A 285141-nucleotide genomic window follows, 5' to 3' on the forward strand; every position below is an offset into this window, starting at 1 on the left:
CCTCTTCAACTTCTTATCAGTTGTCTCTGCATTCTGCGCCGCGCTGAACTAGTGTCCCCCACGGGGATCATTAAACTTTCATCTCACCCCCAGAGAGGGCTTCAAAAATCTTTCAGCAACCTCATTTCATTGAAGTGGCATCTCTGTGTCTCCTGTGGTTAGATTACACCCTGATCCGAGGTATGGGAACCTCCGGGAATGTGGAGTACCGCTGCTGGCCGTCCTACAGCCAGCAGGGCTGCGTGCTGTCGGTCCACAGCGCCAGGGAGGCGGCGTACATCTGTAACTCCCACTCGCAGTGCAACAGCTTCACCCTGACCGGACAGAAGACGTGGACGGGTATGTAAAAGCAGCAGATAAACTCCTCTCTTTCTTCTGATCTGTTATCTGATCCCAAATTGTGTCAGATTTTCTTTTTTTCTCAAGAAGCTCGGTCTTAAATACAGTTTTACAGCTCGCATACATAAACAGATAACACGAATCAAATGGGCTTCATGCACAAACACTGGAAACGCTCTGTGATAAGTTTGCGGAATTGCTAACTAAATCCAGTTTGTCACATGATTGAGGCTGCGGAGTAAACACACTGAGCCACAAATTCTTTAATCTTTTGATGAAGCCTTTTAAATGTTGCCGTGTACACAGTTATTAAGGATATCAAGTCACAGCATGTTGCTTAATTGATGTTGCAAACGTGTTAAACATGGTTCTTATTCTTCGGCTTTCTTTCTCTTTTGTGTGTGCATGTTTTGTTGTTTTGTCGCAGGGCGCCTCCTGGCCTCTTTCAGGAGCGGCTTCAGTCATCTGGTGCCCGGTGGGACGTCAGAGGTGTACGTGAAGAAAACCAAAGCTCCCGAAACGTCTACGGCGTGACGCGAGGAACAAACAGAGCGGCCCTGTTTTGAATTTCGTCTGAGTCGCTGTGGAGCGAGGATGAGAGCGAACGCACAGCCGGTGATGTGAAGCAAAGCGAAACGTTGTGCTCGAGATGAGAGACAGTGTCCTCCTCGTGAAACATGATGAACGCAGCTCGTCTCTGTGGGTTCACAGAGACGAGCGCAGGGGACGACGCGGCGTTTGAAGCGAGGCGAGTGAATGTGATGTATTTATAGGGCTTCTGCTCGGTGACTGTTTGATCTGCCTGCCAGCTCACTGCCTCTGCCAACTACTATTTAAAGGGATTTCCCTTCAGGTACAATTAAGGAGGGAGAGCCTTGTGCCCTTGACATGTTTTTTTTTTTTCTACCATGTCTTTATTCGCCATGTGTGTTGGCTTTCGTTGTGAGGCCAGGTCCCTGTAGTAGGACTTTCAAGCCAAAGAGGTAATGAGAACAGCCACTGCAGCTCAGCGTTTGAAGCCTGAGGACGAGAAAAGAAAACAAGCTCTTATAGAAATACACTTTGCTGTTAATGCGCTGAGGTTGCGGCTGTTTTTTCATGGTTCCCTGGCTTAGCTGCGCTGTGGTACGAGAGGGAAACAACCATGTAAGCATTTACACATAAACAACGAGCATCAATGATTAAAACCATTCCAGAGTCTGTTTTACATACTTTTGTAAACTTAGTTTTTCTAGTGCTTAGTTCATAAATATTTATATGATCAAATTAAATGTAAATGTTCTTACATGATTGTGCATTTTAGCTTATATGTGCACCTTGTGGGTGAAACCTTTATTTTCAATGAAAAATTATTCACTTCAGTGTTTGTTTTTTTTTATACTTCACTTATTGTAACTGTACAGTTTTACAATTTGTAATTATATAAATGTATTGTTTTTAATTTTTGCTGTTGTGGTCATTTGCATTTTTAATTCATTTAAGTGTAACTGTAATTAACAGGTTTTTATTTATTTCTCATTAGCACGTGTGTGTGTGTGTGTGTGCGTGTGTGTGTGTGTGTGTGTGTGTGTGTCAGTGAGGGAGGGGAAACTTGCATGTGTATGGTGACCTGGTTTTGTGTGTGTTTAAGTCCTTTATCTGATCGCGTGCCCCCACATCAACAATCTGTGGCCCTTCTGAATGGGTGAGACTGCAAACCTAGGGAGCTCCGCAGAGTTTGCACAATACCAGAGGAATGCATTGAAATGCCGCGTCATGCTGGGCTCATTATTAGCCTTAATTAATACATGTAAATTAGCTTACTTACTGGCCCCTTTCTTATGCTGAGGGGAGCGGCGTTACTGTTAGACAAAGACAGTCATCGGGGACAATCGGAGCTCGATCTGTGGTTTGCACACGAATGGGCTCGCCATCTGTGCCTGCCAGGAGGAACCTGGTGAGGCTGAGATAATGGCAGGACGGCAGGGTGGCAGACTGAGGGATTTGTAAGGTCAGGAGTTGTAGCATCAGGATTCATCAGCCACAGAGTTTCTGGTGGGACAGAAAGACATGTGATAACACATAAATGTATCATCCCCACACTCCTCACATATTTCAGTATATATGTAATCTGATTTAATCTGAATTCTAGCCCTTAAATCTTAGGCGATTAAATATGATCCACTAGTTCTTACATATGTTTAAGTAAGTGTTAATTATGTTAACGTCACTTCTGTTATGCTTACAAATTAGTTATTTTTGAAATGTTTTAGAAATGTTTTGGCGGCTGTCTCTATCTGTAGTTGTAGATATAACAAGATGTTTGCAGGGTTGTTCTCTAATCAGCTACTTTACCTTATCGTTAATTATGGGGAAGCGTAAGTAATGCTGGGATTCTGATTTAGTTTTTACCGTTTTAAAAAGTCTTATGTTTAACTTGTAGAAATCTGCAGAAACCCTGATGTTTCTTCTAACAGGGATCCGTCTGGCTGGAGAAACACAATGCAAAAAACAAAAAAAAAATCATAATGAAAAACAAGAATCCCAGATTCCAAATAGTTTTGTGGTGATTCCTTTACCATTCAGCCATACCACCAACTTGAAAGGACATGTCCTGTCTAGAAATTACACTTTTATGGCTGAGACACAGCAGGGAGGCCTCAGGGTCCTCTTTGGCTCATGTTGGCCCCTTTTTGTCTGGACAAAGCTGACTGATTAGAGTCTGATTCTGGAGATTAGGAGTCTGAGTCACATTAGATAAAAACCAAACCAGCTCACTGGACCAACACAGCAGGTCTGACTTGAAGGACCGGGGGAGGAAGGGGAGGGGTGACCTACAAGAGTGTGTGTTTTGTCTATGCAACAGTGAATAGACTGAAAGACCTGCTGATAGCCACAAACATCTCAACATTAAACAAAGTCTGCTGTGGGAAAAGCTCTTATTTGCTTTCTTAAGCTGTTTTCAGACGTGAACTCTGGAAAAAGTCTAGAAAACTGGGTCTGACAGGTCCAGAGTTTCACACATGAAGAACGCAGCCGGGCCGATGCGTTCACATCAACAGGAAAATCTCCAAAACATTCGGGGGAGGGGTGGCGCCTAGGTAGAACATGCAGGAGACAGGACATGATGTATAAATTTCAAGGTGGAAATCACAAAGGTTTTTGTTTACGCATCAGCACCGGCATTGGCCTGCATCGCCAAAACCCCTCGAAATCCTGTCCTTCCAAGTCTTCATCTACGTCTTGTACGTGTATGGCTACTCATTTTCATCCTGAGATATTTGTCTTCTTTTGGTGTTTCTTTTCAGTTGTGTGTCTGTCGTGTGTTAGAAATGTCACAAACACGCCCACTCGACTGCTGTAATCTGATCATTCGCTAATTTTACGAACATTTTACAAGGGGGCCAGCAGGAAAATGACATGTCTGAAAGCAGCTTTACAATTAGATAAGCATATGACATGAGCAACTAATTAGCTTAGTTTAGCTCATAGCCTGTGACTAGTGAATTGATTTAGTTTAGTGATAGCGTTGATCCATATAGTTTTTAGAGAAAACGTTGAAGCCGAAGTTCACACTACACAACTTTAAAAGTCCGCGGACTTCGTGACTTGCTGTCTTGCGATCGTGTCCTGCATGTGTTTTGAGTTTATACAACGGGCCTGACTAGCTACAAGGGGTCAGTCACTACATGATCTTTCACCAGGAGCAACCCCCGACTGGTCCCCAGACAACATTTGATCACACGCAAGAAGTCAGCAGGCCTCTCTGATGGCATCTTTGAAAAGTTCCAACACAGCGATTAAGTACTGCTGATTGAGCGCCAATCTGGGGCTTTTGTCTGCGACTTGCAAAACTCGTTGCTGGCTGGCAAATCATGTAGTGTGAACAAAGCTTTAGATGACCTACCATGCAGATTGTAAACCAAGGGAAACAGCTAGCTTGGCTCTGTCCAGAGGAGGGCCGGGCGTCAGTGGTCCTTTCAAAGAAACCACATGGCAAACAATCCCATGAAAGATGGTGAATTATCAATTTTACAAGTCCATTGTTGTATGGATTAAATGAACAAGTTATACCATGTGTAGCGAGTATAGTTTACAGCCACTGTCGGGTGGATTTAGCTAAATGAATTAGTTGTTTCCCAACTCTGTGCTAAGCTAACTAGCTGTTAGGTGTTTATATCCATCTTCTCATCATCTTGTCAACACTGGTTTTCCTTTAAATTGCTTTCTTCCTCCAGTACACAGATCCAGGCTAACAGTCATATCTCAACGATCTGAAAAGTCAAACTCCGACTCACGAAGCCGGTCACACTACATCACTTTTGAATCGTTTATTCACAAATAAGGTCTTCACGCAGATAACACAGCACACATCCCCTGACTTTCAGCCAGTGATAAGATGTAATTTATTGAAGCTTACAGCTGTCGCCCATCCTCCTCCACATCAGCCCGGAGAAGAAAACGTCTGGCGTCTGCTTTTTCTTGGCAATCTTTTCGACAGTGCTAATGGAAGTTTCTGGCTCCGTACGTAGCTTGCACATGTTGTTTTATGCTCAGAATGCTTTGAAACACATCACGAATGCCGAGCTGTGATAGATTCATTAGGTTACTCAGTTGAGTGCGGCGCATATTCACAGCATAACAATGCATCTTTCTTCATATTCAGCTTTTCGTCGGAGCGCCTGGGGTTGGTGAATCAGCACCGTGTTCTGCGGTCATTCCAGAGGAGGTCTTCACAGCATAGTTTTTGTATTCTCACTCGAGTCTGAAAGTATTCCCTTTCTTTCCTGACTTTGTTTATTTAGCTGGAAAGCTGGAAATACGTGTGGAGGTTTGGAGGCTGGGCAGCTCTGAGCCCTTTTTTGTTTTTGTATGAAAGTCATTTTTTGTTTGGGGATGTTTTCATATTTGCATGGTGGTGAAACCTTTAAAACGAGCATGTGGTATTAGTGCCCTCGTGTTCATGTGTGGTACAGTGTTCCTCTGTTTCTATCCGTGTAATTGACAAGTTGGTCTTTTGTGAGAGGTTCAGGGAATGAGCGGGGGGAGGAGTGAGATTGTTTTTTTTACTCTGCTCCATACCCCAGCATTTCTGTTTTTTTAAGTTTCCAGTTTCACCCGACTTGTTTCCGTCGGGTTTTATTCATGACCTCCATCTGGAAATAATATATGTTCATGAAAACAAGCCATCAGCAATTTTAGGGAAGAGTTGTGTGTGAGTGTGCGTGCACATATGTGTGTGTGCATGTGCAGGGTGGGGGACATTAGGGCCTCTTCAGAGGGGCTCAGGCTCCACCAGTGTAGCAGTGTTAGGAGAAAGATGTATGTATGACTAAGCTAAGAACCAAAGCCTCCATCATCCTCTCTTAAAATCCTGGTGCAATGCATTTGTGGTCTGGTTTAAGTCTTTGATTCATATGCAAAGTTAGTCATCAAATGCTAGAAACCGCAGCTGCTGGGAAAAATTACGTGTCAGACAGGTCTTTGGCAAGATGTTTGACCTTGGCTCAGACTAAAAATATGCATTAACTCAGTGAAAGCTGGCATAGTTCAGCAGGAAAGAAGATCTGGCTTGTGTTTGAGCTGCTCGCATGAGCACATGCAGCCTGTGACGGGAGAGATAGAGCAGATATTCACTGGACTCCCGGCTCACACAAACTCCTCTGTGCCTGTCTGCCGCTTTGGCCGCCGCACACAGGAGAGCAGCCGGTCACACCTGAGAGCCTCTGAAGAGCAGCCAGACATTTAGCCGGCCCGTCTCGAGCACAGAGACTTCTCAGTGTGCAGGTCGCTGTCTGTATATCTAACCGTCTAACTAACTATTTGTCTGGCTGCCAGGAGCCGATCCTATCTCTGTTAGAGCCATAATGGCTTTAGCAGGCCCCGAAGCAGAGAGCAAGTAGGTGTGTGTGAGGAGGAGAGGTTTTCATTTCTGTCTGTCCGCAGAGAGGGGGGGTGTGTGTGTGGTTGGATCATGTTTTAAAAGCCCTGAAGTTAACCCCAGTCAAAAGGTTTATGCCTACCACTAAAGCCACAGAGGCATCTTGAAAGGTGTAATAGCTCCGCATTGTATCCAGTGACATCTCCCGGGACCCACTGCGTAGTTATGTGGCAAAACTGATCATTACAGTGCTGCGCAATTCATTATGGTGAATTGAGATTTTAAAAAAGAAATCTGAGCTGGCTTCTAAAACAGCCTGGAAACAGTGGATTTATCGAACGCTCAGTGTTGTCTGTGTTTTGGCAGCTTCACTCGGACATATAGCTGACCTCTTTTTCATTATGAGATCCCCACATGTTTCTCTGCCCTGCATTCCCTCCTGCTACATCACAGCAGCAGACTGGGTCATTTTTCTTTTGAAGCCCCCCCCAACCATCCACCCACCCCCTCTTCCTCACCAGTCCATCCATCTGGAACCTCCTCTCACCCCACCCGTTCACCTCTGCTCTGCTGCTGCCGCCACCGCCCTCCCCTCTCTGTTTGAGACTCCTGGCTCCTCCAGGCCACAAAACAAAATAAAAAATCCTCCATCGCTTTACTATTAATTTAGGCCTGAAGTCACTGCGGCTGTTAAATTGTTCCCCCTCTATAAAAACAAAATCCAACCCTCCATCAGTGTCCTGCGCCTGCCAGTCTTCTCCCAAGTCACAGCCCACAACTACTGGGAAGCATCTGGAGTTTCCCCCGTCTTTCAACTGGTTGAGACCTTAGGGCAGGGCTGGGGAGGATCACTGTGGTTTTTTGTGTGTTTTTGTGTGTGTGTGTCTGTGTGTGTGTGTTGCTGATTACCACTGCTTTTCAAATCAAAGTGCTTGCCTTTTGTTGCATGCCCTGGAATCCCCTCCGTCACACCTCGGCCGTTTCTCAGCAGGGGGACTTTTGCCCCCAGTCAGAGGAAGACTTCCTCCTCCTCCTCCTCTACAGTTAATCTTCTATCACAAACACATCCTTTGACCCCCTGAGTTAAAGGATTATCCAACACAAATTAAATTAATTTTACTTTGATAAGATTTTCCAATTTCTTGAAACACAGTCCTGTCCTTGTTTTGCACTTCAAATGTAACCTTTAATTTTGCACAGCTGGAAAACACTTTTCTCGCTGTGATCCTATTATAGAACTATAGTTTATCAGATACAGAAGCATGTGAGATGAGAGGGAAAACATTTAGTCTCTTCCTTCTGCCATTCGATGCACAACTTATCTAACTTTTTGTACATGAATACACAGAATGTAACTTCAGAGAATGAAATTGTCTTCGGTGGTTTTCTTAGAGCATTTTATGTCTTGTTACCACGCCTTGCTCTTTGATCGCCACATTACTTGACAATAGGAGTTTACCAACTAACTAACTGTAATTGTAATTGCAGCACTTGTCTTTGGCACAATGAAGTGCGGCCTCAGTTGCCTCGTGCAGGTTGTTAAACCTGAGAAGAGCTGTGAACTGCAGCTCTCTGCCACAAGTCCCCAATTAGGGTTCTGCCCACACAGCTATAAAACAGTTAGGGGAATCATTCAGAGGCTGTTAGATTTAACACTATTAAGAGTTCATTAGTACCTGCATATACAACCGCTGCTGCCATTGGAGGATCATTAACATAGAGCCATTAAAATGGCCTAGAGGCCTTTTCACTCATATTAATTAGATTCCCTCCTGGCTATCATCTGTAGTGTAATTTGATATACACGTGACTTTTGTCTGCGATGTGACGAGAGTTCATGATGACTGTTGTTTAAAGAGGTGATGAGTATTTGCTTAAAAATGCAATTTAAACCTTAAGCTGGTAACAGATTAACAGTCTCACGTGGAGAGTGTGAAGAGACACTTAATTATATTATTATTTAGCAGGTGAAGTATAATTAATCAATTTATTTGTTTTATATTTGTTTGTTTTTTCAAATATAATTAACTACATTTTTAATTAAATGTAATTTCAAATAAATTTAAAAAAGCTTTGAAATTATCATTAAAGGTAAACATTTATTTTTATCATTTTAAAATTATATATCAAAATAATTTAGAGAGAGTTTTGCAATACTAGGCTTTAAAACAATTATGAACACTCACAGCACAGTTACATTTGTTTCCAGTTTCATCACCAAAATGTATATATCTTTGATTTATTTACGTATTTAATTATTTATTCCTGCATTGATTGATTTATCTATTGATTTATTTAAATAGTATTGAATTGTTTATTTACTTCTTTATACATTTTTACCTTTGGCAGTTTTGATCCTCCACAGTGGTCAAGCTGTGTTTCAACATCAGACTCCATATAATTTAATTTGATCAATAAATCAATGTTTTATCAACAACTTCGATTGACCACATTTAATGAAGCAGATACACATCTGATTAAGTTATGTTGTGTTTTCAAGTTAACAAAACAAAAGAAAGTGAAAGTAGCTCACAGAACTCATGTCTAATGTGAACTAAAGACAGGGATGGTGACGTGTGGAGAGACGGTGAGTGAAGACAGCGACGGACAAAGTGGGAGAGGGAGAGAAAGGAAAACATCTTAGTAGAAAGAGAGAGTGGTTGAGACAGAGGTCGAGCAACACTGAGTGACACACAGACAATGATTGAGATAAACTGAAGAGTAAAGGTGAAATACCAGAGAGCTCAGAATACTGTCGGTGAGTGACAACAGTAAATATAACAGACAATAACAGACACAACAACTTAGTAGATGTAACTTTAAAAGTTGAGGAAATAGTTTTCACCATCTATTTAAAAGTGATGACAATCTGTTTACAATATCTACTGTGTAATTCTAAAGTAGGCATATATATATATATACTGTGACAAACTCTATACAGATCATTTCTGATTATGCATTAACATGTAATAAGCATGTCATTGTGAAATTGTAACCGCTTGAACAAAGTGCACTCGGGGACTTTACGTAGAGAGTGCCACATGAAAAGCACACCACACTTGCTTTGAGCGAAATTACAAACGGTCGCTATCCATCTGGTTTCAAGACAAATCACAGTGCAATTATTTCCACCTCTCTGATGTTACTTCTGCTCTGTAATACACCGTGGAGCCATTTGTTTGATATTTCCAAAGGCGATTGACACGTTTGACCATAAACAGCCGCTAAACGGTTTGAAAATGATCTAACACACAGATACAGAACAAAGTGCGTGAAACCACAAGGATACGTATTAGGCCCCGTTTTATTGTGTCTCTTTACACAAGAGGTTTCCTCATTGCTGTATTTTCAGGACCCGTACATTGCTATCTTTGTATTTTTCTGATTCATTAACAACATTCAATCATCAGAATGACTTCTCAACCAGATTGATGCACCGAGCCATCCAGTCCCCAAGAATGTCCTATTGTATTTGACCACAATTGTTTTTATCTAATTAGACTTTTACTGTTGAGTATTCAATCACCTTTGCTCTCTTATTACTTTCTTTACTGTAACAAGGCACCATTGAAAACAAGGTCTTGTCCTCTCAAAGGGTTTTCCTGGGGTTAAATAACGATGAAACTGAAATGGCACTGAGTTGAGCACATACCTCGGCTGAGGCCCAACAGTCCTGTTAAATTCAATCAAGCTGCACCAAATTTTACAGTCAAAAATAAATTCATCAAATATTCCTTATTTAAAAAAAAAATCAAGATCCATGAACTATTCTCTGGGAAATCGGTGAAAATGAAAAAAGGAAAGAAATTCCTGGACCCACACCAAAATTGTATATGTTCTTTCCTAACCCATACCACATCTTTTCACCAAGTTAGGTGGAAATCTATTTTGTGGTTTTAGCGTTATCTTGCTTACAAACCTACAAACAAACGGACAGGAGTGAAGATATAACCCACTTGATGAAAGTAAACATTGTGCTTTTTCTATTATACTTTATTAAGATCATTGTGTTGGAAATGCCATTCTGGCTTGTAAAGGCAGAGTACTTCAGCAAATGGTAGCATACCGTTATTCTTGTTGCTAATAGTTTAATAACTGACTGTGGTAATAGGCCGAGAGCAAATAAGCAAAATCTCCAACTCCAGAGGTTTTACAATACCCAGGTTATTGCATTTAAATATATTGACAGAAACTCCTGCTCCAGCCTGACGTCTCCTCATACCTCAGTTTCTTATGCTCATGCAAACTCTGTGAGGTTTATAGCCGTTGCGAGATAAGCCCTGAAAAACTCATATTAAACTATTTTACAGTCTAATTACGCAGAATTGGCGCAGCATTCTGGACTAAGGAGTATATTACCTCAGCTAAAGTAATTGCATGTGCTGCGCTGGTGTGTAAAAATAAGTCACAGTAGTGGATGGTCCACTTTTCTGTTTGCCAGGACGAGAGGGGTCGAGAGGTCTTTATGGGGTGAAGGTTTAGGTTACGTTTGCAGAAGGGGCCTTCGAGCTCTTCTGCAAACAAGAGACGGAGATCAAACATCAAACGGGTGGTGCTGGGTGTAGAGGCTCGGGCTGCTGGGTTAGGGTTTGGTAACGTGTGGGTGGGGGATGGGGGGTTGTCCCTGACAGGTATGGAGGACAGATAACGGAGCAAGGAAGCCCCCTCTACTACATCTCATTCCCCCTGTGTTCTCGCTCAAGTCTCAAGATAACCCTGATCCCACGCTACAACACTAAATCCTAACCTCTGTGACACTGGTCCTGGTCCGGACACAGTCTCCCATCTGACCCCACTTAGTCACATGCTGGACCCTTCCCTCGTGATAATCCTCTCAGTCAAGTGACAAAGGATCAGCTGAGTAAGCTGAAAGGTAATTCAAGAATGAGTGTGTGGAGAGGTCAGCGCTGAGCTTAATCAGAGCTGCTCTGAGGGAACATTTGTGCACTCAAGTGGACCAGTAACCTGCACAGCGTCTGGCGAGCACTTCTCATTGTCCTGGAAGGATTTAGAAGAAGAGACCAAGCCGGCTGTGATCTTTGATTTCCCCCCGATTTTCCCTTTCACAGATTCTTCTTTGTGCTGCCTCTTAACGTAACGTCTCTCTGCTGTGAGAGGACTTTATTTGTTATTCTGCTTCCATGACTATCTGCCTGTGTTCAGTAGAAGTTGCTCGGCAGGGCTCCCGATTTATTTATATGGGAAATAAAACACTGGGATTAAGTTTAGCTGTCAGAATTACAGCCTTCAGCATAGTGTTACTTGACCCTGGAAACGTCTTTGGTATCCAGGACACTTGGGGAACTGGAAACAACAAAGAATTTCTCCCAACATGAGGCAGCTGAAATACAATGAGACACTAGCGCCCCTCACAGGAAACAAAAGGTACTACAACAGAATGGAACGATATAATGAATTTCTCTGTTACAGTGCCAGGTTTTGGCCAACCTGTCTCTCAGGGGATAAGAAGTTTACAGGAACTTCCTGTGTTTTCTGTTGCCGGCTCAAGGGATAAGGCGAAAAATATGCTGGAGAACAAGTGTGATTCTGAGCATTTCATGGTGAGTTTGTAAGAGGAAAGGAAGACCTCTGTGTCTTGTTGCAGAAAAAAACAGTTTACCCTCTTTTATTTGATTTTAATGGTGGGATATGTGTTACAAGTTTTTGAGAAAGTCAGGGAAATTATATCCAAAAAAGACCTGCAAAGGGAAACCGTATCCCTAGGGAGGACTGGACTGGTGGTTACAAATTTAGCATCCAATGGTGCAGTGTGTGATATTTGATTGGCATATCCACTGGCCACTGGTCAGATTGTTAAGAGAGGGAGAGAGAAGAGGAAGGAGAAGGAGATAGAAAGTAAAGTAAGAGAGCTAAACAGAAAGAGAGAGGCAAACAGCCGAGAACTATTTTCACCAGAGTAACATAAACAGTGCGACACAGACATTGAAGCAACAGGCTGCAGAGACTCAGCAGACAAGGGAAGAAGTTTCTGTCCTGATCCTCTCGTCTCTCTGTGGCCATGTCCGACTGTGAGGGGCTACCAATGGGTAAGACTAAACAGAGAGGCCGCAAGGCTCCTGCACATGTGCATGTTCAAAAGAGATATATGAGGTGCATATGTTTGCATGCGTCTCTGTAAATTGTTTGGATTTCTAGGTCTGCACACAGAATGTATGTGTGTGTGCGCGTATGTGTGTCTTTTCCGTCAGGGCGGGGGTCTTTCTGGGTCCATCCTGTTATAGACTAAAGCCCTCCACTGGGACGCCTCACCCAGCAAGTATTCAGCTGCAAAGAGGAGCCGGTTCAGTTTGGGTCCTTATATGGAAACTTGGAGCGATTCCCCTGAGGTTTCATCAAAATAATGCAGAACGACTTTGTGGATGTTTTAAACAAGAGATATGTAGAGAATGAAAGAGAAGGATGGCCAGGACAATTTAAGCAAGTTGTAGCTTACATCTTCTCCCACTGTTCTTGTGAGGAGGATGCTAACAGTACGTGTGACAGTAAAGCATTAAGTAGAGGGTCATTTCCCTCATGTGCAGTCAAGCTGACAGAGGAGCTGAAGCATTAACACCACCCAGCTGACAGACCAACAGAAACAAGCAGTTATAAATAGAAACCTTCCCCTTGTTCTTTCCCTCATGTTTAATTCTCTTTCATCCTTTTCTCTCTGCCTACGCACTCTCTTATCTCCCGTCCTTCATCCCTTCTTTTTTCCTGTTTCCTCTCAGTCTCAATCCGTGCATGGTTCCCTCCTCTGTATAATTAAACATGACTCAAAAGAATGAGAACCTTGGCAACGACAACGCCAAGATGCATTGGATAGGTGGCTGACCATCGTCTGACCACACCTCCGTTATCATGACATGTCAGTTTCGAATGCGTTTGCAAGGAATTGGCGTCAAATTTGATAAAAGCTGAATCATTAACTCTGTGTGTTCTGTCCTCGTTTCCATCATCAGATGATTCAACAAACTTGTTAACCACCTTGTCACCAATATTACATTGAAAATGCCCCATTGCAGGGTGGAAGTAGTTTTCTTTCACACAGTCTGATATCATGTCTCATTGGGTGCTTTTGGAGGATTGTCACTGTGATTATAGAATCCGTGGGAAAAGGTGTGCTGTGACAGGATAGAGCTGGGTCCTGATAATCAGGGTTACAATTTATTTAACACTCTTCAAGGCACTGACTTTTGAGTGAGACAAAATAAACGGTTGCAGTTCAACAAAATGCCCTGCAGGGGACAGTATTAGCGTATTTTATAAATTGGGATACTGATCACAAAGTGAAGGAAAAGCACAGTGTCATGAAATGTGGAAAGTTCACTAGTAAACTTTAAAACGATGTAAACAGGGCTGGATATACAGACGGAGATAAAATAATAAAGTGCCAAAAAGGAGAAGTGAGTGGGAAAATGAAAAGGAGACAGGGAGGGAAGGGAGGATGAAGAGGAGAGGTGTGAGGCGTTGGCCGTTTTCAAGGAGATCAGTTTGCTGAGAAATAAAAGCAGCACTAGCTGATCTGAATCATATGACAGAGAATTACAGAGGCATCAATGGAACCCGATGAGTCTCAAGGTGAAAACCCATCAGCATCCAGTCGCCACCGCCTGCAACACACATGCTGTGTGTGTGTTTGTTTGTGTGTGTGTGTGTGTGTGTGTGTGTGTGTGTGTGTGAGTGTGCGTGTGCGTGTGCGTGTGTGTGTGAGGGTGAGTGTGTACAGACATGCAGATGAGAGATGAAGACAGTGTCATGGCCGGCTGACGTCAGCTCTCCATCTGTGCCCTGAATATGAGGACAAGTGGCTTTGCTGATGTTGAACCTACTGTTCTCATTATCAAACAGCCTGGAAATGGGTCATTGGTCACACATGCTTTACAACAGTCACCAGCAGTTTTGTGTGTGTGTGGATGGGTTTGGGACGTAAAGTGAGCCTGGCTGCCACACTCACTGCAGTTTGCAGCAGAGCAAACTGCAGCAGCAGACGGCAGATTTCCTGAGCTGAGTTTATTTTCGAGCATCGATTAAAGGACTGAGCCGTTTGACTTTGAAAGGAGCAGGAGAGAGGAGAGAGGAGAGTGGAGGGAAGAAAAGTCGTTTGATGCAGGAGAAATTATGAATTAAGAATAAAAGAAATGCTGCATGAAAAGCGAGTAAAAGACAAATGGAAATTTAGGTAGGGACATTTTTCAGAGTTGGACTTATACAAATGAGGAACACAGCAGAAGATTGTACATTTCAGGCATATTCAAAACAACAAGAACAAATTGTGAAGGTACATCTCATCTTATCCTATCTTATTTTATATTATATTATCTTATCTCATCTTAAAATGTCCATAACATTCAGGTGGCAGTACATACTGTTACATATAAATCAAACTGTGCTCAAATCATAGCGTTTTTGTTTGCAGTACATCAAGCTCTTGCAAAAGCCCTAGAATCTTGTCTTTCAAGTATATAGCACATCAAAAAATGTTGGGGAAAGGAGCCGCTGACTCCGCCTTAATGTTTATTTTTGTGCTGATAGCAATACGACAAGCATTTGGATGCCTTTGCAAAAAATCTACAAAAAAGTCGAAAGCAAAAAACACAGTTTTGCATCCTTCAAGTGCTAGAAACGACATGGACACGCCCACTTGCTCACTGGGAATTTCTTGCTATATTCTGACATTTCACTCTGTCATTTTCCAGATATCTTACTGGGGAGCTAGCAACTGACTTGGACATTTGTACTCAGCCCCTCTGGAACATTTTCGGGGCAATGTGCAGACTTCAGTGCATGTCTTGTGTGTTTGTGTGTGTGTGTGTGTGTGTGTGTGTGTGTGTGTGTGTGTGTGTGTGTGTGTGTGTGTGTGTGTGTGTGTGTGTGTGTGTGTAGGTTTGTACGATAGAGAAATAGCAGAGTTCTTGGTTGCTCAGGTTCAGGAGATGGGGGGCAGGGTGAACATGGATGTTTCAGCAGCCAAGTCAGATGCGATTAATGTTGTCGCCGCTTGAGAGAACACACAGCTCACTCCGGGATGCACAGTGTGCTTGCATGTGGATTGCCGTCCTTTGGATAAATGCATAATTTCTGCAGTCGTAGGAGGTTGACGAATTACACTGTCTCCCACTGACCTGCGAGGTGGTGTTTGCTGCTTTTTAATGACCAACAGCAGTCACACTAGTAGATTTCCATAGACCCACACCAATGACTGTTCTACCTCTGGGTCCAAGTTATGACTCATTAACATATAGATTAGACGCAGAGATGTCAGTGTGGTTTATAACCTGTCTTCTGCACTTCTACGGCATCATTAGCTGATGGCAATGAGGTAGGGCAGGGAGGGCGGAGGTGGGAAGAGGCACCAATATTGGACACAGGAGGAATGAAGGCTTGAGTAATATTCATGATGTTATAAATGTCGTAGTCTTTGTGCAAAATAAAACTCTCGATGAGACCATCTGTTTTTTTTCCACTTGTCTGACTGCTTATTTGATCGTGTCAGAGCTCTCAAAGTGTTGGTCTGTGTGCTCACTGAAAGTCTAATCCTGTTCTCCACACATGGGCAGTGTCTGTTTTGAGTGTCTGCCCACTCTACCCTCCTTTTCTGGCCTTTTTTTGCAGTATTTTCCCTTTTTCATGTTGAAGGAAGGATTATAGGAGTTTTTCCTAATCCAAACAGAGTGTTGTATACTGTACAAATGTAAAAGCCCACTGGGGCGAATGTGTGATTTGTAATTTTAGGCTACATAAATAACACTTATTCGACTTGACTCTAGACAGAGGCTCAATAAGGGATCTACTGTGCAATCTCAACAAAGACTGAGGCGTTTTTATGGTTAATAAATTGTGAGCCTTTCATCCCTGAAGTGCATTTTATGTCTGAAAAGCTGCTTGAAATAATAGAGCTGTTTCTGGAAGAATATCTTTAACACTGGGTCATATATTCTATACAAACTGGGGGCTGATCTTAATTTTACATTATGATTTAAGTCTTCTTCATTTTAGAGGTTCTCATTTGGTAAATGAATTAATTTAAAAGACTTGGCTGTGTGTTACGAATTACTGGCTTATCACAAAAGCTTTGATTAAGCCTGTGTTAATTGACCTTGGAGTTGTCCATGACTCTGAACCAGTGATGAAATGTAGTTGCTCAAGTACAAAGTTCACATCTTGGCCTACTTGTACTTTACTTGAAAACATCCATTTTATAACAAACTTCTACTTAACAACATTTCAGAGCAGACAATTATACGTGCGTCATCTATTTGACAAAATATGATAAATCATATAGATTAAATTACTCAGCAACATATAAAAAACTAAAATTAGCTCAAATTTCATCAGCTACCCAATATACACACTACAATCAGTAATATAATATAAAACAAAAGAGGTATGGAAAGGATGTGAAGCTGCCACAGACTAGGGCTGCCATTTAAACAAATTTGACATGACATTTGGCATTTCGTTTTTGAATATTACCCCACCCCCATACACAAAGACACACAAAGTTGAACACATAGCTCCACGTGTCTGTGGTGTCTTCTACGCTGCCTCACATGGGTGGAAAGCTAACAAGTTAGCCTCCGGCTTTGTTGTTGTTGAAGAGTAAGACAGTTGCATGGTACAAAGTGGACAGACAGCCTTTCTTTTGTTTGTTATTTTGCCATCTACCGTGTAGAACACAAAAAACTCCCAAACTCTGTTTCTCAGATGCGCTGGTGTCATGCTAGCATCCTCAGTTTTTCCATAGCAAAACATCGTAACATTACTGGTTTACTTTACTGATCAGGTCAAGAGGGCATCCTATATGTCAAGTTGATAGTGAGCGCCCTCTGCTGGAACATGCGTCAAACTAGACTTGAGGACTCCCAATATGTTTTTAGAGCAGCAAACGTTAAGCTGCTTATTGTAACACTCAACCAAACATGAGACGATATCTATCTAGAGAAATACTGTGGTGTAACTTTGGTGATCTATAATACTTCAGTGCTCTCTGGCCTGTGATATATATATATCATCAGACACAGGGACGAGGAGCTGGAGTAGGACATGTAACGCTGCTCTCCAGCCACAGGATTATGAGCTATTTACAGACCAAAAGCAGATTCTCCACTTCTACGTTCACGTGCCTTCACTGTCTCTCCCATAACGTCTGCCTTTGACAAGAAATCCACAGAGACTTAACAGGAGATAGGATTTGTCGTGTTTCGAGCCTGAGCCACCAAACACTTTCACTATCACACACCTTGGATCCGATAAGCATCACCTTGTTTACGTTAGACTCTGAGGTCACTCTAAGGCTTAGAGTGACTGTCACTGCTGCACCACATTAGGGTGGTCTGTATTTACTGTTTTATTTCAATGTGCTGACGAAGCAAAGGTTAGCTCCATTCTACCCACACAGTTATTGACAAGACAATCTGATTTAGTGACAGAATATTACTGTTAAAACCCTCAAAAAAACATGTTGTCATTTAATAATGAAATTAATCTTACAGTGACACCTATAAAATACCCATAATACCCATTACTCCCTCTTTCTCTAAATGTGGGTAAATGGGAGAATTTGTAAATATTACAAGACAGACTGGCTGTGGATCTCTACACGCACAGTGCAATGAGACACCATGACCAAAAAAGACTGCACTAAAAACACAAGTGATGACCCAGTTTGCCTGAATCGTAAAATCATTTTCTGGCTTTGCTGCAGCTTGTGCAGCTCTCTGCAGTATGTAGCTGCCATTTGCTTTTATCTCAAGGACTTGTTTCTGTGCGATTTCACTTAATACAGATGCTAAAAAATCTATACTTTAATCATCTATTCTTGTGTTGGAGACTTTGACTGAAATATTCAGTTATAAAAGTAGATATTGATGCAGCAGATGGCACAGGAAAGTATTAGTTCAAATTTGGTTACTGTCAATGATTGTATGAATTAAATTGAAATTTGGTGCATTCTCTTTAGGATTAAGACGTTTCTTATTTTCACATGTCACAGTTGGACAAACGCAGGGGTAAAATATTTAATGAATTACCTGGTTATTTTTCATCTTTACCACAGTCTTGAAACCACAACTTCAGTTTATGATGAGACATCTGCAAAGCTAATGGAGGTTAGCATGCTGACGTTAGCATTTAGCTCATTCAACGCTGCCCTCGCCATTGCTTGACGTTAAGTAATGTGAATTTAAATGTTTTAAATTTGAATTCGAATTTAAAATGTACTTTGCGGCTACAAAGATGGTGTATTTAAAAACAGGGTGTGTTTCTGACCTGAGCCTGGGCTGGTGTGTAGGCAGCGGGTGGAGTGAATGCTCTTGTCGTCACTAACAGATCTTTACTCACCTGCTGGTTCTTGTGTTTTGTCAACAAACCGAACCGGAAGCGGAATCAGCTGAAGCTTGACCCAGGTGACAACTGCATCATTTTACCAGCGGGTTGGTTGTTGTTCAATATCTTAAATCACCAAACATCATCTGAACAACAGCACATGTACAGTCACACCACTTTAAACAGTGGCTGTCTACAGCGGCTAGCTAGTTTCACAGTGAGTTAGTTAGCTAGCTCACATCAATTCATTCAGTGTGAGTCTGAGGAAATACTTTTCTTTTAGTTCATTTTATGAAAAGGTGTTTAAATGTATGTTAAAGTGAGGTTCCCCTGTTTATTTTTATTTTCACTGCAAAATTATCCAATATAAGGATATAAATATATATATTGACCCTGTGTTTACTTTCTTTACTGACAGACAGATAATGAATAGACATCATCAACATCATCAACAAAGCTGAGCTGTGTCAGCTTTGTGAAAGGACAAGATGAGGAGACTGAGAGAAAAAGAAAAAGATGAAGACGAGAGACAAAGAGTATAGGTACAATGTGGACCTGATTACCACAGTTTGCTTCTGGGCAACTTGGTCTTTGGTTATCACAGTGGAACCCATGTAAACCTACTCATGGCCATGGTCCCTACAGCCTTATACAAACAAATCTGCTTTCCATAATAATGCAGTAAGGATGGCACGTTAGATGGTCGATGGTTTACTAGAATAAATCACACAGCAGGTACCATGTTGTAGTGTTGAATGTAGTATTTATGATGTTGCTATGAGAGTCCTCTTATCCTGCCTGATGAAGCCTGTGTCCCTCTCTGCAGTGCTGTGAGTAATCTGTTATCACTCTGCTCAGGGAAACTAGGTCAAATTTCCACCACATAATTCATGATGAGGAAAATGACTCTTTATGGATTCAAGTTGATCTTTCGGGGTAAACTATTTGTCTACACAGTACACACCTTATTGGTACAGACCTTGATAAATGGTTCATGAGCTGAAATCATCATCAGTCTCTTCAATATGAGGGTACCAGGGTCATAAAATGTGTTTTAGTCTTGGCTCAGTGTCAACATTAATAAGCATGTTTTAGAAATGACAGGTTATTCTCCGCAGCAGGTGCAGAGAAATGATTACTACTGATACTGATACTATTGATGTATTTTCAATCGTCACTAAGATGATGTACTCTGCCGTCTTACATCCAGTCTGTCTCTCCCTCTCTCACCATCTCTGCTCTCCTGTCCAGACAGTTGAGGATAAATAGCCAACCTGTCAGTCATGGAGAGTATTAAATCCTCTGCTACTCTGGGCTCTCCACACAGTGTAGGTGCATCACATCTCACAACATGAAATATCATACTTTCAGAGTTGATCTTGATTTGATCGACCAAAGGCTCAGATAAGATAAAATGTGAAAAGACAAAACGAAACATTTTAGTATCAAGGAAAACGATATACTAGTATGCAAGTTTAGAAAAAATGGAGGAAGTAGGGTGCTAAGAAGAAACATTTAAAATCTAGTGTAATTCTTGGTCTGTTGAGTGACTACAAAGAGGAAGATAATCTAAACCATTCTATTTGCTCTTTAAGTCTGTACCATAGACTGTATGTTAAGATGGACGACATGTCTCCACTTCCTCCCACGATCCATAAATGAAGCCAAAATATCCTGGATATGAACTCCGCCATCTTGCACATTTGGAGCCAGAATCTGCACAGTAGCGATCAGGGTGGAGCCGCAGTAGCGAGATCCCGCCGATACACACGCTCGACCAATCGTGAGTCACTCATGTTTCTCAAATAACTAATTATAACCATCTACCTGGTAAAAAGAACAATTGAACATGCATCAGTGTGATGAGAACAACCTAAAATGACAGGAACCATCATTGAGACATTTTTATTTAACCTGCACTTTGACAGTTGTCATGGCCATGGTCCATTATGTCTCTGGTCTGTACTTAGACACAGCTCTGAGCCAAAGGCTATCATTAGCATGCTAACCTGATAAAAAGGACACTGACTTGCTGAGAATTAGCAGGTATCTTGTTAACTATTTCCATCTTAGCATGTTAACATTTTCTAAATAGCATTAAACACCAATACATTTAGCAGGTTTAGCAGGTATTTCAAAAGCCAAAGTATTGAACCAAATTTCTTGGTCATACTTTCAGTAGGTGTCGAACCAAATCTATCAACAGCCATCACAGGGCTAACACTTTTTCCAAACATCAAATTCAAATGAATTTGACATGACTTAATATGAACAAACGTGATCTTTCCCTCCCAGGTGCAAACAAGTGTCTTAGCCGGTGTGACTGAGGCAAAATCAGTGGATCATTGGGATTCATCCTCTGGAGACCATGAACGCTTGTACAAAATATTAGTTGCAATCCCCTCAATAGTTGTTGATAAATTTCAACGTAGACAGCTGTTTTGCCCGCAGAGCAAGAAACAGATTAAACTGAGTTAATATCAACCCTTTCAGTTTCAGTTTCTTGCACTTTAAGATAATTAGTTTGCGTAATGTTACGAGTGGTAAGATCTTGTCCTCTGCACGTGAATGTTATCACCAGGGAAATAAATGAATAACACTTGTATCAGGGTGAGGATTTTCTGCTCTCTCCTTCCTGTTGGCTCACACACTTTGCTTTGGCACAGATTCATACTGAGTGACCTTTGCTACCTGCTGATGCATTTACATTTTAGATTTAACACATTCACTTCTCATTTTTCAAGTCGCTCCAGCGAAAAGTAAATTGTGCCTTTACTTATTTTCCTGTATCATGATGAGGACCGAAGAGGCCCTTGTAAATCTTATTTTAAAAAGCTGATGTAGTGGTGCTACTATATTGTAATGTTTAACCAGTTGGTGTACACCTTTATACAGCACCATAAAACATTGTGATTAGGGTGTGTATACAGCCTGACCAGAGTGACTGAGTTTTATATATTACATGTCCCTGGGCTTTGTCTGGATTCAGACTTTATATGAATTATTAAACTCCAGGTTGGGTTAATTCGGTGTAAAGCACAAAGCAGCCCAATAACCAGGGCAGGCACACAGATGGTGGCTGGATCATACAGAGGATTGACCCTGTTTTCTTCTTAGCTCTGGATTAGATTTTGTATAATCCCGGCCACTGACAGACTGACTGATCATCTGTGGATAAAACCAATGTCAGCAGTTTCTGTCTGAAACGGGGGGAAAAAGGAAGTGAACAACGCACTCAGTTTGAATTCAACCTCCAAAGAACAAAAGCTGTAAAAAAAACAGAGTCAGCAGGGCAGGTGAGAAAAGAAAGAGGTTTGATACCAAGTCTTGTTAAAGTGATCTTGAGTAAGACACTGAAGCCCTGCCAGCTGTTACATGGTGAGATACTGTAGCTAGCCCTGTGCTATGACCCTGCAGGTTATGCAAAAATATCTGGCCACCTTATTTGCTTAAATTTCTTTTTACATTTCTTTCACTATTTACTTTTTGTTCCCCCATAAATGCCTCTTTTGTAAATGCCCGAGTGTGTGTCCGTGCACCCTCTGGATTCCCTGCGGGGTGCTGGAAGGGGGGAACAATGGGGAGGTGTGGATCGAGGAGGGGTAGAGCAGCAGCAGCAGCGGTCCCACCACCTGCCACCCTCTGGGTAGTAGGTGGGGTTTAGAGACCCATGGGGGTGGATTGTGATGGGAACATACCCCAGTTTTAGCTGCCCTCTTCTCACGTGAGCAAAAATGCAAAGAGAGCCAGACACACACAAAAAAACAGACCTGTCCCTAATCTAGATGCCAAATCTGAGATTTACAGTAATCTGAATCTTTTAGACAAAACACCCCCGTGACTGCAGGCGTCAGAACAAAACACAAAGGATGTCTACGTTGTGTGTTGCTTGTACTCTGGGACAGAAGCTGCATGAATTTCCTCTCTGTACATGAATGAAATCACTGGATGTTGTGGTTGTTTGGGGGGTTTATAGCTTCAGAGGTCTGATTGCATGTAAATCTAAATACCTTGTGACATTTTTACACTTTCTAAGAATATTAACTGTCGATGTAAACAAAGAGTGATGTGTACAAACGGCGAAAAGGTCAACCCACAATCTTACTTTCTGAGTTTTGCAATTGTAATATCCTAATGATTTCACCAAACAAGCATTGCAGTGTGTGCAAACGCAACACGGACATTAAGCTGCGTCACAATAAGCACCTTGTTTTCACACATAATCCTGTCTGCTCCCAAACTCTGCAGATCTGCTGGAGGCTCAATGTAATTGTGTAATAAGTTAAGCAGCGAGCAGTGTTTTCCTGAGGGAGAGAGAGAGAGAGAAGGCTGCAGCTGTGAGGTCAGCAGCATGAAGGCCTTGAACCATAAACTGATCAAGGCTTCACCCTTCTTCTGAGAAAAAGGAGCTTCGACGGTTCGCTTTCATCCTCCTGTTAAAGGTCAAATCTAAGAAACGATTGTACATATTCGGACAGATATTTTAATAGACGGAGCTTCACATGGACAGATTATATTACAACTGCTGGGCCAACAGTGGGAAATACAAATGCATCCTTTCGTTTTCTCTCCCTCTGCTGTCTTTAGAGCATCCCTGCCTTTGTGTAATTTTCTCTGCTCCGTCTTGTGATCTAGGAAGGAAGGGGGAGTGTTTCCGACATGAATATAGGCCACAGACTCTGCCTTATTATTTTGCCCTGCGAGCTGGAATTATAAATAATGTAAAGACCCCCCCCACATACACGCATATGTTCAAAACCCCAGCCAGAATTTAGAAGCTCCCATTTCCCGCTTTTATTCTGTGGGATATCCCCCATTTTCCCCTCACTAAACTCCCACCCTGCTCAGTTTTTAATTTGGTCCTTCTCCCTCTACACCCCCAAACACCCTCCTCAAGCACTCTCTCCTTCTTTCTTTCTCTCCTCCATCCCCTCCCCCTCTATCCCAATTTTATTTCTCTCTTTTCATCAATCCCCTGGCTCTCCCCCTCTCGTCCTTGTTTTAAGGATCCCTCTGTCTCTGTGCAGTCTGCAGCGGGCCAGATAAGACAGACAGAGGACAGAATGGTAATCATGTTTCGACACAGTAGAGATCCCCTGGCAGTGTTCACTTCCAATATGTTCGGTGGCGGCTGCAGGGAAAGATGTGACATTAGTCAGCTGCGGGGTGTCCCCGTGTGACTCCATACCACTACAACTGTGTGTGTTTCTGCTCGTTTTTGATACCACCTGAGAACCTTTTCCAGGACGAACACTGACCTTCTCAGGATCAGATGTTTTTCTGAGCTCCTGGTTAAGGTTAGGGGTTAGATGGGAATTGTGGTTAGGTTACATTACATTACATTTCATTTAGCTGACGCTTATATCCAAAGCGACTTACAATAAGTGCATTCAACCATGAGGGTACAAACCCAGAACAACAAGAATCAAGAAAGTACAATTTCTTCAAGAAAGCCAGGTTAAGGTTAGATATGAACTGGTCATGGTCAGGGATAAGGTTTTTTTTAGGCTGTTCACAATTAATGGAAGTCATTGCAGTTTCCTAACAAGTAAAGCTGCGCAAACTATCCATGTTGTGTTCTGCACTGATAGCTGAGGATAATTCCGGTTATTTTCTTACGTTGGGGTCATGTAATATGATTAATGTAATGTGACAATCAGCTGAGTGTCTGTGTTTACAAACATCTCAGTTTCTGCCCAACCAGACTAAAACGCAGTCCTGCAGTTGTCAAACTAAAACCGGGCTAGCTGCATTTCCAAACTTCTCTGTTTTAGTGTCTCTAAAACTCTGTAAAAGTGTGGACACCAAGTGTAACCATAGCAGAGTTTATTCTATTTCAAAAGAAAACGTAGTTGTATGGATGTAGCACAAGTTAATTTACAGTCATTTAACTATTGGTTTAGTTTCCTTTATTGTTTGCATCCTCTCCTCTCCTCTCCTCTCCTCTCCTCTCTTGCTCACCAAAAGTAGGAGGATCCATCCGTCAGGTCCAGCCCCCTGTACACTGACTTGTCCACACTGTGTGACAGGGGAAGGCTGGGCTGTCCCGAGCATTATCTTAACACTCACACACACACACACACACACAGCCTCTGACACACACTCACACACACACACACACACACACACAGTAACTGCCTGTGCCAGAGCCTGCCCGCCTGCGCTCTCAGCTCAAGCCCTCTTAAAGCTGTTTTTCTGCTGCTGATCACAGAGAGCTAACGACACCCAGCTGCCTGTGTTGAAGACCGACGGAGGACGAGAGGACAACAGAGGGAGGAGAGGACAAGTTCTCTCAAAACCAGCAGCTTCTTAACTCCTCGTGTGTCTCTGCCGTTCCCGGTGCTGTCATTCTTCAGCAGGGAGTGTTTTTTTTTTCCCTTGCTGTAGTTCAGGACTTTTTTTGTGAGAGAGGGGGGGGGGAGGATTTAAGAAGAGGGGGAAAAGAAGAGGGGTTGGATGTTCACATGACATAATCGTGAATGGGTTGCCATGGTGACTCACCCAGGGAGCCTGACCCGTGCAGAGTGAATGGAGGGAGCGCCTCGGACGCCAAGTGAACGATAAACTAACGGAGAGGAGTCAGCAGAGAGAGAGAGAGAGAGAGAGAGAGCGAGAGAGAGAGAGAGAGAGAGGGAGAGACAGAGCAAAGGAGTGGTGGATAACAGAGGGAGCGGAGCAGAGGTTGAGAATGGAGGACGGCTTTTCCAGCTACAGCAGCTTGTATGACACCTCATCCCTGCTACAGTTCTGCAACGGTAAAACTAACTAATCCTTCCTCCCCCCATCCCCGCTCTCCTCCTACAGCTGCATGTCGTTTCTCTGGACTTGTCATCAGCTGACTGGCTAAACTTGACACCCGGCAGAGGTGTGTCTGTGTGTCTGTGTTGCAGACATGAGCTATTTCAGCTCCAGCTCTCGGGTTTAACCTCTATTTGTTGTGTTAACCCTAACCCTAACCCTTTAACATGTTTCCTCATTGTTTAAATCTAGCTGCTCCTAATCTAGATTTAGAAGATATGATGTGTTAATATTCAAGATATTTAGAGGGAAAAACCCACTGTATATTTAAAAGGAAGTTTGTGTAATCAGTGCCAGAATAATGTCAACAGTGCACGACAGCCCAGAGAGCTATTAAACAAAGAAGGAGGGGAGATGAGGAACAGTCCTCTCCTCTCAGCTCTGCCCTGATTACCGAGCGGTATGTTATAAATATATTTCTCCACTGTTGGTTGATTGCAATCAGTTTGCTGAATGACACAGAACAGCACATTATTCCTCATGTTCTGCCTGCTGCACTATAACTTATTTGCTGGCAGAGGGAGAGAGCATATACTCCAGCCTGGTGGTGTTATGGGCGGGAGAGGGTGACTCAGGGAAGAGCGAAAACAGCATGACACATCACTATGAGATCAGTTTGGGTTTTATTTCCAAGAAACAAATAAACCTTCATGTGAGATTAAGTACTTTAAATTATAAACTATATGCTCTTCTGCGTACTTGTATCTCAGTTTTAGATTTTGGTTCTATATATTAGCCTTTCACAGACATTTTGGTATCTGCGTTTATTCTTTCTGCCTCCCTTTCTTTCTGTTGTGTATATTTATATTTACATTTTACGCTAAAAAAAATCCCCATCGGTCAAGCTCTAGTATAAAGCCCTACATTGTCCAGTTGAGTGAAATCATCGCTGCTGTCCTACTCACTCACTCCAGTTAGGGTTTGATCTCCACACTAACCTGTGTCTCCAACAGAGACTACTTTAGCAGTGGGAGTTTAAACCAGGTCATAGTTTTGTCTCTCAACCAGTTCACTAACTCTTGTTCCCATTCGTGTGGCATCTACATTGCTTTTATTGAACATTTACCATTTTCTCACCGTGTACTTAGCAGTTGCAGTGACTGTGTGCTGCTGGTTTGTGAGCCTAAGCTATTACAGTTGAAGCACAGAGTAATGTAAAGTGGCATTGATGGATAATGAAAAAATCAATAATAGTTACTGTTCTGTGTAAGCACTAGTAGTCAATAGGTTGAGGGAGTACCATTGTCTAATAGAGCAAATTGTGGGTGTGGAATTGCAGAGCACCATCTCCTGCCACGGATACTGGAATCACTGATGTGATGAATTCAGTTAAAAGCTTTTATCCCTTGTGGATCTCTCTCATTAAATTTGTAGCAATCACAAAGGAGGAGATGCAGACAAGGAGACACAGAAGCGTACAGTAGAGATATAGGTCATCCAAAGCTGAAAGATGTCTGCAATATTTCACACAGTATTTACAGTAAAGAGAGATATGATATCTACATTACTGCACAATCTCCACTGGTACATCAAGTCCATCAATGAATAAATACAAACAGTATATCTGTTTTAATTTTTGATGTTATCCAGTGTAAGGAAACAGGAATAAGTAGCAGATGTAGGTGCTAATTCCGGATGACCCAGATTAACGAAGGGAGGAAAGAAGTGTTCGTCCTCTCTGCTCACGTGTTGTATTCCTATGTGATGAGCTAAATGCTGACGGTGCCAGAGATTACACCTGAGATTGGTCGGTTGGATTGACCTTTAAAACAGGTGTAGCAGCGCACAATAATAGAAGATATACAACATATTGTGAGGAAGCTTAGAGGCAGTTACAGCTTCTGCAGTACAGCATTTATGAGATATGTGCTGATAACAGCATCGTAAATGCCTCCGATACTGCTGAAAATGCTGCATGGGGCATGGGCGAGTATGTAAATCTATGTAATGATCCGATACCACATCTTTAAAGTATATTAGTTTCACCCGGATCAAACTGCCATTTCCCCCCCCCCAGAAATCACTTCTTCGGAGATCCAAAACAGCAGTTGAGCTGTACTGCCGCTGGCAAATACTCCTTTTAGAACGTTAAAAAGTGACTTCTGGTAGTGAAACATTCGCCAAAACTAGCTAAAATGTCAGCAGTTACAGTTTGAGTTGAGCTATTTAACGGAAGTCATTGTTGTGTATTCCCAGATTTATTTATTTATTTGTGTTCTTTTACATTATGACTGTAAAACCAGGCCATACAACAATGACAGCAATCCTCACTAACATATGGGGTGAGTAGCATACAGCTGTTAAAATACGTTATCAGGTCGGTTCTCGGTATCCGCAGATACGCAGAGTTCAGGTATCGGAATCCGTCTCAGGAAGGGTCAAATGTTATGTGTTGCCCTCAAAGCTCAGTTGTGTGGTGACAAGTGATGGGAATTTGGTGTCAAAGCAGTAAAACAAGCCTATAAGTCCTTCTTTTTTTTAATTGTCTGGTCTTTTTTACCAGAAGAGGTAGAGGACCTGAGCTTTTCTACCTTTTTAGATTCCTCAGCTTACTTCAGATGTCGTGACTGTGAGCAGAGGGAACGTGTGTGAGTTGTCTGACTGTACAGGGTTGTATGTAATCCTTCACAAGTCATGTTTCTTCTCAGAGTGCAAGTTGATCCAAAAAGACATGTTGCTCAGGGGCTGTTGCCAGGGATTATCCAACCTTCCTCTCTCTCTCTCTCTCTCTCTCTCTCTCTCTTTCTTTCTGTCTTTACTTCATACACACACACTTATACACACGTGCACACACACATCCAAGACTGACTTTAACTTCACTGTCTTCCTCGTTGTTCCAATAGACTGCTTAATTAGGTGAGCCTGTGTGTTAGTGGTTGTCGAAGTTAAAGCTGACGTGTGTGTCTCAGTCGGAGTGTGTTCACATCCACATATCCTCAGGACCAGTGTGTATGTTTGTGTTTGTTTGTGTGTTAGGCCTGTAGGCCAGAGTGACATCATACTCCTCTGCTGCTGTTGTGCAGTGGAACCCAGATCCACTCTAAGCAAAAGCCAATGATGTCATTTATTCCTCTTTTTCTCCCTCTCTCCCTCTCTCCCTCTCTCTCTCTCTCTCTCTCTCTCCCTCTCTCCCTCTCTCTATCTCCCTCCCTCTCTCTCTCTCTCCCCTTGCCCGTGTGTTGTGGAGCACCCAACCACACTAATGTTCAGAGACTAGGTCAGCTAAACTGCAGGCTGCACGCTTTGTCCTCAGGAGGTCAGCTAGCTCAGGCTAACTGAAAATTAGCCCCATTACACACTCTGAGCCACACACACACACACACACACACACACACACACACACACACACTGATTATGGCTGATGAGGGAAGTGAATCCTGTAGAGAAGCTTTTTTTCTGTGTTAAATCACATTGTGAATCAGCTGGGTCTGGAGGACAGGGCAGATTTGATTAAATTAGTTTGTGTTGTGCTGCTGGTAATGAGATTGATGTGGTTTTTAACAGAATTTACCAATGTCATGATATCATGACTCCAGCCACTCAAAGGAAAAAATGGTATAGATAAAGGATGAATGGATGGATGAATGACATCAGACAATAACCAAGAAAATTTCTTCTTGTTTCTATTTACTACCCTAAAGCAATGCCTTTTGGAAGCTTTCGCTCACATGGCAGACAGGAGCGTCCTTGAATGCACCTTCAAGTTGTGTTCTGAAATAGGTTTCTGCTCAAAAATGCAAACCTGTGGTATCTTCATGAATTTCAGTGGATGTTGTGAGTTTTAAATAGTATATCAATTAATAATTTGATGAATAATTTGTATTGTTTAGTGTATAAAATGAAAGTGTGCAGTGAAAAATAACAATATTGTTGCAGATTATTTAGTCAACGTGTCGATTCAGCTCTGATCTCAGTATAAAGGGTCAGAGAAAAAAAGAATAGAGAGAATGTCTGCAGGGGAAATATAAATACAAAATAAAAGTATGTGAGATGTTAGCTAAGACACACACCACCATTACAGCCAAAACAGGAGTTAAGGCGATGACTTATTAATTAGCTTCTGATGCACCAAAAGTCCCTGATGTTTTATTAAGTAAATCTGTTAATAAGTAAAGCTGGCTCACTGCACTGTAATACTGATGATCAAACACCCATGTTCATCTCACTGTACGCAGCCTCTCCACGCTAACAAATCCGTTCCCCCTGCAATCGCTCATGTGATTCGCTCATTTACCTTTTCAGATAAATGTCATTTACCTTTTCAGATAATGATGTCTGCTCAGATATGGATCAAGCGTCCCTTTATGTTCCTGCTCTACACGCGTGCTGTGGAGCCACAGGCGCACTGGCACAGCCCTCATCTCACTCCCCACTATAGCACGATGGCATCGAAACATGGCAGCTAGATCTCAGAGGGGGCAGGGGTAAGAGAGGAGCTAGGGTAGATGGAAGACAGGAGCGAAAACCAGCAACGGAAGGGAGATTTAATTAAGAAAACCAAATGTTGATTTAATCAGATAATCTTTTCTAACCAAAAAGAGAAGTGCAGATGGATGGGATGGACATGTATGGCATAGAGGGAAAATGAATAAAGACAGAGGCTCGTTTGATGTTTCCTGGAGGTATTTTGATTCACAATAGAGGTGACAAGGCTCCATACAGTCTCCTCCCATTTCTTGGCAGTGCATCTGTAGTTATCTCCATCTGAACCCTGATTGATGATGGCACGTGTTGAGGGATTAGGACTAAAGTAAATCTCACTCACATTACCAGCCACAGGAGCCAAGAAAGGATAGCAGGGAGGAGGAGGACAAGGAAGGGACTGCGCTGACTTTTGATTCCCCCCAAAGTATTTTTTGTGTTGTGGCCGTCTGTGGAGATGCTGCCTGTTTGGAGTGGGCTGTTTGCTCGGCCTGTGGTAATGCTGGTTGAAGCCTTTTCTAAACTTCTAAAAGTGACCTGCAGTAATGTAGTTGCAGCGAGTAAAGACAGACCACTGAACTCAGTCCGCAGAACCCTGAAGCTGAACCACGCTGCTGCACAAAGAGCTGTTCACCTGTTTATTCAAAGTTCGCTGAAGTAGGACTCAGTTCGCAGAACCCTGAACTGGAGAATCCGTTGATGATGTTGTCGTGAACGAGCTGTTATCGTGATCTACAAAGTCACAGTCATCCGCTGCTACAGAGCTCTGGTCATCTTGTTTATTCAAATTATTAAAAAATTCAACACTTCACTTCCTTGGTCCATTAACAATACACATGCCAAGTGTGAAGGGGATAAGATCAACGGTTCTCGAGATATGCGTACCACGTACAGACCTAGATTTTTGGAATTATTAGATGGATACTTCACCACATATTTACCAGAAAATATCTCCATGTCCATATTCCCCTTTTTTCCCTCTGATTCTTTCGCCGTACCCATCAATACCTCGTAAAAACCCCACTGGCAACCCGACCTGCACTCTGATATTTGCCCCACTCACATAAAACTGCAAATAATGTCAGTGGAGGAAGAGTGAGCCAGTGGAGTGTTCGGAAATGATGTGTTTCTCTACCCTTATTAATCTGTGTCTGTAACATGTGTCGGAGCAGCGGCACAATAAATATCGATCAGAGCGGGAGAACTCATCCACTACTGCTGATTCATTTAAGAGCTGACATTGATTTCCTTTAGCTGTGTCAGAGCTCACACCACATCACTCTCCAGCTCTTGATTCTTCCAGCGTCGCTGAACTTCTTCAATCTTTAAAACTCTCCATTCTTCACCTTGCTCTACTTTCCCTCTTTCTGTAACTTTTCACCCTCATCCCTCCGTCAAACCCTCTCCCAGTCTTTGATCTTGAGGAACGCCCTTAGCTTATAAATTGTCTTTTTCTCAAGATATTGAGCAGCACTGTTTGAAGCAGTGTCTCGGCTTCATGAGTCATGCTCCTTATCAGCCCCACTTTTTACGCCCTTCTACCGATTAAGCTTCACCTTGCGCTTTCCCTTTCGTTCTGCAGAATAGTGAGCCATTAACACTGAGGTTGATTGACACTGTGTATTCCTTAAACATATACAGTGCACGCTGTAGCGGTTGTGAGTGTCTGCAGCAGGACACAGGAGCATATTCTCCTGCTGTGCTATGCTGTCTAAATCAGCAGATTGTGCTCATGGAGCGTCAAGCTGTGTGTGTTTATTATCAGTGGGAGCCAGCAGATCTGTGGCTGCTTCTGCTGCCAGTTGGGAAATGATGCACTTCCATGTGGTGCCAGCCATGACTCTGATATCCTGCATCTCCGAATGAATCTTCTACCTGTAATAGTGTTGACGTAGGTTATTGCATAGATACATACTGTATCTTCATAGTGTAATTAATTGTATAATATTGTAGTTATATAAACATGCAGAGGAAAGTGAGCAGTCTGACTATTGCAGCCATTTTTGATCTTCACCTGCTTCCCTGACATAATATGAATATTCCATGTCATTTAGCTGACACCTCTATCCAAATAAGTGCACGTGCAATTAGTTCAGCATCTTGCCCAAGCACACTTCGGCATGCTGATGGGAAAGACTGGGATTGAACCGTCGCCCTTCTATTTGGAGAGTGACCGCTCAACCCCCTCAGCCACAGCCAGCCCATGGAAATATATGTAATAGAGCTGTTGGATATGACCAACACAAACCCCTTTGTTTGTGTAGCCTTCACGTAAATTTTCTTGCCAGTGTTCATGTCGTGATGAAAAATGCAAAGCAGCATCCAAATTACAAAAATATTGCGGTAAAGTGATCTGTTACACAACAATATCATCAGTTGGGAATTAATACGAGAAAATAGATGTTACTGTCCTCACATGGTGTATATTGTCATACTGCACAGCCCCCATCTATAATGTTTTAGTGCTGCAACAAATTATTCTCATTTGACCTTTGAATGACCAGCTCCACAGACACACAGACAATATCAATTACTGCAGACAAATGAACTCTCAGACACTTTCGCACACTGTTTGATTTAAAGTTTTATGTATTAAACTCGATTAAAAATATGAAATTTAGAGCTTCAAACAGTCTAGGAGCAGATAAAACAATGGTGAGCCAGTGTGCAGGAGATGTAATTTGTTGTTGAACTGAGTATTTCTGCTAGTCTGCTCTCTCTCTCTCTCTCTCTCTCTCTCTCTCTCTCTCTCTCTCTCTCTCTCTCTGCCTGTCTCTGCCTCTCGTCTATTCCTTCACCAACACACATCCATGACCCACTAAAACAATCAGGCATGTAAAACTGGAGTGTGCAAGTTCCTGTGCTAAATATATATACTGGCTGTGTGTGTGTGTGTTTGTATACACAACTCACGCTTCAGGCAGTCGAACATGAGAGAGATAAGCACTGTTTGACTGTGTCTGTGTGTGTGTGTGTGTGTGTGTGTGCGTGCGTGCGTGCGTGCGTGTGTATCCTCAAGTTCACTATGTGTGTACATACCATCACAAGGTCAGGAGAGGAGACTTGCAGGCCGTATGAGTCCTTGAACAGGATGTTATGAATGTGTAAAAATACCATGAAAGAGCCACAAAGAGAATCGTGTACTTCAGAAGAAAGTGGGATCCTTCCACTCTGCATGGTAACACAGCACGTGTCCAGCAGAGCGTTGAAGTCTACCTGTGGGGGAGGGCCATTGGTAATAAATCAAGTCAGGAGGATCCCACAGAGATGCTATTATTTTTGGTCTGTGCTTGTTTCCTGATCACTAAGGCGACTCTGTCCAGTCAAGGCAAGAAGAGATTAATTAAATTCTATGGTTTTACATGTGCAGATGCTGTAAAGCGCACTCACTCATACAAATGTGTTTCAAATTAGTATGCAAATGATTTCCTGCATAAATCATCCATGTGCATACAGGTATGTGTTTTGACATTCATATGCGCACATGCATATATGCGCATATGAATGCCTGTCCCCTTTTTAATCCCATGGTACGTCACCAAAGTGTTTGAGATGAATTAAAGATAAATTAAATGACTTTGTCAGGTTGAATGTCGGCTCAATTATATTTATGTTAATCATCTTCAATGGCACATTGTCTCCACTGGGCCCAGAGTCGCGGCTCATGAGTCGCCCTTCATGTTTATACCGAGCCCAGGATCTCCTCTGACCAGTTGTAATGTGAACAGGTATAATTAACCTCTTGGTGCCTGTGCTGCAGCTCCCACAGGAAGCTCAGCAACCTAATTGGTCCTTTACATCTGTTTTTAATGGAAGAAACAAGGGGGAAGCCCCAGGTGTGTGTGTGTGTGTGTGTGTGTGTTCCGATGCAGGCATTCAGCCTACATGTAACAGATGGAGAGGGAAAAGGGGAGAATCCCATTAGAAATTCCATTAAAAATCATCTTGAGCACATTGAACACAGGTGCAGAGATGAGGGGAAAGAGGACAAGTATTGGTTTGTTTTCCTCTGTTATTTTTAGGAAGTTTCAGTTATTTGTAAAACTGTCTCTTTCTACTTGTTTATGTGTAGAGTAGTTGTGCCACTTTGAAGTTGTTTCGTGTCATTACCTCCACCAAGGAGGTCACGTTATCGTTGTAATGTGTTTGTTTGTGAGTGGGCAGCATTACACAAAACTACTGCACGGATTACCATGAAACTTGGTGGAAGGATGTGGTTTGGGTCAGGAAAGATTCCATAAAATGTTGGGTTGGATATGGATCAGGAAATCGATCCAGAGAAATGTGTTCACTTTCTTTAACATTGTGAGATGGAGCGATTTTGTTGATTTCTCCGAAAACAATTCATGGATCTTGATGAAACAAATCAAGCAGGTTTAGTCGACCGCTATTGATGAGTGTGCGAATTGTGTGCAATTTGGTGCAGATCCAAATAATAGTGAATTTAAAGGTGGTCTCATAAGGGGCCGTGGTGGAGGTATGCGCTCTACTGATGTCTCTTTGTAGTAATGACTTGTCTTTTTAGTTGAAGGTCTGTTCAGTGATCCATCCCTGCTTACAGTCTGCTTGAACTGACCGTCCACTGTCACAACAATGAGTTCAGAACATTTAATGAGTTGGACCAGTGAAGCTTATTGCTCACTCAAGCTAAACATAGCTGGATTCAGCTGGATTTTCAAGGAGATTTCAAACAACGAATAAAAACCAAATAACTCCTGAAATACATTGAAAATCACAGATATAAAACAGTTTATTGAAGGAGAATTCAAGAATAGAAACTTTAAAAGTAAAACTCTCATTACGCAGTTAGAAATAACTCTCTTCAATCGTGTTGTGTAATCATCTTGTCGTTTCACAGTGTGTTCCATCCCTCCAGATGGCTTATATACAACTGGCCCATGTTCAGCCTCTGGCAAACATGTGAGATCATTCTCACACCAAAGTGGAAATCTGGTTTACCACAACAACACTGTTACTTGGAGTAACAACACCAATACACACAGACACACACACGCACTGGATGGAACGAGTGTCCCGTCTCCTGTTCCTTCCTGGCTGTTTGTTACAGAGGGACAAAGCCCTGTTTTATGTGGAGAAAGGTTGAGACTGTGAAAGAGGCTTGTGTCAGAGGCTGGAGCCGGTGCCAAGCATGACTTAGTGTTTCTGATTCTTTCCTAAAAGTCACAGCAACGAGAGTCACATCTTTCTCCTGCTGTTTGTTACAGTCAGCCCCCTGGTTGAATTCAGCCAGCGATGTCACTTGTTACGCAGGCTTTTGTGTTCCTTGATAGCATCTTTCAAATCATGGGTTTTGTGATGAAAATTGCTGCCTTCATCACAACCTGTCTGTCTTGTGAAAAGTGAGGGTTGTATCATGGTTTTGATATAATTTAGTTGTCAGAGGAAAATTTGCTGTTATTAAAAAATGAGTCAGGGGGATGAAGAGTCACTACAGGTAGATAGGCCTGGATCATGTACAACATATTTAAAGATTTTGTTTTATTGTTATCATGCGACATAACATTGTATAACAAAATTGCAGATATAGTCCCTTTAGGCTACTCTAGTCAAGTCATGAAAATTAATTAATATTCAAGTCGCAAAAATAGACGATTGTCATGGTGAAGTGTGGAGGATGAATTCAGTTTTTCCGCCTGAGGCAAGAAAACAGCTCTGATGTCTGGTGGAACAGCAGCTGATGTTTCTCTATCGGTTTCCAGACAGCGGCAGTTTGAACAGGCTGTATCTGGGTTGGGTATTGTCTTTCATCTCACATTTCTGATAACATTGAGGCTTGGTATAGATCGGTATAAATTATGTTCTGGACTGCAGCAGAGCCGTTCTGGGCCATGGGTATCATAAACCAGTTTTTGAGCACTTAGGATTTGACATCATCTTCATCGATCAGGCGAGCATCATTTTTCTCGTTGCACAGTTCTTCAACGCTGCAGCTTAGCATGTCGATGCTCTTCATACCACACTTGTGAGTCTCCATATCGCTCTAAACCAAAAGGCAATCTCTTAGGTTAACAACATAGATGAGAGCCTGAGAATTGAGGGTAAATATTAGAGAAAGACAGTAACCATAGTCCCACGGTTGATTTATTCTTCACCCCCACCACGGTTTAATGAGAGAGAGCGAGGCAGACAAATAGAGCGAGAGGTGAAAGAGGTGAGGGAAAGAAAAGACAAATCCAGCCTGCCGCTGAGCTCAAACCCTCTCAGTTTAGGGATCACTAGCATTGAGCAAGATCTGCTCCACATATCCAGCATAATCCCTCCTCTACACCGTGAACACTTCCTCTTTGACAGAGGAGAGCGTGTGTAGGAGTGTGTGTGCGCTTTGTAAAGCAGAGTGCAGGGATATCGGTGTATATACAGTATGTGTCAGAGTTAAGAAGGAGCTATTCTGCCTCAATGGGCCATATCATCCTCCTCTTTTTTCTTTTTTACCCTCTTACCTCTTTCTTTTTTCTTGTGTTAGATTCGTCTCACTCTCTCTCGGCTTTAGGGACTGCAAACTGCTCGATAGGGAGGGGTGTTGCGCTGGACAGTGGGTGTGCCATCCGCTTGGGACCCACAAGATAGCCGGCTTTCATGTTAAAGTGTCATGCTAGTTATCAATGCAGTGCTAAAGAGAAGTACACAGGAAATACAATCCATAACTAGATGAAAGCACAAGCACAATGTGATTGGCTGGTGCCTCCTTTGTTGCATAAAAAGTTGAGCACCGTACAACTTCTACCGTACGCAGCGTTAGCAACGTGTCACCATGAAACCACAATGGAATTCAGCAACACTGGACGTAACCCCATTTAAAGTGAATGAACAGCATTTTGGTTGAAGCCTCCAGCGTGTGAGTCCAGCGTTAGAGCTTACACTGTGCTTTGTTTTTTAAAATTGACCTTCCCCTGCATCGTCATTATCAATTAACTTGGGAAAGAAAACTTTCTCCCCCCTTTCATACCTTAAAATATAGTACCGGTACTAAAAAGTACTAAAAAAGACAAATTAGAGGTGGAATTATATATCTCGGTATTCATGCAGTAGCTAGGATTGGTTCCGGCCCCCTGCGGCACTCAAAAGATAAGCAGTAGGCTGTAGCTAATGGATGCATAGATGGGCCAGCTTTAATGTGTATGGCACATTAAATACACATCATTAATCCCATAATGATTCACTGTGCAAACTGGAGTGATAATTAGATTTATGCGATGTTTTTATTTATTTATTCTCTCAAGCAATCTTGAAATCTCCTCTCATTTCTCTCATCCCCTACAAATAATTTGTACACACTCCCTTAGGAAGCACAGAAAAATACAGATGGAGATCTTTGTGACATCTGATCATTGTGTGTGTGTGTGTGTGTGTGTGTGTGTGTGTGTGTGTGTGTGTGTGTGTGTGTGTGTGTGTGTGTGTGTGTGTGTGTGTGTGTGTGTGTGTGTATGCGCGCGCGCAGCAAGGTGATTCCCATTTGACCTGAGTTTGACTCCAGGAAGGATGTGACTGATGGGAGGAAGGAATCCTCTAACATGTTTCTAGAATCTCCTGTGGGAGGTCGTTTGGCTGCTCATCATTCTCCTCTTTGACCCACAAGCACACACACACACACACACACACACACACACTCCTTATGACCCCTGGACACACTCATCCTCACCTCCATCATTCTCTCTTTTATCCCTTTGTCAGTCTTTCCCTGATTCTTCAGTGCTGTTGTTTTGACATGAAAACAAGCTTGACCTGCCATGTTTTCACTCCCTTTTCCTCCTCTGTAATCTCCACTCAGGACGTGTGTGAAGTCTTCTCCTTCACTGATCCACCTCTGTCTATTTAAAGCTCCTAAACTCCGGTCCAGCAGGAGCCACGAGGGGCAGCTTGTAATCCAAGCGTCTGTCTCTCTAATCTGGCCGCTTGATCAGCTAATACAGTCCACTGCCTGCTGCAGGTGACACACGAGACTGATGACATTTCAAATAACTTCTCCTCTATTTCTCTCCTACTCTTCTCTCCCATTTCCAATTGAATTGGTTTAAAAAACATTATTCTTCTGACACCTAATGGATGAGTTCAGTCGTTCCTCCATCATTTGTAATTTCTAAATGCTGCAATTTCACGCATGACATTTGTCTTCGCTTGTACTTTGAATATTATCAGAAAAACTCCTGCAGCTTCATTCTCTATACCTCATTCACTTCTTGGCAAAGAAAAAAATCTAATCCTGCCTGGCATTTGATTATGATTAGGTCTATAGTGAAGTGTGACTCATTGGTTTTTGGAGAAATTGAGGCACAGTCTGCAGTTGCAGCTGAATAGACACTATGGTGGCACACCACCAGGCTGTATGCATTCAGGTTATGAAATTAAAAACAGCTGGCAAGGTGCCGCTGAGCTCTAGCTCTAGCTTTCTGTCTGTGAAAAACAGGAATCATTGTCGTAATGTTGTGACAGGCCGTTTCCTGCAATCCTCTTGCTCCTTTCATCTGTTGCCTTTTTTGCAAACACTGGGTGGTGGTTTTTCGAAACCCCCCATTGTGGTGCAGCTAAACCTGGCAGCTGAACTTTCCAACAAGCCAGTCGAGCTTCATTGTTTGGATTCTCTGCACCACAGAGAGAAAAGAAAATAGGGTGTCAGGACACATATTGAGAGATTTCATCAGTTTTAATGTAATGATTCCTTTATTTCTTGTATCTTTGTGTATATTTACATCCTTGCAGTGAATGTGGCAGTGCACACAGAGTGAAGGAGTGACTCAGCTAAAAAGCCAGACAGCTCAGCTCAGCACCGGGCTGCTGCATTGCTTAAAATGCGAGAGTGCTCCCTCAGAAGTGTTTCCCAAGAACGATTTTAGTCGTTCTAATCCTTCGGTGTATTGATCTTTGCAGCAGATGAGATGGGTCAGAGCATGTGTCCACCCTCCAGTGTTTATTATTGATGGCAGTGAGTTCAGTAAATGACTCAAAATTAAGATGGAGATAAAGGCAGCTGATGATGGGTGTGGTGGTTTTAGAGCAGGGAACATTTACTCCAGAGGGTCTGTTTGCTGTTTTCCCTTCCTTAAATCTCTGTGTTGGAAGTGATGGACAAGCATTGGGCAGGCGAGTGGCCCTGCCAGGAAGACATCGCCTTGCAGAGGAAGGTAATAGGGAAGCAGCGTGTCACAACGCATTAGTCTGAGCAGATAGATGGGCTCGGATCTGTCAAGAATTTAGTGACCCAGCCACGTATTGACTAGATAATGAAACAGGGACAGAAAAAGAAGTCGGGCTGCCGCTGGAAGAAGACTGACAAAAATGGAGTGATTCAAACAGCCGGCTACCCGGTGTGAATACCACGCGGGAGCAAGGGGATGTAGGTCGGGGGGTGTAATGATCTGTTTTTGTGGGGGATAAAAGAGAGACAGGGTGGGGGGGAAACATGTGGTGATGGATTTGTTGTCAGAGTAAGATTGACATCTGCCTCTCTGGACAGAAATCATGTGACCTGAGCCCCACAGTGGTGCAGTCACATCAGGGCCAAATTTAGCCATATTCCAAACTGACTCAGCTGGAGATCAGAGTCACACCATCAACACACATCTTCTATAAAACACCAGACTTAACTGGCACTGGCCTTTTCTGATATTGGTCATTGGGCGTCGACACGCCCCCCCAGAGGGTTTTAACTGGGGAGCGGGGTGACAGAGGGAGGATGTTAGCCCAGAGCCGGAGTACCACGTCCGTGACAGCCAGTCATTGTGTTGCAGCGACTGATAGTGTCAGTGTTGGGAGCAGACCCACAACAGATGCTGAACAGATAATAGAAGCTTTATCTGTGGATATCAACTCCGTGACACACATTTACATGTGAATATGAACAAGGGCTCCTTCAAAGAAAGCATGTCAGGTGAGCAGAGAGTTATTAAGATCCAGTTTTATCTCTGGAATATTCTTTGTCAATGTTGTTTTTTTTTTTAAAGATGAAGCAGTTAGATTGGCACTGTGTGTTATGAAAAAAGAAAACATTTCCTTTCAGTAGTAATAAGTCTGTAAGTGAATGTATGAGCATATACACTGAGGCAGACACATTTCTCATTGTGCTTTATGATACGGTGCTGGTTGTGTCATGTATCAGACTGAACACCTGCAGTTTTCATTTGACTCCATGTGTGGTTTCATTATGGGATTCTCATTCTCATTTAGTGGACAGATGAGAATATTAGAGGGTGCAAACATGAAGTGCGACAGATGTATTGCTATCATAACATTACAGCCTGTCACACCTTGTCAACCTTGACATCCAATTCTGCTCCGCTGATGCTTTTTAGTCACACTGGCACAGCTGGATGGTTCAGGACGGCAGTGTTGGTCAATTTAAATATCTGAGCATGTATTGGACTGATTTTCCTGCAGTTTTGGAAAATCATGGTTCTCAGAGGATGGAGGCTAATGAATTAGTTAATCCTGTGAGTTTTAGTCCCACCAGAATGTTGACATTTGTTGTTTTAGCTCAAATGTCCCTCAAGGTAACTTTTTAGTTTGGCTCATGTCCCATCCACTAACATGGAGGAGACAGGGTTTACCACCTATCCCGTAGCCAGCCACCAGTTGGCGATCAATATGATTTGGCTTCACTTTGGGGGAGCTATCATGTCGTCCATCTTTATATACAGTGTATTGTTTAGTCCACGTCCAATTCACTAACAAGGTGGAGGTGTGATTTATGACCAAACCTCAAGTTTTTACTTTATTGTTGTCACATCACACATTAATGGATTTATTTTCAAACCCTGGTAACAGTTTGGGAAAGTACAGACAAATTATCTCATCCTGCTGTCAATCTGCGTCAAATCAGAAAAATCGACTGTGTCATCCTGCTAATAGTCGCTGTGTTAGCTTTGTCACTGTGAGCGTTAATCACAAGACAGCAGTAATGACTGTGACTGACTGAAGCTGAATACAAGAGGGCACTGGAGGATGTGTTTGTGTGTGTGTGAGCTCTAATTGTTTGATTCAGACATTTAGAATCTGCTCAGATTTACCATTTTCTGTGTCATCATTTAAGCGTCCCATCTGCTTAATGCACCATCGTGTCTCATGGAGGTTCTCTCAAACAATTCATAATCAGCTGACAGCCGCCGGATTGTACTCACTAATGGAATTTGTCCAGTCATAAACAAATCTGTGAAATTACTTTTTCCGGCAACGAAAATGACTTCACTGGACCAAATACTGGAATATACTTCTGAATACTTCTTGTGAATACTTGTTGTAACATATTATTTCCATGATTATTTAGAGTTTCTCATGATAAAAGTTGATATATCTGCTCAGAAAATTAAGTCTGACTGTATCTTATCATGTTTTCCACTTGAATATGTTAACTTTTTGAGATTTTTTTAATTTCAGAGGGGGAAATTATGTTTTATTGTCTTTCGTATTGCAGCAATGATTGTATGGACTACATTTCATTTTCTGCCAATAAAAATACAACAAACATGTTGTGGGATTTATTTATCTACAGGCAAAATATAATTCTGTTCAGGGACGTCCTAAATCCCTGAGCGGCTTTTATTTATCAAAGAGACTCAGACGTTCATCACACCACTTTGCTTTCACCGTGTTGTCTGTCGTACTTGATTGTTTGAGAATGTTATTTACCAAAGTCAAGAGTTTCCTCCGTTTTCAATAATGTTTTCAGGCGGTCGGGGTTTAAAGCAGATTCACAGGAGGAACGCACACAGCAGATCTGCCTAATCACCAGATGCCTGCTCTCTAATGCATAATGCATCAGACTTTTATTACAAGTCTGCAGGGAAAACACAGCAGTGATTTACATTAATATTTCATCACATCGCTGTGACATCAAAAGCTTAATGGAGGGGACCCTGCATGTGTGTGTGTGTGTGTGTGTCTTTGTGTGTGTGTGTTCATGTGTGTTATCATTAATGAAGTAGACCCTGGTGACCAGAGCTTGGCCTCTGTCGGGGTGTCAGGTGGAGAGGTGAACATAATGTGTCAAGTTAGTTTAAACTCAAAGAGCTGACATTCATAACAGGCTCATGACTGAAGGGTTTTAGCCGTCAGCGCTTTGAATCCAAGAGTCTGAATAGTGTGAAAGGATGAAAGTGAGATTGGGTTTTGAATGGGGTTCGCTCCAGTCCTGCCTTTTTCTTTTTTCTCATTTTCTCTTTGAATTCTCAGATTCAGCTTTTTCTGACCTGAAGTAAAACAGAATCTTGACAGTTCGTTTTCTCTTCGAACTTTCATGAAAGGAAATAATTTAATTTTCTAAAATGTTGAACTATTCCTTTTCATATATGTTGCCTCTGCTTAAAAATTACATGCACTCTTAGATATCAGTTCACTAAATATGCTTTTTTTTTCATTAGCACCCATTAATTATTCTCTGTGAAATTGGTGAAAAAAAGTGGGACATTTTTTTATCTGCCCCTTTTTATGGATCCACATTTTATGGGTTCTTTCTTGGCCCATGTAGCACCTCCCCTCCAAGTTTTTGGGAAATCTGATGAGTAGCTCTTTTAAAATCCTGCCGAGAAACAAACCTACAAACAAACATAGACAGGGGCATAAACATGTCCAAGGTAATTAACTCACCTGGGATGAGAGACTTATAGCAGGACTGTTGGTATACACTGTACCAGGCGTACCTAATAAACTGGCCACTGTCTCACCAGCTCTCTGTGTTCCCTCAGATGACAGTGCGTCAGCCGCCAGCAGTATGGAGGTGACCGACCGCATCGCCTCCCTGGAGCAGAGGGTCCAGATGCAGGAGGATGAGATCCAGCTGCTGAAGTCAGCTCTGGCCGACGTGGTCCGCAGGCTCAACCACTCTGAGGAGCAGCAGGCCATGGGGTCACGCAGGGGACCCACTAAAGGTAAAATACAACGTATGTGCTTGTGAAATGAGTCAGTATCCAAACAATGGTCAACGGGTCATCTGGTATTAGTTCAGATGAACACACGCTCGCCGGCTTATTCACCCACTTTTGATAGACATCCTTTCTTTCTTTTCTTTCTTTTCTCACTTTCCTCTCTCTCTCCACCTGATGTCTCGTTCTAAACCTGTTTAGTCCCTTTCCCTGGCTGACTAGTGGTCCATCTCCTGTCCTCTCTCCTCCTGGGCTGTGTTGTCGTGTTGTTAAATGTGTCGTGTGTTACGTGTATAGACCCGGCTTTGATGAGAAAGTCTCCCTCAGCAGACAGCAATGCTGGGAAGCCAGGTAGGCTGACTGTGTGGTCTGTCTGCACTAACCAGGCCTGCTGTTGTGCGTACGAGCAAACACATTTCAGTCACTGCCTGCAGAGAATTGTGTTGTTTGTTTACAAACAAACAATTTGTGTTGTTTAGTATTTAGACAGGAAACAAACAGTTAGTGCCAGTACTGCTCTGCCTGAGGTCAACGCACTGTGATCTGAGTGTAAACACAAGCAGTAGATAGAAACTATATTTTTTATCAAAGGGAAAAACTCAACATGACTTTTTAGACTTTTGAGTCTGTGAAATCATGTGAAAATATTCTGAACTGTCACAACAGTGTGGGAATAAGTTATTAAACATGTGTATTCAAAGGACTATTCCCCCAAAACTATTTCCCCCTCTTATTAAACTAGATTAAAACTAGAACTAATAGGATTAAATTAAGCTTTAATAACATTAGTTTCTGCATTAGTAAAATTCACTTAATCTAGAACTCTGTGTACAATTTATTTAAATGTTGTATCTCTCTCTCTGTTCTTCCTTCTATTTCTGTTCTCACTCCACCTGGCATCACTTTGTGAATAATGTAGGAAGCAGACATAAGAAATGTTACATAGCAGCACATCATCACAGAATTTTACATTATAGATTTTTTTGTGTCTCCGTTTTTGTTGTATAACAACACTGCATGAGTCGATATCAGCTGAGGACTGTCTTGCACACATCGTACCTTCACCCCACAGGCAGATGAAGCCTGCATGTGAAATCAACTGCACCTCATTCGGGTTTTTTATGTCCACAAACGTGCATTTGAGGGATTAGGCCCAAACAGACTGAGCTGCTGCTTCCGCGGTGACTGGATGGAGGTTCAGTTTGATTTGGGAGCTTGAGGATAATGATTTAGATTCAGAGCGGCTCTCCCTTATTGTTCTCCACTAGCAGCCCGCTCGACTCCACTGAAGCACAATGATCTGCTTCAGAAAGCTCAACACATGCACACACCAACACACACATTCATCTTCTTTAACATGCTAACAAAATTACAACCTCAGTTTGCCCCTGCTGGGTAATTACTACAAGAAAGATAATGGAGCAGAATGTGTGTGTAGGCCTGAGTGCATGCACATGAGTGTGTGTTTTTGTGTGTGTGCGCCTGATCTTGTGTGTGTCCCTGCTGGATGAAACACTGTCTATTAAATATTTATCACTGCAGATAAAGCTGCAGCTTGGATTTGTTATTCCCGGCTTGTCTGACTGCCGTATGTCCCCTGTGTGAGTGTGTGAGTGTGTGAGTGTGTGAGTGTGTGTGTGTGTGTGTGTGTGTGTGTGTGTGTGTGTGTGTGTGTGTGTGTGTGTGTGTGTGTGTGTGTGTGGTTGAATTAAAACGTTAAATAAATCCATTTAAGATTTGAACTACAGTCTCTAAAGTTAGTTAATGTGTTTATATATGTTATATTATGTCTTTGAACCCCTTACTGAACAGCGTGCAGAACGAGTGCTGTATATGTGTAGTGGTTAAGGCTTCGACAATAATGGGGACACTTAATATCTCACCCACCAATACAAACTGTTAAAGCGCAATTTCAGTTTTTTTAATTATGATTGTTATTGTAATCACGCTCAACTGGACTGGAAATGATTATATCTCAAGCCACCTAATGGCTAAAGGTGGAATAAATACTCTTCAGATATCGTTTTTAATTCAAATAGAATATGGTTCTTGATTATTCTGCTAATCTTACAATTTTTTTAATTTTTGTTGTCATAAACAAATCATCTTTATACATTATACTCCCGGCCGAACCATATTTCCTTCTCATAATGTCTGACATAAATACAGTATAGTGTAGGAACAAAATGTCAAACACAATACTACATGTAATGTTGAGGACACGCACATAAACGTGTTATTTCCAATGCATGCTGGGGGTTCTTTGCACTCCACCTACCCTCCTGGGATGCAACAGTGTATCTAAATATAATGATAATAGCAAACACCATTAAAAGCAGCCTTGCTGATGGACCCTATAGTCCAGTGTTATGACTGAACATGCTCCTCTGCTGTTCTTTCTTCCAGCCAGGCCAATGATTGCCACCCTGCCGTTACGGCCCACAGTAAACAACGGGACCGTCCTACCAAAGAAAGGCAGCGGCACTCTGCCCTCCCCATCTGGACCTGGATCCAGAAAGGACACCAGCACACCGGCCAACAAGAGGTGAGGAAACTGAAACTGCACCTTTTCTAAGGGAAATGATTTGGGCTACAAGTGGAAGTTGATTTGTGCCAATTTTGTAATTATGTTACTTATTAGCATATTTGTAAACTTGTCCAGCTCTTATATATATTTATATATATTTATTTGGCGGCTGAAGGCTCCTGTTGATTATTGCATTTTTCTCTCCTGGCATTTTTTCATTGTGTCTGTGTCATGTCCAACTGTTTCAGCCATAAATCATCACATTTCTGCTTTTTTATCAGGCGAAGCCAATTACATTAAAATTTGCTGATAAACAGAGAGACAGAATTGTTATCTTCTCTACTGTGTGTGTGTGCGTTTGCGTGTGTGCGTGCGTGCATGCGTGCGTGCGTGCGTGTGGTGTGTGTGTCCATACATGCTTATAGAGCACAGGTTATCAATCTAGTCTGTCAGGGGAGCAGTAGTCTTTTCCCATCTCTGGATGTCATTACCATAATCAGATGAAGCTCAGCAGACAGCAGGGACCAGCTCCAGTCCAAACAGATGTTCACTCCCCTGAGAAGTTGTTTCCATGTCTTTAACTGTGTGTACTTTTATTTCTGCTTCTGAGGGCAGTAAAAAAACGGCTCTGTACCTTGAAATGTAAACAGTTGATGGAAACTAACCTCAAACAACAAGCAGGACAGTATCAAATTAGGAAATGTTTGGTCTGGTCTATTTCCTCGCTGTCCCTGGAGTTGGTTTGTGTCTTTAAGGACATCTGACTCTTCATAAAGTAGAAGTACTACTGAGGTCATGGACCTCAAGTCTCTCTAACATTCATCAATATATTTGAAACACACCCAAGGGCGGCTGTGGTAGAAGGTAGAGAGGGTCGTCCACTAACCAGAAGTTTGGTGGTTTCAGTCCAGTCTCCATTCTATAGTGTCCTTGGATGGTTGTACAGACAGTGTATGAATTGTGTGTGATAGAAAAGCGCTGTATGAATGTGGGCCTGAATGGATTAATGTTGCCTCTACTGTAAAGCAGTGTAAAGGTCGATAAGTGCTATATAAAAAAAATCTATTTCCCAAAGACATCTTTCAATTTCAATATATGTATATATTTGTTCATTTAAATATGCATGAGATTGTGGATTTTAGCTCAACTGAATTATAACTTGCCATCAGCTGTTTATCTTTATGTGTTGTCTGTCTTTTCTGTCCTCCCTTCTGCCCTCTTGTATTGTCCCTCTCTACTGGGTTGCTCTCTGATAACATGTCCTTTCCTCTATGATGTTATATCCTGTTTATGTCCTGTCCATCTACTGTGTGATGTCCTTCCAGTCTGTCCAGTTTGTCCTCTTTGTCTGGATCTACCAGAATTCTCTATCTGCCTCTCAGGTGAGAGTGTCAAGTTACAGCTATTAACCATCACTATTTTCCTTCACTATTTATCTCATCTGTTCGCTCGCTCCATGTTGTTTGACTCATCGATCTTTGGAGCAGCGTGTTGTGTTGTTTACTGTCTGTATTTGCGATTAGTCTAAATTGCAGATTAGTCTCAATCCCATCAGTGTTGGAGTACACACACAACAGCCTCCCCCAATACCCTATGGCCCAATTACTGTGATTCCTCCTGGGATAACACAGCAAACAACAGTCTCTCTCTTTTTATTCTGTTCTGCTCTTTAGTGAACAAACACATGCAGGCTCTCCAGAAGGGATAACGGCCACTGGCCAGTTTTACGATTTGAATAGACTTCTCTCCCCTAGGGAGGATTAGGTGACTGTGCCTACTGGCCATTGGACTGCTGATGGAGCCTTTTCATTGTTGTAAATAGGCAGACTGTCTGCACTGCCAATATGCAGATCTGCACAGGTCTGTACTAGAGCTGTAGTTATAATCAGCCCTGTGGAGTAAACAGATATATCCACATACTTCTCTGAGTCACACAGTTTTCTGAAAAGTGTCAGGTAATATTTCACGACGCTTTTAAGCTGAATCGTCAAATAAATACCCCCCGTGTGTGCTTTCAGAAGCAATTTCTGCAATGAAAACTGTACCAGAGGGTGTTTTTAAAAAAGCAGCATCAGGTGGTTTCATGACCTATTTCTTGTTTTTCTCCCCTTCTCCTCCTCTCTGTCTTTATTTGCCTCTGCCCATCTTCCCTCGCTCTCCCCACCGCAGCACTGTGAGGAGAGCCAACTCTAACGAGCACGTGGGAACTCTCACGCGTAAAGATTCGGGCGACTCCAAGGGCAACCGAACTCGCGCCGGATCCACCGGCAGCAACTCCAGCGGCAAAAAAAGCGACAGGTAACACGGACACATTGATGGCCGCGTCTTTTCATTTCAGAGCCACGAACAAACACATCACTGACATTTTCTGTTCAAGCAAGATAGTAGTCTGTGTTTTAATCTGATTTTTCTAGTTTGACACTTAAATAACAGATAAATCAACGACATACAGCAGATGTGGTTTTTCCTGAGCGGGACGCTGATTGACAGCTGTGTGTTTGCTCATTTACTTTGCAGCAAACAGAGGGATCCAGTGTTTAACGCAGGTAAGAACCAGAGGCTTTTTATGGCTCTGTAGCCTGAAAGCTATGATTGTCACATGCTATGATACCACCCACTGAGAGCCATGACACACCAGCTGCTCAGTGGTTCTCTGTGTCAGTCAGAGGTCAATGCGTTTTTAAGGACATTTGCAGACGATTCATTAACCTTATGAATGTTCCCAAATCAGATTAAACTGTGAAGGGGAAATACATTTTGTCAAATTATGGCTTAAGCCGGTGCTTTGAACTGTTTTCTGCACAGAGAACAACTGAGAGCGACTCAAATATCTATGTATTCATCTTTTCCATGATCCATCCATTAACAAGTAACCAGTCCACCTCATCCATGACTCCATCTTCACATCCCAATGTCCACATTTGTCCACATTTTCTCCTTTTAACGTTCTCTTTTTGCATTTTTTGTTGCACTATTTAAATTCAATTAAAGGCAAATTCCTTTTTTCTCAGCATTCTGACTATGGGTCATAAAAACGTTGCACTCGTCACCTCTTTTGTGTAGAGACTGACAAAAACATTGGATTAGCTACTGTAGTTTACTCATCAGTGGTTTGTTATGACACCTCTCCAGCTGATTGATTGATATTATCTATGTGAACCACAGACTTTATATAAAGATGGACGACTGACAACGTCACTCCCCAAAAGTGACGCAAAAGTGTCTAGATCGCCCCCTGATGGCTCGCTGCAGTATCATAAACTCCCTCGTCCTCTGTGTTAGTGGATGGGACATGTACTAAACAAAGAAGTCAAAGTACACGTCAAGTAATTGTTTCTCCAAGAGGGTTTCTGTCGTTCTTATCACACTGATGTACGTTCCAGTGTTCACCTTTCGAGTAGGTTTGGTGCTGTAATAATGGGGGAAACGACTCACTTGCGATTATTTGAGGACGTGTATCGGTGGGACATCGATACCACAGCTCCACCCCCCCAATCACTACTGCAGAGACTCTGGCGCCACGTGCACAAGGGAATTAAATGAAATGAAGGAGGTTTTTCTCTCCACAGTCACCAAATTGCTTGTTCATCGTGGAGAACTGTTGTCTCGACCTTACTTTGTAAAGTGCCTTGAGATAATGTATATTATTTTTTGGCACTATACAAATAAAATTTTATTTAAGTGAACAAGATAACAGCGTATCGAGGATATTTTGGCAGCATTTCTGGAAAGTGGGAGGAAATGGAGACACGTTGTCCATCTGTAGATACATACTATGACGTAGTGTCTGAGTCTGCGTTTACTAAATTTCGTCAATGGAGGTATCAAGTGTAAAGGTAACTTGTCCCCTTATAGTCACAATGGCTACAATAGTTTTTTTACCATATATTTTTACCTGAAAACAACCTTTTCCAACCTTAAAGATAAATATTCACCAGTCAGTCTGTTATAATGGCGAGGATGGAGACAAACAAAGGAAAGAACTAAGAGCAGAGACTGACCCACAAATTAATTGTGAGTTTATAATGTTTCCATGCAACAGAGAAGAAAACCAACTCCTACACAGTTTGATCTCTAAACAAAAAGCAGGAAACACACGGTAACCAGACAGAGGCACAGAATGTGAAATGAGATTAGTATTGATCAGAATTTCCATCTCCTGGGTGCTATTGATTTTTGTGTAAATTGAACTGCTGTTCCTCATTTGATTTACACACCTGGTTCCAGATCTTTTCAATTTAGGGCTGCACGCCCACAACAAACCTCATCTAGACTCTGTACGGACTTAGACACACAGATTTGAAGTGGTGGTGGTTTAGTATCTTTATTTTTCCTTTGAGGTCCAAATCTTGCAAATACGATGATAAGATGAAATTAAAATTAACTAATGCATTTTCTTTGTACATTTTCAAACTGTGTTAGTTTTTTATCTGCTATTCGTCTTTAAACATCTCTAAGGCTGCTGCCATCTGTGATAGGATGCTGACTATTAGTAGGAAACATGCTACAGGGATAATTATTTCTACTGCACAGCAATTAAAGGACATTTGAATTAATTATAGACCAATAATCTCATGCAAAACCACATAAACTACCTCCGGGTGACAGTTAATGAATATTAACAGATAAAAATGATAATTGCAACTGTAACTTCTGCTAGTATTATGATTAGATGCGGCACATAAAGAGATTACAATCAAAGGGATTCATTTGATACAGTAAAATGTACTGAGAGACTGAAATGTCTGAAGTCAGCTTTTTTTTCTTTGTGGAGGGATTTAAAAAAGGAAAGCTAAAGCAGGCACTGGGCAGACAGATGTAGTAATTTACTAACAACGTAAGATCAAGGGTGGGACACCATCGCTCAGGAAATGAGCTTTGATTCATTAGGAGCGTTGAGGACAGAAGCTGCTGTTCATTTACACCAGGAAACAGGTGCACTCATGTTAGGACAGACCAGGAAGTGAGGAAGCCGTGTCTGCCCCTTATGTGGTGCTTGTGTGTTTCTCTCTGTGACCTTTACAAGGGATGCGACGTGTGACCCACTGCAAAGGTAGGCTGCCCCCTCCCCCCCCCCCTCCCTTATAATGGCCCCCCGGCCTCCACGGCTCTCTGGACGATGCAGATGATTATTTTTTGGCTTTTATTTAAATCAGGACTTTTCTTTGGAAATTTCAATTCATATCTTAAGTTTTTGTATTTCCCCCCTCAACGTTTTCCAATTTCGTTCAGTGCATTGATCAGAGAGCTGTCCAGACAGGGGCAGGAGTGGGCTGACAAAGTGTGTGTGTGTGTGTGTGTGTGTGTGTGACAGTTATCCTCCCCACGCGACCTAACCTGCACTGAACGCTGTGTCAGAGTGCGATTGCAGTGTTTGCAGTGTTCACTTGAGTGTCTCCCCACTTGCGGATGAAGCTGCTGCCTCACCAGACGTGTGTATGTTCGCTCACAGCCTCACTTTCGCTCATAGGCGTCTAGTCTGTGTCACCATAGTAACAACACAAAGAGTGCTGACACTCGCTCCCCTCGCAGTCGCTTTGAGTGCTTCTGCGAACTCTTTAAATCCTCTGTTCTGAGATTCCTCGCCATAGTTTCAGAGCAAGTAGATTTGCAGCTGCCCCCCCGAAAATGAACATTTGCATTACAAACACATTCAGTCTCTCTTTTTGGGGGGTACTTCCTAAGTCTGTTTGATTTCACTGCTTGTAGTTCTCTCACGCTGCCCCAAGCGTCATCTGCTTGTGTGTAGTTCCCTTCAGTAAAGTGTTTACAAAGCTGCCAAGAATTTAAAAAAGCCAGGCTACTTTCTTCACAGAATATTGCTGTTTACCCAGTCGTGTAACGGGATAATTCACTCTTTCGGATAATTAACTCTTGAAACAACCACTTTTTGAAAGCAGTTAGACCAATGGCTCCCAACATTTTTGGCAGGTTACCCCTTAAAACTAATTATATTCCCTCGTAAACCCAAGAGATTTTCTCCCCTCAATTCCTCGTATTGTTTTATGTGGTAAATAAATTCAGTATTTCAGTCTTTAGTGTCTTTAAATTCCTAATAATTTTTGGGAAAAAACTTTGGTGTTAATAAAAGGGGAAGTTGGAATTGTGCTTCATTTAACCAGTGAAAATACTTTATTTCTTTAGTGGTTCTTTATTATTGGATACTTGAGTCTTCATATGTATTGGACTTATAACTGTCCCAATTTCCCCGTTATTAACATCAATTTACATTCTTCCTCTCTGGGAAAGTGGGAGCTAGGAAATGACTTAGAAGTAGTTTGGCCAGTAAAATAAACCAGTACATTTGAGTAGTAGAAAGTTTTTCTTCTTCTTTCCTGCCTCATTAATCATCTCATGACCCCGTTCATGGGTCGTGATCTCCATGTTGGGAATCACTGTTTTAGACCAGTGATGCATGATGATAGATATATTAACAGCCAATTACTACAAACACGACTTCATAATAAGATCCCAGTGAAAAACTGTCTGATGATAATATACAATATTCTGTTAGTTGATAATAGAAGTCACTTCCCATAGTTTCCTTTTAATAGTTTGTGTCTCTGCAAGTATCTCAATGCTTTTTGACTAAATATGACACAAAGAACAGCCATTACATGTGTCTAACGTATTCTACCAACCTCCTCCACCCTTTAAATTTCTGGACCCTTCGCCCTGCTTCTTGTTCCCGTCCACCCAACCGGCCCTGACAACCTTCAATACCCCTCTCCATCATCTGCTCTTCTGCCCATCTGCATTATAGTCACAGTACAGATTTACCTCAGCCGCTCTGCCAAGCAGACTGGGACCGGCGGCAGCTCGGCGGCTTCGGCTGTAACGGCCCGTCCGGCTGCCAGCCCCCAACAAACCTCAGTAAGCACCAGGGCCGGCGTGGCCAGAAGGGGCAGTGCCTACAGGGCGCCACCGATCAGAAAGGCCCCGAATTTTAACCTCCATCTGAGGAAGTCGGGGAGTTTGTCATCGTACTCTCCTCTTGATACACCCAGCTACCGAAGCCCCATTAAATCTCCTAGTCAGTACTTCCAGATATGTTACTAGTCAGTGAGCAAAATATAATAATACAGTTCAGTTCCAGGGTGAAAAGTAGATTTTATTTTATATCTGTACAATTAAAATCAGGAGGTTTATCGTAACATGTTCTTTCACACCAAGGACTTTTCAGACAGATCACAGGTTTTGTAGCATCACCTAATAACAAAGTAAATTAGCAGGTAAAACTATAATATTCTTCTAATGAGTTTTGGGGAAAAAAATTATAAAAGAAATGGTTCATTTTGTTTGTTTTGGTTCCCTTGATGTTTTCAGCACGATTTATTTTCAGTATTAACATTTATTTATGTTAAGTTTATGAGGATTTCTCATTATCCCTCTTTTCTAAGCTTGGACTTGTTTGGTTTTTTTCACAACATTTCCTTTGCTCTGCTTGTGTCCGCATTTCATGTTGGTTAACCTCTGCTGTGAGCTGAATATTCATGAGTTGTGGAACTGTTTTATGTGGAAGTGTTTGCAGTTCATTTTGCGCTCTTTGTTGTCATGTGTTTTGAAACGACTAATAAAGTCAGTGAAAAAGCTGATTTGTTTGTGCAAATTCTGTCTTTTGTTGTCTTTAATTGAGTCTTTATCATAGTGAAAAAATCATCACATATCATCATATCATTCCATTATCCTCAACATCATCACCCCTGTATTCACTTCATAACACAACATCGCATACACCTCAGTGTAAGTGTGTCTGTGCTTCTTGTGCATTTCAAATACGACTCCATAAAAACTGACATAATTCCACCAGTTATATGTATTTTCTACTTGTGTATAATCTCACTGACCATTTGTTTTGCTCTCTCTAGAGGAAGGTTATGTGAAAATGTTTTTGAAGGGTCGTCCCATCACCATGCACATGCCCAAAGACCAAGTGGACAGCTACTGCCTGGAGGCCCGAGCCGAGCTGCCCAGCAACAAACTCAAACTGGACTGGGTGTATCCTTCTACTGCAGTGTGTTCATAGCAAGCAGGAGACAGGATGTCAAGTAACCTGTGTGATACCGTGATTTTTATTTATTTTCTTTTTTTTGCTGGAGGTTCAAATATAATGGATTCCTGACAGATGATTTTAATGTAGTTGGCACAAGATGATATCTTGTTCGCACATGATAAAGATCTACTTTGCACATAGTAATTACCTTGTGGGAACAACTTAATAACTGCAAACTAAATGCATAATTGGCGTATGCTTTGAAAACCACAGGGGTAATTTGCTTTTATAGCTTTTAAGACCAACAAGAATTTCATTATATGATGTTTCCAAGGTGAAAATAATACTTGATTTGCTGAGTTCTCTCCATCTGTCGTTAGAGCATTTAAATTTTTAGTAATTTATTGTGTGTGAACAAGTTAAAACATTACACCATTTGGTTTCTTATGGGCTCCGTAACACTCACTTATACCCGTGATTTGTAAAGTTTGGAACCGTAGTCTTCTGCAGAAGAAAAATCCAGCCTGGCCTGTGATGTAGTGAAGAGAGGAAGCTGCATATGTGACATCTCCGATATTTGTTTTTCACCGTGCAGCGCTGCCAGAGTCAGAGCCTCATATCTCTGCTGCAGCCTGCAGTCAGCAATAACCTGCATGAACAGTCAGCAGCTCCTCTTGTGCTGTTTTAATTTTATTTGGTTTCAGACATGGTTGTTTCTTTCTCTTTCATTTGTTGTTGGGGAACAAAATGAATGTAGAGTGTTGTTCGATCGAGCAGAAATCCAAAGGGAGAAAAGCTGTAAATAACAAGATTAAATCTGAGAACAGACATAGAAATGTGGGCTCCATGCTCTGTGTGTGTTGAATCTTGATGGATTATTAATTAACAAATAAATAGTTAGTTACAATTATTGGAACTAACAATTATTTTCATTATTGAATCTGACATTTCTTTTTCTTGATTGATATAAAAAAAAATGTGTTTCACAGTTTATAAAGCTCAAGGTGATATTTTCAAAGTATATATTTCAAAGTTATTTTGATATATATCTACCTTTATTCCTTCAGTTTTATTTCCTGACCTTGGTAATAACCAGCTACGGTTACCGCGGTAGAGACTGTCGCTCCAACCTTTACTTGCTGCCCACTGGGGAAACGGTTTATTTCATCGCCTCAGTGGTCGTCCTGTTCAATGTGGACGAGCGGCTGCAGAGACACTACACCGGACACACAGACGACATCAAATGGTAAGAGACGCTGCAGAGATTAATGGTACTGCCTCCACAGGGATTATACTGTTTATCTCTGTCCCCTGTGGTAGTTTACTTAGTTTCTATAATCCTCACAGGCTGTAGAGTTTATTCACAGCTTTTTTTCTTTTCCATACACACACACACATTCCCTAGCCCCTCACCCTAACCTTAACCATCACATCTAAATGCCTGACCCTAACCCTTACTCTAACCTAACCCTTACCTTAACCTGAATTTAAACCTAGACTTAACCATAAAACATGTTGGAACTCCCCATAGCGTGACAGTGTAAAGAGTTTTAGGTTCCCACAACATGAGTAATACCTGGACCAGACACACCCCACTTTTTTTGATTGATTGGTTGATTAATTGATTGATTTTTTTACTCAGTCCTGTACAATAAATATGAACAATATTAACAGTGTAAGCTAAATCTTCACAATCCTTCACACTTTTATTCATCAAAAATAGTTTTGTAAATCATTCCAACCAAACCAAAAGCAAATTACACATTTTTTTATTTCTATTGGCTTTATTCCACAAATTCCCCCCCAACATTAGATGAAGAGACCTCTCCTGTTTTCTCCTGCTGAATATCTACAATGAGGGATGTATCAGTCCCTGCATGTCGTTAAACTCTGAGGTTAATTTAAATTGAGGTTATTAATCCGCACATCACAGATCAAAAGACAAACCGCAGACAGATTCTCACTCGTTTAAAGACAAAGTGTTAGAGCTCTACACATCGTATCCGAAAGAGGCTGAATTTATCTTAAAGTGCTTCATCTCCCCGCTCGCATTAGAGCAGACTAGGGTTGAATGCACAGTGAATATCATATTCACAGCTTTAACCAGCTCACTCACTGAGCGCCGCTTTCAAGTTCCACCAACACGCTGCTCATCTTTATTCAAATCATCCTTTTGATGTCGAAAAAAAGGCCTTTAAACGTTTTCATGTCTGTTTCTCACGACTTTATCTTCGCCAGCCTGGCTGTCCACCCCGACAAAATCACCATAGCAACCGGGCAGGTGGCGGGCACCTCTTCAGATGGAAAAGTAAGTGAGCGCTCTCATTGATGTTTTATCACTTGAGCTGATTTATTACTGAGGAGTTACGGTGACGTGATGTTCACTCAGCTATTTCAGGCACTTCTGACATATAAACGGTGTGTGAGAAAGTGAAACACATTCATTCTGTGCTCACTTACACACTCACTGAGTTCAGTGTGTGCTTCAGAAAAGTGTAAATCATACTGATGGTATGTCTCTGCCTGTGTTTGTGTGTGTATTATTTTCCCCGGCAGCATCTTGCTCCCCATGTTCGTGTGTGGGACTCTGTCAGCCTCAACACCCTCCACGTCCTGGGCGCAGGCTTCTTTGACCGAGCCTTGGTCTGCTTGTCTTTCTCCAAGTCGGTAAGAAGAGTCTGCAGACACCTTTAACGAAGAGTCTCACGCTCATGTGTTTTTATGCCTCTGCATTGGTGACAGCCAGTAGACAGAGGCAGTATGGTTTTGGGTTGTCCCGTCTCATTCTTGTGAACACGATATCTCGAGAATGCCTTGAGGGAATTTCTTCAAATTAGGTACAAAGGTTTACTTATACTCACGGATGAACTGACTAGATTTTGAGGGTCAAAGGTCAAGGTCATGATGGCCTCATATGAATCTGGAAAAAACTCAAATGAAGACTGATACTTGTCATGTATTGTGTCTGTTTCTGTTTGTTAGAACGGAGGAAACACGCTGTGTGTTGTAGACGACTCCAACGATCACGTGCTGTCTGTGTGGGACTGGCAGAGAGAGGACAGACTGGCTGAGGTCAAGGTATGAAGGCATATGTGTACTATACTACATGTATATATGTATAAATGTGTTGGATACAGCCTTTTTATAATTATTAAGTACAAATATATTTTCAACCTCTTTGTCTTCATCAGCTAAACTTGTTTCTTGTTCTATGTGTTTGGGTTCAGTGCTCCAACGAGTCAGTGTTTGCTGCAGACTTTCACCCGACAGACAGCAACATCGTCGTCACCTGTGGCAAGTCACATCTCTATTTCTGGAACCTGGAGAAAGGCATGCTGGCCAAGAAGCAAGGACTGTTTGAAGTACGTCAACAAACTGTCACCCCACAGCACAATAAAGTTTGATCATGACAACTTGTGATGTGATTTAAGTCCATGTACAGCTAAATATAAGATGTGTGTTCTGGTGTTACAGAAACAGGAGAAGCCCAAGTTTGTGTTGTGCGTGACCTTTGCAGAAAATGGAGACGCTATAACTGGAGACTCGAGTGGGAACATCCTGGTGTGGGGAAAAGGTACATGACATTCCTCACAGACACTCACACTTGAGTGTAACAAGAGGGAGCCGAAGAGATGAAACCCAAAACACAGTTAAATGAAAACTGTGTCTGTCTATAAAAAAAACAAAATTGTGGTCATAAGCTCAAAGATGTCTCATTGTTCTGAAGCTGTCAGGAGATCCAGATCAGGACGGGGTCAGGCCAAGGATAGAACAGAGCTGGATCTTATGAGCAACCAATAAGAGGAAAAACTCTCACCTCCGTCAGCAGCTCCGCAATCTCAGATGTATCTGCTGCTCACCCTGTGTGTCTGTTAATCTGCCCTCTTCAAGCAGCCGACCTCCATGTCCGGCTGAACCCTCTCATCCATCTCATCCCGTCTCTCTCACGCAGGCACTAATCGCATCAGCCACGTCATCCAAGGAGCTCACGAGGGCAGCATCTTTGCTCTGTGCATGCTGAGGAACGGCACGCTAGTGTCTGGCGGTAAAGACCGGAGGCTCGTCTCTTGGGACAGCAGCTACCAACAGATACAGACGGTGGAGGTGAGACTAAGTTCAAGTCCTACAAATGTAAATGAAAATCATGAGAACTTTACAAGGCTACACATACTTTTAAGGGTTAAATTATTTATGTTCAACCACATTCTCTTATATAGAAGGACACTCAGTAGAGCGAATACTTCCTGGGTTTTTATTTGGATCGCATCAAATTGCATTCATAAATATTAGTCACTTAAACATGCCTCTTTTTTTTTAAATGAAGATCCATGAATTAATCTCTGAGAAATCAACGAAAAAAGTTGCTAAATGCCCTTTCTCCCAATCCGTCTTCTGATCCGGACCTGCGCTAAAATTTAACGGGTTCTTTCCTTCCAAAACGTTTTGTGGAAAACCTTCCAGAGGTTTTTGTTAAAACAAAAAAAACAAATAAAAACATAAACTCTTTGGCGGAGGTAATAAAATGTTAAGCTGCATATCCGGCTCTTTCTTTTAAAGGTCTTCGTCTCGTACATCAGCCAGGATTATTCACTCAGGTCTGAGGCAGCAGACTTTGTATGCCGACCACTGCACCACATCATAAATATTACAGAGGGTTAAATGGATTTTCGCTCTCAGTGACATTCTTGCATATTTGTATTGATGAGAATTATAGATCCTTCATGTCTTATTTGGTCCGAGGAGACCACATTATTTGGACCACTTTTATTCTGGCACACGTTGGCATTTGATTCTGGATGTACAGATGGTTTCATATATTTCTTCCACAGGTGCCTGAGTTGTTTGGTCCCATCAGGACCATCGCAGAGGGCCGAGGGGAGACGGTGCTCATCGGGACCACCAAGAACTTTGTTTTGCAGGGCAGCTTGGATGGAGAATTCATGCCCATTACACAGGTAGGTGCAGCAGCCTGATGTGGTATTCCTTCATTTGCTTTACAGTGTAGGGCTGCAACTAAAAGCTGATTTCTATTCATTCTAATCTGCCGTTTTTATTTTCACATGTTGGTTTATGTGACCAACAGCTCACAACCTACAAATATTACATTTACAAAGAATTGACAGAGAAAAGAGGCAAATCCTCACATTTTTACTTAAATCAATCATCAGTATTGACTAATCTATCAAACCATTATTGTCACAGCTCATCTTCTTAAATGTTGTCCAAGTTGACCTCTTCTTTGTTGTACTTAAAGTTGAGCTTACAGTTTTATGTTTGTGACGTCGTAGCAGATGAAGTGTTTCTAGAATTCAGATAAAACTCTCCTCTCGTCTGCAGGGTCACACTGACGAGTTGTGGGGTCTGGCCGTTCATCCCTGTAAGCCTCAGTTCCTCACCTGCGGTTACGACAGGCAGGTCAGCCTGTGGGACTCCAGCACCCACCAGCTCATCTGGACCAAGAACATGGAGGTATTATTAGTCAACACTGCCCCCTGGGGGTCATGCATGAGAATTACACCACACCGAACAAATAAAATGCTTCTGCAAGTGGATCAGATAGGATGTGATCAGTCCTGATGTCCTTGAGATTCTTCAGGAACTTAACATGCAGAATAAACAGAATGTGTTTTTAAAGGGAGACACCCACATTAATATGAAATCCAATTTTCTACCATATACATAATAATCAATTCTTGTTTATTGGTGACATAAAACATCCTCTGTTGTGTTTCCGACAGGACGCGGCCCAATCAGCAGGCTTCCACCCGACTGGAGCTGTGGTTGCCGTAGGAACCCAAACTGGCAGGTACAGATCTCAGTCCATCCCAAAATGCCAAGAGCAGATTTGAATCATTATTAAACTGAAGATAAACCAGAGTGTGTCGCTGATCGTGCAGGTGGCTGGTGCTGGACACAGACTCCAAGGATCTAGTGACGATGCACACAGACGGGAATGAACAGCTGTCTGTTATGCGCTTCGGTCCAGGTATGTTGATTGATACATATATATATATATTTCTCAAAATATTGTACATATATATTATACAATAATCCCAGGACTGCAAAAATATTTGTTAGACAAAGTGGAAACAGTTTAAATCAAAGATCAGTGGTGTCAGATTTTTGTTTATGACCCGTTATACAGAGCTCATGAGATCTTATGAGAAGTTTATTCAACAAAGAGCAAACTGTTTTTCTGCAGCTGCTTCACTCAGATAAACAGCTGTGGAAGAATCCAGGGGAGTTAGAGCCTCAAGTAAACAATGAAGGATTTATACTTATATAGACATGTAATGAAGGGCTATGGGTTTATTGATGAGCATATCTTCCAGACAGTTGCATGTGATATTAAGAGGTTTGTGGTTTAGCAACCTCTCCATTATTATCAAGTATTTACCGAGGTCTGAAGGTCCCAGGGCACAGTGTTTAACCACATCCTGTTTACACCCTTCTACAGCTGTAACTAGAACAGAAAGATAATTATTCAAACATAAGTACACTGACATTTTCCATTACAATTATAGTTTATTTCACCAAGATGGCTCTGTGTTAAAATATTAACATACAAATTTGAATAATTAATCAAGTCTTAAAACTGTGAGAACTGCAGCCAAACTTTTACATATTAATCATCCAGTTCAGTCTATAAAACAAATTGATATTTTGTAAACAGTTCTTAATCTTCCTGTCTTCTTTTTTAATTTATTTAGATGGTAACTTCCTCGCCATCGGTTCCCATGACAACTACATCTATATCTACGCTGTGGCAGAAAATGGGAGGAAGTACAGTCGAGTGGGGAAATGCTCGGTGAGCACCTGTATTTATATTCCCCTCCTCAATCTTTGGCTACTTTAATTTTAGTTCCTTCTCACATCAGCTTTATATTTAGTTCCCTCCTCAGCTCTATATTTGGGCCGTACACTTTGTCCTCGACGTGTGTTGATAGGGAGGTTTGGTGATGATAAATGACAGCGAGCTGACTCATGCAGCCTGTGTCTGTGTAAACATAATTAACTACTGGTTGCTGTATCAGATTGAATCAGCATTTCTGGAATTATTTCTGCTGCTTGTGAAACCATATCGTCTCCACTGTAATGATACTGTCAAGTGTGTCGTTGTGCTTCTACAAAAAGAAACAATCTAACTTGGTCCTGTTTCATCTGATCTCAGGGTCACTCCAGTTTCATCACCCATCTGGACTGGTCAGTGGACTCCCAGTATCTGGTGTCGAATTCAGGAGACTATGAGATACTGTACTGTGAGTATGATCACTGTCGCCCTCCTGTTTGTTACATGACAGATAAAATAATGCTTGAAATGGAGAGTACATGACAGCAATGCAAAAAATCCTCTTTTCTCTACTTGCTCTAATCGAGTGGCGCCCCTCACTCTCGACAACCCTCTAATCATACACACCCTCCCAATTTGGCTTTGTACTTGAAACAGCAAATATTTCCCATCTCTCCCTTTGCCTGTCAGTTCCTCTGCTGCTCTGCATTAGTATCGCTGCCTGTCCATTCAGCCCCTCCACCACCCGGGGATCCACCTGCAGCCTCCGACAGGGGGGGGGGGGGGGGTCAAAGATATTAGTTCATCATTCTTCATTATCTCTATGTAATCATACCTGGAGGAGTGATGAGGTCGAAGCCTAGACGCCAAACTCTAACTAGGTTCTGCTGCATCAGTTGACTGACTAGAGTGATCACTGTATGCCAGCAAGGTTTAGAAACCGTGTGTGCAAAATTTAAATCTATCTCTGAAATTTAAACACTGTATCACTGAAACTGAGCAGTAAAATGTTTGAGGTGTACATGAAGGACCAATTGTTCTGCTCCACAGGAAATGTCCCATTCAATGTAGATTCTTTAATGACGGTAATAAAGACTTGACATGTGTTGACAAGGGCAATTTTTTTCTGTGATGTCAATCTATCAAAATCCTCTTAAAATGACTCCTGAGTGTGAAGGACCTATATTATTATAACAATAGCACGCAGGGTTGATTTTAAAGACACACATTTATATGTATGTATTTGGTTTGTGTATTTGTTCCTCAGGGATCCCGTCCGTGTGCAAACAGGTGGTCAGTGTGGAGACCACCAGAGACATTGAATGGGCCACTTACACCTGCACTCTGGCCTTCCAGGTCTTCGGTAAGAGCGAGCTAACATCCGTCGTGTCTCTGTGTCGTCACGTTTTATTGTTCATTCAGCAGCATTAAACTGCAACCGCCTCCTCCTCCTCCTCCTCCTCCTCCTCTGCCTCAGGCTTGTGGCCCGACGGCTCAGACGGCACCGACATCAACGCTGTCTGCAGGTCCAGTGACAAGAGCCTCCTGGTCACTGGAGACGACTTCGGGAAGGTCCATCTCTTCTCATACCCATGTTCACAGTTCAGGGTAAGATGTGCTGGAGAATGTACAGAACATACATCTTAGTCATATTAAGAAGGAAAACTTAAGTCCTTTTCTTTTCTCGTCAGGCTCCCAGCCATGCGTACGGCGGCCACAGCAGCCACGTGACCAATGTGACCTTCCTGTTTGACGACAGCTACCTGGTGTCGACCGGAGGGAAGGACATGAGCGTGATGCAATGGAGGATAGTCTGAGTGCACGGACTGAAACAGATACTGTCAATTTAACTGCTGCTGGGGCCTGAAATCCAGCCAAACCAAACTGAACTGCACTTAACTGAACCGAACCAAACTTGAATTAACTCAGATGCTAAAAAAAGAAGTGGATTTGACTGAGCTGAGGCGACAGAAGAGGAACTGAAGCGCCCCACTCTCCCATCACAAATGAGATGAACTGGTAGAGACGTAATGAACGGTTACTCCAGATTTAAAATCCTGAATATTTCTCCTTTTTCTTCATTCACACTACATGTAAAAGTAAAAAGAAAAGATCTGTCACGCACTGTAGCCAAGTCACCAATGACACGAAGCAAATCAAACGGATCAAATCCAACTAAACAAAACCAAAGGCTTTGACTTCCTGACTGCATTTGTACAACTGGGCTTAACTGTTCTTTCACTGTATCGTGCACACTCCTGCTCCAGATGATGAGTGAGTTTGTTTCTGAGCCTTTCCAGGCTGAATATCATCGAGCTGAAGATACGACAGCATCTGGACAAAAAACTGTACAGAAAGAGAACGAACGTGGGGATTTTCTAACGATTAAACTTTTTATTTTATTTTGTATTTAACAACTCAGGAAAGCGCCAGTGAAGCAGGATCCTTCCCTGTTATTAACGCTGACATATCAGAGCGAGCCTCTGGCAGCCCTAAAAACATTTCACTAAAATGTTCACAGAGGTGCCGACCACGGTTCTTATCTGATTCAACTGGTTGTTTGGATTAATTTGCATCGATTAATTGTGTTTTAATATCACCTATATAGTGAATTTAGTGGACATGAATAGTTCCCAGAAAGAAGAATAATATTTCCAGTATTTGGAGCAATTATTCTCAGATGATGAGTAATAACATTATCTAAATTCAAAATACGCATTTTAACCATTTTCAACAAGGTTTTCTGAACATTTCCCAGATGTTTGTGCTTCCTGGTCTTAAAAAACAGACACTTTTCCCAATATTTATTAGTCATGTTACAAATCCATCACTGTCAATATCAGTTCCTTTGAGTTTTTATTCCCCAAACCCTGGTTTGCCCCCATGATGTATAAATATAGAGAACGAACTGATATGAGCAGAATGTGTGTGAATATACAAGATTTGAAACTGTTTCCAGTTTTTCGCGTGGAGCTGCTGAGGTTTAAGGAGAATCACGTGTTTGGTTTTTCAATGACATGAAGCCTTTTTCTAATCTGTGTCGCTCTGCAGATCAGTTTGTGAAGGATGAAGACGAGACCATCGCACTGTAACTGTTTATGTCTGACGATCTCCTCAGGTGTGCAGTCACTGGCGATGTGTTTTCATTTCACTGAACCCTCTTGATGTGTTTCTTTTTCTATATTTCACTGCTTCAGCCTGATAAACACACAAATACTCCTGTAATCACCATTTATCACTTACTGGAGTTTTTCTCAAACCAGTGTCTGCTCTCAACCGTCCACTCAGACCTATGGTACGGTACGAGTGCGTCACATTCCTCATCTCACGGTCAACAGAAGCCTAAATGAGTCACATGCTGCAGGACTCACATTAGTGATGATTTCAATGGGGTGAAGCAGATTTTTAGTGTGACCATAATTGCCACTGATATGAGCTTTTGAAATCTGGTTGTTGGACTTGTGTCATCAGGAAAAAACACTAAGAATCTAACTGCAGTGATAAAAGTCACCACTCTACAGAGTGAATGTAACAGGGTTTGTGTTACCACTAAACACTCGGGGCTGCAGGACCATTGGACACTTAACATTTTGTCTGAGAGTAAACGCAACATGAAATACCCATAGAGGCTGTGTCTCGTATTTACCTCTTTGTGATTTGTTTGGGTGTTTTCCTTCATGTTCTGTCATACTTTGCATTTGTCTGTCTGTTAGTTAGTTAGTTAGTTAGTAAGCAGGATTGTGCAAGAACTACTGGATGGATTTCCATGAAACCTGGTGGAAAAATGTGGTTTGGGTCAGGAAAGAAAGAAATCAAACAATCCGGTTTAGGAGGCTGATCCAGGAAAGAAAACATTTCACATTCTTTAACATTGTGAGATTTCCACATTTTTGTTGATTTCTCAGAGAATAATTCATGGATCTTGATAAAAAAAAAGAAGTCTGGCATTTTTATAGCAGAGGTTCTCAGAAATATATCTGCAATAATTTTACCTATTTTTTTCACACTTCCACTTAGTTTGTGAAAGAACAACATGAGAGAAATATCTTAGAAAGATGTTAGAATATTTTCACTATGTCCACACAGAATACCCATAAATCATCATATTTTTAATAGATGAATCAGGAAACCTTTCACACATCCAAGACTCACTGGTTTAGGAGGCTGATATTTATGGGTCTGAGCAATTTGGTGCAGTCCAATTAATAATCTGGATGTATTGAATTTTAAGGTGATTTCATAAGACGACTTGGCGTAGGTGCGCTCTGTCTGAGTGCTTAGTCTAGTTTAAAAATGTTTACTATGATTATATCCCTTTATACAATTAGAAGATACTGGTAAAAATAAAATTTTCATATAAAGAAAAAACAAAGTCAATCAATCTGTTGACTTGAGCTCTGACTGCGTCGTCCCACTCACCAAACTGAAACTGAACTATGGATATTACCCATGAGCCCCGGCTTCTTGAACCAGAGGAACTGTTTCTGTAACAATACAACAAACTCATGTGTAGAATTCTTCATATTTTAAAAGTTTCCTAGCTTAATATTGGAGATAAACACTGTTTTTTAATGACTTCTAAGAATTTTTAACTGATCTACAGATCTTGAACTCACTGGGCCTAAACATTTTAACTGAGACTATCGGTCAGTTCCACCCTCCTCACAGGAGATGGCACCCGCTCACTAAAGTTACACAGAGCAAGAACAGGTGTTCAGGGTGAGGAGTGGGATCAGAGCTCAACAGCGTGGTAGAGTAAAGATCCCATTCATTTTCTGAATAGATATTTTGATTATCAGCCATACTATTATAACCATCCAAGGTGGGCTTATCACAAGCTTTGATGAATATATGACCTGCCCTGACATTCACATTCTACTCGAAACTGGGTCATTTATACCATGTTTTTAGCCTTGATATCCTCCTCTGAGCCGTATGCGTATTGGATTTGGCTGCAACACTGTTTACCCATGAAACTCCAATGGTGTTTTTAACACTTCACCCACTCCTCCATCAGCGTAGTGGTGAGTAGGTAATGAGTGAATTTTCTTTTTTTTTACTGGAGAACTATCCCTTTCAGTTGTCATAGTTTGTCCAGTCTGGGCTACTGTAAAAAAAAAACAGAGAGTAGAGAGGACCCTCTCTGGATGTAAATATAAAGTACTTAAATATAAAAGGGCCAATTCTAGGGTAAAGAAAACAACAATTCGTACAATTTAGAAGAAAAACACTAGTGAAAACATCCCATGGATTATTTTATATTCCATTTCTGCCAATAGATCCCTTTCACCTAAATCTTACACACTGGACCTGGACTGTTTTTGTCAGGCCTGGACATATCAGGGTGGGGTGTGGTGTGGGGGGGCGTCAGTGAGGCTGCGTGTACGCGTCTTCACCGCAGGTAGGCAGCATTGAGCCGGTCTACTCCCCCCCTCCCCTCCCCTCCCCTCCTCCAACCACACGCCGTCTGGTCGTTCCCCCCCTCAAACCTCCTCCACCTCCACAACACTCCGGATGGGAATGAGCGGTGGCCTGAGGGAGGCGGCGGCCGACGACCACCACCAGCAGCACCAGCACCGTTCACCGTCTTCTACCGAGGCCGAGTCCCGGCTGAGCATGGACCCGAGGAGGCAGACAGCAGAAGGCGGACCGCAGAGACAGAGGAGCACAAAGCGGAGCGGAGACACCGCTTAGCGTGCCCGAGACACACCGCCCCCCCTCTCAGCTAACCGCACACAAGACACGGGAGGAGACGAGACGGAAGCTGCCGAGTCGAGCCGCTCACGCCGCCTCTGAGGACACTAAACGCGGACTGTGGGTCCGTCCCCACCCGCCTCGTCGGTGCCACCGGCAGCGGAGGAGAAAATGAGGTAAGCGGCGGCGGCACCATGCGCTCGGTTTGACGCGTCATGACAGATGCGCACCGACACTGCGCCCCCGGCCCCTCTCAGTTCATCCGTTCATCCCTTCATCCCTTCATCTTACTCCATTATACAACACACACCCTCGTGAATATATATATATATATATATATATGTAGAGAGAGAGAGAGAGAGAGAGAGAGGAACCGCAGCGTGTTACACCGCGGTTTTGTCCTTGTGTGATGGGGACAGTATTCCGGGGCCCACCCGCCCACCGGGCCTCAGCTTCCTCCGCTTTATGTTCCTCAGACACATCACTTCTTCTCCATCTGTCGTTGGACCCGCCCATTGTGTCGGGTGCGGTGATTTAACTACTGTTGTCATGGAAACGGCAGCATCTCACCCTTAAAGAGTGCACCAGGTGAAATACAAAGATGCTGTGTGTGTGAGTGTGTGTCCCCCCCCCCTGGATGAGGGAGGAGGAGGAGGAAGGGGGGGGGGTGTTTATTCTGGTGGTTGCCAGGCAGGTTATAAGACCCCCCCCCTCCTCAGCCCTAACCCCCTCCTCACACACTCCTACGTCAGCCGGCTCCATGACGGATCCACACACGCACGTTCAGCCTATAGAAACTGTCTCATGGTAAAATCCTAATTCTGTAGCACCAGTGTGTATTTGTGTGTGTGTGTATTTTCAGCTCTATCCCAGCTCACTCCTGCTGAGGATCTTCTCCTCCTGCACACTCTCCGCGCTCTGCTCTATTTATGAAACCAGCCTTTTTATATTTCTCCCTGTAGTTTGACTCCTGCAGAGCTGCGCCGTTCGGTTTTATGGCCTCAGATCCACTCTGACAGCTCGGCTCCGATACAGTGCTCTCGCTCTCTCTGTCTCTGTCTCTCTCTCTCTCTCTCTCTCTCTCTCTCTCTTTGCTTTTACTGTAGCTACCGCTGTTTGTCTGCAAGTGTGAGAGCTCGTCTTTGTGTGTAGTTTGTGCCACAGGCCTCAGAGAGGAAATGGAGATGGAGACAGAGAGAGAATAAGACAGAAAACCACGGGGGGTCTCACTTCTAGAATTTTTCCAAATCAGGGGCATTAAAGGGGGGGGGCAGCAATCTACACAGAGGGGCCAATCCTGTTATCCAACATCCATGCACAATTCCTGATTCAGTAAATAAGTCAGTCAGTGTTTACTGTTCACTCTATAACTTTGAGTAAAGCCACACATCATTAAATATATAAGCACATTGTGGTCTTCAAAAAAGTTCAGAACATACAAATTCTTAACAAATTGTCATATTTATTGTTAGTATTGCTAGTTAGTGACTAGTTTACTTTAAAAGATAGACTGACAGGACAGGGGCCAGTCAGGTTTCAGCTGGGGCCAATGCCTGCCCCCCCCACCCCCCCCCTAGGTGCATTACCCACCCCAAAAGTAAAAATACACATGTACAGTAACAGCTCAAGCAAGCATCTCATTTTAAGCGGCAGCTGGCTCGATGGGGTTTTCACAAACGACAGCAGTCACTCTGGTCCTTTCATTGTCAACATCGATTGTCACTTGCTTCCATTGTGATTGTGTTCCGTTGTGTGGCCTATGTATTTCTGTTTTCTGTTAATGCCTGTGTGAGACGTCTCATTGACGTATGATCCCGATAATTCTCCTCTAACCTCAGACGGTAAACACATAAAATTCATATCTTCCAGTCCAGTTGGATGAACGTGCGGCTGCGTGTGCTGCTCGCGGCCCCGTCTGCCTTTGCCAGAGGCCGATCTGTTCTTTAACTCAGGCCCCAAAGGGAAGTCTTAAATCTCAACAAAGCAACAACACAGTGAAAAGAAGAAGAAGATTCAATTCAAAGGGATCATTTGTTCAGCATCACCGATTCCTTTGTAGCGTTTATGTAAGCGTGCCCAATGCACATGCATTTATGTATGTGCGTGTCCAAGCACGTGCACGTGAGAAAGTGTGAGTGAGTACTGAGTGTAGTTATTTTTAGTCTGCATTTTACTGGTTTTATTATTCGATAGCTCTTTTGTCTTGTCGGACTGGCTGCTGTCATTTGGTTGGTTGGATAGTGTGTGTGTGTTTGTGTGTGTGTGCCTGTGTGTGCCTGTGTGTGATGAAGAGAGGTTGTGTGGTTGGACACAGTGGTTAGAGAAAGCAGCGAGGCGTCAGTCCTGATGATTTCTGAAGCGCTCGTTGTGGTGACTCATCATTGAGGAAAGGTAGAACGAGCGAGTGCAGCCAGCGGAAGGTAAAACGCTGAGTTATGCATCTTCCTGGAGGCTGCAACTGATCAGAGAGCAGCTCCACGTGAGCCTGCGTCACCACAGCACACAAGTCCTCCAGGGCTTCATTGACTGTGATAGTGTAACACTTCAGCCTGGGTTTCAAGGAGAAGTTTACTACTAATGACACCACTGACAGTGTTTCCTTCAGTGATTTGCAGACCCAGCGGCCTGTTTGGCCTGAGTTCACCCCCCGTTGGAACCAAGCATTGGGGAATTTTAACATATTTTTAAAACTACAGCTACTGTGAGGCGGCTTGTTTGGAAACATTGATTAAATCCTGAATGGACATGGTCTGAGTTCAGTGTTCTTTACCCTCATTGTGCATTAGTGAGAGTTACAGAGTTGAGTTTGTGATAAAGTGACACCATTGTTGACCTGAACGTCACTTGACTTGACTTTTCAGATCCCTTTAGTACCTAGTGACACATCTAGTAACTCTTTGGACTAGCAAAAGGTTCATTTAAACTGTGGTGCATTGAACTCTCTGATCTGATACCCAAGCGTTGCAGCTATGGCAGCTGAGAAGGTTATTCTTCAAATCTCTTCGGCAGATGACATGAGTTGATAAAAAATAAAAACTCAAAATATGCTTGATGTTACAGTCCCTGGTTTTGTTTGCTGTCTGGAATAATATCTTCAATTAATGCAAACACCAAGCGGCAGCTACCTTAAAGACCGATCAACCAAACATGACGTTGGAAAAGGGTTTTGAGATTGAACGTCCCCCTGGAGTCAGTTTGAAAAGCAATGGGTTTAGTAATAAGTTAGTTAATTTCAACTATATTTTTTATTTGTTTATATTGTTGATGTAGAAAAGGAGCAGGCAAATAATTCAACTCTTAAAAAGTCGATAAATTCCATGGTAAAAACCTGACATCACTTCTGCCTGACTGACTGAGCGATCGGTTTATTGGCTCATTGATCAATCACAACCAACTCCAGCATTTTTAAAAGTCAACTATGCAATAGTTTTACCGCTTCTGAAAATTGCTTATATCAAACTTATCCCTTGATGTTTATTTTCCATCTGTACCGGCTCCATATACACTATGCAAGCTTTTATACGCACAGCACAAACCGTTATATGCACACACACACACACACTTCTTACTGTAATCTGGTCATTTTCTGGCAGATCACATACATCACTCACAGGCTTTGTGTCATTTGAGATGTGACGATTAATCTGCGTCTTGTGTCCTTTGGCTTTACGGAGGTCAAACAGGCCGAATCAGATCAGATGACCCCGCCACATATAGGCACTCAGAGAGGCATTCTTTGTTTTCCTCTCAGCGTTCACTCTGCACGCTTTTATGCAGCATCCTACACTTCTCAATCTCAATTTAACAGTTTAACCCTAACCCTAACCCATTTGAAATTTAGTTCTCAGATACATACATTGTCTTCTGCAGCTTTACAAGCCACCATTTCACATCAAATACAAACATGCACTGTTTTAGAGGAGAAGATAATCTTGTATTTCTCTGACCTTCGAGGCCCTGTTTTAAAACCCAGGGTCGGTTGCATGCACTATTTTCAAAACCCACAAAGCCTCCTAATCTTTCTGTGCACTAGATTGCTCTTTGTTTGTTTCCCACACCTCGGCTCGCTGCGGCAAAGAAGCTTAATAGTTTAACTTTGTTTGCTTCGGGCCAGATGGACCACCGGTGGACAAATACTGATAAAGCCTCATGGAAAAGGCAAATGTTGCACGAGATGAAGCAAAACCTTTGTTGCTGGAATATGTATTTTTTTTAACTGGAGTTTTCTGAATGAATGAACTGAGGCTGTTTCTGTGTTTTTCCACTCTTTAGTTAATTGGGGATTTAGGGTTATGGCTTTTTTTATTCCATTAATTTACTGTAAAATGTATTTAAAGCTTCACCCTGGTGTTTCAGGATTTTACACGCTGTAGAAAGGCGGGTGTAGCAGCGATCCTGTTTCCCATATAGGCTACCATGTAATTTCCATCCAGTGGAAATGATTCCTTGGAGGTTGAAAGACGGCGCTGGAATCGTTGAGGCAGAGCGAGGTGACTGGTCGGCTGCAGTCACATGTTCTCCCTATCTCTCTCTCTCTCTCTCTCCCTCTCTCTCTCTTGCATTCCCTCACTCTCTTGCAACACTCCTCATCCCCTCTCCCTCACTCCTTTCCCTCCTCTTCCTCTCAGACGCGCTGTATATGTCTGCTCTGCTGGCGTAGTGGATCTTTTAAACATTGAAACAGGATGTGAAGAACGAGGGGGGAGAAAAGAAAGAGGTTTGCGTCTGCTTCAGCATGTGCACCGCTCTCTCTCCTCTCAGGCTGACACTTCCCCCTCTCCTCCATAATCTCTCCCCTTTATACCTCCGTTCATCCTTCGCTTGAGGACTGTGCTGTCTTCTTCTTCTTCAGCGACATGTATTCCCTGGACGATTTTGGGTAAGGCTCCACATCATCATCACCTCGTCCTCTGGCTCTCTCTGTTTATCTGAGCTTTGGAGTTGTTTGAGTAAAACTGTGGTAATGATGTTGCTCCCTCTCTCTCCGTCTCTCTCTGTCTTGTGTTTCTGTTTAAAGCCTGGCTCGGCTTTCCGACCACAGAATCTGTGTGGTTTCCCAAACGGCTTTTTCAGGACTGTTTATCTGCAGGAAAAGCAGCATTGCTCTCTCCCTTGTATCCCTCAGCCATATTGTTCCAGCTTTACATGCTGCTGAATCATGCTCGAGGTGGAAAGAGAGAGTGTACGAGGGGGGAAAATGGAAGAGGAAAGTCTCCTCGAGGAGTTGCTGACTTTCTCTTGTCCGTCTCCTCGTTTCCACCCCTCCTGTCTGTGTTTTCTCTGCAGCCAGCTGTTAGTCTGATTGGTTACCCTTCAGCAGTCTGTCACTGGCTCACTTCTTATTTTCCTGGGAAGAGGGAATGAGTTCCTCGCCGACTGTCAGTGCGTCCTCTCAGCTGCTCAGGCTCGTTCCCAAGACTGATCCCATCTGACTCCGTTGCTGTTGTGTGCGTGTGTGCGTGAGAAAGAAAGACAGGAAGAAAGGGATAGAGCGCGCTAATCTCCGAAAGGCCGAATGAGTGGGACTATCAAAAGCCAGATGATGGAAGGATAGAGAGAGGGTCTCTGTGTAATATGGCCCTGGCAGATTACTGTGGGATGTGGCGATTTGTTGGAGCTCAGATACAGATGTGGTGCCGGAGAGATAAAGTCAGAGGTTTTACCCTTGACCACGCATACTGGAGTAATCTACTGTATAGTACAGCACATGAGAGGGAAAACCTCTCTCACAGTATGTTCATTATTCATGAGACGCTGCTCACATTCAGTCTACAGGTTTGTGTAACTCCACGATGACTCTGAGATCACAGAATTGCATGAAACGAGGACAGGGTAATGTTCAGTGTGTCATCTTCCTTCTCCCGGTGTGTGTGTGAGAGTGTGAGTGATATATATCCTCTGACGTGTCTACTCCAAACAGAAGCGGTGTTTCCCTTTAAGGATCAGGATTAGTGACAGGAGAGGGACCGCAGAGTAGAGCGCTGAGGAAGGTGGAGTGAGGAGGAGGAGGAGGAGGAGAGGTGGGGGAGGGGCGGCGAACGGGTGGGGGAGTCGCTAACATTATTGTACTGTATGTGATAATTAGCCTGAGGGCCAACTGGCATCCTATGATGTACGTAATGAATAAGTGATGTCATTATGGGGGTCAGTGTTCTGATCTGGGTAGATTCATTGCTGCTCGTTGTAGAGATGCTACTGAATGATCTCCTGATATTAAAACGATGATTCCTCATCAACTTCTCCTCAAAGATACATGTTATTTAATCTAATGATAGTGTTCATCAGTGTGGAAGTAATTCTGCAATATGAAACCAGACGAGTCTTTCCTTGGTTGAATGTGGCTGATTTGCTAATAGATGCTTTTGTTTGAACCTATTTCACTGTTGTGGGTGATGGTGATGAACATGTTCGGTTTGTATAAGGGACTCGAAAGTAAAAACAGGGGAAGAGGCATGGAGTAAAAATTAAACAAGGTTTAATAAACAGATTATCATCTCACAGCAGGTAGAGCAGGTTGAAATAAGCTGTTTTCAGACATGAACTCCAGAAAATCATGTCTGGACTTTATCTGGGGTTTGCCTCTCACATATAGAGAACGCAGCAGGAGATTGTCGGGGTCAGATGCGTTCACCACAGCAGTAAAATGTCCCGGACATTCAGGCGAGGGGTGGTGCCTGAGTAGAGCGTACAGGAGCCAGGACATGATGTGGAAATTAGGCTGTGGAAATCACAGTGTCTTTGTTGTCAGCACATCCACACCAGCGTCGGTTCTTATCATCAAAAGCTCTCAACTCTCGTCTTTTGAAGGTGACGTCTTCTTTTCTATTGGAATTCTTTTGGTTTTGTTTTTTTCAGTCATGCCTCTGCCGCATGTGAGAACTGTTATCAACTCACCCACTCGCTGTCAATTTTCCGCACATTTTCCTGCTTTAGTGTCACATGTGTTCCCTCGGATATTTGCGTTCTCAATCTCACAAACAACCCCTCTAGAAACTTTCAGGGAAATGTCCAGACCACAGGGCTTGTCTGAAAGCAATTTATGACTTAGTCTCAAAGCATGGCTGTGTTACTCGGATGGTTTTTGAATTTTTTTAGTTTTTTTGCTCTGTAAATCACTGATACAAACTTGCGGTTGCGTACAAGTAAATTTTTTTAATTTAGTGGTATTTATGTCTGGACATAGTTCAGATCCTTTGAAATTTTCTTTTCTTTGGTCTAGCATATAATTTAGTTTTTATTACTCATGTCTGTCCAATTTGTTATAGTCATTGTATTTCCACCCTTGATCGAAATTGAATATACAATAGAAGTGTTAAATAACTGAATGAATATCAGTTATTCATGTTTTCGCCGTCTGTTTTACAAGCATTCATCGCTGCCTGGGGACATGAAGGAAGCATTTCACCATCACATGTTCGATGCTGGATGTGATCATTTGCCCTGCAGCAGTTTACTGTTGCTTGTTATTATTTTATAAATGTTAGTGAGCAGGCGGCGTCCCCTCCTCAGGGCACGGCAGAGCCTCATCTGTCCCAGATCAAGCTAGTTAGCATTTGCCCGGCCTTCCACACAAAGGTCCAGCCAGACCAGCCACAGACAGGCCAATCGAAAATCAGCCTGACACAGGCGGCAACTGAGAGACCCCTCCCCCTGAAAAACAAGCTCTCCGGTTCAACCAATCCCTGCAGAGAGTGACCCTCGTTTAACCAATCACAAGTAGCATTTTGTGATGCCCAGTGCCCGGTCTCGTCCCCCCCCTGCGGTGTGATTGTGTGTCATTTGTGTTGCTTGCTGTCAGTGCGGCATATGAGGTCAGCTATTAGAGCGTAGGCCAGCGAACCAGAGAGGTCAAGGTTCAAAGAGTAACATGCTGTCATACTCACACACGAGCACTGTCAGTGTGTGTGTGTGTGTGTGTGTGTGTGTGTGTGTGTGTGTGTGTGCGTGTGCGTGTGTGTGTACACTTGTTTTTGTTAGGACCTTTTCCAGCATGAACACAGACTTTGTCAGGAGATATGAGTTGTGGTTAGATGAAGGTGATGGTTGGGCATGAACTGGTCTTGGTTAAGGTTTTAGTTATGCTGTCCACATGAATGGAAGCTAATACAAAGTCCTGATAAGGATAGCTGCGCAAACCTGTTTGATTATGTGAGAGAGACACAGAGTGAGGAATCTGAGTGGATGTTCCTCTTTCTGTGTGTATTCATTTCTTGTCTTGATTATAACCGGAATGATAATGGATTTTAGACCAATATTGATATTGAGCTGGAGCCAATCTCAGTTCACATTGGGCGAGAGGCGGGTCACACCCTGGACAGGTCGCTAGTCTATCGCAGGGCTGACATACAGGGACAAACAACCTTTTACACTCACAGTCACACAGTCAGTTTTCTTTGGTCTTAAAGAATAGTGATAAAGTACATTTTACAGTTGGGAAAATAAACTTGTCACCATGGAGACACTCTCTAAACTACCACAAACACATTGAGGCATTTCTGTACTTTAATTTCTTATTACTCATCAGCTGCCATTATTCGCCAATACCAATATATTTACTGTCAGCTCATATCAGGAGATTTATCTGTTTAGCTGTAGTGTAAATACATCTGGAACACATACTCCCCCCGGCCAATGATCAGACTGATGCCAGAACACCCCTCCTCTCTGTGTCACATTCTGATCGAGTGTTGGAGTTGTTCAATCGCTCAGTGGGTTTTAATAGACATTTAGCACGCACCCCTCTCCCACTTAATGAGTGTTGTACATGTTGCTGTACATTCACACGCTACATCTGTCCTGAGGTGGACAGCGTCCCAATCGATAGGCACTGACCACATTATGGACCGCTGGTAGTTAATTCAGCCTCTGCTTAATACTGGGTGGCTATGGCAACAGCCGGCTGGAGTCAAGAGGAAGAGGAGGGGGGTAACAGCAACAATAAGCCCATCACCCCCCACCACACTCGGACACACACACATACACTCAGTAAACTGTAGTGTTGAGGGGGGTGAAGCTGGTTGAGACGGATATGAGGTAATCTCCCCTGGGTGAACAGTATGACAATAGCACAGAGGTTCAGTGGCACACACACACACACACACACTCATCTGTAATGCGGCCAGACAACAGGCTGGTCAATGACTTCATCTCTGCCAGTCTGTCCGTCACTCATCTCTTTGTAGATCATCACAGTGGAAGCAGCAGCAGCACAAGAATTCAGATCTGCCTTTTGTTCTTGTTTCAATTTTAAGTGGACGTTTTCTTGTTTTTTGTTTTTCCGTGCGGCCGTCACTCTTTAATATCTATGTCACAGGCGTTCTGTAGGAGGATTAAATGTCTTGTAATGACTTATTGTTTTAAGGTAATGGAGAAGCACAAGAGGGAGTTAGTGTCATAGATTGTTGCTGCTGCTGTTGTTTTTTTTTGTCGTTTGCCAAAATGGATGTACATCGGCTCCAAGTGCTGCGTTACTGCCTCCCTCAGAGTGTCAGTGACTCCGGACTGTTTTACAGCCACATCGCTGCCAGGTCTGTACCGGCACTTTGTATGTCTGTGTGTGTCTGTGTGCGTGTGATCATTTTTATCGTTATTTCAGTACATGTCAGTGCGGAGCGTTTGAAAGTAAATTTGAAATTCAAATATTTCTGGCTGAATGAAACAGAGATTGTCGGGATTCATATTTTACATACTTGACGTCTGATGGGTCTATATTTGTTGTGTGCAAAGAAAGGGTTGTAAAAACAGCACAGACGGACAAATCTGTCCCTGCTGTATTTTTAATCAGAGCTAAAATACTAATCTGTAATCTTAATCTGGCCTCGACATACTGTTGTTGGGACACAGAATAAAGAGTTTATGTGGATGATTTCCCACAAAAATATTTTTTAAAAACTGTTTCTTGAGGATAAAATTGGTTTGAGGAAGTTTTGAATATGATCTGTTTTGATGATCCTCTTGTTTTTGTTCTCTCCTCCCGCCTGGTCGCATCTTTTCATTTAGAACCAGCGCTACAGTCAGATGCAGCTCAGTGTGTGAACACTACAGAGAACGTCTTCTTTATTCTAAACACTCAGCAGCCTCACATAGAGCCTCTCTGCAGGGCTCTGTAAGGGCTTCATACATATATAATTCACAGCAGTATTATGGCTTCTGGCTAAAAGTGCAACCTTTTGGACCAGTGCCCTTCTCTTTCTCTCTCTCTCTCTCTCTCTCTCTCTCTGTCTTCTGCTGAGAGTGGGGAGGAGGATGGAGAGAAGAGAGGGAGAGAGGGGAGGGAGGTTTTCTCGCTGTCCCAGATGAGAATTGTAGGATCAATCAGTTGTTATGAGGGAGAGGAAGAAGAGCAGGAAGGGGTTGATTTCAAAATAATGGACAATGAGGTTTGATGTATACTGTACAGCAGCTGCTTAAACCTGGTCTATATCATTTAATATGTTGGACACAAGGACCTGCCAAGCAATTACAGTGAGATAGTAGCAGGTCGATGTGGCCAAAATTTAAAATCAAGATAATAATGTTCGTAACAGTTGATATCAATAATTTGTATTATTATTATTGATTTTAAGTTTAGAGACTGATTTTTGCTCCTGAGTTTTGGTTCTAAACTCTTTATGAGCATAGAATGACAAACACTTTAAGATCAATTATGTGTTATACATTCTCATATATATATAATATTCATTATATTGATATTTATGTAAATTTACTGCGATAATTATTTAGATATTTTTTGCATTCTTTGCTGATAGCTGAGATGAATAAAAAAATGACACTTAATTTAAACATAGCATGAAATTTCTATAGATATGTACCGCATTGTATAAACACGGTATAATTTCTAAATGTATAAGAATATCTCATTCATTTTGTCTTAAACATTTATTTAATATTGTAATACAGCGCGATTGCAATGTAATATCGTATAAACTGTAAAAATATTACATTTTCCACTCTGAATCAAGAGTAGAAAGAAATCATAATAGTAGAATTATAACATGTAGAATCAGAGTAAAGATTTAGTCTAATATGTTAATACATACGTGGCTGACCCTCATATTTTATGTTGGTTTGTAGAATGAAATGAACTAGTTTCTCATTGATGTGAGTTATTTTGGTGCCAGTATAGAGCTTAGAAGCCTTCACACTTCATTCATACATACATTCACATGCACTGCAGTGAATTGTAATCCATGCACATTACACAGTCAGGAGAATACAGAATATAGGTCATTCATTCATTCCCACTGTTCTTTGTGTGAACTAAAAGTAGCAGCGCTGCAAACCGATACATCACGGCTTGAGATTGAGCTTTTTGCACACAACAACAACCGGGTCGTTCAGCTAAGAACATAAGCACATTAATGTGGTTTGCATTAATACCATTAAGACCGCAGTACGACAGTATAGCTCCACCACCGCCACCCATTTGGGGCTTGATTGCCGCCCATTCTGCATTACTGTACTTGTGCATCTGCAAGGCGGGGATTACATAAACACACTGTGATCACAATCTGCACAACATGATGGGTCAGGGACTCTCAGGCTTTGACACTGTGTAGATTATGAGAATCTGAACTGAGCTGTGTGCCACTGCAGTGTCTAATAGTCCTTTTGTTAGTGGCTCTTTGATGCATTAATGGAGGAGATGGGAATATTTCTATGCCATTAAAGCTCAGTTTAAAATGTTACAGCCTCGGTATCGTGGCTTTGATTAAGATTTCTATAAAACCCTATTCTGTGCTCAGTATTTGCAATAGAAAGTACTGCACATATACAAATGTAGACTTTTGCACCGTTTGACTGAATAATAAATAAACAGCTGAAGTCAGTTAATACTGTATTTAACATGCAGTAAGAGGTTTGGTTTTAGCTTTTGTATTAAATCCAGAGCTAGCCCTAGCCTTTATGGGGCCTAAGCAGAATTTGATTTGAGGGACCCTCACCGCCTTGTGCCGCCAATACCACTGATCATCGTCCATGCTTAATTATTTCACACACTGTATATCTAACACACCCATTGTCAGTTGTATTAGTTGTAGCTGTGTTGCTTATACCAATGCCAGCCTTTATGCGTCTATGGTGTTTAATCTTAAAGGGATAGTTCACTGAAAAATGTAAATTCACTCATTATCTACTCACGACTATGTCGATGGAGGGGTGGGAGTCTCAGGGGTAAACAGCGTTACTCCTAAAGTGTTTTGTGGACGCAAACACTTCACTTCACAACTCACCATGATGCCGATGGAGGGGTGGGCCCTCCATCGGCATCATGGTGAGTTGATAATGAGTGAATTTACATTTTTCGGTGAACTATCCCTCTTAATGAGTATGCACACACGGACAAACATGACTTCTGTCAGACAGATGGCGAAAAATAAATAGTGTCGATTCTAAATGACCAAATCAGCCTTTTATTACTTTGATGGCACAAGCAATTACTCTCGCTCTACCCACAGTCATAAAAAACATAAAAGTAGATTAAATAGAAATTACCCTTTTTAATAAAGATCCAATGGCTATGCTTGAAGATAATGCTTTGGTTGTTACGGCTATAATGAATCCAGAATGACATAAACACTGTGTTCAGTGAAAGCAGAGAACTGGTGCAGACATGTGAGTAATTGTGGCAGAAAGCAGATGTGAGGAGGAGTCCGGCTTTTGTCTTAAGTGCACGACCAACGTGCTTCAATCAATCCACGACTCTGCCTTAGAATATAATAATAATTATGGTGGGACCCAGGATATTTTCTGTAGTTTACCCAGTTACAGATGTTTCTTAAATGTATGGTAACTAGTGGCAGGTGCAGCTAAGCGGCTGCACACAGTAACACACAGCGACCGCAGAGCACGTGGCTAAGACGTAAACTACACTCACTGAGACATTCACTTTGATACGAGGGGGAGGCGGGGCCTTGCTTAATTAATAGGATATTTTTTCATTTTAGAAAACAGCTATATGTAAAGAAATAGTGTGGAATTTTGGGAAATGTATTTATCTGCTTCCTTGCTGAGAGGATGGATGCCAATATTTGTACGTTAAGCTAGAAGCCAGTTAGCTTATTTTAGCTTAGTTTAAAGACATGGAGACATGGAGAAAAGTGACGAGGAGCCGTGACTTCTTGGAGTTCTCCTACATACAGTATTTACCTACACAAAGAAATAATGGTATCAATCTTCTCATCTGAAAAAAGGGTATTTCCTCAGAATGTATTTTTACCTTTAGAAAATGTCCAAGCTGAGCCAATAAAAGCTTAACAGTATTTATTTAAGCAAGCCATTTGATATCAAGTGTTAATAATCCATCACAGTGCCCACAGGAAGAGTTTTCCACTCGGGTTTCTTCTGTGGGACTCGTGTAGTTCTGGTGGTGTCTTGTTGTCTCAGTTTGACATACTTGTAGCTTCATAAGGCCTTGGAACAGCAGTGTTTTTAGCTAAATGCTAATGCTAACCTGGCAACATGCTCTCAAAGACAGAAAATACAGCTTAGGCTAATTCAATTTTTACCAGATGGTGGCGCTAGAGAAAAGGTCAATGGCTCCACTAATTTTTACAAGAAAATGTTTACATGTGTAGAAAGTACTCTGTGGTTCTTCTTGACCATAAACAAAAATGGACGACATGACAGCTCCCCAAGCCAAAACATTTTGTTCTCCCCCTGGTGGATAGCTGCAGGATAGATCAGAGACCTGTTAGTGGAGCCTGGATCAAAGTGGTGGAGAGACGAACCAACATTACCATCCAACATAATTTTAATATAATATCTAGATAGTAAAGGGATATTGAAGATAATAGCTCTATAAGGCTGTGTCTGACTGTTCATTAGATTTAATTACCCCGTTCCTTCTTGGCAGCATTGTTGCATCACATGCTGCAACAATCCTGCAATCCTTGGAATCTGGCATCCGTCGCGTATCTCGCTGTTTCTTTCAGAGAAGCTAAATACGCTTTGTTTGCTCACTTACAAATGACCAGGCTTCACACAGTTTCTCAGCAGTAAAGTTGCTGTGTGCTTTTTTTAGTTCCCGCAGGCCTCCCTCCCTCCATGTGCCTGTGAATAGTACTTTCCCCGTGGAGCAGATTAGAGGTCTTGTACGAGAGTTAAGTCCTGGATAATTTAGATTTAAGACTGCAGTGAGGTAATGAGCCGCCTGCCAGGCTCTGTCTGTAATTCAGTCAGTCAGACAGACATCGTCCCTCTGTCAGACGGACCCCCAAAACACACACACACACACACACACACACACACACACACACACACACACACACACACACACACACACACACACTGAGGCATCCATACTGTTAATGTATACACCCCCACCCATGCTATACAAAGGCGGCGCCCCAAAAGGCCCGGTGAACCCTGGACTCTATAATCCTCAATGTCACCATAATAATAACAGACAACTAACTGAATCCATACACAGTAACCAATCTGTGTGTGTGCTTGCCTCTGTTGTTCTTAGCTTTTCCCTCACTAAAAATACCAGTGAGTTATTTTGGGTGTATGCATAGCATGGGTACCGTAATGTTCTGTGTGTGGGTGTATAAGTATGTATTTCCTTTCCTGTCTGAGGAAAGAGTCGCTCCTCACAACACAGTGTGCATTTGAATTTGGAGCTGTGTTTTATATTTCACAGTAGTCTGGTGGTTTGTTTGTCTTGTCCACATCTCCGCTTCTGTCCAGCATAAACACAAACAGGATGGATCAATTAGAACATGTTTATTTTACTGACTTAACTGTATGAAGTTGACATAGTTTGGTTTCTCTCACCAATCAAGACATATTTCAGAAAATACTTCAGAATGAAGATGACATTACTTGTGACCACGGTCTGGACCAATAGACAGGTGTAAAAATGCCCTCAGACCTCCTGAGTTGATTTCTAATCCCTCCTTGACTCTGACTGTAAAGCTGCTTTCAGACATGCACTGAACTCTGCAGACCTCCATATTTTCTCCACAGGATGTGCATGTGTGAATGCAAAGTGAGTGAGAGCCTCCGCACCTGGCCCCCGAGTATACAGTATGTCTAAATTCAGGAGAATTGGACACCGCTGGATTCACTGTGAGTGAGACACAGATGAAGATGTGAAGAGAGTTTGTGGTGATAAGAGCGTTTAAAAAACATCACGTGATCTGCGCAGTAGAATTAATACGACACATCCTGCCTCTGCCGGCTGCTCCACCTCTTGCCAAAATAATGCGATGGATTTGTTGCTGTTGTGAACGCGTCCGTGCGGAGATCCCGCTGCGTTTGTAAAGTCCGGACCCAATTGTCCGGACTTTACGGATTAAGTCACCAAACAGGCTTGAATGAAGCTGTGTAATTATCTCTCCTGCTGCACAGGAAACTAGTTGGATGCTTTCTTTTTTTTAAGGAAGTTAATTAGCATGAAATAAACAGATTAATTTGATAAATGAAGTTGTGACCAGCTGTGCAGATCAACTGCTGCCCCCATAATATGCAACACATGATCAGGGGTAACTACTCCGTTCATCAGATTGTCTCTTTTCATTATTAGACCCACATTACACGGTAGCCGATATGTGTTTTGTTATTGGATTGCGTTTGTCCTTTTAAGCCTTTAGTAGAGTTTTTAACATTTGGTTTTCCTCACAGAAATAACGACCCAACAAATCTAAACTGCTGTCGTGAGCGCGGCGTGAATGACTCATCGTTTGTTCATGTCTGTCCGGGCGCCCTCCTCTCTGAACCAACACTATAAAACAACCCCTGCAACAAAAAGCTAATGATATTAGAAGCTCTGCCCTCAGGTGGTGCCCAGAGAGAGCACCTCGTACGCCCCACCACCCCGACCCCCTCCCACAGTATATCAAGGAAACACTTTCCCACCCTCTCACAGAAACATGGTATGATGCTCCTAATACACACTCATGTGTACAACATGGTATATTGTGGACTGGATCAGGTCTCTTCTTTCTGCTAATGGACGGGCCTCGAAGGAACAAAACACAGCCATGATGCTCAAAGTGTGCTTGTATGGGATTTATGTGTAGGAGGGAGGGGGGGGGCGAGAGGGGGCCACATATGTCCAACCATGTGTGCAGCGAAGTGCTTGGCTTAATTCAAAGGCCTGGGAATGTGGCCTCCTTTTCACCACTCGCCGATGAGGCTTATTTGACATGAGGAAGCGCTCAGATTGGCAGGAGCCTTCATATCCTCTCTGCTCTTGATTTTCATCTCTTTCTCGCTCCCTTTTCTGTCTTTTTTTTCCTCCTCACCCTTCTCATGCTGCCGTTTTGAGGTGAATATTACTGAGCCTCCGCTGAGAAATCTGCTTAGTCCAGCAAAAACAAGGTGAAATGCTCAGACGGAGGCTGGCGGCCAGATCAAGTCAAGTTGATCCTTTTTCCAGGAAATAAGCAGACTTTAAACTCTAAACTCAGACTACATGTCTTTTCTCTTTGCAGGCACATATATATTGTCAGCCAATGGCATAAAAGACAGGCTTTAAAAATATTTGTGTTCATCTTATTAGTGTGTCAATGTGGTGTGCGAAGCGTACAGTATTTCTTTTCTTATTCATGAGCTGGCAGTGGGGAACTGCTAATGCATTTTTAAAGATAGTATATAGAATGTATAAGAGGGAAATACCAGCAGGCTGAAACCCTCAGAGGACTGGAACAACCTAAAGTGGGAAACTGCTCAAATGATCAGTCAGCTAAAGGTCGTACAGGAGCATTCAGGACCTTTTATTAAACTACTTAGAGTCGCTATAACCTATTTATTTATATAGACAGGGGATCATAGGGCTACTTTAATTTCATAGGGGGTCACATATAAACAAAGATAGAAGGAAAGGAATACTGGACCAGCATTCACCAGCTGGCCACATCAACTTTATACAATCACTACAATGGCAGTGAATAGAGCATATACCTCCGCCAAGGCCCAACAGTCCCTTTTTAAATTCAGTCAGCTGCACCAAAATCCCAGCTCGTCCGGTCTGAATGTAGAAGTGTCTCTGGGCCAGACACTGGATCCCAAATTGCTCCTGACGACTGTGGCGACAGCGTGTGAATGAGTTGCATGACTGAGAGACAAAGCGTTACATATTGAAGAGTGTCAACTGTACTGTAAAGTACTTTGAGGGGTTGTTACTTCTAGGAAAGCACTACATACTGTGAATGCAGGCCGTTTACCTTATTGCCCACACATAGTCAGACATAAGTCTTCTAAGTATAAGTAATTGTTTTTTCTATGATTTATTCCCTGGAGAAAATAATCCCCCCAAAAAATCTCACAGTTTGAAAGAAAAGAAATCCTGCATACGGATCCACGCAAAAGTGGAATGTGGTCTTTGTTGGCCCGTGTCCCATCCTTCCACAAACTTTCATGGAAATCTAGTTTTTGCGTCATCCTGCTAACAAACCAATGGACAGGAGAAGAAACATTACCTCCTTGGTGGAGGTAATAATATTGTGTAATGTTGTGTTGACAGTTGTTCTGCCCCCAAGTGGCTAAAATGTTCAGAACATGGAGGAATTTCTGCATCATCTTGCATCTTCTGGTTTCTTTTTCTCTTTTCATTCCATATCTACACATAATGTGTTGGAAAAGCCAAAGTGCCAACTAGCGACATATCTTGTTTCTTAACTTTGTCAAATATTTTTTTCTTTCTTTTAACTTCCCTGATAAAATGTAAAATATTCTTCACTGTTGCTTGAGTCTGACCTTCATTTCCTCCTGATCTCAACATCAGTTTGATTCATCGTGTTATTTTAATGTCACTGATTGCGATCGTCAGCTTTCTGACCTTTTTCACATTATGCCTGCGCGGCCTTCATCACAGATCCAGTCACTCCGTGTCCTCTGCCTCTCCGCGTCCTTCTACTCCGTCACACATTCTTATGGCTGAAAATTCATCATGAGTCAAACATTTGAGCTGGATTTTATTTTGTTAAGTTGGTCGCAGCAGCTGTGATGTTAAACAGCTGTCATGTGCCCGACTGGGCCTTGTCTCATCCTAAGTCATGTGATGTAGAGAGAATCCACCACCGTCTGTAACTGGATCATACACAGAGGCATTTAACCCACTGTCAGAAGTAGTGAAATTAGCCGAGCGGCTCTGTGAAGTTCAGTGTTCGTGCAAAGGAACTAGATAACAGAAACTTATCATCATGTGTTGATTGAGCAACACACTGTATATAAAGAACCAGCAGACGAGACATTCTTTATTTCTGCCCGCTTGATGGGAAGTGAAACCGTCAGCATCGTGTTTGAGGGGCTACATCCCCCTGACCCAAACTGCTCCAGAAATAGGGCCTGTTTTTGTAAGAGGATCCATCAGCAAGACACAGAAACCCCCCCCTCTCTTTTCCCAATGAGACTCTGGTGGTCTGTCGGGTCTCTGAAGTGCAGAGAGGTGTCCGTCTAACTTTTGCAGAGATGTAAGAAACATGATGTCTGTCGTTATCCCATAGGAGCTTCACCTCAAATATGGAGGCAGTGAAGTTTTCAGTCTGCTGTGTCGTCCTTCCTGGTTTATCAGTGATGACATTCACGATTACTTCCCACTGAGAAGGACAAATATTGCTTTTAGTTTTTCTTAACCTTGAAATATATCAGTGAGACTATTGCAATGCCCCCATCTTAACATGCCTGCTAGGAAAAGGCTGCTGGACTCTCAAGCTGCGCCATCGCTGCCGCACAAAGATCTGTTCACCTGATTATTCAAAGTTCAGTGAAGCTCAACCTAATACACAGAACCTCGAACTGGAGAATCAGTTGCTGTTGTTGTAAGCACGCTGTTGTAATGATCCACAAAGTCACTCGTGAGTCCGTCGCTGCTACAGAGCTTGTTTATGTAAAGTTTATTAATATTGAACGTATCACATTTCCAAATCTCACCAAATTCAACACTGCACATTTGAGTGTTCAAGAGTTGAGTCGATAAGATGAACAGTTCTCAGGATATGCGAAACACAGACAGAGAGAGATTTTCTGGATTTAGAAGATGATGACAGTTGTGTGAGGTTAAGTTTGAATGTTTGCGTCCGTGTCAAACAGGGTTTTATATTTTGTTTGTAGTGAGTTGATGGATTTGGATCCTGTGCTATTTTTAAATGTATTTGAGGAACTTCACATTCGCATCTGTTTGTGTTAATGACAAATGTGTTTCCTGTTTGATTTGGAACTTCCTGTTGGTCTGTGGATGGAGGATATTTATTATGCAACCAGCATCTTGCTTTTGTCTTGGTTTTACCATCCAAGCCTGAGACTAAATCAAACAAGAATGTCACTCAGAGAACTCAAACCTCCACCAAGGCCACACATGCCTGCATGCAACCACATTAGGGTTGCATACTAACCCAATCCACTTAACATGCCTCATTTATTTCATCAAGATCCATGAATTATTCTGTGAGAAATCGATGAAAATCTTATGTAAAGACAGTGAAAACAAATCCTCCATCCGGACCTGCGCCAATACGTTCTTTCCTTTTCCTGTAATCCCACTAACAGACAGACAATCAAACCGAGACGAAAACATTAGCTCCTCGCTGGAGGAAATTAATCTCTTTTGATTCTGTGGTTTAACTATAAATCAGAAGCATTGTCATTCATTTGTGTTTTGATAACTTCATGTATGTTGCTGCTGGTTAACTCAACAACAGTTGTGCAGCGAGGAGTGATGGGTATTTGACAGAGGGAGGGTGGCTGTAATGGTGGGCGTTGTTTCTGAAATCCATCTGTCGAGAAAGCTTTGAAGCTAAGAGATGTGCTGTGCAGTTTATATTGAGACTTTCAAACATTGTTATGTGGAATTAGACATCTGTCAACAGCTGTCGAGAGATTCCAACGATGAAATGATTTTCAGATGAAAGATTTCACCTAGACATAAAACCATGTTGATATCTGGTTATTATGTCAGATTGAAAACTTTACTTATAAATAATATTTTCAGAAAATCCATCCAGAATGCACTTAGAAACAAACATCAGCCCCAGTCTGCATCTCTTCTATTAAAAATCCATTAATTGTAGAAGATGGAGATGCAGGGTGGATGTGAAGCTGCTGTCTCATCACTGCTGAGTTATTTGAGGCTGTTCAGACGACCGCAGGGGAACCGGAGAGCAGATGAGAGCAGGGAAGTGAGAGGAAACCGGATGAGACCAAACCATGTGGTGGTACAGTCCGGTGGGTGGGGGGTCTCTCAGGTGTCATGTCATCTTCCTCCTGCAGAGCAGCGCGTCGGAGGAAAGGTTGTCGGAGGAGGGGGTGGTCACGTGTTGGCATTTTAATGTTACCGGCGTCCTCAGGGCCTTGGAAACAAGTCGCAGCCACGAGAGACAAGATCATGTGTCAATTAATTTACATATCTGCTTTTGCCATTTTTATTAATATTATTTCATTTTTGTTTTTAATGTAGTAAATAACTGAGTACAAAACATCATTGTATAATTTCATTAATTTCAGGCCCAGTAGTCAAGATGATAGAACAATTCAGTCACTCATACTCCGTAAGCACAGCGTGTGTTCTGTGTTATAAAGGGTTTCCTCTGGGTAACGTCTTTAAAGGGTGCTGACGAATCTCAAGTTCATCATTGCAAAGTCTCAAATATTATTGTTTTGTAAAGTTTGTTTGTAATCGTGGATTTAAAATATGACTCGAAGGAACAATCTTTTGCACTTGATAACTTACTGAAGATGTGTCAAATACTGATGAAACTGTAACAGGAAGTATAAACTTAAGCTAAAGCTGCAACAATAATTGGAGTCACTGATGAATTTCTGTACATCTGGACCTGACTAGTTTGTGGCATTTAATAGTTATTTCATTGCTAATCAAGAAAATAACCAGTAGGGTATAAAAGTTGAAGTTAAAACTTACAATTTTAAGTTGCAGCCCTATTTAACTTTGTCAAGTCCTTACATTTTCCTGTATGTGATAACACAAATGTGCGAGTCAGTTGCTCTGGACATCATGAACTTTTCCTGTCAGCCCCCTGGTAAAATGTCTGAGTGAGACCATGTGAGAATACAGCAGGAAAATGTCATGAGCTGTCAGACACGAAGAAGACGCAGATGAAGATGTCAACTTGGAAAGAAAACAAAATTGGATAAGGGACGATGTGCTGCAAACAATAACATGTGATATCTGCAGCAGAATTTATACGTCATGTCCCGCCTCCTTCATACTCTACTCGGGCGCCCCCCCTCGTCTGAAAGCTCCGGACATTCTTCTGTTGTTGTGAACGTGTCGGACCTGAACAACCTCTTGTTGCATTCTGCATATACAGGTTATGTCTGAAAAGCAGCTTTAAAGTCGGGCTGCAGATATTGCAGCACTATAGTGTATTGAGAGTCACTAAGCACATTAACAAAGCCCCTCGCTTTGCTTTCCTTGGCCTTCACGCCAGCAGCCTGCTAATGTGCGTCTGAGAGTGGCTCCCCGAGGTGTCGGAGGTGAAAACCAGAGAAGCATTTAGACACTTCACAGGTTCCGCAGTTTAACTTCACCTCTGCGTGTCCATGTCACCTCTTGGCTTTAACACCTCCGGGCACACGTGGTGCTGAGGTCATAGCTGTAGTCTCACACACGGCACATATGGCTCGAGCTGTGTTATCCTGTCGGTGGTCATTTTGTGATGTGATTTGTGATGTGATAAAGCCACATGAGTCCGTTGCCAAGCGCGTCCTTTTTATTGGTTCATTTGCTTCAGAAGCTTGTGTGTGTGTGTGTGTGTGTGTGTGTGTGTGTGTGTGTGTGTGTGTGTGTGTGTGTGTGTGTGTGTGTGTGTGTGTGTGTGTGTGTGTGTGTGTGTGTGTGTGTGTGTGTGTTATGTGACTTTTTTACCCAATGCGTCTGCAGCTGGTTTGCTGATCAAACACTTTTGCGTTTTTAACACACTTTATCATTACCCGACACATCGTGCACACCCTCCTGTACACGTGTGTACATGTGCTGTATAATGATGCCACCGCACCACAGTAAAGGCTGGATTTACCAGGGTTGAGCTTTAGGTTGACGTTCCGTTTATAGCTTTTAAAAATGGCAACACGTGCTCTCGTCAGTATGCACAGGCTGCTGCATTCCGGCAGTATGCGTGTTTATGTTGCAGTGGTCATCTGCTATCTGCAGAAAGGTGTGGCTTCCCTCAGCTCACCAGATAATTACACCCTAACTCTGTTTTATTGGTTTTAATCCATTGATCACATTTTAGGGGTAAGAGAGTGCAGTGAAGCATCTCTATAATCCAATATTCTCAACCATTAAAAGAGCCGCCCAATCACACCCACTTTCCAGTTATTTTCTCTTCCGTTCGCTTTTATCTCTTAACTTAGCTTCTCGTGAAGGACTTCTTTCATTATTCTTTGTAAAATCACTGGGCTTTGAAATCTGTGCCTCAGTGGCAAAGGGTAAGGTCGACGTGTTTCCTTTTATCAGTCTTAATGAAGTTGTAGGAGCTTTGAATGATTTTTTCCTTCACTGAATCTATTATCCAGCACCTGGTATAAAAATAGAATGACTACCTTTTAACATCTTATTTGGCAAGGACACATGAAATGTTGTTGAATGATGATAGAATTATCAATATTCTTGTGAAAACCTTTGTAACAAACCACTCATTCCCATTTATGCCGGATTAAAGAAACTGTATATAACATCGACTGGCTCTCGATACACCTCTCCACATCCAGCAGAATGATGTTAACACATTCTTTCTTTGTCCCTCTTTCTGCCTCCAGTGAACAGAGTATCTGCCAGGCGCGGGCCTCGGTCATGGTCTACGATGATGCCAGTAAGAAGTGGGTGCCCATTAAGCCCGGGCAGCAGGGCTTCAGTCGCATCAACATCTACCACAACACTGCCAACAACACCTTCCGAGTGGTGGGCGTCAAACTGCAGGACCAGCAGGTGAGAGACGGAACGAAAAGGATCAATATTACTAACTCTGGTTATTGTTTAGTTGTCATTCTCATATAATCCCCCCACTCCTTCCTCAGATACTCATTTGTAATGTTTCACCACAAAAGGCGTTCATATTTGTTTTGTATTCATTCACAACCTAAGTCAGAAAGATTCAAGAAATAATTCCCAGTCATGTGAAAAGTTGTTTGTCCAAGAAGAAGCCCAACTTCCAAGTCGTGGAAGTTGGGCTTCTTCTTGGACAAACAACTTTTCACACCTTCGGTCAATTTACGTATTAACCTAACCCCTAATATCATGTCTTAAGACTGTGGGGGCTCGGCCGAAACCGGGATTTGAACCAAGAACCTTCTTGCTGTGCGACGACCACTGTGCTGAATGCAGCTATAGCTGCTATAGCATAAAAAAGAGTGAGAGTTTTTACAGCTGAGTAAAATGAACAACCGTGCCCTGATTTAAAATACAGCATGATGTGAGGTCATATTATAATTCAATGGCCTTTTTTGTCAGTGCAGATGTTTGTTTCTTTCTCCAATGTAATGGAGGAATTTTAGATTTAATTATGATCCCTCAGTAAAGAGAGTCAACCCTTCCTCCAAAATAGATGCTCATCTTTCATGACTGAGACAACTGAAAAAGATCTTGCATTTATTTAAAGAAAATCATAGAATGATTGTAGCGTGAGTTTGTACTTTTTATCCTCGTCCTTCACAACACTGGTTCTGTTGGGGTTATAAAACCATCAGTGAGGCAGATGGACACTCTGGTCAAATCTCCAAACAGCTGTTAAATTGTGAATCTCCTTCTGCTCCTTCGACACCAGCTGATGATGAACATTGAGAGAAATCTTGTTAATACTTGTTAATACTAGACATGTCTTCTTTGACTTCACAGCATCTTTTGCTCTCTTGCATTAAAGGTGGTGATCAACTACTCCATAGTGAAGGGCCTGAAGTACAATCAGGCCACTCCGACCTTCCATCAGTGGCGTGACGCTCGCCAGGTCTATGGGCTGAACTTTGCCAGTAAGGAGGAGGCCACCACCTTCTCCAACGCCATGCTGTTCGCCCTCAATGTCCTCAGCTCACCTGACGGCGGAGGTAAGGATTCATGACGTGTATATATAGAATAAATTCATCTTACATAATTCGAATTCCCACCTCTAACCATTATTTAATCCATTCATAAAAAATTCCCTCCATGATCAATATTTTCCATGAGGCGCTAATACCCTGGTTTGTGTTGGACTCTCTGTCGGGCCATGAGGTTGTTCTAAGACATTCTCTGAATGTTTCAGTGGGTCATGTTTTATCTCCATGGAGAAATGGTGGGGGCGGACTCTGTGATGTTTGTGTGTGGAATGTCAGATGGATTTCACATCAAATTCTGCCTCTAATCTGTGAGCAATACAAATCTATTTTTAATAACAAAACAATGTTTTAACACAGTTTGACTATGTCGAAACTCTGAATAGTTCTTCACTCTCTCTACTTTTTTAAACACAATGAAAAACGTTTTATAGACAACAGTAGCATGAAGATGATTGACAAGACGACATTCAAGCAACACACAATAATCTAAACTGTTGATTATATGTCCACATGTAGCTGCAATGTTCAAAGCCTATGTTTCATAGGACTGAACAAAGCTGTACTGCCCTCTGCTGGTTCATAACACGTATTGCAGATGCACTCTAGAATCCAAAGTTATTGTGGCTGGTTGCTAAGTGGAAAGTTGTTCTTTTATCCTCATTTAAAGATTTGTTTTCATATGTTCACCTCCAGTCAACAGCTGATGGAGACAGAAAGGAAATGAGTGGAGCGAGAGGGGGCATCAAGGTCGTTGGTTTGCATCTCGTGTTTTCCCCATCTACAGCTTCACTGTTGCATTACTGACCATAGCTTTTCAAAGTAAAACATAAGAACTGTCTAAAGCATGGAAGCAGCCTTATTATAGATGTAGTCAACTCAGCAGATTTGTGTTTTTTTTATGTGCTTTCTACATGATCAGACCTGAGCTGTATTAGAAGTTGAAGTCACAAATACTCTAAGAGTTTATTTAATAGCTTCTGAGCAGCTCTGGTTACGAGCCACTTATAAGTTGTGTATTTAACTGAGGTGTCATCCCATCCCATCCTTGTGACTCTTGGCTAAAATATCCCATAAGGAGCCTTGATGTCGTGGCTCACTGCGCTCACATGGCAGCATGATGGGCCTGGTCCTGCAGGGGAAAAGTGTGTGTGTGTGTGAGGAAAGGTTTCTCGTTGACGTCTTGATTATTCTCCAGTTCTTGACAGTACTAATGGTAAATAGGATTTTTGGAAACATCACTGGTACTTTGGATACTTAAGGGAGAGTTTCTCACTATGTTGACTCCAGAGATTTCACCTGGTGTCCTCAGGCGGGTTTCTACAGCCATCATCACCCTCAGTAAGTGTTGTGCTGTAGAGGGAAGATGTCATGCACGTTCGCAATGGTGACAAGCTGCTCGGCGAACAGAGGGAAGTTGAGCTTCAACTATTTCTTCACAATGAAAAAGAGACGTATTGTGTAGATGATTGTTTCTTATGGTGCTGATGAGCTGTGATATAGACCTGCATGTCAGTAATGTCTTGAAACAACATTGTAAACATTACAGAGGTGAAATTAGTTAAGTTAAATTAACAGAACAATAATCTAGAACTATTTTGGTCATTGAATAATTGTTTTACTTTCCGAGCAAAGGATTTGATGCTTTTCTTTGCCATCAATTCACGTTTTGGACTCAAGAAATGAGATGTAAGAAGACACCTTGTGCTCTGGGAAGTTTTGATGTGTGTCTCTTCACTATTTATTTTCGACATATACTTGTCTACACATTTAAAAAAGAAAAATGAGGCTGTTGAGGAAGACATTAATTTCATAACTTATACTTTTAAAACTCACATTGGCCTGTAAAAAGTTTATTGACAGAGAGAATTAGTATTGAAAACTGAAAAAGATGGGGGTTTTGTTCTTTTTCTAAGGATTTTTGGCAGTTCATGTGGAATAAACTGGAAACCCTCACCACTGATTTTGGAAAAACTCAGAAAATGTGAGGAGATCATTCAGAAGAGTGCAAATCAGAATAAAATTGAGGGAAGGCTATGGATGCTTAAAAAGAAAAGTAAAATCTGTCTGTTTCTGTGTGGTTTTACTTTTAAGGAGGCTGATGTTTGTCATTCATCATCTACTGAAAGAATGTTCCTGGAGTACAACAGTGAGGGATAATTGATTTTTCCTTGATTTCATTAAGACGGCTCACATATGCACAGTGGTCTCCTGAGATAAAATACTTACAAGTCTGATCAGGTCTTATCGTCCCCTGAGCTTCCTGTTCTTCTCTGACCTTCCCCCTGGCAACAGCAGAGCACCTCTAGTCACCATGTTAGCAGTATATACACACACACACACACACACACACACACACACACACACACACACACACACACACACATTTATATATATATATATATATGCATGGATACACATTAAGCACAGCAGCACTGCGACACGGGGTGATATTTGTCTCCTTCACATGAGCCTCATTAACGTCTGCAGATGGTTTGTGACGTGTTAATAAAAAGCCTCGGGTTATGTTTGAACACTGAATCCCTGAAGTCTGGAGCAGAGTCAGCAGGTGCATGAAGCATCTGATGTTTTCACTGCATCTGTAGATTTATATTCCTATATTCAGTCTCTGAGTCTCTGCAACAAAATGTAAGGAACAGTGTTGTGCTTATGTTGAACAGTGGACCTGTCATTACAAAGCCTGCAGTGTCAGACACATTCTCATATCAACTCCCTCTTAGCATCTTATTCACAGTGATCTAAAAACTTATTTTAGATCTGCAGATACTTATTTAGCAGGATCTCTGCAGGGTCTAAAAAAAGTCTTCAGTCTTAAATTCAACAATCTGAATTTGACGCCTTAAAATGCTTGAATGCATTAAATGTTACAGACTAGGTCTTAAACACGTTCAGGTTGGTCTCAAGTGTTTTTTAATGGGAAAAAAAATGAAGGATTCTCTGATTTAAGGTCTTCAGATGTGAATATTTCCTGGTTTCTTTGCTCCTCTAATGACAATAAAGTGAATATATTTGGTTTGTGGACTAAACAAGACATTTGAAGAGGCCATCTCCGGGTTTTTGAAACACAGATCGACAGGTTTTACCATTTTCTGACATTATATGATAATCAACAGATTAATCGATAATGAAAATAATCGTTCATTTCAGCTCTCGTCTCCATGTGTTGTAGTTCTTTCTCAGCGACACAGATAAAAGCTGTAATAAAACTACAAACGTCCCCGTCAGAATTGATCTCAGTACACTGTGGCTGTGGGAAAGACTATGGATACCTACTGTCTCTGTAGTTTGAGAGATAACATGGTGTTTCTCTACTAGGCTACTTCACCTTATTTTCAAATTAGGGACTCTGATATTCCTTCATATCTGTCGTACTTGACATAGATCTTAAATATTATAAGACCCCAATCAAAGCAAAAAAATACATCACTTCAGTCTTGTCTCTTTTTGCAGAGAGAGCTTTCTGTGTTTTTAACCCTCTGAATATTTGCTAAATTTAGTGTGCAGCTTCGCCAGCAGAGCACATAATTACCACGAGCTAACGAGCAGAGTTCAGGGGGGTGTCAGGGAGCGAGGAGGAAAAGGACGTCTTCAAGGCATCGCTTCTTTTACTCTGCAGCACAACAAAAGAAATCCAGCAACCGGGTCAAAGCCAGGGCAGCGTGCAAGTCTGTCATCATCAGCAAGTGAAGCCTGCATTTTGCAACCTCCGTCACTCACTGCCTGATGACAGATGATGATCTCAACGGTTTGGTGCATAGGTCAAGTTGGCTTTATGGACAGACTAGAATGTCAGAGGAAATAAAAGATTAAGCCTAACACAAGAGAAAAAGAAATATATTACAGGAGGAGGAACCCAAGTTTGATCTGTCTTCATGTACAGACAGAAAAAAAATAACATTAGAAAAAACAATGTAGAGAAACAAAATTACATCATTTTCTTCACTTTTATCAGTTGAATTGTTTTATTATTATCATTTATAAAGCACTTTTAACAGAATTAACCTAAATGAAAGCTGCAGAAAGGACTGAAGTTTGATAACATATTAAAGAGAAAGAAAAAAATCTATTCAACATAGTTAAAATCTTCTCTTTCAGTCGTCTTTGTGATCCGTGCTTTGCTTTTCAAACTGCAGCTCTTCCTCCGTGTTGACTGCCCCCATCGCCCCGCCCGACACCCCCATCCACGCCCCCGTCACAGCCAACGGAAATATCACCCATGGTTGTACTTGATGACACAGTTAAATGACTGGTATTCTGGTGATATGTGATAAGTGCCCTCCCCCTGACGCAGCCCTGTTAATAGATGCCCCAGAATGAGACTCTAAAAACTCACCCCAGGGTTCGGGTGAGGAGGCGGCTGAAGACTGTCTGTAGTTGGTCAACAAGCAAAGTGCTAAACTAAGAAGGTCATGTGGCTGATGTTGATTATTTAACATTCAGCAGAGGCTGTTATCGTGTTGAGGTAGCACCATGAAACCGTGTTGACACAGTGACTCAAACACTGATGATTCATCTTTTATTGAAAGGATTTTATGTCTCTTCATGGATTTCTTTAGAATCTGTGTGGGATCTGTTTTGTTCTGTTTTAGGAGCCGTGATCTTTTCCTGTGCAGCGTTTTTCTGTTTCTCTCTCTCTCTCTTTCTCTCTCTCTCTCTCTCTCTCTCTCTCTCTCTCTCTCCCTCTCTTTGAGATCCTTTTCCTCTCTCCCTCTCTTTGAGATCCTTTTCCTGCTGTGGTTTACAGTTGAGATTCCTGTGGCTGCGACATTATAAACAGATTGTTGGCTCTCTGGGGCAAAGTCACAATACCTCACATGACGCCTGCTGCTGCGTTATGACTGATGCCACTGTTTTATATAAGATGATTCTTGGATTTGTGCCCATATGAAAATGCACAAGCACAAAAACTGAATCCTTTACATTTAAGCACAAAACATATGTTTCAACAGTGTGGTACAATTACAGAGATGATAATACCTATTAGAAATAAGCAGCAATGTGAAACAACAAAGCTGCTGCAGCATGTAACAAACAAAAGTAGCATATTGTACACAAAGATACACGAGGGAGGAAATTTGAAGTATTAAACCGAGGATAAGCTGACACGTTGGTCATCAGGTATTAGTATAAGTATAAAAATAACCCTAAGGAGGATGATGTAAGAAGAGGGAGAAAAGAATAAGGGAAGCAAAGGGACAGAGATGATAGAGGGAGAGAAGCAGATTAGTGTCCAGAAGATAAAGAAAGACCAGAAAGAGGAGGGGGGGGGGGGGGGGGGGGGAGTAAAATGCGACAATGCAAACAAGATGTAAAAGAGCAAGGCCAGACAGGAAAAGCAGAGGATGAAGAAGAGGAAAAAAGTTCAGTTCTGACCTTTCCCTTTGCTGCAGGTCTTCCTCTCTCTCTCTCTCTCTCCCTTTTTCACGTTTACGATGTCCTGACAATACGGACAAAAATGCCCTCGAAATCATATGTTGTAAAAGCTTGTGCTCTGTGCTAAAGGGAAAGTTCATTTTTGCCTCTTTAGACTGTAAGGAAACTGTTGATTGATATAAATTTAGATCTTTTTTCTCTTCCCTTGTCTCTTCCAGGTCCAGTCGTCCAGCGCCAAAATGGGCCGTCCTCAGAGGAGAGTGAGGCACAGAGGAGGTACGAGTTTCCTCAACCTGCTCTGCTGAAGACAAGAGCAGAGATGAAGAAAAACATAAAAAATATGAAAATCACAAATGTGGATAAAGACAAAAGTATGAAGTGTTTTACTGGAAACAGGTTAGGGAAACCCAGTTGAAGTAAATAGGTGGACTAACTATACCAGGTTTATGCTCCACACACACACACACACACACACACACACACACACTACGTCTTAGTTTAATCAGTTCATTGATAGTTTTGTATTGTTTTTTTATGAAACAACAATAACAAAATTTAGAGCAGGTTTAGAGCAGGTTCCCAAACTAGGGGTCAGGATCCCTAGGGGGTCGTGAGACATAGGAGGGTCACAAGATGATTTCCAGAAATCAAATACAATTCAAAAAACACTTCTCAATATCATATTTTAGCCATAATTGTTCCAGGATGAGGATGAGACTGGCGACACAAAACTAAAGCATCATGATCCTCTTTGCTGCTGTTTTCTTCTGCAGCACTGTAATCCCTATGAAACCTCTTCTTCATTTTAAAACATTTGAATGACTTTAACAACACAGACATCCCTGTGTTTCACAGGATGATGGAGCAACATCAGATGCAGGCGCACAAGGAGAGGGAGCGACGGACATCAGGATCAGGTGAGGCCTAGACAAACAAACCCACACCCAGCTGTATGGACACACACACACACGCTCTCACACACATGCTGGTCTGGAGACCGAAGGCTGCGCGGCGTCAGCTCCGAGCTACACAAACATTTCAGACAAACAGGTGAAGGAAAAAAAAACCTTCGGGCACATTCAAACTGTCAGTAAATGGGTATTTGCTCGCTTTTGTTTTTTTTTATTTGAGAGAACTTATCAGTGCTGGGTCGGGTGAAGCACTCTGTACGTTGCCAAAGCAAACAGGTGATTTTATCATGAATAAATACCAGAGATTCCAGACCCTGCATCCGTTGGCTCCGGCAGGTAAACAGGCTTCCCCAGTGTTGTTTGTGTTAGTGTTTCCAGGCCTTAGTTTCCACCACTACTCCCCCAGTCTGTGTGCCCTCGTGCTTTTTTGAATCCGTGCACACGTACAAATGTTCAAGTCTGCCTCTCAAACACACACACACAGACTTCAACATCCTCCTCTGTCCCTGCTGTCAGTGGTGATATCAGTACCCTCCTCCCCCCTCCCCCCTCTCCCCCTCTGTCCCTGCAACATGCTGCACTGCCATCTCTTTCTTCCAGCTACTGTTGGGGGGGAAATGCCATATGCTTTCTGATCATGGCTCAGTCATGTTGCATTCTGCTGCTTGTTCTTTTTATGCTATTTTGATTATTTCTTATTTGCTGCCAGCTTCTGTTTTTTGGATTGCTCCTGATTTTCTCATCTTGCTTTGTTGATCAGTTGGTTGCTTTTCATTCTTCTCACGTTTTTCTCTTTTCTGTTTTCCTTTGTTTGTTGCCCTCCTTCGTCGTCCTCCTCTTCGTTTGCATCTCCTCTCTCTCTCTCTCTCCTCTCTCTCTGTCTTTCTCTCTCTGCCCGTCACAGTCGTTTCCACTCTCCAATATAAAGTCTCCACTCCTGTCACTCACCCAGACACACCTCCCGAGTACAGACAGTACAGAGCTAGCACACTGCCACCCTCCTATGTCCGCGTGGCCTCCTCCCCTCCCACCTCGGTCTCCTCTCCGTCTCAGGAGAGAGAGGCAGGGGCTGCTAGGGACAAGGCCCAGCTCTCCTCCCAGCTCTCCACCTCCCTCGCCTCAGCTTTTTCCCCAGTCCAGGCAGGAGTGACCACGCTGGGCCGACAGGTCCGTCAGATCCCCCTTTCTCCTCCCTCCGCAGCCCGCCACCTCCACCTCCAACAGCAGCAACAAGACTTCATGCTCCCCCCTAAACACGGCACCTGGTCCGCCTCTCATTTACAGCAAATGTACGCCCAGTTGCCCCCCTCCTGCTCCCCTCCAATCATGATGGCCATGCCTGTGAAGCAGAGCTTGCCCCCACAGCCCGTTCTCCCGGTGGCTCACCCACTCCCGCCCGTGAGCACCAGGATGAAGCCCCCACCTCGTGACCCGGGCACGATGACGGGCCCTCACCAACAGTACCCCCAGTACCAGCCCCAGCCTCACTCCAACGGCCAGCCAGACGACCATTACTCCCCTCACTCTCAGCATCTGCCACTCACCCCTCAGCTCTGTGAGGCCGTCCCCCTGCCTCCTCTGATAGGTCAGCCAGCCCCAGGCCCTGCCCCCAGCCACCAGCCCCAGTATCCATCCACCTTCCACCCTCAGCAGCACCAGCAACTACAACAACAACAACAACTACCACCGCAGCAGCAGGTGTACCACCATCAGACCCAGCCCCTCACCACCACCTCCTCCTCCTCCTCCTCACCCCCCTCTTACACTGCAATGTCTGACGGGGGCTCGCCCAAGAAGACCCCCTCCCCCATCCCCCAGCAGACCCCCATGGCCATCAGCAGTAAGTATTAGGAGGAGAGAGGAGGAGGTAGTCTCTCAGCAGAGGGATGTTACTCATGTGTAGTGTTTGTGTGAATGTGTGTGTGAGTGGGAGCAGAACACAATAGAGACCCACACAGATGTTTGTACTTATGTTGCTCGATGACGTCTCCTCTCAGGAGTGTGAGGGTGTGAACATGACGTGACCCACCCTGCTGCACCTATAGAACGAGACCTATAGGGCGAGATAACTGTTATCACTGATATAGCCTAATCCAGGCCAGAGGAATAGGAAACACCTGTGTGGGCTTGTAGAACCTTTAAATCAAACAGTGATGAACTCATTCGGCCTTTTAAATAATAAATAATAGCACAAAAAAAACAAGGTTACCAAGTAAATATCAAAACATCAATTTAAATCATTGAAAGGCTTTTCCTATAACAAAAAATGTTTTAAGCAATGATTTTAAAACAGGTAAAGTGTTAATTCTAATCTCACTAATTACTATTATTCAACAAAATTAATAGGTATACACAGGTTCTTTAAATGCAGGTATATTAATAAAAAGTTTGTCTTTCTGGGTTTTTTTTCCTCCATTGTCAACATCACAAACTCACCAACAACTGAGGTGCTCTCTCACCTCCCTGTCTTGCCAAATTAGCGTGCATTAGAAGAATCTTAAAATGAATCCTGAATTTCAGTTGCAGCCAATGAAGGGAAACAAGAATCGGAGAGATGGGGGCCGCAGTTCCTGCCTGGCGCTGGTTAACATGCGAGCAGCAGTGTTCTGCACTAGCTTTTGTAAATAACTTTAGCACAAGAACAACCAGCCTTTGACTTGTCATGCAGAAACAGCACAGGTTACTAATAACATTAAATTAACGACGGCTCGGTTCTGTTCAGTTGTACCAGTCGACCATGACTGTGTGTTGTGAGTCTGCACAACACCAGGAGCCTGAAACTGACGCAGCTAAATGGAATCCAGGCGTTGTTCAAATATATACACCTGTGATCTTTCTTTTGACACGAAACATACAAGTTAAATATTTTGATCCTGGCATGTCAGCAAGTGTTTTAATTAGTGAAAACATCAGAGGGAAGACAAACATCTCCTGAAAGTAGGAGGATGGAAGCAGTGCAGGCTTGTAGACTTGACCCAGAAAGAAACTGCAGGGGTTTTAAAATATGATGAGTTCCTTTAACTTTATAATAACTCACCTAATTCCTCCAGGATTAGGGATTATGTAAAAAAAAAAATGCTTCAGTTCCTCGTATATTAATTTTAAAAGGATTTACACAACCTAAAACTAAATTTTAAAGTCACATTTCAATCTCAGTCAATAGTTCAACTCCAACGTTCTGCGATACAATAACCCTTCAACAAAATGAGTCATTTTGAATATGCATTTTTCAACATATGACATTAATTTGTCAGATTTACATCCAGACAGCTTAAGTTTTGCATTTATTAATTATGCTCTGAAAGTCATCCTGCAAAACAACCTTTGAAACATGCTTTAATTACTTAAATTCAACCTTTTGTCCTTTTTATATCACAGTTAATTATATTACAAGTTGTGGCTCTTTTGATATAATATTTATACAGACATTGTGCAGTGGATCATAGTAATGCCTAAACTTAAGCTGTCTTGGATATTTTAGATGATAATGCAGCTTGAACAAAAAGATAAATACTAATATGGGGAAAGTAATGATTGCAAGTTGGAAATTAGTCCAATTAATAAGTCTCTATTAATAAGTCTCTATTAGTTTTTCACAAAATTAAACAAAATTAAATTTACTAAACAGCCAGTATCCCTCTCCCAGTGGAAAACCCTGATCTGTGAATAACTTAGCTACCTTCCACTAGCAGTTTCCTGAGATGAGGCTTTATCAATCTTCCAAAGGTGGAAAAAAAGGTCAGTAAACTGATTGAGTTATTAACTGATGTGTAATTCTGCTCCTCCCAGGCCCCCCTGTCTCTGCAGGTATGCTTTCTGTGGCGCCCCCTCCTTCTGCAGTTCCACCACCCATTGCTGGCCCTCCAGCACCCCCCCCTCCACCGGGTCCACCGCCCCCGATGGCAGTGCCCCCACCCATGCCCCCTCCGCTGCCCACTGGTGGAGGGCCTCCTGGGGGGCCGCCCGGGGGCCAGCTGACACCCTCAGGACTGGCTGCAGCCTTGGCTGGAGCCAAACTACGTAAAGTACATAGGGTGAGACTCCCTGGTTGAACCTCAGGAGGTTTATCCACACATGTTTATCAGTCTGTGCCAGGGACAGCCAGCAGCCGGAGGTTTGGTGTTTTTAGATTGTCCGTTAGTCCGTCCCATTCTTATGAATAAGATATCTCAGCCTCAAGGGGACTCCTCCTTGGTGTGAATGTTCAGTTTGACTCAAGGAACTCAATGAACTGATCAAAGGTAAAAGTCACTGTGACCTCACAAAGCACATTTGTTGCCTTATGAACAGAATATCTCAAGAACGCCCAGAGGGAATTTCTTCAAATTCGGTACAGACATTCACTTGAACTTTTTACAATTTGCTTGTCAGAGGTCAAAGTCACTTTCTTTTCCCTCGGAAATGTGTTACCTCATAAAAGCCTCGAGATAATACTTTCAAATTTGCAACAAAGGTTCAATTACACTCACAGATGAGCTGATTAGATTTCAGTGTGTCAAAGGTCAGAGGTCACAGTGGCCTCATGAATTTGGAAAAAAGTGTAAAAAACTTCACTTGCTGGCAGAAGTATATAAACACAAGATGGTATTTCTAGTTTTATTTAATCAGTATTTAATTTGGAAAAATGGAGACAGTAAACTCAAACCTGTTTTATTATGTGCTCCTCAGGAGGAAAGCAGTCCACCTGGGTCTGGAGCAAAAAGTGACTCCAACCGGTCTAGTGGTGGCAGTGGTGGTGGTGGGGAGGGTCTGATGCAGGAGATGAATGCCTTACTAGCTCGCAGGTCAAACAGCTACACACACACACACACACACACACTCACACTCTCTCACACACACACACACACACACACACACACACACACACACACACACACACACACACACACACACACACACACACACACACACACCTTTGTCTTATAGACAAATAGAAAAATAAAACGCCTGCTCTCTCAGCCCCTCAACATTTTCACCCTGGTTCCATTTCCCTCTGAAACTTGGATTTGAACTCTTGTTAATATTTCTTATATCTCCTCCTGGTAATGATCTTTGTGTGCTAGTCAATGATTTACCTTTATGATCTCACTGTTTGCTCATGTCCACATTCTGCCCTCACAGACGGAAAGCTTCAGAGAAACCTGATGAAGTAAGTTTTTTTTTATTTCAGGTCAACATATGTGTCATCATATATCATGCAGGTGTACAAGTGGTTAATTAATAATAACATGATTATTAATATTTTCTGACTGCAAATAATGGTGAAAAATGAAGCCTGAGCTTAATTTTATTCACTGCTGAGAACGAGATGAGAGGATTAATACTGTTCTCATGTGAGTGTAGCGTCGCATACAGACTAGGTGCAGTGTACAAAAACAAATTGTGAATTATTATAAGATATTATAAAACTATTTTAGCTATGAAATTCTAAGCTTTAGAGGAGCTGGGAGGCAGATTTAGTTCACTTCACACAAAGCCTCACTAGCTGTTCCTCCTTTTTCCAGTCTATGTGCTAAGCTAGCCGGTTTCATGGTGGCTTTATTATATTTAGCATTTAGACAAGAGTGGAATCAATGCTCTCGTCGAACTCTTGGCCTTAAATTGAAGAAGTGTATTTTAAAGAATGTTGAATTTTTGTCTTGTTAATGTTATCATCTGTTTTTTCCTCTTTCCTGCAGGATGACTCCAGTGGTCGGGGGCCTGGTCAGAACTCAACAGGTACAGACCAATTCTTCCATCCAGATAATTATATATATATTTACAACAAATTAGATTGGCAACTTTCACACACTCCTAAACATGTCAGATTTCTTTTCACATCAAGAGCCATGAATTCTTCTCTTAGAAATCAATGAAAATGTTGAAAAACGTCCTATCTCATAGTGTGAGAGAAAGTGAAAAAGAATTCCTGTATCCACCTCCTCATCTCATTTCTTCCTCCTCTCCTCTCTAGATGCTGTGAAGAAGCCATGGGAACGATCCAACTCTGCAGAAAAGTCCTCACTGGTGTCCAGGTCTGCAAATAAGAGGAGGAGCGAGGGGAGAAAGACAGATCGTATAATAAATCGATGATATATAACAGACAGGGACCATCTGGCATTAACCATAGGGATATATATCAGAATAAATCTCATCCTTTGCACTTCACGCACTAGGATGTTATCAGTATTGATTTTACGGGAAGGGTCAAAACTGTGTTAACTTTTAACAACAGTGCACCTCCCTTAAATACACAGTCTTATAATAGTTTTGTGTTTGTGTGTGTGTGTGTTGCAGGGTGAGACCCATTGGCAGCACGAGTGAATCAGACACAGAGTTTGACAGGATGAAACAGGTCAGTGTAATTCTCCTCTGTGTCGTTACATGAATGTTTTATGGGTTTTGTAAACTTAAATGATTTTAACACACCCTGTAAAACTCACAGGCAGGTTTTGTTTTGCAGGAAATCTTGGACGAAGTTGTACGCGAATTGCATAAGGTGAAAGACGAAATCATAAATGGTGAGCATTGTAAAGCACCCAGTAGCTCAGTATCTAGTAGCACGCAGCCTGTTAAATCTTTTATCTCTGCCAGACACCAGTGTTTACAACTCATTGGCAATAGTATCTTATTCTTTCACTTGAATTCTCATATAAATAAATGAGCTGACATCAATTATATGAACAAACCAAATGGCTTACCCAGGCAAAGCTTCTCTTTATGCTGCAGAAATCCTCCTCCTCCTAAACGCTGCGTTCTTTCCTTCCAGCCATCAGACAAGAAATCGGCAGAATCAGTACGTCCTAATCTCATCTGAGCCGCAGTCGGAGGAGAGCGAGAGGAGGAGCGAGAGGAGGACGGACATGCAGATGCACAGACACGAGGACCAAGGAATGTTCTCTCAACGTTTCTGTGAGCTTGCGATGCCACGATGCAAGTTGCAGAGATGTTGCGCCAACATTGGAGTCTGCTGGACAGCGAAAAACGGAAAGGGAAAAAAAAACGGCGATGAGCGAGAAAGGATTGACGAGAGGAGGTCACGAGAAATGGACGGATAAAGAATGACGACAGGACTGATGAACTAAACAGAGGATTGAAAGATGAACTGAAAGACAAGCGGAGGGATTGACGGACGTTAGTGCTGGGTTCGGTGTTGTGTCCTCTCTGTGCACCTACGATAGACTCAGTCAGCCCAGTGTTGCAACTCTTTGTTCTCTGTTCAGTCTTAAGAAGAAAATATTTTTGTTTTCTAAGTTTTTACTGTTTTATTATTTAAAAACTGTGGTGATAATGATGATGCTGTGGACGACAATGAGTATTTTAATGATATTATAGAAGGAGAAAGGAATCTTGCACACCATTTATGTCAGCCTTTTATATTTTCTATTTTATTTTTATTTTTTGGATTCGTCCCTAAGTATTTGATGATAAAAAGCACAATATGGGCGAAGCGGTGCTGCAGACTCACCTGGCCTCAACTGGCGTATTAAAAAAAACTGGCTTTTTATGACTTTGTTCATACTGATGTTGTGTGTCCAACCTTTTCTCTCCAGAGGTAATGGAAAACATGTTAATGTGTGAACGACAATTAGCCACTTAAATTACCTCCTCCTTCCACGTTCGACGTTTTACGAACGAGCAAAACGATTTTTCTGGCGAATAATCGAATAACTCTTGCTCTACAACTCCAGTGGGACGGAGGAACACGCTCGTCTCAGATGATCGAGATCATTGAAACTTGGGGATCGTTCACAGAACAGGCCAACAACTGTAAATGTGCCACCTAGTTTTACCTAGATATAAAACAATGTAGTGCTAGGGTATCTTATTAGTCATTCTATGCTTTGTGAACCGACCAAGTATGCATGAAATCTCTATCGATTCATTTTTTTATATTTATTTGGTTTGACGAATAGAGAAAAAGAATTAAAAAAAGAAAATAAAAATACAAACGGTGGTACATTTATTACAGTGGTTTGTTTCCATGAAGATTCCCCCTGTCTATATATGAGATGTTGAACTTGATAATGGTAGCAATGTGAAAAAAAAACAAAGGGGGGGGAGTGTGCTGGCAATATGCAAATCTTGGATAGAAATGACTGTGCAGAAAGTGACTGTTGGCCCGTGTGATGGTAGCTACATGTGTCTTTGCAGGAAGGATTCTGTTGATTATGGGTTGTTTGCATTTTATCCACTCTGTCCGCTCTCAATACGTTCTGATTTAAAAAGCTGGAAGTAAATTCATTCAAACAGAAAACAAGACGTGTCCGACATCTACGCAATATCCTGCTGTGTGTGTGTGTGTGTGTGTGGATCATGTACAAATAATAGAAAAGTTTACATCTGAAGTTCAGACACATGACGAATCAACCACAAACAATCATCTTCATATAAGGATATTTTACTGTTTTATATATCTTACAGTCATTTAAATAGAAACATCAGATCATTGTTATCAATCACAACACGTAGACAATAAAGTTTATACAGTGCATGGACAAAAAAAGCTTTAATAAGTCTGTCTGAGGAGCTGATGCCTCAGTCGCTGGTAAATCAGTGGAAAAAGTGCAACACTCCAAAGTAATTTAATGTGGTCTTCTCTGAACTTACTGGAAATATAGAAAGTGCACAAGTGATCACAAGAAGAACCTCGGCATATTTCAGTTCATTCACCAGCCGCGACAGTCTCCAAAACAAACACTTAAAACTCTTCGAACTTGATTTTATTTTGTATTGTACGTTGTTTCTGATTTTTTTTCTCCATTTAATGTACATAGAATCAAACCATTCACAGTAGAATTGGGCGTCACTGGAGAAAAGGTTCTTCTTACTGAAAGGTAAGTTTCAATGCTCGTTTTCCACCTCAGCACCGTTCTGCGTGTTGGAAGTGAAATTAGATTTGGTGGAGTGAGTCTTTTAATTCCCACGTGCGGAGATGGTTGAAGGGGCCTGATGTAACGCTGCCGGGCAGGAGAGGAACTGACAGAGGTAGTGACAGCTCTGTAAAACTGCTTGAGAATAAACACGACCTTTGTCTTAACAGAAATGAGAAATGTTAACCTTCCATATATTATATTACACTGAATAAACATTGTTTACCAACTGTAAAGAGAAATACTTCAGTTTCAAACACACAGACAGTTATTTTTTAATGGTATTTGTATAACTTTACTTTTACTTTGAAGAAAGATAGAAATTAATTTGAGTGTATACAGGTATGTTTTTAAGTTGGTAAACAATTAGATTTTTTTCAGTTTATTATCATATATCTTCCTCAGTGTCGTCTGGACACAAGAAAATATCATTGTCGTGACAACGGGGCCAGCTCTTTATTGAAGGTAAAAAAAGTCTGAATAAATAACCGAGCACTGGCTGTGCGTGCTGATCTCCAATGACTGTATGTATGCAACTGATATGTGCACATTAGTTCCATATCGTGACATACAGGGCTAATTTAAGATGAGAATGCCCAACAGATCACATGAATACATACAGTCACAACCACACTACATGGAAAAAGCTTTAAACTAGAGAATTTCATTGCGGTCCTTCTTTTCTTTTAAACAATTGAACTTCACATTCAGTCACAGATCTACCCCTGCTTGCTCAGCTTGTACTCCCGCTTGATTCTGGCGTAGGGGCCGATGCTGTCATCGAACACAAAGTCCCATAATACCCGGGTCCAGGAAGTGTGTTGAGGCAGGCAGTCGTAATACTCTGCAGCGATGCTCTTGACCTGCATATAACAAACACATGAGAGTAAATATGTTTGTCTCTAGTAGCATTACATAAAAAATACTGGACAGATTACCATGACATTTGGTGAAAAGATGTGGGTCGTGTAAGAACCTTTTTCCACTGTCTCAAACATTGTTCAACCTTTCCCTTGATTTCGCAGAGAATAATTCACGGATCTAGATGAAATAATCCAGCACATCTAGCATCAAAGTGGTGCAGATCCAAAATAAATAAAAATCTAGATTTAGTAAATCTAGATGTGATTTGGGCCTTGTCGGAGGTGTGCACTGCTCTGTGGCATTTTAGTTCAACTTCACAGCTTATTTCACCAAGAAATCAGATATAGACGGAAGAGCTGACTGAGGCAGACATTTTACTGCTTTGTTGAGCAGGAGCTTTTTACGTATATTTTTCTGTGTAATTAAAAAATATATATCACTGGATTTTATAAAAGTCGTTTTTTTCTAAACGCAGAAAAACGTTTACAGCAACATCACCTCTGTCAGGAACAAAAATAACTCATCAATATGAACATTGATTTCCAAACTTCCTGGATTAGTTGAATCCCCTCATGCTCGAGTGGTTCTCCTGAGTCAGCAGTTAATCAGTTACAAAACCTCGGTTTTCATTTGATAAATATCTGCAGTCGATAGAAAAGAATGTGACATGTGGCGTTGGCTGATACCTTTTTTTGTGTTTAGCCTCTGACAGAAAGGAGAGGCCTGTCTTATCTGCTAACGCCTGGGGGAGATGTTGTGTTGTAACGCTGGACTAATTATAGCCTCAGGGTGGAGGAAACAAATGGCCACGGTTGACCTGTTAGAAATGTACAGTCAGGATTTATCACAGTAGCATGGTCTCACCTGAGGTAGTTTACTGCCAGGTATGCTGGGGAAGTCATGGTGCTCCATGTGATAGCCCACATTGAAGGTGATCAAATTCAGTGCTCCATAGTAGGAATAGGTCTCGTGTCCCTTCAGGAACATGTAATGCTCAGCTATGAAATGTCCAGAGAATGGATGCAGTCCCATACCCAGGATGGATCCTGCAATGAGGTAAACGATGGGCTTCACCCCCCATAGATAATAGATGATTAAATCTGTCACGAGCTGGACCACCGCGTTCTGGATCTCCAGCTGACCCACTGGTTTAGGATTGACCACCAACGGTCGCAGGGCGTAAAAAAGCGGCTGGAGGAAGAGCCACACAACCTTCCTGGCCGGGGTGCAGAAGAACCATCCCTCTAAGTCCGTGGGGATGTCCACGTCCAGCTGGTCGCCTCCCAGATAGCGGTGGTGGTCGATGTGATACTTCTTGAAGGAGGCGGAGTAGGGCAGGCCGATGGGCAGGTTGGCCCACATGGCGAACCAGCGGTTCCACTTGGCCAGCTTGTTGCCGAAGGCCACATTGTGAGAGATGTCGTGGATGGCTAGAGTCAGGGAGTGGTTGATGCAGCCCCCGAAGGCGTAAGCCCAGAAGAAGATCCACTTCCAGGACAGGGTGTGGACCAGGTAGCAGGCCAGGAGCTGGGTTAGGACCATGCCTGATACTACCCACTTCAGCTGGGGGTCCGGACCCATCAGGGACTTGATCTCTGGATATTTGGCTGAGGAGAGAGGCAGGAAGAAAGAGAGATGAAATGGGGCATGGTTGGAGAGTCAGAAATAATCTAAAAAGAAGGAAGTATTCAGAGTAATTAAAAGGTTCAGAGAAAAGGTAGAGGGTTGAAAAGAAGAAGGCAGTAGAAGGACCAAATTAAAAAAGGGGGAAGTGATGTCAAGGGCACTTATAAATTAAAGGAAACAAAGTATCCATCATACAGCAGAGAAAGTTGTTTACCAGTCGTTTACGAATGGATTTTAAACACTTGATCTCATTCATTTCACCGTGTCGCACCATGTCTCGATACTATGAATCTCAAAACAACACAGTCAAGTGTGCTGTGAGGTGCGAGTGCTTCTCCTGGGAGGAGCCTGCTGACAAAAGTCACTTTTAATTGGCAGAGGTGTTGTTTTGCTGAGGGAAACGAATCTCGGGGAGATACGAGGTCAAAAGATCTTTACAACACAATCTGCTCATACAGGATGTGTTCTGAAGAGATTTGGTGCAGTTGGTCAGAATCGTCCAAAATACAGGATCACAGGTGACGAGTCACTCCCAGCATGCCTCAGAGGAACAATAGCATCCACCAAAGATGATAACACATGCAAATATGCTTCAGCCACTTGTACAGTATATGACCCTAGCAACTGAAAGGTTAGGGTCACCTGAGGTTATTTAGTTTAAGTTTTACAACATATAAGACAATACTGGCTGGGACAACACCAGTTTTTTATTCTGCAGTAATATTTGATCTCATGCGTCAGTTACGTCATTTTCATGAGTTGCACTTTCTCTGGCATCGGAGGCGCAGCCCACACAACTGTAAAGTTAAATCAATAACCAGACACCATAAAGGAAATTGTTCAAACTGCTTAAAGCCACAGAGCAGAACATGCTGTACAGCCATCACTGGATTTCAACATCACTGTCCCAGAGAAGACAATTCATTTCATTCACTGTAACCGTACTGTACCACACTCAGGTTTCAGCCTTAAGTGTCAACCAGCAACCATCTGAGATTCAGCTGCACCCTACGAGTCAAAACGTCCATTAAAATATGAAGCTAAAGTTTTTCTAGAAAAGCTTAACGAGATCGATCCTAACGCAATGTAGTGAGAACCAAATCATTTTCCATGGCAGGATACTCGAGTAGAGCCGACACCTACACACTCACCATACAAGGAGCCATTCACTACATGACACCGCCTGTCAATCAAAACAGGGCACATCATCATGCTAAAGGGAATGACCTTCGTCATTCTCGCCTCTGAGGGGTGAGGCAGAGGGTGATTAAAACAAAAATACTCTTTAATAATTCAAGGCTCGGTGGCGTCAAACCTCCCTTCACCCTCTTTCACACCAGAGCAGTCATGGACAAAGCCGGGATCAAATATACATCAACAGCTTTAGAAAGTGTTTATACTGAATTACATGATGGATCAGATAGTAAAAAGTGCCGTTTTTTCCATAGGGATTTCATATCCTTCAAGTGAAGTGAGAAAATATGAAGGATGATAATATAAATATCCTGATCCAGATCCCCTGACTCTTAACAAAGCCTCTCTCCTAACTTGATGCATGACATTGTGTCTCTATGTTTGTCATGAGTGGGGGGGTGAGTCTTGTTACCTAGCGAGCCCAGAGGCATTGTCAGCTGCACCTGCTATCAACAGAAAGTCACACAGAGAGTATAGGGGAGAGCAGACAACAGGGGCTGGGGGGCTCGTTTACACAAAAGCCAACAGGTTCAGGCCTTGTGTGAAACATTTCAAGCAACAGAGACGGAGACACTACACCTGAAATAATAATGACCCCTAAACGTTGACTTAACTCAATTACGTCTTAAATTTCCATGTAATTTTATTACACAAGTTCAATGTAAAGGGTCAGATTGAATCAAGAGTTTTACATCATGTTGAGTTGGTCAAATAACTCCAGAAATATTTGATTAAATAAAATTAAACTCCTACATAAAACTTATGTTTATTTACAAGTTTAACTTTGACCTTAAACTGGTGTTTAATGTATATATTTATGTATACGTTTGATTAAATAAACTTGAGCTTTCACATGTAACTTGTGATTCATGTTTATTTATGTACAAGTTTGATTTCATAAACTTAAACTTAAACATAAAATGTGTTTAATGTAAATATTTACGTCTACATCTAATTTTATTTCATCCAATCACTCGAGTTATTTGATATGAACATGAAATGTGCTCAACATGAAATGTGACCCTTCACATTGAACTTGTGTAACATGGAAATTTAATATGTAATGAAATTCATAAAATCAACGTTTGAAGCATGATTATTTTTCAATGTGTCTCTCTTTCTAATGGGAAGAGAAATAAATAAATAAATAAAAAACATGAAAATACTAATGCAATGAAGTTAATGGACATTCTCCCGTACTGTTATCTTAAATCTTTGAAATATAAATTGATTAACATCCTATTTTTCACACTTTTGGTTTAAAAATGTACTGTTCATTCAGAATTGTTCTACTTGCACTACTAGTATTTCTACTTGTGAATATGTAACTCCCATTGATGTGTGTGTGGGATTTATTCCACTGTGTGTTATCTTCCAGTTTCTGCTCTTCCCTAGAGTCCATTGTGGACTGAGGTTTCTTTAACCAACGGCTAGTAAACAGGTTTAACCGGCTGCGATCTTATAGTGACACACGCGCGCTCACACACACACTTCAACTTACTACACTAACTAGGCAGAAACTCAGGAGGTTTCTCTCTTCTCTCAGGGATGTTGGGTCTTTGCATCATGTTCTTACCCAGTATCTCTTTTCTCCTGGACGTGTGCGGCTGATCGTTGTAGACCCATTCAAAGTCCCCTCTTCCACCTGTCTTCCCCATGGCTTCTCCTCCGTGAAGGTGTGTGTGTGTGTGTCTGTGAGAGTGTGTGTGAGGCTCTGCGGCGCTGTGTCATCAAACCGGCACAGTATCGGGGCCACACCCACTCGCACTGGCTGCAAGGGTGAAGGTGTGTAAAGGTGTGATAATCAGCCCCGCCCCTCCGTGTGACAAGAGGGAGGTACAGGTGAGTGTGCACCTGCTGACAATGCGTGTGTGTGCGTGCGCCTGTGTGTGCGTGCAGCCCTCAGGTGTGTGTACTCTCTGCATCTGTACGTTATTTCAACAGGACCTATCACTATACATTTATGCTCGGAGGAAATTGAAAAAGTACTATTGAAGAAAAGAAAATACTATTGACAAGATCAATAAGTTCTGTTGTTGTGTTTTTTTTTTTATCAGTATCCAGCACAGATACTGTTTGCTATGTATTTAAACTATGTAAGATATGTTAAATATCAGTGGAGTTAGTAAGTGACACCAGTTATTAACTGTCCCCTTTACAACCACAAATACTGTGAAGGACCTGCTATGACGGCTTACTTTCACAAATGTGTAGTGTCTCTTCAGGATAAGAACTTCATTTCTAAACCCTCTAATTAGTATTGATTAGAGTTGGCCAATGGAACAACACAAGTCATTATAGCAATATGACTTTCATCAATAGCTGTACACAAAAAGATTAAATATCTATCAATATATTGCTTATGCTTTGTGAAAGCACAGTGAGGAGGTATAACACATAATTGATCTCATTTATAATAAGTTTTTGTCATTTAAAACCACATCTTTCAATCAGGGTCAAAGATCAGTCTTTAAATTTAACAGAAATAATAATGTGAATAATCATGATAATTATCTAATTCTGCTGATACAAACAATTTCATCTTAATAGAAGTTTTGGTTATGCTGTCCAGTCCTAACAGTTACTGAGATTTATAATGGTGCATGTTCAAATATCTTCCTTTCAAAAATGTTGTATGTGTACCATGTACTCCAATTTGCTGTCTCAATTTGTGCAAACTACACGTTTGCACATTTGACAAATACCAAAAATTAACAATATTTTCCGTCAACCCCACAGAACATGAACTTGGTGGGCAGGAATACGCCGAGTCAGGAAACTGCAGCATGATTTCTGTCCATACCGCCCAGCCCTAGAATTGATCAATCGATTTTATTCTAAAAAAAAAGAGGCCAAGAAGTTGCTTGTTCGTGTTTGTTTTTTTACTGTATTTCTCCACATGATAATATAAATTAAATATAATCAGTTTTTGACATTTCTGTTCACTGTAAAACAGCAATATAAACATTGTTGCATTTGAATTATTATCGCACTTTATTGCTTTTTTATAAACAAAACAATTAATGAACTGACTTAAAAAATATTTTGTAAAATAAAAAAAACACCTTCAGTTACAATTCTATATTCATGGTTTTAAAAATAAAGAAGCTGACACGTTGGGAAAGACTCAGCTGCAATGGTTTATCTTTATTTACATCACTTTAAGTTTTCAGACATGTTATTTTGAAGCAATAATATATTATTATGATTAATGTGACCATGTGAAAATCTTGATTTTTACCTCATAAATAAATAAATAACATGTATTTCTCCCTTTGACTTCCTGCTCAGCTTAACAGGAGCTCTCTGGTCCAAACCACGCGAGACTTGATATGTGGAGCAGTGTGGCGACGAGAGTTGAGAGGAGCGGAGTTGTTGACGGAGAGGGAGGAGGAAGGCTGAGAGGAGAAGACACACTGGAAACAAAACAGCACTTAAACAGGAGGAAACACCAAAATAAACATGGCGTCGGGGGACACCCTGTACATAGAGACCGACGGGTCGGAGATGCCTGCGGAAATAGTGGAACTACACGAAATCGAAGTAGAGACAATCGAGACAACAATAGTTGGAGATGACTGCGAACACCAGCCGATGATCGCGTTACAGCCGCTGGACGATCCGGACTCGATGCACCAGCACCAGGAGGTGATTTTAGTGCAAACCAGGGAGGAGGTGGTGGGAGAGGACGACTCCGAGATGCACACGGAGGACGGCTACGAGGACCAGATCCTCATCCCGGTGCCCGCCGCGGAGGAGGACTACATCGAGCAGACGCTGGTCACTGTGGCCGGGAAGAGCTCGGGCCGAATGAAGAGGGCTGGCAGCGGGAAGAAAGCGGGCAAAAAGAGCTACCTGAGCGGGGGAGAGATGGGCCGAAAGTGGGAGCAGAAGCAGGTCCAGATCAAGACTCTGGAGGGGGAGTTTTCCGTCACTATGTGGTCATCGGGTAAGTTCAGAGTCCGGAGTGAATTCCTGCTTCGCTTTGTTCGCAGCGTGTTCGCCGGGCGACGAGGCCCGGCCGGGGCCTTGTGCTCCGCCAAAGTGCGGACGATTCCCCCGCTCCGAACCACTTAAAACCTCATTTGCAATGTTTTTGTTTTTATGGGAAGCCATGTTTTATGTGTCGATGGGCGCCGCCATATTTCCCCGGTCGAGAAAGTATGGCGGCCCGAAAAAATGGCGTTTATTTGGCCGACGAAGATGGCGGCGAGTGTGGGAGCGGGTGCAGCTGGATCCGCGAGGAGGAGGCCGCTGTGGCGCAGTTCACTTCAACTGAGCGGCCCGAGGTGCTGCCTTCAGGAACCGCTCATACTTCTCACCACCGAGGCAGTGAACGCACCACAGCTTGTTTTATTTATAAAAGTATGATTAACTCAAGTTAAGCGGAGGATGTGTTTAAACTTAGTGCTGTTCTTCAGCCTTGGGAAATATTATATAATTCTGATGAGGTGTATATACACAAAGTATTTATTCTTTGTTTTAATTATTATATCTGTGGCTATATAAAACACAGCGCCATTTAAAATGTGTCAAATTAATATTCATTTAAAAAAAATATAAACTCATATTTTTTTATTTATTTACAGTTTTATTTAATATAACACATTTCATACACAGAGGTAGAGTTTAAAACAATTTCAAGCAATTCAAGAAATGTAAATGCGTAAAATAAAAGGGTTAAAGAGATTTTTTTACCAAAGATTAAGTTGTGTATAAAATAAATACTAAGTGAAGGGAGAAAAATGTGTAAATTTCTAACATAAAAATAGAATGAAATACGATGATAAAAAAGTTTTAATCTGGTTTTATGACTGCAATGGATGAAGCATTGCTAAGAACATCAGGCAGTTTGTTCAAGCGCTGTGTTGCATAATGACTAAAAGCTGCTTCTCCGTGTTTGGATACCTGAGCAGATCAAGTCCCAGTGATATCAGACGTCTCACTGTACAGATGGGTGGTGTCAATTAAAAGCAGACATGTCAAAACAAAGTATGTGACAAAGAAAATGATTACAATCTCCTGGTCCTTAGCTATTGAGATTTATACGTACGAATTATATACTGAACCAGATATGATTACGTTTACATCTCCATATTTTGTCTTATTAGGTGTGAAGTAAACAAAGTTTTTAAGAAACAACACATTTGGTGGCTATGTTTACAATGTGTGTTTTAATACATATTTTTTATTAACTATTTATGCTTGAGGTTTACTCGTTTTGTATGAACACTGTTTAGTGTTTGATTGGTTTTGCCTTATTACTTTTGAGAATCTTTCAGATAGAATAATTTTAATAAATCAAAAAGTGACCTGTCCTGTCAAAACTTAAATGTTCAGTTTTTTTTTTATACCAGTAGTAAAATGGTACCAGTAAAGGGTGATCTTAACAAATTGGTGACGTGATAAGACATTTAACTCTAAATGTATTTAATAAGTTTCTTCTGGATCTGTCCCTCTCATTCAGACGACAAGAAGGACATAGACCATGAAGAACAAATCGCAGGAGAGAACTCGCCTCCAGATTATTCAGAGTACATGACAGGGAAGAAGCTTCCTCCAGGAGGCATCCCAGGCATCGACCTGTCGGACCCCAAACAGCTGGCAGAGTTTGCACGGTACGTTTATGTTCCCTCAAGGCATATTCACTGGGCTGTATGAATAATAATAATTATTCAAATAAGTTTTTCATAACAGAAATTAAGACTAAGCACTAAAGGCCAGTGAAAGGAATTTTGTTGTGAAACGGGTACAAAAGTAAGATAAGTAATTCATTCGATTAAACCAACAAATGTTGCAACATTTCAAACGGTAGATGTTTTTTCCAAGTGACTTAACTAAATGTTAACATGTATGTTTTTCAGGAATTTTGACAATTGTGTCAATCATCATCCATAACATTGTCATGTTTACTTCTTTTGCAGAATGAAGCCAAGAAAAGTAAAAGAAGACGATGCACCCAGGACGATAGCTTGTCCACACAAAGTGAGTGCAGTGTTGTTTATTATGGGTGCCAAGTGGTCGGCACCCCTAGGTCAATGCATTGCATATTGTTATTATGAGTGCCTAGGGGTGAAATGCAGATTTGAGAGATTTGTCACTCTCAAATCTCTCAGACCTGTGCTTATATCCGCCACGAGAAATCGAGGAATTATTTCCAAAACAGATTCCCATTGAGTCTCATGTTAATTTTGACGTAAATTTCTGGAAAGATTAAAACTAAAATCCTAAATCGCTCCCACGGCCCCATTTCTTAGCTCTCACCAGTAAGAAATATATCTGTTTGTTTAAAGTCTTGTGATTCTCAAAATGTTTTCATTTTGCAGATAGGACTTATAGTTTTTGAGTAACAAGCATTTGTTTGCGGAGAGCGCTAGAGTGGAGATATATATCTGCTCCATTGAGTCCCATGTTAATTTTCGGAGTTCATTTTTGGAATTAGAGCTACGTTTCTAAATTGCTCGCACAGCCTCATTTTTTTACTTTAACCTATGATATAGATATCTGCTTGTTCGTCAAAGTCCTGTGATTCTCACGGTGTTTTCATTTCACAGATAGGAGTTATAGATTTTGAATTAGAGCATTTTGTTCACGACATTCAGATTTCTCACTCGCTCTCTGTCACAGGTGCGGTCGTTAGTGAAGATACACACGCAGAGGATGGGCCAATGGGGGAAAGGGAGATAGAGATCTTTATATTAACTACTTGAAAGGTGTTGATCAACAGTATATGTAGTGAGGTGGGTAGAGCAGAGGGACAGCGACTCAGAGGTCGTGAGTTCAAGTCCGGGTGAGGGCAGAACCTTAACATTGATTTTTCTTTGTCTGATGATTTTGAACAACAATGTGATTGGATCAGTGGTTGAGACGCTGACTCAGTGATCCACTGGTCGTGAGTTCAAAACCCACTGAAGCCAAAAATTACTTTTGAACTGATATATTATTGTGTATGCAGTGATAGCGCCACCTACTGGTCAGTGTGAAAATGAAGTTTGAGCAATCTGTCCCAAAATTCTGTCACATGATCAGAGTCAACACCTGATCAAGTCAAGGCTATCACTATCACTGCATACACAGTGATAGTGATAGTGCCACCTAGTGGTCAGTGTGAAAATGAAGTTTGAGCAATCGGTCCCAAATTGCACACACTTTCTCTCTCTCACCCCCCCCAAAAAAAACAGAGTCTGTCTGGAGCCGGCAGCAAGCAAGGCACCCATTCGAAATTTCTCGGCAGGAGGAATTTTCTAGTTATATATGGTGTTGATCAATTTAATTTTAAATACAAAACAGCAGCTCACTCTTGTATGTGATTATTATTGGTTATTATGTTGAGTACATGCATGTATTCGTTCGTTAGTGTAAGGAGCATATCGGCATGTATAGCTTTCTACACTGACATCAACACATATCAAGTGAACATGTCCCGAGGGATTAGTTCTATCCGTTTTATCCCCCTCTCAGGGATGTACCAAGATGTTCAGGGACAACTCAGCGATGAGGAAGCACTTGCATACCCACGGGCCTCGTGTGCACGTCTGTGCCGAATGTGGCAAAGCCTTTGTGGAGAGTTCAAAACTGAAGAGGCATCAACTTGTACACACAGGAGAGAAACCTTTCCAGGTGAGTTCCTTCAATTTGTGAATGCAGGTTAAGCTGCCTAACCTTAAGCTGCTTATGCTGTTTGTAAAAATCTTGTTATAACCATCTCAAATACAGCATACAATGGAAAAGTGATACCAGAAGCGTTAACTCTCTTTCCCTCTCTTCTCCAGTGCACATTTGAGGGCTGTGGCAAACGCTTCTCTCTGGACTTTAACTTGCGCACACATGTGCGTATTCACACTGGAGATCGGCCGTATGTGTGCCCGTTTGACGGCTGCAACAAAAAATTTGCCCAGTCAACCAACCTGAAGTCTCACATCCTCACACACGCCAAAGCCAAAAACAACCAGTGAACCAGGCTCACGGCGAGCACACACCAGAGGATCTGACCTGCAACTCTGCTCCTTGACAGACTGACTAATGTCCCGTGGCCTGCTTTATGACATAAGAAGTCCCCTTTTGTATCGTCCCCAGGTAAAGGTTTGAACTGAGAAATGACCTTTTCTCAAACTTTTTGATATACACATGGAGGGTTTGAACAAGATACTTGTGAGAATCCCGACTCCCTCAGGCCTCCTGCTCGACCACGGCGCTACCTGGATGGATCAATCTACGGTTTTCTTCTTGTGAAGATGTTAATTCATGGATCTGCACCTAAAAACTTATTTATACCTTAACACAACCAGATAAAAAGGTTTTTGCAATACAAGTCAAATTTGCATCGATCCTTAGCAATGACACCTTTTCAATTTTGTACTCCTCCCTGAGTGTGCATATTGTACACTGTTTGACATAAGCTCTGTGGTAATGTGTGTAGTAAGAGTGTCCCGGTTTGTTTTACCTGCCCCTTTTCCCTTCGTGTGTGTGTGTGTGTGTGTGTGTGTGCGTGTGTGTTTCAAGGGTGGACTGGGTGGTCTTTGCATATTTTCGTTTTGTACGCAATATCAGAATCATGTAGATAATAGCCATGTAATTTTCAATAGTCATCACTGATTAAAAATGTTTTTCCCCCTTGCACTACCAATACAAAAAGCTTTATTTGTCCTGTCACAACCATAGACTGTATAAGGGTCACAATAAGATCTCAAACCTAAACTATAATTCATAATATATTCAACTATTTTAGTAGCAGCAGAGTTTAGAGACAAATCCTGCAGTGTTTTTTAAGGACCTGTGGTAGTGATATTGGAATAAGGAATGATTCCCTTTTCAAAAAGGCTTTAAACTATTTATACAATAAGAATTCAACATTTTAAACAAACCTGAGTCAATAGTCTGATCTGATTTACAGTTAAATATTGACAGAATGTGTGGCCTGTATTTGATGTTGTACCAATTATCTCACTTCACATTTCCTCTTTTTGTAAATGGAAAACAAAACAAGGAAGCGGAGACGTATTCTCAAATCTTTATTTCTTCAGTGTTCTGCAAATATACAGTTGATATTTAACACATTTTAAAACAGGTTTAGCAGCTTGAAAGTGACGTCTGGATGAATTTAAACACACTGTCACCTTAATTCTTTCTAGAAACTGGAGGGAACCTCACAAGTTGCATTGAAATGTTTCCTTTTAAATTGAATCATTTAATTTCTGATCAAACATCCTTCAGGCATCTGGTAGAAAAACTCCAGATCAGCTTTTACACACTTGACTCAGGATCAACTGACATGTACAAGTAAAAATCCATCTTTAATAAATTCATTCATTCTCAAATAAGAGCACAGTCCGTCTCCCACATTTAAAAACATCTCATTTCAGGATTAAAAGATTTGTTTAAATGAGTGCAACGATGCTGGTGGGCAGAACTTCTGAATCATTAGAACCCACATGTTACAGTGCAGTTTGTAGCCATAAACAAGTCAAAGTAAAATCGAGTTTTAAAAAAGGTCCTGTAAGTCCTAACATGAAGTATGATCCGTTTACAGTGCAAATACAACAGTGACTTTTTTAGAATTGCATGCAGACCTATCCATTTAGTGAAATGACGTTTGAAACTGGCTTATCCCTGCAGAGTAACATGGCAAAACAGATTTTACACGTTTTAGCCGTAACTAAAAAACAAATCTGTCTATTTATATGAAAAATCCTTGATCTGGTGAAATCATTGCATCAGTTATTTATAGATTTGATTGACATCAAACACACAACACTGTCTTAATCCAAAAAAAAAAAAAGCTTAAGTATCTAAAAGGAACCTGATTTAATTTGATCATCGTTTTTTTTTTAAAAATGGCATCCAGCAGAAAACCTCCCATTGCTGAGAATCTAGTAGCATGAATTTAAAGCCTAAGATTGTTGTGAACAAGCATCTGCCTGCAGGTTTGTTTCACTGAGAAATCTGGGTCAGTTAAAATGCACTCAACAGCAGAAACTGCAGTGAAGCTATACAAAAACTAAACTAACACTCACATCCCTGACCTAAAAATGTCCAAGGTAACAGCTTTAAGCCTTTTGAGGAAAATGAATACACTGTTGCAGGAGTTGTGTATCCTTAAATTAAAAAAAATTAAATCCTTAAAGTGATAATGATTATTTTTAAAAACAACCTTAAGTGAGAAAAATGGCAAAAGAGGCAAGGGTCCAAAGTGATAGGCGTAGTTTCCCTCAGTTACACCCTGCAGTCTTTGGCATCAGGCACCTGGTCAAGAGTCAGGATGTGAGTCCAGTACCTGCTCTCATGAACTGCACGTGTTCACTCAGCCAGCAGGGCAGCCAGCAGTGCAGGGTAGTTTGGCGTCCCCCAGCCTGTAACGGGGTCCCACGATGGAGCAGCACAGAAACCTTGCCCCTGAACCTGCTCATCCAGGCAGCCCAGGTGACAGCCTTCAGTCACCTGGAGATAAGACAGCACAACACGTAGAGACCAAACCATGAGCACAAAATGTGCCACAAAAAAGGTTCTCATCTTTTAAACAAAATGCGTCAAATGTCCGTATTTGTGCAAGTCTTCTGAAAGCTTACGGATTTGGATGAAACAGACGAAAAGGAGCATTACCACCAGAGATTGTGTGGGGCAGTGTAGCCAGTAATTCAAGTGAGACGACTGTACGACACGAGGAAGGAATTTCAACAATGGCTTAACATTTAAGGAGCTCAGGGAGACAGTCGCTTTTTCCTCTTTCCTCTTTCCGAGGAACATTATCACAACCTCCTCTATGGTCAACATGCTTGTTGTTGTCAGAATGTCTCGACTCTGCCAACATAAAGAACGCACGGAAGTATGTCGGCAGTTACGTCATTTGAAACGGACGCATCTCTTTGTACACAGAGGCAGCAGAAAATGAGCCTTAAGTCCCACTGTAGTGACATTTTCTGTAGCCATGTTATTGCAAAACATTACTGTCTTCCTGTTTTTCATGTAAAATGTGACTTTATATATACACTTTACTACAGTAATAACTTACATCGAAAAGGGCCTGTCCCTTGAGCTTGTAGAGGCGAGGGTTGAGGAAGCCCAGGGCAGGCAGGCCCTTCAGCAGGCGCTGATCATTGATGAGAGACAGCACACCTCCGACCACCGGAGTCGACGCCTGGAGGAGCGATCAACACATGAAGAGACGCGATCAAGTTATGGACACAGCATAGTTACGGCTGTACACATTGAATCTCTCACATTGTCAATTCTCTGTTCTGGAACAGTGTGGTGTGTTCTTACCGAGGTGCCAGACACCCAGGGGACAGGCACTCTGTTGCTGACCACCCAGTAATTATCAGACAGGGCGGCCATGTCTGGATAGGCCCTGCCGCTGGTGTTGTAGTATGACCGAGGGGGAAGGGTTGCTGCTACAGTCTTCAGGTACCCCTCCACTGCACTGACCTGTGGGAACACAAATACACAACATAAACAACACGGCCTGTAAGAGCATAGCATTAAGAGAGCTAATGATCCATTACCTGGTAGTCGGGCATCTTGAAGACGTTGCTGAAGCCTCCTCCACTGATGTAATCGGTGACCTCATATGTGAGCTTGAATGGGTTCTTGAATGAGGTTCCTCCCACTGTAGTAACATACGGGCTGAGAACAACAAACAGAATAGGAAGCATTAGATGTTTGGTGCATTTTAGAAACATTTTCGAGGCAAAATTTTTGTCCAGTTTTTTATTTTCTCAAACTTCATATTATATGTATTTGTAGATTCTGATATGAATAATAAAAAGAAAGTAGAGCAGGTCCAGTTCTAGTAGATGATTTACCTTGAAGCTGGGAAACTGGGCCTGAAGGAGTTTTGTTCTTTACCCAAATGTTTACAGCCAGCACCACTGTCACCTGAACATGACACAATAGCACAGAAATGAGTGATGCAACATTCATCTAATTAGGGCCCTCCCACCTCCGGTGGGAGGACAGACGGACAGACTTTAAAATTTTTTTTTCGTCTGTCTGTATTTTATATTTTTTTGGTCTGTCCATTGCATGTGTTTTGCAGTGTGCAAAGCACATGCAACGCGGAGCCGTGTGCCCGGTCGCTCTCTCCACCAACCGCAACAGGTCCCGAGTTGCGTGTGCTCGGGCCCGTTCAGTGCTACAACGTAGCCCTAGTTGAGTTTGATTACCATTGTGTGTTATGGAAATAGGTAACACAACGCCATCATGGGAGTGAGATGATAAGATAGCAATATAATGGCAAAGCCACAGAAAGGAGACACGTCCCTTTTGTAACATCAGCTGCCTTTGCAGCTTAACATCCTCATATTGTGGTCTAGTACCAGTGTGGTCTACTACCAGTGAAAAGTTCGTAACTGATCTCACTATACGGATGAAAACAAAACTAGACAGTCTACAGTCTAGTAATGAAGCTACATTTAAATTCACTAGATCTGGATTTTTATTGGATTTATTTTTATCATAAATATCAGTCTCCAAAATATGCCTGAATTTTTTCATTAAAATCTATGAAAATCTGTCATTGTTAAAGAAAGTGATAAAAAAAGTTTCCTGGATCTGCCCCAACATTTGAATGGGTTCTTCCCCGACCTAAACCACATCCTTCCACCAGGTTTCATGGTAATCCCTCAAGTTGTTTTTGTGTAAATTTGCTTACAAACAAATCAACAAACAAATGCACAGGGGTACAAACATATCTCCTTGTTGAAGGTAACCAGAAACAACAGCCACTGTAAGATGAGTGACAATATGACACATAATTAGAGTTTTACTCGTTAAAAACTAAAAGTGGTGAACCTGTAGACAAATGAAGGCTTTGTTCTTGCCCCCCCCTACGAATCACTGACCTGAAGCAAAGAGCAGAGAGATCCCCCTGACACCAGCCTTCATGAACTCTGTGTTGATGCGCGTCATGTAGGCAGTAGACAGGCTGTCTTCATCATCACCATAGCTGATCGTGTGAACCCAGGGCAGGTCAGACATGTTGCTGAGCAGGACCATCCACTGTAGGAACGGCTCCTGAGTCTCATGACGGCCTGAGGGAGGAAGATGAAATGTTGATATTTCACTTCCATTACAATTATTCGCTATGAATATGGGACGAGACGCACACGCAGCCTCTCCTACACACCTGGGTTGGTGAAGACCCACGTGGAGATGTTCGCCCCCGTGCTCATGATGTACTCCACATCCAGACTGGCCTCTATGCCGGCCTTGCCTCCTCCCTGGGTGCCGACAACTCGATCCACCTGAGACAGATGCTGGAAGCTTCCTCCAAACATGCTCATGAACTCAGCCAGGTCTGCAGGGTGATAATACTGCTCCAAGAACTAACAGAGACAAACATAAATACCAAAGTTGATGTGAGCTTTATATGTCTGAACCAATTCTTGCACATTTTACACTCGAGCGGAGGATGAGCAGGACTTACCTGAGCTACAGCCTGGCTGTTGTTCTGGCTTGTTCCCACATCAGCTGCTGTGAGGTTATAGCGAGCTCTCAAGATGGCAGGAGTCACTCCCAGGTGGACCCCTCCCATAGGCCGCTGTTTACTGAGGTCCTGTCCTTTGGGAGGGAGGCGATGAAGCCCTCCAACTGTGGAAAGGAAAAGAAGTCAGTCCACCCAGTGATGTTTTCCCTTAATAATAATCACATATCCTGATCCAAATATACAAAGATTGTAGATGACAGACAAACATTTTACAGCTAAAGAAATGATCCTCACCAAAGTCAAGGTGCTGGTGAATATCATTGTGAACAGAGTACGGAGCCGACGACCTCACAAGGGATTGTCCTTCTCTGACGTAACGATGGAACCTGCTTCCTGGAAGCAACGTCTCTGCAACTCTGAATATACAAACCACACATACACCATATCACATATCCACTCCTGCAACATGAACATATCTGTGCGCTTAAGAAACTCATCGGCACATAAAAAAACTGATATGACTCCAAAGCTGCTTTCAGACATGCACTGAACTCCAGACATTCTCCTGAAGTTTTCTGGAGGCGCTGTATGTGATAATGCAAGTGTCATTTGTTCTGTACATTTTCCAGAACTTTTCCTGCCCACCTCCAGGTGAAATATCAGTAAAATGTCCAAGTGAGCCCATGTGAGAATACACCACACAGAAAGTAGATGTCAGATTGGAAAGACAACGAGATTTAAGAGCTTTTGGTGAATTAGGCCAGACGCCGGTGTCAATGTGTTGTAACGAAAACATGTGATTTCGGCAGCGGAATTTATACGTCATGTCCTGCCTCCTCTACCCAGACGCCACCCCTTGTCTGAAAATCTCCAGGAAAACGCTGGAGATTGTCCTGTCTATAATATTCTCCTGCTGCGTTCTTCATATGTGAAAGGCAAGCTCCAGAAAATGTCCAGACCTCATTGTGCAAACATTCTCTTCAGTTCATGTCTGAAAATGCCTTTGGTTTAGGGTAAGAATTGCAGAAGTCTGCAGCTCAAACTTTTTTTGATTTCAACCATTAAACCACAGAAAGAGGAAGAGGAGACGAACACGGCTTCTGCATGATTCACACACACAGGGTGCAGAAGCAGAAAAGGTGCCTTTTTGTCTTGTAACTGTGTCAAGAGCAAGTGAAACATATTGCTAGGTAAGCAGAAAAAAATATGCTTACTCTGCAGTCATCGTGCACTGCAAAAAATCCTGAGTGCTAACGGTCAGGCAGCTTGTAATCCCATGACTCTGCAGCCAGTGACGCACCACCTTGTGGGTCAGTTCAGAAGGACGCACAAGGGAGGAGACTTCCTCCAGGGTGAGATGTTTACCTGTGGAGTCCAGAGCAGAAACTGTCACTCTGTGTGAAGTACAAAAAGAAGATCACATTCATGGGATTTGCTGCATATTATGAAAAACAGACATAGCATTACTGACCATACTGAGCAGAGTCAGGGTCGGACACCAGTCGGAGTTTTTCCTCCAGCAGATGAACGTTCTGCTGCTTCAGGGCAAAGGTCAGCTCCAGCTGCTCTGCAGGATCGACCCGACCGACATGACTCCAGTCCTCGGGAATCCTGAAGAAAGAGGAAAAACATTGAACAATGATCTTTCACTCGGAGCGGCGTCCATGTTTCTCAACAGTGTCACAACAATTCTTTGTCTCCTGATTAGATTCAGCAGCTGAGCAACCTGTTGAACTTAGAGCAGACCACCACTTTGTGGAGATTCTACAGTAAAATGAGGCTTCATGCAGAATTCTCAACCATTAACTGGATCATATAGCTTTAGTTCACACGTTTGCTATTCGCCAACACACAAGTTTTTCTTATTTTATCCAACAGGTTTATAATCCTTCAGTTAATGATATTTACTATTTTTTTTATTTTGTCTGACATTTAGGTGGCTGTGGCTCATGAGGTAGAGCGGGTCTGTCTACTAACCGGAAGGTTGCCAGTTCAATCCCCTTCCCCTTGGACAAGATAAGCAGTGTATGTGATGTGTGACAGAGAAAGCTCTGCACGTTTCATGCACTGTATGAATGGTTGAATGGCACTAATGCACTGTAAAGCACTTTGAGTTGTCATCAAGATAAGAAAAGCACCATTTAAATACAGAACATATCCCATTTCATGTATTCTGTCATACAGTTAATGCTATTGATTTTTATTTTGTCCTGCCCTGAATAATATTCGCAATCTAAAGTCCTCCAGACCAAACATCACTATCTCCTTCATATTGACCTATATTGAACCTTTGTGCATATCTAGAGTGTCTATAAACAAAGAAGGTTTATGGATACAAATCACGACATGACACAGACAAAAGGAAGTTGTTTGCTCACAGGACATCTTGGTCATATTCCAGATATCCACACCAGACCAGTGAGATGAACAACCAGGGGATGGACAGGGTCAAAATGCTGGACGGAAAAACAACATGTTTGTGTTAGAAACCGGTTCATAAGCCGGAAATAGTAAAAACAAAACCTAATTTCAGTGAGTTATAGGGAAACCAAAGGTCTGAGTGAGAGTTAGCAGTTCAAATTAAACGTATTGTTACCACTATACACACACATAGAGACAAAGGTTTTCTCACTCTAACAACAGATAGTCTGTGTTGTTGACAGCAGCTTTAAGGTTGTGTGAACACTGTAACCTGCCATGTTAGCATCAGCAGCTAGTTCTGATCTAGGTCCTCACAAACCGCTGAAACAACATAACGGAAGCTACGTTAAAAGAGTAAAACGCTTCCTGGCTTCCTTTGTTTCCCGAGTGTGTCCAGAGGAAACGATAAGAACAAATAAATCGTGATTAAAACCAACACTCACAGCGCGTTCATCGTGTCCTCTGCTGCCACTGAGCTCAGCTGCTGTGCCTCTGGGGAGGAGGTCGCAGCGGTCATGTGACACGTGCTCACGTGATCTCTGTTTTTGAACACGACCCAAATAGAACTTTATGTGCACAACACATCTTAATCTCTATCTATAAAAATATACACGTTTTTATACAAAGTGAAAACATAAAATATACCATCTATACATTTGACATCTACAAACTTAAAAAACATCTATGAATAAAAAAGATAAATATTATTACATCTGAAAATAGAACTATAAACAGTCTAATCGTAGCCAGATGCGCGCTCCCTCCCTGCCGCTGCGGGGCGCTCTACCTGCTGCAATGGCGCGCCAGTCGTTCGGCGACGTCCGGCGTCTCGTATTTAAGGAGGCGGTCGTGTTTGACTCGCTCTCCTTCCGTTTCCGCTCCTCTCCGGTGGGTCTTGGATAGCGTGGAAGAGCTACTTCTGTATCCGCGGCGGAGTTTGGCGTGTTTGTGCAACAGCCAGCGCCTCCGCCGGGGGACCTTCGGGGTGCAGTGGCGGGTCTGCTTTGTAAGTAACGTTGTCTGCCGTCTCTTGCTTATGTTACCCCAGCTGACTGTTTATGTCATACTACGGCTGGACTCATCTACGGCTGGGGGGGACTCCCACCCTCCGGGTTGCTGTGACTGTGCCTTGGCTTGCAGGGTGGTGCGTATGGCCCCATTATTCACCAAATTCTGTTATGTTGTCATATTAATTATAAAATTTGTTTATTTCGCCTTCCTAGAGGCCCTGCTCCTTCGTCGGCCGTCATTGGCCACCACGCTGCTGTTTTGGCATTTTACTGGAAATTGCACTGTCCTAAACACACCTTTATGAACTGTTGCGGCTGATAAGAGCTCCACAGTTAAAGACTGCCTGGCTCAGGACCAAGGAAGTGTCATTCTTAAAAAGTACTGTTTCATGCACTGTGGCTCTCCACAGTGCATGAAACCGTGTTTATATTGGTTGGTGTTTTGTTGTTTTGTTTTGTTGTTTCAATTCGGACATGTTTTAATTATCCTTTTATTGTTGGTCAGGTGCTGTGGGCCTGAGGCGGCGACCCAATTCCTGGTGGCGGGTGTTTCTTCACAACCCGTTTTGTTGGTTTGCTGTGTCACGGGTGGCGAGTTTATTAATCCTTCCCCTTTTTCTTTGGTTGTCGTCATCGTGGTAAGTCCCAGCCCTGTCCCTGGTTGCTCATGTCAAAAGTGTTTTATTTCTTATGTTAAATTGTTATTCTGTTTGTCATTGTGTTTGTTTGTATTTATTTCTGTTATATTAAAGTTCTTTCTTGTTAGTACAACACGTCTCCTGCCCCGTGATTCAAACGTAACCTGTGCTGTTGCACTCACCATATTTTAGTATTTCCTGGAGGTGGAACTCCCCAGGTGGCGTTGTGGCAACCTTTCCCTATCCCCGCTTTCCCACCATGCTACATTCTGTTACCTAATACTATCTTACTCAGGTCAAACTCAATTCACTTGATACAACAATAAACCTTACATTTTAAATCTTAATGCAGTTTACTTTTCTTTCTGGAAAGAAATTCAAGATTTTCTTGCAGTGAGTTTTAAGATCCACATAACTGTTGTGTTCATTCTTTGACGTCTATAATTTGTGATATAAATTTGGAATCTAAGCCCAACTCTACCGAAACATGTCCAACAACAAATGATCCTTGTTCAATCAAGTACAAATCCAATTTGTGAATCTTTGAGAGAGATATCCTCTAAACCAGGGGTCTTCAACGTTTTTCAGGCCAAGGACCCCCAAACTGATGGAGAGATGGATCAGGGACCCCTTACTATATATAGTATAAAATTGTGTTTTTATATTAAACTGGGCCTAGTGCCATGTATAAACATAGCTACCCTGTTATTGTGCATTCAATACTAAGCTATTCAAATAATACACAGGTTCATATATTCATGTTTTTATTTTAAACGTGCAAGGTATAGGAGCTGCAGTGTGTGCATTGCTGACAGAGATAACGTCTTCTGCCGCCATTCATCCGTTCGCTACAATATGTTGGATTCATGTTAATGTGTATTTAAAGACATTTCAATTTGTGGGGAAAAAATTGGTTGGAAAAATAAATTAAACTAGGGCTACGTTGTAGCACTAACGGGCCCGAGCACAGGCATTTTCAAGCCTGTTGCGGTTAGTGGAGAGAGCGATCAATGACCAAGCGCACGTCTCCGCGTTGCAATGCGTTTTGAGCACTGCAGCAAGGACAAACTCTTCACTTCCTGCGTCCGTCACGCGATGTCAATCCTTGCCTGCTAATTGCTCATTACGGTCCACGCTATCAATTGCACATCACACTGAACATTTTATGTAAATCGAATGATAGTTGTAAAACAACTTACTTCCTGTTGCCAGTAGGTGGCGCCATCACTATTATTACCTAGACTATCTGTTCAAGTAGGGGCTCTGATGTAACGTGAGCAATTTTGTGTCAATTGGACAATGTTATAACAACTTAATTATCACACTGACCAGTAGGTGGCGCTATGACCCTGAACTAATAATATATGGAGCTGTTCAGGTTAGGATTGTGATCATAGGGCAGTAGTTCGGAGCCGGTTGGATACTGCAGGGTGTATTTACAAAGTACTTACTGTTTCATGGCGAATCAACCTTTTTTGAACACTTTGCTTTTCTGATGTTAAATCTGATATTCTGGTGTTACTGTTCAGATGTTTAAGTTTGATTATTAACAAATTATTTTTTTAAATAAGTTTTTGTTGGTATATTAACTTTTTAATTTGCTTTTGAGTCCTCTGGAAACCCAGTTAGCAGTGATGTTTGTTTCAGAACTGTGCTGTTATTTATTTGTTTATGACACTGAGGAAATATTGACACATAGAGCTGTTCAGGCTTGGACTCTGATCATGAGACAGAAGTTTGGTAGTGATAGGACAATGCACACTGGAGTTATGACATCGTCTCCTTTGGCGAAGGATGAACCTTCGCCGCACCTCAATGTTTACACGGTTTGAGGAAATGTCACAATTCTGACCATGGTCCAGTGACTTGACTGAGCTGTATAAAGCAGCCAGGAGCAGTTCATCAAAGTATAAAACATGTCACTTCCTGTTTCCACCAGGGGGTGCTGTGATTTGAAGTCATAATTTCTGTATAGATGTCATCAGGCCGGGACTCTTGTCTTACATGTCTAGTTTGGACTCGATTGGACCATGTATGTCCAAGATATAGAACCTCGTGTTTTGATGGCGTGTAATCAAACTTTGACGCCACGCCACGGTCACACCGTGACGAAAAATCGATCTTTGAGGTAGTTTTCATCTCCATCTTGTTGTGATGACACGCATCTCCATATGAAGTTGATCTGATGAAAGCCCTGGGACAAGTACATCAAAGTAAAAATGTGGAAAATGGCCAATATGGCCACTAAAGTCAAAATGGCGGGCTTCCTGTTGCTTTTTTCCAATTGCACCTCCGACCTTTTTTGTTTGTCTGGTCATGATACACCTGGGCTACGATTTTTGTGAAGATCGGTGAAAGCTAACTGAGGGGCTTTTCCTTAGATGGCGCTGTTGAGCCATTTTTCCACACCCATTTCAAATTACTCCAGAATACAATTACTTTTTGGGGTTTTGAATTCCCTGCAAACTTTGGTAACAATTTGAGCATGTCTAGGCCCTGAAAAAGACCCAAAAGGGAAATACAAATCCTTCGAAATACAATAGGGCCTCCCACCGGAGGTGCTCGGGCCCTAATAAAAAATTGTCTAATGAACCCAAAATTCCGCGACCCCCCTGCAGTACCTCCGCGGACCCCCGCTCTAAACGCACAACAACCATGGTAGAAGATGCAGGAAAGACCCTGCTCATCCTCCCGGCATCATGACAGATGGGTTCAACAAATCTCTAAGACCACTGCACACGTTTTTATCATCACAACTATCTGTATTAGGCATCTGGCAGCAGCAAGTTCTATGTTGTCCAGAGATTTGGGCTAAAGTGTGAATCCACTAACTGCAGTAACACAGCTCTGGGAGCATTAAGACAAATGGATCATCCAGAGGTTACAAAGTGATGGAGAAACGAGAAGAAAAATACACATTTGTTGCACAAATGTTTATTCAGTCATATTTCTGATTTTTTGTGAAATACAACAAATTCTTCAGTTATTTAAAAGTCTTTCATATTTTAACAGTAATCCATGTTTTTGTTTGAGAGGTCACAAGCTGAAAAGGTTGTGAACCACTTACAAACTATTGTTTTCTTCTCAATGTGTAATATACACAAATAAACCATAAGCTAAAAATTAAAGAATGTTTATTAAAGGGATAATTACAAACTGACTGTTGGTGCTCAGACGTTAAACAACATATTTACAGTGTAAAGAGTTTCCATGTTTAAAGAGAAACATTAATCCCGCCACTTGTTTCATGTGAAAGACAGAAGAGCGAAACTGGAACTGTTTTTATTGTTCACATTTGATCCACTGGTCAGATTTTTTATGATGCATCAGCTCCGACTCCGATCAGTTGCTGTCTGAGAAATAAAAGTCCTCTTCCTCACCGCTGTCAGAAGGACCCACGTTGTTTCCTGGAAACATCTCCCAAACGACAAAGGTGTCATTTTCTGGTGAAAAAAGAAAAGAAATTATTTTAAGCAACAAGACTTGTGTTTCCATAGAGAAGTAAATGCTTTCAGTTAAAGCCTCTACTAATTTCTGAAAATGGTGATAAGATAGATACAAGTTAAAAACCTCGACCGGTCAAAATCCAAACAAGAGCTACAAACAGATATTTGCTGAAGGGCCATTGCTTTTGAATTGTAATACGTTTCTATTATTTTGGCCTCCCTTCAGTGTAAGGTATATGGATTCAATTTCTAACATTTCCATAGCACCAGTGTAAACTCATGAAACTTACCCGTGTTACCACATCGTCTCATTGTTCGTTTCGTTGATGCTGTGGGTGTGAAATTCTGAAAGAGACAACAAAGAATGAATGTTTTCCAATACAACACAATAAACCACGTGTTTCCAGAGAAGAATCTCAGACGTGGAACTGTGTGAATCAGTGAAGTAATAACCTTTGAAGATTGAGCCTGTTTGCAGACATTGAACTGATTTTTCTTCATCCTCTTCTGGAGCTGATAAACGTATTTGTCGTCATTGTCCCTTCAAAATCAAGAATATTACAAGTTTAGTTATATTGATCAACTTTTACAAACTACTAGCATGCCGTAGTCAGATTATTCACTTGTCTGGAGAGCCCATCATGCCAGGTGTGATGTGCAGACACTGAGGGGTTTTCACTTCAGGGTAAACCCTTGACATGGGGGTCAGGGGCTCCAAATCCGACATTGTGAACTCGTGGTCCTCACTCTGACACATAGAGGGGATCTGTGCACAGAGACGGACACATGAGAACAAGAAGTCCTACATTCTGTACAGTGTCATTAATCATGAGATGGAGACTCCCTCCTGGCATCACGTGAAGAGACGAACCTCAAAGCGTTTGTTCTGCATGTATGCAGAGCTGAAAACGTCCTCTACGTCCTCTCTGGGCATGGCCTCCAGGAACTGACGCACCTGCTGCTTTCTCCTTAAGGTTCCAACTCGAGCAGAAATTATGGGACAGTCTGTAACTGGATGCAGAAGAATGGCTTGTTAAAAGTCTACATGTCCTCACAAAAACATTCAGATAATTTTTTATTTACAGGTTTAAATATAAAAAGTTAAGATTAGTTGTAACTTCATTCCTTCTCACTACATAGTTATTTTTCTCAGGCTTCTGTTTTAATCATTGGTTATTTGTTTCAGGAAATAAACTGACAGAACACGCAGTTTGACAACATCATCAACTTCAGTGAACTGATGGCAAAAAATAAAACAAACCAAAACAACTTTCTGATATTTTACAAAACAAAAAATATTTTTAAAAACCCACAAATCAACTTTGTGACATTTTGTGGAACCAAAAAATGAATTGATTAATTGAGACAATAAAAAATTAATTGATGAATGAAATAAATATTATAAAACTTTATATAATACAAATTATAAATATAATTTAAAAACTTATATATACACATTATATATATATTCATACTCAGTTTATAGGAGACAGATACATTAAAGTATGAACTTGTTCAATATAATGCTGTATTGAATAACTACTACTGTTACTGCTAATTTGTCTCCTTTACCAACAAAAGGCCACACAACATAAACCCCAAACAGGGACATTTCTCTACCTGGATCTTTTGGCGCTTCCACTTTTCCCTTCCTGGGTTTCTTGTCTTTCTTGGCGGGCGTCTGTGATGTTCCCTGGGACGTGTGCTGGCTGTGACACTCCTCTGCAGAACGTGCTCCTACCATCTTTGCCACCTTTGCCCAGTAACCGGACATGTGCTTAGGATAGTAGGACACGGCCCTGGGGGGGAAAAAAATGCATACAAATACATGAGATCATGATTCAGATATGTGTTTCACTAATGCTGCACAGAGGAAAAAAAAATACATACTCTTGCAGCTTCATGAGCTCTGCCTCAGTCCACTCATCTTCATTTTGCTCTGGTGGAGGAACGACTGTGCTGCCTTTGTTCCTCTTGTGCGTCCTGCTGGAATGCGTCGGCTTGGGCATCGGCTTTGTGGGTGGTGAGATTTTGGTGCATTTGCTCTGTTTAGGTTTTGTTTGTGCTGTTTTGGAATTTTTTGTTGCAGTTCCTCTCTTCCTCCATTCCTCTCCGCTCTCCTCAGAAGACTCTGAAGACTGAAGCAACTGAGACCCTCGGCTTGGCTGCGACTTGTTGCGACCTTTACTTCCACTCTTCACGTACACTCCTTTCCCCTCCTTCTTTCTCTTAGTAGAAAAGTCGTCACCCGATAACTGTGGCTGGGATGTTTCTTCATGAACAGTGGGAGATTCGGGGGATGATGCAAGAGTCCGTTTGCGCCTCCTCTCTGACGGCCTGCTGGTCTCACGTGTCTGTTTTTTCGGCCTCTGTGTTGCAGCCTTTTCAGGCTTGTTTTGCTTTTGAGGGACAGTATCCACGTACACCGGTTTGTCCGTGGGTGGACTCCTGCTTTGAGACCTTGTTCTGCCAGTCCACCCCTCAGGATTGCTTCTTGCCTCCACAGAAGGTTCAGCTGGATTACTGGGTTTCTTGGCTCGTTTGCTTTTGCGGAGCGGAGCCTTGACCTTCCTCGCTGGTGCCGGTGCCTCTTCGTCGCAGGATGTTTCACTTTGATTTTTATCACCTGGAACACACAGACAACAGCTTGTTTGCCTGCAACTCATAAGTTATCTCACATTGCTACAGCCACATCATATCACTTATCTTTACCTTCAGTGCAGGGCAGGAACAAACGGGCAGGCGTCTGTGACTTCCTCGCAGAAACTGTTGTAGTGACCTCCTGTGAGATACAGGAATTAAACATTGTCACCATAACAACTGGTCCTTACCAATAAAAAAAAATACATGCTGGATTATCATGTAACCCATGTGGGCTCAACTTGAGGTGCTTACAGGGAGGCAGATGGAGGTATCATAACATTCATGAATGGTAACATTCATGTGTGCATCCAGAATGACTCTTCCTCCTCTCCAATACTCCAGAGGTGACCTTATCACCCGACCACTTTGAGATGTTCTGGTAGAAGAGGAAGAGGAGATGGCAGGAGGACAGGATTCAGCTGGAAAACAGGGGAAAATAGAAAAATTACTTTAACATGTCTGACCGGATTAAAACTGGGGAAAATAAAGAGTTATTTTACAAATCCCTCTGCCCAGTGAATGACTGAAGACTTGTGGATACGAGGACCTGTTGCTCTTGTTTACTGGGCTGTTAGCTCAAGTGTTTCTCTTGTACTCACGCGTCTTGAAATTCTTTTGTCTGTTCCGCTTCGCAGACTGATTGAAGGATGCCGCGGATTTTGTATTGGCTATGATGGATTTCCCTTCACTGGTCCTCTCCGCTTCTCTGCAAAACAAAATTTCAAAATGTCATTTAATCCTAAAGGATTATTTTACTCAGCAGAAATAAAACCATCATGGTATACCGGTTGTCTTGGAATGAAATAGGTTTTCTTACTCAGACTTCTCATAAAGCGATTTCCAGTTTGGAGGGAAACCACTAACAAACTTCTTCATAAACCATTTGGGAAACCCTGCAGCCAAAAAGTGAAAGATAAAAGAAAAATAATATGAAGCAAACATCAATGCAATACTTTAAATAAAAGCTGCATAGATATATACGCAGGTTTCATGCTTAATGTATGTTTCACTTCTTTCTCCCACAGTGAAAATGACTTACCCGAGTTGACAGTGAAGTTCATCTTGCCAACCAAAACGTAAACCCTACCAGAGACAGTCTTCACCACAGAATTAGAAACCCTGTCGACAATGATGTTACTGTTCCATGGCACGTTGTCCTTGCTGTGCGGGAAAGAAAAACAAGATGAACCATAAAAGCACTGATGATACATTTTGATTATATAGTGATTCAGCATTTAAGAAATAGTTAATTGTAATGTCTCATGATGTAAACACTTACGTGTGGATTCCATCAAGAAACAGGCCCTTTTGACTATTCCTCAAGAACCATTTCTTAAGATAAATGACACTCTCCTGCAAAAGAGTAAAACACAAGCATCATCAGCAGAGTAAAAACTTCTCGAGAGAAGACACACTTCAGTTTATTTCCATTGCACACGTCATCCAACAATAAAATCTAAAAGGTGCCTGCATACACAAAAGTGTTCAGTCATCAGATTTTTCATGTTCTACAACATAAGACTGTGTTCAAACCTACGTTAGGATTGTTTGCATCTGTAGACAAGTCTCTACTCACATTTGGGAATTGTGTGCGCTGGGGCCATTTGTTGCACTTGAATACAGCCTGGTTTTTCTTAGGGATGAAGATCTTTGGCGAATTAAGTACGAGTGGGTCTTCAAGCAAAACCGGCTGTGGCGTAGCGGCAGGGATCGGGATATCCTCCGTGGGATCTGATTGGCTGTCAGCTGACTCGTCTCTGGAGCAGCTGTCAGGAACTGTACTTTCTGGAACCCTTGTAAAGCCAGTGTCCTCAATTTCATCCATATTGTGAGATGCGTGGAGAGGAGAGTCTCCGGCCTGATGGAAATTAGTACCTATAGAAAAAAAAAAGAAACAAATATATAAATATAAACAAAGCTATGTGAAGAACTATGACTAACATACGTAAAAAGAAACATTATGCTTTTATTACCTCCACCAAGGAGGTTGTGTTTTCGTCTGTGTTCGTTAACAAGATTACACAAAAACGTGATTTTATATTGGTTTCATGAGGGGAATGTTGGGCCTTGGTGGAGGAATGCACTCAACTGAGTGTCATTCGCGTTTATAATACACTCACTGAAGAGTTCCCTGGTGCTGCTGCTGACTTTATGAACCTTCCGATGCTCCCTTTTGTTTTCCCTCTCCTTCATGTAGGCAAACAGCTTGGCCGGTGACATCGGCGGATATTTTTCCATCATAACAACACAGGCACCTGATCAATGGAGCAAAACCCATAAGAGACATCATTCATTGTTCTTCCCTTAACAATTGACACAAGAAAAAGCAGCATCGATATCTCACGTTTCATGGCCATGGATCTCGGCGTTGGGAACAAGGGGGCACGAGTCCCCTGGTTCACCTCAGCAGGGAAACCTCTGACATCCCCCTCATCCTCCCTGCGAGTGTCTGTCTGACTCCTTACAGCAGCACCGACCTCCTTTCTGCTGCTGACCTTGTTGAACTCCTGCTGCTCCCACTTTCTCTTCCTGAGCCTCTTCCCCTGGGGGGATAACATTTTGGCAGGGGACATGAAACTGCGGCGGGGGTCGTCCTCATACACACCCCTCACACAGCGGTCCTCTACAGGCTGAGTCTTTGCTGGAGTCCTGCTGGACACCGTGAAACCGTCTGAGATCTGAGGTGGGTCTCTGGGACCCCGGGTCAGGGGGTGAGACACCGCTGTGGACTCCAGGAAACCTCTCTTTGTCGGCGTGTGTTCGTTTCTAAACATAAAGGCGTGTCCCGTCTCGGCCACAGGAGGGATTCCGTCGTTTGAAAACGAGTAGCCAAAGTTTTTCTGAGGAGTGGAAATGGGCGACAGGGTCAGAGCTTGGACTTCACTGCGGTAGAACCCGTGAGTGTGGTTCTCCTTGAGCTCCTCGGCCAGGCGGAAGTTCTCCTCTCGGCTGAACTCTCCTCCATGTTTCTCTCTGACGTTACACGGAGGCTCCGTCGCGTACATCGCTTCTCTCTGAACTTTAGATTTTAGTTTGGCAAAAACTTTGGCGGGAGATTCAAACCGCGGCGTTTTGTGTTGTAGTAAATGATGAAATGAAGCCATTGCGTCCGACAACGAGTTTACAGATTAGTACACATCCGGCACGTATGCTAACCGCTAGCTGCTAGCTACTAGCCCCCGAGATTTCAAATTTCCTCTCCACTGCCGCTTTTGGCTAAGATCCTGTGACGCACGTCATTTCCGCCGATGTGAACAAGGTTCTTATTTAGTTTTTTTTGCCTCTTTTATTTTATGAAAAGGACGTGTGGTTGAAATTTGCTCTACAAATACACTTCTTGTAATATTTATTTATTTCGACACACTTTTCAATATCAAACAACAATAATAATAACATATTTACATATGTTATTATTGTTGAAAAAATAAAATTACATTTAAAACACAAAACAATAGAAACAGCTAATAAGTCAAATTAATAAATGTTAACAAAATAAACACAAATAATCCGAAAATAAATGTATAAATTATGAGTACTTTTACTTTTGACACTTTATGTACATCCTGATCCTGTTGATAACACGTATATATGCTAGTAACAAGTTGAACGTAAAACTTTTACTTTAAAGAAGTGTTTTACATATTGTTAAAGTTTTTAAGGTCTCACACTGAAGTTATGTTATGATTTGGCGCTTCAAATTTAAACTAGGGCTACATTGTAGCACTAACGGGCCCGAGCACAGGCATTTTGAAGCCTGTTGCGGTTAGTGGAGAGAGCGATCAATGACCAAGCGCACGTCTCCGCGTTGCAATGCGTTTTGCGCACTGCAGCAAGGACAAACGCTTCACTTCCTGCGTCCGTCACGCGATGTCGATCCTTGCCTGCTAATTGCTCATTACGGTCCACGCTATCAATTGCACATCACACTGTGAACATTTTTATGTAAATCGAATGATAGTTGTAAAACAAAGCTTACTTCCTGTTGCCAGTAGGTGGCGCCATCACTATTATTACATACAGACTAATATATCTGTTCAAGTAGGGGCTCTGATGTAGCGTGAGCAATATTGTGTCAGATCCTTCTGAGACTTCGTGACTTCATGTTGCATTGTATTTAATCATAAATTAATTTGATTTTATCCATTTATTTATCTTTTTACAGTTTATTTAAAACCAAACACGTGTGACATCACACCAAAGCACAATATTCAAATGACAGGGTCTGACCCTTCTAATAAGAAAACAACATGTGATTTTTCCTCATATCATCTTATTAGTTTGATCAATGAAAGTGTATTAGCATCATTCCTAATTAAGTTTTTTTATTTTCAAGTGTTTGTAACTCTGCCTGAATGTGTGCGCTGCAGGTGGCTGAGACACAAACCCCCTCACAGCGGATGTCACTCTCCTGTTCTCGGGGCCCTGATTGACAACCTGGAGATCTCCATGATCCCGGCCCTGGTGCTGCTGCCTCTGCTGCTCCAGGCTGCAGCGCTGCACTACCTGCTGGGCATCATCATCCTGACAGCTCTGCCCAGCCTGGTCCTCTGGTACTACTACGCCACGCACCGCAAGAGGAGACGCACCCTCTTCTTCCTTACTCTGGCGCTGTTCTCTCTGGCCTACATGTATTACCTCTTCATCACAGAGATTCTACCGCGTGGGGACGTCAGCCATCTGCAGCTGTGCACTGTGACTGCTGGGATGATCCTCACCATCGGATCTCTCATTCACACCAAGAGAGGCCCAGGGTTTCACACCACCTCCTATCACAGCCAGAGTGAGGAGGTTAACAAGGACTCTACACATCTTAATGGATCCATCCAATCAGCGGCCTCCTCCTCCTCTCCTCCTGCCCTGACAGAAAAGTGGAGCAGATGCTCTGTGTGCAAAACAATGCGACCCCCGCGGGCCGGACACTGTCGAACCTGTGGATCCTGCGTCAAGCGTCTGGACCACCACTGTGTCTGGTGGGTTGGATTTGATATTATAACATATTTATACTTCTTTGAATTGTACATTCACACCACATGAAAGTGAATATTGAATTATGACAGATTAGATAACTGCCCTGTAATTACACAACAACGTTCATGTCTTAAGCAAAGACCCCTACTGTACCCACTGGTTTCCTCAGGGCCGTGCACAGACATTTTGGGGAGCGGGGGCTCAAGTGAAAAACTCTTTGCATCCAAAGATTGATTTTTAAATGGAAACTGCTCCCAGCAAAAATGTCTTGAAATGTAAACTTGAACTAGAAAACTGGTAAACTGGGATCTGTCTCAGGCCAACCAGGAAGACAGGGTGTCTATTTGTTTGTGAGCTTTATCAGACACTTTCCTGAACTGCACACTGCCAAGAACATTAAAGATGATGATGTCAGTTTTATAAATCTCTTTATACCTCATGCACAGTTTCTGAATTGTTTCATTGTCTGCAATAGACTTACAACCTCAAAGACAAAAGAATAACATGTATATATGATGTTAATCTTCCTGTTTATTATTCACATTTACTATATAGATAGAAACTCCAGAACCAACCATGATATACTGTGAGTATACTGAATCTATTACCACCAAACTAGAATAACCCACATGATAGTCTGGATCAGGAAATATTCAATAGTCTTTCAAATGTAAACTTCAAATACTACATCTACTGAGTTATTTTAAATACAGCAGGTATATGGAGCCAACATATCCAGGTCAGCTTGGGTCTCACAGATCTTTGTCTTGTGGGTCTGTGTTGTGTTTGTGTGTTTGTATTGAGGTGTTGCAGGATAAACAGCTGTGTCGGACAGGCAAACCACCGCAGTTTCCTGCTGACCCTGTTGGTGTTCGTGCTGACCTCTCTGTATGGGATCAGTTTGGTGCTTTGCAGCATCTGTCCTCGGCAGTATGTCATGACGGCTCTCTTCTACTTCCCCGGTGTCTACAGCCAGTCCAGGTACAGCACTCTATATATCATACATACATGTTTATGTATCATATCTTCTGTCTCATCCCAACAACTACATCAGAAGTACACATTGAAAAAGTTCACCAAATTAATATAAACACAAAAATGTACTTTACTTGTTGCTATTAGATAATAGGTATGATATGATGATATTAGTAGAATTTGTAAGGACATATATTCTACTGCCTCATCTTTGATACATTGATGTATTAGAGCAGGGGTGTCAAACTCAAATACACAGTGGGCCGAAATAAAAAAATTGCTACAAGTCAAGGGCCAGACGGGTTCAACGTTTATTGAAAACTTATTGAAAGAACCTTAGTGCACATATTGAACCTGGAACTAACAAGGCCTATAAAACAACATTAATTATGAAATAAATGAAATAAAAATAATAAATAATACATAAATAAATAAAAATAAAAGTAATAAAATCAGTTTCATTAATTGCTTATGGCTCTATCTGCAGTTTTTCCAGAGTAATTTCAAGTGGAAACATTTTCTACAGGCAAACAACAGCCAAAAATAATTTACTTCAAAGAAAAATCAAATGTCCTGTAGTAGCAAGAGAAAAAAAATGCAAAAATGAAACTGCATTAAAAACTGAAAATGCGTCAAAGCACCGTTTGCTGCTCTGTGATGCTCACTGGTCTGAGCCAGACACTTGGTGTCTTATCTTGGATACAAGTTCATCAATGTCTGGGGTCAGGCTCTGAGCTGAGGAAATCCTCAGGATTGAGTGAAGGTGCTCATCAGTAAGACGAGTCCTGTGTGAAGTTTTGTTTATCTTCATCAAAGAGAACAGTTGTTCACACAAGTATTTGCTGCCAAACATAGAGAGCGTTTGAGCAGCCTGGGAGCGCAGCTGGGGCATTGTGTCGGGGATGAAACGTGGAAACTCTGCAGCGCCCACAGACTCATATTTTGCCTTCAGTGTGTCACTACTACTACTGAATTACTGAGCAGTTCAAACCTGCTTTTTTGGGCTTCAAAATCGGCAAATCGCCGTGTGAAGTCAGCACCAAGTATGCTGAGTTTTTCAGCAAACTGTGTAGTTGGGAAGGCAGCGACCTGCTCTTTCATTGTTTGGCAGTGCGGAAAATGGCTCAAGTTTTCCTGCAGCATCTGCGTCTCCCACAGGCGCAGCTTGGTTTTAAAAGCCCTCACTGTAGCGTCAGTGATGACACGGCCCCACCCCTGAAGCTGCAGGTTGAGCGCATTCAGGTGGCTCGTGATGTCACACAGAAACGCCACTTCACACAGAAACGTTTTATTTCGGAGCTCTGTTGTGCCTTTCCCTTTGCTTTCCACGAACTCACAGATCTCCTCACGCAACTGGAAAAATCTTTCCAGCACCTTTCCCTGGCTTAGCCATCGCACCTCTGTGTGATAGGGCAACAGAAAAAACTTGAACTGGCGGTGATTGGATCTGATAAAGTTAACCGCTAATGTTATGATGCTCATCAGATGTTCCATTTTCAAGGCTTTGCCACACAACGACTCCTGGTGTATGATGCAGTGATAAGCTGTCAACTCACTTGTGACGTTTTCCTCCTTCATCTTTTCTCGGATCCTCCCTACCAATCCACTCTTTTGACCGCACATCGCAGACGCTCCATCTGTTGTCAGTCCCACAAGTTTATCCCACGGCAGCCCCATTTTATCTACACATCTGGACACCTCTTCAAAGAGATCTTTCCCCGTAGTTCTGCCATGCATTGGGTGTAATCCCAAAAACTCTTCTGTTACGCACAGGCTTGAGTCCACTCCACGGATGAAAATTGACAGCTGGGCAGTATCAGAAGTGTCGGTGCTCTCATCAGGGAGTATGCGATGAAATCTTTTCCCTTTCCCACAAGCTGTTGTTGGAGATTGGCAGCAAGGTGACGCACATGGTCAGCAACGGTGTTTCGGCTTAGGCTCACATTTAAAAATGCTTGCCTTTTTTCTGGGCACACGGCGTTGCAAACTTTAATCATGCAGTTGTTGACAAATTCCCCCTCGGTAAAGGGCCGGGCTGATTTTGCAACCTCTGCTGCCACAATAAAACTGGCCTTAACAGCAGCCTCGCTTTGTGATTTGGCACGTAAAGTAACGTAAAGTAACTAAAAGTAACTAAAAGTAACATAAAGTAACGTAAAGTAACGAAAAGTAGCGTAAAGTAACATAACGTGAAGTAACGTAAAGTAACGTAACGTAACGTAAAGTAACATAACGTGAAGTAACGTAACGTGAAGTAACGTAACGTGAAGTAACGTAACGTGAAGTAACGTAAAGTAAAGTAAAGTAACGTAACGTAACGTAACGTAACGTGAAGTAACGTAAAGTAACGTAAAGTAACGCAACGTAAAGTAAAGTAAAGTAACGTAAAGTAACGTAAAGTAACGTAAACGTAATGTAACGTGACGTAACGTAACGTAACGTAACGTAAGGTGAAGTAACGAAAAGTAACGTGACGTATGTCATGGAAATTTCCTGAATCTAACTGTCCTGTTATGTAAATGTACAGATCCTCTTGTCCTGACATAACTATGTTCAAAGTTCTGAAAACATAGTTATATAATTCTACTTAATGTTTGCATTTGTCTGATACCAAGAAATGTTCTTTCCTTTGAACCTAAACGTCCCTGGGACTATTTGATGTTCTGCCCAGTATCTATACACTCAGGAGAGGGGAGGGACATTTGACCCATTCTCTTTTGATGTCTGAGCGCTGGACACTCCCTGTCTGGCTGATATCGAAGGATGACGTGTAGCCCCTCGATCTGTGCATAAAAGCCCCCAACGGATTGGAGCCATTTGTCATATTCTTGAAACCTGTAGTGGCTTTGAGAATTCTGTCCCTATTTAAATAGTAACATTGTCACTCTGTTTGTGTTCAAATATATTCTCTGTAAATTGTTTCTCGACCATTAATTAAATACTTTGATATCATTGAATTGATCTCTCAGTCTGATGGTTTATTTCCTCACCAGGGAATTAAATACAAATTCCCACCACAACGTAAAGTAACGTAACGTAACTAAAAGTAACAAAGTAACTAAAAGTAACAAAGTGACGAAAAGTAACAAAGTAACGAAAAGTAACAAAGTCACGAAACGTAACGTAACGTAACGTAAAGTAAAGTAACATAAAATAACGTAAACTAATGTAACGTAACGTAAAGTAACGTAAAGTAACGTAAAGTTACGTTAAGTAACGTTACGAAAAGTAACGAAAGGTTACAAAGTAACGAAAAGTAACAAAGTAACGAAAAGTTACTAAAAGTAACTGGAGGTAACGAAGTAACAAAGTAACTAAAAGTAACAAAGTAACTAAATGTAACTAAAAGTAACTAAAAGTAACGAAAAGTAACGAAAAGTAACGAAAAGTAACTAAAAGTAACAAAGTAACGAAAAGTAATGAAAAGTAACTAAAAGTAACAAAGTAACGAAAAGTAACAAAGTCACGAAAAGTAACTAAAAGTAACAAAGTCACGAAAAGTAACTTGACGTAAAGTAACGTAACGTAACTAAAAGTAACTAAAAGTAACAAAGTAACTAAAAGTAACAAAGTAACGAAAAGTAACAAAGTAACGAAAAGTAACAGTCACGAAAAGTAACGTAAAGTAACGTAAACGTAACGTAAACTAACTAAAAGTAACGAACAGTAACGAAAAGTAACGTAAAGTAACGTAAAGGAACGTAACGTAATGTAACGTGAAGTAACGTAACATAACGTAAAGTAACGAAACGTAACGTAACGTAACGAAAAGTTACAAAGTAACGAAAAGTAACAAAGTTACTAAAAGTAACTAAAAGTAACTGAAAGTAAGGAAGTAACAAAGTAACTAAAAGTAACAAAGTAACTAAATCTAACTAAAAGTAACAAAGTAACTAAAAGTAACAAAGTAACGAAAAGTAACAAAGTCACGAAAAGTAACTAAAAGTAACAAAGTCACTAAAAGTAACGTAACGTTAACATGACGTAAAGTAACGTAACGTAACGAAAAGTTACAAAGTAACGAAAAGTAACTAAAAGTAACAAAGTAACGAAAAGTAACTAAAAGTAACAAAAAGTAACTAAAAGTAACGAAAAGTAACTAAAAGTAACAAAGTCACGAAAAGTAACTAAAAGTAACAAAGTCACTAAAAGTAACAAAGTCACTAAAAGTAACGTAACGTTAACATGACGTAAAGTAACGAAACGTAAAGTTTTAAATCATGTTTTAGTCTGATCGTTTGAGTCAATTTGAAGCATTGCATACTTTTTAGAGAAAAAGTAGAGAAATATAAAAATAAAATGATCCAGAATACTAGTCTGAAGGGGGCAGAAAGGTTGGGGTGTGTCTGAGTCTTCTTCAATCTGAGTTACTTAACGTGACCCACGAAAAGTCACGAAGTCACGAAGTCATGAAAAGTAACAAAAAGTAACAAAGTCACGAAAAGTAACTAAAAGTAACAAAGTAACGAAAAGTAACGAAAAGTAACTAAAAGTAACAAAGTCACGAAAAGTAACGTGACGTAAAGCAACGTAACGTAACTAAAAGTAGCGAAACGTAACTAAAAGTAACGAAAAGTTACTAAAAGTAACTGAAAGTAACGAAGTAACAAAGTAACTAAAAGTAACTAAGTAACTAAATGTAACTAAAAGTAACAAAGTAACTAAAAGTAACAAAGTAACGAAAAGTAACAAAGTAACTAAAAGTAACAAAGTAACGAAAAGTAACAAAGTCACGCAAAGTAACTAAAAGTAACAAAGTCACGAAAAGTAACTAAAAGTAACGTAACGTAACGTAAAGTAACGTAAAGTAACTAAAAGTCACGTAACGTAACGTAAAGAACGTACAGTAACTAAAAGTAACGTAACTAAAAGTAACTAAAAGTAACGTAACGTAACTAAAAGTAACGTAACGTAAGGTGAAGTAAGGTGAAGTAACGAAGTAACGAAAAGTAACGTAATGTAAGGTGAAGTAACGAAAAGTAACAAAGTAACGAAAAGTAACTAAAAGTAACAAAGTAACGAAAAGTAACAAAGTCACGAAAAGTAACTAAAAGTAACAAAGTCACGAAAAGTAACTAAAAGTAACGTAACGTAACGTATAGTAAACTAACGTAAACTAACGTAAAGTAACGTAACGTAACTAAAAGTAACGTAACATAACTAAAAGTAACTAAAAGTAACGTAACGTAAGGTGAACTGGGAACAGGAAGTAAGCTTTGTTTTACAACTATCATTCGATTTACATAAAATGTTCACAGTGTGATGTGCAATTGATAGCGTGGACCGTAATGAGCAATTAGCAGGCAAGGATCGACATCGCATGACGGACGCAGGAAGTGAAGCGTTTATCCTTGCCGCAGTGCGCAAAACGCATGCAACGCAGAGACGTGCGCTTGGTCATGATCGCTCTCTCCACTAACCGCAACAGGTTTCAAAATGCCTGTGCTCGGGCCCGTTAGTGCTACAACGTAGCCCTAGTTTTAGTTCATTCATTTATTTGCCATGGATTTTATAAAGCACTTTGTAACCTTGTTTAGATAAGTGCTATACAAAGAAATGTATTATTATTGTTATGTGAAAACGTCTTTCATTCATTAAAACATACATACAAAACTGTCACAAAGAGCTCATATGCCTACAGAGAAAGACGATATCAAAGTTGTCAGACATATATGTTTTAGTTTCTCACAAATATGAGAAACTAAAACATACAAAAAATAAAAATGAGAAACAAATTGCTGGACCTCTACAAGAGAGGACATTAATCTAAATAACAAGAATGTACATATATCTTAATAAAACGTCTTTGCTTTGCCACAGTGCATTTTCTTCAGTGAACCAATCAAAAGAGGTCACTGTATTTACTACAGTGAATATGATATCTAACCACAAGGATTATCATGTCAGTAATGTTAGAATTTGATGCATGTAGACGGTCCTAATGAAAAGGGATCTGGGAGTGAAAACAGGCAGCTGTTTCCTCAATGTCCTCGAAGCGTGTTTGATGCAATTAACGTTTTGTCCTGTGGGAGGCAGTAATACATGTACAACACGTACCGAATACGTAGACAGAAGAAGAAGAAGAAGAAGAAGAATGGTACTGCGCATGCCCAGAACACTGTCTGGTTGTGAACACTTATGAACTGTCAGGTCAGACTCATGACGGACGTGTTAGAGAACAGTGTCAGAGAACTGAGGACTTCAACAGAAGAGTATGTATTTTATTGTTTAATATAAAGTACCGACGCGGTAGATAAACAGCAGACGGTCCGGATTATAAATAAATCTGAACAGGTGTTTACAAACTCCTGAGTCTGAGGTGATGCAACATGGCAGCAGCTGCTGTCAATAGGTGTTTGCTCTCAGCGCTCAGGACAAACACACGGTGTCGAAGCCGAGGACTTCACTCTGTGGCCGGGAGGACAGTGAGCCCGGTGTCCTCTGGTCCTCCATGTGACCACAGGGGAGCAGACGGAGACACGAGGCTGGACAGGAGAGCTCCTGGCTGGGACAGGAGGAGCAGCAGGTCCGCTCTTCTGCTCGGGTCAGTGTCTGTGGCTCTGGGACTGTGTGGTCTGCTGGACAGACAGGAGGAGGAAACAGACAGAGGAGGGTCAGTGTCCAGACGGTTTGTGGATCACATCCTGCCATCAGCTCACTGTGCGTCCCCCTTCAAACCTGACAGCCCCCGGTACAAATACAACTTCATTGCAGATGTGGTGGAGAAGTCAGCTCCAGCTGTGGTGTACATTGAAATCGTTGGCAGGTGAGTTGTCTGAGAAGCACTTAAATTAATCAGTTATAATTCTGAACATGTGCTATTCTATGCACTTATTTTCTGAACACAACTTCAACAAATACATGAGAAAAGTTGCTTGTTTACTCTTTCATAACTTCAGATTAAATGCTTTTTAAATGCTGTTTGTGGTCATGTGATTAACTGTGTCTTTGTTCGTGCTCCACCAAATCACATGATAAGATATATAGGAGGCCATTAGCTGGGTCATTCATACCTGATCTTAGTGAAGCTGCCTGTTTGTTCTCTAAGTTTGGAGTCAAATGCCAAAATAATGTTTTCCTCTCTGTGTAGATTAGCTTCAATAATGCAGTTTTGTTCCATTCTGAATCAGATTAACAGTTTTTTCCGTTTTTCAGACACCCGTTTTCAGGAAGAGAAGTCCCAGTGTCAAATGGCTCTGGTTTCATTATCAGCAGTGATGGTCTCATTGTCACCAATGCCCATGTTGTGGCCAACAAGAGGGGCGTCCGTGTGAAGCTCACCAACGGAGAGATGTTCAACGCCACCGTGCAGGATGTTGATCCGGTGGCAGACATCGCCACCATCAAAATCACTGCAAAAGTAGGCAACAAGCTACAAAACATCTACTGACTGAACTATATGTTTAGTTTTTATTTTACTGGGACTTCATTAGCTTCCATTACTAGTGGCTGGTAAGAGGTCCTCACAATAACACACAGTCAGAGACTGAATTAGAAAATGAAAGCAGAAGTAAACTAGACTGGCGCTTAGTAAAGTGCATACCTCTGCTAGGGCCAAACCATCCTGATTTTCTAGTTCTTATGGTAAAAATATTAAAGAAAAAATAATTTCTCTGATAACCTAATTTATTTATTGGTAATAAAACATAGTAAAGAAATTGAAAAAAAAGATATCCTGCATCTTCCCCATAATCCACATCCAAACCAATCCCTCAACCAAGGTTGGTGGAAATCAGTGAAGTAGTTTTCGTTTAATGCTGCTGATAAATACACCAGCCAACAAACAGACCCAGGTGACAACATAACCGTCTTGGCAGAGTTAACAAAATCAAGTTAACTGTTTAACAGTTGACAATAAATACTCAGAGGGTTAGTAATAACACATTCTGAATTCCTTCAAGCTTTACTTTACTATTTTATTTGTCAGGGTCTGTGCATATTAATAACATTTCTGAAAATATGCCAGAGTTTGCCACAGAGGCTATTTTTCCTCTGTAGTCCCTTGGCAGGCAATAAAAGTGCATTCAAATTATATGACTTTATTATGAGATAATATTCAGACTTTGTTCTGGTGCTTTTTCGTCACTCTAGTTTTCCTTATTTGAATAACTTAACTGTGACTGATGCATCTTCTAAAAGAACTGAAACTAAAATATGTCAAAGCTAATGAATTGTCCTCTTTTTGTCTCACCAGTAACAACTTGAATAAAGTCATCTTTATTCAGAGGTCATTTTGTTGCTGTTCATTGTTGGCACTAAGGAAACATAAGAACTGAAGTCAACATCTGTATTTTGGAGCAGGACAGTCAAATGATCGATTGGATCATGTAAGTGAGGATGTTCTGTTAAACTCCGCTCTCCTCTCCCCTGTCTTGCAGAATCCTTTACCCACGCTCACCCTTGGCAAATCCTCTGACGTTCGGCAGGGAGAGTTTGTGGTCGCCATGGGAAGCCCGTTTGCGTTACGGAATACGATCACGTCGGGAATCGTCAGCTCAGTGCAGAGAGGCAGTAAAGAGCTGGGCCTGTCCAACTCGAACATGGACTACATACAGACAGATGCAACCATTGATGTGAGTATAAGGGATGTAGATGAATCTGTATTCATCTAGTGACGGTGTGTAATTCCCCTTCGGTTTACGTATGACGTATTTTAAGAAGCAGGAATATTTCCAAACGTCATGAGTACAAAAGTAAATCAGGAAAAAATGAGCCCGCCTAGTGGATTTGCTGTGACTTATTCTCATATCATGCTCCTCTTATCGTCACTTTATGACTGATTTGTTTTGCAGTTTGGAAATTCTGGAGGTCCCCTGATTAATCTGGTGAGTCACTGTTTTCGTATCCTGTTTGAAAGAGTTAATCATCACATTCAGACGTCAGCAAACCTGTTCTGACGACTGCGATGGTTAATGTTTGTGTAGACAGAGATTTTAACTGTTTTACTTACTGTAATTACAGCTGTTAATGTGTTTATTACAAACTGTTGACTCTGGTTCAAGTGTGAGGATCACCTCTTATTTCAATGTGTTGCCTCTTCTCTTTATAAGGATGGTGAAGTCATCGGTATAAACACCATGAAGGTCACTGCAGGGATCTCCTTTGCTATTCCATCCGATCACCTCAGAGATTTCCTTGATAAAGCAGCGAAAAGAAAGAGTAAGAGCAGACTCAAGAATCAACAGCTGCACACCACATCCTCTTCTTTCTGTCCTCCATGTTCTCTGAAGCCTCCAGCTGTTCTCTCTTGTTAAGGATTTATTTTTACACATCATATTTATGTCCATCTTCCACAAGGTTCCAGGTCTGGTGAGTCAGACACGAAGCGGCGATACATCGGTGTGATGATGCTGACACTGACCCCGAGGTAAATGCCTCATGCTCAGAATTGTCGCAGTAAAAGTGTTGTTACATCAGCGTTATGTCTGAAATCACTTGTTTCTGGGTTTTTTTTTACCTTTACCTTTACCTCAGCATTATTACTGAGTTGAAGTTAAGAGACCCATCCTTCCCTGACGTGACACATGGCATCCTGATTCACAGAGTCATCATGGGCTCCCCGGCCAACAGGTAGGCAGACCAAGCTCCTGTGTGTGTGTGTGTGTGTGTGTGTGTGGAGGAGTGGTGCTTCTTGTTTTAAAAGCTGAAATTCATCTGATGTCAGGGTTTTGGTGTTGAAGTGAATTTAATGCAGCATTAATAACACACATTAATAACTAGAATGTCACTCAGTAAAGCAAATACCTCTGCCAAGGCCCAACTTTCCCCCTGAATTCATTCCAGCTGCACCAAATTTCACACTCATAGATATCAGTCCCCTAAAAGTACCAGTTTTTACAAAAGAAAAATCATATCCTTGAAGTGTTCCCTGTGAAAACGTTCACTCACAATGTTAAAGTGAAAATGACAAACAAACTTGGATCTGCACTAAAATTGACTGTGTTCTCCACTGACCCATACCTCATCCTTTCTACAAGTTTGGTGGTAATCCGTTCAGTTGTTTTTGTGTAATCTTGCTTACAAACAAACAAACACAAATGCACAGGGGTGACAACAGCCTCCTTGGTGGACATAAAACATAACAGGCATGGATAAGTATTTGAATCACCTTTTGAAATTGTTGACAGACGTAAGAAGGTGCAAAAGTATGATTGTGATTTATCCAAGATGCAAGTTTTGGAAAGCTAAAACTCATATTTGTTTCAGAGCGGGCATGCTACCTGGAGATGTGGTGGTGGAGATTAACGGAGTGAAGGTGAACACGTCGGAGGAGATCTACCAGGCCGTACGCAGCAGCGACCAAATCACCATGATGGTGCAGAGAGAAGACGAACTGCTTCGGCTGCAAATGACTCCCGAGTCCACAGAGTGACACTCGTTACCGCTGGTTGGCCAGATTATCAGATTGTTACGTAAATATTTACGAGAAGAAAACTGATGGCAACTGTGACCGGCACGTAAAATGTATTTGACTGTGCTCTAGACTTGTTCAAATGTTGTAACTGCAAATGGAAAAAACTACTGTTCAACAGCACTGTCACTTAAATTATTTCATGTTTTCTCTACATGGCCGTGAACCAAATAATTATATATATGTTCATTTGTCAAACACTGACAGCTTGAGTGTGTGAACCTGCCAGTATCTTAAGATGCATTAACAGTCCAGTATTTAGCCTCAGGTTTTTCTGAGCACGTTGAGCAAAGCGTATTTTCTACCTCTACAATGTTTTACTTCTTACTTGGCAGAGCGTGGGGGCCTGTGGCCAGGCGGTCGAGTGGGTTGTCACATTAACCCTGAAGGTTGATGATTTGATCCCAAGCTCCTCTAGTCCACATGCTGAAGGGCTGATGGGCAAGATACTGAACCTTTTATTGCCATGTGTGATAGAAAAGCAATGAGTGGTTATAAAGGCTGTACTTAGGCTGTACTTAGTCAGTGTCATTTTGTAACTTGAGTTTCTACATCCAAAACACAAAGTAAGTTAATGAAACCTGAAACAATGTACTTTATTAAAGCCATTTAATGTTTGACAGCAACAAGAAGCATGAGACGACAGTATGTCATGGAGCAATGGTCTTAAACTGACTACCATTAACTGAGCAAATAAGTCCAACAACTCACCGATGCCATGACGACAATGATCACATAAGTAAAATTGTGAATTGCTGAGATTCCACTTGATTAAAAGACAGTTTGAATGTGTCACGCACAGTAAAAACCAAAAACATGAAGTTACTCCATGTTGAGAGAAAAGAAATTATCCTCCATAAAGAGAAGTAAAAAGAAAATGTGAAAACTCTGTTTTTGAAGCTGTGAAGCCACTCTGAGCAGATTAAAATGTCCCTGGTATATGTACAGTAACACACACTTACAGTAAAGTAATAAAGTGACATGTACTGGACTGCTACACAATTAAAAGTATTTATGTCCATCGTGTGGCGGCTGAGAAAGGTCTTGGTGTCCAGGGGGACCTCGATGTTGGAGGGGTGGGGGACGGGGTCTGTTTTTCTTCTTTCTTTATTTCTTTTGTACCCTTGACCCTCTTGATGGAAGGGCAGTCTCCCATTATGCCAATATTGTCATTGACTGGCATTTCCAAACTGGCACTTTCTTTTTGTCACTCTGTGTACTGGGTGCTTTATATGTGTTGTCTGTATGTTTGCTTTATTATGAAAAAGTTAAAAGAATTAAAAGAAAAAAGGTGGTAATGATAAAGTAATAAATATAGTGTATTTCAGAGACTTTACCTCTTAGCGATGATGGTGGCGAGATGAGCAACGATTACAGGCCCAAGTGGTGCCGGGGAAGCTGTGCTACTTCCTACTGCGCTGAAGGGGGAGCTGGGGTAGCTGTCCACTTCCTGTGTGACTTGGACTGGAGAACTCTTGAGGGATTTGACTTGTCCACAGGTCAGAGGCTCTTCTGGGGTCAGACTGCGCAGCTGGAAGTCATCATCCATGGGGATGTAGGGCGCTAACATCTCCAGATCCAAGTCTTCCATCGCCTTAGAGGGAGAAAAAAAAGAAACAACAGATTCAGACTGAGAAGTTTTCACTGTATTAGACCAAAGATGAACTTGGTTTAAATGCAGTAAAATCTACAGTGACTCCAAACAATATTACCTGGGTGTTGAAGGGGGTCTTGGGCTCTGTGTCAATGGCAAAAAGCCTCTCCACCAAGTCGAGTTTGAAGTCTGAGCTCATATCTGAGTCCATGGGGAAACAGAAGTCCATTGGACTGTCAGCCTGAAGAGAAGAGATGTCAAAGGTCATTAACGTCTCAGTGCATATTAATAAATGGGCAAAACATTTATAGTTTATAATGTAAAATGACTGCAGTTCACTGAGTCTGACCTCTGAGGAGCTGTGGCAGGTTATTGTAGTGGACGGAGCTGGAGGATAGCTCTCAGCTTTAGATTTCTCACTTTTGAATCCTCCTCTGGTGTTGAGAGGCTCGCTGGGCGGCAGGGGGGAGAGAGGCAGAGCCAGCTTCTCACTCGAGGAGGGAAGCATGACATCGTTGTAGAGAGGGACGTCCTTAAGCAGCTGCATCTCTGAATCTGTACCAGAGGACAGAAGGTGGTTAGAATGGTTTCAGTTAGATAAACACTTGTTTTATGTTGCGGGGAAGTGTGTGCCACGGACCAGGGCAGCTAAAGTCCAGGGAGATGATTGTGTCTCCAGCAGCCGGGGCCAGCAGGGTGAGGGCCTCAGGCTTTTCCTTCAGCTGGTCGTACAGGCTCGCCAGTGGCCGGGCCTTGGACGCCTGGGTGAAGAGTTTGATCACATCCAGCTCTGGGCCTTTCTCCGCTTCCTCCTCCTCCTCCTCCTCCTCCTCCTCCACCGCTGCCTCCTCCTCCTCCTCCTCCACCGCTGCCTCCTCCTCCTCCTCCTCCTCCTCCTCCGCCTCCTCCATCTCCATCTCCACCTCCTCCTCCTCTGCCGCCGCCTCGAGCTCTTCTTCCTCCTCCTTCAGCAGGGTTGGTGACATGTCAGGCAGGCTGCTCTCCACTAGAACCTTTTCTTCCGCCTCCTGCCGCTTCTGCTCCTTCTTCACAAGCATCACATCCTCGGTCTGCTCCAGAGACAAGATCAGTTTCTCCTCCTGGATACCACTGGTGAAGACAAAGTTAAGCAGGTGTTAGATGGAGTTTACGGAGGATTTTGTGGCTCAGTTAGAAACAGGATTTCAAACACTTCATGGATAAAAATTACAATTCTCCACATAATCATGTCTCTTAACTTGGAAACAACCAAACGGAAAGTGACTCTTCTGTACCTGAGCACAAAGTTGAGACAGACAACACACTGTGGTTGGGAGTTCTTGTTGTTGTAGATGACAGTGGCTTGGGTTTCCACCCACACAAAGCCTCCTCTCTTAGCTAACATCCGGTATTGTCCTGTGCTGACCTGGCCCTTTGCAAACACTAAGGGCAAAAATAAACATTATATATTATAAAAATATTGATTATGGCATATGGTTAAAAGTTTGTCAACAAAAACACATTCCTAACTGGAATTTGTTGGAAAAAAATTCTAAGATTCATACTTACAGTTATGGTGAGTCTTGGTGAGATGGTCAGAGTCCAGAGCGTGATAGTACTCGTACACAGAACGATTCAAAAGGTCCTCTGGATCATAACCCATGAGCTCAGTGATCCTGGAGGAGCAAAGAAGATGAATTATTTCACTGACTCGCTAAATAAATGTAGAGATCACCTTCTGTAGTATCTTCACTGAACACTAGGTGGCTCTGTACAACTGTGCAGAGGAAAACTGCTCATAATAGAAAAATGCAACACCATTGGCTCAAGAAACTGATTGTAATAAGCTTCTTAAACATATAAAATTCCCTGCTGTGAACACACTCACCTCTCATCACAATACGTGAACTTCATGTCCATCGTGTGGCGGCTGAGAAAGGTCTTGGTGTCCAGGGGGACCTCGATGTTGGAGGGGTGGGGGACGGGGTCACAGATCAAAACCAGGTAGGGGACAGGTGGCTCCTTGAGTCCGTTAGAAGTCTGTTCAGTGCTGGTGTCATAAACACGAACATGACCTGAGCAGTGGAGAACCTGGGGAGAGATGCCGGCAGTGGTTTAGAACAAATAAATTAATTTACTTAAAGGAAATGAGTTACTCAAATGTTTTGTGCTGAATGATTATAGTAGAGTAATGTTAACCTGCCTATGAAGCATACGTAATTAACTCCAAATGGGTGTATATAGATATGTAGATATTATTTGTATCTATATACAGGTGTATGCATGTGTGCAAATATGGATTTATATGAAGATATGATAATCTAGTCATTATCCAATATGGCACTCTTTGTTGTGACATAATGATTAAGTTATGACAATTCCTCTTTTTCATTATTAGTCTTGTTTGTATATTTCTATCCATACGCTCTTTACGACTAAATAAAAATGTATGAACGAAAAGATTTGACATGACCTACAATCCCAAAGGAAGGCATTCATGTGGTTTTTAAAACTGGTTTCTATTACAGCTGATGCAATCGCGCAATGATTCTAATGACTCACCTTCCATGTAGCTGACTTGACGTTGACAGTGCGGCCCCTGCTCGTCAGAGTGCATTTCATTCGGAGGAAGAAGCTGCGCTCTGTGTTTGACTCCTTGGTCTTTTTGGAGCCTGAACCCACACGAGGAGAAAGAGAGCCACAGTTTAAAAAAGGGAAACAGTATCTGTATGTTGACAAGCATGTGTGTGGATTTAATTGAACATTTTAAAATGACATTTGGCTCGATTTCATTGTTTCATCATAAACGTTTGCCTCCTAACAACATTTTGTATTTGCATTCAGAGGAGGCGTTAAGTGGTAAAGCTTTTATTGAGACAGCAGGTTAAATAAAAGAAGAGGAGTCACCAGCCGTCACAGACTGTAACCACTCTGACCTCTGCACCAAAGAGAAAAAAACTGGTTCAAACAGCTTCCTTGTCTGAACCTGCCAGCTCAGAGTGAACTCTATTCCCTGCTGAAGAGCGTGTGTCTTCTAGAGGTCTGTAATAATATGACACTGCTCGCTGGTGTTGTCTCTCACCTGTTCTGTGGATGAGCATCTCCCGCAGCTCGTCCTGGTCACAGGGATGTGTGAAGTCGAACACGCTGTGTCCAGTCAGGTCAAACTACAGCGGACAGAGTGAGCACAGACTTTAGGTTCTCTTACCACATACATGTACAGCAATTTGTCTCCAACATGTATGTGTGTTGACTTTTCCATAATTTAGTCCTAATGTGTATGTGCACTGTTTAAACATATCTACAAACATTTTACAATGACAATATTTAACATTGAAAGCATACATTTTTGGGCTTTAGCATTTCTTGATTTAAATTTTTTTTCTATGCTGATAAACAGCAGGTTAAATCTGACTAACCTGTGCCAGCCCGAGGCATTTGTTGACATTCTCAGTGAGATAAATGATATCACCATCTTCAGACAGCACAATGAGGAATCCATCTAGAGCCTTAAGGTAGGAGCTGTTTAGCTGGATATCCAGCTCTGTTTCCTCTTCTGCCACTGGCTCATCTGGAAGTGATAACAGAGAGGAAGGTGGAGAAAGAGAAGAAAAGCAAGAGGAAATCAGGCTCAGAATATCATCAAAATAAAACATGTTTACAGGGCAAGACACTGCGAAACACATACAGCTTTTATCTGTAAATGCATGGTATGTAACAGTGGATTTCTAAGAGCAGTTGACTCAGTATTTCCTCGCCTATCACTGTTTCCTTCCCCTGCATCTTTGACTCATTATCTCACTCACTTTGATGAGCCCTATGTTCCTCCTGTAGTTCTTCAAATTATTTTAAAGGTGACAGCATCCTACAAGTAAATTCAATGAATTTACATTCTCAAGCAACGACAATAGCTGCAAGATTGATGATCGGAGAGAAGAAATACAGGTGTGACCCTCGCTTACACTGTCCTACAACAGGTATAACAAATACAGACACTGACCAGAGGTGAGAAGCTTCCTCATGCGCAGATAGCTGATGGTGAGCCTCATGATGGAGGCCTTGTCCAGGCTGGAGCTGACGCTGTGGGGCAGGGGCAGCTGCTGGGCCAGCTCGTAGAACACCTCCGACTCCTTCCCGCGCCGGCTTCGCGCCGCATCCCTGGACTTCTCCTTCCTCCGCTCCGAGCTCACTCTGCGGGAGACAGGCAGCGGGTCAGCCACAGACTTCCGACAAACTGGTTCTGATTCCACTATGTGCACCACGAGAGCGGACATCCCTTTTTCTTGACTTGAGTGTCTGCACATATTGGGAATATTTCCAAACGTCATGAGTACAAAAGTAAATCAGGAAAAAATGAGCCCGCCTAGTGGATTTGCTGTGACTTATTCTCATATCATGCTCCTCTTATCGTCACTTTATGACTGATTTGTTTTGCAGTTTGGAAATTCTGGAGGTCCCCTGATTAATCTGGTGAGTCACTGTTTTCGTATCCTGTTTGAAAGAGTTAATCATCACATTCAGACGTCAGCAAACCTGTTCTGACGACTGCGATGGTTAATGTTTGTGTAGACAGAGATTTTAACTGTTTTACTTACTGTAATTACAGCTGTTAAAGTGTTTATTACAAACTGTTGACTCTGGTTCAAGTGTGAGGATCACCTCTTATTTCAATGTGTTGCCTCTTCTCTTTATAAGGATGGTGAAGTCATCGGTATAAACACCATGAAGGTCACTGCAGGGATCTCCTTTGCTATTCCATCCGATCACCTCAGAGATTTCCTTGATAAAGCAGCGAAAAGAAAGAGTAAGAGCAGACTCAAGAATCAACAGCTGCACACCACATCCTCTTCTTTCTGTCCTCCATGTTCTCTGAAGCCTCCAGCTGTTCTCTCTTGTTAAGGATTTATTTTTACACATCATATTTATGTCCATCTTCCACAAGGTTCCAGGTCTGGTGAGTCAGACACGAAGCGGCGATACATCGGTGTGATGATGCTGACACTGACCCCGAGGTAAATGCCTCATGCTCAGAATTGTCGCAGTAAAAGTGTTGTTACATCAGCGTTATGTCTGAAATCACTTGTTTCTGGGGGTTTTTTTACCTTTACCTTTACCTCAGCATTATTACTGAGTTGAAGTTAAGAGACCCATCCTTCCCTGACGTGACACATGGCATCCTGATTCACAGAGTCATCATGGGCTCCCCGGCCAACAGGTAGGCAGACCAAGCTCCTGTGTGTGTGTGTGTGTGTGTGTGTGGAGGAGTGGTGCTTCTTGTTTTAAAAGCTGAAATTCATCTGATGTCAGGGTTTTGGTGTTGAAGTGAATTTAATGCAGCATTAATAACACACATTAATAACTAGAATGTCACTCAGTAAAGCAAATACCTCTGCCAAGGCCCAACTTTCCCCCTGAATTCATTCCAGCTGCACCAAATTTCACACTCATAGATATCAGTCCCCTAAAAGTACCAGTTTTTACAAAAGAAAAATCATATCCTTGAAGTGTTCCCTGTGAAAACGTTCACTCACAATGTTAAAGTGAAAATGACAAACAAACTTGGATCTGCACTAAAATTGACTGTGTTCTCCACTGACCCATACCTCATCCTTTCTACAAGTTTGGTGGTAATACGTTCAGTTGTTTTTGTGTAATCTTGCTTACAAACAAACAAACACAAATGCACAGGGGTGACAACAGCCTCCTTGGTGGACATAAAACATAACAGGCATGGATAAGTATTTGAATCACCTTTTGAAATTGTTGACAGACGTAAGAAGGTGCAAAAGTATGATTGTGATTTATCCAAGATGCAAGTTTTGGAAAGCTAAAGCTCATATTTGTTTCAGAGCGGGCATGCTACCTGGAGATGTGGTGGTGGAGATTAACGGAGTGAAGGTGAACACGTCGGAGGAGATCTACCAGGCCGTACGCAGCAGCGACCAAATCACCATGATGGTGCAGAGAGAAGACGAACTGCTTCGGCTGCAAATGACTCCCGAGTCCACAGAGTGACACTCGTTACCGCTGGTTGGCCAGATTATCAGATTGTTACGTAAATATTTACGAGAAGAAAACTGATGGCAACTGTGACCGGCACGTAAAATGTATTTGACTGTGCTCTAGACTTGTTCAAATGTTGTAACTGCAAATGGAAAAAACTACTGTTCAACAGCACTGTCACTTAAATTATTTCATGTTTTCTCTACATGGCCGTGAACCAAATAATTATATATATGTTCATTTGTCAAACACTGACAGCTTGAGTGTGTGAACCTGCCAGTATCTTAAGATGCATTAACAGTCCAGTATTTAGCCTCAGGTTTTTCTGAGCACGTTGAGCAAAGCGTATTTTCTACCTCTACAATGTTTTACTTCTTACTTGGCAGAGCGTGGGGGCCTGTGGCCAGGCGGTCGAGTGGGTTGTCACATTAACCCTGAAGGTTGATGATTTGATCCCAAGCTCCTCTAGTCCACATGCTGAAGGGCTGATGGGCAAGATACTGAACCTTTTATTGCCATGTGTGATAGAAAAGCAATGAGTGGTTATAAAGGCTGTACTTAGGCTGTACTTAGTCAGTGTCATTTTGTAACTTGAGTTTCTACATCCAAAACACAAAGTAAGTTAATGAAACCTGAAACAATGTACTTTATTAAAGCCATTTAATGTTTGACAGCAACAAGAAGCATGAGACGACAGTATGTCATGGAGCAATGGTCTTAAACTGACTACCATTAACTGAGCAAATAAGTCCAACAACTCACCGATGCCATGACGACAATGATCACATAAGTAAAATTGTGAATTGCTGAGATTCCACTTGATTAAAAGACAGTTTGAATGTGTCACGCACAGTAAAAACCAAAAACATGAAGTTACTCCATGTTGAGAGAAAAGAAATTATCCTCCATAAAGAGAAGTAAAAAGAAAAAGTGAAAACTCTGTTTTTGAAGCTGTGAAGCCACTCTGAGCAGATTAAAATGTCCCTGGTATATGTACAGTAACACACACTTACAGTAAAGTAATAAAGTGACATGTACTGGACTGCTACACAATTAAAAGTATTTACCTCAAAGACTCAGCTATTAAATGAAGATAACATTCAAACAATATTTTCATACTTTTTCGACTAAGGACATCTTTGTAAGTACAAGTACTACAACATACAAGTATGGGAAGAAAAAAATAAAATTGTTCAAATCCCATTAAAACTACTTTAAAAAGACTTAATATATATTGCTGGTAATATTTTTCTTTTTAAGAAAATATAAATTGTGCGACTGAAGCTTACAATACACTGCTGGCAGTAGCGCCAGGTTCTGTGGAGACCTGCTGGAAAGGGGTCACCTGTCGAGGCGCTGTGTGCTGAGAGACTCCCCGGTAGAGAGCAAAAAACAAAAACAAAAAAAACGAGTGGACATCTCATGATGCCTGAATCCCTTGCACCAAAACCCAGATGCTGCTATGGTGTTTGTCACGGTGGAATGCTGCGGATATCACATGATGTGCACAAACAGCAGCCAAAACTAGATTCAAACTCATATAGATACTTAAATAAGGGGGAGTGGGTTAGGCAGGTACGGGTAGGGCGGGGGGGTTCTTGGAAAGAGAGTGGCGGTGTGAGGGAGAAAATTGTAGTGTCCAGTCTAGTCCAGCAGTGAGCAGGCTAAGCAGCGACTCAGTTGACGTGGTCCAGTGCGCGCAGCAGCTCCTCCCCCTGCAGCAGGTACTGACGGCCCTGCAGGGGGGCGTTGACCTCGCAGTCGTAGCGGGTGAGCTGCGGCAGGCTGAAGAGAGGACTGGTGGCCTCTGACGTGCTGCCCAGCAGACAAGAAGCCAAGTCTAACAGAGAGAAATAAATGAGTTATGATTGTCCTGATGACTGGATTTTGACAACAGTCTCACAAAACTAGTTTATTCACCTGAAGACAGCAGGAGAACGGGGGTGGTTGTTCCTGACTCTGAGGCTTTCAGCTTTTTGCCCTGCACCAGTTGTTCCTCCAGCAAATTTCCCTTAAAAAAAGCATCAAGAACATATATTAATACTCCCCGTCTACAAAGGCAAAGACTTCCTAATAACTTATGTTTCGATGTTCAGAACTTACTTGTCCAATCATGTCCTTTAGGTCTCCCAGTTTTCTTTTGCGCTGTGCGTTCTGAGCCGCCAGAGTCCTGAGTGAGACTTCTTTGTCCAACTGTGGGGTCCTGCAGCACAGAGAGTTTGTGAGGGGGGGGGTTGTTGGGGTCTGTTTTTCTTCTTTCTTTATTTCTTTTGTACCCTTGACCCTCTTGATGGAAGGGCAGTCTCCCATTATGCCAATATTGTCATTGACTGGCATTTCCAAACTGGCACTTTCTTTTTGTCACTCTGTGTACTGGGTGCTTTATATGTGTTGTCTGTATGTTTGCTTTATTATGAAAAAGTTAAAAGAATTAAAAGAAAAAAGGTGGTAATGATAAAGTAATAAATATAGTGTATTTCAGAGACTTTACCTCTTAGCGATGATGGTGGCGAGATGAGCAACGATTACAGGCCCAAGTGGTGCCGGGGAAGCTGTGCTACTTCCTACTGCGCTGAAGGGGGAGCTGGGGTAGCTGTCCACTTCCTGTGTGACTTGGACTGGAGAACTCTTGAGGGATTTGACTTGTCCACAGGTCAGAGGCTCTTCTGGGGTCAGACTGCGCAGCTGGAAGTCATCATCCATGGGGATGTAGGGCGCTAACATCTCCAGATCCAAGTCTTCCATCGCCTTAGAGGGAGAAAAAAAAGAAACAACAGATTCAGACTGAGAAGTTTTCACTGTATTAGACCAAAGATGAACTTGGTTTAAATGCAGTAAAATCTACAGTGACTCCAAACAATATTACCTGGGTGTTGAAGGGGGTCTTGGGCTCTGTGTCAATGGCAAAAAGCCTCTCCACCAAGTCGAGTTTGAAGTCTGAGCTCATATCTGAGTCCATGGGGAAACAGAAGTCCATTGGACTGTCAGCCTGAAGAGAAGAGATGTCGAAGGTCATTAACGTCTCAGTGCATATTAATAAATGGGCAAAACATTTATAGTTTATAATGTAAAATGACTGCAGTTCACTGAGTCTGACCTCTGAGGAGCTGTGGCAGGTTATTGTAGTGGACGGAGCTGGAGGATAGCTCTCAGCTTTAGATTCCTCACTTTTGAATCCTCCTCTGGTGTTGAGAGGCTCGCTGGGCGGCAGGGGGGAGAGAGGCAGAGCCAGCTTCTCACTCGAGGAGGGAAGCATGACATCGTTGTAGAGAGGGACGTCCTTAAGCAGCTGCATCTCTGAATCTGTACCAGAGGACAGAAGGTGGTTAGAATGGTTTCAGTTAGATAAACTCTTGTTTTATGTTGCGGGGAAGTGTGTGCCACGGACCAGGGCAGCTAAAGTCCAGGGAGATGATTGTGTCTCCAGCAGCCGGGGCCAGCAGGGTGAGGGCCTCAGGCTTTTCCTTCAGCTGGTCGTACAGGCTCGCCAGTGGCCGGGCCTTGGACGCCTGGGTGAAGAGTTTGATCACATCCAGCTCTGGGCCTTTCTCCCCTTTCTCCACTTCCTCCTCCTCCTCCTCCTCCTCCACCGCTGCCTCCTCCTCCTCCTCCTCCACCGCTGCCTCCTCCTCCTCCTCCTCCTCCGCCTCCTCTGCCTCCTCCATCTCCATCTCCACCTCCTCCTCCTCTGCCACCGCCTCGAGCTCTTCTTCCTCCTCCTTCAGCAGGGTTGGTGACATGTCAGGCAGGCTGCTCTCCACTACAACCTTTTCTTCCGCCTCCTGCCGCTTCTGCTCCTTCTTCACAAGCATCACATCCTCGGTCTGCTCCAGAGACAAGATCAGTTTCTCCTCCTGGATACCACTGGTGAAGACAAAGTTAAGCAGGTGTTAGATGGAGTTTACGGAGGATTTTGTGGCTCAGTTAGAAACAGGATTTCAAACACTTCATGGATAAAAATTACAATTCTCCACATAATCATGTCTCTTAACTTGGAAACAACCAAACGGAAAGTGACTCTTCTGTACCTGAGCACAAAGTTGAGACAGACAACACACTGTGGTTGGGAGTTCTTGTTGTTGTAGATGACAGTGGCTTGGGTTTCCACCCACACAAAGCCTCCTCTCTTAGCTAACATCCGGTATTGTCCTGTGCTGACCTGGCCCTTTGCAAACACTAAGGGCAAAAATAAACATTATATATTATAAAAATATTGATTATGGCATATGGTTAAAAGTTTGTCAACAAAAACACATTCCTAACTGGAATTTGTTGGAAAAAAATTCTAAGATTCATACTTACAGTTATGGTGAGTCTTGGTGAGATGGTCAGAGTCCAGAGCGTGATAGTACTCGTACACAGAACGATTCAAAAGGTCCTCTGGATCATAACCCATGAGCTCAGTGATCCTGGAGGAGCAAAGAAGATGAATTATTTCACTGACTCGCTAAATAAATGTAGAGATCACCTTCTGTAGTATCTTCACTGAACACTAGGTGGCTCTGTACAACTGTGCAGAGGAAAACTGCTCATAATAGAAAAATGCAACACCATTGGCTCAAGAAACTGATTGTAATAAGCTTCTTAAACATATAAAATTCCCTGCTGTGAACACACTCACCTCTCATCACAATACGTGAACTTCATGTCCATCGTGTGGCGGCTGAGAAAGGTCTTGGTGTCCAGGGGGACCTCGATGTTGGAGGGGTGGGGGACGGGGTCACAGATCAAAACCAGGTAGGGGACAGGTGGCTCCTTGAGTCCGTTAGAAGTCTGTTCAGTGCTGGTGTCATAAACACGAACATGACCTGAGCAGTGGAGAACCTGGGGAGAGATGCCGGCAGTGGTTTAGAACAAATAAGTTAATTTACTTAAAGGAAATGAGTTACTCAAATGTTTTGTGCTGAATGATTATAGTAGAGTAATGTTAACCTGCCTATGAAGCATACGTAATTAACTCCAAATGGGTGTATATAGATATGTAGATATTATTTGTATCTATATACAGGTGTATGCATGTGTGCAAATATGGATTTATATGAAGATATGATAATCTAGTCATTATCCAATATGGCACTCTTTGTTGTGACATAATGATTAAGTTATGACAATTCCTCTTTTTCATTATTAGTCTTGTTTGTATATTTCTATCCATACGCTCTTTACGACTAAATAAAAATGTATGAACGAAAAGATTTGACATGACCTACAATCCCAAAGGAAGGCATTCATGTGGTTTTTAAAACTGGTTTCTATTACAGCTGATGCAATCGCGCAATGATTCTAAAGACTCACCTTCCATGTAGCTGACTTGACGTTGACAGTGCGGCCCCTGCTCGTCAGAGTGCATTTCATTCGGAGGAAGAAGCTGCGCTCTGTGTTTGACTCCTTGGTCTTTTTGGAGCCTGAACCCACACGAGGAGAAAGAGAGCCACAGTTTAAAAAAGGGAAACAGTATCTGTATGTTGACAAGCATGTGTGTGGATTTAATTGAAAATTTTAAAATGACATTTGGCTCGATTTCATTGTTTCATCATAAACGTTTGCCTCCTAACAACATTTTGTATTTGCATTCAGAGGAGGCGTTAAGTGGTAAAGCTTTTATTGAGACAGCAGGTTAAATAAAAGAAGAGGAGTCACCAGCCGTCACAGACTGTAACCACTCTGACCTCTGCACCAAAGAGAAAAAAAACTGGTTCAAACAGCTTCCTTGTCTGAACCTGCCAGCTCAGAGTGAACTCTATTCCCTGCTGAAGAGCGTGTGTCTTCTAGAGGTCTGTAATAATATGACACTGCTCGCTGGTGTTGTCTCTCACCTGTTCTGTGGATGAGCATCTCCCGCAGCTCGTCCTGGTCACAGGGATGTGTGAAGTCGAACACGCTGTGTCCAGTCAGGTCAAACTACAGCGGACAGAGTGAGCACAGACTTTAGGTTCTCTTACCACATACATGTACAGCAATTTGTCTCCAACATGTATGTGTGTTGACTTTTCCATAATTTAGTCCTAATGTGTATGTGCACTGTTTAAACATATCTACAAACATTTTACAATGACAATATTTAACATTGAAAGCATACATTTTTGGGCTTTAGCATTTCTTGATTTAAATTTTTTTTCTATGCTGATAAACAGCAGGTTAAATCTGACTAACCTGTGCCAGCCCGAGGCATTTGTTGACATTCTCAGTGAGATAAATGATATCACCATCTTCAGACAGCACAATGAGGAATCCATCTAGAGCCTTAAGGTAGGAGCTGTTTAGCTGGATATCCAGCTCTGTTTCCTCTTCTGCCACTGGCTCATCTGGAAGTGATAACAGAGAGGAAGGTGGAGAAAGAGAAGAAAAGCAAGAGGAAATCAGGCTCAGAATATCATCAAAATAAAACATGTTTACAGGGCAAGACACTGCGAAACACATACAGCTTTTATCTGTAAATGCATGGTATGTAACAGTGGATTTCTAAGAGCAGTTGACTCAGTATTTCCTCGCCTATCACTGTTTCCTTCCCCTGCATCTTTGACTCATTATCTCACTCACTTTGATGAGTCCTATGTTCCTCCTGTAGTTCTTCAAATTATTTTAAAGGTGACAGCATCCTACAAGTAAATTCAATGAATTTACATTCTCAAGCAACGACAATAGCTGCAAGATTGATGATCGGAGAGAAGAAATACAGGTGTGACCCTCGCTTACACTGTCCTACAACAGGTATAACAAATACAGACACTGACCAGAGGTGAGAAGCTTCCTCATGCGCAGATAGCTGATGGTGAGCCTCATGATGGAGGCCTTGTCCAGGCTGGAGCTGACGCTGTGGGGCAGGGGCAGCTGCTGGGCCAGCTCGTAGAACACCTCCGACTCCTTCCCGCGCCGGCTTCGCGCCGCATCCCTGGACTTCTCCTTCCTCCGCTCCGAGCTCACTCTGCGGGAGACAGGCAGCGGGTCAGCCACAGACTTCCGACAAACTGGTTCTGATTCCACTATGTGCACCACGAGAGCGGACATCCCTTTTTCTTGACTTGAGTGTCTGCACAGAGCCTGATCGGCCTTTGGCCTGATACTGAGGAGAAGGCTGCAGCAGCTGGAGTCCGCAGCGAACCAGCTCCGAGCCAAGCCACCGTCTGGACCCCCATCAGACTCATTTACATGCATGGCTATCTGAGAGCGTCTTATTGGCCACTGACCAAAAGAAGCGGAGTCCACCCCCCTTAGAGTGATTGGCTGGGAGGACGGGAATGGATTCTCTTGGCTGTCTCCTGGTGCACAGCCAAGCTACAGGGCGTCACCAATCATTTTGACATTTACGAGCCTGGCTCAACTGATCTACCGGGAGGAGAATGACAATACTGGCACTAACACAGAGAGCACACACAAACAAAGAGTGACACCTGCAACTATCAGGACAAACAAATAGTCATGTTTTCTATTATTTTTGCATCAACCATGAATCCTAACTGCTTACTGCTCTATGAACCACTTTAAAAAACAGACTTTTGAGTTTCCTGACTTTTCCCTGGCTTGTTATCCAAGCACTGATTCGATTTTTTCCCAATTTGACCACTACTTCACATTAGCTGGTTAAAACTCCAACATAATTGTAACAGTCAACATGACTGCTGCTTATTTTAAAACAGAATCTCTCTCACAACCACTTCACAATGACCTCAAAAGCATTTTAGACGACACTGGAGCTGCATCACATCCAAATAAATGGCGTTTCAAAAGCACTTGGCTTTGAAATGTACACCTAATTGAAATTGATCTGTTATGGACTTACAGCATTGACCAAGGCCATATTGTTATTTCAAGCTCCCCAACAAGAAAATGGACTAGCTAACTAAAATTAGGCTACTGTGTATCAAATCACATGGGTGGGTTGCAGGAAAACTTTGTTTTAGACAAAAAGTTTCCATCAAATTTAGTTGAAAAAAACAATAAACAAAAGACTGAACATAGCCTTTGTCTCCTGAGAAACGGGAAACCTGTCTGATGAGGATTTTGTGCGACAATTGCTCTAGTGCTTCCAAACAGTTGGCACGTATAAACAGTGCACAAGAGGAAAGTGTTCGAACACTACAGAATGTTCAAACAGATACCACTTTTTAAAACTAGTAACTTGCTGGTAACCACCAAAAGTGTAACTAGGGCTAGAGTAATAAAACATTATCAATAATTTTTTCAACAATAGCAAATAACAAAATTCTAAATATTGTTTATGTATTGTGTATACACAATGAGGAGGTATAGCATATATTTGATCTACCTCAGCTCTTTGTCATTCTCTGGTCAGAAAGTTTAAAACCACAACACTTCACTCAGGAACAAAAGTCTCTCTTTCTGCTAGCTATATCGACTGATATAAAATGTTTCTCAACTTGATATAACTTTTGGCCATGTCGTACAGTCCTAATTGTAACTGAGATTTTTGGTGGTGCGTACCAAAAATCCTTATTTCCACTGTAACTGCATACACGTTTCAACAGAGGCTCCAACAACAGCTTTGATCACAAGCCTACACATTCAGCCACATGTTTGCACATTTGTCAAATACCAATGACAAATATTTACATCTTCTGGCGACATCATAGAACATGAATGTCTGGATGTCGTGAAAGGTAACTGCAGCGTTATGTAATCAACTCTGCACTGTATCAACACATTTCCCCATTAAAGTCTTTTCCCCAAACAACCATCTCTACTTACGTTCAAGTAAACAGCTTAATTTATCACCACAGGCTGAAATGACTACAAATGATTAACAGGCCATTGTACACAGCCGTTGGGAAAGTGCTCTCGCTAAGCTACAGGCCAAGTTCCAGAGGATCTAATGACGAATAAACTCCACACATTGTTATAAACTGGGCTCCCACTTGGAGACTAGATGACTGATTAGTACTAGCCTGCACACAAATCGTTTTCCTCTGTAGTGACTGATCCCCATTACATCATGTTATGCAAATCCTCATCAAATAGAGTCCAGATGTAATATTCTACTACAATACACTGCCATTGATAAAGAGGAAGAATACAGAGATGGAATAGCCTTAATTAATCATGAGAAACCACAGTGATTAAGCCACTAATACCACAGCTCTGTAATACCAAGGATCAATTCCTAAGTAATTGATATCAAAGCAATAAACTTATCTAAATATGCAGACAGAGTTGAATCATAACCTCAGTTTCAGTGTCTAGTTTTGAAAGTTACACACATGTGACACAGCTGTCGAACACAACCACTTTGTTTGTAATTTTATGTCTCAATCCCCCGTGTGACACTTTATTATAAAAAGTTAAATAAGTTGCTATTTGATGACCCGCCTCCTTTAACTTGCAAAAGGACACAGCACACTGCTTTTATTCTTTTACATAAAACATGTAATGAAAACAAAACGCTTTTCTTGATGTTAAAACAAAGTCGAGCGGAGAGGCCACGTTGCATAACACTATTAACTCACAGGGTGATGCACACCAAGCAGCGCTATGCATGGCATGCCTCGCAACACAATCACATTTGCAGTTTTGCTCACTTTAATTAACTTGTGTTGTTTTGAATCAGCGGCGCTATGTAAACAACTTTTTTGGAACAGTTTTGAACAGATTTGAATATGTGGACTGGAGAGCAATAGGGGGAAAAAACAGGGTACGATGAAAATCAACATGGACAATTCCAACAGAGCTGCTTGTGTATTTTGTTCCCAGGGGCTGACCTTATTCATTAGAGTAGTGTTCTCTCTATCTGTCAGTACTGTTTAGTGTAACAGTAAACACTGTCTTATCTGTTATATAATCCAGTTCAGGGAAACACCACGACTAAAACTTTGACTCAATATGAGGAGAAAGGCCACACAAGGCTGAAAATAAACTCCTTTCACGCTCAAATGAACAGTTTAGCAGGGATTTCCCCCAAATCCCTGGATATGATTCTGTTAGTGAAATTCTGACACATATTACATTTTGTACTGGATTATAAAAATCTGGATTACAGCCTGTTTGGACATGGAATAAGGAAGCTGCGGTAAAAGATAATGGATCAGCCATTACATGTTTCCTTTTGCTAAAAATGTAGTAAACAAATGGTCATCTAAATATACAAAACACTGGAGGCTAACTGTGAATGAACGTGTGTTTGGATTAAATACTAAAAAAAACAGAAAGGCAAAGTCCTCTTCTGGCAATAGGAAAAAGGTCAACTGCCTTTTTAAGCAGGTGTACATGTTTATACCTGCACATTTGTGTGTAAAAGGAGATATGAAAAGCTGCCAGGACAAAAAAATCCAGGATGTACAAAGGTACAATGTGTCTTTCCTCATACTGCCTTCCATACATTGTTTATGAGAAGCTCTGTCAAACCCATTAACACAGTGGTGTATTTATTAATGTGTATTACATGGATAAAGTGGGATTGCTTCATTATTAAGAAGTCATCCCAATTTAAGCTTAGGAGGCCTTTCCTACTCTATATTGTACAACTTAGCAGTCTGATAAAAACAAGCACAAATCAGTGCACATTTCTTCAATTTGTCTTTGATCACAAAGCCTACATGAGAGAAATGTGCACACAAACAACCCAAATCTATAGTCTGTATCAACAAGTTCTCTCATTTTTTATTCAAGTTGTAACTGGCCTGGAAATAAGCAGTAATTGTGCTTGAATGTCAGCCTGCAATTTGCCAGCCAGTGAATCGCTACACACCTTTGGCCACTCCTATTGACGTCAGGCCCTGGTGATTAAGAGATGAGACAGAAATAATATGGTGGCACCTCACAGGGACTTGCTCAAACCGCATCCAACCAGACCACAACTTTGATTCTTTCTTAGATAATAGTGAACACACACTTACTGAAACCAATTAGGATGTGGACCCTTTACCTACACAAATACAAAGAGCCTAATTTCAAACTGGCAGACACTGAGGGACAAGCATTCGGTAGCTGGTCACAGTCCACAACAATAACAACACATTCCCAATATTGGACAACTGCTTGAAAGTGAATAGAAGAGAACTTATGGCAGCTATTCAACTAGTCGGGCAACAGACATTTTAATGAATGCCACTCCACCATTTTGGCACAAGTGCACAACATCAAGGGCCTGAATCAAATCTTAATAACAATTTAAGTACAGTATATTCAAAATCTTGTTCATGTGAAATTAGTGAAACTTTTGTAAAAAGTGCAACCTTTGCATATACCGTGCCAAGTTTTCAGTTAAGACAATGACACCCATTTGTCCTTGACTGCTTTATCCACAGTGAATCTATTGATGTTGTTTATGGAAGAATTGAATTGTCACTATTTTAATCCCAGCTGAAACAAGAGGAATCCCCATGTCCCCCTGTCCCCTTTTACGACTGACGGTTTATCAGGTGACTTTTTGGTCTAAAGTTGGTGTTACCTTTCCCTCCGTTTCAACCTGGACAGTTAAATGTATGACCCTAACTCAAACCAGGGCAGATTGTGGGATGAAAAAAACATGCTTAGTTTGCACACTGAAGTCTGAGTATAAACTCATTGGTCACAAGGACACTAAGCCGCTGATAAATAATCTGCTGGATGAGGTGTCTGGGCATGCTCAGTTAAATGATCCTATCCCACTATCAATACTTATTACCAATTATCAAAAGAACCATATAAATAAAAAGCATAAAGGTCAACTACATATTCAACTTCATACACACACAATTAACAGTCATTTTAGTCAATTACAACTAGCTCCAACTCAAATCAATCAACAGGACAACAACAAACCATTTAACTTAAATTTTACCACTTTGCTATATATGGTCTGTGATTCAAACTACAAAAAATGTAATACTCTGACTTTTACTTATTGAGCAGACTCAGTACGTGATTGTAATGCACCACTTTTAAAGGGCATATCTCAACTTTAACATTTTCTACAGTGAACAGGAAATCTACCCATGAACCAATTTCCAGCTGCAACCGATTTTTGATTTGTTTCCCCCAAAGAGGTATTACTGGCTGTTAAAAACACTTGGACTCATTTAGTTTGACAGATCTCCAAAGGATACTTTCTTCCTAAACTTCACTCAAAAATAGTTTCCAATGCATCTAATGATATTTCTCCATCATAGGTTTACAAACTGTGGAACTAAGAGAGCATCACTTCTCTCATTAAACTCTACTATGAACAAGTACCGGCCCCCGAGAACTAAAAGAGAAATTGAACCTTCTGTAAAGCCTGAATATTTCATCAGACCCCACACACACCACACCTCCAGCATGGCTCCCGTTAGCGCTGGCAGCTCGTCACTCAACACTGTCCATGTTGGCACATCCAACCCAAACAGAACTCCACCGGTGATCCGCTGTGTATAGTGTCGGAAACATGTAAATAAAGCTAACGCTGCATCCAGGAACTGAGCGCGCCGATTAAAAACAACAACGAAGCAACGCTGCCGGACGGAAATAAAGTTCAAAAGCAGATTTAATGAAAGTAAACACACAAATAAGTATAGTGAGACGTTACCTGTGCTAACTAGTTGCTTTATGTGGCTTGCTAAATAAGATATTTAACAGAAATCGCCACGGCTGCTTCTACGTCAGCTAGCTAGTTGTGTGTTAGCCGCTAGCTGACGAGCCGCGTCGCTAGTTTTTGTCGAACAAACGCGCCGAAGCAGGAGTTCACCTTGAGATAAAACTAGTAATGTCACCCCGATAGAAGCAGCGAAACCCCGACAGAGGACCACAGGTGTCCGGGGAGCTCCCACAACAACACGCTCGCCTGCTACGTAGCACGAGCTAGCGGCGACGTTACCTTTTCTTTTCGGGTACAATTCCTGTGTCCATGTCAGGACGAAAGGACCCGAGTTGAGGCTCTGTATCGATATCCCGCTGTATCCGGGCCCGTGGAGAAAATAAATCCCGCTGTTTCTCTGCGGTGTGACGGGGTTAGATCCTCAGGCGGGTTAGCATACGACTCCCCCGCTGTCTGTTGGTGGACGGATTGGGGTTTTGTCCTGTTAAGATCAGCCGCTTCTCCTCCTCTTCTTCTTCTTCTTCCTCTTCTCCTCGGTGCCACGCTGGAGACGCGTTCACTTTCTCAGACAATGCTGCCGCTGCTGCACCGTCTCTGGCTCCTCCCCCCGGCTGCTCCGCGGGGCCGCGCAATCACATGATTTTTCTACTACCACCGGGGACGCGCAATTGAAACCGTAACTGTAACTTACTGCCTAGATAAAGTTCATGAGAAGCTGCACAACAGCAAACATCACGCTACTTCTCTCTCTTTCGGTTTTACAGTAACACCCCTACATGTTTGTTCAGCAGTAATACTAATGCTACTACTACTACTACTACTATATAGTACTACCATATAATAATAATGATAATAGTAATGATAATGTCTGTTTCTAAATCATCTCCCAAAACTTGCTTTTACCAAATGGTGTTTACCTGATCGGTATTGCTTTATTTGTATCATTTTCCTTTGCCATTGCTTTCAAATTATGTTGTATTAGTTGATTTGTTGTCTGTTTAATTTTGTTATGCTATTGTATTCAATTTCGCTTGTCTTTGATGTTTTGTATTGTTGTTGTTATATTTAATTTGTCCCCTTGGTTAAGCACTTTGAAACAGCTGTTTTGAAAGGTGCTATATAAATTAAGTTATTGAAGTTATCATTATTATGATTTCTTTCTCCATTGGATATATGTGAATAGGCCCACTGCATGCTATCATTTTTAGATAGGACCACTGGAGGTGTTGTCACAGGGAGGAGGGAACAGCCGCTGCTGCTCTGTCACACTTGGGGGTCTTACAATGGTAAATCAAAACTTACTTAACCAAAAAGCACTTAACGTTAGAGACCTGTGAACAGAAATTCTGTCTGTACCTTCCCTCCAATGCTTGCATCAAGATTCCATGGTCCTGCCTGTTTCCAGTAAAGGAACATTAAGAGTGATTCACATGTGTCAACTGGTTATGGGTATTTTATTTGATTCGATAAGGAATTTGCACCAGTTAAATAAAATTACATGTAGGCCAGGCCCTGCAGTTTTAGCTGTAATGGCCCTGTCTGAAAGGGCCCTGTGCTTGTATGGCACTTATTCCAAAATAAAGTGGTGTTAGCTAATTGGAACAACAGGAGTCCAAACTAAGTTGAGTTTTTATCTTTTTCCTGTTCCCAAATGTGTGGGTATAAAAATTTTAATACTGTCTTTATAAAGTGTATAGTTGTGACTGAAAGCATTACTACACAATATACTGTAGATAAAGGAAAGTGGCACTCTCAGTTGGTGTGTCTTCATCTCATTTCACCAGATTTCCCGTGTTTTCACAACATTTGAGTCAAGTACGATGAGCTGAAAATATGGAGTTTGGATATAGAAAGTAAGTACATGATATTTTAGACATAATTCCCCCTATGCCATGGCAAAAAAAGTATCCAGATGTGCATGAGGGATTTCTGTTAGACTCCACTTCACACTCTCTGGCTGGCAGAGGGTTTTGGTAATTTTCCTGAACTGCTTTGGAGGCGTCTTTCCGGTCAGGCCACTCCTCCCTCACCACTGTTGCTCATACTTGGTTGTTGTCCATGTCACCTGTGACAAGTCAGCTCTTGCTTTTGAAAAGAAAATTTGAAGGAAAATAATATCTCAGAGCACAGTTAACTCCCCATTCACTTGTCTCTTTGCTATGCTACAATGCAATACTTCATCCTCTTACTTAGCACATTTTGGTGGTTGCATTTGGCAATGACAATCAAACCAAGCTTTGGTGGTCACTTCCCAGAACAGTTTGGCTGAGTGAGACAACACCTCAGTGTGAGAGGCTGAGCAGCAGACTCTGAGTTCATATTAATACATAACCAGGCAGACTTTGTGCAGCTTTGTCAGAGTTTGTGAATTTAACTTTTTGGTCTGTGAACCAGAGTGTGACTTAGAGAAGCAGTGAAGTATAGCTTGGACACCCAGTCGACAGTTTAACAAACTAATACCGCCTTCATCTGTCCTGCAACAAACCCTGCAGTCGTGAAGGTCATCATGATTTTCTTACTGCAGTCGTTTTAGAGAGAAGTGAACAACTACTACTGTTTATGTATTTAGTGACTGTCACACCAGCCAGCCACACCTTCCTTTTTTGCAATTGGTCAGAATAGTGAGCCCATAGTTCGATCACAAACGTTGATGTAAACCAGGCCTCTCCAGTCGCCTGTAGAAGCCGGTTTAACGGTGTGGCACAACATTTTCTCTATGTCTTAAAAGTTTAATCAAACAACACTGCTGCGTATCAACATTATTACCACACCCCTGTAAGGGAAATGTAGAAAACAAGAACTACTGCATTGTCAGTGTATTAATGGTCATTGTTTGGTTGGCTTGTCTCTGAATCCGTGTCTTCATCATTGTAATTAATCCCTCACAGGGTGAGATTCCATAATCTGATACAACAACGGGCAGTGAACACATGATGAAAAGAACAATTTAAAAAGTGAAAAAGATTTCTCGAGGTGATTTCTCTGTGTGGAGTCTTTGCCGTTAACTGTTGCTGCGTTTGTGTTATCAATCAGACAGGCAGGACAGCGGGGTCAACCACCGACTCCATCCCTCAGCGCACAGACGCCGCTGGCAGCCATCAGTAAGTCTCAGTAATGAAAGCTGAGACAGGGCTCCTTAATCTCTCCTCTCATTCAGACATCACCAGAGGAAAAGCTGCCAAACGGGACCCTGTTAACGGGCAAACAAAAAAGACATTAAATCCAACATCCCATATGTTTGTACAGCACACAGCACCCATGCTTGTTAAAGAAAGCTTAAGGTAGAATGCCTGTTAAGTCAATCCACGTCTAAATCTTGAGTTAAAGTGATGTTTAAAGGGAATCAGAGACATAACAGGGATTGAAGTAAGGCAGAAAGAGCCATGCGGTGGTGTTTTAGGCTCCACCAACGTTAATATAAAACGAATGCAGTGCCCGTTATAAACCTGCCTGCTTGGAACAGACCTTTTTCTTGGCCTGTGGTGATGCTGCAGAGCTACTTTAGAATTATTCCTCGTCATTAGTGAGTCCTCCTCAAACAATATACTACAATGTCTACAAAGTAGTGCCACTTTGTTATTGTTCGCATGCTGGACGTTGTGGGCAGAGCTTTTTATAAACAGACTATGGTGCAGAGGGAAGTTAGAAAACTTTGAGTTCATCCTACCTGGTTTATCTGCAGTGAAGATTTCACAGTTAATGTTTTTCATTAAATGAAACTGAATTCCTTTTATTACTGTTCACTGTGTACAAGCTTGAATGATTTACTCAGCTGCTGTTTTTTTTTCATACATTGCATGTCGGCTAATTCGGAGATCTGTTAAGACATCAACACCATTTTCAGACCCTTGATTTGCAGCTTGATATAAAGTACGGAAAGAACAAAATACATGCTTTTACTTTGAAGAGATTCTCTGAATGTTGTGGCCACATTGGAGATAATCACCTGCTACCATGAATGTGTCAGTCTGATATGATGAATAATCAAATTATCAAAATGATCAGTTGGCAATTTTGACTTGCGGTTTGACACAGTTGCCGACCACTGCTGCAGTTTATCTGAGGACGTGGAAGACACTGTTCCACCCCCGCTCTGATACAGAGCGCTGGTCGCCTGTTTATTAAATTTCTATTAATATTGAAGGTGCTGCGTGTCCAAATCGCACCAAACTTGGCATTGCCCTTCCTCAGGCAATTTCCAAGAGACATGCAAAGTGGGAAGTCCATTAGAGGAAGTTTTTACAGTTCGTGAGATATGCGTTCCACATACAGACAGACGTTTGACAGAATCAGTAGATAGAGTAGTAGGCAATTGTTGGAAAAACAAAGCGTGATCACATTAATAAATACAATTCAGAATAGATAATTTTTTGTTTTTAATGGGCTGGAACCACTTTATTTAACTGAATTGCTGCACAAGCACCATCATACTCTATCCCAAGCACTGAGGTCGACCAACCTGATGCTTCTGGATGTCCCGAGATCTTGGCTCAAAAATAGAGGTGACTGGGCCTTTTGAATTCAACAATATTTAAGTAAACTTTGACTTTGAATGTGGTTTTTGTAAGTAGACATACTGTAACTTTACATGAGCAGAGCAGCTCTGGGTTTTGAGGTCAAACTATAGCGGTGCTGTTTTCAGTTTCATATTAAAACACGGGGATCTTTTCTCTGCAGGGGTCGGAGGCTGAAGAGGTAAACAGATGTGATGTGGTGCCTGAAGACTTCCTCCCTCTAACTAACAGGAAGCCTCCATCTCCGTCCTGTGAGGTCGACAGTCTTCATATTGCACAGGGTCCACGAGATCCCACAATGCAATCCAAAATCTTTTTCACCCCTTTGTTGTTGTTGTTCTATCAGTTTTAATTTATCTTACCAGCGGCACACAGTGTACTGAATTCTTGCTTCTCAAAGTGGCACAAAAAAAACTTGATTGTCACTTCCCGTTTCTATCAAAGGCGAGAGTAATGACGCTGTGAGGTTTCCTGTTTATTCTCTGATGGTTTGCAAAGACAAAACGAGCTGCAGAAGGCCTCCACCACATTACGGGCCTACTGCTGCAGTATCAAAGTTATCTCTCTGTACCTCCTCCATTTTGTTTTCTCACACAGAGGCTGGTTTAAATGTTCAACGAGGAGTCAGTAACTTGTTTGTAATGTTTGAAAATCTCAAGTTTCTGTTACCCAGGCAGTCTGACCACGGACCTGGAGGCTTTCACTCAGTGTTTGTTGAGAGAGCAGCTGTGAGTTACCGTCACACAGACAAGAAACTCATCTGACTCTGGTGATTGCCATCTTACTGTCACTCTTCCTTTGTTCAGGTAGCTGTGTGGTGAAATCTCAAGACTTCTGGGTATTTCACAGTTGCCATGATTCACTTCAAATAAAGTTCTTGCATCATTTCCAAAATGCCTGGCTGTTCAAATCGTTCGTCATCGGTGCAGATGGCAAGTTTTTTACCACAAAATCTGGTATGATTCTCTAGAGAACCCATTACATTTTGGTGCAGATCTGGATCATGTGGCAAATCCAGGATTTTTTTTCACAACATTGTCAACATTTTCCTTGAAGTCTGAGAGAATAATTCAGGGATTCATGGATCTTGATTAGAAAAATCTGACATTTTTAGGAGACTGATATTTATGAATGTGTGAAAATTGGTCAATTAAAATGTCGGGTTTCATTCATTATGCTCTACTGTTTGACATTCTAGTTCAAACTTTAACCATTTTCTATGAAGTTGAATATAGTGATGTTTTTTGCTGTTTTCTAAGCAAAATGTAAGTTTTTGCCTATTATTTTGAAAGTGCAGGGACTCAGCTCTGCTTTAGCCAGTCTGTGCTGGTCTGTGTGTATTTGTATTTTTCCAGAAGAGCGTCACGTCATCAAGAAACTATTTCATCTGCTCACTCAGTCCTTCCAGGAATTTAACTGGCTACAGTGCTGAGAGTGAAAAATGAGACACAAAACCATTGCGTTCCAAAAGTTGCTTTTTTCATTTCAAGTAGCAGGAATCAGACTCACAATCTGTGTGAGAGCAAATATTTAAAAAAAAAAGATTCTGTACAATACAACTTTGTCGAACAAATTTACAACATTTCAAATACAACGTTCCTGCACTGACGACTGCATGAATGTGTCCCAGTGAATCTTTCATGAAGTACAGGAGTGCTTCGCTCCGTCCTTTGCATCCTCTGGTGAACGTGTCAGCGTCATTCATACTATACACACACCTGGGAACTGTCTTAAGACAAAGCCACAAACACTGACGACAGTGAGGCGACTGGTGGATCAATGAGGAGACTTCTAGTTCTCCAGCAGTTCAGGCGAGGTGAAGGAGAAGTCTCGAAACTCCTCCTGGTTGATGTGGGGGATCAGAGGGTCGTCCATGGGTGTGAGCGTGGGTTCTTCCTGAGTGAAATCAGGGTCAAAGTTGTTGACGTCCTCTGCCGTTTTCTGCAGGAGAATAATTGACGATAATTTAACAGCCGCAACGTTTTGGACACAAGGTGAGAGAGTCAAACACTACGTAATGTCTGCCGAGAGTCTTCATGATCACTTATACACACACTATCACGCCATCAATAAAGACGTTCATGTGACTTACGATCCTGGGCTTGAAAGGTGGCTCTAGTTGTCTATGTTCCAGTTTCTCCCAATCGATGTCGGCGAAGAAGGCGTGGCTGGTCACAGCGCTCTCCCCGCCCTCCGAGGCCACACAGCCCAGACGCCAGGTGGGGTTTTTGGTCAAGAACTGTGAAAAATTAAAAAATGGATGAATTCACCAAAGAATAAATAAGGAATCCTAAAGAGATCAGTGTATTGTCAAGAACAGGAACAAAAACAAAGAAGGATCACATTTCAGCTGAGTATTGTTCCACAATCTATTGAAAGTGAGGTAATGTGATGCATGTTACTCAACTAGATCAGACTAGATTTGTTTTGGAGTGAATCCAAACTAGACTGGAGCCAGGAGACATCCAGTCAAACCCCACCTCCGAACAACACACCCACAGCGTCTGGCACCTCCCACCGTGCAGCACACAGTTCAACTAGGTTCAGTAAAGCAGGAGCCTCGGCTTCCTGGTGCCTTACACAACAAACAATAGAACAAGAGAATCACCTTTTGAACTTCGACTCTTTCCTCTCCCACTGAGGTTTATAGGTGGGAGAGGAAAGAGGGAGACGCCCGCACAAAACAAACTAGAGATGGGAAAATTAAGTGCTTATCTCGCCTCTGGGAAGGAAGAGTGGTGTTTTGGACAGTTCTGTCTCGGCCGAGGACACACACACACACACACACACACACACACCTCAAGGCTGGCGGTGACATTCAGACTAGGCCAAAAGAACTGAATGAGCTTCCGTCTGAGCAGTGACAGCAGAGCAAAGTCACTCCAGAGATTAATATGCCTTATCTGCTCCAAGCACAATTAACTACCAGAGACTCGGCCTCAACGGCTCTCGATGCCTCAGCAAAACTAAGTCCAGAGATTAAAGAGAAGGGGAGGTGGAAGAAAAAGAGGAGGGGGTGAACTTTAAACCCTGGTGTTTTGAGCAGTTTAAATGACATACCCCTCACATACCAATGATAGTTTTTAGAAACATACAACAATGTTTGGATTGATCTCTAAGCAGCAGCTTTTTCCATCATAACAAACTTGCAGAGACTTGACTCCTGTTTGACTGAGGATTACAACTGGGAACATCAACCCGTCTCTTTGAAGTTGGGCCAACAAACATTATGGTTTAATGCCAATACAGCTTTGTGCAGGGATCTGTAGCTGCAAGCATGCATTTGACAGTGTGATTTATAGCTAATGGTGTAAAACTATTTAAAAAAAAGAATGGCACTCAGTACAGCGCATACGTATGTTCGCTAAAGCCGAACAATCCTACGCACGATTGTCTATGTCTTAGCGTTGAAATATAAAAGAACAGATGAAGTGGTCTGATTACCATAATGATTTGTTTGTCATAAAATATAGAAAATTCCTGGATCTTCCCCGTCATCCACATCAGAAAGTAATCATTACTTTCTAATGGGTTCTTCTCAGGCCCAGGCAGCAACCCTCAAAACAATTTAGGTGGAAAACATTTTTGCGGTTTATGTGTGATCAACCAACAAACAAACAATGGAACTAGAATGGCACTTGGTAGAGCGCATACCACCCCCGAGGACCAACAGTACCCTGGAATTCAATCAAGCTGCACAATAGTAAAAATATCAGCCCCCTAAACATGAAAAACGCCCATCCTTGAATCCGGATCCGCACCAAAATTAAATTGGTTCTTTCCTGACCCATACCACATCCTTCCACCAAGTTTCGTGGTAAACCTGGTAAATCCTGTAGTTTTCCTGTAATCTTGCTGACTAACAGACAAACAAATGTAGACGAAAACGTAACTTCCTTGGCGGACCCCACCAGTACCAATATGCTCCTTAAACCTGGACAGACCAGCAGGGGTCAATCAGTTCAGGAGAAAACAAACTGAGGAAATGCAGAAAAAAAACTGTTCCACTGACGCTGATGCCATCTTTCCATGGCTCCACGTCAGCTCTGCCATCCTCACCACCAGACACGCCATGTCAGCGTTTCTTCCCAATGAAGCCGTTCTCCAAGACACCAGCGGAATGATACGGAGAAATTGTTCTTTGATTAATCAACTAGTTAACTGATGAGAGACAACTGTGATTGACTCCATTCACCATCTCAGAATTCTGTATTTGATGTTTTGTGTCATGTACATTTAGCATCTTTAGGTTTTAGACAACAGTATTTTACCCTATTTTCTGACGTTTTATTGACAACATGGTCAATTGATTAAAAGCTTCTCTTTTCAGTACTGTATATACAGCATCTTTACTGAAAATTGGCTTGTTATTGGGGCTGGACAATAAAACAATATCAATAATTATCACCATATAATTTCAATAAATATCAATATAACAAAGGCTCAATATATAATATCTATGCATTGTGAAAGCACATAAAGGAGGTATACCAAATTATTAATCTACCACAGATTTGCTAAATATTTTTAAGTATTTATCATTCTCTGATGATAAAGAAGAAGTGGCAAAATCTGTGTATATATATATATATATATATATATATAACAAACCAACAAACTCATTATTGATATGTTCTATAGATTTCCATCCTCACTAAACCGTGAACGACATGATGACTCAACTCCATGAACCCGTTTATAGGAACATGGAGAACCTTGTGACGGCTCAACCTTCGGTATAAATAGCGCCGCGCTGTTCAAATCCACTCACACTGACATGCATCTTTATGTAATATGTGACACTGGAAGCTGTGACACAAATCAGTGAGGGGGAGATTGGTTCCAGGTTCTAAGCATTAGCAGTAAGGGCAAGGATAAGAGGAGGAGAAGAGGGTGCAAGGAGAGGAGGAAGTGGAGGGAGGAGATGTATTTATAGCCCGTGTGCTGTGGCTGGGCAGTGGACCATGCCTTAATATAGTTATGTAAGAGAGCAGGGCCAAACAGCTGGCTGGCACAGCTCCACGGGGCTGCCACTCACTCTGCAGTCAAAGTGTCTGAAGGGCAACAAATACCAAACCCTGATCACAGACGTCCACGCCCGAGCTGCTCAAACCTGTCACATCCTCATATATCTCACTGCCGGCTCATGTCCCCCAGTGAGAAATTGATTTCCTTCATTAGTTCAGTTTAAGAGAAAAGGGCCACAAACATTTCCGGCCATTGTATAAGTCTGACGGAGGTGGTCTGAGGAGAGTGAACATCTGCCAAAGAGACAAATACTACAGCTCAGCAGACCTGGCTCTCCTCCAGCTTCATCCACCTTTATCCACCATTAAGTTTCTACTGCCACTGACTGAGGAGACACAGTTAATAGATGCAGACTCACAGCTTTCAGGATGTTCACCGCTTCTGCGCCGAGCCAAGACGCATAAACGATCTCTTCATTGAGGATGGATTCGAAGAGGTCGTCTTCGTTTTCCGCCTCGAAGGGGGCGTGTCCCGACAGCATCTCGTACAGTAGCACCCCCAGAGCCCACCAATCGACAGAGGGGCCATACAGCATCTCCTGCAGGATCTGCGGGGAAACATCACCACAGCAGTGCAATAAAGTTACCCATCGGTGCTCAGCATGGGAGAGTCTGAGCGCGAGCGTCAAGAGGCTCAGTGAGCAGATGTGTGTTTGATTAGTGCGTTTCCACTGAGGCTACACTGAGAGGTGTGTGTTGAGAGCAGCAAAGAGGCCTTTCATAAAACCAGACGCTCGAAATCTCTCAAACACAGGGACACAGACTTAATCACTTATCCTGAAATCAAACCACGTCTGTAAACTTGAATTCTGATGAGGGGATTAGCGATGGTAGCGAGGGAGAGAGGATGGGAACATATGAACTCAGAGAACCCGATACAGGAAGCTGCATGTGGTTATTTTAGTCTTTGATGCAATCTGAAGAAAATTCCCGTATCATAAATGTGGGGGATAAAAGGATCCAACAGTTTGTAGTGAATACTCATGAATGTGACTGCGAGTTAATCATTATGTTACAAGTGTGGTTGTTCTCTTTTGTAAATTTTTGTTGTCTGTGTGTTAGGTGCCAGGTGTATGCAAATATTGGTGATATATATATATATATATAGATATGGTGAGTGGACCATTTCCCTGCTCGATGCTGATTGGCTGCCAAGCAGATTTATAACCAACCAAAATGGTGATGCCGGGGGGGGGGGGGGAGGGGGGGGGGGGGGGGGGGGGGGGGGGGGGGGGGGGGGGGGGGGGGGGGGGGGGGGGGGGGGGGGGGGGGGGGGGGTGGCGGCGGGGGGCGGCATCACTGTTTATCAGTTTCATTGTAGTTTTCATTGTAGGATAATTGCCTTTATTGGCTCTATTTGAGAAATCAGTGTTTCCTGTGGCTGCTTGGAAATGGAGGGAAAATTGGACCGCCTATTTTCGACAGGGCGTAGGAACTGACCTCTGGGCGATGTAAATCCTGGGTCCCGCAGAACGTTGCCGTGGCCACCACCGTCAAATATGCATTCTTTGCACATGCCGAAATCTGCAGTTTGCAGTGTCCGTCTTTGTCAAGGAGAACGTTGTCCAATTTCAGATCCCTGCAAGGCGAGACAAACAGACAGAAACAGAAAGTTCGATATTTGTTTTGATGGATCAACATGTGAAACAGTAAAGGCTTGAAGCTAATCAGAAGAAGAGAGAGAGAAAAAACTAAGTCCAGTCGCTGGTGTCATTTCTAATTATATCTGAAATGAGGTGAGGCAAAAAGTCAAGGTCCTCTGAGGACAGTGAAGTTTCTGTGGCAGCAGGAGACATGAACAGACAAAACCCTGACTGTTAGCAGCCAGGAAAAATGTGATGCATTCACTGACCACTGAGGATGGCAGGACGGAAAAAGTGCTTAATATTTATTCTGCGTGCAGGGAAATAGCAAACTTGAGCTATTGTTAATCTTTTAGTGAAACAGGTTTAACTTACATTGAAGTAAATTGTCTGTTGTCACTTCGGCTGGAGGTAAATAAAGGAGGACTATCATTGTTTTGTTAAGAATAAATTTAAATGTATGTAAAGATTTTGAAACACATTTTGTGTTGGTTATACGTTTTTTTTCCTAAAGAAGTGAATTATAGAATCTGAATTATACCTTAACTACATATTTTAAAATGTATAATTCTTATTACATCTGCTGAACATCTGCTCCTCCTGCGGTTTCTAAGGATATAGAGTGTCATAGTCTATGCCCACTTGTAAAAATGCAATTAGGCTATATAAATAAAACTGACTTGACTCAACAGCTAAAAATGATTATTACCTCTATGAAGGAAGTTGTATTTTCGCCCCCGTCCATTGGTTTATTTGTCGGCAAGATTACGCAAAAAATACTTTTTTCAAACTTTCTTTAACATTGCGAGATATAGTGTTTTTACACAAATTTAACCTGGGAACAATTCATGAGATGAATTATTTAGGGGACTGATATTTAAGAGTGTTTGAAATTTAGTGCAGCTTGATGGAATTTTAGACTGTTGGCCCTATATGCGATCATTAATTGCCACTATTTATTTTTATTACAAACTGTCTTGTTTAGTCTGTTGTGTTTTCTATGTTGTTTCTTTGATTAATATTTCTTATTTTGCCCCTTTTGAAGTGTACATACTCATTAAACATAGATATAACAGTGTGCCTTAATTATTCATATTAACTGAATTGAAAATTAAATCTATATTAATATCGGTGGATGTATGTTCCTGATTGCTGACAGTGTACGTGGGTGTGTCCATAAGAAAACACTGGAACAGTCTCGTGTCAGCTGGTGCTTTGTCATCTGACAGAGATTTAAACTGTGCGAGCTGTAATCTGTGATCAGGTGACTCAGACTTTACACTGAGGTCAGTTTACAGACGCGACATGATTGAAGCCAGACAGAGCTTGATACTTGATAATAAAGAAGGTTCATGCTCACAAATTACAACAATTGGCACATGAACACAACTTTAAAGAAACTATTATTTTATGTCTATGTCCTTTTAATTCCAGACAAATACTATTGAGAGGTTTCTGGTTGATTTCCTCAAAGGAAGAAGACAAAGACAGAAACAGATTCTAAATGTAACAGTGATATTCAAGCGCTGCTGCTTTGGTCGCATTAATCTGGTTTGCTCTAACATAAGCTGATTGTGTAACAGTGACTCATGAAAGGCACCATAAGCACTCATTCACTCATGGTAACTGTCTAGCGCAGCAACAGGCCAAAACAGACCAACTCTGAGCTCATAACCACTCGCAGCACTGCAGCACACCATTCAGAGCATGTAAGGACTTAATACAGCAGGAGAAACTGTGGCTGTATGCCTCTGTCAACCGGTGCAGTTTCAGTCTGCAAACATTTTTTTCCCAGGTTACAGTGACCTTTGACCTTGACCACTAAAATCTAATGAGTTCATCAGTCCAAATGACAGCTGATCAAACTGAGAAGAAGGACAGACTTGAGATATTATGTTCAAGAGTTGACATGTTTTTTGAGGCCACCATAACTTAGGCCACCCAAAAGCTAATCCTTGGGTCCAAGTGAACTTTTGTGCCAAATTTGATAAAATTCACTCAAGGCGTACATAAGATATCGTGTTCACAAGGCAAAATATGTCTTCTCTGAGGTCAGAGCGACCTTGACCTTTAGCCTTCAACCACCAAATTCGAATCAGTTCATCTGTGAATCTAAGTGAACGTTCGTACCAAATTTGTGTTCACAATAATCAGACGTAGAGACAAGCAACCATTTGCTGTCACCAGCGCAGAGGAATAATAAACTTAGGGCCAGTGAATGCACCAGTATAAGTTTGTGTCTGTGATTGTCCTCTTCAGATATATGAATATGATGTGTTTTATAGACTCTCCAGCACAATTATTGTCCAGTTTTCTCTGAATGTGTCCAGCGAGAAATTAATCTTTAACCCAGACAGTTTTACTAGCACGCTCTCATCATCACCCGCCACACAGAGCAGTACATCACCAGTATATGCAAATAACCTTCTGCATCTACAGTATACAGTGCTCCTGTGCTCCTCCATCCACCCGCCTCATCAGACTTGGAGAGCAAGTCTGTCGTGAACCTTCACCTATAGGAAGTGGGTCAGTCGACTGCTGGGGATCCACGTTAACACTAAACATCTGGAATGCGATAACCCTGAGTCAGTGAACTTAAGAAGAAGCTGAAGTAACATGAAAATTTCCAAAGAAGAGAAGAGGAAGTGACTGTGACGCACCAACTGTGTAGTTCGACTGTGGTTAGAGGACCATACTACATGTGGCAGCAGATTAACAACTTCAGCTTTTAACACTGTATCGTGAGTCGGTCGATACAGTGTGTACAAGTGTTTTGTGCATTTTGCACGATGGATTAAATCCTTACGTTTTCAATTTTTGTTATTGCATTCGCCAGTCACGTTATGTTTTCGCGTGTGTTTGTTTTTCTGTCTTATAGTTAGAAGGATTATGGAGGAGCCATTGGACAGATTATTGTGAAACTTATGGGTCAGAGAAGAACCAATTAAAATTGTATCCATAATTGTTTTACTCCACTTTCTTTTAAATTAGGAAATATAAAAAAAAACAAAAAATATTTATGTTATTTCTCAGGGAATTATTCATGGATCTCCTTCATGAGGGGACAGCTGGGTCATTGTCAGGTGTATGAACACTATGGAGTGCTGTTCCAGTTTGTATTATTTTGAATAGTTTATTCTCTTACACAGTTGAGGGTACACCACAAGTCCACACCTCTCTGTCACGTGTAAATCCATTTGTACTGAATTGCATTGCATTGAGCAACTGTTCATAAATATATACTGTGCTTTTACTTCTCTCTTCTCTCCAAACATTTGTCAAAGAGGCTAAACTCAGATTTTAAATACCCTTGTACCCATTGTATTGTTTTTTTAACACTAAATCATCTTCTAGAGGACGACAGGAAACATAGACACACAACAGCGTGGCCATTTGCGAGCGACCATTTGGGCTTGTTATTTTAGTAGTAGCATGCAAACTGCGTGTGGTCTCTTAAGGTGACATGTCATGCTTTGTGGTGCAGGCTGACAGGGAACACAAGGACCACTAAATATAACTCAGGATGTACTGTTAGTTCACATGATGCCCCCCCCCCCGCCTCGTTATCATCATGATGAAGTGGCACGAGGCCCACTGCTCTGCCACCACATGCCTGACTACAGAATACACGGACATATCTGAGACAGGAGCAATAACAGGATCACCATAGAAAATCTGAACATTCACTTCAATTTAGTACTGTTGTGCCCTCTATGATAATCTGTTATTATCCTGCACCTGCTATCAAAGAGTATGGATAGGAAACTGCATATAAAAGGGAACATTTGGAGGGTCAGGGCTGCAAGAGCTTCTCTGCAAGACCTTTCCTGTCTTATCCACCATTTAAAGCACTTTACAGAACATGTTGCATTCATCCATTCACACACACATTCATACAGAGTTTTAATACACATTGCTTTTTCTATCACACACCATTCAAACACTGTCGGCACAGCTCTAGGGGGCAAGGACACTTCTGAATCCAGACTGGAGGTGCCGGGGATGAAATCCCCTACCACGGGATTAAAACCAGCTACCATCTGGCTTATGTCTGCGATGGGAGTGATGGAAACATGACACCCGGACAAACACGCTAATTTGGCAAGACAGAGAGGTGAGAGAGCACGTTTGTGTCGTCAAACCTGGATAAAAACAGAAAGGCAAACTCCTCTGCTGGCAAAGGGGAATGAGTCAATCGGTCTAGTTTAGCAGGTAAATCTGCATTTAAATAACCTGTGTATACATTCTAATTTTGTACAACCCTCTCAAGCCGCTCCCTTCTACAATTACTGATGGAAAACATTTCTCGAAGGGAGAACCTGAATAGTTTTTGGAGGAGGATGCAATGTGACCACAGAGGCAACAGATTTATATGTTCTATGGCCTAAAGGGCTGCACTGATGCTCCCACTGAAATGGGAAGTGAGGAAATAATGGCCGAACAAACGCTATGAGGTCAACACATCCATCTTAAAAGAGTACGCCGGAGATTTTTTTACGTCCCTCTCATGAAGTTGGGAAATTTGCAAAAGACAAATGGTCAAAATGCAACAGAGGTCAAAGTACAGCATCCAAAAGGTCCTCCCCTCTTCTTCCCTTGTTCGACCACGTTTGTTAAATGTCCTGAATCTTAAAATCTATGTTTTAAGTTCATGGTCTCCAAACCCACATGGATACATGATCCTAATTTTATTATCAGGAGTTATTATTTTTATATTACCAGTTTTTTCTCCCTCACAACCAAAATATAATCATCTATTTTGTTGTATTGTTATTTTCATTGCTGTAGCGTTGCAATTTATTCTATGGCAAGGACCTTGTATTCCAACTTTGCAGAAAAGGTGCAATATAAATAAAGTGTGTTTTGATTTGAAAATATTATTTAATCACTAAAAGAATTGACTAAATGACTCGATAAAGTAATAAAACTATTCATTTTTAGATTTGGAGACATTTCTGTGGACATATTTTCTACTCGATTTGATTCCAACTGTTGCCTGTGCTCCTTTGTTCCCACCTGTAGATGATGCCTTTGCCGTGCAGGAACATGAGAGCAGATGTGATCTCTGCCGTGTAGAAACGTGCTCTGGGCTCTTCAAACTTCCTGGACTTCTGGATGTGAAACATTAAATCGCCGCCATTCACAAACTCCATCACGAAGAAGAGTCGGTCCTGAAAGAGAAACAAAACAGGGAGATGACATTCACACAGGAGCCTCACAGAAGATTCCCCCCTGTTATTAAACAATCAACGAGCCAATGACCACGGGCGTGTCGGGATTGCTCCGAGGAAGACACGCGAGTGCTCCTCGTCAATTTCACTTGTCTGTTTAATGGATTCCTGTGCAACTAACCACAGTTTAAAGTCAGTCGGGCAAAAAAAACCTGATCAAACCCATTAATCTTTCGTTCTCATTACAGGTTGCGGTCGATATATGATCTGGAAAATGAGACCCTGGGGAAAAAAAGACTGCAGCAGGACATGATGTACAAATCTTCTTATAAAGCTTCCTCAAGTGTTCAGGACATTCAGCTACAGCTTCTTAACTGCTCTGTGGCTCAGTGGTCGGTTTTTTAAAATCCTGAGATTACATGAATAGTGTCTGATAAATATGTGTTGCACATGCAAAGCAGGCAGCGCTCTGTGTGTTGCAGCTGTACAGATGAGTAATTCTTTAAATCCCCATGAGAACAGTTAAGGTTTGACATATGAGGCCCAAGGCTCAAGTGTTGTTTTTCTTTTACTAAATTAAAACATTTTATGAGAGAAATCTGTCTCTGCAGATGCTTTTTCGAGGGATGGATGTTTTTAGTCCATACTCGGTTAATGGTGCTTCTGGGATTTCCAATGTTTAGTTAAACCAAATCTGTTTTGCAAGAATTTCTCCAAACCTCTGTGAACTCGATGAGCCAGAAGCAAGATTAGATTTAATTTGATGTTTGATGGTTACGAAGACTAACGCTGATAAGCTGCCTTGTTGACGAACAAGTCTCCAAAGACGCAGACGTTTGGTGAAAGTATCCACTTCACCACAGTTGAAACCACGACCCTCATCACCTCCCCCGCTCTTTCCATGCACACTTACACTCATGAAAATAGACTTTGAAGAATCAATATATAATCATTCTAATTGAAATATAACAGCATTTAAACCACAGATGATTTTATACTTTTAAAAGACATACTTTAAAATTAAACTAAAGCAGATTAAGAGTCTACGGTCTCCTCTCAAACAGGAGACTGGAGAACTGCTGCCACCTGCTGACCACTTCCTGCAAAGCAACATGGAAACCAAATGGCCAGAAAACATCAACCGGGGTGGGGGGGGGAGCACATCTAACTCAAACGAATGAGTGACTGCCTCAGAGATTCATGCACCCACATACAGTGGAGGAGGAGTTGTGTCTGTGGTGCTCACATCGCTCAGAAATGACATAAAGCATCAACGTCCCAACGACTTCTACTGAAGACACAGACCCAGTACAAACTTAATAGCTTTTAGAGTTATAGTGACACTGTTCTAAAGCTGCTCTTGATTTATTAAATGTCCTTTTTCAGACTTATAGGATCCACAAATAGAATCCCATTACCCTCCATTGTACCAGGGTGGTTGCAGAGATCTCAAAATGGTTTTCAAATCCAAAAGTATTGGTGTGATTTGGTTAACTTTTGTGAAACGGTCCATCACAGCACTTATTGGTCAGCAAGGCAGTAAGAATGAAGACTGTATTCCTCCTGTTTCAGCAACATCATCTAATGTCCGCAGATCAGACATTATTACAAATATAAAGAGTGTGTGTTTGACGCTCTGATCTCTTTGTTTGCACATTACTCTTGAAATAACAGAACCTGTTCGTGCAACAACTTGGTCTGCAAATAGTTCTCAGGAGTTTAAGAGAGAGTGTTTTCGATAAACGATCATATCAGCTGCACTGCAACAAATCTAAGAGTCTTCAGCTTCAGACGAGTGGATCTGCACCACAGCATTCATCAATAGGTACATTTTCAACAGGTATAATGTTTTTGTTTGGTGTGTTTGCACTTTCAGACTTAGCAATAAGTACATCTACAGCTGATGTCAATGTCATCGGTTTGGTCATGAAATGATGGTGGATGAGACATCAGGCAAGATATCAGAATTCATCCTCAAGCATTTGATGGTCTCCAGATATTTCAATTAAAAAAACCACACACACACACACACACACACACACACACACACACACACACACACACACACACACACACACACACACACACACACACACACACACACACACACACACACACACACACACACACACACACACACACACACACACACCAGAGATGAGGAGTTCATGAAAGTTTCTCAGTGGGGAATGAAACCAATTTTACAAAATAAGTCAAATAAGTCTTCATAGTATCACCCATTCTGAAGCAGATTATCACTGGTACAAAAATCTGATCTAAATAATTTTATTTTGGATATATATCTTTTCTACACAGCCATCTGGCGACCACCTGAAGTTGACCCCTGTGGAGGTCGGGACGCGGTTTGAGATAGATAGATACCTCCCTGAATAAGTGAAAACAATGACCTGTTGGTGCCAGCAAAGGAAAAGTCTGACGACCCAAAAGCTTTTTTACCATCGATATATATTTACAGTGGCCATTGAACATTTCACTGACCCGTGTCTGGAAGCAGCAGTACAGCTGGGTGAGGTAGGGGTGACAGCGAGCCAGTGACAGCACCCTCTTCTCCGTCATGGTGCACTCCACATCATCGTCCTGCAAAATGATGTCCTTCTTCAACACCTTCACAGCAAAAACTCGCTCATTGGAGTCAAGCCTCGCCAGCATCACCTGCAGATCAGAATTCAGACGTGTTATTCAGTGTCACCATGATGCTGAATCAGAATAGGTGAGGTTTATTTCTATAAGTAAATATACAGTATATTCTGTTGATAGGAATACTGACAAATAACTTTTAACACCTACAGGTACATTTTCTAACTGGTAACCGCGTCCCTTGGACTATCTTTGCCATTTATCACCCAGGTCATCATTTCATTAGCATTTACTAATAGTGAAAATAATCTCTTGTCCTTCCCACCTTTCCAAAGCTGCCCTTGCCCAGCACTTGAAGGAACGTGAAGTCTGTAATGCCGAGTCGAGGCGTCTGCGACTGAGATTCTGTACTTTCCCTCCTGTCAGAGGGCTCCCTCGACTGCCCCGCGCTTTTATACTGTCAGGACAAAAACACACAAACAAAAACAACACTTACATTCAGTTAACAGGCATTTAAACCATTTGAATCAGTTTGACAAAGAAAAACTGAGCCTCCGTACCAATGTGTCTTGTTTAGCGAGTCCTCCCGCCTGCAGACCCATCTCTGCAAGCTTATTGGCCAGTTCCACACTGTTGACCCCACAGTTCGGCGCCACGTTGCCTTTGCAGCGGATGTGAACGTTCATTTTACAGACTGAGGAGAGATAGAAACAAAACAGGACATTTGAGATCCTGATTTTGAATTTGACCGGTGAATGTTGAAGCGGGTCTTACTTTTACATTGCAGCCCCTGCCTCACGATTCCCCAGAGCAGGGAGCCACAGTGGTCACAGAAAGTGGGCGACTTGTAGTTGTGGATCTTGAACATGTGAGGGAGGTTGATGCTGAAGCCTTGGGTTACGGGCTGCAGAGAGAAGATAGAGGCACTGTAAACAAACAACTGTGGATTGCCACAGTATGTTCACCAATGCGTGTGTATCTATGTAATCTATTACATAATTCAAGAAATCTGTCTGTATGTGGCTCGTATGTCTCGAGAATCGTTCATCTTAGGGCCCAAGAAATGTTAAATCAATTTTGAATAAACAGGTGACCAGCGCTCTGTAGCAGCGACGGCTGGAACTCATCATTTGGATTTTCCAAAGAAGCAGATACTTCTGCAAAATATAATTTAAATGATTTAAATGTCTGGTTAAAATGCTAACAAGTGTATTTATGGCGACATATGCTATAACCATCATGTGTGGAAAATTACAGCAGATTACTGTGTTCTAGCTCAGTGGCCACTTCTGAAAAGAAAGAGGAACCAGTCTGCTGGTAACTGCAGGTGTTATTTAGATGTGTGTGTGTGTGTGTGTGTGTGTGTGTGTGTGTGTGTGTGTGTGTGTGTGTGTGTGTGTGTGTGTGTGTGTGTGTGTGTGTGTGTGTGTGTGTGTGTGTGTGTGTGTGTGTGTGTGGGTGTGTGTGTGGGTGTGTGTGTGTGTGTAGGAGGGGGCTATCTAACAGGCTATATTTTTCACATCCTGTATTACAAAAGAAAAACCTGCTTGAAATGTGTACAATAACAGCGACAACATGGAGGACGACTCATTAAGTTGAATGAAGTGTGTGAAGCTGACAGTTCAATTATTGCTACCTTCTCTTTTGCCGGGCTCTTCATGCGCGGACACACCGTCACGACCTGCTGGTGGCATCGTTTGTGAACCACACAGGTACACACTGAAAAGACAACCAGGCAAACTCATAACTCACGGCTGCACGTTCAAATAAACTGTGTCTACGGGCAGAGGAGGAAGAAAAGGAGGCGTACTGACCCTGACACTGGTAGCCCTGCTTCCCAAACACACCCCTGTAACAGAGAACAGAGACACCGTCAGTTTACAGTCCAGACAGACGCGTGCAGCGGGCAGCAGTGACCCGTCGTGGCTCGACTTGCTCACCAGATGAACTCTTTGCAGTGAAAACAGAAGGTGGGCTGGCGGAGGAACGTGGACATGAACTTGTGCCCGTTGACCTGGTGGATCCTCCGTTTCACCGCCCCCTGACGCTTCCTCGTGAACTGCTTGTGGGCTCTCTCTTTCACGATGGCATCGTCTGGAAATGGGACAAGAGCAAAGGTTTGATTTCTAAATCCACAAAACTAACTCCTGAGAGACAAGGTTTGGTCATATAGAGCTGGTCGCTGTCTTCGTATGCAGGGGTTTCATTGAATTAAACATCACAACTTATGCATAAAACAGGTCACAGGACTCTGTACATCACCTCTTCGCAGACTGTTTCAGGTCATGGTTTATTTTCTTCTTTTTTTTTTTTACCCACAACTTCATTTTTTTGGTTCACTCTTATTTTCCTATGCTGTCATTTCTGGCCACAGCAGGCATCTTTTTTCAGCTAAATGAAAACCACAAAACATTCACTGTTCACCACCTACAGAAATCAAAAAGCAGACAGAAAGAAATTTGCAAATAGCTGCTGAAGAAAGTGAAGCACTTGGCTACTAAAGAGCAAGATATTTTCTGCAAGAGTTGAAGTATAGATTCAGAAGATGGAGATCGGTTGTTCCTTATTCACCGGATGTGTATTTACTTTATGAAGCAATTGATTATTTAGTAAATTAAATGTCTGAAATGTTTCAAAAGTGGCTTCAACTTTTTCCCAGAGCTCAAAGCATCTTTAATTTACTAACCTACAACCTCAATTTAAAATTTTAAAAACATGAAAAAACATTTTCATCATTTTCAAATACTTTTTTATTCACTGTGTATTTTTAACATTTAAGGATTCATAAACTAAAATGTATCTGCCACATACCGATATCTTCAAATATTAACAAGTATTAACTTTTTTTTTTTTTTTTAATGTGACATCCTTCCCCAAATATACACCTATGGAATCACTATTTGTGTCTAATCCCTTAAGTATTTATACCACACTTTACATTTAGATTCTACCTCTTCCTTGAACTGAACCAGCTTGGGTAAAGATATCACAGAAGAATTATGGACAGCAGCCCCACAGGCTCTTAAAGTTAAAAGAACTGCATCAAGTAGCAGAGAGAAGCTTTGCATGTTGCAAAGCTTTGCATGTCGGCGCTCTCTTATTATTCAAAAAAATATTGTTGTTTCATGAGGTTAGGTTTTGAAGCCTGATGACAACTGAAAAGAACAAGGAACTAGTCCCCAACAGACCAGACTTCTCCTTCCAGAAACCAACAAGGTCACCCCCCCCCCCTCGCTTATCTGATTTCAAAGGCTTCCTCCCATTGGCCAAACGATCCTGTGTGTGCACATGTCCAAGCTACAGATGTGTTCAACACAGACGTCTGAAGAAAGCAAACTGCAGTGGAAATGCTAACAATGGCGTCAGCGCTGCCCTACCAATTTGAGCCCAACTAGTGGGTGGGGCGTGCATGTTCCACGTTACTTGGTGACGTGGACACTTCACGGTGAAATAGACAGGAATGCAAACAAGGTGTTTCAGACACAGAGTTTTCTGTGGGGGACAAAGACTCTGTTCGGCCTCTGTTACTTTGCAGAATTTCGACATGCAAAAAAAAAAGCTGCACAACACCCTGAAGAAAAGGGAGTAACTCGACGACAATGAAAGTGACTGAGTTAGCAGAAATGTCAGGCACCTCGGTTTAAGAATGTGTGAAAACAGAAACAGAAGTTGGATGGTGGTGATTGAAGAAAAGTCAGAACCGTACCATCAGTGAACGATCCAGTGAGTGTGATGAGGACAAAGACTTTGCCCTCTGGCTCCAAGTCCATCTGCAGACACAAAAACACAGACACACAATATTCATATAGGTGATGAGAAACAGACCCGACAGATATTTAGATCTAATACAACTATTTTAGGCAAATTCATTCTAGAACTACAATGGAACTCGGAGCACATACCTCTGCCGAGAACCAACAGTCCCTTTAAATTCAATCAAGCTGCACCAATGTTCACACACTCATAGATATTGGTTGCAGTGTGCCTGATTTTTTTTTTGTCAAGATCCATTAATTATTACCTGAGAAACTGGTGAAAATGTAAAAATAAAACTCCCTGTCTGCAAAAAAAACTATTTCCGTGGGGGAGTTAATAATCCTTAGTTGCAGAACTGATTTAAAAACCGTCACTCTGTCAGTATTGCTATATTGTATGTGCTGTGTTTGATCTATTGCTGCACAGGCCAATGATTGTTTCCAACTCAGTGGACAAAACAGTTTTATACTATTTTGTTAATCTCTAAATTCCCAGAGCCGCCCCTTTATAAATATCTGAAACTATTAAGGACACAAACTAAAATATATTTAACAAAAGGTAAATGACTTAAAAAAGGCATATTTGATTATTTTGAAACTACTGGAAACTTTGAAGACTTTTTGTTTGTTGGCGCAAATACATGAGATTGCGTCCATTTGACAAAAGCATCATTCCTTCAGCTGTTCTGCTTCACTGAAGATGCACATATAAGTGTTTTTTTTTGCATTCTTCTGTGCCTATGTAATGTTGGAGGAATCTGGACGCCCTGACAGAAACAAGAGAGCACGTCAGGCAGGTCAGGCTGGTTGCACAGGCTGATGTTCAGCTGTGAATGACGACGATTCATGGGGACGTACAGAGCGGATTCTTCTTAGCGACGGGAAAACAAAGCGCGCCTACTTCCTGCAACAACCACGGAATGGAAACTTAGGTCACTGAACGCTCAAATTAAATGTGTTGAAGTCACACACAGACTCTGCCTGGAAAATATTCACTACCCACATAACAAGAAAGATACATTAGGAAACAAACTGCGGCTCAGTCGGTGCATTTCGTGGCTTAAAATTGAAGTAAATGTTCATTTCACTTCATCAAAAAGATGTTGACTTTTTCCCCTGCTATACCTGCTGATATCTTGTGTCTCAATCTACAATCTAGACAACAAGTCTGACTGTGAAGATTTGTCCTATCAGAGGCATCTTAATAACTAAAAAGCTGTTGTGCATCAGGGACTTTATGATATTCCCTCTCCCATCAAATAAGACACCTCAGCTGGACAACAGGAGATAAATTAAAAGGTCAGGTTCATGTTGTTTGTTTTTTTTAAATTAGAGGTGCAAATTCACACTTTGAGTTTCTCAGCCTCCCCTGCAGCCCAGCAACAAAAAAAACACATTCAGCAAAAACTTTTTTTTAAATTTATTAAAAACTGGAACTTTGACTTTGCACAGAATAAGGAATGTGAACTACATTGCCTGCCCCCCCCCCCCCCCCTCATCACTTTTATTACCTCTGCCAAGGAGGTTACGTTTTCACCTCTGTCTGTTTGTTTTTATGCAGGATTACGCAAAAACTATTTGGATTTCTTCAAAAACTGGGCCAAGAAAGATCCCATTATAGTTTGGAAAATATAAATTGCGTCATAGGACATTTTGACCAAATTCTAAAGGAATAATTCATTGATGAAAACTAACTAATTTTTAGTAAGTATAGGAAATTTGGCTTGATTGAATTGAAGGGGACTGTTGGGCCTTGGTGGAGCTACGTGCTCTACTATCTGTGAAGGTGTTTCACCTCTCATCCAGAAGCAAGTCCAGTTGCTTATGTAGACTTGTGCACCTCCTGAAAATATGTGCTCTACTCAGTGCCATTTAATAATGACTTTAGGAAAGGACATGTGGACATACAACAGCAAACACTTGGTATTCACTGTACAGATAGATATGATTGTGAGCCTATTCTTTAAGATGGAGCACACATGATGTATCAAAGATGTGGGACATGATGCTGTAGTTAAAAAAAAGCAGAACATTTACCAGAGGAGGAAGTTTCTTCTATTTTTAAAACTGGGGCCCATTTCAGCCGAGCGAGCAGCACACTGATGGAAAATGTCGAGGAGCCATTATTAACCCACTTTCCGTTTCAGTGTTTCTCAAGCCTGAGAGACTACTCACACACCACAGATACATGAACACTGACTACAGTCAAAACCTTTTGATTTCCAATAAGTGAGTAAAAATTCAAAGATGTCACAATGTGGTGTCATGAAGTAGCAGGTGGGAGGCCAAGGAAACTGACTCTGCGTGTTTAAAAATACAGACGGTCGATGTCTCAGATGGATGATGTCAGTTTGTTTGTGGGGTTTGAGATAAATGGTTAAAGAAATTATTAAACCGTCTTATATCGACTTATCTTGTATGTCTATATAAATAAATATATGTCTCCATATATAGGTTTCTTATTTATCTACTTGGACTTAAATTACACAGTACTATCTATCTATCTATCTATCCACGAACCAACAGAGAGACAGTGTTTAGCAGTGAGCCCTTGAGCACTGATCTGTGGTGGGAACGCTGTGATAAACGGCAGCGTGGGCGTGTTAAGGCTTGTGCCGCATATGTGAAACACACCAGCCCAGCGCCGCTTCTGTACAGCGCCGAAGAACACAGCCTTCACTGTTGAGATTTAGCCGAAAACAACTTTGAGGACGTGTCTAGAGGTGACAAAACCAAACTGCACAAACCAATCACATGTTCTAAAGCTAAAGACCAAGCTCCACCGTTAAAAACCACTTCCTCTCCATGCTCGGGGTATCGCTGAGGGTGGGCTTCAACATTTTCCCACAGAAGTTTCACACAAAATGAATTTCTTCACTCTCTGACGCTTTGAGGAAATGGTGGTGATCAGTTGTAATGAAATGCATATCTTGACCAAAATAAGTATTGCTGTGTTCAAGTGAAAAATGAAGTAAATGCTGTGTCACAGACGTTTACACAATGTAGTATCGTTCCGGTATATGAGGTAATGTGGTCAGAAAGATAGATGTGGATGGTCAACGTCATCTTTTATTCATTTGTATTAAGTTGGTAATTTATGGGCACATACGTTTGTGATATTTCAGCATTTGTCTTCAACCTACAGTGTTTTACAAGCTTTTAATGTTTTTCTTTTGTCTGTTCTCCTCTTACTGTAAAGTCCTTGTTGTCACTTGTTGTCATTCTTCTGAAAAATGTTGCTTAAATGACAAAAGCTGTATCGGCTTGAGGAGAGTATCTGAATATTAGAAAAACTCTGCATTTAATGAGAGTTGTGGTACGTAGTCGATACCACCTCAGCCTCCTCCAGGCCTGGACAGGTTCAGGTTACAGTCAGCAACACCTGCAGTGGCTTATAGTGCTAAGGGGCTCAAAGTAAGAGAGAGGAGGGAAACTCCAGTTTAAAACGGGCAGCTCTTTGTTTGAGTCTGGATGACACAGCGACTTATAGAATACTTTACACAAGACATTTAATCTGAGCTTTGATGACGGCCCGTTATTCCCTGAATTGTCCAGTGTGCAGCTCTATCTTTAGAGACACTCTCAGTTCCTTAACGCCTCCATCAACCTATTCCGGTTAACTTTATGCCCGGGTTACTTCTGGAACGAGAAGTGATATCATCATATATTTTATAATACAGGGAGGTTAAATGTTGTGTAGGCCTGGGCAGCGTGCATGTGTTTGTGCACTCTGCATTGTGGTGTAAGTCTTCAGAAGTAGAATTAACACCTCTGCAGAGAAGCAACGTTTGTGGTTTGACTGGTTTCAGACCATATTTGCTGATGATTACAGTGAAGTACAATACACTTGGTACAAATACCACCAGGCTGACTGAGGCCCCCCAACCCCGGACTAATGCATATGGATATATTTAATATTCGACTGACTGATTACAGATCTGCAGCACTGATGTGCAGTAACAGGTCCTGCATTAATGTCTAGCAAAGCAGAGGATTTCAACTCTGACTCGTTTGTATATGTGTCGATATTGAGATGACACGTAAGATTTTAAATTAATGTAATTATCATTATAAATTAGCATTTTTCATTTTAAACTTTTAGATGAAGTATATTATTGGCATGTGAATGCATGGTAAAACCACACGGTGTTACATCATCCCTCCCTCCTTTAATGGTTAGTGGGGTGGAGGGATGGGTCAACTGGGACCCCTTGGAAACACGTGCTCCTGGGCCCCCTAAAAGGTCGATCAGCCCACGTTCAGAGCAATAAGGGTTGGACACATGATTTCTGCATCACTTTCCACCGGAGGCAGATATTTCTTATTGTTGGGGAGGACAATAAACAAAGAGAAAAATGAATAGATGAAAGAAAAAATTCTCCAGTGAAAGGGGGACACACATATATACTAAAGTTCATACTGTACATAGTATTGTTCATGTTGCAAATATATCTTTCTAGTGTTTGTAATCTTTATACACTGTTCTACATTTTCAGCTGATTGCTAGTATGTTTAAACCAACTGGACAATAAAACCTGATTCGGATGTTTAAAAAGTTATATCATTAGAGTTATAATAAATATAATAGCTACCCGTAGCCTATATATGTGCACTAGTAAAGAAGCAACACACATTAAGCGTATCATATCCCTAATTAGATTTTGTTTTATGGAAGAGGCAGATCTCCAATATGTTGCCGTCAGTGAGTAAAAGTTCTAAACATTACTAAGACTTCCATATATATATATATATTTATCTATATATATAAATATATCAACATAGATTGATATCTTTGCAATAGTAGTGAGGGAGGGGGGCATCTCTCTGTTACCCCCAGGATGGAGGGGTCCGGACCCCCCAGTGAACGCCGCCCCTGCTTCCCACTCACCCATCCCTCGAAGGTCTCCCCGCTGTTGGAGGTCTGGATCAGGTCCTCGAACTGGATGGTGCAGTTGGCCACGAAGTCGTCGTATCCGATCGGCGTGTCGTGGAACACCGCCAGCTCGATGCGCCGGCCGTCGCTGACGTTGAGGCAGAATTCCTCGTTGTAGGTCGGCGTGTTGCTCTTCTGCTTGGTGTGGGTCTGTCCGATCTTGTAGTCGTCCACCTTCACCACGATGTAGGGGTCCAGGGCCGGCTGGGCTTTGTGGAAGATGACGCTGTGGCGGAGGGAGAAGGTGGTCGGCTTCAGGTCCACCGCCTCGCCGATCCGCAGCTTCAGGTACCCGTTAAACTTCATGCTCGGAGCGGTACAAGTTTTAAAAAAACAACACAAAAACAATAAGACTTTTTAAAAAGTATATAAATCCACGCCTGCTTCACATAAACTCTGAAAAACAGCAGAGATGTGATAAACTGTCATAATCGTTCCACTTTGCGTTAACTCTTGCGCACTTTTGCGTCCATCCTGCGCATTGATCTCCTGTCAATCTGTTTCAAGAAGCTTCTGTCAATAGGAAGAAGCGACACGGACACGAGGAGGAGTTCCGCATAACTTCACACGAGTCAAACACATAACACACACACACATAACACACATAACACACACACACAGGCCGCAGCGGCTCCACCTGTCACTGACGCCCCACTGTGTCATATGATCACATTTGTAGTTCCCGTTTCGAAAGAGGACTCTGCGACTACACTGACCATGATGCACCGCTCCGTCCCCTGAAGGTGCTGCGTTCACCTGTCCTCTGCTGAGGGGGGAAACTGTCGCCCTCTAACGGCTGATGTGGTGAACTACAAGACAGGACATTGAGTTTCTTTCTTTCAAAATCACTCGAGTTTTATTGTAATAACCTTGAATCCAGTGGTAGAAGATGATCCATCACTCCATCAATTCATCATCTATCCGTCCATCCATCCATCATTCCATCCATCCGAGATCAACACGACTGGACAACATCTTTGTTTGTTTGTTTGTTTGTTTGTTTGTTTGTTTCTTCCTTACCTCGAATCCATCCATACAGAAATAATAATAATAGTAATAATACAAAAATTAAAGGCAGAGTAATAATATTCTTCTTCTTCTTATTATCACTCTCCCATTTCTCTCTCTCTCTCTCTCTCTCTCTCTCTCTCTCTCTCTCTCTCTCTGCCCCCCCTCTCTCCCTCCCTCTCTCTCTGTCACTCTCTCTGCCTATCTCTCTCTCTGTCTCCCTCCCTCTCTCTCCCTCTCTCTGTCACTCTCTCTCCCTATCCCTCTCTCTGTCTCCCCCCCCTTTCTCTCTCTCTCCCTCCCTCTCTCTCTATGCCCCCCCCCCCCCCCTCTCACTCTGAGGGTGCTGCCTGCTACATCCATAAACGCCACGATCAAAGTCTCCACTTTATTGGTGTTAGACTTGACCTCCGACCCCACTCTCTCCCCACTCCACATCTCTGTGCTCCAGCTGGTATAAATAAAGAGCCCGGGTCCCAGATCTCTACACATCCCTGGGATAGAGACTGTCTTGTAAACAACCTCTCAGACGTGACCTCACGGAGCAGAGAGGGGCTTTAATGGCGAAGCAGACACAAAGTGGATTGCCCCGACGTACAACTGGATCACACTCTCATCCATCAGGGACAAAGGCTTGAAACTTTCTGTAAGACCTGGCGGGTTAAAGAACAACATTTTACGCCTGAAACTGGAGGTAAACAAGAGTAAACATGCTTGTACACCTCAGAGTCAAGGTGTTTCAATCGTATTTTCTTGCTTGGAGAGAATAAGAAAGATCATAAAAGATCACAAGTGAGTGTTCCTCCGTCGATTAAAGCTCCTTAAAGGATGTTATCTTGTTGTACTCTCCAGCAGAGGGCAGAACAAGACTAGTTTTCCCACTCCTCATCCTCCACCCTCTTCCTACTCGCTGCTCGCCTCTCTCTCTTATGATGAAGTAACTTTTAAAAACCTGTATAGTTTTACGTTCTCTCCCCCTCGTTTCACCCCGGAGCCGGAGCTGACATTTTTACAGTCGAGGATGATTTGTTTTGTTTCTTTGTTCTACTGGCAGTCGCCCCCCTCCACTTTTCTCTCTCTCCCTCTGTCTGTCAACTCTATGGCTCTTTTCCCTGCATCCCTCCCTCCTTATTCCCCATCTAACTCTCTCTGTCATAGCCAAATCTTGAGTTATGCTCCCATGGGGGACCTTGACATGACTGTAGACTCCACAACAGACACCTCACTGGGTGTTGTGTGTCGACAATGTACACACACTGACATGCGCAGGCCTTAGATACTCACAGGCCTGGATGCATACAGTACTTCTGATGTATCTCCTCAAAATGCCAACTTTTTTATTGCGCACAAGCACAAGGCCAGCTACCAAAAGCCTCCCATATTTCAGAGTGGGCCGATTCTCCTTATACGACTTAATTTCAGCCACCTGTAGAGTTTCCACGTCCACTTCACAGTCTATGGTCCAATTTATGTCTGTGTAACCCGGGACAGCTTAATCCTCTGGCTCCCTGCCCAGGTACACCCTATAGCTGCAGCTAATGAACCATAGCATTGGTGCCAAACAGGGCAGCGGGGAATACGGAGAGTATGGTTCAGATACGGCACAAACCATTTCCCAGCTCCTGTGACCCTGGTGAGAGAAATCCTACAGGGTCTATATATACTATACCTCCCCACCAACCAACCCAATTACATCCAGCGGTCACTGGGTCCAGAGCGAACCCCCACCTCCATCACCACAAGACCCCAAACTTACCTCAGGTAAGGCCGTATAGAAACATACATGCTATACTGAGCTCACACACACACACATACACACACTCACAGGGGCTCGGCCGTGTGGAAGCCGGGTCACTCCATAAATCACACCTGTAAAAGCTGATGTGGTACTAAACGTGCTTTATTCATGAGTGGTGTTTACTGCCAGTGTTCCACCACAGGAAAATACAACTTAAGCTAGCACGGCTCGGCAGAAATTACACCAAGACGTGGAGGTAATGCCAAATGACCTCGTATAATGTTTCGCTGATGCTGGTTATTTTGCTAGTGTTTTTGCCAACTTTATAAGTGTTTTCATTGAACATCAACAGTGTAAGATATTCACGCACTAAAGTAAAGGAAAAAAAAGGTAAATGCACTATGTTCACCTCGTTTTGAACCCCTGCTCTCAGTCTCTGCTTCTGCCTCAACCCCAAATACACAGCACACATTAAGATAAAATAAAATTATATGAGGGGAGAAAATACATCGAAAGAGAGACGACAAATAATGACGTAACGATAGAAAGCAATTCAAAACGACTCTCATCTGACCTGTCAGACATACATTTATGAGAGATAAAAACACTTATTTTATGAAACTACTCTCGAGACTTCCCCAAGAGAGAAACTCAGTTGTTTCACCTTTATGTTGCACACAACGTCCTTGATCCTCTGATCGTAAGATGAGGAGATAGAGTGTTTCCAATTCAAGAGCATTGAATGCCTGGCTGGCAGGCAGGCTGCTGAAGGCCATGACGTGACACAATCAAAAGCTCCCAGTTAGCTGTGATACCAAAAGAGATTCAGGTTTATCACTATATATTGACAGAAACATACAGTAAGTACAAGGTTTGCAGGGGACTGCCCACTTCTAACATTGGGATATATTTAAGACAACCTTTGGTTAGTATAATGATCATGTACACTGAGCCCCAGATCCTGCTCACATGCAGTTGTCCATATTATCGCCTCAATTACAGCAAATGGGAATTAAGAGCAGACCACTTTGTTCCCAATCTAAATTCAAAACAGAGAAAACTGAGTTTACACAGCCACCATTGCTGCCTGATATTCTTATTTATCAGCTGATTAGATAAAAACAGCTGAACCTTGCTGGTGAGTTTGGAGGATGTGTTGTAAGGAGAAAAGGAAAGGGAAGAGGGGACTGACCATACTTAAAGGTGGTGTTGTGAAAACTGCAGGAATGTGAGAATGGTCTGAGCTGTGTTGGACAGCAGAGAGCAGAGCATGCAGAGTGGTGTGGGTGGGTGGGGGGGCTCTGTCACAGCCCCTCCAGAGTAATTGGCTCCAGATGTGCGGCAGCGTGGCCCCTGCGCCAGCAAGGCGTCAGGGCCGCATTAAGAGCTCAGCCGAGGGCTGATGGGATCGCAGAGAGACAAGCTCACCCCCCAAATAACACTGAGCCCCATACTGCGCTGCTGACCACAGCGCCTCTATCAATACCTCTGTTCTCCTGCTCATCATCTGACAAAATAACACCACTCTGCCGTTCTTCTTAAAACACCACAGAGTCTGTCTTGTTTATTTACAGAAGGCGGGTTTCACTCTTGACCTTGATGTCTGCCCCTGAAAATGTAAACCTCTGTCGTTCCCCCTACAGGGTTTATTATGTCTCTGTGACTGTGGTGACAGGAATCTACAAGTCAAGACTCTTTTTTTCTCATCATTGTGTTTCTGTTGTTGTGTTGAAACAGATTGTGGACTGACAGGTGAAGAGTGTGTGAGGTAGTTCTTACCCTCAATACTGTTTCACGTCACACAATTCAAGACGGCAACATGTTTGGTGCACACAGTTGTTTTCAAAGAGTTTTCAGTGCTTTTGATGGATCTTGTGTGACGTTCAAAGTGAACACAAGGACGGAGACTTTTCTTGACTGCTCGTATTGTCATGTGTAACAAATGGAGTCTGACTATGTCTGCGTTTTGTGATTATTTGATGGAAAGGGCTGGACAACAAATGTGTTTGGAGGCGATCTCCATTTATTCTGACAAAACGTTTTACATACTTTTTAAACAAATTAAAAATGAGAAGTAGGTTGGCATAAGACACCTTTCAACTAACGAGTCCATTTAAAAACACAATAACAAATAAGCTGGCATATAAAAAATTTGAATGACTGAAATGTTAAGTACCTCTCCCATGGAGTACAACAACAGAACGGGGGGGGGGGGGGGGGGGGGGGGGGGGTGATGCAGTAGACACATCCTTTACAAGCAGGGATCCCCATAAAGTGGCAGAGGGGTACAGTACTTTATCAAAACGTTCCACATTGATGTGCAGGCCTGTACATGCCAGGTAATTACTGTGTTCAAATATACTGTGGAAGTATAACAATGAAATAAAATTCACATTGGATTCAGTGACATATAATACTGCTGTATGATTGACATTGTTACACATGCTGCCCCATCAACACTTCAGCAGTTAAATCCTGTGGATCACACTCATCACGTCAAAAAGAAACTGTCATCTCATGTTTTTCCATTTTTAAAGCTTGGAGTTTATTGCATGATTCTTGTAATTGCTTTAATGAAGTCCTTGTTGTGTTACATTTATATACTAATTCTTTGTGGTGTTGTTTGATTTCCGTTGTGTTGTTTGATTGTGAACATCTCCTGTTCTCAGGTTTCTCTTAAAAAAGGTATCAACGTCTCAATGACAGTGTCTGATTAAAAAATGATTCAATAAAATGTCTGAGACACGCTGGATAAAGAGCAGAGGGCGGTGACAATGTGGAGTCTCATTAAGAAGCAGTGAAGATAAGTCGCCTGTTGAGATGTTGTTGTAAAAGATAATTCTCTTTCCTTCGGTTAGCGAACATGCCTTGTTTGCTGAAATGCCCTCTATATTTCTTCCTGGGCCTTTTAGCGATGCAGTTTCCCAAGAGGAAATCTGATTGTAAAAAGATTAAATCATTCTGTGACCAGAGCATCTGCTGTCTGAGAGAGAGTCCTCAAAGCAAGAGGGAGGAATGCTCTTACTGTGACACAAAGAGCATGTTTACTGATCGAGCATGGAAATCCATTACAGACAGAAAAGCAGCATGAAGTTATAGTAGACGGGGAGAAAGGAGAGACTGGAAGGAGAGAAGAAGAATTAGATGGAGAGCACTTCATCAGCGATGACACTTGCGTATTGATGGCGTTTGCCGAGTTGCAGTCCACCACCATGACTAACAAAACCACTCATCATGCCAGCCAGCATTGAAATGCATGTGTGCAAAGACCCATGAAGCAGCGAGGAATGTCTGTTGAACAAGGTCATGTGGGTAAACACAGAGCAGATGTGTCTGTACTTAGCTAAGCCTCTGATGTCCACTACCTGTGACGGCACGTTGCTCTGATGTCGTTCCTCGAACACAAACAGGAAGTGGAACACTGCACTGACTCACCACAAAGTCAAACTGAGCTGTTTAGACATCCGGATGCTTTCTGCACGTCATCTCCTCCAATGGCTTCAATTCAATTTGTTTCATATGTAACCCATGTAAATCATCAACGCCTATTTTCTTATTAATGAATCACCTGAATGTTATTTAACAATATTTATTGGTGTATCATGTTACTTTATCATTGGGAAGCTGTGGCTCAGGGGGTAGAGTGGGTTGTCCAATGACCAGAAGGTCAGCAGCTTGAACCCAGTCCCCCCATTCTACGTTCTACAGAGTCCTTGGATAATTAACCCGAAACGGGCCCTGATGGCTGTGCTGACAGTATATGAGACATGTATAATGAGAAAATACTGCACATAGAACATGTATGAATGTGTGTGTGAATGGATGAATAGCAAAACTGTACTGTAAAGTACTTTGAGTGGTCATCAAGACTAGAAAAGTGCTATATAAATACAGACCATTTACCATTTACTGCCTTTTATTCCACACTGTGGAATTGTATAGTTTGGTCACGTTTGCATTTGTACTACTACGACATGGAGGTCGTCACCGGGCGACTAAACCTACACATCTACGCTTTCATCTATTTCCACTGTTAGAGCTTATTTTTTATTCATTACACTCATACTTCAAACATGTATTCCTTTGCCTACCACTATTTTCAACTGTCTAACTGCCTACTTTACAATGTAGCAATATTAATGGTTTATCCATTATTCTACTTTTAGCTAACTTCAGGGTTTTAGTCATTCATTTCAACACAACCAACTGAGACTCAATAGAAAATGTTCTTAGATCAAGATACTTAGATCAAAAGGCAGAATTGGGAGAGATTTTGTGATTTGTGGAAGCACCAATTCTCCACCAAATGTGGCCTAATCCTGCCTTTCCATTTTAAAATGGGGAAATAAACTGTGTGTGTTGAAGTATGAAACAATAAGATATGATGATTGGTTTGCTGGCTGCATCTGTATCTGCAGGAACAATATTTGTACCATTATTTGTTTTTTCTTCCACACTTCTCATCTTGTGATGCCAGCATTTAGCCTGAAACATAGAACTCACAACTCATTTCCTTCCACTAGAAGCGTATATGTTTTACCTCTGTCTGCTTGTTGGTTTATTTGTCAGCAGGATTATGCAAAAACTACAGAACTTTTCTGCTAAACCTGGTCGAGGGATGGGGCCTGGAAAGTTTGATGCATTTCCAGACTAAGAGGGGGATCCATTTTTCTGGCACTTTCTTTAACTATATTTTATGGCAAAAAAATCTTTTACGCTGCCAGACCACTTCTTTAAAAACTGGACAATCAAGTGTAGGATTGTTTTGCGGAGGTATGTGCTCTCCTGAGTGCTGTTCTAGTTGCACAAGACCATGAAAACCATTTCATTATCAGCTGTACCTCCTCTTTACACAAATATTTGGATACATGTCGGATAAAATCACAACAAATCACATTTTAGTTGAATTTTAGTTTAGTTGGATTGGATTTTTAACCCCTGGCAGCTGCAGAAGTTCTCCATGGTACACGTACCCACAACTGATCTAATCCTAGAAGGCAGCTCCTATAGAAAATAATAATAATAAAGTAGGAAAATATGTCAAAGGTCAAAGTGTGGACATTCAGATCAGACCCAGCTGTTACTCAAAACTCCCGATTTCCAACAACAGAAAATAATTTTCAAAGAACACAGCCAACACCTCTTAAAACAATACAAGAGCAGAGGCAGCCAGCAGGGTTTTAATTTCAGCCCACCAGCGCTCCACCGCCTCCCTCCATCCTTTAACCCTGGGAGATGGTGTTGTCATACTGCTGGACGTGGGCCCGGGGTGTGAGTGAGTTTAACTAAACAAAAACACTCCCACCCCGAGCAGAGGACCCATACCTCAGTTGGACCTCCAGAAGAACAGCTCTGCTCTGTGTTAACGCACATTTTTCCAACACATGATAAAAGTGGGAGAAAAGTGGAGCATCTGGTTATCTCCTCCTAGTTAGGCTTTAATAAACCCAAAGAGGAATGTCTATGAAATGAGGAACACAGGGGCGGCTGTGAACACAGTCTGACACCAGGTGGTGATCTTGTGCTACATAAGGAATTGGCTCAGGAGAATGTGTGTATGGGAGCTTCAGAGGTTATTTTACTGGTAACACTGGGACAGCTGATGGTAGTTGCTAGAACACATAGTAACTTTCAGGTTTCATTTCTACATTAAAAACATAACGTAAGGACCAGTGCTGTCATAGGATACACATCTGTGTAGTTTTTGTGTTGTCAGATGATTTCACTGTTTGAGGTTTCAAACATGAAGAACTATCCAAAAATCTTAGAAAACAAATTGAGAGAGAACATGTGTGTGTGTGTGTGATCCAGGTATTACTCATGTTGTTGGGACGTACATTTGTTCACAGTCCCATTATGGGAACTTGTCCTCCTTATGGGGACAAAAAACATGTCCCCATAACGTAAACCATAACATTTTAAGATGAAGACGTGTTTTAAGATTAGGCTACGTTTTGCTTTAGGTTTAAATTAAGGGGTAAGGGTTAGCATTATAAGCAAGTAGCAACTATGGTTAAGGTTAGGATAAGTCTCCAGGAAATCAATGTCAGTCTAATGTTAGTGTGTGTGTGTTGCAGAACTTTGTTCCTTATTTCTACCCCATTAATCATCCCCTGACCCTTCAGGAGTTTGGCCTGGAGGGGAAACCACTGAACGACTGAAATAGTAGATCAGAAAAACTAGCCACACTTTGACAACAGATGCATCAGTATTAACTGTCTTATAATATGTAGAATAAAAAATGTATCAATCACACTTTTATTTTAAAAACATTCTGTAGATAATACGTGTGTACTTTTACTTAAGTATATGTTGGACTGCAGGATCTGTAATTAAGTATTTTTAGATTGATCTATTGGTACATAAGTTAAGGAGACGAGTCCTTCCTCCATCATTGACTGAACCCACTCACTTTACATATTCAGTGTTGATGTGTAGTTGTGGTGCACTTATTATAATCATAGGAGTGTCTTCTGGAGCAGTGGACTGAGGCCGGGGATATTTCCTGAACTGGGGGAACCTCCCCTAAGGGGCGTGAAGAGTGGGCAGCCGCTTGTTTCTGGATGGGCGGTGGGCCGGTCCGCCTGATTCCTTAGATTAAAAGCAGCAGTTGGGTGGACACAGGTTCCAGAGACAGCATGAAGACAATCTAAACAGCATCATGATTGGAAACGGACCGAGCATGTGGCTTTCATTAGCTACAGGCTGAACACACATCACAACACTGAGGAGTGGGTCTCAATGTCAATACTGCGCCTGTCAATCACACACACGGCCATGAATGTGACATGATAGACCGGTGAGTTTTCCACAACACTGATAAAGATGTCTTTTAGTGGTTAAATGAGCAAACTGACATATCAGTGAATAAACAATTTCCCTTTTATTACAGGCCCCAAATATGAAGAATGACATGATGTCACATTTTAACCACATGGAGTGTATATAATAATTAACTGGTCCAAACAAAGTCATTTATTAGAGCATAGAAAGTAGCAGCAGAACCATTTAAACCTGAGATCTGAAGGTTTGTTAGTGTGAGTGGCAAATTAATACACGGATTAAAAAGATAAAAAAGCTTAAGAGCTGAAAAGAACAATAAAGTGAAAAAATAAAAAGACGTAGCCATAAATCAGGTAAAGTTAATTAGCCAATGTGATGTGCAAAAATTTAAGAGAGTTGTAAACCTGACACATTTATGGTTCAGACAGCATTTTTCATATGCATGTACAGAGATTGTATAGATAAGGTGCATGATCATCCACATAGAGAAACAAGGCAACTTGGAGTAAATGTTACCCATCTTTGTTTCAGGCAGAAAAAATAAGACTAATCTGAAGGTCAGCAATTAGAAAAGACCTGTAAACCTGTAGACCTGTAAAAAGTTACTGAGTAGAACATGAAAAGTCCTTGTTTTGTTTTAGATCATACATACTGCGTTTGGTCAGTATTTTCGAGTTTAAAAAAAACTCTCGTCTACTGTATAATAAACAAAAGCATCTGTCCGATATCCAGTTCTCGGATTCTTTGGCAAGTTTTTTTTCCCTTTCTTTGCTCTTATGCTTGCGAGTGGGGGTTAGGAGCTCTGTGCCCACGTAATGACGATGACTGAGAAGCTGGTGAGTCCCATAATGAGGCCGAACACCATCAACATTACAGCCTGGAAACACAAAGAGCACAAAACACAACAGCTCTTAGACAGAAATGATTAAAATTGAACAAAAAATTATCAAAGTGGCTCGATCTCAATAGTAATTAAGGTTTATTCTGAGTGTGTTTTTACCCCAATGGAGTCAAAGGATCTGAGCGGCTGTGTGCTTATCCTCAGGTAGAAGATTCCAGGGAAAATAAACAACAGACAGCTGGATGTTGTCGACCCTGAGGAGGAGAGAGGAAAAACATTTGACTCACACAGACGACAGAGAGCGGCTTCATAAACCGTTTTAAGCAGGACTGCACCATTAATCATGTATGAGGGTTACTCATAGATACTGTGATTTTAGCCGCCACGATCAATAACTGTGGGAATATTGACGTCTTTGCTGAGATCTCGGCTGCTTTTATCATCTGCTGCAGTTACAAACAGTTAAGAACATTCAAATGGTCACATTTAATCTAAAAAAAACGTGTTTGTAAAACAGAGAAAGATTAATTATATGACTAATTAACAAAGCAGTTTATATGTATATCTCAAAAACACCACATACCCACTACTCCGAACACATTTCTGATGTCAGGTACAAAGATGGCGAGCAGCAGCACCACACCCAGGACGAAGAAAGTGGCGACGATGTGGATCAGCCAGGAGAAAGGACGTCCTCCACAGAGCAGCAAGATGAGAGCTTTACGGGCCTGGAGCACACACACAGTGATGAAGCTATTTCAAAACAAATCAATCATCTGAAGACATCTCACATATCATTACTCCTGTGTTTTATTATAGCATCTGTCATCACCTGTTTATTCACCAGAGGCTAAACGCTATGTGTTTTATGTTTAGACAGATACATGAATGAACATATATCTGCTTACCACTGCATTATAGTGTATTGTTATCCATTGACATACAGCTGAACTTGTTGGAAGTTGTGAAAGTGTTGGTCTGTTTTTCCCAAGATGCCAAAGAAATACATAAATATGTAAATTGAATATAATTAAGTTCCTTTTAAAAGGGGGAAAAAATATCAAAATAGTAGAAATCTGTGAATTTTATAATTAATGTAAAAAAAACTGAGAAACAATCATTCAAAATCGATGTAACAATACCAAAAAGAACCAAATATATAGCTCATTTCAAAAGACAATAATCTGATTGACTTGGAACAGATTTGTTAAAAGAAACTGTTGTATAAAACACTGACGACCATTTCTAGATTTCTTATAATTTCATAGATTTGAATAAGGAATCTGAAATGGGTAAAAGAAAAATTGGGATCATCTTCCGTAGTGCTTGCTTGTATCGTGGTGTCTGTGTACTCACGGGGAAATGAATGAGCGGTACAGTCAGCAACACAGAGAGGAGGATGGCTATTCGAACCGTCATCACCATGATGTCCCGCGGCAAGTACATGTCGTAGCCGAGCAGCAGCTCAGAGTTCACCTGGGCTTTGAGAGGGAGACAGGGAGAGAGTGAGGCCATGATGTGAACAGATGTGACAGAATATTTTGAAAAGTAGCTGCAGTCGTTTGTTTTACTCGGTGATGTTTGTCCCTGCAGGCTTACCATAGAAGGTGAGGTAGCCAAACAGTGCAGAGATGAGGTAAACCAGGAAGCTGAGGCTGATGCTGACGTTTGTGACGTTCTGCATCCTGGCCTTAGAAGGTCTGAAAGACACACGGAGACATCACACATCATTACAGCAGATGTTGAATAATGAGTGCAAGCATTTAAACTGGAAAGTGGATGTAAAGGTAAAGCTGAGAGGCTGCAGTGCTGACCGGTCCAGTTCGCAGTAGATTGGCAGGATGGCCGTGTGGCACAGGAAGGAGAAGGCCATGGTCGGGATGGCATAGGCGCTCTGCAACACACAAGCCATCGTTAACAAATTATCATCTTACAAAGGGGGCAGAGGGGTCATGGTATAGCTTGCATCGTAGCGATCACCATCTGGGTCACATTTCTGAGCAAGATTTATTCACTCAAAACGTAAATATGCATCTCTAAATACCACGCAAGTGCAAGTTTTAAGGATCTTGTGTCAAAACAGCATCTGAACAACTGGAACCAACATGTGCTTTGTGTGTAATTCTGCATGCCACATGTACATTTGACCTTTATGTGTAACATACATGTCAGAGGCAGCTGCATCAGCGAGCTTGAGTTGCGTACATGTGCAGCCCATCCTTCATAGGTAAGGAGTGGGACTTGTCAGCAGAGTTAAAGACGGACCTACTTTCTGCAGCTCATCACTGCCAACTCACAGGTTGTGCATGTGCAGCAAAAAGAAAACACCGGTTGTATATACGCACCTCGCTGGAGATGACGAAGAGTTTGGGCGTGCACTCTGAATTGGTGGAATTTGACACCTGGAGAAAACAAGGAGAGAAGAGGGAGCGTGTTATTTCTGACTTCTGCAGTGCTGCTGCAAACGGAAAGGAACATGCAGATGAATTCCGTCGCCTGGGTCTGAGCTAGAAGGAAAACAATTAACCGATGCCAGGTCTGAAGTTATAGCACGGTCTGTATAATTTCTATAGGTCAGAGTTCACTTCCAGGCTCAGGCGAGGTCACCTGCACTTCCTTCCCCTCAGGACTGGCATCAGTCACTGTGTAGAGAGCTGCACAAGCTCCTCTGGTCCTCATCAGCCAGAGCGGACCCAATCAGTCAACTCAATCCTCTGGGTTTTTCCTCCTAATCCTGTGGCCGTGACCGTCTGCTCCAGACTACCTACCTCAGACCTGGGGTATCTCATGTATGTGTGTTTGTGTAGATAAGCAGGGAAGGAAATGGGGTTTGCTGTTACCTGGAAGGCTCCTGAAAGCGTGGTCAGATTGCGAGGCAGGGGGCAGGGGATGGACCATTTCTTGACCACAATCTGGAAACATCAGAATAGATAAATATGAGAGTGTTGAAGTAAAGAAAAATATAATTTTGAAGGGGTGGTAATAAAACTTACCACAACTGTAAAGTAGAGCATGAAGAAGAAAGCTATGCTGCTGGTGTATCCCAGGAAGCCTGAAACAATAAGAGACATATCTGGTAAGAAATAATGATTCAAACGAGTCGGAGCAGAAAATAAAGATACAGTTTGATAGACTTACCAATTCTTGGCAATATTGACAAAGGTAGAACAACACAGATGGTGACAAGGATCAGGAGCAGCCTGCCGTCTTCATACCAGGCGTTTCTGGAAAACAGAGAGAGGACACGAAGCGTTAAAGGCCTGTGTTGAATCAAGCCCCATTTCTCACTCTGGTCTATCTGAAATCTCAGGGGACGGCAGAGATGAATCTTCTGTTCCTTAAAAAATGGACTGGCTCTGGAAATTTGTCTCCATTTGGAGCTCAAATAAAGAGCGACAGATTCGTCATGTGGTACGAATTAAGGGGCTTTAGCTCTCGCAAACCATAACAATTATGTAATTCACATGCAAACGTTGTGTCGCTCCGTCAGATGAGACCACATTTCACTTGCCGGGTTTTCGGAGAAGGGGAATAATATTTTCCTTTGCCGAGGGATAGCCTTGACGGTTTACTCAGGATTGGGGAGCTATTGGAGGAAGAGGAGGAGGAGGAGGGGCAGCACTCGAGGTGACACATGTGGAAGGCATGCTGGCTCCGCCGGGGTTGGGGTCGGGCGGGAAGGGTGCCGCCTGGTGCTGCTGTACGTCGGGCCGTGGCGTGGGGTCAGGGGGGACTGGCTCCACCGCTCTTTATGGGGCTCCCACAGTCAGCAGCACCTGCTCCGACCACATCAACACCCACTGACCCCTGTTTGGCAGTTTCACAGCTGTGGCGTTTCCACAGGCGCTGATGGATTTGTCTCTGCGTCTACACTGTTTCTGCGCTGTAACTGGATGACCTCTGCTCTGACCTCCTCTCTCTCTTGTCCAATCACCTCCACTCAAACCTAAGTTTAGCCGTCAGGGAGCACTCGCTTTGCTAACCCCCCCCCCCCCCTCTCCACTTTTACACACTGTTATGCAGACGCTAGGATGTAAAAAGAAAAAAATCTCCACCACCATTAGGATCCACTCTCAGGAGGCTCGGGGCTTACTGCAAAAGGCGCAGGATACAGAAAAGACCCATGAAATGTGGAACATTTTACGGTATAACAAGACGCAGGATAGCGCTCAGTTAAGGCCGGAGTGTGACTGCCAATGAGTCAATCTCCTCAAAGTCTCGAAATCAGCAGAAATCTGGCCAAAGCAAACCCACAGCTGTCCACGTATCGGGCCTTGTTACGAAACTTAAACAAAAGCGGGGAAACTTAACCAGGACGTACACTCTTCTTTTGTTCGAGCAGATGACGACAAATCTCCACTCTGCGGCGTCGGAATAAATGAGCCAGAAAAATAGAAACGCGCTCTCATATAAAGCAACTCGTTTATTCCGGCTTTGATGGCACCGAGTGTTTGTCCGTTAACATCCACAAAACCCGCTCATTAACAGAACTGTTGTGTTTCCCTCGGCGGCGTGCTGTAATTAGAATGGCAAAACTGATATCCCCTTGTATCAGTCTGATTCCGGGGGACACATGTGCGAGAGATTTGGGGGGGTGAAAGGAGCAGCGCTAATACAAAGCAGCTGTGTGTGTGTGGAAGAGTCTGATGTTGACGGATCGGGCCGAGAGCAGCTCCAACTCTCGCTTAAAACCAGTGTGGCCAATAATAAAGTGATAGAAGTTACATTCTTGGCCGAGGGAGGGCTCGTCCACGCAGGCCAATGAAAGACACAGGCTGCTGCTGGAGGGTGATGAATGGCTCTCTATCATAAATACATTTCCTCTGGGCATGATTCACACTAAACACACAACACTGAACACGAGTTTCCCTCCAGTCGCTCGCACACTTTAGTCTTCGTAGTGTCCTGTGGTTTGGTGAGACATCTTCTTCCACCGCATCAATCATACAAGTTTTTTTCCCGACTGATTCCAGTTTGGGCAGCTTTGTGGTGCAGAAGTGTCAAATTTGGATGTTTGATGTCCAGAATGTAAAATGTACATTGTCATGGGAACAGCAAAGACTCATTCTTTATCTTAACGCAGCTAATTTGAAAGAATATCTTGGTTCTGACCGCAACTGTGACAGATTTTCAACCTAAATGTTTTATTGCTGACGGATCCAGTGGTGCCATGTAACAAAGTACATTTATTCCATTACTCTATCAGTATTTTACTTAAAGGTCCAGTGTGTAAGATTTAGGGGAAAGGGATCTATTGGCAGAAATTGAATATAAAATAATCCTAGTGATGTTTTCACTCGTGTGTTTCATCTAAATCGTACGAATTGTTTTCTTTACCCTAGAATGGTCCCATTGTATTGAAATACTTTATATTTACATCGGAAGCGGGTCCTCTCTACGGAGGCCGACATATTTTTTACAGTCGTCCAAACTGGACAAACTAAAAACCTTTTGAGGTTGTATGACAACTAAAGGTTTCCACAGGCTCTCTTTCATGTCTTGAAGGGGAGGGTGAGGTGAGGGGTATTCAGCTGCAACATGCAACTTCACCACTAGATGTCACTAAATTCTACACACTGAACCTTTAAGTAAATTTATCTTCAGGGTACTTTTCACTTTACCTCCACAACATGTATTAGCAAATATCTGTAATTTCTACTCGACTTGATTTTTAAAATGCCTTTCGTTACAAGTTCACTTTGGTTTTTTTGTATATCTTTTTTAAATGAATGAATAATAAGAGGGGAATTGGTCAACTGATCCAATCAGGCAGATAACATTAGACCCGTCTCTTCTGCCATTAAATAAAAAAAACAAAAAAACATTAACTTTGAAAAAATATTAACTAAGGTGCACAAAAACAATGAGACTGTTCCGGTGAGGGAAACTTTTACTTTCACTGGAGTACATTTTTGTGTATTTATTTGTGCTTTTACTTCAATAAAATGTTTGCATACTTCCTCCACCTCCACAGCTGTACACCTACCCTGTGCTGTCCGGACTCAGGAAGATGCTTATGGCTGCAGGAAGCTCCGACTTCAGGATGAACAAATAGGACGACATGGCTGAAAGGAGGGAGGGGAGAGAACAAGATGTGTTTTCACACTGAATAAACAACACATAGAACACAATCCTACCAAACTAGTAAAAACATAAACACAACGGCCGACTGTAAGCTGCCACAAGCAATCCTACATGGTGGTGTGAGGGTGGTGTGTGTTTTCCAGCACTAGGAAATGGAAGGCAGGGTGGAGGGGGGTACCGCGGCTCTGAGTTAATGCAGATGGGTGGGGCAGGCAGCTCAACGGGATCATCAGCAAAGCCCCTCGGTACAGACATTATGCAGATCTTCCAGTTGCTGGAGTAGCAGCCAGGATGGAGAAGTGGCCAGGGAGGGAGGGAGGGAGGGAGGAATGCTAACAATAATGATCTCTGACGCTAATCCAGGTATTTCTCCCCCTTCTCCACCTCACGAGGAAACAGGATATTATCTGAACCTGACAGGCTCCAACATACTTCCACATACGCTCAGGCAGCCAATGAGAGAAGGGATCTGGGTCACTTAATGAGGGGTACATCAGCCCCAAAAACACGAGGGGGGTGAAAGGGGAGAGAGAAGATGGAGAGCGCGTTGGGAGAAGGCAACATGTTTGGTCTGATGCAGTGTGTGGTCAGTCATAAAGGGAGATAATGTTCGGGGATTTCACTTTGTGAAGCCAGGCAGAGCCAGAGTGAGCTGGGACCTCACTGCCCCTGGGGCAGGTCTTGCTCTCGCCGTTTAATAAGCCCAGACCATAATCCCTCAGATCCTGTATTTGTTTATAAAAGAAAATTCCTCCAATAACCCTCTAGCCCACACAGACACAAGGACACTCACTGAGAATAACTCAAGCCATTTATAAGCACTCAGATCCGTCAATAACGGGATATTACGAGGCTGCAGCTGCTTTAGTGTTTTAGCCAAAAAATGTTTCACTGCAAACGTTCCTCCAACAATTTAATTGAACCATAAAAGATGAAAAATCTTTTCATCCAAACAAATGGATACAGACACGCTGACGGGGGATCACACACAACAGGCATAATGATGCAATGGTTTAGTTTCATGCAGTTGGTTACTGTGAGCACAACAACACTCTGATGGGAATTCCTGGAGGTATTATACTTACATGTCTAAACAAAAAAAAGGCCCTTGAGTGATGAGAAGGGATCGTTATTGGCCAAGTGGTAAATCAACACATTCTTATGTAATGTAAAAAGTGAAGGAAAATTGCTGTAAAGCTTGTGAGTGTGGTCAGCAGATAGTGAGCGAGTGTGTCCGACAGAGGACAGAGCCACTTTCTTTTCATTAAGAGTGAGGGGAGAGGTGGGCTGTGAGAGCTCTGAGCTGCACAGTAATTAAGGTCAATTGGCCCATCAGCCTTTGGCAGCGCAGATGAATGTTTACCCAGAGTGAGACTAATTGCACTCTTATAAAAGGGGCCCGGGGTGTGGACAGATGCGCGTTGGAGTGCTGGCTCTCACAATCTCACACATACTGCCCCATGCTGGGAAAACCACAAAACATACCAGAGGGCACGGCAATAATCCACTCAGCCGCGCCACTAATGACTGCCGAGGAGCTACCACCACCGCTCTCCACTGTCTGGGAAGCGGCGCTTTTGCGGCCGAGGCACTGATAGAGATGGCAGTGGAGGGAACAGGGAGGTGGGGGGGAGAATAAATGGAGGGGTCCCATTAGGTTACTCAACACTGAGAGGGTGGGAGTGGGTTTACCATCAGTGATCAATTAGACACAAAGTCAGGTTTCAGGCCCAGGGGAGGGGGCTGCGAGGACAGCGGCGACAGAGTCAAAGGTTATCAGGGGAATCCGTATAATAGCCTCATAGGAAGGAGGGAGTAAAAACCCAGCCCACAGCTCTCCAGTAGGAGGCGCTATCTACCTCCTCAATGAACCAAGAGTGTGGCCCTCTGTACTCTGCTAATGTAAAAAAAAACACAAAATCAGTTTGTCCAGCGCGTCAGAAATAATGTGTGTAATGGTGCAGTGAAATGGAGGCTGACTTACCACCAATATTTTGGATGAGAATTGCAACTCCCACCAGAACCTTAAAAAAAGGTCAGAGTGAATATGTTTCTGAGTCATGTTGAAAGTACAAGTGTGTGAGTTCCCTCTTTTCTGACAGGGTGAACTCACACTAATCCAAATGTCAACACTTACTTTTCCTGGTTTTCTCAAAGCTCTCCCTCCAAGATCTTCATAGGAATTGATGCCTGTGAGAGAAAAGTCAAAAACAATGAGACATAACATACTAGTGGAGCACACACCTTCAACAACACACCTTCAACAACACAACTTAATTCAATGGAGCTGCACCACATTACAAGCACTCATAGAGATCCAAGAATTATTCCCTTGGAAAGATGTGGAAATGTTGGAAAGAAAATGTCCTTGATCCGCCCCCTGATCTGGAGCTGCACCAGAATTCTGTTCGGTTATTTTTGTGTAATCTTGGTTACAAATAGAAATAAAACAAGCGGACAGGGGTGAAAACATAACCTCCTTGGTGGAGATAACTACTCAAAGATGTATATAGGCTATATATGAAAAAAAAAAAAGTTTTAATACTTCGTATTAGTGAATTTATTTTGTCTAACACACAATTGCAGGTCACCTGAGGCATTAAAACATAACTCACACATTACCGGCCATTAAGTTTGTGTAAAGAGTTAAATTCCTAATAGTTTTTGCCTTTTGATATTTATCCAGTAGACATCCAAACATAAACCCATGAAGCAAATAACTCACAAAAATAAGAAATGGAAAGTAACAATTAGAAAAGGCAGAATGGGGTGAAACTGCCATTAAACCATGTCTATTAAATTAGGGGAGGAATTCCACACAAATTAACTTCAGGAAAAATACATAAATATACATAAACTGAATTGGGAAAGAAATATATCATAATTCTCTTCTGTGCAATATCCATATTCATATGTAATAACAGTTTCGACCAATACTGAAATTAACCGAGAAAAGGTCAGTTTTCTAAAATCATACATTTCATAAACAAGTTATTATTTTTCTATATATATTTTCTGTATATTTCTCTATTTTATTGATTTTAATGTTGTTCTTTTAATGTTTTATTGTTCTTTTTTTATTTTTTGCATTGCTGGGTATGATCTGGCATTTCTAAGATTTGCTAACTCTGCACTTTTTTGCACTATTTTATTATGTGAAGTACCTTGTAACTCTGGTTTCGAAAGGAACTATAGAAATACAGTTTATTATTATAATTATTGCTTTTATGCTCTAACTTCACATTTTCAAAAAGACACTGGGTGGTAATTAAGAGTAAACATCTCTTTATTATCTATTTTTGTTTCCCCTCTTGGCTCCTTTGACTCATTTTCAAACATTATTTTAACATCACATGATTCAAATGCAAAAGATGAAAAACAAAGTGATGGAGAGACAACATGGTCTTAAATAAACGACAAAGCGGGTAGAGGGGGGGATGTTAACAAAAATGTGGATGAAATCTCATGGATAAACCCACATGTGACATGTTCATCCAAAGTTAGACTGTGTTTCTATTGTCAGTGTCTCACCTGTCTGGTCACAGAGCTTCAGAAGGAGATGTATAGAGTACGCTGCCAGGCTGGACACTAGTACCAACAGAATACTGGAGAGGAAACAGAGATAGAGCAGAGATCAGTACACATAAGGTTGACATTCACAGTTTTTTATGCTGTCAATTGAAGATGTTCTGATACCATTCTTCCCCTCCCGATAACTGGATTTTTGCTTTTCGACAAATACAGAGCATCAATCTGATACCAGTGAATTTAGAAAAATAACAACTTCACAGTCCTAACTGAAAAAGAACATGAAAACATAACAATTATTTCCTTTGAATAGCTCTTAAAAATGAAGCCACTGATTTTACAAATAAAGACCTTTCATGTAGAGTGGAACAAATCTTGGTGAAGAAGCCGCTCAACTCTACCGGAGGGACGGACATGATTTTTCTAAATATATTCCCTCATTATATGATTTACAACATTGTTTTCATCCTGATCAAACCATTCAGCGAGAACTTGTTCTGTCCCACCACTTATTTATCCAGGTTATTCCATTAATTTGTATCTAAGTTATTGTGTATTTATAGTAAGGGTTTGTGCCACTAAAAAAGCACATCAGCCACAATCATAAGAGTCTTACAAACCAAAATGAACTCCCTGTTTTAAACCTCTGCCTCCTCTCATTTCAATAAAATACCCTCAAACAGCTCTTTGGGAAAAGGTGGAATAAGAGCATTCTTACCAGAAACCAACTATGCCTGTGCTGGCCATAGCATAAGCTAGACCCAGTATACCACTGCCCATGATGGCGTTTATCAGGTTAAACACAGAGGAGACGAAGGAGGCTCCTTTGGCCCTGGTCTCCACTGATCCCTGCACACATATACAAAAAAGAGAGAGATGGTTACATCAATAAATATTCCGATGGAGAGATAGAAGATGAAGATGTGAAGCAGTGAGTGTGAAGACAAAGGAAAAGCAGAAGAAACCTGATTATTTATGTAAGAGCTTTAGGAGCATTGCACCCGACAGCATTATGAACAACTGGCCGGTCCTGATGATGGATGTCATGAAACAACGCGGCAGTGGCATGAAGGATCAGGGACTGGAAATGGGAATGGATGGGGTGGGATTTGAGCGGCTGGCTGTGAGACAGCTGCCTGAGCTCAGGATAAGGGGAGCTGCCCAAACTGCTTGACCTCTGTAATAGGGGATATCCTGCGGAGAACGAGCGGCAACTCTGGTGTCAGTGTCACAACAAGCTCAGATTGACCTGTGGGCCGCTGAGTCTGATTCACCCTGAGTTACAGTACCGGGAGACAGGAAGTCAACTGTGGAACCAGGTGTATGAACATATAGACAAATGCTGCTAAATTAATTAAATACTACAAATGTGACCTTTAAAATAAAGATGCAACCGTAAAATAATGTGAAAAGAGATAAACCTATGCATTAATACTGATGCATTTTTCACCATCTTATTCTTACTGAGGGCCACAGTGGGGTCAGGCATATCCCAGCATGCATCAGTCCAGCATGGTGCTGGGTGAAACAACAAAGTCTACAGGTGATAATCACCGCTCGTTTCCCTCTGTGATTGGTTTTAGATTAGTGATAGGATTAATCTAGATTAAGCGGAAGCATGAGTGGTTAAATCAAGTAACCTGATGTGACAATGTGTTAATCACACAGAAGTTTCTACTATCCCCACTTCCTGTGAGTGTGCATCTCTGACAACAAGGCAGTTGATTAATCACAGATAAATGCTGATTGATAAACTTTATAATGAATTGGCATCCACCGAGTCAGATTACTCATCACTGCATGGATCCATTTTTCTCTGCTTTCTCAAATCTGATCCACTTTCTAGTTTGTTAGTTTGTTCAAATGCTGCAGTGCCTCCACAGATGGAAAATATAGATAGAATAATTAATAATACACAGTGGCAACACCTTCAGAGGCTTAACTGGAAAATGTTGACATTTTCAAAGCCCAACCACATGATCTAAATTCACATAAATCTCCTCACAGACTCAAACGCCAAAAGTTATTCACAGAATCAATATTTAAAAAAGTACTCAGTGACAATTAATTCACATTCAAATTTTAATTTCTCGGGTAGAAGGCTTAAGGTCTTTAAACTTAACAGAAATAATAATGTGACATATGCCATTACAACGAGCGAAATGGACCGATAAAGAAATTTCTATCTTGAAATAGTTTTCAGCCAAATCGCTCAGCCCTATAACATCATCTTTGAATGTGTAGTAAGTGGACTATGTAAAAGTTCCTTCAGAACCACTGTTTTAATGAGTGCTACTAATTACGATGAATAAACCTGGGTTAAAAAGTGCAGCAATTTACCTTGAAATGATTACTAGTTTTTTGCTTCTATTGCTGCGCATGTTTGTCTTCTGCTTATTCATCTCTTTATTTGGCCTTTACTAAATTGATCTACATCATGATAACTGTTTTAAATATGTAACCTGTTATTTTTATTTGATTTTAGGCAGCCAATTTTAAACCTGGCCAGGGACCGCAGATGAAAATTAGCCTTCAGGTTAACTCTGGCACTTTTACTCTGATGTTCCTCACACTCACTGTCCCAGAAAAATACACGTAATAATACAAATTACAACTAAAATTTGTATGTTTTACGGATTTTGATTCAAATGTTATCATTGGAAGTTTTACAAAATATTTACTTGTTAAAATTGCTTAACAAACAATACATATGTTTACAACAGTTTTTCCAGTTGTTTCATTTATTCTTTTAAAATATTGTATTTGTGACTAAACACAGTTTAATTCAATGTTTAGAGGGAACTCTTCGTTGTAAATGACACATATAATTAGTTTCTATTTGTCGTAAATATAAATACATATATATATCTTTAGAGGGGAAAGAGTTATCTTTACTTTAGTTTAGTTTATCTGCAGTGTTATGGTGGATTTTCTATGCAAGTGCTGACAGAAGAAAGAAAACAGGAAGGAAAGGACATTATCGCTGCTTCACTGTTAAAGTTCATATATTCAGACTGAAACACACGCACAGACACACACAAACACACACACAGATGTTGTTATACTCACATTTGATATTAAAGGCGCAGTTTCTTCGTCTCTTCTGTCTCCGGCGACACGTTCCCTGTATAAATCTACACCGATGTCTCCGTTAACACTCATGTTTCTGCAGCGGAGACCTGAACACACAAACTAAAGTTTACAGCTGCGTCTCTTCACTATATCTCGGTTCAGTCTCTGATTCTCTCGTCAGCTGATCACTTCTGTTATTGTTGTTGTTCACCGGCACTCGCGTCACGTGCCTGTCATTTCCGTCGCTTTAGCACGTCAGAGAGGAACCCGTCCAATCAGGGTTCAGCTCACCGCCCGTTTGACCAATCAGCTCTCAGCTCCGGTCCCACACTGATGACGCAACACAAGCGTGCCCGAGAGCGGAGGGATGTCAAGGTCTGAGAACTTTACACTGAAATCTCTCGCTAATAATGACATGATTATTACCTTTTTAGCCTTATATTGTTAAATGTGTGTTAAACTTTCACTTGGTTTACATTGTGTGTGTGTTTTCACTGTTCTGCTTCCATTCCAGGATCCTCTGCAGAGTCTTAACGTCTGCACACACACACAGAAACCTCGAAGCAGCTGCTGCACACCTCTGGTCTGCAGCCTCTCCATCAGCCTCGCTCTGTCCTGGCTCCTCTCTGAAAACCACAATGGAGCCTAAACTGTACCGGCCCCCTGCAGGGGTCCGAGGCATGACCTCCCTGGACAAAGAGGCCTTCACACAGACCATCACGGTCCCAGCTTTACGGGTGCCCACCAGGGTCTTGAACAAGGTGATAAAGAGCCTGAAAAAGTCGACCATCCAGCGCCCAGGGATGCCAAGAGTCGTCCAAGACACAGATGACGGAGGCGACTTCCGTCTTATCCTGTTGGACCCTCACAGAATCTCCTCCACGAGCTCCTTCTCCGAGGCCGAAGCCGAGGCGCTGAGGTCCTTCGAGGTCCCAGAGGAGCTGCATTCCCACGAGCTGCAGCTGACCTACGACAACCTGAAGAGCGAGGAGGTGCTGGAGGCCGTGCTGCCTCAGGGGCAGGACGTGACCTCCGCCTTCAGCCGGGTGGGACACATCGCGCACATGAACCTCAGGGACCACCAGCTCCTGTACAAGAGCCTCATAGGTGAGATGCAGACGTGAAAGAACCTTGATAAAGATTCTCCAAGTGATTTACAACATCATTTTCATTCTGCTCAATCAAGTTAGTGTCCCAACAATTTATTCAGGTTTCCCCTCAATTTGTCCCCCGTCTCTATCTAAGTTTGTTTCAGGTATCTTTCACTCTCTCTTTTATAAGGTTTTAAACTGTTAGTATTAATTAAAAATACAAACTATATCCTATATTTCTGGCAAGGATGTGTGCCACTAAAGCAGCGTATCAACTTTTAACTTAAAAAGCAAAGGAACTCTCTGTTTTAGGTTTCATTCAGTCAAGCTGCACCACATTGCACACTCGTAGATATCAGTTCCCTAAACCTATTCGATTTTTTCTTTTTGCCAACAAGATCCATGAATTATTCTCTTACAAATCTACATAAATTCCATCAACATTAAAGCCCCTGATCCGGATCCACACTAATTTAATTGGTTCTTTCTTGTTTTCTAACGCGTTCCACCAAGATGGAAATCTGTTCAGTAGTTCTTTAGTAATCCTGCTGACGAACAAACCAACGAACAGGAGCGAAAACATTACCTCCATGGTGGAGATCAAAAATACAGATAAACCCCCACGGCCATGGTGCATATCCCTAATCCAAAATGTTGTAATTTCAGATGACCTATCTAATGTTAATTAAAAATAATACAGATATTTTAAATAGCCATTATTTATATTTTATCATGACATTATTACATTTCTGAATTCTTAAATCAAACTAACTCAAAGAAACATCCGGTTTATGGAGTTATACTCACTGTCACAACTTGTCTGTTGCTTCCGTTCTAGGTCAAGTCATCATGGACAAAAACCCTGGCATTACCTGTGTGGTCAATAAAATAAACATCATCGACTCAACGTACCGAAACTTCAAAATGGAGGTGGTTGCTGGAGAGGAGAACATGGTTGCTAAAGTAAGTTTTAGAACAAATACGAAGATAATTACATGTTAATGATACACACATACTGTATGTGTAGGAACATCCAACGAAGTTTGGAGAAGCATCTGATTCTCAACATCACTTATCTGTGTGTTGCAGGTGAAAGAAAATGGGGTGACGTACGAGTTTGACTTCTCTCGTGTGTACTGGAACTCCCGGCTGAGCACAGAGCACCAGCGCGTGGTGCAGCTCGTCAAACGTGGGGACACCGTGTTCGACGTGTTTGCTGGCGTCGGACCCTTTGCCATCCCCGCTGCACGCATGGGCGCCAAAGTGTTAGCCAACGATCTCAACCCAGAGTCCTACCGATGGCTGCAGCACAACTGCAAACTCAACAAGGTGGAGAGCAAAGTGCGGACGTTCAACCTGGACGGCAGAGCGTTCATCCAGGGCCCCGTGAAGCAGGAGCTGCCTGCGCTGCTGAAAGGAAAAGGCAGCGTTCATGTGGTGATGAACCTGCCTGCTTTAGCTTTGGAGTTTCTGGATGCATTCAGAGGCCTCCTGCACCAGGAAACCCCCTGTGACGAGAACTTACCCACGGTGCACTGCTACGGCTTCTCCAAAGAAGACGACCCGGACACAGACGTGGTGAAGAGGGCGTCCCGCAGCCTCGGGTTCCCCCTGGAGAACCGATGCTCCTTGCATTTTGTGCGTAACGTAGCTCCCAACAAAGATATGATGTGTGTGAGATTCACAATCCCTAAAGAAGTCCTCTTCAGCAGCAGTGATGACCAGACAGGTGAGAACTAATCTAAGTTACGTCAGTGGGACCAAACATCAAAACTGAATGTGATCTATAGTAGAAACTAGAACCAGAAGGTGAGGAAAGATCTGTAAACTAAACATCTTGTTCGTCAGACATTTTACTAGAATTTTTATGATAATTGGCAGATTAATCAATAATGGAAACTAGAATGACACTCACCTCCACCGAGGCCCCTTATGAAACCACATTTCAATTCACTAGATCCAGATTTTTGTTTGGATCTGCACCTAATTGCACACACTCATAACAAACAGTCCCCTAAACATGTCTTTAATTATCTCATCAAGATCGGTCAATTAATGTCAAAATGTCAAAAAATGCCCCATCACGTTAAAGAAAGTGAAAAAAATCCTGGATCTGCCCCGAAATCTAAAGGGTTCTGTCTTAGCCCCGAGTAGTTTTTGTTCAATTCGGCTGACAAACAAACAAATAAACCAAGAGATGGGGGATGGGGGATGGGGGGGGGGACTTCTCTGGGATGGTAATAATCTTTAGTTGCACATCAGCCAATGTCTGTTTACGAGTAAGTTTCATTCTATTCTATTCATCTCTAAATGTTTGTTTTTTTTTATCTATCCACAGAACCCTCAGAAGAACCTGCCCCAAAGAGACAGAAGTGTGAAGAAACAGATTCAATATAACATTTTACAAGGAAACGTTTTATTTTTGAGTTTTTTTGTTTTATGAGAAAGTTTTAATACGTACATTTTTTTCATCTTTTACAGATGTTGACAGATCTTGTCACCAGAAATTGAAATTAAAACCAGTTTTGGTTTAATAATTTACCCGTTTTTCAAAAGAGAATGTATCACAACTGTTATCATTCAGGGCTTGACGTGTTGGGTCCTGCGTTGTTTCTTTTCTTAAATAAACCTGTAAAACGATGGACAGACGCTTGGTGTTCTTTTTGATTTATTTTATTGTAAAATTTACACAAAACATAAAAAAATAAACCTTGACCAAAAAACGGTCATAGTGTATCACCACCCACCAGACAGCAGCTCTCCATGGTGGCAGCAGAGCATTATTTATAGTCCATTCAGTCACATATTAATCCAGTAGCTGCTGTTACTCTTTGAGCTATGAGTTCATCCTTTTGAAGGGAACAGCCCGCTGAACGCATCCTGGACGGCTCGATGACACGCCAGAGCCGAGCTGTATCCTCCAGCTGTGTCCTGAGGCATGGCAGCCCGCACGTGGTTCAGATACCTGGGAACACACACACACACACAGCTGTGGTCAGCAACAGGAGTGAGGTATTTTGTAAATAATGTGAGTGACTGGCAGCTTGAGAGCTGCTTTAGAAAAAAACCCAAAAACTAGTTCCTGTGAGTGTAACTCGAGGGTAAGTTTATTCTTCATTAAATCCACACTTGAAGTTATTTTCTCTGGCTCTCTGAGACACTTTGTCCCTTTGATGAGATCAACGGAGACAGACGGAGTCGTACCCCAACACTGGAACACCTTGTGCCTAAAAGCCTCTCCAACATGGCTCTATTAAAGTATTATAGGTGTCTTTTATTTTTTGAGTGCTTACAGATGTATCCTGCCAAAGCCCCTTTTCAGGATCTTAAGTAAAAGCCAAGAGTCACTGTTTATTTTCACATCGGCGCACAGACAGAAAAACAGTTCAGCTGTTAATTTAGTCTCCGCTGTGATAGATGCCCCTGTACTTATGAGTGTGTTTGTTGTGATGGGGGGGTAACCTGGTTCTCCAACCACTTTAATCCTTCCTCTACAGTTATGTGCCATCAAAAAGCAATCATTGGGTTGGGGGGGGGACCTCCACACATGATCTGTCGCTCTTTCTCCCAACATCTAACTACAAAGCTAAAAAAGCAAAGTCCCCCAACGACTGAGACAACACGTAGCTTTGCCCATCGATACGGCCCCCCCCCCCCCCCGCAGAAATCATAGTCCTCACAGAGAGGTCTAAAGCCCTCACACGAGTCGGGCTTCATGGCCCTTGTTCCTGTGAGCCGGGGGGAAACTTCAAAGTGAAATGGGAATCAAGAGCACAGACAGTCCTCTGTGATTTCTGCGCTCATTCAAGCTGCTTTACAGAGTAACCCAACACCTGTGGGGAGGCTAAGACTGAGAGCTGAGGCATGTGTGTGTGCGTGTGCGTGTGCGTGTGCATGTGTGAGTGTATGAGAGATGGACAGGCAGAAAAAGGTGTTGGTGAAACTGCAGCCTGAACACATCATATTTTCGCTCTCTGGTGTTTTACGACTCTTGATTTTAGTTTGCTCATTTACTTGTAACGCAATAAAAAAAGAATGAAGTGAAACATCCTGAATTTTAAAAACTCGACTGTGACATAAACACGTAAAGTCCAACATTCATGAATATTACATACAGGAGACGACCTTGTCAAGTTACATGACGGACGGCAAAAGTGAGAAGAGGCGCGGCGAGAGATGTCAGTCAGGTCTCGCACACAAAGACCACTCATCACCCACTAGAGAAACAACACACAAGTTCAAAACAGGAGGCTCAGTGATTAATAATAACTTCATTAGGCCCAAGCTGCTGTAGCCTGTCCTTCAGAGCACTTGAGGGAGGTCTTCTCGAATGGCTTCCTGCATCAGATGAGTGCTGTCTATTGATTATATTGTACTGGGCCTTTTTAATGGTGAAAAAAGTGGGCTATTTACAGCCCGGCTAAGTCTGCTCTTCCTGCTAATCTAATCCCCAAGCTACTCATGTGGTCATTCCTTCCAAGAAAGCTGAGAGCTCTGTGTAACCTTATACCTGCCTGCCCCTAAGGAGGGAGCGAGGGAGCAAAAAAGAGAACATGAGAGAGAGCGAGGGTGAGGGAGGAAGAGGGTGAGGAGCGTGGGTGGAGGGGTGGGAAGTCGAAAAAGAGGGAGGGAGGATATGAGGTGAAATCACCTTTGGGTATCATCGCCACAAACCCTCTTCTCTTAAACCAACCCTGTCTGCCCTCTGCTCACCCCTAACACCCCAGGTTAGTTCAGTTCTGCTCCATTAACTAGGCGGAGTGTATCCGCATCTTCCTGTAAAGGCCGGCCTCTCGCATGTACGCACGCATTTACCGGCTGTGGATGTTCACGGAGCTTAAAGATGAACTCTCACTCTTTTCACATGACTGTACTTGACGGCGCTGACAAACGAAGAGGGGACTGACAACACCTGGGACGTGCAACAACAAGAAATGCATTAGAGATGTGCCGCACACTTGCTTAGAAAAACACACTCTTTACACTGCTCTCAATCATAAAAACCAGAGACAGACACACACACACACACACAAGACTCCTGAGTAACAGACGCTTCGAGCCCCTCTGACGCTACTGTTTCACTGTGTGCATTAACACTCTCCACGCCCCCCCGTCCCCCCCCCTCTCTCCCTTTCTCTCTGAGGACTGGACGGCCTTTTGTTCGCAGGGCCCTGAAACCCAAGCCGTTTCGGCCGGTAACATCTTTCACTCTCCAGGCCCCACTGGAGCATTAGCTGCAACTCGATATGGGTCTTTTCAAAGCCTCGTATTATTGGGTAAATATGGGTCACTTTGGACTGGCCCATTATGTCGCTCGAGGGGGGGGGGGGCGGGAAAAGACGAGTGCAGGTGATGAAAACGACCGAGTCAAACTATGACAATGTGCGTGTCAGACCGGTTCTCCATTCGTATGCACGCTCAGAATAGTGTTTTTTTTTGCTTTTTCTCAGATGTGGGCTACTGTAATAATCCTTTGAGTGTTTATATTCTCAAAAGCATAGCACATGAAGAAGTGCTTGCATTATTTTTCAGCCTCTACCATGTGATATTGGCCCTCGCTTTCAAAATCCATGTGCACTTGGATCAAAACTGTTGAAAGCTAACAGCATTTTTCCACTTGAGTCTGGAACCCCTAATACCTGGGCAACGTCTCCTGCTAATGCTAATAAACAGTCTGAGATTTTCCTGACGGGACAACCAAAGTATTCCCCCCTCCCGCTCCCGCTGCCTGGAAAACACCGCAGAGCCCCATCTCTAATTCAAAGTGAAAAGATAAGTGGCGAAATGTTCCGGCGGGTTCCGTGTGACTTCCAGCTGAGAATGTGTGGCTCCTTTTTGTGTTTGGAATCGGCGATGCTGCTGTGGAATGGGGGGGATGTGTTTGGCTTCTTCAGGGAAATGGGAAATAGCTGTAAGGCTGGAACTCCGGAGGGAAGAGAAGGGGAAAAAAAGTAGATATCAGATGGAGGTGCTGATTGTTTTGGGCCTCTTGTCTAGACTCCACGTGTTGGCTGGAATTGGATTAAGAGGAGCTGTGGCAGCCCGGGCCTGATGGAAAAGAGGCCTGTAATGCTGCAAAGGTTATTTGAGCGAGCAGACACTTAATCAACATGCAAACCGCAGAGCAGACGCACAAGACAATGGAGAATTCTGAATCGGTCCTAAACAAAGCTCAGTTCAGAGCTGCTGTCTGGGGTTTGGCTGCTTTCATACATGAAGACTTAACATTCATGTTCACCACTGAGCAAGTTCAAAGACGTTGAACCGGCTCCTCTAACGGGAACTTGGGGTGATGAATGAAGAAATGGGATCTTCTCAGGGAATCAATTAAGAATGATACATAAAGATCGTGGTCAAATTCCTGATGGTTGGTTTGTACCATTTCAATCTTGAATTATCTTGGTTATTTGGTTGATAACTGTGAGCCGCTAGTGCTCTGGTCATAGCTTGCAACTGCTAGCTGCCACTGTCGCCAAATTGTGCGCAATTAACTAAACTGACTCTTTTGGTTTCGCCCTTCTCTCCTTCACTCCTGTTCCAGTCACTTTGTGTTTTTATTTTATGTCATCAACACCGGACATCGGATTTGTTTACATATGGTTGTATTTGACTCTTGCTGCTGTAATTCTGCAAATTTCCCCATTGTGGGACTAATCAAGGATTCTCTTATCTTGTCTTATTGTTCTTACATACACACTTGTTTTTTTTAAATGAAAATGTAATTGATTCATTTAAGGTTAGATTCAAACCAGCATTACAGGGAAAAAAATAATCTCTAGCAAGCGAAAGCCTTTCTTCAATGTTAATGTTTAAAAAAATGTCAGTTTCATCTGTAGAATCAATTCATTTTAAAAGCCTCGAACATTTTTACTTCAAAATCTCAGCATGAACCCATGACCAGGCTTCACCTGTCCACTCTCACAGCCCCCCCACTGGTCCTGGGTCAGCATTTGTTTTTACCACAGAAAAGATCAGAGGCTTCTTGGATTCAGCTTGTCGTCGGCATGATTCATGACTCGAACACTGACTTTCAGGCAGTTGGGGAGAGAAACTTTGTATTCTGTTGAACCCACAAAATGATGTCTACAAAGAGAAATCAATACATTTTGCCCTACCTGCGATCGCTCCAAGGTCTGGAGCCTCATTAGCTATGTTTATTAAAGCGAGGGAGCTTAGACTGGTGTGTTGAGTGGACAATGAGGGCAGCTAACAAGCTTGGGGCAGTCTGTATGTGAACAGAGGTTGTGAGTCCAGTCATGAGGCGATTGCATGGCACAGTGAATGTCCGGAAGTCTTCCTTTAGCGCTCTGCTCCGGCAGCGGTTGGAAGATTCCTGGCCTGGGAAGGATGGTGGCTGAGGGGGCGGTGGAGGGGGGCACACACCTGCCAGATGATTTGTCATTATAGAGGGGTCAGCACTCAGCTGTCACCCCCTAATCACCCATCCTACCCCTTAAGTCACCCCCCCCTCCCCCTCCCGTTCACCCCCCAAACTCCACTCCAGTCCTCCAAAAACACCCCCTGCATTCCTCAGGCGGCTCCGGTTTCACTCTGCCCCATCTGCCCCTCCTTTCCTAAACTCTACCCTGAGAGAAAATGTACCCCTGTGAGAGAGACACACAGCACACTGAGCGCATTGTGTGGATGTGCGATGTGTGCTTATGCCGCCGTGTGTGTCTACACAATTCTCATGTGTGCGAGTACATGTTTATCTAAGGCCGGAGCTGTTTGTATCGATACGAGCGGCGAACCGACGGAGCTGAATTTTCTCTTGTGGAGAATGTGTGAATTGGTCCAGGCTGCGGCCCAGAAACGAAACCCCCCGCAGACAAGCCAAACACAGAGGACTCTCACAGGTATACTATATCTGTCAACAGCGGTCTTTCTTCACCACGGGTCAGAGGTCACACTCTTCCACTGAATGCAGCTTCCTCTGGGACATGCGAGTGTGTGTGTGAGATCCTCAGCCATTAGCCTACCCACTGTCCACCAGATTACCTCAAGTTGTGCTGCGGAGGGGGGGGGGGGGGGGGGGGGGGGGGGCTCAGTGTGGTTACATCATATCCTCACAAGCCCACAGACTCCTTTCTGTTATCATGTGCCTTATCATCACCCCCTGACGGGCTGAGTCTGCCTCTCTGCATCCCAAACGGGCGGAGGACGGGGAGCTGCGTATCTCTAACACTTAGTAAAGGGGACAACATGTTTAGAGTGTTAACAGAAGCTTTGGTTGACACTTGACATTAACACTTATAGAAATACATTCTCATGTTGAGCGCATGGCGACATACATGTTGCTCTCAGGACGGCAGCTTGTCGGCATCAGTGATAATGACATGAGATGTGCGCTAGTTTTTTTGTCTCTGAAAGACAGTGTTGTAGAAGTGACTATGATAAAGGTCTATTATGCGACTTGCTCCAAGTGTCACCTGTCTTGACTCATCCAAAGTGAACTTGTGTCTCAGCGCTGCACCTCTCCTCCTTAACCTGATGGGGGCAGTAGAGGCTGAGTGACTGGCTGGCTCGGCCACTGGTTTCACACCTATCCTCAGCAGCCCTGGGGCTTGGAGTGGCATCACACACCCCGCCGGCCACTTGATACAGAGAGCATCTTTCTCTCGTCTCCTGAGCTGCCACTTGATAACTCTGCCCCCCGGAGAGCTTCGAGGAAGGAGGAGTGAGTCAAACCGGACTGGAGAGGGAGGTTAATGACATGACATCAGTGTCGTCATTAACCAAATGGGGCCGTAAACAATGGAGAGACATATGCCATGCAGTGAATGCCTACTAACACAAGGCACACCCATGCATGCATACACAGCAGCAAAAGAGCTTTGACTGTTGGATATAACATTCTGGGAACAGAGCACCGATACAGGTAGGAAGAATAGAGTTTTCCCAGGAGGGGCTACCACCACAGGTATCAGTTACTGATGCACCTCGAGCCCTGGGGAGAGGCGAGGAAGATTTCAATCAGGGAGAAAGATGGGAAAAGAATAGGTAAGGGGGGGTTGGAGGAAAACAAAAAGTCAGGGAAAGGTAGAGCAGGGGGATGGTGATGATTCATACATCATAGTACCTCCTACCATGAGGTGTGCATGGCAGGTTCGCACAGCCAAGCTTCACATGACGGGAGTCTCTCCAGCTCTTAAGAGGGGAAAATGAGCCGGCTAATCCCCCTGTACATTGACAGGCCCTTTTGCCCCAGGGTGAGGAGCAGGGGAGAGGCAGTCTCAGCCTGTTGGTATTTGTGTGAAACACACACACACACACACACACAAACTCAGTTTGTGTATATAGTTATGAGCGCCATCAGGCTCAAAATCAAAGCAGGCAACCCAAGACAGAGTTGGGCTGCTTTACAAACCTCTAAACAGATCAGTGTGTGTTAAAATAGTCAGGAGACATCACCTCACCCTTCGCTGGGTGTCGACCCCGTCGCCTCTAGGCTACGACACAAATAAACCTGGAGGCGAGAGAGACCGTTATCCCCGGAGTTCCCTGTCCGCTGGCGTCTCCTTCACTGGGCCCGGTTTGGCCTTGGTTCATGTCAGGAGGAGACTGCTGGTCTCTCTGGCACAAGACCCACAGAGGAAAACAATAACACGAACAGCAGAGCTCTCTCAGATGACCAGAATACACACAAGACAAATCTACCTCCTGCTCTGTCATTCGGTAATGCTCCTCCTGCTTCCGCTCTTTGGGTTAGAAATGACTCACCCACAAGTAAAAAGCCTCTCGACAACTACAGCCCGTGCTTATTTTGACTCGTACTTCAAGAGAAGATCAATATTTGCACAGATCTATGGGAGGGAAAACAATAGTGATCTGGCCTCCACCAGCTCTGTCTGTTAATGGTCTGTTTACTGAGACAGACGGGATAATGGCCTGGGTGTGGGGCTGGAGGACAGTGGCCACGCTCCACTCTATTTCTGATCTAGTTAGTAACGAAGAAAAAGAGCGCCTACAGTACAAGAAGCTGAGTGCCAAAGCAAGGCAGCGGCTGTATGCTGTGAAGACGGCGCATCCTGTTGACAGAGACAGTTTTGCAAGTCAAATAGCTGCACTCGAGCCTCCACACCTTTATACCGCCTGCGCTCTGTTTTGGCTATGCAAATGTGAAATCTGTGAGTCCCATGGCTGCAGTGAAGCTTTCAGATCTAAGCTATGGAAACTCTTTAATGGTCAGACAAGTGCTGCATTAAAGACTATAGTTACTGGCTGTGTTGGCTGGAGTAACACAAAACACTGCCATGCGCAATGAGTGTGTAGCAGGGAAGAATGGAGGATATCAGATATCTGAGAAACCAAGTTCAGCTTCAGGTCTTGGTTATGGTGGCAACCCCGAAGTATTTAAGGGAAAGCCCTATTGTTATGCAAGAGCCAAATAAACCATTTCCCATAAATGGTGCTGTTTGGCAGCATCACAGAATATCTTAATTGGTTTGAACAAGGCCAAAATCTGAGCCTGGAGGCATTATCTAATAGTAGTAAAAGTAGATCAAAGACTGCCGCTGTTGAGGGAGTTCATCTGAGGTCATGCTAACCGGCGCCTCAGTCTCCAGCTCATAACTTAAGCATCAAAGCTGTGTTTGTGTGTGAGAGAGAGTGTGTGTGTGAGTGAGTGCATGACTATTTGAGGCCCAGAATACGAGACCCATCTCTCTGAGGTGCCATCACTCTGCTCCCGTCACTCGGAGCACTCTGACGTTCCGGTGCTGCACCTCAGCTTCCCCACGGTCGGTGACCTCTGATCCCTTCCCCCTCGCAGGCCCATCAGGCCCATCAGATGGATATGTACCCTGCAGGGATCAGAGAACCTGGGATACATGGAAAAGCTCTTCATGGCCATTTTTTCAAGATTCCTCTGGAATGGCTTCACTCTGAGTGAAAAAGAGAAATATCATGGCTGACTTGCACTTTCATCGCAAAGTGAGAAGGGAAAGCAGGGGAAGGAAAGAATGATTTGAATGCCGTTTAAACCTCATATACTCTAATTCAGTGATGGCAGAAATTGATTCAAGAGTACTCTATGGACCATGTTTAGTGGTCCTGCTAACGACGAGAGCCAAATCCAGGGTCACTGGTAGTGCTCTTGGCCAGCTCGGGTCCAGAGCTGGAAAGATGGAGAGCTGAGAACTGGAGTTGGCCCAACCCGGCAGGGAGAGGTTAGCAGAGCCGGCTGCCAGGAACTGAGGGCTGTATGGCACCACTGACTGTTCTGGATATCTCCCTCCCACCAAAGCACTTAACATGCAGTATAAGCCAACACACAAACAAACAAACAAACAGATACACACACCATTCACATAAACACTCAGACGCCAAGGGATGCTTGGAAAGCTAAAGAACACGGGCATGAGGAGAGCATCACTCAGAGACCCATTAACCCCTGGCTCCCAACCAGAACAGTGAGCAGGCATCCTTTAAGTACACGTTAAACATAGCTTCTCTATGTGTGTGAGCACAAGTGATTTATGTATTACTTGTGTGAGTCCATGTGTTTGTACTATGTAAATAAAAAGATTAAGTCGTTTTAAAAGACGAATTGCGGGAAGTTTCCAGGGGATGAAAACGACTGACTGTCTTCCTTATCCATAAAACAAGGTCACAGCAAACTACCTATCGCTATTTAACCCTTCAGCGAGTCTCTTTTGTCCTCTGAGGACGACTTCCTTGTGCAGAGAAGTGCATCCCCAGGAGAGGAGCTCTAGACTAAACACTCCACTCCTTCAGCTGCTCCCCTTCACCCCACCGACAAGAGACGGACGCGTGACGAGCGCTCCCAACAGAAGACCTCATTTTTTCCACCAATTATAGAAAGCAATGCAGAGTGGGGGGAGGAGGCAAAAATTTCTGAATATTATACACACTGGCATTTGGCGAAGTGCGTTGAGCAACCTCTGTCAGAGAGAGATGGGCTAATTTCAGGGCGACCTGTGCCAACACAAACAACTATTCTGGCGAGCTTTCATTGTCAGCACTTGAGGTTTGAGTCAAATTTTTCAACGCTCTGCAGGCAATGTCTCTTTCCCCAATTTTTTCCCCCCATATGATTTGTCCTGGTCCAAGATCCCAGTCAGTCTTTCATCGCCTACACACTCAAGAGCTCAGAGAGTATTGTAGAGAACAAACTCGGACCCAGATGCTCATCTACACGCACAAAAAGGGACATTTTATTTTAGGTCATCAACATGTGTGTCTACATGAACACGTGGAAATAAACATTCTAATTATAATGCTGGTACGACCTCATTGATGCAGTTTATCTTGAGGTAAGGAAGTTCTTCCTTTCGGGTTATGTCCGTCAGCAGGAGCAGGGTCGACAAAAGGCGGGAGTTAAATCAGCTCCTGCTTCAGTCTGTGTGTTGGAATTCATGTCGCAGTCATGTCAACATAAACATCATGTGTTTCTGATTCCTTCTCCAAAGCAGTATTTACTTCTACTTTGATTTTGTTTATTGAAGGCTTTTACTGTTCAACATAAAAGCAAAGAGCCATGGAGGGACATTTGGTGATCGAGCCGCGGTGTTACGTTCATAGTCTGCTCATAATTCTTAGGGCTCACGCATGGTTCTGGGTATGTGCCAGTCAATGAGATGGACAACAGTGTACTGCCTTTAAAGAAACCTCACACAGTCAGGGACCAATCCTATGTGGTAAATCATAAGCACCTATGCACATCAGGGGAGGAGCATTTGGTTATGAATGTGTGTGTGTATATGTGTGTGTGTGCGCGTGTGTATGTGTGTGTGTGAGAGAAGGGGGGAGCTGAATGGGCACTTTAGGAACATGCTGCCTTTCCTCTGCTCCAGTATTGAGGCAGCTGTCTTTAATATAAGAGCTCAGCTCAGCCCATATTTATTCAGGTACAGCTGACAGAGAGAGAGAGAGGGAGAGAAAGAGACAGCGAATGAGGCGTTGCCCCTCTTTTTCCTGGCAGCCGAGCAGCGCTCACTCCTGCGGTTTTTTTGGGGGGCAAAGGGACAAGGCGAAAAAGACACAGACACTAAGACAAAGAAGGGTGAGCTGAAAAAACAAAAAAAAGAATGGCTCCAGTCAGTCCTGTGTGGACTGGACATCCCATGCAAGAGTCCAGAGCCAGAGGCCCCGGGGCTACCATGGAGGGGGGGGTTGTATTAGCTTAACTCTAGTCTCACTTGATGGCTGTGTCCAAGATAAATGACCGGTGGTGCTGCTGTCACTGTGGGCCTTGACCAAGACAAACAGCCAAGTTTTAAAATAAGTACCTGCCCCAGCTCGGTCCCATTCACCTCATCCACGCTCGGACAAATCAGCATCTCCTCACACATTCAAGCATATTCCCTTCACAGGTCATAGGGCTGGAGGAAAGCCTAACAGCCTGCACAGGGGACTCACTTTTCACCCTCTCAACGCCGTCTGCATTCTCACTCCTCCGCACTCTCGCTTGTGAATATTTACCACATCACACATGTTCCGTTGTGGCAGAAATGCTGAGGCTGCAATAATGAGGGTGAGTGTGAGTGTGTATGACACAAAATGTACAGCAGCTTTAAGGGACACCGTCTGCGCAAGCTTGAGCGTACATGTATACATGAGCTCACATGCACAAAACCTCAAACTTAGATGAATCCCAAACTGCCAACTGTACAGAAGTGTCAGCACTACTCCTTGTTTTTTACTCTACTAGCACATTGCATCTTGGGAGTTGTGGTTTGTCTGTAGGAGGCTTGTCTGTGTCACTGCCCGCGGCCTGCACCAGTGAGCCGGGTGTTCGTGAACTGAACCTCATTTATCTCTGTGGCAGAGTCCTTCCTCTCCCGCATCGCTCCTCCTGGACCCCTGAACTGCTGACAGCCCCCACCACCAACACAACCTCTCCTCTGAGGTCCAGCATGCGGCAAAAAATGTGAGATGCGTTTCATCTGCATATTGATCAACCTGGCCAAAAGAAATAGTACCTCAGCACTTCACTGAATACATAATGTAAATAAGTGCCAGTTATTCTGCTTAAACCCTCCTGCAATCCTTTCAGCAAAACATTTCACCTGAGGTAGATGCTTCTTCAGGTAATTGGGCAAAAATCATTAGCACGGTTTATCTGAAAACAAAGTAAGTAGTGATAAACAAGATAATCCTGAACATGTTGACTTAACTTCACCTCAGCCAAATGAAGGTTACCGTCAGGGTGAAGCAGCGGTGAAAGTCACCAAATACGAATATGACCCCCCTTTGCTACTGTCACCCAATAAAAGCAGGCCGCTCTCAGTGTGTGGGCAGGTTTTAGTGCCAGCCAGCTGCAGTGCAGACGGCTGGGCGCTGGGCCGTCTGATGGATAGCTTACATTCGGTGAGGACTGGACCAATGGCGTCGTGGATTGATTGGCCCAAAGGGGCCGTCGGGGAGAGCACATCCTGTGTGTGTTAATGGACGCTCCTGCAGAGGCACTGTGGCGGCTTGTGGCAGCGTGATGGTTGTTTCTCTCTCAGTCTCCCTCTCTACCCTTCTCCCAGCCCTTCTCCCAGCCCTCCTCCCCCCTCATTTGCTTTCACTCTCCCAGTTAATCAGAGGAGAATCAAGTGAGACAAGCCAGGCTGCCCAAGCAGCAGACCAACTTTCTACCAGCTCTCTGACCTGAAACCGAAACCTTTACAATATGTCGCTATTTGGAGAACTGAAAAATCCCATGATTCAACTTTGATTACAATACTTTATTTGACCTGTTGCCCAGTTTCCTATCATTTCCCAAAAGTGAACTGAAATCAAAGCTTAAATTCATAGGAAGGCCCCATGAAAGAACTGCCTACTTTGGGAGCAATTATAATGAAAACTGAAACAGTTTTCTCTGGGTGTATTTCAAATTCATTAATTCGATTAAATTGTTAGTATAGACCTAAAGAGTGCTCACATCAGCGTGCTGCAGATCAGCTGACATTTTACCTAAACATATAGTATGTAACAAAACAAAAGGGCAGAAAAACACACTGCTAGTTTTTCCTTCCACTGTTTGTATTGGTCATTCCTGACGGCCTCATGATTATTCATAGCGATTTGCTGCGTAACGTGAATAAAACTAAAATACATGACCTCATCCCTGGACATGATTTGCATCTGGGTCGCATCAGGTAGATTTTCCTCTGCAATGGTAGTGATCATCCCATGATCCCACGCTGCTTCACAACATCATCAAACTAGGTCTTTTGTTATTGTTTTGATTGGGAGACCCTTAATGGCCAAAGTTACATATTGTATGCTTAATACCGACTAAGTTTGGAAAATCAACAACTACAACTTTAACAGAGCTATCTAATCTCATCTGGTCTGTGTCTGTTTACTCATAACATACTTGGCACAATTCTTTCCAGGAAATGTCCACAGAACTTATAAGGAAATAATGCCAATGTTATTCGTCACTCATATTGTTCTAATGCCAAGTTAGATTTCAATACAGTTTGTGTGTGGCTTGAAGGAACAAGATGTGTGCAAGATTGGGTTTAAATAAACTTGTACCCGACTCTGCCCAGCTGCTCCAGTTCAGGCACCTGGGGTCCGTAGGTTTCTACATGAAGAGGCTGGTATTGGTACAGGACTTCCTCTATCTTGGGCGCAGGCAGGAGAGACACGGTCTGACGCTGGAAGGAAAAACACAACATTCAACATGGAACAATCATCTTCATTGTCTTCTGTTTTGTATGCAGCACAACGACGGAAACTCCAGCTATGGCACAATCAGAATGACACAAACAGAAACAAAATTATTTGGAAAAGGATTCATGTCAATCAAACTGCAGCATTACCAACCACCAGTTCTCGACGGACTGGTTTGGAAATACAAGTTTTGTCTTGGTTTGATGAGACAATGACTTTGCATGTTTGCAGTGGATAATACACTGTTGGCAACTCAGCAACTATTACTGATGGAAATGTGAACGAAATGAAATGAACATTAACATCATACAGAATAACTGTGGTTGGGTTGAGGAGGAAGTGTTACCACCAATAACAAAAAGCAAGTGTACTTTGGACCAAAAATGGTTATCGGGAATTTCCATGTCGCAACCAAAAGAGAAATCAGTTGAAAATGTATAAATGTATGTGCAAGAGAAATGTCATTACTTGATCAAACTTAGATTTGGTCGGCTGTGTGCAGAGTATGTGAGGAGGAAGGGCTTGTGATCATTTGCTATTTCCATTGTCTTTAAATGAAGACACATAACATTTCACCTAAGTTTCACCGAACTGTTAAAGTTGAGATTTCAGTCAGGCTACTCCACTTCCTAACACTCTTGACCGTGGCGATAAAGTGAGAAACACAGTACTTCCTCAGGACACGGTTCGATTTGGGGCTCCGCCATCAAAAGGGGAATTTCCACACAGCGTTCAGACCACAATGTTTTCTCCAGCATTATAAGTAATGAGACTCAGAAGACGAGCCGCTCGTGAAACAAACCAAGAATTAAAAAAGATGATGTCTAAAAACAAACAGGGACTATTTCAGAGAGTACAAGGGAACTTTGAAACAAAATGGAAGATCAAAAGATAAGAGATAAAGCAAAGACAGGAGTAGGAGGGGAGAATAAACAACAGAACACTGAGTGGAGCTGATGAAAACCAAACTAAACGAGTAACATGTGCTTCAGGCTGCCTGCACTCATACACGTATTTGGCCCAACACAGGGACACACACAGGGAAATAAAGCAACCAAAGCTGGGCTGGAAGTTAGAAAAGCATCAAGTGATGCACACTGAGGTGGCAAAGGATACAGAGTATCATAGCCAAACACAACATGGTTTTAACTGTGTGAAACCAGTCAATGCACAGGATTGGTCTTTATACACTTTTAGAAAATAGGTACTAAAATGATTTTTCAGGTACTTAATTCACTTTTTTTCCTCCTGGTGTATTTTACAACATTTTTCAAAAGATGTACTTAAATCTATATATATGTACTTTCGGGAACATGAATCTTAAAATTTACAACACAGGCATACAACAAGAGGTTAGAAAAAAATTGAAATTTGAACCTCCCACACAAGTGTTTAGAGAAACAATGGAGGACAAACATAAGATGGAAAAGCTGACTTACAAATGAATAAGAATGAAAGGTTGTTGAGAAAACGAAGTAAAAGTAACTAGAACAACTTTACACTAACGAAATGTTAGACAGAGCCCTATTTTTCATTACTATTTACATTTATTATTCTAAACTTGAATGTATACATGTGAATCAGTGTGGATATAATGATAAGTAACATCAACTTAATCATTTATATAGGAGCAGAGTCTTCAGCTCGTCTAGAATAACAAAGAAAAATGTCAAAAATTGTGTCAAGATATGAAAAACAATAAAATATACAATAAAGTATTTCCAAAATAATCACAATAGATATTAGTATAGCTATACTCAACTTCAAACACTGATTTCCCAGAATGACTTTCAGCTCCCTTAACAGAACGAGTCTGAACCTGTTGCATTTAGCAGTGGTTTATACGTGCAGGTGCAGGGAGCAGCAGGAACAGTGACCGGGGCAGAATATTAAAAGAAAGAGAGGGAGTTTTTCCACAAAGGAATAATGAAAGTTGAATATCTACTCAAAACACAGCATGTCTTCTTCCTGCACTGTTTTATGCTTATGAAGCTGCAATAAGCGGAACATTATAATTTGGAATATGTCTTGATCAAATGTATTAATCAATTCATTCACATCAAACTCCTGCTCCCTCACTGTAAAGAAGAAAAAAATTGGCAATGTTTGGTCATTTACTTAATACAAGAATAAAAAGTAACAACCAATAAATAATGGATGCAAGAACAGAAAGTATTTTAGTATGTCAGAACATTGCCCTCATCCGAACGCCAAAGTTTCTTTTGAAACAGAAAAGACTCGATGCAGAATTCACTCAACCTTTCACCCCAAGGTGCCAGTGATCCCCTTCCCCGTCCCATCCATTCATCCACTACAGGCTAATGAAACCCATACCCAGTCACTCTCCCTCTCTTTCGCACTCCTTCAGTCTCTCCATCCATCTTCTTTCAGACTTTCAGCGCTGCTAACTCCCCTACTGCACAAATCAAAGAGACGCACTGGGACGGAGGGGCGGGGGGGGGGAAACAGAAGAAACAGTCTGCCATGGCAGAGAGGTAGAGAAAGAGAGCGGCAAATTGGGGAGTTGCAGATAGCTGAAGGGCAGTAAATCAAATTTTTAGGCGACACACAGAACAGAGCCAACTCTCAGACAGAGAAATTTGGGCTGCATTCCTCAGTGAGGGCACCTTGAAAACTGACAGACACACAACCGCACAAACATGCACAGCAAAAGACACACACATGCACATAAAAGGTTTTGCTCTTCTGAATATATTTACAAAAATGTGTAAATTAATAATTTGTGCCTCATCTAAACTGCTTTAAAACCAGTCAACCTATCTGACTGTCCAGTTAACGCAGAGTTGTGTCCTCCTCCACTCCACCTAATAACACTGCTGAAACCTTCAATCGTGAACTCCTCACATCCTATTAAAAGCCTGGGTGAATTGCGACATATGAATGTTGTTTTCCAAATGCTCCGGTGAAAGAAAGCAGCAGCGGGGGGGGGAGGGAGTGTGGACCCCCAGCCAGGCCCAGCAGAGTAGAGATGACTGAGGAACTAGGGGACACTGGAACAACACCACTGAAGGAGCCAACACAAACATCTGCTTTTAACATCACAGAGGCCCATCTTACTACCTTTAGCAAAATGATGTGTGCCCTTATGATGCTTTCAAGTTTGTGTATGGCTGGTATTTAAGGCTCTTATAATAGCCCCGTGACACCAAAATGAAACTCTCGGGGTCCATCAATCTTAATAAAACCACAGGGAAGGATGATTTAAGGAAATAACCATTGTGCCAGTGGGAGTACTCCGCTGATCTCTCTACATCTACGTCGGGCTTTGGTGGAAACATTTTAAAAGTTGCAGTGAATCGGTCACTGGTGTCAATCCTTGTATTGGTGCAGGGGACAGGTGTGCTGGCCTGGAAAACTGTTAAGCATTCTACGCCTCTTGGGTAGGGGGGTTGCATTTGGCTCATGCTATGCAGTCACATTACTCTTTCCTAACTCTGCTGTCCGCGTGAACAGTACCATCTGGGAAAGCAACAGGGTTATCCCATCTGACAGAGTGATGCGGCCGACATTCATGTGACTTTTATTGGACAGGGATCTTGTAAACGTCACGTTACTTTAAAAGGTAAGAAAGATCTGCCCTGAAGGCACAACATCAATCACGTGAAAGTCCATCAAAAACAGGAGATGGGTGGGTTTTGTTATATAGGTGTTTTTTAAATTTTTTTATAATATCATTGACAAGCCAAATTTTTTTCAGTCATTCCTTACAACTCACTTCTACACATTTTTTATGCAATATAGTTCTCTTACTGCCGAATCGTTTAGCTGCTTGATTTGCTTTCTATGCTTTTGCCATTTACCTCAGCTAAGGTTATGTTTTTGTCTGCTTTTGATCGTCTGTTAGTTAGCAGGAGAACGCAAAAAATACTTTCTTCAATGAGAGATGGGGCATTTTCCATTGATTTCTCAGACAAATTATCAGTGTGTGTTTACTTTGTCGGAGATCCAAACGAAAATCTGGATCTAGTGAATTCAAAAATGCTTTCATAAGGGGAACTTTGAGCCTTGGCAGAGGTACGTGCTCTGCTGAGAGTCATTCTAGTATTAAATTTTGTTGAAAAATTCGAAATCGTTGAGTAATTGAAATAATAGACATTGAACATTGGTCCAACATGTAGGTGGTCTTATTTAATTTTCACAATGACAGTTCTGATCAGAAGCTGGTATATAGCTCAAATCGTGTGGGTCATCACTACAAACACACACTGCACGGTCATCAGCAGTCTCCAGGCCGCCTATCGCTCCCCTGACTTTGCAGCTCAGCAGGACACATCAAGGTCGCTTACACACTAACCTCTCCACCACATCCACAGGAACACACTCCCCCAAGGGTTTGGGTAGCCCCAGTTATCTTAAGCAGGGCTCCAGAGGCAATGAGTCCCCCTTCACTAATAAGCAAAGTGATAATGAGAACAATGGAAGGGGAAACAGTGGTCAACATTGTATAGTGGATATAATTAATAAGCCTAGTTAGGGGCCACCCTGGTGCCATCACATCCTCAGCCTTCACTTCCACCTTGTGCCCTGGCACTGTCGCTGCTTCTGTGTGGATAAAGAGCTTTGGGCTACCCACTAGCCCACTGAGCACCAAGTAGCAAGTGTAAAAGCTGCTGCCTACATAGTGCCTCCCCTGTCCTTACAAGTTTAAATATAACTGCCTGACTAGTGGCAGCTGCCCCCGTGCAAAGCCCCTAAAGCTGACAACCCCTTTTTCTGCAGGGCTGGGCGAGGGCCGGCTTGCCCACTGGTGAGGGTTGTTGAGGCCAACCTAAACAGGGCCAAGCCCGGGGCAGGGGCAGAGGTGTGAATGCCCACATGTGCTGGTGCCAATCAGGGCTGATGGTTCTCTTTACCGCCTGAGCTGACCCCCCCGCCTCTCCCAAAGCTCCCGCAGCCATCAGCCTGCATGCCAACAGTCCAATAAAAAGGAAAGGCCAAAGGGCAGGGGTTATGCACTCTCTCACATAACACTAACCTTCTCTGGTTTGTGAATGCTCTACATGTCAAAATTGTCAGAGTATAAACCTGAACACAAATATCTACGATGGTTACTATGTGTCTTAAGAGTATGAAAAGGAAAAATGAAAATAACACTGAAGATTACAACAGATTGAGTGGGAGTTGCGGGGAGTATATAGCGTTAAAACTCTCTGGCAAAACAGGTTCGGCCAGTCTGCCAGAAGAAAGTAAAGCAGAGCCCGGCCTGCGCTGACGAGTCCCAAGCAGAGGTCACTGTAGAGGACAACTTAACCAACTAAAACAGACCTGAGCAAACAAGTTCACAGCAGGAGCGTGTGTGTGTAAGTATGTGTACTTGTGCTTATGTTTTCTATGGTTGTCAGATTCCACTGCCAAAATGTAGAATAGAATAAAGCCAGAGAGAACCCGGGGTTATTTCAGTCAGCTTCACATCTATGTTTAGGGATAAACTTTCCACCCACATTTGACTGAATGTGTGCATGTGTGTGTGTGTGTGAGCAGCGCTTTGTTTATGTGTGCATGCGCGTGCGTCCTCCTGCTTTCATTAGGTACCCATGCCGGCCACGTCAGGTATGTCAGCTGCTCTGCTGCCTTTGAGGAGTGGATCGCGCCCCAGCAGTGCTTTGGAACCCAGGAACTTTCATTTAAGATGGCGCTGAAAGCTGTCCCGAGGTGAAGAGCTTCCCTGTCGGTCAACTGTTGTCAGGAATGGTACACGATAACAGCTGAGGACAATTCCACACACATACACTTGGACTGGAAAACACAATGACGTTGTAGGCATAAACAAAGCCCACATGCTAAAATACAACCAAAAACATACAAATACATATTGCTGATTCAACGCTTAAACAAGATGCAATTCACATGCAGATATCCCTCAACTGAGGTCGGTTTCAACAGAGCAGGTGCCGAGGACGATGGCTCTCGTCATCACGATTAGCACTGGGACTGGTCTTGTGTGTCAGACAACAACAAGCAACCTGTTTAAACAGCGTATCGTTGCCTCCCTCCCACACACAGAGTCTCTTTTGATATCAGCGGACCACTATTTTAAAAAGACACTTTATTCTTCAAAGGCTGTTTACTCAGACTGGGTGAGGGGAGTGTGCGTTTATGAGCGTGTGTGTGCATGTGAACCCACACACGGGTATGTGTGTGTGTGTGTCTGAGTTCAATAGAGTGCCTACAAAGTGAAGGATTAGGCGCGTGATTTCAGACAATTCCTGAGGCAAGACTGGGCCCATCCCACCCCACATCACACCTGGACCAAGACTACTTTCCCTCAGGATCGGCTAACTTCCTCATGCATCAATTTGGCTGCATGTTAACACACAACCAGAATAATAAGGATCAGGGTTAAAGTCCTGGAAAATCACCCAGGTTAAGAGTAGTGCCAGCATGGCTGAGATGTCCCCTTAAATGTTCCCAGTAAACAACGTGACACAACTAGATGCAGCGTTAGATCAGTCTTTAAATAAGGACGGGAGCCATTGGGGAAAGCTGAGGAAGACTTGGCATCCTCACGTTCAACAGCTCAAAGACAGGAAGATATGTCATGCCACCAGTGACCACTCACCTTGGCCCAAGGTGAAGCAGCTGGCTGAAGAGCTGGGGGGGCTAGCTGGTGGTGCTGGTAGGGGGGTGAGGGGTGCAGTGAGTTTCTGCTTTTGTCACTGATGAACTTGCACTTGACCAAAAACATCCAGAGGAAAAAACTAGAGGATATGAATAAGCTCCCTGGCCATTCATCACTGTCACAATAGAGTGGGTTTCTCCATAGTGCTTTACAGGAGGTTCATGGTACTGGTGCTTCTATTGATATTCTTTTTACAGTTATACAAAACTAGTGCAGTGTCTGTTCTAAACCTGCTGGTTTGGAACAGGCTCTTTGCTTTCTTTCTGAAACTGGAAAAGTGAGCTGCAGTAATTGAGACGTATCAAGCAAAGACAGACGGCTGGAATCAGTCCATAGAACCCTGAAGCCACAGCCGCTGCACAAAGAGCTGCTCAGCTGTTTATTTAAAGTTAGGTGAGGCTCAGTACGCAGAACCCCAAACTGGAGAATCAGTTGTAGTTGCCATTGTAGTGAGCATCACTTACGCTGATAAATCTCAGCCACGGCTACTAAAGAGCACTGGTTGCCAGTTTATTCAAAGTTTATTAATGGATGAATGGATCGTGTGTCCAAATTGGACCATGTTTTAGGAATTACAGGGACCAGAATCTCACAAGCTGGAGTCACAAAATATTTAGCACTCTTTTTTAATTAATTACTCAAATGGCTGAGTATTGAAACTGTTGTCAATTAATTGTATGTAGAATCTAATCACATCACTAAATAAGCTTGTTAAAGAGAAAAGTGCATATCAGCAAAACTATAATAGAATATCAAATGAATGTGAACCAGCATTAGAAATGTGTTTTTACATTCGCCTCCCCTAATTTCTACTGGAGAAAAACTGAAACCCTGCTTGGAACAAGGGACCACAACCGAGCAGATAAACGAATTCCAGCTATCAGCAGGAATCCATCGCTCTGTGCTGAAACCGCACCAAGTCAAACACAAGTCACTCTTATGGACTCCGAGATGAAGGGAAATCCAAACCCACACGTTCCCCTGACTCAAGTCTCTCAGTCCAAATGCAGCAGATGCATGGTGAGAGCTCTGCTCCACCAACAGGAGCTCAGGGACGGGAGGATGAAGAGAAATGTGAAGAAAGACGTGAGGAAAAACAGCCACAAAAGATGCCAAGAGCAACATAATCTTACTGTTTCTCTCTCCATCAGCAAGTTTAACTTCATGCTGTATATCAGGGGGGTGAGATCCAGAGAACCACATCTTCCATTTGGATCAATCCAGTATTTTTAGACTGGTTGTGGATCAGACAGTCTCAGTTTTAAAAGGTTTCACTGATTATTGCTGCATCTGATTATTTCACCAAGAACTTTCGAGAGAGAGAGACACATGAAAAAGAGCAGGATAGTCAAACAAAGAGGGCAAAAGAGAGTTTGGTTATACCTGAGTCTGTCAAAACATACAGCTTGAGCCTAGGTGAGTACTAAGCAGATATCTCTCCCACGCACCACTGAACTGTGGGAAGACAAGCATGTCTCATGAGGGTTTCCGCGGAGGGAGTGGGGGTGATGACACAGCCTATCTCATCACAGTAAAATGAAAATAAACGACTGCAAACCTGAACGACAGCCAAGAGGAAGGTCTCTCCAGACACGGTGAGCACGAAGCTGCAAGCTCAGAGTGACCGGCGCCCTGAGCCCGCATGCTCTCTCTGTAGGTCACAGCGCTCGCTCAGAGGAGATGTGATGACATGATTGAAAAGGTGAAGAAGCACCAGACACAGACCAACGCAGTTCTTTTGAAGGTCTGGGCTGTTAACACTGCTCTATTGCCAACAAGCTCTTCACATAAAGTTAAAATTAGTACAGGACAAAAAAATAAATAAAGAATCACCCAATGACCTTAACGGTTCAAAACACAACTTCCCTCCAGTGAATAGAAGTACACCGCCACGTGACCTTGACCCGCATGAGCTCATTGTAAATATAGCAGCCATTTGTTATTTATGGGCTGGATGGCTTCTTCAAGGGGAAGGTGTGTTTCACTGAGCTCACTCAGCGTTTACCTGAAACAGCAATGCTCAGTCTCTTTTCAGAGAAGTTACAAAATTCATTAAATAGTCTGTCCTTCTCGTTCATTTAAATGGACATTTCCATGGGTCAGAAAAAGTGAACTCTGAATTTCTTCCTCTCAATCGTTGCAATTAATAAATCTTTTTATTATTACAATTATTATTATATTACTGCCCACCATGACTAAAGATTCAAACGTTGTGGGCGATGTAGTAGCAGTAACAGTTAAGGTGAATACTGGATGATCACATTGTCCATGTTTCATGTCCCGCCTGGGGGACCTTTGTTGCTTCATAGCCCTAAAAAGAGCTGACATGCCAAAAATGTTGCACTCACCATATGGATTCCCGTTGAAAATAGATTTGTAGGTTTGACCGTCTGTTTCTGATGCTCTATCTGGGTCTCCAGCTGGGCAGCGCGGACCTTGTGTTGGGCAAGCAAGATGGTGGCAGGAAGTTGAGACTTCTCCTGGAGAAACAAAATGGGATTTATGAGAACAATATTCTAGATTAGTGGTTCTAAAACTGGAGGTTGCACAGAGCCACAGCAGCGGGCCATGAATGATCAGGGAAAAATATTGAAACCAAGTTGAATGAATATGATATGTGTACAGTGCCTTGCATAAGTATTCACCCCCTTTGGACTTTTCTACATTTTGTCATGGTATAACCACAGATTAAAATTTATTTCATCGTGAGTTTATGTAATGGACCAACACAAAATAGTGCATCATTTGGAAGTGGGGGGAAATATTACATGGATTTCACAATTATTTACAAATAAAAATCTGAAAAGTGTTGAGTGCATATGTATTCACCCCCTTTACTGTGAAACCCCTAACAAAGATCTGGTGCGACCAATTGCATTCACAAGTCACATTTGCAAGTCACATAATTAGTAAATAGGGTCCACCTGTCTGCAATTTAATCACAGTATAAATACACCTGTTCTGTGACGGACTCAGAGTTTGTTGGAGATCATTACTGAACAAACAGCATCATGAAGACCAAGGAGCTCACCAAACAGGTCAGGGATAAAGTTGTGGAGAAATATGAAGCAGGGTTAGGTTATAAAAAAATATCCAGAGCTTTGAACATCTCTCTGAGCACCATAAAATCCATCATAAGAAAATGGAAAGAATATGGCACAACCGCAAACCTACCAAGAGGAGGCCGTCCACCCAAACTGAAGAGTCGGACAAGGAGAAAATTAATCAGAGAAGCAACCAGGAGGCCCATGGTTACTCTGGAGGAGTTGCAGAGATCCACAGCTGAGGTGGGAGAATCTGTCCACAGGACAACTATTAGTCGTCTACTCCACAAATCTGGCCTTTATGGAAGAGTGGCAAGAAGAAAGCCATTGTTGAAAGGGATCCATAAAAAATCCCGTTTGGAGTTTGCCAGAAGCCATGTGGGAGACACAGCAAACATGTGGAAGAAGGTGCTCTGGTCAGATGAGACCAAAATTGAACTTTTTGGCCTCAATGCAAAACGCTATGTGTGGCGAAAACCCAACACTGCCCATCACCCTGAGCACACCATCCCAACAGTGAAATATGGTGGTGGTAGCATCATGCTGTGGGGATGCTTCTCTTCAGCAGGTACAGGGAAACTGGTCAGAATAGAGGGAAAGATGGATAGAGCCAAATACAGGGAAATCCTTGAAGAAAATCTGATGCAGTCTGCAAAAGACTTGAGACTGGGGCGGAGGTTCATCTTCCAGCAGGACAATGACCCTAAACATACAGCCAGAGCTACAAAGGAATGGTTTGGATTAAAGAATGTTAATGTCTTAAAATGGCCCAGTCAAAGCCCAGACCTCAATCCAATAGAGAATCTATGGCAAGACTTGAAGATTGCGGTTCACAGACGGTCTCCATCCAATCTGACTGAGCTTCATCTTTTTTGCCAAGAAGAATGGACAAACCTTTCCATCTCTAGATGTGCAAAGCTGGTAGAGACATACCCCAAAAGACTTGCAGCTGTAATTGCAGCGAAAGGGGGTTCTACCAAGTATTGACACAGGGGGGTGAATACTTATGCACCCAACAGATGTCAACTTTTTTGTTCTCATTATTGTTTGTGTCACAATAAAATTTATTTTGCACCTCCAAAGTACTATGCATGTTTTGTTGATCAAACGGGAAAAAGTTTATTTAAGTCTATTTGAATTCCAGTTAGTAACAGTACATAATGGGAAAAAGTCCAAGGGGGGTGAATACTTATGCAAGGCACTGTAGGTAAAATAAGCAAATAGAGTTTGTTGTTGCCATCGTGTTAAACTTCATATCACTAAAGTCGTTTTCAGACATGAAAATTTTGTCTGGACAGTTTCTCGAGTTTGCCTGTCACGTGTGAAGAACACAGCACAAGACTGAGGTCAGCTACGTTCACAACCACAGGAAAATGTCTGGAATATAAAGGCGAGGGGTATCGCCTGAGAAGAGCAAGCAGGAGGAGGATAGGTACAAATCCCACTGCAAAAAAAAATGGATTTTTGTTTTAAGCAACATTGGTGCTTTTCACCAAAAGCTCTTGTATCTCAGCCTCTTCTATCTGTATGGCATCTCTTTTTCATCCACAGATATTTGTATTCTTTTTGTTTTGGGTCTTTTTTATGTGTTACTAACACGCCCACCCGCACACTGCGACTTTCCAGGGCTTTTTCTGCTGTATATTTTTGGGATATTTTACTAGGGGGCTGGTGGGAAATGCCCCCCGAAGATTTTCGGAGCAACTCACTTTGACATTTGCATTCTAACATACAGCCCCTCGGGAAAGTTTCAGGAAAATGTTTGGAGTTCATCGCTCTTCTGAAAGCAGCTTCAATTCAACTTGGATCTTTAAATAGTTCATATTCTGAAGAAGGTGCAGCCTAAAAAAGTTTGAGAACCACTAGAGGCTTTTGTTACATGCAACAAAGTGCTTTATCGGGAACTTTTTAGCTCATGTACATGTGTCGCTCTTTTTCTCATGTAACCGTCATATGTTGATCTGAAAACACACACAGCCCCATCCCCCATCCTTGACATGTCCATCTAACAGGATAACTGATGCTTTCAGGCTAGCTGCCACATTATTGATGCAAGCCATATTAACAAAACTGTGGCACTGCAGGGGACGCTGCTTCAAGTGCACTGCGCCGCCTTCACCTCCATTAAATGCAAGGTCGGACATTTCAGTTCCTCCAGTGGAGTGTTGCCAAGCCAAGAGATCTAAGAACACAAGCTTGGACACGTTGTTCACTGAAGAGGTAGGACATTTTTGATAGGGTGGACAGCAATGGGAGGACAGTCTAAAGGTGTCTTAGTATTTAACAATAAACCAAAAGCTTTTTAATGGCTAACACTAATATGTTCTGCTTTAACTGCAAAAAATTACTTCATCTACTTTTGTGAGTTACACTTATATGAAGAAACACTTCGCATGCTTTATTTGACTTTGGTTAACATGCGACTCACTTCACAAAGATCTTGAGGAAAAAAGTTAATTAATTCAAGAAAAAAAATATGCCTGCCAAAAAACATGTAAATTCAGTGTTTACATTGGATTACAGAAATAATTGTGTGTGTATTTTATTGATTAGTTTGCCACTGCTCCAGGAAATAGCAACAAAGAAATCTAAATATATGTGTTGGCATATGGTTGTGTGCTCATGTGAGAACAGCGAGCTTTCAGGCCACAGGGACGTACAGATGTCAGAGCTCAGGAGAGTTCCCCCAGGGGGTGAGAGCTGAGCTCATCTGGCTACAGTCAACAGGCCCTGTGCCTTAAACAAACAAATACACAGCTTAGCCTGCTATCTATGATGGTCCTTCAGCAGTCCGCTCTGCAGGAACAATCACTTCCAAAGCCTGCAGCTCAACACAATGGAGCCAAAAGGCTTTGGAATCACAGAATGAGAACAATGCAGCCTGCAGCACAATGACTGGTAATAAGCTCTTAATGATCTCACAGCCATGAACCCTCAGGCTGAGGGTGTGTGCGCGCTTACGTGTGTCAGGCATCTGTCATAATGTGACTTGCACTTTGCTTGTCTTTTGGCATCACAAGACTCATCATTCTGTGGACATATGTACATGAAACCTGCATGCTTCTCACCAGTTCATCCAGCAGAGCCTGCTTGTTCTTCCTCTTGGCATGCAGCTGCCTCTGCTCCTCCTGCAGCACATCCAGTCTCCGCTGGCTGTTGCCCTGCTGCTCTAGCAAAAGCAGCTCCTCCAGCTCCTCCTGCTCTCGTGTCTGAAGAGGAAACAGGTTTGCAAGAGGAAGAGCATGTTGCTGATGCGTGTCTGACTTAATGGTTGAATCCTTACGAGCTCCAAAGACTGCACATGACCCTACAGTCTGATCTCTAAGAAAACCCTTCTCATATTAATTTTAGCATCACATTATAGTCATCACTTGAGTCTTTATCCATGTGTGAGAAAATACACTCGGTACTTACAAGTGAGGCCTTATTCTTCTGGATGAGATCTCTGTTCTCCCTTTGGTACTGCTCCATCTTTAGCTTGGTGTTCTCCACATCAAGGTTGTTTGTCAGGTTATACACTACACAGTTGAGACAGAAGTCCCCGTTAACCTCTCCAAGAGAAACTTTAATGTCCATCATCAAGACCCAAGGAGTTCCAAAGCTTACAAATATATCCAACAGAAAATCTAAGAATGTTTAAAATGATGTTCAAGACAGGTAGAATTTTGCCTTCAATGGAAAGATAATTCTCTAAACTTTAGTGAAACAGATCTGCTGTGATGCAATACGGGGAAATGTAAGGACAAATGTGTGCATCAGAGCTGGTCAACTTTGAGTGAACACATAAGTTATCTTCACACATAAACTCCAGATAATGTCCAGGCCTTTCACATATGAAGAACACAGCAGGAGACTATTCAGGTCAGACGCGTTCACAACAACCGGAACATTTCCAACCGGCATTGGCATTTATCACCAAAAGCTCTTGAATCTCATTGTCTTTCCAAGTTGACATCTTCGTCAGTGTCATTGACAAGATTTAGGTGAAAGGGATCGAAGACAGAGGTCTGTCATCTGAGCCAGGTCTGCTGGAGAGAGTCCTGGAGCTGAAGGACACGCACTGTTCTCCTTAACTCCTAGCCTTTCTGTTTGATTCTTATGTTAATTCAACGAATTGTTGTTTTCTTTACCCTAGAATCGGCCCTTTATATTTAAATACTTTATATTTACATCAGGAGTGGACACTCTCTATGGAGGCTGCCATGGTTTTTACAGTAATGCAAACTGGACAAATAAACACCTTCTAAGTTTTTATGACAACTGAAGGCTACCATTAGATTTCATGTTTGGAAGGGGAGGGTGAGGTATTCAGCTGCAACATGCAAGTTCACCACTAGATGTCACTAAATTTTACACACTGAACCTTTAAAAACGTCATGAACATACCCACTCGCTTGCTGTGAATTTTCCAGACATTTTCCAGACAACTCAGGGACAGGCAGGGATAGTTCCAGAAATTGTCAGGAGCAACTGAATAGGACATATGCATTCTCAGATACAGTCCCTCTAATAATTTCAGGGAAATGTCCGGACCTGCACGTCTGAAAGCAGTTATACTGTCACTGTTGAAAATCCTTGCACCAAATATATGACCTTGACCACAGGAGCTGGTTTTACGACGGTTAAGGAGTAAAATCTATCAACATATTGTAGGAAGTGGACGCAGACTTAAAGATCATATTTACACGAGTGGCTCTCTTCCTGACCTTTTCTGTCCCACTTGAAGTTTAGACTTTGCATTGGGGTGACATCACATGAATAAAAAAACCTGCTTTTCTGAGCTCTGGGAAAGTTCTGGACAAATTAAATCCTTGCGGTTTCATGGTAGAGTACAAAGTTTAACAGCGGACCTTATACTGTGTTTTTTAATGGCATCCCAACGGGCCATACATTTTTGTTGTTACAGCAGCACCGTTGGCCACTGGGACAAATTGGAAGCAGGGCTGACTGGCCACACTATATACAACTTTCGTAAAACGTCCAAGCAAAATGTCCATGGTGGTTTGCTAGTCAAGTGTTAGCGTTGGCAAAGCTACTCCCTGATCCATGCCCCTGGCAGACATGAACGGCTGTAAAACATCACCCTTTGCAGCCAGAGTCAGGGAAAGATCATTACATTAGAGAGCATCCCTTTATACCCTCTGTTTCAGCACGAGGTTTCCAATCAGGGCCCCTACCTATGTCCTCCACCTTCTCCAGGTAGTCATTATACTCTCTCAGGCCGGAGAAGTCAAACTCTCTCTTGTTGAATCTGCAGAGGAGAAACAGAACTCATGATACAAACAGTAATACTTGATGAAAGCAAATATGCACTGACATTAATAGCTTCCATTAAATCAACCATTTTATAATACCATGTCTGCATACTGCCTAATAGGCACACATTAGATGTCAATTAAGGGGCTATTAAAGAACAGATGAGAGAGAGAGAGAGGGTGGGGAGGGGCTGCGAAGTAAAAACCTGGCAGGGAAAGAGCTTTCCCGTTTGAGCCCCCCCATGGGGAGAGTCTTTGTCTACAAAACAAACAGTGTAATGAGAAAGACAAAGGTGGCTTAAGGAGTGGGCGGGGGCACGAGATGACACATAAACACACAGAGCCGCACCCCTCACCCTCCGGGTCCCCCTCGAACTCACATCTTCAGCACCTTCTTGCGGATCTCCACCTCCTTATCTACAGTGGGGTCTTCGAAGAGCTGCACGCGGAAGTTGTTCTTCCTCAGGGGCGTGTCACACTGCACGCAGTTGCCCGAGCCGCGCACAAACAGCATCTCCACACAGTTCTCGCATCTGTGGGGCAGAGGAGACAACGAAACAGAAGAGCTGAGCTTGATGTTTTTGGAGGCGACCCTACCCACGCAGGCCTGACAGTCAGGCTGTGTGCATGTATGTGGCTGCTGAAACACAATTTTCCTAAAAGTAAAGCAAATCTGTGTTTTTTTTTTTTTTAATGGCTGTAAGTTATCATCAGACTCAGTGGGTGATAATGGGGCATATGAATATTTCCTCTGAGTGCTCGAAGTCGGCTGGGCTTATGACTGGAATGTCGTTCAGGCTGCTTCCCACTCTCAGACAAGAGGAAATTACTCTGACACCCCATCAGCGCAGTGTCTGTCTGCCCTGGAAAAACATTTGCTTTATTGTTATTTCAACAGACCTCAGTCATTCTGCCACGTTGCATAATGTGATAAAATGCAGCTCAGTAATTTCACAGTGTAGCCTATCATTAGAAGAATGGACCTTCTTACGCATTTCTGGAAAAGGCAAAAGATGGACAAATGCAGTATTGTATGTATTCATTACTTCATTGGCAAGTTTAAGTATTTTAAACTGAACTTTTATTTGTATTTAAGGCTTTTGATCATCTAAAAGATGAACTTTAACTTAAAAAACACCAGTTGTGTAAGTTCATATGCAATTTCAATCTTTCTCCATTTAATGACAGAAATATTTATTATTATTCCTGACATACTTTCATTCCAAAATGAAGGGAAGCTATAAAATGGAGAAGTTTAAGCCACGTTTTTAAATACCGTTAAAATCTGGGCATGTTATTGATCAAAGTATCTCCTATAAATCTATTTAATGGACATGATTGCTTTCCAAGACAAAAATACAGCACAGTCATGATGAGTTTTTCAGGCAGCCCTTATTTCCTCATATAAAGCCAATATGAATTCTCTTCAGTAAAGAGCATGCCTCTCCACTCGTGACACAATACTGAACGCAAAAAAAAAAGACAAACACACTTTTCAGATTATGTTGGGGGTATTTCAGGTAAAGCCCTTCATGCGCCATCCCGACACGGCTCCACAGCAACCAACTAGCAGACGCACCTGAGGGCACAACCCTAAGCTTAGCCATCAATCACACCTTTATGCAGGTAGGCGTTTACCCATCAGTCACTCTCAAGTGAGGAGTGGACACTGAGGACAATGGGAATGTTCCTAAATCTCCCCTGATGGGGTGGAGGGCTTGGATAAACGTTTGCACAGTACGCTCTATTAATTGAATCCTGGTGGAGCTTTATTTCCACAGGAATTCACCTTCCTGCTTGTGGCCACCTTTTCAGAAATGGAGAACATCTGGTTTCCAAATGTCACTATCTGTTTCTGAGCAATTGACGGTTTTCAAAATAAAATGGATTGAAATCAAAAGCTGGATTTTTCACCATGCATCATCGATGATATGGCTGAGTCACTTCTTTCCAAAAGTAAAAAAAACTGGGCTTGAGACAATGGTGCCTTGTGAAAAGCTTTCCCAAGATGAAGACCATTATAACAATCATGAGAGTCATCATGCTGGACATTTCACTTCATCAGCAGGATTCAAAAACAAAACAAAACTGAAAAAAAAAAAAAAATCAGTTAAAGGAGAAACTGCAGAGCCATGGAGTTTGGCTGTTTACGCATAGCGTCTCAGATATGGGTCAAACAAACCCAACGTGCCAAGTAGGACACCAGCCGTAAAACACACACATACAGTAGATATAAAATAGACTCTTACAAGCATGTCAGTTCAGCTTGACTTACTCGAAGCCTCAATATAAAAATGAAAGCTGAACAGTGGACAGAAACATCTGCGTTGTCTTGGTGGTGCTTCAGTGCCCGAAGGAGCCTGCTGCTCAAGTGCACCCTGGAAGCGGCAGATGTTCACTGTGGCCCCGGGCTACAGGAGATGTATAGGCCTGGCCATATGGAGGTAGATGGAGGGATTCAGCTTGTTTCCACAGGCCCACAAAGAACCCATTCATCAACATGGGACGAGGAGCTGGGCGTAGCTTGCCCCCTGCCCCATAATGGACCACACAACAGAACTCTCCATAAGGGAAATCCTGTGTAACTCTAGAGCAAAGAGGTGAATGACTAAAGGGGAGGGAGGAGACTTTTAGAGTCAATTTGCCATCTTCAGAGAAGTTCAGCCTCCCTAAGTGACAGCTTTCAGATTGTGCAGTGGTTACAATTTGCAATCAAAGGGAGGGGGGCTCAGGAATCTTTTGCCAAGGCGAGGTTCTACTACTCGGTCCAAAGAGCAGATATTTTAGTGTACAAACATATCTCTAGCAGCTCGCCATCTTTGTGTCCCAGGGCTATTGTTGCTGACTGAGTGCTCCTGACTCCTCCCTCTCACCTGTCCTGCTCACAGCTCCAGGCTGCTATCTCTCCTATCTGCAGCTGTCAGCAGGTCTTGGAAGGGGGTGGGAAGAGGAGGGTAAACAGGGTCCTGGCTCAGCAAAGAGGCTCCCCCGCCACTGCTTGGTGACATTGCCTGTATCTTCACTTCCTCCCTTTGCAGGATAGTAGAGATAAAAAAGAGAACCACTCCAGACAGAAGCTGGTTTCTGTCATGACGCTCATGATCTTTTCAGTACTTTCTCTAAGCCCATGACTGAGTACACAAAGAGCAGAGCGGGCTCTGTGTCATATTTAAACCTGCCCTGACGCTGTGTCCTGCCCTGTGACCTACAATACCTGCAGCAGCACGGTCAAAAATGCTGAGGCTCAGGAGTTTGTTACACGGGATCTAGAGTCAGGCTTGAGTGAGCTCTGAAAAATGTCAATATGTTGCAAAGTGAGCAGATTCCCTAATATGAAAATAGAATTATAGATTTGACTTATTTAGCTCAATGCCGTTTTCAGACCTGTACTCAGGAAAATGTCAGGAAAATTGGGTCTGTACATCTTCAAGAGTTTGCCTTTGACATATGAGGCACACAGCAGGAGACTGTCCAGATCAGACGTGCTCACAACAACCGGAACATTTCCAGAGCATTCAGGTGACGGGTGACACCTGGGTAGAGCAAGCACGAGGCAGGACATAATGTATAAATTCTACTGCGGAAATCCCAGTTTTTGTTTACGGCACATCAACACTGGCGCCGAACCTTATCGCTAAAAGCTCTTGAATCTCATTGTCTTTCCAAGTTGGTATTTTCTACTGTGTGTATTCTTTTTGTGTTTTTTTATTTCAGTTTTGCGTCCATTGCATGTTGGAAACGTCATCAACGTGCCCACTCGCCGGCTGTAATTCTTTCCAGAGATTTTCCTGCTGTATTCTCACATGGACTTTTCTTGACATTTCACTATAGGGGACTGACAGGAAAACTTAAACAGTTGAACATTTTAGGAAATATGATTAGTAACACTCGTGTGGAGGCATATACGAGAAGACCTACACCACTTTCATGTTCGTCTGTTAACCATAAAGCTACTGCCAGGAGGCAATGGTCTTGGCATAAACATAGAACCAGTGGGCAACAGTCAGTCAGTATGCCTGGCTCTATCAAATGGTTTATAAAAATCCATAAGGTTCACTAATTGATGTGTTATTTTGTGTTTGTTGAATCTGTGTAAATATGAATTGGAAAAATGACCCGTTGTGGTTTTACAGGAGTATTAAATCCCAACCAAAGTATTTATACAGAAAATTAACACCTAAAAACTTTCCCCACTTTACTAAAGTTTATCAAACTAGAACAAACAAAGTAACTAGTTTCTACTTGATGAGGTGTGTTGAGTCTGTAGACCCCAAAATGTCCACCGCCCCCGCTCACACATTGCTAATGCCTGCTTGTGTGCCCAGTCCCAAATGCCAAAGGGAAATGGGCCCGGTGTCATTGTGCAAAAAGTAATAAATAACACACATCAAATGCCCCCAGTGACAGGGATACAAAATGTGCTGTGGTAGGATTTAAATTTAGATACAGGCTCACGTTGGAGAAGCTCAATGCTGTCGTGCATCATCCAAGGCTGCTCAACCAAGACTGGAATGGCCATTCAGTCAGGCCAAGGAAGAAACTAGAGAATTTAGCTATTTTTTTAATGAATGAATCCGTGCAGAGGATCAAACTATGATTGGAGCCAATGATGTTGTATAATCTACTGATCATATTTGTTTTCAATAAATCCATGAATCATTTAATCCATGTTCATTAAATTGAAAAGAATAAAGAAAACATCAGACTCAAAGGTTATCTCTCTAAATCTAAATCCAAACTATTGTTGACTGATTTTCTGTGGACTCACAAATTAATAATTGCATTATTTCAAATATAAGTGCAACATCAACAAATAAGTTGGTGGTTTGAGTGGCGTTCATCATCCCAGATGGTTTAAAGTTCAAGTATCATTCATACTTGGCATTAGAGACTATGGCAAGTACAGCATTGATATTGTTTGTACTTTCCTTTTGATAAATATGTTACTTTGTTCCCCTGGCTGCTCACTGTGCTACCACAAGAGGCTTTTTCTTAGCTGTTAAGTAATTTCACAAAGAGATGCTGTTAATGTTTAATCGTAAATGCACTTTCCTTTTTGATTCCCTCCTCCAAGGCGGTTATGTACCTGTCCATTTGTTTGTAATACAAAAACGATTGAACAGATTTCCATGACCCTTGGTGGAAGGATGGGCCATGGACCAAGAAAAAAAAATTCTGCGGATCCACACAAAGCAATAGATCCAGGATTATTTTTTCACTTTCTTTCACTGAGTGAGATGGGGCTTTTGTGACATTTTCACCCAATTGCCAGAAAAGAATGCATGGATGTTGATGAATATCTTGACTAATATCTATGAGTGTGTGAAATTTGGTGCAAATCCAAATAAAAATCTGAAACTATTGGATTTAAATGTGGTTTTCATAGGGGAAGGTTATTTATATTTTCTTCTTATTCTACATGGACTTGTTGAATCTAAATGAGAACTCAGTCACATAAATTGAAACACACAACGTACAGGCCTGCAGATCCATCAACTCTTCAGTAAGTCAAAGTGCAAACAAAAAGCCAGATGACATCAGTGATGAAAATACTAATACAGTTTGAGAGTACAGCATTTTCCAAGTGGCGCATAAATTCACCGCCACACCGGCTCCAAGGTGACCCGAGCTAGGACATCTCTCCAAATTGCTTCATTGCAGAATCATTTTAATTTTCTACGTGTAGCGCCGCATCCAGACAGAGGCTGTGAGTTATGAGCTCGCTGACCTGATGACAAAGCACGACTGCTTCCTGATGGTTCGGTCAATAAACAGACAGGGTCGAAAAGATGCTCTCATCAGGCCACCCCCGTCACCGCACGAGAACACGTCCCCCTTCATTTAAATGATCAGGTTTTCAAACACATGGCAAGGTCAAACACTGGAAAATGCTCAGCAAACAAGTTTTACCCAGTACCGGTACGACGGTGACGCACAATCAAAACACTAGGATTAGCGAGATCTAGTGCCAGAGCGATGAGTTGAATAAGAACTCAAGTCAATAAAATAAATTCCGCTTGTGATAACAGATTAATTCTGTTTTATTTGTTTAAACTTCTGTCTTTCCTGTAATTGTAGATTAAACACAAACAGACCCCTTTAATCAAGTGGCACAAAATTTCACACTCTCATAGATATTAGTTCCTGAAACATGCCTGATTTTTTTCATCCAGAAAATCTTGCGATGTTAGAGAAAGTGAGAAAAGAAATCCTGGATCCGCATTTTGCAGTTTATCGTTTCAATTTTATGCAAGATTATGAATCCCACCAGGGTTTTAGGTACAAATGTTGTAAATGACTCACTAAACCACACCTACCACAGGGGTTTTATGGCTATGATCAGGAATCAGCCTTGTGTTTGGGTATAAAAATAAAAATGGCCACAATTTGGATACACTTTGGGTGGTTTGGATCAGGTTAGGATATTGTATGGCTGCAATTTTTGTCCCTGCTTAAAACTGTGGTAACATGGGGCGCCCTGCATACGGAGGCTTGAGTCCTCCTGCAGCAGCCCCAGGATTAGTTTCGATCCTTTGCTGTAAGTCTTCCCCAATTCTACCACATTTCAGGCACCCCTTAGACTAGAGCACGTGAGTTTTCAAATAAGCTCAAAGGGATAATTTGATCCTCCTATTATCATCAAATGCAACCATTCTATTCTTCCTGACTTCCTAGACTGTTACTATGCATATTTCCTAGAACCGTAAACCTTTGTGGTCTAGTGAAAAGCACCAGCACGTGTTTTGAGACATCTTCTACCAGTGCTTACAGAGAGGTTTGGATGCACACTGCATGTCAGGTGTACACAACAAGCAGTGTGGTGTTGTTGTCCAGTCTAGTATAGGGCTATAAAACAATATCAATAATTATCGATTTCGATTTTTCATTAATTGCAATTTAACTAAAGTCCAATGAATATCGATGAAATTCTTATGTATTGTGTGAGCATGGTGAGGAGGTATACCACAAATATACACCTACTTCAGATTTGTAAAATGTTGTGAATTATTTGTCATCCTCAGCTCATAAAGAAGAATTTAAAAACACAACCTTCACTCAGGAGCAAAAATCGGTCTTTAAACTTAAAAGAAATTATATTGTGACATATATCAGATGATTATCAACATTTACTGATATGAACAACTTTATCTTGATATCATTTGTGGCCATATCGCCCAACCCTTGTCTAACAAACTGTCCTGCAGGGTTGACAGTTGTCATACAGAACTGTGAGGGATGAGGACACACACACATTTAAACACACGTTAAATCTGTATTATAGTCCTGCAAGCTTCATAGATCACAGTATCACATTTATATATTTTCTATATGAGCATGAGAGTGTTTATATTTGCCAGGAAAACAGTGAGAACAAGAGGCTATTAGCTGTTAGCTTAAGAGCTAGTGTGTGAGAGTGTTTAAACCCTCTTTAACGACCCTTCAGACTTTAGACCAGATGAAAACTATTTAGAAATTAAACTTCAACCGCCTGTCTTATATTGTGTTAGCAGGTGTATTTATATTTGACAGGGAAACACTGAGAACAAGAAGCTAATAGCTGTTAGCTTAAACGATAGTAGAGTGTTTCAAACCTCTTTTTCCGTTAAGACAAAATGGAAATACTTTTAAAATGAACCTTAACCACCTGAGTTGTGTCCTTTATTGTGTGTGTGTTTGAAGCGAAGTTTGAAGCTGCAGAACACCGTCGTGTTGTGTTGTGGGTCCATTAGCTTGACTGTGTTGTGTTGTGTTTTGTCTTGTCAGGTACTCACAGTGTGTGTCCGCACACGTTCACCATCAGCTTCAGAGACGGGTTCCTGTACTTGGTGGTTTTACACCTCGGACAGCCCTGGTCGTCCATTTCTGACGGAGCAACACAAAAACAACAAGCTGCAGAAAAACGTCAACACGAAGCAGCACCTCTCCTCCTGTCACTTCACTGCGTCACACTCAAAGAGGTCCGACCGGGAAACTCCGCCAATAAGAGTAGTTCCTAGTTGGTGGTGACCTTTACAGCAGTGGTGGTCACACTGGTGGCCGCACAACATGGGGTCCCTGAGGGGTCCCAGGGGGTCTGAGGTAAAACGCTGAGTTGTTTACTTTTCCATTTAAAGTGGTTGTGTGAAATAGTTTTCTATTATGGGTTTCACTGTGTAATTCCATACATTATGGTCCCATATATTCCATGGTCTAATGTTAATATCATAAAGTCTGAGCTGAACCATAATCAAAACCAAACATCTGCCCAGATGTGATTCCCCAGGGCTTCTGACATCATATACATTGAATGTATAAGTGTCTGTGGGAAATAAGTCACAGAGGATGATGGATCTATTATGAGATTCATGATCTTAAATGATGAACACATACAGATGTCAATTATAATATTTATTGTGATTGAATAATAACATTAACTTTAAGGCAGGTTGGTTGAATTTAAAAAACTATAGTGCAGAAAGCAGAGGCAGACTTTTCCTCTACTAAAAGCCTTTGTGTTACAGGCCTATTGATTTATTGATGATGTATGAAAGTCCGTATAAGACAATGGTATAGATCCTATTGTTAGTATACATGGGCTCTTAAATTAGTTACAAAAACAAGCAAATAAATAATATATATATCTATTCCAAGTTTTGAAATAAATGTCACCATGTGCATTAATCACAAAAGAAAGGTGTTATAGGCTAAACAGTGACATTTGATGTGAGCTACTATTCTACAAATATCATATCATAATAATGTTAAACAGATGGTTGAATTTGAGGATATGTGAGTAAATGTATAATGTTAAAATTCAGAAGGAGACAAAAATATCGCAGCACACATATTTATAAGATGTCTGGAAGTCGGTTTCTGCAGCTGTTACTAAATATTGTGTGTTTATGTATTGGTTTTTGATTATTGGGGTCGTAATATGTTTCGTTTTGTTACATACTGATTTGAAAGTTTAACTTCAAGAAATATAAAACCTTAAAATACTTTTGAAAATATAGAATAAGATGGAGAAAGGTTCCAAGTGATGTTGGCATTGAAAAATTCTACTTTATTGACTGTATTCGATTAATCCAGTTTCAAGTTTTATTAATAGTTTTGAGCCAAAATCATATTAGATTGAAATAACGAGGAACAAGTATTGCGACATTATTTCTCCCTTTGGATTTAGATAAGGGGATTTAAAAAAAAAAGAAGCTCTGGTGGTTTTTCAGTTTTTCCTGCGTTCAGCAAAGGCAGCTCCTGGCCACAAAGACAACAAGGATATCCCGTTCCCACGATCCCAAAAACGCACTCACCTTGCGCAGGTGAGCTGCGGGAACGTACTGGAAGTTACATGAGTGACAGCTGGAAACCAAACATTCGCGTCTGAATCGGCTCGCTCCTCCCTTGTGGCTCCATCGGCGGCCAATGGCGTGGCTCTCCTGCAGATAGACCCCAGTGTGTCTCCTTCCAGCTCCAGTCCCCGCAGAGTAAAAGTCACGTTGGGAGGAAAAGAGGAGAGAGGTATCTACTTACAGCTGCTGTCAGATATCCGATCGCATTCGCATGGCGAGGAGGTAACCTGATCGAGCTGGGAGGAGTGACTTTACCAGGGAAGGCTCGAACAGGAAAAAAATGTCTTCTTCTGCCGGAGAAGTCACAACAGCGAATGACATCAAGAGGGAAAATGTGAAGGAGCTGGATGAGCGGGAGTGCATCAAGTTTGTGGCGCTGGACGCGGCGGAGTTGTCCATGGAGCGCACGGCTCCCAACGCTGACGCGGTGCGCACGGAGCTGCTGGTGAGCGCCGCGTCCTCCCTGGCTTTCTCCCCGGAGCAAGTGGCGTGCGTGTGCGAGGCTCTGCAGCAGGGAGGCAATGTGGACCGGCTGGCCAGGTTCCTGTGGTCCCTGCCACAGAGCGACCTGCTCCGCGGCAACGAAAGCATCCTGAAGGCGCAAGCGCTCGTCGCTTACCACCAGGCGCGGTACCAGGAGCTGTACAGTATCCTGGAGAACCACAGCTTCAGCACGTCCAACCACACCTTTCTGCAGGAGCTGTGGTACAAGGCCCGGTACACCGAGGCGGAGAAGGCGCGGGGGAGACCCCTTGGCGCCGTGGACAAGTACCGGATCCGGAGAAAGTACCCTCTCCCCAGGACTATCTGGGACGGCGAGGAGACGGTGTATTGTTTCAAGGAGAGGTCTCGGAACGCGCTGAAGGATCTGTACACTCAGAATAGGTACCCCTCTCCTGCCGAGAAGCGAAACCTCGCCAAGATCACAGGACTCTCCTTGACCCAGGTCAGCAACTGGTTCAAAAACCGGAGGCAGAGAGACAGAAACCCGTCCGAGGCTCAGTCCAAGAGGTGAGGCGAGAAAAAGGAACAACCCAATTTCATTTCCACACTTTATATTAATCAGAATATTACAACAATTATCTGAGCGCTCCGTGCGTAACAGGCGAGTCAAAATACACCCGGGCTAATTTTAACAAAGTATTTAAAAGCTTTTTTCTCTCACATGGAAGGACGTTTATAGGTTAAAACCATTCGCACTCCATTCAGTGCTCAGTGTATTTCAGAATCCTCCGTTCGGACTCACTCATACAACTTTGAGAATGAGAATTACATTGTGTTTATAATTAAGGAACACAAATAGTGCGTAAAAGGTTTTGAGGCACGTTTATAATGTTTTGAAATATGAAGCTGTTGCCTTTCAGATCCGGTTTCAAGTGTGTTGGTGCATGGAAACCATACGAAACTAAAGAAACCAGCAACTTCACCACACACACTCCAATTCTTTAACTAAATACACAACTCAAAAAGTGACTTTAATATTCCCATTTATTTGTGGGAAGACACACACACACATACACACTCACACACACACACGGCGCGTGCGTGTGTCCCTCCAGCCCAACATAAATCTTTTCGATAATCATATTTTCCCCTCGCTCTCTGTCAGAACATAAAGGATCCCACCCAGAGGCTCCGGCAGCTCCTGCGTTTCATTTTATAATCTTCCACACAAACACACTGAATTTCACCTTCTTTCATGTTTTCCCCTCTGTGTGAACAAAGCTGACGCACCTGGTGGAGGTGACCCCTCTGTCTCTGTCTCTCCCTCTCTCTCTCACTCACACACACACACACACACACACGCACACACTCTCTCTCTCAAACACACATATACACACACACGCAAGCACGCACGCACGCACACACAACCTGTGGATATTGTGAACAAACTTAATCGTCTCACTTGCAGTAACTAGTCTTGCTTTATATCTTTTCATAGAAGTGGGGGAGGTTTTGTGGGAGTGTGTGTGTGTGTGTGCGTGTTTGTGTGCGCGTGTGTGTGTCTGAGTGTGTGTGAGGGGCAAGGAGGAGGAGGAGGGGAGGGTGCAGCTGTTTTAATCCGTCTTTTAAAAGGGGGCTTGTAAACAAAATATAACAGCTACATCCATATTGTTTTGTTTTTGAAGGCTGTGACTTTTTTGAGAAACTTAAAAAAGGGTTTTAAATTTCACATTTTAAAAATTTAAGGGGAACAAAAAGTAAATCCTCACAGCCATTTGTTCTGTCATGCCACCGGCACTGGCATTTTGTCACACCAGGATTTACTGCGCCAAATGGTTGCACAGTTGTTGATGTTGCTCGGTTGTTGTCAGTGCAGCTCTCCATGAGGTGGGAGAGGGGCTCCACACTCACAAACACACGGCCCTGCTCTTCAAAGCTGTGTAATAACACTGCAACAAATGTGACTGTCTTCTCAGGCAAGATGTGGCTGGAAAGGGAATAGACGCCATTATGCAAGTTAATACTCTTTAATAGATTTAAAAATAAAAACTATTATATGTTATAGATGTGCTTTTATCAGGAAGTTACACATACTCCAATTTTATTCCATTTTGGCTCAGTCAAATTATAACAATACTTTAGTGTAACACCATGTCATCTTCTTTATTCACAGTGAATCTGATGGAAACCACAGCACAGAGGATGAGTCTAGTAAAGGCCAGGATGAGATGTCACCCCGGCCCCTCTCCAACTCCTCAGATGGGGTCATCCACCATGGGATTCAAACAGGGCATCTGGACGGTGGGGTGGTCATCCAGCAGATCGGGGACATCAAGATGCCCCCCGGATCCAGCAGTGGCGGCCTCTACAATGGAAGTCTAGTGACCAGTAACACCTCATCTTCCGTCTTCCACAATGGCGGCTCGTCTTACCTCCACACACCCGGAAACATCCTCTTCAACGGGCTCAACTTGGGCATACAGCCCCTGGCCTTCAACCCTCTGAGGCCGTCAGGAGGGGTGCTGCTGGGGAGCTCTGGGGTGGACATGCAGATGCACACAGGGCAGGAGAAGGGACTGGGCAGTTCTGCAGAGGACTCCAACCTGCACTACGCCTCCTACTCCGGATGTGTGAATGGAGCCGACGTGAAGCTGGAGGGGGCTCACTCCATGGCCGCCCAGAACGGGGGCTCCTCCGTGCTGACGTTCAGCTCCTCGTCAGGTGCGCTGCAGCTGGGCGGCTACAGTCTGGTGCACGTACCGAGCGGAGTGTCTGACAGTGACGGCAGCTCATTACTCAACAGTGATGTGGGTCTTTCTCCCCTGCAGCTCTCCTCAGCCTCCTCGGCCTCAACAATCCCACAACAAGGTGGGTACAGGAAGTGATATGATGGAAAACATGATTCAGTTGGACAGCTTACATACTAGTTCAACTTTTGTTGCCATGTTTACTTGAGAAAATGGAGATAAAGATGAGCAACAATTATACCCAATCAAATATTACAGTATTTTGACAATGACTAATACTTATACTACTTATGAAGGAGTGGGAGAGATTGTCTTATAATGGGAATATGATGCTCCTACATTATGCGATCATATGCTCATTTAATCTTTCAGGTAAATACAATAAACTAAAGTAATGCTGTTCCATGAATTCAGCCTTTAAGACCAAGAAAAGACAAAAATAAGATGTACCACATTATTAGGATGAGATAAATCCAGATAAAATCAAAAGGAGGCTGATATCATAAAATAAAATAGATATCACAGCCTTATATCTCCCAGTTTTACTGCAGATCAGAGGTGCTCTCTGACTTCCTCGGATGTTCCAGTGCATCGCTGCACTTCCCGGTGGTTTGTCAACAAATCTCTACTACATCCACCCAATATATCCAAGCTGATTTATTCTTGGCTTGTCTGTGTTTGGGCCGTAGCCCAAAGGGCTGATACTACACATAACACAGACCAGAAGAAACAGGGAAGGGCCCCACACACACGCACACACACATGCACGCACACACACATATGTGCAAGAGGTGGTCCTTTGAAAGCCCCTGAGATGAATAAAAACAAGTTCTGAAGTCACCATCACTCATCATCACTGCACTCTTGATGTGCAGAGCAGGGAGGTGGGAAAATATGTTTCAGACAATCAGAGGCCACGAAACGCTCGAACAGGGAATAAGCCATTACGGCACTTGCACTGACAGAAAGCAGAGCATCTACAGCAGGATGAATTATAAGGACGAACAGAAAGCTACAGCTCGCTGTTTAGTGCTGGCAGGCGTTTGCAGTCGTCCTCTGGGGCAGCCTGGGGTCAAGCTTAAAGAGCACAAAGTGTGTGAGACACACAACAGCAATTTTTAAGGCCAAGGTCTGTTCTTCATTAATCATGTGATACCTGCGAGAGAAGAGGATCCAGCAGTGGGACTAGGATCTAAACTGGAGGTGGAGATACTGTATCATATGTATTGTTCTGTCATTTCATTAGGAACCATACCTCTGGACAACGTAGCAGTGAGTTCCTCCAGCGACGACTCGTTCCAGCAGCAGGACAAGATGACCATGTCGTCTCTGCACCACAGCACTGTCCTCTACAGCATGAGCAACGCCGGCCAGACGTCCATCAAGAAGGAGCCTTTGGAGGGAGGCGTCTACTCCTCCTACCACCATGGGCTTCACCTGGACCACAGTGGTCAGATCAGCTACACCACCCCCAACTCTGAAGAGGCCCCCTCCAGCCAGGGTTCCACCCGAACCAACGGCGTCCCCACTATCACCTCGTCCAGCCCCGAACCGGAGGTCTACACCACCCTCACCATCAGCACGCCCCTGATGGCCCACACGGACACGGGAAGCCACCACCTCCAACCGACAGAGTACCTAGGGGTCCACGAGATCCGGGGGCATCCACCCTCGCACCTGATGGGCCCCGGCATGAACAGCAACTACATGAACCTGTCGGAAAACAAGGTGGACGGCTCAGGAGGCATGAATGAGATGGTGCGGGCGATGTGCGGGGAGATGGAGGCTGTGGAAGGGAAGGAGCTGGCCAAACTACAGACAGTGCAGATGGACGAGGACATGGCCGACCTTTAACCTCAAATCAATCTCCCCGCAGAAGCACTCGTGTCCCCCCCCCCCCCCAAGCAGAGATATGGTGAATCTTTTAACCCTTGTGTGAGCGTGTGGTTGTTTTTTTACTATTCATTTCTTTAAATGTTAAATTATTTGTGTTCATTTGACTTTTACAATGCACTCTACAGTCAGAGGGGACGCCCCGTGGGTGGGCACTGTCAGTTTATCGGAAAAATAAGAAAAGTCTATGACACGTTTTATAAGCCCTGTTAGGAAGAAGAAACATTGCGGCTGATTGTGCAAACAGGAGAAGCCGCTCTCTGTGTGTGAGAGCCGTGTTTTAAATGTGCATTTTTATAGACAACACCTGCTACTTCCTGTTGAGTGGATGTGATCCGCCGGAGCAGGTGCTGGAATGCTTCGAGTCACATGACCAGGATGTTCCTCCAAACTAAATGCGTCATCCGGCTCAAACCAAAAAGGTCATTCGGCCGGGGGAAGAGGGAGAGAGCCTCTGTGAAAATGATCAGCTGAAGAGCAACAGCTTTTACTGAAGGACTGCACACACACACACACACACACACACACACACACACACACACACACATACACACACATATAGAATAATAGGTTATTAGAGAGAGAAAGCTGCTGATTTAGGAGAAAGTGTCCTTCAGTGAGCACCTTAAATTCTCTGATTGCCTCTCAAGTCGCTGCAAACCCTGAAGTTGTGCTTTATATTTTACCAAATGAACTCAGCGTGTTGAGTACGGGACAAGAGTTGAGACGAATGTGCCTTTCTGCTACTTAAAAACACATAATGTCATTGGTCTGTTTGGGCGTTTGCACTACCATAGTGACATTACCACGTGCACGTTTGTGGCAGCCTTCGGGTCGGAGGGTTTGTCATGTGCGACGACAACAAATGCACAAGTACAAGTACAGCGACGACTCCGATTTCAAGCCTCATCTTCAACCTGTCAGACATAGATCGGAGCGATGACGGAAAGGTCACGCTGTCGGTTCACATGTTGCCCATCATATGTTGTTTATAATGCTGCAACTCATAGTATGTTAACTAGATGTGACGATGCTATACTATATCGTGTTTCATTTTGATGTGTCTCTCCGAAGCAGTCAGTAATCATGAATGGTATTTTTCTATGAAGCCAGACCTCTACAGAGTGTCTGCTTTGAATGAACAAAGGTACAGAAGTCAGAAGGGGACAAAACCATTTTAGTTTCTTTTATAGTCCCACTTTTAAACCCGGAGAGGGATTGTGATAATTTCTCTTTGCATGGCGTCATAATGTTTTGGACACTATAGTGCCTTTTACTTTTTGTTTTGTGAATAATAAAACTAAAAGTAAGCTCAGTCGTCGCTCCTGCGTTGCAGCCTCAGAGATTTACCACCATCGCAGGCGCACTCGTCGGGTGTCAGATGGGGGAAGAGAGGGCAGAGAATGTCGAGCCCATTTGTCAAGTGTGTCCGGCGCTTTTCGCAACAGGAGCCTAATTCCTCGCTGTCATACATGACCATAATAGCACATTTCAGCGTCGCAGCCAAGTCATACCGTGCACATGTAGCGGTGCAACACGTGTTTTCATACTAGAGGACTGATGAACACTTTAATTTGTGACACGATCCCATCAATTTGAATGGACATTTCAGTGAAAGTATCCTCAGTGCTTTAATGTAATATACCAAAAAATGAGTTGTGGGCAAATATTAAACTGATGGTCATTTTGTTTTGTTTTGTTGGTATTTTTTAAATCTTAGTTTGAATGATACGTTTGTCATCTGAAATTATGTGAATGTATTTTTCTAAATCTCTGTACTACAATAAAAGTTTATATTTATAAAAACATACAATTTTTTATTCTTTCTATGAAATTTAAACCTTTTGAAGATTTTTGGGATACTACATGCCTAAAATCGGAGCAAGTTACGGACGCACAAATAATTTATTTCCAACATTTAAGACCCCAGCTATGGATTTTGGGGGGTTGGCTAGCGGGTGGGGGTATATGCAGTAATCCAGCGGGCCTGCCGCTGCTCTCTGCAAACCTGCGGTGATCGTTTGCACATGCCTGGCAACCTGGAGTTCATTAGCCCTCCTTTTCTCATCTCAGCCCCTGTAATTCAAATAAACAGCAATGAGATTTCCAGAGGTAAAGCTCTTTTTGGGTGGGGGGGGGTCCTGCAACTCCCCACAACTCAGTGTTTCCCTGAGTGAAGGACGAACAACCCCCCACCCCTTTAACATGTGGGAGAATGAATGTGAGATGCTGTCACTCAGAGACACTGAGTCTCTATCCAGAAAAAGAAAAAAAAAAAGAGCCTGGACCCCTCTCGTGGCTTGAGGGGATTCTCTGTGAATTCATGAGTTTCCACCCATGGACTCATTCACTCAGCGGGCATCCGACCAAGCCAGCGAGGGGAGATAAGATGGAGACAAGGTTTGACAAATGGACGGACAGCAGGGGGATTTTATTTTACTCACAGCCGTGTCTGCGGTGGATTATAGGAGTTGTCCTCGCAGCGGATCCTGGCTGGAGGAGATATATATGATCTAAGTGATGACCTAAATAAACAGAGGCTGTTTGTCTGTGCTCACTGTGGAGGCACCGGGAGAGGGAGGAGGGGAAATGAGAGAGACTATAGCGGGAAAGAGAGGGAGAGGCAGGCGAGCGGGATAAAGTTACCTGTGCACAGGTGACCTCGTCGCCATGGGCAGTGGATTAGCTGATTGTTAGGTATCAGGTGACTCCTCCTGTAATATTGAAGAGGGTGAAAACAGCTTTGTTGGAGCCCAGAACAATATCCCATTCGCAGCAGGAGCCCAGGGCCCGTGGGTCTCACGGGGAGGGGGCCACAGAAAATTCCACCTTTGTATTGTGTCCATAAATTAGACAGGAAAGGAGCACTCACAGAAAATGTGTTTCTCACAGGGACTGCACACGGTTCATTGCTTGTTTTCTATAATTTGCAGCTTTTTTTATGTGCAAAAATTAAAACAAGACTATAACCAAATATCAATGAATGAAATTTTTCCCACAGTTTTAATCGTGCAACATAAAACATACTTGGGTGCGCAGTAAAAAAAAAGAGGGAACTCCCCCAGAACTGTGGCCTTATTAAAAACACTGACCTCTGATCTTTCAGATGGTTTCAAACGCTGACATTTAATGCTGCGCAGCAGACTGCAAGCCATATGTAACATGACCTGGGGAGAACGGTACTCCACTGCCCCACGTCCCACTAATGAGAGGGCAGGGGTCAGTGGGTACCGGCCTGCTCGTACAGACCCACCACTACTGACCAAGTAAGTTCCCTGTCTGACACACATTCTACTGTTGGAAACCAGGCTGTGGAAAGAGAGAAGGTGGTGTTTATGAATCATATAGACGGGAAATGAACGTCCTCAATCCCCGTAGTGTTTTTTTTTTAACCTCCTCGTTTGTTGCTTGGCAGAGTAGAAGGTATGTGCACATGTCTGCTCCATCATCCTGTGTGGTAAGAAGAAGATGCAACCGGCGTGATTCACCGGTTTGTTCTGGACTGCAGCGACAGAAGGACATAACTCATGAGGACGGTTTGAAGTTGTTTGTGAATGAGTGTGATGCACAAACACATAAACACTCACACACTCACGCACACGCACACGCACACGCACACACACACACACACACAAAACCTTGTACTTTTATCTAAGTGAGGACACTCATGCATTCCCTTACCCTAGCCTTAACCATCACAACTAAAAACCTAAACCTGGTTTCCCAAAATGTCCTCACTTTGTAAGGTCTAGGCTCCACATGGTCCTCGCAAAGATTAAGAGAGAACAAGAAACAACAAACACGTGTTTTATCTGTAAATGATTGATTTTCAACCATTGATACAAGTGAATCTCAGGAATAAACTAAACTGAAGAGTAAAAATATGTGAAGGCCTAAAAACTCTTGAATTTATCCAATTTATACTGACTTAATAAATCCTCATGTTTGTCAAATTGTTCATCAAGCTTAGATCATATGGCTATTTAATATCAACCCTCTGTCTGTCTCTCAAACACAAGTACAGGCTCGCTCGCTGGCTCGCTCACACACACACACACACACACACACACACAAACTCACACAGTGGCAGCAGCTGTGTGGCAGCATCATGGCCACACTGATATTCCCCAAAGAGAAAAACTCCACTTTGTAACAGGAGCAGTGAGGAGGAGGCCTGACATGACCAGTGACCAGTGATGAAGCTCATGGATGGACACACACACACACACACACACACACACACACACACACACACACACACACACACACACACCTGCTCCTCGATTTCACGGCTGCTAAAAACTTCATTTGCAAAAACACAAATAACAAACGGACCCCATCCCTGTAGTGGTTACATTTTGGACGTGCATGATCGCACTGCGATGGCGCCCCCTCCCTGCCGGCACACACACACATGGTGCAGCTGCTGCGCATCACGTTTTAAATCGCTCCTTTTGTTTGTTTACGTGTTTGTCTGCCTGCTCCTGGTTTGTTTACTCGCTCCTGCCCTGCAGCTAAATAATCGCAATAACACAAACAACAACAACAACTTCCCCTAGAAAAAAGGGGGTCCATGAGGCCGCCTGGGGGCCTGACTGTAAAAGAGCCGGTGGTCCTCAGAGGAAATGCGTAATGATTGTATTGGGGGAGTGGGTGGATGGAGGGTGGGTGGAGGGGTAACCCCAGTGCACTTGTACCAGGTCTAATTTTCCAACATGACAGGAAACTCTGTTAAGCTGATAATTGCAGCTCCAATTTCATTTAACTCACTCATGTCAACAGTTGTGTTTTGTTTTGAGGGAAGGAGCAGCTTTTTCCCCCCTCACGCTGCCTTTCACTTCACCAAATTAAACACTTCAGCTCTTAATTAAAGACACATTCAGGACATCTTGAAGTGACCAAAAGCTATTTATTAGAGTAATTAATTTCTGGATTATTGTACAAGTGGTCGAATATGAATTTTAAAAAGCCAATTGCAGTAATTTACATTGTTTTATAGCTGTAAACGAAAATAACGAAATGTTTTGAATTAGAATATCCTTACAATTGATGCATACAAATTTCACTATTGTTTTACATATGAATTCATTGTTCTTTTTATATATTTTTCAGTGAGGTGCCACTGAAAAAACAAAAGCGCTCCGCCTGGAGACTAAATCGGACATTTCTCACTTGATTTAAACACTATCGGCTTCGTTCCAGTCGATACAGCTGAAACAGCACTTTTGGATTTAGACACAGAGAAAACCATCTGCTCACTGAGCCAGTGGATCGTTTCAATTTTCCTCCATACTTTCAAAAAAAGAAAACCCTGCAATGGGAAACAGAGCGTTTCTGATGATGACATTTTTATGAAGTGTCCTCTGGTGTTTTGACGTGATCACTTTTTCTTTCCTCGCACTCTCTCCCCCTGTTTATTTTAATGTTTTTTTTGAGTGTCACAATTTAAAAGTAATGTGGTGACACTGCTACTGTCAGTGTGGTGATTAAAGGAGTTGTTTTTATAGCTTTGTAGAAGTGGAACAATTCAATAAGCGCACGCAGGCCCACGCTCCTCCATTACGCACGGGCCTTCGCCTCACTTTAAACCAGTCTCACGAGAAATGGGCTGACGGTTTTTTTTTTTTGGGTAGTGAAATCATTCTGACTCATGTGAGATTTATGCAGAAAATGTTTGACTAGAACCCGGAACAGGCAGCATATTTAGCAGCCCTGCACCTACAGGAGGGGAGCGGCTGTGGTTTCTGAGGGTGACGCCAGGAGCCAGGTTTTGGATGAAGAGGAGGAGGAGGAGGAAAAAGAGAGGCTGTAACGAGTGATAGCTCTACCTATGTATTGCATTACTTGTCGGGGTGTATATATACGAGGAGGCCGTGCAGCGCTGACCGCGGTGGAGGAGGAGGAGGAGAGTCCACATCTTGAAATAATCTGTCGCCCCCCGGGCTGCTCGGGTTAAAGGAGGAGGCGCGGCGCAATGTGGTAGAGATATTAGAGAAACCCGAGAGCCGCTCATCAGACAGCTCATTTACTGAGGCACTGAGGTTTTACACAGCCAGAGAGCAGCTACACACACCGAGCTACACTGGCCCGAGAGCCTGTGTCCACCGAGCATGAGAATATACAACTCAAAACCTGCACCAGGGGCCAATGTTTCAGGCGTTTTGCAATGTGCACGCGTAAAGAAAACAAGGAGAGGGAGCCAAGATTGAAAAATGTTATAAAGGTTATTGCAACTGTTCAAAAATGTATGCAACATTTTAAAGTTGGAGCTCTTACAGGGTGTAAAACTGTTTGGATGAAGTAAAAAAAAAAAAAACTGCAGCTCATGGGAAAAAACTTCAGACGTGTCAGTATGTGAAAAACACGTCCAAAGTTTAAATTCCGCTCTGGGCCATAAAGAAGAAAACCATTCATAGAGAAATCAGCTGTTCAGGTCCAGTCTAATATCTGATAAAAGCCTAAATATTCATGTGAATACAGATAGAGAACGCACGGTCTTATTTTCCTGTTTTTACAACGAACAATTTCAACTCTGAAATATTGATATTATCTATAATTAAACCTCTTCATCACATGATTTTTTTCTGCATTAAAATGATCACATTTTCACGATCTCATAAACATTTATCTTCACTCCCTAATACTGAGATTTTTCTGTTTTTGACAACACCACCTCCGAGTTATTTGTCCATAAAATTCACATGTGGGTTAAATTATGATTATCTAATAATCTAATATTCCAGAGTTGAGCTGTTTTCTGTTTTGTTTGGGGTTTATTTTTTACTTCTGGGTTTTTCCCATAATAAAAGGTTTTAATTATTTCATCTTAACAGGGAGAAAATATATATATGCCAAAACGTATTGTGTGAATTTGTCTACACATGATTTTTCTGGTCCCACTCTTGCTCTGTGACATCTTGACGAGCTGCGTTTTTGCATCAAGATAAAGAAACGTGATCTATATGGTTGAAAACCAACAACTGCACCACCGAGAGCCAGTGTGGCAGAGAACTCATTTACTAATGGATTGGTTTAGTGTTTCACTCCACAGAAAACACTGGAGCCACAGCGGTGCCCGTCTAATCCCTGAAATATAGATGTTAGGCTACAGGCTGCAATGAGGAGCTCTTTAAAACACACACACACACACACACACACACACACACACACACACACACACACACACACACACACACACACACACACACACACACACACACACACACACACACACACACACACACACACAAGAAACAGCAAAAACGAGGAGATAGGGGGGCTGTTATATGGGATATTAAATTTCAGCCATGTGAATCTGCAGGAATAAAGAAAAGGGAAGAGTAAATGTGTAAAAGTGTAAAATCTCCTGGATTTACACGGTTTATTATGAATTTAAAAAATCCTGATGTTTGTCAAATTGTCTATCAAGCTTAAACCATGTGGTATTTTAGTAACCCCCACATACACACATACACACACACTCACACACACACTCCCCTTTTCTCACACACAGACACACACACACCCTTAAGTGGCTGATTTCCTACCGGTGGTCTATGGGCCATAACACATTTGGCAGGTACTGCAGGTCCCTCGTATAAAAGACGTGTAGTAATGGCACAGGCGCGGACCCAACTCATCTTAGCTTCACTTATTAAATTATATCACCTCGTAAAATAAACGGCTCCGGTAATTAATAGACTATGAAAGGAGGGGATAACAACACAATGTTCAATCTGAATGTAATTAAGGGGGTGGGCGTCAACCACAATCAGCTGCACTGGTGCAAAAATGGCAAAACACACAGAGATAAATACAAATCCACAAAGTTGTTTTGTTTTAAAATCATCCTGTGTTGTTCTTAGTTTGTTGTTGCTTCTTTAAGCGTTGGTCCTGATGAAGTTTGAGCCTCTAAAGTGGATTAACTTTCCTCCACTTGTGTTTTTGTGGCTTTACCCTCCACTGACTGTGATTACTGATAACGCACGGAGCTGCAGTGTGTGCGGTTGGCCCCACATGGGGAAGCGTGTATACATTAAAAGGAGATGTATATTCCGAACATGTTAATAAGGCTTTTTTAAAGAGGTCTGTAATAAGTGATTAGTGTTTAGGTGCTGCTCTCTGCTCCCTCAGCTGGAGCGGGAGAGAGGGGCTGTGGGGGCGGGAGGTGGAAGCGCTCCTATTTCAGCCCCTGACGCACTGCCTCTGGGGAGGAAACGGAGCTGCAAACTCAGTGCTGCTCGGCTGTACAGGGTGCAGGGCAGAGGGAGAGCCAATCACCGAAACGCACAGGCTCCCTTTAAGCCTGACATATCTCCAGCAGGAACAAATTGTCCCAACAATCAACATCCCAATCTGCTGCGCGCATCAGGGGCTGGAGTGGATAGGGCCTGTGTGCTGCGCGGAAGGATTGCGCTTGGATTGCATCGCGACAACAAACTACTGACACGTTAAAAAAAAACAGCCCCGAAATAAATAACTAAAGGACAGCTTTCGTTTTGGATACGGACGTTTTGGGCGGAGGAGAGAACGCGGGCATCATGTCTATATTACCGTCCTTCGGCTTTACGCAGGAGCAAGTGGCGTGCGTCTGCGAGGTGCTGCAGCAGGGAGGAAACCTGGAGAGGCTCGGCCGCTTCCTGTGGTCCCTGCCCGCCTGCGATCACCTCCACAAGAACGAGAGCGTCCTCAAAGCCAAGGCGGTGGTGGCCTTCCACCGGGGGAACTTCAGGGAGCTCTACAAGATCCTGGAGAGCCACCAGTTCTCCCCGCACAACCACCCGAAGCTGCAGCAGCTGTGGCTGAAGGCGCACTACGTGGAGGCGGAGAAGCTGCGCGGCCGGCCGCTCGGAGCCGTCGGGAAGTACCGGGTGCGCAGGAAATTCCCGCTGCCCCGCACGATATGGGACGGCGAGGAGACGAGCTACTGCTTCAAGGAGAAGAGCCGGGGGGTGCTGAGGGAGTGGTACACGCACAACCCGTACCCGTCCCCGCGGGAAAAGAGGGAGCTGGCCGAGGCCACGGGACTGACCACGACGCAGGTCAGCAACTGGTTCAAAAACAGACGGCAGCGGGACAGAGCCGCAGAGGCGAAGGAGAGGTACGTGTGACTGGCGCCGCCTCGCTGCTGCTTCCATCCGCGATAAAAACACTTTAATAACAACATCTTTTCAACTCGGAATTATTCTTCAGGTCTGAGACGGTTTAACAGGAATGTGGCTCCGAATAAAGAGAGAATAAAAAGTGGATCAGACTCACAGAGCTCTGACTTTAGAGAGAAGTGTCAACACAGGGATAAAAGGCACAGAATTATAGTATACTGTAGATAGATATAGATCGATACATAGAATAGAATAGTATTTTAATTTAATATCATAGAATGGCTTTTATTTTTATATGTTTAAGTCCAAATCAGTTCAGTCCTGGTTTGGTAAACAAACAACAGTGGACAAATCAAATTGTGATTTCTGCCCAAACATCTAGTCTCAACCTGAATCGAGAGAGATTTAAAATAATAATAAAATAATAAAATAATAAAATAAAAAGGAAAAAGGAGGTGTCCTATTTAGTAACGATGGATAAAACACAGAAAACTATGTGGCCACATTTCTGGGGATATTTTGACATACATGTTAAAGGTTAAACCGGGATAACCTACAATAATAACAACCATAAAACTATTTGTTTACATCGGTCAAATAATCTAATATAGATGAAAATAGACAACAACACCCTAAATATGAAATATAACGTGTAATTTAAATAAAATGAAAAGCTAAAAATCCATGTTTATTATCTGCAAGGCCCAGGCCTGTTATTTGGAGTGTTATAATAAACCAACCATGGCTGCTTTCTCATTATTTTTTTCAAACCTTCAAAATGTTTCTAACACACGACCCCATCCTCTCGGCCTGTTTTATAACATTTCCTCTCTCCTGGTTATCGTTTTCAGGGAGAACAGCGAAAACAGCAACGCAGGCGGCAACAAACAGAACCAGCTGTCCCCGCTGGACGGAGGAAAGTCTCTCATGTCCAGCTCGGAGGACGAGTTTTCTCCGCCCCAGAGCCCCGACCAGAACTCAGCGCTTTTGCTCCAGGGTAACATGAGCCACCCGGGGGCCTCTGCTTACCCCATGTCCGGCCTGGGGGCCCCACAGCCGGTGCACGGCATGCACGGACACCCGCACCAGCTGCAGGACTCCTTGTTGGGACCTCTAACCTCCAGCCTTGTGGATTTGGGCTCTTAGAGAGAGGCTGCCAGATTATTTTATTTTACAACAACAAAAAAAGACTGAGAAGTGTATGAGATTGAGTACATGTATGAAATAACACTATAGTAGCCTCTACCTTATAATATAGACTGACTTGTCTGTCGTTAAATTTGGTGATAGAACAAAAAAATTATCCCTTTATGCGCTTATACCTGTGTTATGGCCCCAGCTGTGAGGAGGGGGTGTTCTCCTCCTCCTGCACATGATCGACACACCAACGCCACCAGGACCTCTGTGAAACTCAAACACTTAAGTGGACTGACTGCCCCTGTGCTTTATTTATGATATTTTGTTAAGATAAGAGAAGAGTTATGGGAAAAGCTCCTGCGATGGAAACTAAAGAGGTAACGTTTTCATTAGAGTCATGGTCATTAGTTTCCAATAAAACTAAAGTAACGCATTATGGCTCTGTGTTGTTTCTGTATTTGGAGGAAAGAAACAAAATAGATCACGGCCTTGAAACACGCGAAAAACGAAATGAATCCAGCCACGAATTGATAGTGAATTAAAGGAAATTATCATGTTGATATTATGAATTTGTTTTCCTATTTAGTTATTTTTATCTGCGTCTTGTAAAAAAAACAACAACAAATTATATGAAGGATTTTCCAAACAAGCCTTGAAATCCACATTATCCTGGGATGTGTATCTCTTATTATAAAATATCCAGAGACGTCACGTTGTGGAGATTAAAGCCTGCTCCGCCACTTCTTCAGCTTTTCCACAATAACACTGGTTCATTCAGAATCTGAACATATCATTCAAAAGCAGAGTCACAAAGGGAAATGTAATTATACCAGTGTGAGTCAACATCAGCAGCTGTCTGTCTGTCAGGAGTCTGTCTGTGTACACAGGAACCAGCTCCCTCTCCTCCATCATAATAATAATAATAATATGTGTTTGGCTTGAAGAGAAAGAAAGTCTTTTTCACCTTTTTCGTCATTTTTTAGTTCCACTGCTGCGGATCATTGACTTTTTTTTGTTGCCGTGTTTTCTTTGCTCTCCCCGAGAGTTTGTTCTGTCGGTTCCGGGCCATGGGAAAGAGCCACCACTCCACATCCAGCAGCAGCAGCAGCAGCTCTAAGCTTCTGAACAAATAATGGACAAACATCCCCTAATGGAAACAATAATAATAATGATAACAATAATAATAACAATAATAATAATAATAATACCAAAAAAGTAACAAAATCACTGACTAATGATGTCAAACAAAAAAAACTAAACAAAACAAAAAAGAAAAATAACCATGTAGAGGTTTTGATATCTTAAATAAATTCGGATTAATACATATTTATATATCTATAATAGACAATCTGATCTGGATCATTCTCTTGATAAACAACAACATAAACACATACTACTTCTACAAATAATTAAAACAAAATAGTACAAATTAGCTTTAATGCAACCTGATGGACATTGATGGATGTATTTATTGATAAGACTGTTGTGTCCAGAGAGCAGGACTGTGGTGAGGACAGCTCCCCTGGTCCTCTCTCCTGCTCACCCACCACCACCCCCTGCTCTTTGGGCTCATGTCAGGGTAAATTGTTTTGAGCGGAGAGCACCGAGGATTTCCTGAGCATAATCTGAAACAGTTGCTGCCAGCATTACTGCCTGATTGCGAAGATTGCAGGGCTGCAGGGGCTGCAGCGGCCCCGGCCTCAGTGGAGGGACCTTGAGGTATATTCTGCATCCCAGAGGCCTCCCTCTCTCTCTCTCTCTCCCTCTCTCTCTCTCTCTTTCACCCCCCTGTCTCATATACTCTTTCTAGCTCAGCCCCTCAGGTCTGAAAACACCAGGGGCTGTGCTCCACATCTATACTGCAGCTCTCCATATGGTTGTGTTTGAGTGATGTGTCTGTGTGGATGTCCTCAGCAGACCTTCAGTCAGCAGGGGTTTGGCTGGTGCGTCTTGCTTTGACCTTTTCCATCTAATATGTGAAAATCAGTTTTGGGATGTGTATTAATATCATTCACTCAAAGAAAAAAATGCCCCACCATGTAAATGTAAAAATGGTGCATTCAGAATTTTACTTAAATTTAAGTACAACCTATTCGCAGAGATTATAGACAGTAATAGGTTACTGCAGAAAAGCTCCTGTTAGTGTTTTATTATTGTTGGTGGGTAATTGTGACGTATGCATTCAGGCCTGTAATGTTGTCGCTGAAAAAACTAAAACTAATATATTTTCGCACTTAATTTACTACTGGGTCATTTAATCTAAGATAATTGATTCTTTTTTATCAGCCGATCACATGTTTTGTTTAGATTTAATCTGTGAAATAACTGTAACTGTTTTGTGCAATATACCAAAAATGTATATTAACAGCCTCCGATAATGTGGCTGAAATCCCATGGTCAAAAGTTAAAAGTCAAAGTTAAGGCTGGAAAAAACTTAGAGTTTTACTTAAGAATATAATAATATCATCAGCTAATTTGCTTCATCAGATCTGTGGCCTGCAAACACGAGCAAACTAAATTTAATCAAATCTTTAGTCAAAGTTTGCAATGACTTACAATATGTGTCATACACACATTTTAATGTCCGAGCGTCATCACTTCAAACTATGAGGGGAACGCAAAACACAAATACACAACCTTCTCTTGTGGGGAATAAAACAAATAATTTCTAATTTAAGCAGAAAATCTTGTTCATATAGGTTCCCATCGCATTTTCACTTACGACACTTGAGAAATAGATATACCTAATAACTGTATGTACTCTGTACCCCAAACACATGTTTATCCTATAAAATAATATTCATTTCAAGCAGGAATGTGAAGAACTTAATTGCAAAATGTTAGCATTGATATATGCATAATTATATAACGATTTCTGGCATAAAAGTAAAATGAACATTGCAGAGAATAATTTACATATATTTTTGACATCGAAATTTAAGACATTTCCCTGCAAGTCCCACTTTAAATTGTATGACCATTTGTTTGTTTAACGCTTGGCATTTAAAATATCAAAGGATGTTTTTGCAAAAGAGAATTTTTCCTTGTGACCTGGTGAAGCACAGGAAATTTTGATCTACTGCAAATACAGAGATAGATCAGTGGTAGGATTTTACATGATTATCTACATGTATAAGAGCACAACAACTAAAAACGACGCCACTGCATTGGTCAGTGTGACATTCAGCAGAGGTCGGCAGGGAGCACGGAGGTTTGTTTGGACGTTGTTTGATTCCGACCACAGCAGGTGCCGTGCTCTCTTGGCCCACGGTGTGGCTAAATATTCACAAATTAACAAACAGGTGATCACAAAGCCACCAAAGTGACTCCTCATTCCTGTTAATCTAACGACAACATGTCCAGAAGGGTACAGACGCAGCGGAGATTACACCGGCTCTGAGTCACCTTCAGGATGTGCTAGAGACTAAAATCAATCCAACACGGAAACTTTGACAGTGCTTTTAATCACGCTCCGATCCCTCTCTTCCGAATCCACAGGGACAGCGTCTGCGTTCATAAATCTATCTGCTGCATCAGCCGCGCAGTACAGTGTGTCCTCCTCTCATCAGCCATGCAACAAGTGCAAGTGGATGCGCCTGCCTGTGGACCCGTAGAGGACAAAAGCTGGAGGTAACGTCAGCCGAAAGCAGGCCGTTGCCAGGAGCAACAGCTGCTGATGGCAAACAGAGTCCGAGTCATCAAAAGGCCATTTCATTTGCCATAGGTGTAAGTGGCAGTGGCTCTAAATCAACAGCAGGAAGGGCCCTGACGTGAGCAAATAAACACGGAGAGTAGCCTGCATGAGCCTGAGCGTGAGCCGCGTGAGCTACATGAGTTCATGTTTTTTTCTCAGTCCTGTGTGAGGACAAAATCCAAAGCTGAGGAACTTTAAGGTTGAGCTGCGTGGTCTCAGCGTCTGTCCTCGGTCTGGTGCCCGCAGCTAGCTTTACATGCACATGAGGAGCCGGGTGTGACACAGGCCCAGGTATCCATAACCACAAAGCTGTATGAGAGGGGGGGGGGGGTAGGTGTGTGTGTGGGTGGTGGGGTGGGGGGGCAGGCGGGTGATGAGGGACAAAAGGATCTTTTCAGGTCTGCCTCAGAAGGGTGGGGGTGGGGGTGTGGGCGGCCGGGGCTGAGAGATTTTCTTACCAATGATGCATGGATCTGACAATGTTCCTGCCTGGTCATACCCAGAGGCAGATGCAGGCCGTGTGTGTGTGTGTGTGTGTGTGTGTGTGTGTGTGTGTGTGTGTGTGTGTGTGTGTGTGTGTGTGTGTGTACTTTGTGTGTGTATGTGACTGTGTGCGTCTCCATGTGTCTCTGTATGTCAGTGTGTGTGCATCTGTGTGTGTATGTTACTGTGCGTATGTATGTGTGTGTGCGCGTTTGTGTGTGTATCTGTGTGTGCCTGTATGTCCCCATGTACATATGTGTGTAAGTGTGTATCTGTGTGTGTGTGTGTGTGTATGTCTGCATGTACGTGTGTGTCTGCGTGTATCTCTGTGTGTGTCTCTGTGTAGGCCTATGTCTGTTCATGTACATGTGTACACTCTTTGTTCATATCTCTTTGTGTCTGTGTGCGTGTGTCTGTGTGCGTGTGTGTGCCTCTCTGTCTGTGTGCGTGTGTATGTGTGTGTGTATCTGAGAAAATAAAACTCACATAACATATCCTGAATGACGTCTGCTATATTTCCATGTTTAAAAAAGAGATCATTACACTGATGCAGGAGCGGCTGCGTGTTAAAGATACCTCCCCCTCCCAAATGTAGGAAGCCGTTCAGGAAGCTCATATGTGACGGAGCTGAGAGAAATATTTGTGTCTTTCTTCCAGTGGGATGAGTGATGTCTGACCCAGGGTTCAAACACGAGGAGGAGGAGACACTGCAGAAAAACCCCAACTATTAGGGTGTTAAATAGCCTGTTCTGTGTCAAATAAAGGACAGCATCATATACATTACCTGGCGAAAGGGGAGGAAAAGATTGTAATGCATTACAAGAGGAGGAGACAGAGGACAAGATAAGACGTGTGTGTGTGAGTGTGTGTGTGTGTCTACAAAAGAAGACTTGTATAAAAGAAATGTGGCCAGAAGGCACAGGCTCATATAACAAAACTCTTCCTGAGTCAAAAGCCAGCTCTGGTTGCCGAGAATCAGATATCTATATTTTTGGAGCTGGGAGGGAAAGGTGATAGTGGCATTAGTCTCGTGTTTTTGATCAGGAAAGTGACTTCACAGTCTGGGGTTGTTTTTTTGAGAATTTACTTCTGGGAGGATTTAACTGATTTTTTGGAAATGTTAAGTTTCAGCTCTTTGAAGCCAAATTAAAACAGATCCGTATGTTGTCTACGCTTCATTCAGGGTCAATATGTCACCACACGAGTGACAGGATGCATCTGTGCTTTACGAAGGACTTAAAAAACACTACAATAATAGGAAGATACATTAAAGCAGGCGGCAGTGACAGAAATCAGACTGAAAATCACTGGAAAAGACTGAAATCAGTGGAAATAGAAGCACTGGTGTAAAAATCTATTCCAGCTAAATTAAAAATCAAAACTCTCTTAAATTCCCCTTCAAGAAAATGCTGTTGTACAATAGTGTGATTTTACTGCAAAGTGTGTGGGAAAATTAAAACTGAACACAGTACAGCGGTGTTCTGTAACTGTTTTTATAGTTGTAATCGTATCTTTGCCAATTTAAAACGGTTAAAGGATCAATTTCAAACTGGAAAAAAACTGAAAAACCAGACAGCAAAAAAAGCAGCCAAACAAAATAAAACCAAACTACTCTTTCCTTGGATGACTGGCAGAACCGACTGTAAATGTCTGCGTAACCCTTAGTTTGCTGAAGCTCAGCGGAATGTCGGACTGAAGTTAGTCCGTATACGACGAACTCAAAAGGATGAGACTGGAGATGTTCTGTATTCTTCTTATTGTCGACAAAAATCCCACAAATCCCATGAATCCCAACAGCAAATCTCTCACACTAACAAGTATTGACAGTGTATCTAAAGCTTAACATCTTATTCCACTGTTCCACAGAGCACCATTGTTTTCAAAAACTATTAAAAACTCCTCAGCGAAGCCACATCACTGCATTGGGAGACATGTTCCATCCTTTTGATGCATTAATACAAACTGTAGCTTCTTTTGAGTCACCCCCACATAGCCTACACTGTCCTGTCAATACCATACTACAGTGGTTAATAATAAAATTGCCCAACAATGCCTCTACTTCTGTTTGAGTTAGATTTTTGTTTAAAACTAACTGTTTCAGGATGTGACTCAACCTTTAGAGAAATATTTGTTTGTGAGTGGTCTTTAAAGACTTACATCTTTCAGTGGGAACACATGAACTTGGGGCCATGGACACAGGTTAAGCTAGGATGGCACACATGGTAGAGAGCATTCCTCTGCCAAGGCCGTACAATCCTACACACAAGTATCTAGTTCTAGTCATAGAAATGTAAAAAGAAAAAAGGAAGTGGTCTCATGACCTAAATTATGTATCTCTCATTGGAAACTGTGGGAAATCAAGATCTGTGTATTATTCTCTGAAAAAAAATGATCCAAAGTTGCAAAGTTAAAGGATGTGAAAAACATTACGTAATCCTTCTAACATATAAACCAACAAATAAATAAACAAACACAGATGGAGGTAACCTCTTGACGGAGGTAATTAAGAGGCAGATTTAGTTTTTTGTCTTTTCACAGGCCTTGTTGCCCAAAATACAAAACAGCATCAAATTGATCCATTAAAGTAAATTTACTGCCTTCAAAATATCATCAACACTTGTTTTTATCACCTACAGCACAGGAAGGTGCTGGGTGTAATTAAGCCTCGAGGGGACCTTTAAATAGCGGCCATAACCAGAGCCATAACGACTGGGTTTAATATCATATAAGGTCACTAGTTTACAGTAGAATTAATATTTAATCATCCTGCAGACTGCCACCACTCTGCAGCTCCTTCTCCTGCTTCTACCTCCATGAGACTAAACACAGACACATCACTGCTCCAGGCTCGAGGGGGTTCTTTGGGGAGGGGGCCGGGGTGGCAGACACAACAAGAGGAAGTGGTATGGGATATGGGATAATAAAATCTACCTCACACTCCCGAGAGGCATCACCTCACCTATCCCGGGGCTCACAAATAGCTCAAGTAACCAGCTCCCCCCCACATATCTTAACTCCACACACATGATCCACACCCCCGCTGTGCACCAAACCGCACCACAGCTTCTCTCCACCGGGACCCCGCCGCTCTGAGGAGTTTTCACTTTATTTGTTTGCCAACGTTGGAGTGACAGCGGCCCGAATCCGAGCTGCCATCCCACTCCCCCTCACCCCTTCATCTTCATACTGCAGAGAGGGATAAAATACCCTTCTTGGTTCCATGCAGGAAGAAAAAAAAAAAGAAAAACATTCAGGAAATGAAAGTTGTAACACGATCCTCTGTGTGCCAAACGTCTCCCTGAGCAGGGACAAAGGCCCAGAGAAAGAAGCTGCTGGGCCTATTTTAGCCTGCAGATGATAGAGGGACAGAGAGAGAGGGAGGAGAAGAAAAGAAAAGGCGAGAAATTACAGTGGGAGAGGAATTAAAAATCAAGGGTGGGGATGAGCTGAAACTATTTCTTCAGACAGTGGAAGAGGAGGATGAAGAGGAGGCCTCAGCAGCGATGAACTCATCTGTGCAGAAAACTCCTGCAGCCCTCTGTGCACGGAGCCCCACATCCCTCAGATATGCATGCACCAAGCAAAATAAACTTCCCATTCCGGCCCTGCAGTGTGTTTTCCAGCGAGCCGCTCCTGAGAGAAAGACTCTACGACTCCTCATGCAGTGCTGACAGTCCAGTCGAGTGTGTCAGAGATGAGGGCAGAGAAAAAGACAAAACTTCTTTCTCTCTCCGCTCTTTTTTTCTCCCTCGTTCTCTCTAACCACTTGTATGTCATGGCTGATCATCAGATCATCCTGGCAGCAGAGGGAGGAGGAGGAGGAGGAGGAGGAGGGGAAATGCTCCACTGGTCCTCTCGCTGCTGACTGGTGCATTTGTGGCATGGTGTCAGCGGCCAGTGGTAATTACCAGGCTCTCTCTGAGCTGCAGCTACACCAACGTGCCACCGGCTCTGGTATGCCAGCTAAGCTCTGTTATTAGGCACAGAAGTGCCACTGCACAGTAGGCAGCGGACCTCAGCGCACAACAAATCCATCCATCTATCTATTTATCTATCTTTGTAATGAATGATTGTTTTACTGGGTTTAAAGTAAAAGGCAGAGGTGCTAAATTATAGGATCTTTGTCGTATGGGAAGCACAGTTATCAAGTGTGGCAGCTGTAATCATGTGCACTGTAAAGTCTTTATTAAAGCTACAGTCGGTACAGTTACAGTTGGAAAAAACTTTGGAAGTCACTTACTCATCAGAGAAGAAGCAGAGAAGAAGAATTCCTTCTCATCATCCCGAGTCTTCAATCAGACTGTTAGAGAAACCTGAAGAGAAGTGACACATCGGTTATCGTCTCTGAAATCTGTCCCAAAAAAATTCATCATTATTTCACTTTATTTAATGCACATATATCAATGTGTCTTAAATTAATCTTTCAAAGTAAAACTCTCAGGAGGATATTTTTGAATAACCATGATAACACCCAAATGATCCAGTAATGTGAGTGTTTAAAACGTTTTGAGACTGAATAACAATTATAAGTGGAAATATTTCATCCATGACATAAAAATTTTTGAATTCAAATGTCCGCTTTAGAAATTCTTATAACATAACAAACTGTAGCAAATTTTCTCACCACAGTAAATACACTTTTTTGCAGAATACAAATGCTTTAGTACAACCAGTACTGTGATACTTAAAACGTCCCAATAAAAACAGCAGTAAAACTTCATCAAGCAGCTCGTTTCATACAGTAACCGATTGAATTCCTGTTGTGTTTATTCATAGTGATAAACTTTTTATAGCCACTTATGGGACGTAAACTATTGTTATCACATCTAAAGTTTTTACTTCTTGCTCCTCAGACCAAATTACACTTAAGTTATTCTTCATTATAAATACAAACCATCACTTCTGATCTCTTTTTGGATTCTATCAAGCTCTTGGGCGTTTGGGTTGGAGCTGGAAAACTTTATCAGATTAAAAGATATATCATTTTGAAGTTATCTCCCTTTTTAGCCATCCCCTATCAACAAAACAGTAAATACTACTGTACAGAGGCAGATTGTAATCAGAACTGGGGTAAACGTTATATTACCATGAGGTCATGGGTTTCTCTTACACAAGCAGTTTTCTATACAGTTAAAATACCGGCGAATAAATAAATACTGTAACAAGCAATAAATAGACAAATAAATAGCAAACCTGCTAGGATCTTCAGACTATACTGTACATATATATTCATTCTGCAATATGGGAAGACGGATTAAAGATGCATCGTTGTATCTAATCAAGACAAAACTTGAGAATATAAATCCTTGATATCTGCTTTATATTGTGTGACTAAAAAGTAATTTAGAAGAAATGTAGTAATATTGTGTTGTAGAGTGATGCTTTATAGAGTGTGAGTGGATAATGTTTAGTTCACTGACACTTTGAGGTGGGTCAAGAATAACTTCACATTAACTAAGAAAGGAAGAAAGATATGAGCTGCCGATGCCATCAAGATGTTTTATAGGGGACACAGACTGGATTCTATACGCTTCCCTCCCTCTGACTCCGACTT

The 285141-nt window shown here is 42.5% G+C and overlaps 18 protein-coding genes and 1 long non-coding RNA gene across 40 annotated transcripts in view; 10 read left to right on the forward strand and 9 right to left on the reverse strand.

Moving 5' to 3' along the window:
* The window catches only part of pkdccb (protein kinase domain containing, cytoplasmic b), an 11369-nt gene extending 9995 nt beyond the window's left edge, over positions 1–1374 (forward strand). Inside the window, exons 6-7 of the mRNA XM_034576813.1 lie at positions 163–339; positions 767–1374. Of these exons, the coding sequence (XP_034432704.1) occupies positions 163–339; positions 767–873 (284 nt within the window). The 3' untranslated portion in view covers positions 874–1374. The remainder of the gene's footprint in view (positions 1–162; positions 340–766) is intronic.
* A 10663-nt stretch (positions 1375–12037) lies between these two features.
* Positions 12038–63551, forward strand: eml1 (EMAP like 1). 8 transcript variants are annotated; one of them, XM_034576818.1, is made up of 25 exons: positions 12038–12246; positions 42442–42624; positions 42916–42969; positions 45025–45163; positions 46471–46527; positions 47315–47443; positions 47663–47691; positions 50172–50198; positions 53014–53143; positions 54235–54384; positions 55377–55446; positions 55695–55805; positions 56121–56216; positions 56366–56500; positions 56613–56712; positions 57091–57242; positions 57968–58093; positions 58476–58607; positions 58877–58944; positions 59036–59124; positions 59849–59946; positions 60310–60397; positions 61196–61291; positions 61406–61536; positions 61620–63551. In XM_034576818.1, exons 1-25 carry the CDS (start codon positions 12219–12221, stop codon positions 61743–61745), a joined length of 2544 nt encoding a protein of 847 aa, XP_034432709.1. In that variant the 5' UTR covers positions 12038–12218; the 3' UTR covers positions 61746–63551. The 8 variants fall into 8 exon arrangements, with proteins under 8 accessions (XP_034432709.1, XP_034432705.1, XP_034432706.1 ...); XM_034576814.1 differs by lacking the exon at positions 12038–12246 and adding an exon at positions 24602–25281; XM_034576816.1 differs by lacking the exon at positions 12038–12246 and adding an exon at positions 39486–39632.
* A 1834-nt stretch (positions 63552–65385) lies between these two features.
* evla (Enah/Vasp-like a) lies at positions 65386–103982 on the forward strand. Of its 3 annotated transcripts, none has more exons than XM_034576824.1 (14): positions 65386–65798; positions 88342–88510; positions 89442–89622; positions 95223–95280; positions 95860–95921; positions 96820–97755; positions 99705–99949; positions 100584–100699; positions 101037–101064; positions 101594–101633; positions 101869–101929; positions 102192–102249; positions 102358–102415; positions 102664–103982. In XM_034576824.1, exons 1-14 carry the CDS (start codon positions 65794–65796, stop codon positions 102699–102701), a joined length of 2055 nt encoding a protein of 684 aa, XP_034432715.1. In that variant the 5' UTR covers positions 65386–65793; the 3' UTR covers positions 102702–103982. The 3 variants fall into 3 exon arrangements, with proteins under 3 accessions (XP_034432715.1, XP_034432714.1, XP_034432716.1); XM_034576823.1 differs by lacking the exon at positions 65386–65798 and adding an exon at positions 70178–70501; XM_034576825.1 differs by lacking the exon at positions 65386–65798 and adding an exon at positions 70183–70339.
* degs2 (delta(4)-desaturase, sphingolipid 2) lies at positions 103827–110206 on the reverse strand. The gene is made up of 3 exons (XM_034576830.1): positions 110028–110206; positions 106496–107238; positions 103827–105630 (listed from the first exon to the last, which is right to left on the reverse strand). The coding sequence occupies exons 1-3, from the start codon at positions 110107–110109 to the stop codon at positions 105487–105489; spliced, it is 969 nt and encodes a 322-aa protein (XP_034432721.1). The 5' UTR covers positions 110110–110206; the 3' UTR covers positions 103827–105486.
* A 1477-nt stretch (positions 110207–111683) lies between these two features.
* yy1a (YY1 transcription factor a) lies at positions 111684–118590 on the forward strand. The gene is made up of 5 exons (XM_034576829.1): positions 111684–112400; positions 113919–114069; positions 114376–114436; positions 115913–116071; positions 116224–118590. The coding sequence occupies exons 1-5, from the start codon at positions 111914–111916 to the stop codon at positions 116404–116406; spliced, it is 1041 nt and encodes a 346-aa protein (XP_034432720.1). The 5' UTR covers positions 111684–111913; the 3' UTR covers positions 116407–118590.
* On the reverse strand, positions 117448–125101 carry tpp1 (tripeptidyl peptidase I). Of its 2 annotated transcripts, none has more exons than XM_034576826.1 (13): positions 124736–125101; positions 124250–124327; positions 123343–123482; positions 123086–123236; positions 122166–122287; positions 121872–122035; positions 121572–121770; positions 121288–121476; positions 120250–120322; positions 119950–120070; positions 119711–119872; positions 119460–119585; positions 117448–118888 (listed from the first exon to the last, which is right to left on the reverse strand). In XM_034576826.1, exons 1-13 carry the CDS (start codon positions 124807–124809, stop codon positions 118748–118750), a joined length of 1740 nt encoding a protein of 579 aa, XP_034432717.1. In that variant the 5' UTR covers positions 124810–125101; the 3' UTR covers positions 117448–118747. The 2 variants fall into 2 exon arrangements, with proteins under 2 accessions (XP_034432717.1, XP_034432719.1); XM_034576828.1 differs by having other exon boundaries at positions 124250–124324; positions 124736–124795.
* A 3929-nt stretch (positions 125102–129030) lies between these two features.
* mis18bp1 (MIS18 binding protein 1) lies at positions 129031–135250 on the reverse strand. Its single transcript, XM_034576831.1, has 16 exons — positions 134374–135250; positions 134150–134284; positions 133606–133904; positions 133309–133382; positions 133069–133190; positions 132847–132922; positions 132629–132735; positions 132282–132448; positions 132099–132168; positions 131277–132012; positions 131007–131185; positions 130258–130397; positions 130010–130152; positions 129840–129927; positions 129677–129731; positions 129031–129383 (listed from the first exon to the last, which is right to left on the reverse strand). The coding sequence occupies exons 1-16, from the start codon at positions 135131–135133 to the stop codon at positions 129283–129285; spliced, it is 3252 nt and encodes a 1083-aa protein (XP_034432722.1). The 5' UTR covers positions 135134–135250; the 3' UTR covers positions 129031–129282.
* Positions 135251–136241: 991 nt separating this feature from the next.
* LOC117756520 (palmitoyltransferase ZDHHC23-like) lies at positions 136242–139361 on the forward strand. The gene is made up of 4 exons (XM_034577067.1): positions 136242–136249; positions 136397–136999; positions 137811–137983; positions 139312–139361. The coding sequence occupies exons 1-4, from the start codon at positions 136242–136244 to the stop codon at positions 139359–139361; spliced, it is 834 nt and encodes a 277-aa protein (XP_034432958.1).
* A 4744-nt stretch (positions 139362–144105) lies between these two features.
* Positions 144106–149184, forward strand: LOC117755592 (serine protease HTRA2, mitochondrial-like). 2 transcript variants are annotated; one of them, XM_034575508.1, is made up of 9 exons: positions 144106–144738; positions 145128–145332; positions 146351–146545; positions 146765–146797; positions 147023–147131; positions 147270–147339; positions 147447–147542; positions 148179–148375; positions 148608–149184. In XM_034575508.1, the coding sequence occupies exons 1-8, from the start codon at positions 144302–144304 to the stop codon at positions 148342–148344; spliced, it is 1311 nt and encodes a 436-aa protein (XP_034431399.1). In that variant the 5' UTR covers positions 144106–144301; the 3' UTR covers positions 148345–148375; positions 148608–149184. The 2 variants fall into 2 exon arrangements, with proteins under 2 accessions (XP_034431399.1, XP_034431398.1); XM_034575507.1 differs by having other exon boundaries at positions 148179–149184.
* A 331-nt stretch (positions 149185–149515) lies between these two features.
* Positions 149516–154252, reverse strand: LOC117755591 (hypoxia-inducible factor 1-alpha-like). Of its 3 annotated transcripts, XM_034575506.1 has the most exons (12): positions 153957–154252; positions 153376–153527; positions 153039–153123; positions 152519–152628; positions 151845–152047; positions 151526–151632; positions 151252–151399; positions 150922–151087; positions 150618–150879; positions 150327–150532; positions 150096–150218; positions 149520–149977 (listed from the first exon to the last, which is right to left on the reverse strand). In XM_034575506.1, exons 1-12 carry the CDS (start codon positions 154228–154230, stop codon positions 149717–149719), a joined length of 2097 nt encoding a protein of 698 aa, XP_034431397.1. In that variant the 5' UTR covers positions 154231–154252; the 3' UTR covers positions 149520–149716. The 3 variants fall into 3 exon arrangements, with proteins under 3 accessions (XP_034431395.1, XP_034431396.1, XP_034431397.1); XM_034575504.1 differs by having other exon boundaries at positions 149516–149977; positions 150096–150532; XM_034575505.1 differs by having other exon boundaries at positions 149518–149977; positions 150096–150532; positions 150618–150810; positions 150901–151087.
* Positions 154253–154317: 65 nt separating this feature from the next.
* LOC117755593 (serine protease HTRA2, mitochondrial-like) lies at positions 154318–157366 on the forward strand. Of its 2 annotated transcripts, XM_034575510.1 has the most exons (6): positions 154318–154426; positions 154652–154760; positions 154899–154968; positions 155076–155171; positions 155806–156002; positions 156235–157366. In XM_034575510.1, exons 2-5 carry the CDS (start codon positions 154679–154681, stop codon positions 155969–155971), a joined length of 414 nt encoding a protein of 137 aa, XP_034431401.1. In that variant the 5' UTR covers positions 154318–154426; positions 154652–154678; the 3' UTR covers positions 155972–156002; positions 156235–157366. The 2 variants fall into 2 exon arrangements, with proteins under 2 accessions (XP_034431401.1, XP_034431400.1); XM_034575509.1 differs by having other exon boundaries at positions 155806–157366.
* On the reverse strand, positions 156591–169071 carry LOC117755590 (hypoxia-inducible factor 1-alpha-like). Of its 5 annotated transcripts, none has more exons than XM_034575502.1 (16): positions 168744–169069; positions 162694–162884; positions 162113–162264; positions 161776–161860; positions 161255–161364; positions 160581–160783; positions 160262–160368; positions 159988–160135; positions 159665–159823; positions 159348–159577; positions 159057–159262; positions 158826–158948; positions 158451–158707; positions 158063–158162; positions 157880–157970; positions 156591–157799 (listed from the first exon to the last, which is right to left on the reverse strand). In XM_034575502.1, exons 1-16 carry the CDS (start codon positions 168773–168775, stop codon positions 157636–157638), a joined length of 2358 nt encoding a protein of 785 aa, XP_034431393.1. In that variant the 5' UTR covers positions 168776–169069; the 3' UTR covers positions 156591–157635. The 5 variants fall into 5 exon arrangements, with proteins under 5 accessions (XP_034431393.1, XP_034431394.1, XP_034431389.1 ...); XM_034575503.1 differs by having other exon boundaries at positions 159348–159507; positions 159607–159823; XM_034575498.1 differs by having other exon boundaries at positions 158826–159262; positions 168744–169071.
* A 5364-nt stretch (positions 169072–174435) lies between these two features.
* prkcha (protein kinase C, eta, a) lies at positions 174436–196675 on the reverse strand. 2 transcript variants are annotated; one of them, XM_034575418.1, is made up of 14 exons: positions 196001–196675; positions 191064–191127; positions 189298–189451; positions 189172–189206; positions 188994–189076; positions 188132–188261; positions 187918–188051; positions 187683–187814; positions 187259–187432; positions 184605–184759; positions 179446–179584; positions 178365–178553; positions 175071–175217; positions 174436–174919 (listed from the first exon to the last, which is right to left on the reverse strand). In XM_034575418.1, exons 1-14 carry the CDS (start codon positions 196349–196351, stop codon positions 174770–174772), a joined length of 2037 nt encoding a protein of 678 aa, XP_034431309.1. In that variant the 5' UTR covers positions 196352–196675; the 3' UTR covers positions 174436–174769. The 2 variants fall into 2 exon arrangements, with proteins under 2 accessions (XP_034431309.1, XP_034431308.1); XM_034575417.1 differs by having other exon boundaries at positions 187683–187817; positions 196001–196641.
* A 9660-nt stretch (positions 196676–206335) lies between these two features.
* slc38a6 (solute carrier family 38 member 6) lies at positions 206336–219338 on the reverse strand. The gene is made up of 16 exons (XM_034575421.1): positions 219097–219338; positions 216746–216876; positions 216031–216104; positions 214637–214689; positions 214484–214523; positions 212402–212480; positions 209554–209639; positions 209409–209467; positions 209256–209327; positions 208761–208817; positions 208230–208309; positions 208015–208115; positions 207772–207896; positions 206999–207143; positions 206575–206669; positions 206336–206451 (listed from the first exon to the last, which is right to left on the reverse strand). Exons 1-16 carry the CDS (start codon positions 219187–219189, stop codon positions 206368–206370), a joined length of 1374 nt encoding a protein of 457 aa, XP_034431312.1. The 5' UTR covers positions 219190–219338; the 3' UTR covers positions 206336–206367.
* Positions 219339–219374: 36 nt separating this feature from the next.
* On the forward strand, positions 219375–222832 carry trmt5 (tRNA methyltransferase 5). Its single transcript, XM_034575420.1, has 5 exons — positions 219375–219474; positions 219614–220206; positions 221029–221153; positions 221280–221919; positions 222529–222832. Exons 1-5 carry the CDS (start codon positions 219467–219469, stop codon positions 222585–222587), a joined length of 1425 nt encoding a protein of 474 aa, XP_034431311.1. The 5' UTR covers positions 219375–219466; the 3' UTR covers positions 222588–222832.
* Positions 222833–222847: 15 nt separating this feature from the next.
* On the reverse strand, positions 222848–260179 carry mnat1 (MNAT1 component of CDK activating kinase). Of its 3 annotated transcripts, XM_034575422.1 has the most exons (9): positions 258531–258784; positions 256488–256573; positions 251140–251292; positions 250682–250755; positions 248919–249022; positions 248573–248713; positions 244809–244940; positions 235683–235804; positions 222848–223155 (listed from the first exon to the last, which is right to left on the reverse strand). In XM_034575422.1, exons 1-9 carry the CDS (start codon positions 258618–258620, stop codon positions 223035–223037), a joined length of 1023 nt encoding a protein of 340 aa, XP_034431313.1. In that variant the 5' UTR covers positions 258621–258784; the 3' UTR covers positions 222848–223034. The 3 variants fall into 3 exon arrangements, with proteins under 3 accessions (XP_034431313.1, XP_034431315.1, XP_034431314.1); XM_034575424.1 differs by lacking the exons at positions 256488–256573; positions 258531–258784 and adding an exon at positions 260050–260179; XM_034575423.1 differs by lacking the exon at positions 256488–256573 and having other exon boundaries at positions 258532–258773.
* A 159-nt stretch (positions 260180–260338) lies between these two features.
* On the forward strand, positions 260339–265687 carry six4a (SIX homeobox 4a). Its single transcript, XM_034575419.1, has 3 exons — positions 260339–261099; positions 262706–263400; positions 264526–265687. The coding sequence occupies exons 1-3, from the start codon at positions 260369–260371 to the stop codon at positions 265131–265133; spliced, it is 2034 nt and encodes a 677-aa protein (XP_034431310.1). The 5' UTR covers positions 260339–260368; the 3' UTR covers positions 265134–265687.
* A 7678-nt stretch (positions 265688–273365) lies between these two features.
* Positions 273366–275844, forward strand: LOC117756376 (homeobox protein six1b). Its single transcript, XM_034576849.1, has 2 exons — positions 273366–274272; positions 275125–275844. The coding sequence occupies exons 1-2, from the start codon at positions 273713–273715 to the stop codon at positions 275417–275419; spliced, it is 855 nt and encodes a 284-aa protein (XP_034432740.1). The 5' UTR covers positions 273366–273712; the 3' UTR covers positions 275420–275844.
* A 261-nt stretch (positions 275845–276105) lies between these two features.
* Positions 276106–285141, reverse strand: part of LOC117756377 — a 12441-nt gene continuing 3405 nt past the window's right edge. The window contains exons 2-3 of the long non-coding RNA XR_004612795.1: positions 283828–283900; positions 276106–276531 (exon numbers count right to left, since the gene is read on the reverse strand). This is a non-coding gene — a long non-coding RNA (uncharacterized LOC117756377). The remainder of the gene's footprint in view (positions 276532–283827; positions 283901–285141) is intronic.

This window comes from Hippoglossus hippoglossus, chromosome 22, assembly GCF_009819705.1.
Source record: "Hippoglossus hippoglossus isolate fHipHip1 chromosome 22, fHipHip1.pri, whole genome shotgun sequence".
Lineage (NCBI taxonomy): Eukaryota > Metazoa > Chordata > Actinopteri > Pleuronectiformes > Pleuronectidae > Hippoglossus > Hippoglossus hippoglossus.

Coding starts and splice junctions, on each gene's coding strand:
- eml1 (XM_034576814.1), top strand. CDS start 25,215: ATGGAGGACGGCTTTTCCAGCTACAGCAGCTTGTATGACACCTCATCC. Junction 47,444..47,662: donor AGCGGCAAAAAAAGCGACAG/GTAACACGGACA, acceptor TTTACTTTGCAG/CAAACAGAGGGATCCAGTGT. Junction 61,537..61,619: donor ACCCATGTTCACAGTTCAGG/GTAAGATGTGCT, acceptor TTTTCTCGTCAG/GCTCCCAGCCATGCGTACGG.
- evla (XM_034576823.1), top strand. CDS start 70,479: ATGTATTCCCTGGACGATTTTGG. Junction 100,700..101,036: donor AATGCCTTACTAGCTCGCAG/GTCAAACAGCTA, acceptor CTGCCCTCACAG/ACGGAAAGCTTCAGAGAAAC. Junction 101,930..102,191: donor AAGTCCTCACTGGTGTCCAG/GTCTGCAAATAA, acceptor TGTGTGTTGCAG/GGTGAGACCCATTGGCAGCA.
- degs2 (XM_034576830.1), bottom strand. CDS start 110,109: ATGGGGAAGACAGGTGGAAGAGGGGACTTTGAATGGGTCTACAACGAT. Junction 107,239..110,027: donor CAGGAGAAAAGAGATACTGG/GTAAGAACATGA, acceptor CTCTCTCCTCAG/CCAAATATCCAGAGATCAAG. Junction 105,631..106,495: donor CTGGCAGTAAACTACCTCAG/GTGAGACCATGC, acceptor TGTTATATGCAG/GTCAAGAGCATCGCTGCAGA.
- yy1a (XM_034576829.1), top strand. CDS start 111,914: ATGGCGTCGGGGGACACCCTGTACATAGAGACCGACGGGTCGGAGATG. Junction 112,401..113,918: donor CGTCACTATGTGGTCATCGG/GTAAGTTCAGAG, acceptor CCTCTCATTCAG/ACGACAAGAAGGACATAGAC. Junction 114,437..115,912: donor CGATAGCTTGTCCACACAAA/GTGAGTGCAGTG, acceptor TCCCCCTCTCAG/GGATGTACCAAGATGTTCAG.
- tpp1 (XM_034576826.1), bottom strand. CDS start 124,809: ATGACCGCTGCGACCTCCTCCCCAGAGGCACAGCAGCTGAGCTCAGTG. Junction 121,771..121,871: donor ACAGCCAGGCTGTAGCTCAG/GTAAGTCCTGCT, acceptor TGTCTCTGTTAG/TTCTTGGAGCAGTATTATCA. Junction 120,323..121,287: donor CTCTCTGCTCTTTGCTTCAG/GTCAGTGATTCG, acceptor TGTCATGTTCAG/GTGACAGTGGTGCTGGCTGT.
- mis18bp1 (XM_034576831.1), bottom strand. CDS start 135,133: ATGGCTTCATTTCATCATTTACTACAACACAAAACGCCGCGGTTTGAA. Junction 133,905..134,149: donor CAGCACCAGGGAACTCTTCA/GTGAGTGTATTA, acceptor TTTTTTCTATAG/GTACTAATTTCCATCAGGCC. Junction 132,923..133,068: donor GAACTTCACTGTCAACTCGG/GTAAGTCATTTT, acceptor TTTTGGCTGCAG/GGTTTCCCAAATGGTTTATG.
- LOC117756520 (XM_034577067.1), top strand. Junction 137,000..137,810: donor CTGGACCACCACTGTGTCTG/GTGGGTTGGATT, acceptor GAGGTGTTGCAG/GATAAACAGCTGTGTCGGAC. Junction 137,984..139,311: donor CTACAGCCAGTCCAGGTACA/GCACTCTATATA, acceptor ACGAACTCACAG/ATCTCCTCACGCAACTGGAA.
- LOC117755592 (XM_034575507.1), top strand. CDS start 144,302: ATGGCAGCAGCTGCTGTCAATAGGTGTTTGCTCTCAGCGCTCAGGACA. Junction 144,739..145,127: donor TACATTGAAATCGTTGGCAG/GTGAGTTGTCTG, acceptor TCCGTTTTTCAG/ACACCCGTTTTCAGGAAGAG. Junction 147,132..147,269: donor TAAAGCAGCGAAAAGAAAGA/GTAAGAGCAGAC, acceptor ATCTTCCACAAG/GTTCCAGGTCTGGTGAGTCA.
- LOC117755591 (XM_034575504.1), bottom strand. CDS start 154,230: ATGTCCGCTCTCGTGGTGCACATAGTGGAATCAGAACCAGTTTGTCGG. Junction 153,528..153,956: donor GAGGAAGCTTCTCACCTCTG/GTCAGTGTCTGT, acceptor TATCACTTCCAG/ATGAGCCAGTGGCAGAAGAG. Junction 153,124..153,375: donor AATGCCTCGGGCTGGCACAG/GTTAGTCAGATT, acceptor TGTCCGCTGTAG/TTTGACCTGACTGGACACAG.
- LOC117755593 (XM_034575509.1), top strand. CDS start 154,679: ATGAAGGTCACTGCAGGGATCTCCTTTGCTATTCCATCCGATCACCTC. Junction 154,969..155,075: donor ATGCTGACACTGACCCCGAG/GTAAATGCCTCA, acceptor CCTTTACCTCAG/CATTATTACTGAGTTGAAGT. Junction 155,172..155,805: donor ATGGGCTCCCCGGCCAACAG/GTAGGCAGACCA, acceptor TATTTGTTTCAG/AGCGGGCATGCTACCTGGAG.
- LOC117755590 (XM_034575498.1), bottom strand. CDS start 168,775: ATGGACACAGGAATTGTACCCGAAAAGAAAAG. Junction 162,885..168,743: donor ATTGTACCCGAAAAGAAAAG/GTAACGTCGCCG, acceptor TGTCTCCCGCAG/AGTGAGCTCGGAGCGGAGGA. Junction 159,824..159,987: donor TGTCTCAACTTTGTGCTCAG/GTACAGAAGAGT, acceptor TGTCTTCACCAG/TGGTATCCAGGAGGAGAAAC.
- prkcha (XM_034575417.1), bottom strand. CDS start 196,351: ATGAAGTTTAACGGGTACCTGAAGCTGCGGATCGGCGAGGCGGTGGAC. Junction 189,077..189,171: donor GCAGGGCTACCAGTGTCAGG/GTCAGTACGCCT, acceptor TTGTCTTTTCAG/TGTGTACCTGTGTGGTTCAC. Junction 188,052..188,131: donor GCAGGGGCTGCAATGTAAAA/GTAAGACCCGCT, acceptor ATCTCTCCTCAG/TCTGTAAAATGAACGTTCAC.
- slc38a6 (XM_034575421.1), bottom strand. CDS start 219,189: ATGAGTGTTAACGGAGACATCGGTGTAGATTTATACAGGGAACGTGTC. Junction 212,481..214,483: donor TCTCATCCAAAATATTGGTG/GTAAGTCAGCCT, acceptor CCCTCCTTTCAG/CCATGTCGTCCTATTTGTTC. Junction 207,897..208,014: donor TGGCTACCTCACCTTCTATG/GTAAGCCTGCAG, acceptor TCCCTCTCAAAG/CCCAGGTGAACTCTGAGCTG.
- trmt5 (XM_034575420.1), top strand. Junction 221,154..221,279: donor AGGAGAACATGGTTGCTAAA/GTAAGTTTTAGA, acceptor TGTGTGTTGCAG/GTGAAAGAAAATGGGGTGAC. Junction 221,920..222,528: donor CAGCAGTGATGACCAGACAG/GTGAGAACTAAT, acceptor ATCTATCCACAG/AACCCTCAGAAGAACCTGCC.
- mnat1 (XM_034575422.1), bottom strand. CDS start 258,620: ATGGACGACCAGGGCTGTCCGAGGTGTAAAACCACCAAGTACAGGAAC. Junction 256,574..258,530: donor ACGTGTGCGGACACACACTG/TGAGTACCTGAC, acceptor TTCTCGTGCGGT/GACGGGGGTGGCCTGATGAG. Junction 251,293..256,487: donor CAGTCGTGCTTTGTCATCAG/GTCAGCGAGCTC, acceptor TCTGCCCCACAG/ATGCGAGAACTGTGTGGAGA.
- six4a (XM_034575419.1), top strand. CDS start 260,369: ATGTCTTCTTCTGCCGGAGAAGTCACAACAGCGAATGACATCAAGAGG. Junction 261,100..262,705: donor TCCGAGGCTCAGTCCAAGAG/GTGAGGCGAGAA, acceptor CTTTATTCACAG/TGAATCTGATGGAAACCACA. Junction 263,401..264,525: donor CTCAACAATCCCACAACAAG/GTGGGTACAGGA, acceptor TCATTTCATTAG/GAACCATACCTCTGGACAAC.
- LOC117756376 (XM_034576849.1), top strand. CDS start 273,713: ATGTCTATATTACCGTCCTTCGGCTTTACGCAGGAGCAAGTGGCGTGC. Junction 274,273..275,124: donor GCCGCAGAGGCGAAGGAGAG/GTACGTGTGACT, acceptor TATCGTTTTCAG/GGAGAACAGCGAAAACAGCA.